The sequence below is a fragment of the Hyperoodon ampullatus genome (assembly GCF_949752795.1).
Source record: "Hyperoodon ampullatus genome assembly, chromosome: 3".
Taxonomy (NCBI): Eukaryota; Metazoa; Chordata; class Mammalia; order Artiodactyla; family Ziphiidae; genus Hyperoodon; species Hyperoodon ampullatus.
In genome coordinates this window covers 153,734,980-154,023,337 of record NC_136916.1, presented here as the reverse complement: position 1 = coordinate 154,023,337, position 288,358 = coordinate 153,734,980, and the positions used below count along the sequence as shown (strand labels likewise).

Sequence of the window (288,358 nt, the reverse complement as noted above, 5' to 3'; positions counted from 1 at the left end):
AATTTGATTTTCTTTCCCTTATAAGTGACTTGGCCTTTTGGGGGGCATTTAACTGCAGTCCTTTACCTTTGCCCTTGTCTAAGGGAGCTGTGTGTTCCTGAACTGTTAGGAAGGGGATATGGGAAAGATAGCTTTTCTAGCTTTCTGCTCAAGACCTTGCTCTTTGGTTGTTTTCTTGAAATGAAAAAAAGATGACCTCTTTCTTTCTGAGACCTCTGCTTCTCCCCCTGACTTTTATCTCCAGTGCTGTCCAGTAGAACTCTCTATGATGACGGAAATGTTCTATGTCTGCACTGTCCTATACAGTAACCATAAAAGGGAAGCCACCAGCCACAGGTGGCTGTAAGAATTAGGAACATGATGGAACCCTTGTACATGGTTGGTGGGAATGGAAATTGGTGCAGTCACTGTGGAAAACAGTGTAGAGGTTTCTCAAAAAACTAAAAATGGAACTACCATACGACCCTGTAATTCCACTCCTGGGTATATATCCAAACCAAAACCAAAACCAAAAACGTGAATTCAAAAAGATACATGCACCCCAACGTTCGTAGCAGCATTATTTACAGTTGCCAAGATATGGAAACAATCTGCGTCCATCAACAGATGAATGGATTAAAAAAATGTGGTTGAGCTATATATGCACAGTGGAATACTACTCAGCCATAAAAAAGAACAAAATTATGCCACTTGCAGGAATGTGGATGGACTTGAGGGCATTATGCTAAGTGAAATAAGTCAGACAGAAAAAGACGAATACTGTATGGTATCACTTATATGTGGAATCTAAAAATACAACAAACTAGTGAATATAACAAAGAAGAAGCAGACTCACAGATATAGAGAACAAACTAGTGGTGGGGGAGGGGCAATATAGGGTGGAGGAGGGGTTGGTACAAACTTCTGGCTGTAAGATAGCCTCAAGAACGTAGGGTACAGGGCTTCCCTGGTGGCGCAGTGGTTGAGAGTCCGCCTGCCGATGCAGGGGACACGGGTTCGTGCCCCGGTCCAGGAAGATCCCACATGCCGCGGAGCGGCTGGGCCCGTGAGCCATGGCCGCTGAGCCTGCGCATCTGGAGCCTGTGATCCGCAACGGGAGAGGCCACAACAGTGAGAGGCCTGCGTACCGCAAAAAAAAAAAAAAAAAAAAAGAATGTAGGGTACAACATAGCCAACATTTTATAATAACTATAAATAGAAAGTAACCTTTAAAAATTGGATAAAAATTTTTAAAAATAAATAAAAAATAAACAAAAGAATTTGAAACACGACAAATGCAACAAAAGAACTAAATATTTAAATTTAATTTTAGTTAGCTTAAATGTCAAAAGCCATATATGGATAGTGGCTTCCATCTTGAGCCACGCAGAATTCTAGACTTTATCTCTCTTTCGCCCCTGCTGTCCCAGTCCTCCTCAGTTTGAAGACTCCAACCAGTAGACCCTTCTCTGTGTGCGGTTCCGTCCTGAAAAGGAACCCTCATTTGTGAGTTTCAACAGTTGTCAGGTCTAGACTGCTCCAGGGCACCCTCCCCTGCTATTCAGGGCCTGCTGAGACCCTTCCCAGCATCACTGCTCGTTTCACGTTGGCCTGTCACGCTTTCAGGCCAGCACCTGCTGGTGGTTTGAAGGGTCTCTAGCTGCTCCAGCCATCAGAAGCAACTTGGTCTTGTCTCCGCTCCCTCTGGCACTGTTGCTGATACTACACAGGCCTATTGCTCCTGGGTGCTTGTCTTCGCCCACTCATATTTGGGTGTTCATGGGATTTCTCCTTACCAATTTTGTTGTAGAAGTTGCCTATGGATTTTTTGGTTTTCCATCCTGGTTCCTCCATCTATTTCCCCAGGAGAGCTTAGGAAAATTCAAACCTAGCCTGACCTTGGTGCCATGGTTCTGTTTTTATTTTGAAGACCTTGCCCATGTGTGTATCTCAGAAATACAGCCATTCTTGTGGATTTTCTGGTGCTTAAGTCCCAGCAAGAAAAGCTACACGTACAGGCATACCTCGCTTTATTGTGCTTTGTATGCAGGTACTGTGCTTTTTGTTTTTTAAACAAATTGAAGGTTTGTGGCCACCCTGTGTTGAGCAACTCTATAGGCACCATTTTTTTCCAACAGTATTTGCTCACTTCATGTCTTTGTGTCACATTTTGGTGATTCTCACAATATTTCAAACTGTGTCATCATTATTTTATTATATCTGGGATCAGTTATCACTGATGTTACCACTGCAAAAAAACTTACGACTTGCTGAAGGCTCGGAGGAGGGCTAGCATATTTTAGCAATAAAGTATTTTTTTTTTTTTTTTTGTGGTATGCGGGTCTCTCACTGTTGTGGCCTTTCCCGTTGCGGAGCACAGGCTCCGGATGCGCAGGCTCAGCAGCCATGGCTCACGGGCCCAGCCGCTCCGCGGCATATGGGATCCTCCCAGACCGGGGCACGAACCCGTATCCCCTGCATCGGCAGGCGGACTCTCAACCACTGCGCCACCAGGGAGGCCCTAGCAATAAAGTATTTTTAAATTAAGGTGTGTACCTTAGTGCGGGCCGGGCAGCAGTGGGCGGGTGGTGGGCGGAGCTGCAGATGGCAAGGTTCACTGCGGGCCTCGGAGGGAGCGGGGAGCAGAGCAGGGCCACCGGGGCCTCGCTAGGGCCACAGCGGCAGTGGTTGGGCACCCACCCCGCCGGCGGCCGGAGGGCGCAGACACGGGGCCGGGGGGACCCGCCCCCGGCCGGCAGCAGTCCTGAACCTGCCCCGCCCGCATCATCCGCCTGGTGTACAAGGAGGCGACGACACTGACAGCTGACCCACCTGATGGCATCAAGGTCTTTCCCAACGAGGAGGGCCTCACTGACCCGCAGGTCACCATCGAGGGCCCTGAGGGGACCCCATACGCCGGAGACCTATTCCTCATGAAACTCCTGCTGGGGAAGGATTTCCCTGCCTCCCCACACAAGGGCTACTTCCTGACCAAGATCTTCCACCCAAATGTGGGCGCCAACAGTGAGATATGCATCAACGTGCTCAAGACGGGCTGGACAGCTGAGCCGGGCATCTGGCACGTGCTGCTGACCATCAAGTGCCTGCTGACCCACCCTAACCCCGCGTCTGCCCTCACGGAGGAGGCGGGCGGCGCGCATGCCTGCTCACAGAGATCCCCGGGGCAAAGGCGGGCCCAGCGGCGGGAGGGCCGGGGCCGGCCGGTCCCTGGGCAGCGGGGCTGCGGCCTCCACCGCCGACGCCATGGCTCCTGGGCGCCCGGGAGGGGCTTAGGGGCCCATGGCCAAGAAGCACGCGGGTGAGCATGATAAGAAGCTGGCAAGCAAGAAGAAAAAGACGGACAAGAAGCGGGCGCTGCAGCGGCTGTAGTGGGCTCTCCTCCCTCCCTCTCCCACCCACTCCCCACCTGACCCCAACTCTGTCTCTAAGTTATTTAAATTATGGCTGGGGTGGAGGAGGGCACTGGGGCACTGGCACCTGGATTTGTTTTTCTAAAGTTGGAAAAGCAGCAAAAAAATAAATAAATAAATAAAAATTAAGGTATGTACATTGTTTTTTAGACATAATGCTATTGCATGCTTACTAGAACTACAGTATAGTGTAAACATAACTTTTATATGCACCGGGAAACCGAAAAAGCCATCTGACTCACTTTATTGCTATGTTTGCTTTATCGTGGTGGTCCAGAACTGAACACCCAGTGTCTCCGAGGTATGCCTGGTGAAGTGCTTGGTATTCAGGAAGCACTTAAAAAGTAGGTGTTAGATGAATGAAGGCTCTCAACAACTTTGGGTCAACTTCAGACCCTTGAGGAGATCCTAATAGTGTAGCAGAAATTCTGGGACCCTGAGCCAAAATGACAGAAATGGACCTCTTGTTCAATGATACTTTAGTGGCCAGGACTGGGTGGCATCCATGACTTTGAAGCAAGGCAAAGGGGCTGACTCTAGCTAGCTCTGTGCTGCCCTTACACCTCCGGGATGCAGTTCAACAAGCAGGAGAGCAAGCTGGATCAGAGACCCCCAGAAAAAGAAGGGAGGCAGTGAATTTAGAACTGAGCACCAGAGGAATCGAGAGATATGACTTAGAGTGAACTATTTATTATGTGCACGGCCCCGCAAAGGAATTGTGGATAGAATAAGTGAATGGCTAAACGAATGAATGAGAGACCCGGGAAGCCTTTCTTGGTGAGGAGACAAACCTTGAATGGGCTGGATGTGGCTCTAGCCACCCTGGTACTGCAGTTCTCAGAATGCTCTCCTGTGTGAAAGTAGCTTCAGGGGGCTCTTACAGGCATTGACTCGTCCACCCCCGAAATCCTGTACCTCCGAGGAAGTTTGGCCTATAGCTTCATCCTGAGCCTACTTGGTTTTGATCTCTACTTGGTGTTCTCTGCGGAGATGAACCGTCACTGTTTTGCCCTAGTGTGGGAGGCTGCCGGTTCTGTGGGGGTGGGGTTCCCCCTCCTCCCTTAGCCCTGTGGCTCCACCCCGCTTCTAAGCCAAGATTCCACGAGAGAATCATATACTTTCCCCACATTTGCAAACACGCTTGACTCCATGTCAACTAAGAAATTCACTGATGAGAAAGCACGCTCATGTGTAGAGACCTGCAGAAGGCACGTGGAAGCCAGGGACCCACAAAGTCTTCGCGTACACTCACAGGGAGCCCGGAGCCTCCCTAGCCGGCTTCCGGAGGTCTTCACTGCTGCCCTCCACCCAGTGCTGGCCTCTCCTTGCCCCGTGGCCTCAGGCCCCAATGGGGAAACTCAGTGCTACTGTCTTTCTAATCTGGTGTCCTTCTTTCAAACAAACACATCAACGCACGCGGCTTCTCCTCAGCCCACCCTCGCAGGTGTCTGAGCGGGGAACACCTTTCTGGGGCCTCTCCTGGCCCCTTGGCCTTCTCTTCTCATTCATTTCAAAGAGCTGAGATTGGGGAAGTGGTGCAGGGAGCAGCTCACCCCTACTCCGCTGGGAAGATATAGCCCTTCCTTATTTCCTGCAAGAAGTGGCCACCATCCAACCCAAGGACCAGGACCCGAGGAGCCGAGAACCCCCAATCTCACCTGGGGCTGCACCTGCGATATGGTACACACTGTGTCCCAAGGATCATGAGACATTCCAGGCATGGAACATCCGCTGGACACGGACCCATAGGAGAACTGCAGAGGTTTAGAGATGAGAATTATCCTAGGGCCCTCCTTCACCTCATCCCAACACAACAGTGGCCTTTTGAGACTTTCTAAGGCTTAGAGTGTGTGTCATCCTCAGAAGCATGAAGTGAGCCGTGCAGATAGGTAACATCAGTAGCTGCCCATATGACCTCAGGTTGCTAAACAGTCCTGTTTCTGGTGGTCTTCTGGGGGCTTCCCTCCCTTCCTCACAATGGGATGTTGATGTCTAGGAGCTTGTGCTCTGCACTGGTTTCTAGAAAACCTTTTTTCTCATTGCTTTGGTGAAGACAATAATAAGACAATCACTCCCTGACTTGGACTCACAGATACTCTAGTCCAAGGGACAGGTCATGGGACCTCTGAGGTTATTTGAAATCTCCCAGACATGTCCCCAACCACACCCACTTTCCACAAATCACCCATTTTGGATTTGTCAGTTTAAATTTCTCTAACTCTTCTAGAATCTATTTAACTTTTCAATCTGTATCAGCTTGGATTTTTTGGGCAGCAATTAACAGAAACCTGAAGCTACAGTAGTTTAAACAAGTTAAGGGTAACAAGTTAAGCCCTCAGGCAAAGGGCTTATGGAGACAGGAGGTCCAGCCCCTCGATGTGGTCAGTGTCTCTGGCTCCTTTAACTTTCTGCTCCACCACCCTTAGTGCATGGCTTCTATCTCAAGGGGACCTCAGGGCTGCAGAATGGCTGCTGCAGCTCAGGTCATCATACCCACCTTCCTGGCATGAAGAAGGGGGGAAAGGATGAGCTTGCCAGAAGAGTCAGTCCCTTTTAAAGAGATTTCCTGGAAGACCCACACAATGACCTCCTCTAACGTCTCATGGGGTATCCTAACTGTGAGGGAAGCTGGGAAATGTAGTTTTTTAGCTGGGCACATTGCCATCCTCAACAACATAAGGATTTTGTTAGTAAAGACGTATCTAACGACAACTAAACTTGTTGAGTACTTATTTGATGCTGGTTCTGAGCACACTACATACATCACTGAACACCCCTAACAACCCTATTAGATGGAAACTATTATTACCCTTATTTTCCATAAGAGGAAACTGAGGCATAAGGATTTAAGTAGTTTTCTCAAATGGCAGAGCCAGGATTTGGATCCAAGCCGTCTGGCTCTAGAGTCACAGCCCTTAACCTCCAGGCAAGGCCATACCTCAAGGACGCAGGGGAGGCAGCCCAGTTCCACCAGGGACGGCAGCTGTCACCACAGATCATAGAGAACACACCGAGGGCATTTGATCAGGGTGATCCCGAGGGCCACTGTGGGGCTACCAAGCTCCTCCCCCACTCAGGTGATTTACACCTGGGCCCCTTCGTCCCCAGAGCCTCCCTTTCCACCTCCACCTCCACAGCCTGTGGCCTGGTGAAAAGCTTGGCTTTGGGATCAGAGAGGCCAAATCCAAAGCCATTCTTTGAGACCTGAGCAAGGTTCCCCACCTCTGAGGAGCAGCCCCCCACCTCCCGCCCGTATCTGGTGCCCAGCCTCGTTAATCCCTGGTCCCCTCTCCTGTTCCCTCCTGTCCTTCCTTGTCTTTCTGTCTATTGCTCTGTCTTCGCCTCTTTTTCAGTTCCCCCTCTCTGTTTTTCTTAAGCAACATCCCTTAATTCTTTCTTTAAAATAAAAGAAACAATGTTTCAAGCAGGGTTTAGTGTCTTATAACGCGCTGTGCTGCTCCCCTCCTTCCCCACCTGGCTCCTCCCTCCTTCCCTCCCCGCACTCCCCACCCAACCCCATGGGTGCTGCTTCCCCCAGCCCCCCACCTGGCACACAGCCACCCCCTGAGCTCACCCGGGAGCCCCCCCACCCCCCCGCCAAGCCAGGGCCATAAACATAATGGAGCTGGCCTGGCCCCCTCCCCCGGGCTTGCCCCGCAGTTAGTCACTGTCACCAGCAGGCCCGGGGTCCCCAGCTCCCTTCACGGTGCTTGGGAGGAGAGAGCCTGGGGTGAAGGGGACTTTGATTTTCCTCCGAGGGCCTTTGCCTTCCTGTTCCTGCTGAAATCTCTCCTGCCCTGCTCTGGGTCCCCTGGCAGCTTGAAAGAGGTTTTGGCCCAATGGGTCTCTCTCCTTCACTCAGCAAACACTAATTAATTAACAAGAATAATCGATAGTACCAATAAAGAACTTGCAAGGGGTGGAGACAGCATTTTGGAAATGGAGGGCTGCACATTCTGTGATGGGTGGGCTGGGGCCCCAGGGTTGGGTCTCCCGTCTTCCCCCTGCAACTCCTCTGCCCACCCCCCAGGCTGTGATTTCTGGGTAAAAGTAACTTGCTCTGCTACCTAACAAATCTACACAGCTTATTTCATTCATCCTCAGAGCAACTCTGCTTCACTGATGAAGAACTGACCGAGTTCAAACAACAGTGAGAGTCACACTCCTACCACAAGGCTTCCCTGATTTGTGCAGACAATCTGCTGTTAAGACAGGATCATGAAAAAGAGTAGTGGCCACGAGCCCCCTGCAGGACCCCACCCAGTGCCAGGTCTGCCATGCAAAGCTGTGTGTGAACTTGTGTGGCAGACATCACCGCACGGATACCCAAAGCCATTTCAAAGCCCCCTCTGTTTCACCTGCCTCTCTCCATACAGGGTACAAAGTCACATACTTTCCCAGTGTCTTTTGCAGCTAGAAATGGCCATGTAACTCAGGTCCCATCAGTACATGCAAAAAGGAGTTTGTGGAAAGCTGCCGGAAAGGTTTGTTGCCTTGGATGAAAGGGGAAGGCCTTTCTGCCTATTCTCTTCCTTCCTGCTTGGCATAGTGGTATGAAGATATAATGTTGGGGGCTGAGGCAGCTGTTTTGTGAGCATGAGGTGGCGAGCTTAAGAACCAAAGCCAACATATGGAAGGCTATAAAGAGCCTGAGTCATAGAGCAATGCCCCCAAGCCTCAACTTCCACTTCCAGACATATTATTATGGGAGGAAAACAAAGCTCTATTTATTTACATTTTGACTAGAGGCAGAATAAATTCTTCCACCCCCCCAGAGATGTTCATGTCTTCATCCCCAGAACCTGTGAAAATGGTGGGTTATATGGCAACAAGGAGTAAAGGTAGCAGATGGAGTTAAGGTTGCTAATTAGCTGACTTTAAAATAGGGAGATTATGGTTCAGTGGTCAAGACGCCGAGCTTCCACGGCAGGGGGCGCAGATTCGATCCTTGGTTAGGGAATTAAGATCCCACATGCTGCACCGTGAGGCGTGGCCAAAATTTAAAAAAATAAAATTAATAAAATAGGGAGATTATCCTGGATTATCTGGGTGGACCCAGTGTAATCATATCAATCAGGATTCTTCAGAGAAACAGAACTGTATAGGAAATATATATATGGAATTGGCTCACAGGGTGGTGAGGGCAGGCAAGTTTGGAATGTAAGAGCAGGCCAGCAGGCTGGAGATTCAGGGAAGAGTGGAGGTTGCAGTTCTGAGTCAGAAATCTGCAGGATGGAAACACAGGCAGGGTTCCATGTTGCAGACTTGAGGCAGAATTGCTTCTTTGGGGGAGATACCTCCATCTTTGCTTTTAAGGTCTTCAACTGATTGGATGAGGCCCACCCACATTATGGAGAGTAATTTGCTCTACTCAAAGTCTGCTGATTTAAATGTTAATCACATCTAAAAAATATTTTCACAGCAATGTCTGCACTGGTGTTTGACCAAAGAAATGGGCTGGCCAAGCTGACACATAAAATTAACCATCACAGTGATCACATAGTTCCTTAAATTATGGAAGAGAGAAGCAGAAGAGTGAATGTCAGAGTGATTCCATGTGATAAAGACTTGACTGGTTATTGCTGGCTTTGAAGATGGGAGGGAGCCATGAGCTCTTGTAAGGAATGTGCCGAGGAATGCCGGCAGCCTCTAGAAGCTGGAAAGGTCAAGAAAATGCGTTCTCCTCTAGAACATGGCCTTGCTGACATCTTGATTTTAGCCTGATAAGGCCCCTGAGGGTCTTCTGACCTCCAGAACTGTGAGATGACCAGCATGTGTTGTCTTAAGCCACTAAGCTTGTGGTAGTTCGTTGTGGCAATAATAGGAAATGAGCACAGTCACTCTCAGGTTTTTTCCAGGTCCTTGCTGGTCTCTGCAGCAGGGCAGAGAGTGGAGATCCCACACTCTCTTCCTTCCATTGTAACCTACTGGGGCTACTTTTCATCCCTTGAGGTGGACTTTCGTTTTCCCGCCTCTGGGCCTTGCTTGCTGTCTCTTCCTCACCCACCACGGGAGGCAGCCCTCTCCTCCTCTCTCCCATTTCTGCTTTTGGAAAACATCCATCCTTCAAAGCCCAAGTCACCTCCTGTCCTGACCATACATAGAGGCTTCCCGGACAATCCGACCCATCTTCCTTTGAGCAACTCAGGCTGCTGTACCCACAGGTGATGATCTAAATGTTTGAGAACCAGGGCACTGGAGGGTCAGGATGTGCCCCAGCTATAAGTAATCAAAAGGCTCAGTAGGGCTCCCCAGCTCAAGAGCAACCCTTGGAGGCCACTCAACTGGCACTTGGCATTGGCTGCCTCGAATGGCAGGTATTTAAAATTTTTTTATCTTTTTGCCCTTCATGGTGACTAAATTGTAAGCTTGTTTGAATTTCTCACAGCACCTAGCCTAGTGCCTTTATCATGTGTATCTATTAGGAACACTTTTAGATGCAAATAACAGAAAAAAACGATTATCAGTGTTTTCAACAAACAGAGGGTTATTTTTTTCTCCCAGAACAAAGAGTCTGAGAGTAGATGATTCTGGGGATGGTTCACGGGCTCAAGAGTAGCAAGACCAGCATCTCTGCATGTCTCTTGGCTTTCCCCTCATGTTCAAAAAACAGAAGACAAGGAACAGTGACACCAGCCATAACCGTCCTTTCAATCTTGCTCCCCCCTTAAATCTTATTGGCCACATGGTGTCACATGACCATCCTCAGCTGCAAAGAAGGCTCTGAATCTAAGTATTCCCTTATTTTTTTTTTGCGGTACGCGGGCCTCTCACTGTTGTGGCCTCTCCCGTTGCGGAGCACAGGCTCCGGACGCGCAGGCTCAGCTGCCATGGCTCACGGGCCCAGCCGCTCCGCAGCATGTGGGATCTTCCCAGACTGGGGCACGAACCCGTGTCCCCTGCATCGGCAGGCGGACTCTCAACCACTGCGCCACCTGGGAAGCCCTAAGTATTCCCTTTTTTAGCCTGAGATGGAGGCAGGCTAGGAGAGCGGGGGTTGGGATGGACGTTGTATTAGACAGTGAGCCACCAGTGTCCACCACACCGTACCTCAGTGAATGAATGAATGAATAAGTGAATGAATGAATCTAAGAGAGGGTTTTCACCTGGACAAGTCTGGGCTGGAAAGGAATGCAGGGATCTGGTTTTCAGAGCCCTGTGTGGTCACTACCTCATCAGGGGTCAGGCCTGATGAGACTTTGCTCCCAACTTTCCTTCAGGCTCATCTTCCCTCCCTCCTCCACTAGGCCCCCTTGCAGGCTCCTCTCAATCGTTGAACCACAATACAGCTCTTCACAGCCAGAATAGGCAGGCAGGGGTCCATCCCGTCTGCCGGTCCCTGCCCCCATCCTGTCCATAGAAGATTGATAATGAAACCAATACCTTTCACCAGCGTAATTTTCATATTTAATGAGCGTGACTCAAAAACTATTACATTAATTAGTCAAATCCCACAAACTGTTAATGGTGCACGCAGTAATTAATATCGTATTCAATTAAAAAATGACCTGTTTCGGGGTCTCTCCCAGGTTAGAGGTGTGAGGACCTAGGAGTGTTTGCAGACGGGTTGGCAGAAGCCCTGTGGTTGCTGCTGCGCTTTCTTTTCCTTTTTCTTTTCCCAGCGCTTCGTGGAGAGAGAAGGTGCCAGGAGAGCACGGTCCTTCGAGCGCGGCTGCCCTGGCAGCCTCTGGCTTCCCCTCTGCTCGGTGGCTCTCCCCGCGCCCCTTCCCCCTCTGCCAAGCCGACAGCCTACTTGCTGTGATTTATGGGACGGCCTGACACAGGGCTCACAGACTGGAAAATTTCCAGTTTACACAAGAATTCCCTGAAAAATGAGCTTGGTTAATTTCTTTCTTTCATTAACGAGTTTGAACTGTGAGATAATCTTTCTGAGCAGCACCCCCATGCCCACCCTGCGTTGTTCACATATCCTGAGAAGCTGCGCCCTCGTCTGCCTCTCCTCCCGTCTAGGCAGGGCCCGGGAGGGCTGAGGGGGGGCTCTCTGCCCGTCGGCCCATCTGCTGGGACTGGCGGCCTGTGGCCAGTTGGGGATCCCCTTGTCTCCCACCCTGTTAATAACCAGGATTGAAACTGGGGCTAAATCAACAAGGCCCCTTGGCTTCATGTTTGCCCAATGCCCTTAAAGAGGGTACAGCACCCTGCTTAGGCCCCGGGTGGTCGAGAGGAGTTTAAGTCAAAGTGCTTCTCAACCAGGAACTGAAGACCAAAGCGTGGAGACGGGAACTATAGGCAGCACACAACCGGAGGGCAAGGCCTGAGAGCCCGCCCGCCCCTCACCTGTGTGACTGGAACGAGAGCGTACGGGCCTCTCCCACTTCTCCTCCACAAGGACACCCCAGCCGGCACCCCAAGCTTTGGCCCTGTGCCACACCATCCATCAGGCATGGGGTGAGCACATTGGGAGCTTGACCCACCTCCTAAGGGTGGACCCAGGAAAGAGGCCCACATAGATGCTGGAAGCCATTTAGGGCCAAGTGGACAGGGAATATGCAGAATATGGTCTACAAAGGGGCACAGGCTTGGCTCCAGACTCCTTGTCCCATGCGGAGGAGCACAGCTGGAGAAGAGTGACTGTAGGGGGACAGGGACCCCATTGCCTGGGCGTAAGGGCAGATCTCATGAGATTATGGTGGAAACAGAATTTAAAACCAGAGGAGGACAGGTGGAAGCCAGGAGGAGACGGCATAGTTTGCGGGTGGAGAAGCTGGACTTTGAAGCAGGACTGCCTGGTTGGAATCCTGACTCTACCACTTTCTGGCTGTGCAACTACTGGCACGTTATTTAACCTCTCTGGTCTAAGTGTCTTGGTTTTAGGATGGGGATGAAAATTGTTTCCTCATTTGAGAGTCAGATAACCTATGAGTGCACAGAGCCCACTCTCTGACACATAGTAAGGATTCAATTAGTGGAAGTGATTATTATTATATTAATGGAAGCATTGTTAGGAGACTTAATGACTGTGCTTTGGAAACATCCAGCCTTGTGGTTGATATTGCAGACTCTGGAGGCACCTGCCTCCTCCGCTTACTTGCTATAGGATGGTGGGAAAACCGCATGACCTTCCTGTGCTTGGTTTCCTCTTTTGCAAAACAGAGATTATAAAAACCACCTCATAGGACATCGTGTGAATTAAGTGGAACAATGTATGTTAAGACTTTAGCATATGGTAAGCACTTTGACAAGCTTAGCTGTTATCTGCTAAGGGTCTGTTATCCCGTCTAAATATTTGGGATTCATCATTACCATCGTCCTCCTAACAGTGCTATGGGATGGGTGTGAATGGGCATGAATCCCCAGGGATCTTGCTAAAGTGACTTTCTGACTCAGCAGATCTGAGGTGAAGTCTGAGATTCTTCATCTCTGTCCAGCTCCCAGGTGATACTGATGCTGCTGGTCCATGGACCACACTTTGAGTGGCAGGGTGTTATTTTACCTACACAACTGATGCGGAAATGGAATTTCAAAAAGGTCCTACTTCATGTGCGTGACTAAGACTAAATGAGAGAATTAGCGTTTAAACAAAGGCCCTTGGACTCTAGAGGATCCCAAAAAAACTGTTTGAGATCTGAAAATTATCAATAAGTAAGAACTTGATGGTGTTCTAAGTACTAACCGTGCTTGGCCTGTCTCAGCTGTTTGTGGCACAGCGGAGGTCCCAGACCTCAAAGAGCTCCCCGAACCCAGCTCCCTGGATGCCTGTGTGAGTCCTGGGAACAGTAGGCTAACATATAATTAGTGCTACACACTTTTAAGTGCATTATCTCCTGTATCCTGCCTGCCTATTCTCTCTTTGCCGCAGTTGCCACCTCTGTAAAATGGGCATAATAACAGTTCTTGTGTCCTAGGATTGTGGGAGGAGACGTGAGTTCTTTCAAGCCAAGCACTGAGAACAGGGCTTCCCATGAGGGACAGTGTGGCACAGAGGTTAAGCACGTGGCCTCAGGAACTGGAGGGTCTGGGTTCAAATGCTGGCTATGCTGTTAGTTAGCTGTGTGGCTTCTGGCAACTGAAGTTAATTACCGTGTGTCTTTGTTCCCCCATCTGTAAAAGGGGAATGATAATAGTTGGTAAGAGGATTCAATCTCTTAGAATAGTTCTGGTTTCATATGAAATGCTCCTTAAGTCATTATTATCACACATCTTCATACAAAACTTATGACACAGTTACTATTGTCTTGCCTGTGTTTCTGATGTGGAAACCGAGGCTCAGCAAATGTCTTGCCCAAGGTCAAGCAGTAGAGAGCAGATGTGGATTCAAAAGCAAGCATTCGGACTCTAAGTCTGCCCTCACCTCCCCCCCAAAACAGTTTTTACTCCAAATCTCCTTGGGCACTTGGGTGCCCATGCCAGCACTGTTGGGGGGTAGGGGGATGCTAAGAGGAATTCTTCCCCCTCCATGCAGCAGAGATGGCTCTGGCACGCGGGAGTCCCCAGGGCACAGTATGTCAGCCGTGCCCACAACAGGAGGGGGCCTGTGGTGTAGGACGTGGCGGCAGTAGCTGTGGTAGGAGCTCCTGGTGTTGGAAGGGTGCCGGCGTCTTTGGGAGGCCTGGACGATGCCCACCACCTACGCCAGCCTCTGTAAGGGTAGGTTCGGGCCAAGGCAGCAATATTGGTGTCTGTGCCCACGTAGCCCCCTTGCAGAAGCCACAGAAGCAATGGTGGTGAGGGTAAGTGCTCTCAGGGGTACCTGGGCGGCACCCAGCTGTGGAAGCAGAAGGGTTTTGCCACCTACTGGCCAGAGGGCTTGGTAATGAGACCACAGGACACGTCTGTTAGGACCTCCCAGAAAACACCTGGATGGCCTTTGGCTGATAGGGGGTGTGGAGGAGAGCCGGAGAAGTACTCCCATTGCTGTCAATGCTACTGCATTTTCATCTTCAGATCCTGGGTTTGGGAGGGAGTGGGTCTTTGAACACCCCAGAGAGCTGTGAATTCCTAGAGAACAGGAACCATATTTAATCATTTCTGTGTTCCCTGTAGGAAGTTATACCACCCTGTCTTACCATGAATGTGACTCCCCTGTTTGTTGGATAAATTAATCTAAACCAGTGTAGGGAAGTGCTATGGACTGAATGTTTGTGTGCCCCCATCCCCATTCGTATGTTGAAGTCCTCATCCCCAGTGCAATGGTATTAGAAGCTGGGGCCTTTGGGAGGTAATTAGGTTTAGAAGAGGTCATGAGGCTGGAGTTCCCATGACGGGATTAGTACCCATATAAGAAGAGGAAGGGACCAGAGCTGTCTCTCTGACATGTGAGGACACAGCAAAAAGGCAGTCTACAAGCCAGGAAGGGGGCCCTCATCAGAACCTAGACTAGCATCCTGATCTTGGACTTCCACCTTCAGAACCATGAGAGATAAGTAACTGTCATTTAAGCCACCCAGTCTATGGTATATGTTCTAGCAGCCTGAGCTGACTAAGGCAGAGAGGGAGAAGCAAAGGGCTAAAATTCTCTTGCACAAAAATGGCTAATACCCAAGCAAGCACATTGATGAGGTACCCAGCAGTGCAAGGGGACAGGGTTGGTTAGGGAGCTGTGGATGGCATTAACCTTATCAATTCTTCAACCGCACCCCTCTCTTCTGCCAAATGTTTTAGTGCCTCTTTTACCACTGTAAAATGCAATCCACAAATAATATAACCTATATAAAAGCATATTTTAAGAATAATAAGTTCTAAGTATAGAACAAGGAAGAAATCAAATAAAAGGAGTTTATTTAAGAAAATAATGTGACTTTAAGCATAACATATAGAAAAAAATGTAAATAATTTATAACAAAACCATTTGTATTTTAATCTATTAATGACCAGGCACAATGACACTAGATGACACAAAGGAAGAGTCAGTTGGAGAAATCTGAGTAAGGTGTAGAGTCTAGTTGATTGTATTGTGCCAATCAGTTTCCTGAATTTGCTGCTGAACTATAGTTAGGTAAAATGTTTCCATTGGAGGAAGCTGGGTGATGGGTATCAGGCACCTCTCTGTACTATCTTTGCAGCTTCTTGTGAGACTGTAATCGTTTCAAAATATGAGCTAAGAGTTTTACAAAGGAGTTGGAACCTTGCACCTATTTGTAGATTCACTGTGAATTCGGAAGTATAGACCAATACATGCTACCAAATGAGTGAAATACTATGAGTGGTGTCCCCATTTTCTGATTTCATTTTCTGAAATAGTGAACAATTCATGGCAAGTCCTGAAGAAAACAGAGTCCAATTTCACCTTGATTTACAAGAGTTGAATTGCTGGAAAGTTTGGTAATGTTAAAACTTTGCAAAAGATTGCTTTGTGTTTACATGTTTAAAAAAAGTGTCAGGTTCAGACTCAGATCATTCAAATCCGGTTTTTCAATTACATGAATGTCCAGTAGAGTTTTTAAAATTCACATGAGGTAGGAGACGATCTTTGTTGTGCAGGATTATCCTGTGTGCTTTTGGATGCCCGTCTCCCTGGACACACCCACTAAATGTCAGTTGGGAAGCCCAATTATTGGAATAGCCAACCCCTCCCCCTTGCACACTAAAAGCCATTATCATGAACTGGGTTCCTAACCTCTAGGCAGGAGTTATTGTCTTGAATTTGGGCCTGTAATATCAAGCTTCCCTTATTCCTTCCACTCCAGGAAATGGCTCAAATTCCCACTCCCTGCATATCTTTCCTCAACTCTGTATTCCTTTAACTGGTCCGTGTCAACATCATCCTTATGAATGAGCCTTCTGAAGCCAGTGCCAGGAGTTGAATTCCTGGATACAGCTGCTGTCCTCCTGAGAAAGGAGTCATCCTCTCGGCTTGGTGCAGAGGGAGAGATGAGACCTAGCCACAATCCCAAAGACCTTTCCTGTCGTGTAGCCCAGCCCCACGCTTGAGACCAGGGTCTGCACCACATCCTGCTCTTCAGGTAGCTCTTTGGAATTTTGAATTTGGGTAGGAGTTCCTACCATCATAATACACCCTCAAAGAATGAACTGCTCAATCAGCCTTCATATTTTCTTACTAATAAGAGGAAAATATGGAAATGGGAGACAGATGTGACCCTTGGCAAAACTGATCTCAGGGACTTCCCTGGCAGTCCAGTGGTTAAGACACAGCGCTTCCACTGTAGGGGGCTGGGATCAATCCCTGTTCTGGGAACTAAGATCCCGCATGCCATGCATTGTGACCAAAAAAGAAAAGAAAACAAAAAACAACAAAAAACTGACCTCAAACAAAATAAAAAATGCCTCAAACAGATAAAAAATCTGAGCAAGTCACTTAAATTTTCTGAGTCTTCATGTCCTCAACTTATGTAAGGATCATGTGAAACTGTTTATATGAGAGAGATCTGTAAACTGTAAAAAGTTATATTAACTTTTGCCTTTGCTAAGGGCGCAGGCTGGCTCGGGATGGTTCTGGAAGGCTGAGGCCTGAATGCCTTTCCAGCTAACACTCAGACCCCTGGAGGCCTACGCCCCTCTGTCCTTGAAACACGTTTTCAGCGTGTTCCTCTCAGCCTGGGAAGGCCCTGAAGGAGTAGCATCACTCAGGAACTTGGCTCTGAGATGTGTAAAGCCCCAGCTCCACGCCTGTCACCCAGGAAGTAGCAATGAAGAGCCACTCTTATTTTATTTTATTTTATTTTATTTTATTTTTTTTTTTTTTTGTGGTACGCGGGCCTCTCACTGTCGTGGCCTCTCCCGTTGCGGAGCACAGGCTCCGGATGCACAGGCTCAGCAGCCATGGCTCACGGGCCCAGCCGCTCCGCGGCATATGGGATCCTCCCAGACCGGGGCACAAACCCGTATCCCCTGCATCGGCAGGCGGACTCTCAACCACTGCGCCACCAGGGAGGCCCAAGCCACTCTTATTTTATATCAGTGCCTTTGGGCCAAGGCTCAGAATGCTCCAACTTTCATGGGACCATGAGAATTCAAGGGGAGAAGACTGTCTCCCTCCCCCACTGTCTACCTGCCGCTTCACCCTCTCTGCCCTCTCTGGAAGCTGGCAGGGACTCTTCTAAGGCAGGTAACACTGTAATTTCAAGTGTTCTGTAATGGCTCTTCAGTTGCACAGACAGTTAATAGATTTTCTGAGAAAGAGGTTGAGTCCACGGTCATTCTAGACCTCCTACAGACTGGAGTGTAATTGCTGCTAATAGACAAAGAGGTAATTACTGTGTAACCTGCCTTCTGGTTTCAAAGCAAACAATCAACACGTGATGTGCTCTTGGAGGGATCTGAAGAGCATTACTGTTGTGCCCGATTGTACCCGAGTCTCTGTCCTGCTTGAAAAGACCCAGTGATCCAATCAGTTATAGGACCACTGAATCCCTGGCTGGGAAGGGACACGGAGGTCCTATGGTAAGCAGAATAGTGGCCCCCAAAAGTGTCCATGTCCTAATCCCATGAACCTGGGAATACACTACCTTACATGGCAAAAGGGGAGTAAGGCTGCTGATGGAATGAAGTAAGGCTGACTTACAAAAGTCAGCCAACTTTAAAATAGAAAGATTATCCTGGATTATCTGGATGGGCCCAATATAATTACTAGGGTCCTTAACGGTGGAAGAGGGAGGCAGAAGAGGAGGTCAGAGTGATGTGATGGGAGAAGGACTCAACCCACTGTTGCTGGCTTCGAAGATGGAGGAAGGGGACAACAAGTCAAGGAAAGCAGGTGGCCCCTAGAAGCTGGAAAAGGCAAGGCAACAGATTCTCTCTGGAGCCTGCAGAAAGGAACACAGCCCTGCTGACATTTGGATTTTAGTCTAGTGAGATTCATGTTAGATTTCTAACCTATAGAACTGTCAAATAATACATCTGTGTTGTTTTAAGCCACTAAGTGTGTGGCAATTTGTTATAGCAGCCGTGGAGAACTAATGCGAGACCCTCATTTATTCCAGCTTTTACTTGATATAGAAACCCCTCTGTAGCAAACCTGATTTATGGTCATCAGCCTCTGCTCGAGGACTTCCTGTAAGCAGGAGCTCACTCCTTAAGTCATAGCCTATCAGATACTGGTCAGCTCCCATTGTTGGAAAGGGCTTCCTCTTGGGCTCAAAATCTGTCTCTCTGCAAACACCCTCCCTTGTTCTCCACTTGTCTTGGCTGACAGAGTGTTCCATTCCTACCCTCAGCTCTGTCCATAGTGATTGATTTAGGATGGAGCATGACTTAAGCCAGAAAAACGGGAACCAATGAGACCCAATTCTTGGACTTTGGTGGGAGGGCACCATTAAGAAAGAGGCACTCTTCTCATGGGAGACCCAGGAATCTGACATTTACACAAGTACCCCAGCTTGCATGTATTGTATTGCATATTCCACTGGTAACACTTGGAGAAACACTGCATGGGTGTTTTTTGTCTGGACTCTCATACTGAACCCCACAAGTGTGGACTCAAACACCAATCCTGAAGGTGGCTTTTATGCAGGATCTTATGAAGGCAATAGAAGGAGTGTTTCAGAAGACTTGAATCTACATGAGAATAAACTGTGGGTAGTTTTGTTAAACATAAAAGTATATGGTTTAACAATATTATGGAGTCCCCTTTTTTATGGTTTATGTTCTCACTGGAGGTCCTGTCAACTTACTAAATAGTCAATCAGGTTCTCTCTGTCTCTCTGTCTCTGTCTCTGTCTCTTTCCATATCTGTCTCTCAGATTCTCATGCAGACACCCAACTTATGGAGAAAAAAGAGGGGCCCAGTCCAGGGAACAATCCATTGCTCCCCCACCCCCGGCCCCAGCCCCTAGCCTCAGAAGGAGTGAAGGCTTCATTGCTCCCATGGATGCGTCAGGGCCAAGATGCTCTTGGGAGCCCCTCCAGGGGACAAGTACTCTGTCTTCACTCGGGTACTTGTGCATGTTAGCAGCTGGGCCTTTGGAACTTCCCCAGGTCTCTTTAAATTTTGAACTGAGCCCTTTCTGCCCTTTGGATGGAAGCACAGTCCAGGTGCCAGCCATTCTCTCTCTGCTCTGAAGGGCAAATGGGAAGTTGCCACCAGAAGCTGGAGTGGCATATGTAGTTTGGGGCCACGATTCCCTGGGACCTGGAGCTGGGAGTTAGCAATGCTGCCCAGGGTCCCCACATAGAGGGTCCCCAGAAATATTTGTTGAATAGATGAATGGATAAGAGCAGAGAGGGAGGAGAAGGAGAAGGGGAGAGAAGAGGGTGAGAAAGATTGAGAGAGAGATCTTTCTCATTGTTTCCTACCTTTGGGAGTGAGGAAGTGAGAGGGAGGGAGGGAGATTTCTCTAGAAGTCCTTTATTCCATTTTATTCCATACAATAACCACTGTAAATGCCCACTTGGAATACAAGCATAATAACCATAGTAACAGTTCTTTCAACATTCACTTGGCCGGAATAAACAGCTACTTTAACAGAATTCCTATCAAAATTACATTGCATGCACAGTAACTAAAAGATGGAAACAACTCAAATGCCCATCAAGGAATGATGGATAAACAAAATGTATATCCACACAATGGAATATTATTTAGCTGTAAAAAGGAATGGAGTGCTGGGCTTCCCTGGTGGCACAGTGGTTGAGAGTCTTCCTGCCGATGCAGGGGACGCGGTTTCGTGCCCCGGTCCGGGAAGATCCCACATGCCGCGGAGCGGCTGGGCCCGTGAGCCATGGCCGCTGAGCCTGCGCGTCCGGAGCCTGTGCTCCGCAACGGGAGAGGCCACAACAGTGAGAGGCCTGTGTACCGCAGGAAAAAAAAAACAAACAGGAATGGAGTACTGATACATGCTACAATATGGATGAACCTCAAGATGCTAAGTGAAAGAAGCCCCACACAAAACGTCACCTATTGCGAAGTTCCATTTATATGAAATACCCATGCAGATAGAAAGCAGATTAGTGGTTGCCAGGGAAGGAGCGGGGAGCAATGCTGAGTGACTTCTTCATGGGTGTGGAGTCTCCTTTGGGGATAATGAAAATATTTGGATAGATAGAGGGGATGGTTGCCCAACCCTGCAAATGTACTAACAGCCATGGAATTGTACGCTTTCAAATGGTTAGTTTTATGTTAGGTGTATTTCACCTCAATTTTTTTTTTTCTTTTTTTTTTTTTTTTTTAATTAGTTTCTGCTTTATAACAAAGTGAATCAGTCATACATATACATCTGTTCCCACATCCCTTCCCTCATGCATCTCCCTCCCTCCCACCCTCCCCATCCCACCCCTCCAGGCGGTCACAAAGCACCGAGCTGATCTCCCTGTGCTCTGCGGCTGCTTCCCACTATCTATCTACCTTACGTTTGGTAGTGTATATATGTCCATGCCTCTCTTTCCCTTTGTCACAGCTTACCCTTCCCCTTCCCCATATCCTCAAGTCCATTCTCAAGTAGGTCTGTGTCTTTATTCCCGTTTTACCCCTAGGTTCTTCATGACATTTTTTTTTTTAATTCCATATATATGTGTTAGCATACGGTATTTGTCTTTCTCTTTCTGACTTACTTCACTCTGTATGACAGACTCTAGGTCTATCCACCTCATTACAAATAGCTCAGTTTCGTTTCTTTTTATGGCTGAGTAATATTCCATTGTATATATGTGCCACATCTTCTTTATCCATTCATCCGATGATGGACACTTAGGTTGTTTCCAGCTCCGGGCTATTGTGAATAGAGCTGCAATGAACATTTTGGTACATGTCTCTTTTTGAATTATGGTTTTCTCAGGGTATATGCCTAGTAGTGGGATTGCTGGGTCATATGGTAGTTCTATTTTTAGTTTTTTAAGGAACCTCCATACTGTTCTCCATAGTGGCTGTACCAATTCACATTCCCACCAGCAGTGCAAGAGTGTTCCCTTTTCTCCACACCCTCTCCAGCATTTATTGTTTCTAGATTTCTTGATGATGGCCATTCTGACTGGTGGGAGATGATATCTCATTGTAGTTTTGATTTGCATTTCTCTAATGATTAATGATGTTGAGCATTCTTTCATGTGTTTGTTGGCAGTCTGTATATCTTCTTTGGAGAAATGCCTATTTAAGTCTTCTGCCCATTTTTGGATTGGGTTGTTTGTTTTTTTGCTATTGAGCTGCATGAGCTGTTTATAAATTTTGGAGATTAATCCTTTGTCAGTTGCTTCATTTGCAAATATTTTCTCCCATTCTGAGGGTTGTCTTTTGGTCTTGTTTATGGTTTCCTTTGCTGTGCAAAAGCTTTGAAGTTTCATTAGGTCCCATTTGTTTATCTTTGTTTTTATTTCCATTTCTCTAGGAGGTGGGTCCAAAAGGATCTTGCTGTGATTTATGTCATAGAGTGTTCTACCTATGTTTTCCTCTAGGAGTTTGATAGTTTCTGGCCTTACATTTAGGTCTTTAATCCATTTTGAGCTTATTTTTGTGTATGGTGTTAGGGAATGATCTAATCTCATACTTTTACATGTCCCTGTCCAGTTTTCCCAGCACCACTTATTGAAGAGGCTGTCCTTTCTCCACTGTACATTCCTGCCTCCTTTATCAAAGATAAGTTGGCCATATGTGCGTGGGTTTATCTCTGGGCTTTCTATCCTGATCCACTGATCTATCTTTCTGTTTTTATGCCAGTACCACACTGTCTTAATTACTGTAGCTTTGTAGTATAGTCTGAAGTCAGGCAGCCTGATTCCTCCAGCTCCGTTTTTCGTTCTCAAGATTGCTTCGGCTATTCGGGGTCTTTTGTTTTTCCAAACAAATTGTGAAATTTTTTGTTCTACTTCTGTGAAAAATGCCAGTGGTAGTTTGATAGGGATTGCATTGAATCTGTAGATTGCTTTGGGTAGTAGAGTCATTTTCACAATATTGATTCTTCCAATCCAGGAGCATGGTATATCTCTCCATCTATTTATATCATCTTTAATTTCTTTCATCAGTGTCTTATAATTTTCTGCATACAGGTCTTTTGTCTCCTTAGGTAGGTTTATTCCTAGATATTTTATTCTTTTTGTTGCAATGGTAAATGGGAGTGTTTTCTTGATTTCATTTTCAGATTTTTCATCATTAATGTACAGGAATGCCAGAGATTTCTGTGCATTAATTTTGTATCCTGCTACTTTACCAAATTCATTGATTAGCTCTAGTAGTTTTTCGGTAGCATCTTCAGGATTCTCTATGTATAGTATCATGTCATCTGCAAACAGTGACAGCTTTACTTCTTCTTTTCCAATTTGGATTCCTTTTATTTCCTTTTCTTCTCTGATTGCTGTGGCTAAAACTTCCAAAACTATGTTGAATAAGAGTGGTGAGAGTGGGCAGCCTTGTCTTGTTCCTGATCTTAGTGGAAATGGTTTCAGTTTTTCACCATTGAGGACAATGTTGGCTGTGGGTTTGTCATATATGGCCTTTATTATGTTGAGGAAAGTTCCCTCTATGCCTACTTTCTGCAGGGTTTTTATCATAAATGGGTGTTGAATTTTGTCGAAAGCTTTCTCTGCATCTATTGAGATGATCATATGGTTTTTCTCCTTCAACTTGTTAATATGGTGTATCACGTTGATTGATTTGCGTATATTGAAGAATCCCTGCATTCCTGGAATAAACCCCACTTGATCATGGTGTATGATCCTTTTAATGTGCTGTTGGATTCTGTTTGCTAGTATTTTGTTGAGGATTTTTGCATCTATGTTCATCAGTGATATTGGCCTGTAGTTTTCTTTCTTTGTGACATCCTTGCCTGGTTTTGGTATCAAGGTGATGGTGGCCTCGTAGAATGAGTTTGGGAGTGTTCCTTCCTCTGATATTGTTTGGAAGAGTTTGAGAAGGATGGGTGTTAGCTCTTCTCTAAATGTTTGATAGAATTCGCCTGTGAAGCCATCTGGTCCTGGGCTTTTGTTTGATGGAAGATTTTTAATCACAGTTTGAATTTCAGTGCTTGTGATTGGTCTATTCATATTTTCTATTTCTTCCTGAGTCAGTCTTGGTAGGTTGTGCATTTCTAAGAATTTGTCCATTTCTTCCAGGTTGTCCATTTTATTGGCATAGAGTTGCTTATAGTAATCTCTCATGATCTTTTGTATTTCTGCAGTGTCAGTTGTTACTTCTCCTTTTTCATTTCTAATTCTACTGATTTGAGTCTTCTCCCTTCTTTTCTTGATGAGTCTGGCTAATGGTTTGTCAATTTTGTTTATCTTCTCAAAGAACCAGCTTTTAGTTTGGTTGATCTTTGCTATCGTTTCCTTCATTTCTTTTTCATTTATTTCTGATCTGATCTTTATGATTTCTTTCCTTCTGCTAACTTTGGGGGTTTTTTGTTCTTCTTTCTCTAATTGCTTTAGGTGCAGGGTCAGGTTGTTTACTCGAAATGTTTCCTGTTTCTTAAGGTGGGATTGTATTGCTATAAACTTCCCCCTTAGAACTGCTTTTGCTGCGTCCCATAGGTTTTGGGTCGTTGTGTCTCCATTGTCATTTGTTTCTAGGTATTTCTTAATTTCCTCTTTGATTTCTTCAGTGATCACTTCGTTATTGAGTAGTGTATTGTTTAGCCTCCATGTGTTTGTATTTTTTACAGATCTTTTCCTGTAATTGATGTCTAGTCTCATAGCATTGTGGTCGGAAAAGATACTTGATACAATTTCAATTTTCTTAAATTTACCAAGGCTTGATTTGTGACCCAAGATATGATCTATCCTGGAGGATGTTCCATGAGCACTTGAGAAAAATGTGTATTCTGTTGTTTTTGGGTGGAATGTCCTATAAATATCAATTAAGTCCATCTTGTTTAATGTATCATTTAAAGCTTGTGTTTCCTTATTTATTTTCATTTTGGATGATCTGTCCATTGGTGAAAGTGGGGTGTTAAAGTCCCCTACTATGATTGTGTTACTGTCGATTTCCCCTTTTATGGCTGTTAGTATTTGCCTTATGTATTGAGGTGCTCCTATGTTGGGTGCATAAATATTTACAATTGTTATATCTTCTTCTTGGATTGATCCCTTTATCGTTATGTAGTGTCCTTCTTTGTCTCTTCTAATAGTCTTTATTTTAAAGTCTATTTTGTCTGATATAAGAATTGCTACTCCAGCTTTCTTTTGATTTCCATTTGCATGGAATATCTTTTTCCATCCCCTTACTTTCAATCTGTATGTGTCTCTAGGTCTGAAGTGGGTCTCTTGTAGACAGCATATATATGGGTCTTGTTTTTGTATCCATTCAGCCACTCTGTGTCTTTTGGTGGGAGCATTTAGTCCATTTACATTTAAGGTAATTATTGATATGTATGTTCCTATTCCCATTTCCTTAATGGCTTTGGGTTCGTTATTGTAGGTATAGTCCTTCTGTTGTGTTTCTTGCCTAGAGAAGTTCCTTTAGCATTTGTTGTAAAGCTGGTTTGGTGGTGCTGAACTCTCTCAACTTTTGCTTGTCTGTAAAGGTTTTAATTTCTCCATCAAATCTGAATGAGATCCTTGCTGGGTAGAGTAATCTTGGTTGCAGGTTTCTCTCCTTCATCACTTTAATTATGTCCTGCCACTCCCTTCTGGCTTGTAGAGTTTCTGCTGAGAGATCAGCTGTTAACCTGATGGGGATTCCCTTGTGTGTTATTTGTTGTTTTTCCCTTGCTGCTTTTAATATGATTTCTTTGTGTTTAATTTTTGACAGTTTGATTAATATGTGTCTTGGCGTATTTCTTCTTGGATTTATTCTGTATGGGACTCTCTGTGCCTCCTGGACTTGATTAACTATTTCCTTTCCCATATTAGGGAAGTTTTCAACTATAATCTCTTCAAATATTTTCTCAGTCCCTTTCTTTTTCTCTTCTTCTTCTGGAACCCCTATAATTCGAATGTTGGTGTGTTTAATGTTGTCCCAGAGGTCTCTGAGACTGTCCTCTGTTCTTTTCATTCTTTTTTCTTTATTTTTCTCTGCATCAGTTATTTCCACTATTTTATCTTCCACCTCACTTATCCGTTCTTCTGCCTCAGTTATTCTGCTATTGATCCCATCTAGAGTATTTTTCATTTCATTTATTGTGTTTTTAATCTATGCTTGATTCATCTTTAGTTCTTCTAGGTCCTTGTTAACTGTTTCTTGCATATTGTCTATTCTATTTCCAAGATTTTGGATCTGGGAAATAGAATCTTGGATCAGCTTTACTATCATTATTCTGAATTCTTTTTCAGGTAGACTGCCTATTACCTCTTCATTTGTTAGGTCTGGTAGGTTTTTATCTTGCTCCTTCACCTGCTGTGTGTTTTTCTGCTTTCTCATTTTGCTTATGTTACTGTGTTTGGGGTCTCCTTTTTGCAGGCTGCAGATTCGTAGTTCCCATTGTTTTTGGTGTCTGTCCCCCGTGGCTAAGGTTGTTTCAGTAGGTTGTGTAGGCTTCCTGGTGGGGGGGACTAATGCCTGTGTTCTGGTGGTTGAAGCTCGATCTTATCTTTCTGGTGGACAGGTCCACGTCTGGTGGTGTGTTTTGGGGTGTCTGTGGCCTCATTATGTTTTTAGGTAGCCTCTCTGCTAGTGGGTGGGGTTGTGTTCCTGCCTTGCTAGTTGCTTGGCATAGGGTGACCAGCACTGTAGCTTGCTGGTCGTTGACTGAAGCTGGGTGCTGGTGTTGAGATGGAGATCCCTGGGAGATTTTCGCTGCTTGATATTATGTGGAGCTGGGAGGTCTCTTGTGGACCCGTGTCCTGAAGTTGGCTCTCCCACTTCAGAGGCACAGCACTAACTCCTGGCTGCAGCACCAAGAGCCTTTCATCCACCTGGCTCAGAATAACAGTGAGAAAAAGTAGAGAGAAATAATTAGTAGAAGAAAGAAAGAGAGATTGAAAGAAAGGAAGAAGGGAAGAAAGGAAGGAAGGAAGGAAGGAAGGAAGAAAGAAAGGAGGGAGGGAGGAAGGATGGAAAGAAAGAAGGAAAGAAAGGAGGGAGGGAGGGAGGAATGAAAGCAAAAGGAAGAGTGAATGGAAGAGAGGGAGGGAGGGAGGGAGGAATGAAAGCAAAAGGAAGAGTCAATGGAAGAGAGGGAGGGAGGGAGGAAGGAAAGAAAGAAAGGAAGACAGGAGGGAGGGAGGGAGGGAGGAAGGAAAGAAAAAGAAAGTGGAAAGAAGAAGGGTGGGAGGGAGGGAGGGATGGAGGAAAGAAAAAGAAAGAAGGAAAGGAGAAGCGGAGGGAGGGAGGGAGGAAGGGAAGGGAGGAAAAAAAGAAAGAGCAGGTAAAGTAAAATAGAATAAAGTATGAAATATAGTAGCGTTATTAAAATTAAAAAGTAATTATTGAAAAAAAACACGGACCGATAGAACCCTGGGACATATGGTGGAAGCAAAGCTATACAGAGAGAATCTTACACAGAAGATTACACATACACATTCACAAAAAGAGAGCAGGGGGAAAAATCAAAAATCTTGCTCTCCAAGTCCACCTCCTCGATTTGGGATAATTCGTTGTAAAAAGAGGAAAAGGGCGAAAAGTCTGAAATCTTGCTAAGTCCACCTCCTTAATTTGAGATAATTCGTTGTAAAAAGAGGGAAAAAAAGGGGGGGAAAGTCTTAAATCTTGTCCTCAAGGTCCACTTCCTCAATTTGGGATGATTCGCTGTCCATTCATGCACTCCACAGACGCAGGGCACATCAAATGGACCGTGGAGCTTTAATCCGCTGCCTCGGAGGCTGCACAGAGAGATTTCCCTGTCTCTGCTCTCACAGCTCCCGGGTCTCAGCCTTGGACCTGGCCCCGCCTCTGCGCGTAGGTCGCCGGAGGGCGTCCGTTCTTCGCTCAGACAGGACGGGTTTAAAGGAGCCGCTGATTCGGGGGCTCTGGCTCACTCAGGCAGAGGGGAGGGAGGGGAATGCCCTCTCCTCGCGCACCAGGCAACAAAAGGGAAAAAAGTCTCTTGCCTCTCCGGTAGCTCCAGACCCTTTCCCCGGACTCCCTCCGGGCTAGCACTAACCCCTTCAGGGTCTCTTCCTGCCGCCAGCCCCAGACCTCTCCCTGCGCTCCGACTGAAAGCCGATACCCGAGCCTCAGCTCCCAGCCCCGCCCGCCCTGGCGGCCGAGCAGACAAGTCTCTCGGGCTGGTGTGTGCCTGAGGGCTCCGATCCTCTGTGCCAAAATCTCTCTGCTTTGCCCTCCGCTCCCCTGTTGCTGTGCTCTCCTCCGCTACTCCGAAGCTTTCCCCCTCCGCCACCTGCAGTCTCCGCCCGCGAAGGGGCTTGTAGTGTGTAGAAACCTTCCCTCCTTCACGGCTCCCTCCCACTGGTGCAGGTCCCGTCCATATCCTATTGTCTCTGTTTATTCTTTTTTTCTTTTGACCTACCCAGGTATGTGGGGAGTTTCTTGCCTTTTGGGGGGTCTGAGGTCTTCTGTCAGCGTTCAGTAGGTGTTCTGTTGGAGTTGTTCCACGTGTAGATGAATTTCTGATGTATCTGTGGGGAGGAAGGTGATCTCCGCGTCTTACTCTTCCGCCATCTTCCTCCGGCCCTTCACCTCAATTTTTAAAAAAGATTACATTGCATGAGATCTTCCTCTTGTCACAGTGCCATCTGGCAGCCTCTCCGCACCCCATCCTCCATCTGTGAGGACAGTCACCTTCTCAAAGACTTGCTTTACAATTTGGGGATAACCCCATCTGCGCCCTCACGTGACTTTCCCCTCCACTTCTTGCCTTAGGGTATTGCTAGAATTCTGCTTCCTGGGCTTTCTCTCATAGGGCTCTCTCCACCAGGCTCTCTGTAATCCCCTGTTCCCTGCTGCCCACTCCCGCCCTTTCAGTGGCCAAGCCTCAGCAGCCCCCTTTCCTTCTCCTTATGCCAGTGTCCATTCAGTGCAGTTGAGAATGAAGCCAGGTGGTTCAGGGGCTAGCTGACAAAGCTGTCCTGCTAGGGTTTTGGTGACACCTATAGCCAGGAGTGTCTAGAATTGTACTTGTTTTTGATTTCCTTGTGTCCAGCTCTCAGTCACCCAGTTCTACTTCAAGTGTCGTCCATGGCAGCAGCAGCTCACCAAGTCCTGGTACAGTGGGTCATTTCGGGCCCCAGGGACTCATAACTATACTCAAAGAGTCCTCAGCCCCTGCCCCTGCAGCTTCCATCACGGGGTCTCTCAGACACAGCTTCTGCCTTCCTCTCTGGACTCTGTCAACTCCTTCAGGCCCCTCCACTTGCCCTCTGATGTTGCAGATGTGTGCTGCGAATGTGTGCGAGATGGGCAGGCAGGTGGAGGCTCCTGAGCATGCGCACGAGCAACTCCGTGAAGCCTTCCATGTGCCGCGGGGCGGGAGGGCTTTAGTGGACCTCACTGCCTCAGGTGGAAGACTGTGGCCCCAGGGACTCTCCCCTCTTACAGCAGAAGACACAGCAGCTGTCTCTAGGGCTGATGTCAATCACAAGCTTGTCTGATTTCAAAACACATGCCTTTCCATCACTGCACCTTTATGTTATGGGTCAAATCCTGTCCCCTAAAAAGATACGTTTAAGTCCTAAACCCTGCACCTGGGAATGTGACTTTTTTTTTGCAGATGTCATCAAGTTGCGATGAGGTCATTAGGGTGGACCCTAACTCCAATATGACTGGTGCTCTTAGAGGGAAATTTGGACACAGACACAGAGAGACGGCCATGTGAAGAGGGTGGCAGAAATTAGAATTAGGTTGCCACAAGCCAAGGACCGTCTGGGGCTTCCGGAAGCTGGGAGAGGCAAGGAAGTATCCTCCCCTGGGCCCTTCAGATGGAGCCTGGCCCTGCCAACATCTTGCTTGCAGACTTCTGGCCTCCAAAACGATGAGAGAAGACATTTCCATTGTGTGTTTTTGTTTTTTTTGTTTTTTTTTTGCGGTACGCGGGCCTCTCACCGTTGTGGCCTCTCCCGTTGCGGAGCACAGGCTCAGGACGCGCAGGCTCAGCGGCCATGGCTCACGGGCCCAGCCACTCCGCGGCACGTGGGACCCTCCCGGACCGGGGCACGAACCCGCGTCCGCTGCATCAGCAGGCAAACTCTCAACCACTGCGCCACCAGGGAAGCCCCATTTCCATTGTTTTAAGCCACCTAGTTTGTGATACTTTGTCACAGCAGCTCTGGTACACTAACACACTCTTCCACGCTACACATCCCTAAAGAGAGAGAGAACAGACATAATAGGAAACGCTCTCCACATATGTGAGGATTTTTTTTTTTTTTTTTTTTTTGCGGTACGCGGGCCCCTCACTGTTGTGGCCTCTCCTGTTGCGGAGCACAGGCTCTGGATGCGCAGGCTCAGCGGCCATGGCTCACGGGCCCAGCCACTCCGCGGCATGTGGGTCTTCCCGGACCAGGGCACGAACCCGTGTCCCCTGCATCGGCAGGTGGACTCTCAACCACTGCGCCACCAGGGAAGCCCTAATGTGAGGATTTTTAATTGCTTCACAGAATTGTTGAGGATCAGGAAGTTTACCCATGAAAGAAAGAGGTTTAGAAAGTGTTAAGCACCAATCCCATCGATTATTATGAGATAATTATACATTCTTGTAAAAGCAGAACCAATTCTGAGTGTCTGGCCCTTCTTCTCCCTTTCACGCTCATCTGATAATTTCTTAACCACTTTCATTCCTCTTTCTGTCAGTTCCTGTCTCTCTTCTTCCACTACACCCTGCAAACATGAAGAAGCGATGTCCCTGACAGCCCAGTTAGGGACACGGGGTGGGTTAACCCAGCTCTGAGGAGGCGCGCTGCACACATTTAACTTACCACCGGGGCTTGGGAACCCCTGTCTCCCTCCTGGTGTGTGTGTGCACTCATGTGTGCCCCCGGAGCATAGGGAGAGAATCCAGTGATATTTCACACAAATGAGAAATGTTATTCCGCAGATTAAAGCCTCGCCGAGCCTGGTTTTGTCTTTATTTATGCTTTTCCATTTCCCTCTGCGCTGACATGGGTGCCCACGCCAGGGAGCACCGAAGGACGTAATTGGCGTGGTGAAGGATTGTTGAGCGGCCTGGACGCTCCCTCACAGGGCTACCCCCCTTCTCTCCCCCATCTGTCACCATCTAATGTGACAAAGTTTTTATCGGGCATTGAGGCACAGGAGATTAAAAGTAAATACTGCAATCAGGAGGCAGCTGGGGAGAAAATGCAGCGCATTTCACAGTAAGCTGCACAGCTCATCAGGGTAGCCTTGTGGCTCCCTGAGGCAAGGGTGATGGAGGAGGGAGAACTCCAGGTGGGGGATTGGGGAGAAACATGGGCCCAGGCAGCTACACTTTCACACTTTGGTCAGTAATAATAAAATGATAGCAGTCACCATATATCAAGTGCCTACTATGTGCCAGGCTTTTGGACCAGGTTCATTTGGATACTTTTTCTGATTTAATCCTCACAATGATCATGGAAAGTTGGAAGAGCCTCCTCCTTTAAAAGAATCAAAAGGCCAGAGAAGTTAAGGAACACCCCCAAGGTCACTCTGCTGGTGAGTGGCCCAGGATTCCCTCTCTCCTCCCACCCCTTCTTTAATGAATAAATAGTGGAGCCTGGGTTTGCAAGATAAATGATCACAGGGGAGATTTTGTTCTGTTGCATCTTCATTACTATTTTGCACTAAACCACAAGTTTCCACCACTAATTAACTGATTCAATCATATATTTGTTCATTTAGAATCTAAGCTCTATGTTCTGTTTTTTGTTTTGTTTTTTTTTCTACTTGGTATCTCCACACTTGGAACATTGCCTGGCATATAGTAAGTGTTCAATAAATATTTGCTGGATGCTTGAATGAGTGAGTGAATGAATGACTATTGGTCCAGTACCTCCTATGCCACTGTTACTAAAGTGTGGTTCCTAGACCACGAGCAGCATCTGCATTCCCTGGGAGCTTGTCAGGAATGTAGAATCTCAGGCACCACCCTGATCTGCTGAATGAGAATCTGCATTTTAACAATCTCCTCAGGTGGTTTGTGGGTTTTCTGAAGTTTGAGAGACATATACTAAGACCCTTGTCTTGATGGCCTAGGCTTTCCAGCTTCATCATCTTTTGTGAAAGGGGTTGAACTTCACACTTACTTCTGTGGCAGTGCTTTATTCCATGCATCATTAAATCCCACTGTTAAATCACTACCGTTAGATGGTCTTTCAGGGTGGTCCAAATCAGCCATGGATGGACATCTGCAAATCCCTTCTCCCTTTGTCTCCCTGGCCCTTGCCTTTCTCTCCTTCTGCCCTCCCTACAAGTCCCAGCCTTGTAATCCTGGACGATAGTGGATCCCTGAAATCTTCTTAATGGGCACCACCCTTAGCCACAGTGCTATCTCCTGAAGAGTAGATCCCCTCTCATTGGGAGAAACAGAGGGGGCGAAGAAGAAACAGAACTCCATCCTGCCGAACTTTGAGCCAAATAAACCTTGACTGGTAGAGGTCCATTGGAAAATGTGGTTCATTTCCATTTTACAGTTAGAGAAATTGAGGCCAGGAGGGAGGAAAAGCTCCAGGAAAACTGATGACACCAAACACTGAGTCATATAGGGTCCTTGATAGGAAGATACAGCACTGGGCCAGAAAATGCCTACGTGCTACGGAAGCAATTTCCCTCGTGGAGCCTCTGTGTTGTCCTTCCCTTCCTGCTTCAGACCCATGGGCTCCACTGCCTTGGGGGCAAACAGACTCGGCTGTGACAGTCTTATGCTCCATCCTCTAACATTGCCAGTCTCTAGCTGCCAGCCTTCAGATACTCTAGGATTTAGAGTCATAAAGCATGAAGTCAGTTACTCAGTAGCATCCATTATCACATTACCACAAATAATTTTATCAGGTACTATAAATTTAAATGTGTTTTTCACATTTTTTTATATTTCCAAAATCAGAGTGTAACTTACAGTAGGTAAGGACATTTGATAGATTGCTTTATTTTAAAAAAACTTTTATTGAATTGATGGTGTGTGTTACAATTGATGGCATTTTAGAATTGAGGGAATATGGTATTAAGGCTCTAGTAGAATGGGACACAGCGCAGGTACATTTAATGATAAGGAGCTTAGGAAATGTAGAAATGAGGATAAATTAATAATCACTGAATAACTATAATTAATACTACTTACTGTTTTGTCAATTATACATTTTCTCTAATTCTTAAATAATCCCACAGGAAGATAATGTGACTTTAATCATTTTAAACATATGTATATTGTGGTCTCCACCCTGTGGTCTTTTCCTTTAATAACAGTTTTACTGATATATAATTCACATGCTATAAAATTCACCCTTTTAAAGAGTACAATTCAGTGGATTTTAGTGTATTCCCAGAGTTGTGCCTATAGTCTTTTTTTTTTTTTTTTTTTTTTTTGCAGTACGCGGGCCTCTCACCGCCGCGGCCTCTCCCATTGTGGAGCACAGGCTCTGGACGCGCAGGCTCAGCGGCCATGGCTCACGGGCCCAGCCGCTCTGCGGCATGTGGGATCCTCCCGGACCAGGGCACAAACCCGCGCCCCCTGCATCGGCAGGCGGACTCTCAACCACTGCGCCACCAGGGAAGCCCTAGTCTTTTTATCTGAATTTCTTGAGGATCTGATTTTATCTGTTCTGTCTGCTAACTTTCAGTCATGGTGGATTACTTCCCCATGTGCTTTGTAATTTTGCATTGAGAGCTCATTTTCAGGTAGGCTTTATGTGCGGAAATACTCTGTTGATTGGTTAGAGGATGTATCACTCTAGAGGGGGACCTGACCCATAGGGTCCAGCAAGAAAATTGGTGGCTTCCCTGCCTGGGCCTCAGTGCCCTACCCAGGAGGTGGGGCAGCCTGCCACACATGGTTATTGAAGGAGACCCGAAGACCATGAAGCCTTGTTCAGATGTCTCTGTGCTGCATTGTCGTCAGCAGGACCAATGCTGCTCCCAAACTAGGGTACAAGCTCCCCAAGGGCAGGTGTTTATCTTGTTCACCACTGCTCCTCCTGCATCTAGATCAGGGCCAGCTATGGTGAGTGCTCAACAACTAGCTGTTAGAGGAATTGTGCATTCCCTGGGGATTAGGATATGGACATCTTTGTGGTGCCATTATTCACTCACCCACAGAAAAGATCTTATAAATAATCTTTTCAACTTTCTTAACATAAAGAAGAAACAGAGGTCCCAAGAGGTCTCCTGGCATGCAGCCTCATGCTCTTTCCATTCTACCTATCACCTCCACCTGCTTACATGCTCAAGGTAGACTAGAAAATGAGTAACTAGAGTTCATTTGTGGAGCTGTCCCAAAAAAGGAGAGATGTGAGTGGAGCCTGAAATGAAAGGAAGGACAAGCCTTGCTGGGGGCAGAGTTCTAGCAAGAGGAGCAGTTGGGAAATGTCAATAAACCCAGGAGTTTCTAATAGTCCTGAATCTGGGTACCTAAGCCAGTGATGGTTCTGTTCAATTTAAAAGCATTTTTTGAGTTCCTATTGTGTACTGGGTGTTGTGCCAAGCTCAGCCACAAGAGGAATAAGACCTACCACTCATCTAGAGAAGAGACACCTGGAAGAGGGTATTATATGATGGAAAATAGGCACAAGCTTTGGAATAGGACTGGCCTGAGTTTGAATCCAGTTCTACTTACAGGAATTTTAGGGATTAATTGACATGAATTCCCTACATTACATGGTGAGCATCAAAAACTATGCTTTAATTTTTCCCTAGTCCTGGAACCAGCGCCTAATTGTGTGACTTTGAAACTGACAGGCTTCCTGAGTCTCAGTTTGCTTACCTTTGTAATAAGGATAATATTGGATAATATTGCCTATTTTGAAGGTTAAAGGAATGCTTGCTAAGCACTTTTATGCTCAGCTCTGGCCATGTTTGCAAGGGCCCAGCAGGAGGCTGTAGGCAGCCAGAGGCAAGTGGGGACTGGGGTGCTCCCCAGCCCTACATGGATGCCCCAAGGGTGAAGAGGAGGATCTGCTGTGGGTAACATGTTTATAGCCCTGGACCCGAGTTGGGAAGTTCTGCCTTAGAAGGTTGTCATGAGGACTAATGATATGATCCATGGCGGTGCTTCTCAACCACTGCACTACTAATATTTTAAGCTAGATCATTCTTTGTTGTGGGTACTGTGTAGCATGGTTATCAGTGTCTAAGGCCTCTACCCAGTAGATGGCAACTCCCAGTTGTGAAACCAAAAATGTTTCCAGACATTGCCAAATGTCCTCTGAGGGATAAAATAGTCCTTGGTTGAGATCTATGGGAAAGGACTCTGTAAACCTAAATGTGTAAAATGTCATTCCTTTTTTTTCCAGTGAAAGTCATTTTTTTAGGACACACTTTATTATTTTTTGAAGTATAGTTAATTTACAATGTTGTGTTAGTTTTAAGTGTACAGCAAAGTGATTCAGTGATACATATATAAATATATATTCTTTTTCAGATTCTTTTCCATTATAGGTTATTATAAGATATTGAATATAGTTCCCTGTGCTATACAGCAGGACCTTGTTGTTTACCTATTTTATATATAGTGATGTGTATATGTTAATCCCAAACTCCTAATTTGTCTACCCACCCCGGGCCCCACCCCACTATCCCCTTTGGTAATCATAAGTTTGCTTTCTACGTCTGTGAGTCTGTTCCTGTTTTGTAAATAAGTTCATTTGTATTATTTTTTTTAGATTCCACATATAAGTGATGTATGATATTTGTCTTTGTCTGACTTACTTCACTTAATATGATAACCTCTAGGTCATCCATGTTGCTGCAAGTGACATGATTTCGTTCTTTCTTATGGCTGAGTAATATTCCATTGTATATATTGTATACCACATAAGATAGCATTCTTGTAATGGTTTATTATCATTTTACTGCCACATGCTGAGTATATGCTACTTTGGAGGCAGCGTATGTTCCTTTTAACCAGGGCCCCTATGGAGAGAATTTGAGATCAAGGTTAAATGGAATTTGGAGAAAAACTCAGCAAGCAAGTGAGGAAAGTGTTATTTATCAGCTGGACAGCACTTTGTGGGCGGTAAGCAGTGCCTGCCTCGCTGCCTCAGCCACTGCAGACTGGCTGGAAGAGGCAAGAGACCCAGCTCTAGTCTCAGCTCCTCCACCACCTGCTGGGTGACCTAGGCAGGTCCCTTTCCTCTTTAGGTCTCTGTTTCCCCACTAGATGGACTCTGAGGTCCCTCAACATGTCCGTCAGTTCTGACCGTCAAAATGGCCATAGATGGGGGAGGGAGAGCCTCCAGCAGGAGCTGGGAAGACGGCCCACATCTGTAGCAGTTGGAAACTGGGCAGGATTTTGAGCCAAGGCAGTGGGTCCACCTGGATAAAGAGCCACCAAAGCTAATTAAAGGTCAACTGTGGCCCCATACACCATGGGCAGAAGACATGGCCTTTCCAGGCTTGGTGATGAAAAATGCTACTTAAAACCAAAAGAGAGTACTGTTTCTACTTCCCAAGGAGGAAAGAATAATTCAAATGAGTACAGAAAGAAATCTCTCTACTGCTTTCTTCCTCTAGCTGACACGTGTGAGAGAAAGAGAAGAGAACGACAGAAAGGTCCAAAGACCTGCCATGTTTCCTGTTGCTGAAAACAAGTCCTGCAGTAAATTGTCTTTGCAGAGCAGGGCAGTGAGCTTTGGAGGGTCAGGCGAACCCAGAGGAGAAGACAACACGGGGACTAGATTGTTCTGCATAATGAAATGAGGAAGTTGACTTTCTAGGAGAAGGTGGAGGAAAGACATTGGGGAAAAGGGCATCCCAGTGTCTTAAGGTCACAGGTCGCTGATGTGACCAAATAAAAGCTCCTCCAAACTTTCAATAATGTTTGCTATATACACAAATGTCTTGTGTCCATGATGGGTTTCATCTGTTTCTTGCAAGGGTGGGTATTAAGGAATGGAGTTGTATGGAACACGGTCAGCCCAAGTGTATTAGATTCCTAAGGCTGCTGTGGGAAAACATCACAAACTGGGTGGCTTAGAACAACAGAAATGTATTCTCTCACGGTTCTGGAGGCTAGAAGTCTGAAATCAAGGTGTCAGCGGGGTCGTGTTCTTTCCAAAGGCTCTAGGGAAGAATCTTCCCATGCTTCTTCTTCATTTCTGATGGCTGCCGGCAACCCTGGGTGTTCCTTGGCTGGTAGATGCGTCACTCCAATCTGCTTCCATCATTGTATGGCTTTTCTTCTCTGTGTGTCTGTGTCTCTGTGTGTCCTCTCCTCTTCTTATAAGGATACCAGTCATACTGGATCTAGGGTACCCCTAATCTAGTATGACTTCATTTTAATTAATTACATATGGAGAGACCCTATTTCCAAATAAGATCACATTCTGAGGTTCCAGGTAGATATGCATTTTGGGAGACATTGTTCAACCCAGCACACCAAGTGAGAGGCACTATGATCCGTAAACAGGATCCTGGAGAAAGAAGAAGGACCCAAATCTCTGCTTCCCCCACCCCCACCCTTACACCTGCATCACATACCTGCAGGGTGTGGCTTTTACCTGTGAAGTGGACTCTGGATCAAGCGAGGCAGACCCAGAGCTCTGGTCAAGTTAGTGGCTCATGGTGACTGACCTCCGCAACCTTCCATCCAAGGGTCCTACTGGCCCTCGGCAAAACGTCCTCTTATTCTGGGTGTGTATTAATAGTGAGGATTTGTTGTTTGTGGCCTCTGCCCTTGGCTTCCATTCCCCTTCTTTGAGTAAACGGCACTCAGATTCACTTTTGGGGACCCATCTCCCTTACTCTCAGGGTATACAGGGCCCTGTCCAAGACTTCAGAGCCTGGTCAATCAGCATATTAAATACCCCTGGTCTCATAGGTTGGTTCAGAATGGGCACATTTTCCAAATTAATGCAATTAGAGTGATTCCCAGAACTCGTACAGGAAGGGAGAATTCTTTCTTCTGGTTTTGAACCCACAAAGCTATGGACTGGACCTCTGGCAGCCATTTTGCCATTGTGAGGTCAGGACTTCTCCAAGAATGGAACTAATATAGAAAAAGTGGAGTCAAGAGACAAGCAGAGAGAAATTGGGTTCTGCTGGTATCAATAGCCCCCAGATCGAGCTGCACCTGAAGCTCTACTACTGGCCTTTTTAGTTATCTGAGCCATTAAATCCACTACCACCTCTCCCCCTTGCTTAAGTCATGAGTTTGGGTCATATTTTCTATCGCTAGTAAAGGAAGGATATTAATTGCAATTCATCTAGAATGGGTCTATCAGGGACTTCCCTGGCAGTCCAGTGGTTGAGACTTTGCCTTCCAATGCGGGGGGTGGGTCAGGGAGCTAAGGTCCCACATGCCTCGGGGCCAAAAAACCAAAACATAAAAAAAAACAGAAGCAGTATTGTAACAAATTCACTAAAGACTTAAAAAAAAATGGTCCACATCAAAAAATCTTAAACCAAAAAAAAAAGAATGGACCTATCAGACTCTTTGCCTGGGTTTTATAATTTATCTAGTTTTGGAAAATATTTCTTTTTATTTATCTTTGGAACCATGCAGATTCAGAAGTGGATGGCACGCTCCCAGAGTGTCATTGCAGCACCCTGGCAGAGTAGATAGTCTCAAGAGCCTTCGTAGAAGTGCAAGCCCATCTGCATCATGCCTCCATCAGCAGAGATTTTTTTGAGTGCCCATCTTGTGTTCCCCTGGGGAGTGGCTTAGATTAGGGTGGTGGCAGTGGAGATAGAACAGGTGGCATCGGGAGGGAAAAATCCATAGAACTTGGTGTTGATTGGCCATCAGTGATGGGGGAAAGGAGGTGTCCAGACTGGATCCTAGGCTTCTAGCCTGAGAAATGCAATGACTGCCACACTCTGAATGGGGAACATTAAAGGTGACCAGTGTCTGAGGAGGAGGGGAGATGATGAGTCGGTTTTATCCTTGTTTAGTGTATCGTGCCCTCACAACTTCCAAGTGGAGATGTCAGATAGGGAGCTGGACACACAGCACCGGGACTTGGAGGAGAGGGCAGACTAGAGTTATCTGAGGTGGGGGGCGGGATCACTTGCCTACCAGGGCAGCTGAAGCTTTGGGTGCAGGGGATTGGCTGAAGGAGATGACATAGGGTAAGAAATAGAGGCCCCTGGATGGAGCCGTGAGGAGTACCAGCAGGAGGAAGATGTCACGGCTAGAGCATCCTCTACCCTCCTCCACTGGGTGCCCGAGCTCAGCTCTGAGCCACTGAATCCTGACTCCTGAACTTGACTTCCTGGTCTTGTTCATTAGAAATAAGCTCCTTAAAGAAAGGGACTGGGGGTCTTCCCTGGTGGCGCAGTGATTGAGAGCCCGCCTGCCGATGCAGGGCACACAGGTTCGTGCCCCGGTCCGGAAAGATCCCACATGCCGCGGAGTGGCTGGGCCCGTGAGCCATGGCCACTGAGCCTGCGCGTCCGGAGGCTGTACTCCGCAACGGGAGAGGCCACAACAGTGAGAGGCCTGCGTACTATAAAAAAAAAAAAAAAAAAAGAAAAAAGAAAGGGACTGGGTCTGCCTTGCGCACCACTGAGAAAAACGACTACTGGTGTGGCCCACATTTCCTCCGCGCTCCCCTCCCCGCTGCACTAATAATTTCCCTTCTGCACTCACCCCTCCTCTCTGCACTCAGCTGTCCCCTCTGCACTCACCACTCACCCCTGCACCCCCTCTGCACTCGCCCTGTATGTACTCACCCTGCAGGTACTCACTGCAAGTATCTGTGACCCTGAAGACTTGCTTGGCAGGGAAGCATGCTTGGTCTGCTCAAGGGTTAGACTGGGAGCGCCAGGGAGCTAAGGCCCCTGGGGGCATCCCTCAGCCCTCACTTTTGATCACTGGGAGCCGAGGGTAAACACGGGGCTCCTGGGACAACTGTGCACACTCTCCCCAATTCCAGACACCCAGTGGTGACTTGCTCATTGTTGCTCTCAGATCCCCTCCCTTCCCGTCCTGGTTTCACTCCCCACTCCCCGACGGTGCTTCCTGGGATCGTGTCCCCAAAACCCCCTTGCTCACCTCTTATCTCAGGCTCTGCTTGGGGGGTGGGGTGGGAGCTGGATCCAACCTAGGACAACCACTGAGTGCCCAGGATGGTGCCTGGCTCACAGCCAAATAAGGACTTTTTGAAGGAATCCATGAATTCACGCATCTGCACTCCCTGCCACGAAGAGGCGGCCAGGGAACTTTGGTTGGAGTGAAAACCATTGATCCCGTCGCTCATGCACCCCAACCGCTACCACGTGCCTGTGCACACACACTCAGAGTCTCTGCCGTGGTCACCGCTGGCCCCTCCCCCTGGTCAGAGGAAGCCAACGAGGAGCCCAGGTCCCCGTGGCCCACTGGGGAGCCTTGGCACCGGACACAGCAGCAGGGGCGGTGCCGTGGAGCAGGACCCTTGTGTTCTTGGCAGTGGCCTTGGGTCCACCCACAGTGTCCCATGGTCATAGGGGCTTCATCCTCACCCAGAGGCTCCTAAAATATGGGCAGCCCAGTGGTCCCTGTGCTAATGAACTGGGGCTAATCAGCTGTGTGTGTGTGTGTGTGTGTGTGTGTGTGTGTTTAGCTTCCATGAGTGTACGTGTACCTATGTTTTTTTGCTTCCATGTGTATTTGTGTGTGCACGGCAGCTTCTGTCATTATGCCCCTAATGGAAATACTGCCACGGATCGCAACTCTCAATTAGCTCCCGGGGCGATCGCTGTGACAGCCAGTTACAGAACAGCAAGGCCTAAAGGAATGAATTAATTTGTAGTACACAGCAGTTAGAATCACCGTGTTAGCCGCAGACTCAACAGCCAGAGACCCTGAATAGAGGAGCTGAGACCACTGGTCACCAGCGGGGACCAGGGAGGTGCCTCCCCTGGGGGCCTGACCTGGGAAGGAGATCAGAAGAAGTCGGGGACCTTTGCTGAGCTCAGGGCTCTGCAGCCTATCAACCACTCTAGGGCTGTACCACCCACCCGCGGGGGCAGAGGGCTCTGGCTGGCACACAGCCAGACCAGAGGCCACGGGTGCCAGGAGCTGCAAGAAGGGGGTGAAGCCTGTTCTCTTTCTCTGCAAACAGGACCTTCTATTGTCTCGTTTTGGCTAGAGTGGAGTCAGGACTCTTCAAGGATGGAGTCTTTGGTCAGCGGGGGGAAGCCCTAGGGCACATGGGAAGGACAGAAGCCTCCCTCTCCCCTCCCCAAGTATCACTTAAGATTCTTTCTTTTTGGACTTCCCTGGTGGCGCAGTGGTTGAAAGTCCACCTGCCAATACAGGGGACATGGGTTCGTGCCCCGGTCTGGGAAGATCCCACATGCCGTGGAGTGGCTGGGCCCGTGAGCCATGGCCGCTGGGCCTGCGCGTCCGGAGCCTGTGCTCTGCAACGGGACAGGCCACAACAGTTGGAGGCCTGCGTACCGCAAAAAAAAAAAAAAAAAAAAAAAAGATTCTTTCTTTCTTTTTTTATTATTAATTGAGGTGACATTCATATAACATACAATTGACCATTTTAAAATGTACGATCCAGGGCTTCCCTGGTGGCGCAGTGGTTGAGAGTCCGCCTGCTGATGCAGGGGACATGGGTTTGTGCCCCAGTCCGGGAAGATCCCACATGCCGCAGAGCGGCTGGGCCCGTGAGCCATGGCCGCTGAGCCTGCGCATCCGGAGCCTGTGCTCCGCAACGGGAGAGGCCACAACAGTGAGAGGCCCGTGTACCGCAAAAAAAAAAAAAATTGGAAAAAAAAATGTACAATCCAGCGGCATGTAGTGCCTTCACAGTGTTGTGCAACTACCACCTCATTCCAGCTACGAAACGTTCATCACCCCAGAAGGACATCTTATCTTTTAAGTAATCACTCCCCGTTCTCCCCTTCCCCCAGCCCCTGGCAGCCACAAATTTACTTTCTGATTCCATAGATTTGCCTATTCTGGATATTTCATATAAAAAGAATCATATAATACATGACCTTTTATGTCTGTCAGTATGTCAGAGCTATGGGAAAAGACACACACACACACCCCTGAAACACTTACCTTTATTATGTGTGATGCACTCTGCCATCATCTATTTTATTCCTTTTCATTAAAAAAAAAAAAAAAGTATGGATCAACCACCCCTGAATTGATTTTATGGTCCACACATGGGTTGTGACCCACAGTTTGGAAAGCACTAGTGAATCCAAAGCAGAGCCTCAGGGACCCCAAGGGCTTGTCCTAGCTGAGCAGGGCACACTCCCTCTTCTAGGCCCTGAAAGCCTCCAAGGTTTCTTTAAAGCCAACTCACTATGCATTTATCTATAAGCTAAGTTGTCTGTCCAGCCTGTCTGAACTTAAGGAACCAAGCTCAAGATGATCTTCCCTCCTTGTGTGCACAGATGCTCATGGCCATGTGGTCTGAAGCAAATAACTTCAGGCTCCACAAGAAGCCTTGGGGTTTGGTATTTGTGATGTTTTTTCTGATGTGTCAACTTGGCTAAGCTATAGTCCCAAGTTATTCCATAGAACACTAATCTAGGCTTTGCTGTGACGATATTGTGTAGATATGATTAAACTCCATAATCAGTTGACTTTAAGAGAGATTAGCCTTGGGAATTCCCTGGTGATCCAGTGGTTAAGACTCCACGCTTCCACTGCAGGGGGCATGGGTTAGATCCCTGGTTGGGAAACTAAGATCCCACATGCCATGTCGTGTGGCAAGAAAAAAAAGAGAGAGAGAGAGAGAGAGATTAGCCTTGAAAATCTGGATGGGTCTGGTTTTTGGGTTTTTTTTTTTTTTTTTTGGTTTTTTAAGTTCTCTCAGACTATTTATGTTCTTATTTATTATCCACGTTATTTTCGTTTTCAACTTGTTGTATTTACTTTTTTTTTAAATTAAAGATTCAACAACATACACAAGCACACTTATATGAAAAGTAAACTACAGACCTTCATATGGGAAGCATAGACACTAAAGGATTAGCAAAAGTTTTGTCCAGAGAATGAGGTGAAGAGGCAGTCTAGACCAGGAGTCAGCAAGCTACAGCTTTATCCTGCTCTTTGTAAATAAAGTTTTATTGGAACACAGCCACACCATCGGTTTACCTATCATCTATGGCTGTTTTGCCCTACTCTACAGAGTGGGGTAATCGCAACAGAGACTCCGTGGCTCACACGGCCTAAGATATTTAATATCTGGATTTTTACAGAGAAGTTTGCCAACGCACAGTTTAGATGAACAAACGCTGAGAACCCAAACCAATGAACTTACTGAAATAGATGAGAAGCTCGATGCCTGTTAATTCAGGCTCCCACACAGGACTACTTAGAATGGCCTTGCTTCTTCCATGGGGGTTAGCTTGTGAAATCAACATGTAAAGGAAAAATCACATACAGTCAAACTTATCCTGGAAGGTCCCCTGAAAGTTGTTATGTCAGAGATTGATCTATTTCTCACTAAGTTTAGCGCAGTCAGTTTACCAGCATCTACAAACCCATGATGAGCATTTCAACATTTATACATGTAAGGTGCAAGGAACTACTATAGGCAGCATCACCAGCCCTGAGATCTGCAGGCTCAAATCTGCAGTGTAATCAACTGCAATTCTGAAACCAAATCACATATGTATTGGCAATGTTTACAGGAAATAAATGATTAAAAACCCTAGACGAGCATTCCCCAGAAGCTCTGTCATTTGGAAAATTGCAAAAGGAAATTGAAGAGAAGTGGGAAATGTTTTGCCAACATGAAAACTAGAAAAAAACCCTCTTAAACATGTGTTGAAAGAGACTTTATATTTTATATCTATATCCATGTCAATTACCTCAATTATTAGTGAGTGCAATAAACACCATCTAACTATGAGTGATTAAAAAACTGATTTGAGGGCTTCCCTGGTGGCGTAGTGGTTGAGAGTCCGCCTGCTGATGCAGGGAACACGGGTTCATGCCCCGGTCCGGGAAGATCCCACATGCCGCGGAGCGGCTGGGCCCATGAGCCGTGGCCGCTGAGCCTGCGCATCCGGAGCCTGTGCTCCGCAACGGGAGAGGCCACAACAGTGAGAGGCCCACGTACTGAAGGAAAAAAAAAAAAAACAGCTGATTTGAAAAAACATTCCAAATATCTTTGAAATGCTATGATGTGGTTAATGCAAAAATGAGATACTATTTCATACCCATTGGACTGGCGAAATATAAATTGTATTACACTAAGTGATGACCAAGATATGGGGAGCTGAGAATGCTTACACATTGCTGGTGGGAGTAAAGTTAATAAACCCACCTCGAAGAGCGATTTGGGAGTGACAAGTAAAGGTGAGATGTGTACATCCAACCACCTAGCAATTCAGCTTCTGGTTAGATACCCTAAGGCAGCAATTCTCAAAGTATAATCCCAGACCTCTAGGGATCTTTGAGCTGCTGCCAGGGGATCTGCAAGGTCAAAACTTTTTTCAGAATAATATTAAGATGTTATTTGTCTCTTTTGCTGTGTTAACATTTGCACTAATGGTACAAAAGTCATGGTGGATGAGACTGCTGATACCTTAGCATGAATCAATGCAGAGGCCACAAACTACACCAGCTATCATTGCATTCTGCACTGCCACACACTATGTAGGGGGAAAACAGTTTCACTAAAGAATGTTCTACTTAGAGCAGTAAAATTTTTAATTTTTAAAAATCTTGACCCCAGAGTCCTTGTCTTTTTAAATTCTGTGTGATGAAATGGGAATTGCACATAAAGCCCTTCTGTTGAATACTTGAGTACAGTTGTCTGGAGGAAAAACACACCTGCAACTATCTTGAGTCGAAAGATGAGCTAGCCAGTTTTTTCATGGAACGCTATTTTTCCTTTAAAGAACAACTCACACACTACAGTTATTTGGGGAATCCCCTGGCGGTCCAGTGGTTAGGACTCAGTGATTTCACTGCTCAGGCCCTGGGTTCAATCCCTGGTTGGGGAACTAAGACCCTGCAAGCTGCGTGGTGTGGCCCAAAAAAACAAAAACAAAAACAAAAATAGGGCTTCCCTGATGGCCCAGTGGTTGAGAGTCCGCCTGCCGATGCAGGGGACACGGGTTTTTGCCCCGGTCTGGGAAGATCCCACATGCTTCAGAGCGGCTGGGCCCGTGGGCCATGGCTGCTGAGCCTGCGCGTCCGGAGCCTGTGCTCTGCAACGGGAGAGGCCACAGCAGTGAGAGGCCCGCGTACCACAAAAACAAAACAAAACAAAACAAAAAACTATGTTTATTCAGGCTTGGCTATTTGGCAGATATTTTCTCAGAAATAAAGTGAGCTTCTCACATTAAGGATAAATTTTTGAACTTTTAAATTTATTGCCAATGACAAAATTTGAACTTTTAAATTTTAGGAAACTTATGTCTGTTACCATGAGTGTGACAGCTTCCCACACTTAAAGACTTTGTGAGAAGATCAGAGGTGATATTAACGGATTCTTGCTATTGTATGACGAAGTGTGTCAGCATCTGGAAGATCTACAGGACTTGGTGAACTAATATTTTCCAAATGATCAACATATTATGCTACAAAAATCACGAGTAAAAGATCTACTCAGAGTACAAGATAGATCATTGCCTTTTAATGTATAAAAAGTTAATTGATATGGTTTCAGATTTCCCATCGCAACTGATCTTAAGAAATGATGCTTGTTGAGTTTTGGTGTATTTTCAAACAATATCCACAATTATCTGAAAAGGCTACTAAATTACTCCTCCTTTTTCTATAACTATGTATCTATGTGAGGCCAAATTTCCTTTATAGACTTTAACCAAAACCATATAGTAAAACAGATATTAAATTTGTAAAAAATGAAAAACAGTGCTACTCATCTTACTATATTTATTTTGAAAAACATTATTTCCCATAAAAATATGTTATCTATATTAACATGTAATGGTTTACCATTGTTTTAAATTAATTAATGAGTACCTATTTTTTATTTGTTTGTTTGTTTATTTGTTTTGCTGTACGCGGGCCTCTCACTGTTGTGGCCTCTCCCGTTGCGGAGCACAGGCTCTGGATGCGCAGGCTCAGCGGCCATGGCTCACGGGCCCAGCCGCTCTGCGGCACGTGGGATCTTCGCGGATCGGGGCACGAACCCGTGTTCTCTGCATCGGTAGGCGGACTCTCAACCACTGCGCCACCAGGGAAGCCCAATGAGTACCTATTTTTTAAATTCTCAAAAGGACCCCTAGAGAGTAAGGTAAAAGTTTGCCTCTCCGATGAGTTTCTGAAATCTTAGCTGTGTCACTTCTCTTTGGCAGAGAATTTAGCCTTTCTGAGCCCCAGGCAAAACTGGAATGATTCCTAACCAGGGAAGATTTTGTCCCTTGGGGGACATGTGGCAATGTCTGGAGACATTTGGGGGTTGTCATATCTGGAGGAGGGAGAGGTTGCTGCAGGCGTCTAGTGGGAAGAGGTCAGGGATGCTGCTAAACATCCTACCCTACACAAGACAACCCCCGGAACAGAGAATTATCCGACCCCAAACGTCAATAGCACGGAGGCTGAGAAACCCTGGAATAGAATGAACTCTAGTGTCCCTTCCGGCTGAAAATCACTGGGGGCTTCTGGAGGGCCTCACTGACTGGCGGGATGGAGGAAGTGTTGTCTCACTTTGAAGCCCTCGAGGGGGATGCGTCAGAGCACAGGAGGTGTTTCCAAGCTGCTGAGAGTCCTCCAGTCCCTGGAGGCGATCGTTAAACGTTTACGCCCCGCCCTAGAGATTTCAGGGTGGGGCCCAAGGATCTGTGCCTTTAACAAGTGCCCCACGTGAGTCTAGTTACGGGTGGGTGGTTCGCACCGGCCAGACTTTCAGAATCTCCCAGGGGCTTTCTAAGCAAGGTTGGGGTGGAGCCCAGGAATCTGGGTGGTTTGTTGTTTGTTTGTTTGAAACTCCAAAAAGGATTCTAAGGAAATCATCTCGGAAGTTTACATCTTCAGCTTTGGGGAATATCTGTGGGAGTTACCTGTGCACACATTCATTCATTCATCATTCATTTATTCATATTCAAGGATTAAAGAGATGCTTAGACACAGGGAACTGCCTTGACTCAGGATTAGTAGGGAAGGACCCATTAGCAACTCATTAACAATTCAACTGCCTGCAAACAAGGTGGGAACAAAATTCTTGGAGAGCTCGGAGGAGGGAGGGACCCACTGTGCCTGAGGGCTTCATGGAGGAGGCAGACTTTTGCAGTGGGTCTTCTTAGAGGATGAGAAGGGAACTATAGGGAGGAAACCGCACCCTCGACCATAGGAACAGTTGAAGGAGGCCCCTTGGCACAAGAGGCAACAGGAACAAAATGAGAACAGGGGGCAATGTGCCCCCTCTGGACTTAACATTCGACACAGCTGCATTTTTTTTTTTTAAGGAACATTTATTTATTTATTTTTGGCTGCGTTGGGTCTTTGTTGCTGTGCGCCGGCTTTCTCTAGTTGCGGCGAGCGGGGGCTACTCTCCGTTGTGGTGCGCGGGCTTCTCATTGTGGTGGCTTCTCTTGTGGAGGAGCACGGGCTCTAGGCTCGCGGGCTTCAGTAGTTGTGGCACATGGGCTCTAGAGCGCAGGCTCAGTAGTTGTGGCACACGGAGTGCCACAGTTAGTTGCTCCGCGGCACTTGGGATCTTCCCGGACCAGGGCTCGAACCCTTGTCCCCTGCACTGGCAGGCGGATTCTTAACGACTGCACCACCAGGGAAGTCCCACAACTGCATTTTAAAGCAAACCGGAAACTGGGCAATACGAACAATATGAGTTAAGTTTCGCTTGTCCAAAATTTGAAATAATGCAGCTTTTAACTTTATTTCTATAGGAAAATTAGTCTTGAATTCTGTGAGTTTGAAATTAGGAGAGGTTTGCCAGGAATGCATCTCTCCTTAAAAACTGGCTTGCTTGGAATTGAGCACCTACTGCGTGCCAGGAGCTGTGCCCGGAGCTCCAGAGAGGCAGAGGCCCAGCCCCCACCTTGAGGAGCTCACGGCCAGGTGCCCATGCCTTCCCCACCCCGTGACAACCTTTCATCCGAGTCAGGCCAGGGAGGGCCACACGGAAGGGAAGGGCCAGGAGCCCAGCCAAGGGGCAGGCTGGGATCAGGCGGGAAGGGCGAGAAGCGCGGCGGATTGTCTGGGGAACCGCAGGGGCATTTTGAGGAGGATCCCCAGGGCAGAGAACGGGCACTGGGCCGAAGAGTTGGAGTGACCGTGGGCTGGAAGCCTCCCCTTCCCACCACACAGACACCACTGCTCTTCTCTGAGCTCGACTCTTGGTCGCTTAATTCATCAGTAAATATTTTCTGAGCACCTACTCTCTCTATCGGGCGCTGTTCTATGCACCAGGGACATATCAGTGAACAAAACAGGCCAAAGTTCCTGTCCTCGTGGAGCTTACATTCTTGTAAGAGGAGACAGATTGTTACAAGTCCAAGCTCGCTCTGCTCGCCAAGCCAATGAATCAATAAATCGGAGACGAGGTGCTGAGGCAAGGAATACGATTTTATTCGGAAAGCCTGCAGACCTAGAAGATGGCAGACTAAAATCTCAAAATAACCATCTTAGGGCTTGGATGCCAGTTTCTTTTAGAGCACAGAGAGGGGAAGGAGGTAAGGAAGTAAAGTAAAAAGGCCATAAGTTTTGCAAATATCCCCTGGAATGGCCAGCCTCGGGGAGGGGATGTGTTAATTTCTTCTTTCTTATAGCAGTCCACAGGTGGACAGCGTCGGATGTTTGCCTGAACAAAGGCACTTTGGTTTTACATTCAGGCAGAGGGGCAGGGTTCCCCGAGGCAGGCCATTGTGTATAGACAGTATCCTTTTAGAGAACAAAAGCAGTGGAAAGCAAAGGTTAAAGTGAAAGAAACAGATCCAACATGTCAGATTTGTCTTCCTGCTACAAGATCATAAGCAAAATAAACACAATTTACAAAGCGTGGCGGAAGGTTGTTAGCGCCCTGGAGGAGAGTGCAGACGGGCACGATGAATGCTGGATAGGGGTGTCTGTGTGCACACTTAGGTGCACACATTTTAAAAGACCGTCAGGGAAGGCCTCACTGAGGATACGACGTTTGAGCGTTTCCTTTGAATCTCACGTAACAGTCTCAAGTCTCATGTACGTGTACGTTGGCAGTGGGAGCATCTTGTCAGCAAGGTTACACACCCCTCTAAGGGGCAGAAACCACTTTGCTTGTCTCTAACCTTGTCTACGGGGCCAAGCATAGAGTTGGCCCCTCGTGGATATTCAAAACTACTTTTTGGATAAATGAATGAAAAAGAAATGAATAAATAAATAAGGGGATGAAAGGGAAAAGAGTTCTGCCATCCTGTCAGCTAGTCCAGATGTTACAGAATCTTCACTGCCCTGGCCCAGCCCGAGACCCGCCCCCCCTCATCTGGGGAGAGAAAAGGCTGAGACTTGGGAAGGGGAAAGCCCAGGGTGGGGTGGGGAAGGGTCGGCAGGGTGGGGAGGTTGAGGAGGGATGGGGTGGAGTGAGGTGGAGGGGGCGGAGGGGAGATGGAAGAGCCCGAAGAACAGGAGGCGAGAAAACACAAGATCAATACGAACAGCGGGAGGTGACAGCAGCCAGCCAGGGAGTGCGCCTCCCTTGATTAGAATTCATGAACTCTCCTCTTACATTAAGTCTTTATATGACACCTGGCCTTTAATGCAAAGCTGGCTGCGAGCATTAAAAATTAAAAGCCGAAGGTAGGCTACATCCATCTCTGATAGCGCAGCTCCCCTCCTATCTGAGGTCTGCACAAAGCTATTACACATTGATAAATTATTTGGGGTAATAGCCAAGATATTACATTGTTTCTGAGTGAAGGTAAAATCTCTCCCTGACACGGGCATTTATCAGGAGCGCCTTTCATCCTATTTATTATGGGCCAGGTGAACAGGAGCTACAGCTGGCTGGGCTGTGGGCTGGGCTCCCTTCCCTTCCCCCGCCTCCCCTCCCTCTCTCTCTGCCACTCCCTTGATGGGGCATTGATGAGCTTGGGACAAGTTAATTATTAACTTAAAGATCTGCAGTTCACCTTAAAAGAGGCAGGGGCTCCTGGGGAAGAGGGAAGTTTGGTTACGGAACAACCACAGCAGGGGTCCGTGGCCCCACCTTGGTCCCGCCTGGCAGACCTGAACTCTACTCTAAGCCCATCTCAACCCGTTCGAAGTCACCTGGGAGGAAATCCACAGAGCTAGTGCCCGGCTCCACCTTGCCCACCCCTACCCCTCCCCCAGCCCATTCCGACAGCTGGCAGCCAATCAGAGAGGGCTTGGAGGTCTTCACCCCAAAGCCCGTCTCAAAAACACACACACCGAAGGTTCATCCTGAGTCTAGGCTGGAAGCCCCGCCTCCTGCTGTGGAGTTCCCAAACTGGTCATAGCTCCTCCTCCTGCCCTTCTCTCTCCTTTTCCAACCTCCACACCCTCACCCCAAACTCCTCAATAGTGTCCCCTGTGTTGACAGTTGAGAGGACAGCCTTTGGAAGCTGGGTTTGACGGTGGGCAAGTCATTTAAACTCTCTGAGTCTCGATTTCCTCAGCTGGCGTAGGAGCATCATCATCATCATCACCATCATCCAAGCTCTCGGGGTTGCTGTTACAAAGGGTCACATCAGGACTGGCTTGGCATCTGTGTGCGGGTATGAATTGACACGCGACCCTGGAGATGAACAGCTGCAAATGTGGGCCATCTGGTTTGGGGCACTTGGGGGCCATCGATCCACAAACCCTTTTGGAAGAAGCATCCCCTCCAGAGTGCCTTCTCGTTTCCAGGCACAGTGCTAATCGCTGACTCGACAGTGATGAACAGAACGGCCCCTTTGCTGCTTTCCAGCAGCTCACAGCTAATGGAATTGGCTTACTGTCCCCAGAGGGGAGAAGCAAGTGCTCTGGATGGTTTTTGTCTCCAGGGGTAGGTTAGCTCACTGGCTTTCCAACCCTGGATCTGAGTCAGCTCCAACTCCTATCAAGTGCTTGACACATAATTGGCACTCAGTAACCATCTGTGGAATGGATGCATGGAGAACTGAAGTGAATTTTGAGTCCCAGGTGGACAAGTGTGAGCTTGCTGAGTCTCACTGGGCCCGAGGGGTACAATCAGCTCTGCTTTCTAGGAATCAAAGGCTGCCAGCTCAGCTCAGGGGAACCGCCCCTTTTCAAGCCCCAGCCAGGTAAGATGACCTCCAGCAAAAAGGAAAGTGACCTTTGTTGCTGGATAGAAACTGGGTGCTCAAGTCTCCACTGCTGCTGAAGGAGCCAGATGAGTATCCTCTTTCTGGAATTTCTGCCTAATGACCAGACATGCAGGGACCCCACCAACCAGCTGGAGGAGAAGGGGGAGGTCACCACAGGGCACGTACTCCCTCTTTCCACTCAGTCCGGGAGGTGGCCCGGTAGGCGGCCCTGGTGGGGGCTGGAGGAGGCCTGGGATGAGGTATATTGTCGCAGTCATGCTCTACAAGCCCAGCCAGCAACTCTCCAGGCTCCATCTCTCTAGCCAGCCTCTTGAACTCAGGTGGGACCGTCTAACTGCTTCTCAGTTTGGGCATCAGCCCTGCTTGCTGTCTTTCCAGTTTCCTGATTCCATTCTCTGCCAGCCAGGACCAACCCCACCCTGCCCTGCACCCAACCTTGCTTCCCAAAGCCCAGGAAGGACCCCTTGGCCTGGAAGATGGATGAACTTGGACATCTCCCAGAGTGTTGCACCTGTTTGGCTATGCTGAGGATTCAGTCGTCAGGCTGAACCAGCTCCTTTCTGATGGATGTTTTTTTTATAAGGGAAGCAAGAGTGATTCTCAGCCGCTATTGGGGGCTGTTTCCTGTTCCCTCTGTGCGATTCTGATATCCCTGCTGGCTGAATTGAGAGTTGCCGCTGTCTGAGAGTGGGTCTTATTCAACAGGTGTGATGAAGCAGAATAAAGACAGAGGTGCTGCTCTAAAAAGTTGATTGTGTAAACCAAAATGAAAGGGAAAGCCTTCCAAGATTAGCTCAATGACAGAGTGATAGTAAGTCATCATCATTATTATTATCATCATATTAGCAGCTAACACTGAGAGTTCACTGAGTGCCAGGTGCTGTGATCCGTACTTTGTATTCAGTCTCTCATTTAATCCTCATAAAACCCCAGGAAGTCTGTTTTACAGAGGCTCAGAGAGATCAACAGTGAGGGGCAGAAATGGGGTTTGACCCTGAGCCGGACTCTAGACCACATGCTCTTAACCATTACACTGGAAAGGACCTTCGTGACTAGCTATTCCATCTATTTCTACATGAGGAAACTTCATTTCTTTATCCCCCAAAGAGGGAAACCCATTGCCTAGAATCAGTGGCAGAGCTGGGACTGGATGCTAAGTGTCCTAATTCCAAATCCAAAGCTTTTCTCTACTGTGCCACACTGGTCTCCTCTCCTATCCCATGTCCCTCCAAGGCCGAGGGAAATCATCAAGGCAGGGAGGGAACCCAGAGCCAGGAGAGCTGGAGTCTGGATATGAGCAAACATTGCCAAACAAACCAACAGGCATAGACTTGAGCTCCAGGGAGCTCCAGGAAGCTGGATTTAAAGATGGAAGCCACCGCCTGCCGATGCAGAGAACGCGGGTTCGTGCCCCGGTCTGGGAGGATCCCACATGCCGCGGAGCGGCTGGGCCCGTAAGCCATGGCCGCTGAGCCTGCGCGTCCGGAGCCTGTACTCCGCAACGGGAGAGGCCATAGCAGTGGGAGGCCCACGTACCACAAAAAAAAAAAAAAAAAAAAAAAAGATGGAAGCCAGAGTCAGGAGCCAGAAGGCAACTGGAGGTAGGCAGTGTGCAGGTACCTGAGGGCCCAGGTGGTGCAGAGGTCAAGAAATCAGAGAAGACAGTGGCTGTGAGGCCCTGGTGCTGAGGGCACTTTGGAACAGAAGCCGGCAGAACCAGGGGTCTGCTGAGAAAGGAAAGATCCCGACAGACTTGAGACAGAATCACCAAAGGAAGTCAAGAAAGGTGCCAGCAGCAGGTAAATTCAGAGACCGAGGGGACAGTGAGGCCCAGTGGTGAGAAGGAGGAGGGTGTCTAGTTACTAACAGGAGAGAAAATAGAGGCAGCCACGTTTGAGGGCTGGGTGGCGGTGACAAGAAGCAGGGAGCTGGGCCACTGCCTTGCATAGCCTGCTTGGGCGTGGCAGCAACCTGACCTGGGGCCACACGCAGGAGCTTTAAGAACTTCTTGGGTAGAGTTGTTAGTTGCGGAAGGAAAAAGATGTCAAGAGCACCTTATAAATTTTTTCCGAGCATCAGATAAATATTTTCCCTTTGTTATTTTCACAAGCAACTGCTATAAATATTTAACTGGTATGAATCACTTTTTTGTCAGACTGGCTTTTTTCTCCAATGGAAATTTGTGTTGAGGCTGGACCACATGGGAGGCTAAATCTTTAAGGGTTGTATATTTATTCAAGGAAAAAGAAAGTTTAAATAATAAAAACGTGATACTGGTATACCTACACCTGTTCCTAGAACTGCTTCCTTTCTGCACAATACCAATTTTAAACTGATTCTTTAAAAATAAATGCATTTATTTTAATTTATTTTTATCTTTGGCTGCGTTGGGTCTTCGTTGCTGTGCACGGGCTTTCTCTGGTTGTGGTGAGCGGGGGCTACTCTTTGTTGCGGTGCACGGGCTTCTCATTGCAGTGGCTTCTCTTATTGCAGAGCAGAGGCTCTAGGCACATGGGCTTCAGTAGTTGTGGCACGTGGGCTTAGTTCCTCCGCGGCATGTGGGATCTTCCCGGACCAGGGCTCGAACCCGTGTCCCCTGCACCGGCAGGCAGACTCTTAACCACTGCGCCACCAGGGAAGCCCCTAAACTGATATTTTAAAATGTTGGCGAGGAAGGGTACATGGTATAGGACATTGTTTGTCTTGATTTATCTCTCATGAGGCTTGCCAGGGTCCTCAAAAGACTTTCCATCTCCAAAAGGAGTGCTCCAGCCAGGTGGGAAGTGTGCTCGGGACTTCACACTTTTAAGGACAGTAGACGGGCCAGGAGAGAGACTTCCCACATCAGATAGCAGAGGAATCGCCATCATTCAGGACGCACAAGCAGGGCAGCCTTGCGTCTGAGGTCTTTGCTAATTCTGCACGTTCCTAATCTCTGTACTATTTCAAGTGGCTGGGTTTTAGACTTGGCTACTTAGAGTTAATATTGCTATGGGGGTGGGGTGGGGGTAAAAGGAGGAGGGGTGACGAGTTTCTACAAACCCAGTGCCTCTGCACCCGGAACCTGGTAAGGGGGCACTGGTCAGAGGGAAACAGAGGGAGAGAAAGATATCAAGTGTAGTAATCAGAATGAAAAATGGAGCCACGGTTACTTTAAACAAGAGCTAATTCATCACAAGAACGAGTGGATAAGTAGCTGAGTTTCAGGCGTTCAGTAAGTTCCCCGTTCTGCTCCAAAAATTATTCCACCCCTGTCTGCATGCTCCCATAAATCATCCCTTCTTCACATCAGCTCCGATTACCAATTACTCCTGCCTGTAACATGCTTTCCCTGCCCAACACCATCTGATGGGGACTTGCCATTTAATTTTACAAATGCCTTTTTTCCCCCACTTTTCCTTTCTTCGTTCTCCTCCAGTCTCTCCCCTCCCCACCCCCATACTCTTGCTCTCTTCTCTCTCTCTGTCATCTCTTACTTGCACAAAGCCCCTCCCCAAACCCCAAACCCATGCCACCCTGGCCCTCTGCAGTGGTCCCTTGGGAAGGGGAGAGAAAAGCCGCCTCAGGTAGCACTGGCACTGGGAAAGCCTGCGGAAGATGTGAGAAGGATGCAGGTCTCAACCCTCTGGAAATTGCCCCCTAGGGGACCATCCTCTGCCTGCTTCCTGGTCTTCAGACCTGGGTGGAGTTTGAGTCTAGGGTTCTGACCACCTGTTGGAAAGGGTTATGGATTGTCCCTAAGAGGAGAGCTTTACACTCCCCTGGCACCTGGCATGATGACAATGGTCACTGTAAATATTTATCATGCTGCTTATGGGCTGCTGGTGGTGTTTGATGCACAGAGGTAGAGTCTCTCTGCAGGGCGCTAAAAATCCCTTTAGAAGCAGTCCTGCCTCCCAGCTTCACTTCTGCTCCTGACATAGAATCACCCAAAGTTGTGTTTCCCAAACTGTAATCATTGTTGTATGACTTTCACAATTTTTGTCATATTGCAGTACCACATGTGCCATATTTTCTTAAAATCAACTTTAAATTGATTTCAAAACTTAACTTTACCCTAAGCAAAAATTCATGAACTTATGTGCTTGAAGTGACAGTTATATTTTCCCCAATACTGTGAAAATGAACGCTTAGCTACTACAACCAATGAACTTAACTTTATACCAAGCAGCACCATGGCACACACACATACTGCACATTGGTTGAAGCATCACTCCCTCCTGGACACTCAGATATGTGGTGTGATGGCTGACATGGGACCAAAACACAGAAATCAGAGAAGTTAGGACCTCCACAAGCTTCTCTACCCATTCCAACCCCACCTGCAGAGACTGAATTGGGAGGTCTAGGGTATCGCCCAGGTCCAGAAATCTGGACTTGGACAAGTACCCCTGGTGACCTCTGACTCTGCTTTGAGAAATACTGGTCTAGCCAGTGCTTCAAACCTAATCTGCTTTGTGACCTTAGGAGAATCACTCATTTCCCCACCTCCTAATTGCTTAAACTGGGAGAACCCTAACTGTGCTTCCTACCTCACGGAGGTCAGAGAGGTCCAGACTTGATGAGCTAAGTAGGGGATGGATTGTGAAAGGTGCCCAGCTCTGTTCGGGTGGGTCTGGGAGTCATGGCCTGTGTCCTCCAGCAGCTGCATGGGGACAGGGATCCAGCCCCACCGCCCAAGGGCTTTTGCATACTGACCTAGCATCAGCACTTCACCATCTGTTTTGATTAGATTTGAAAACTACAGATTCCAGCACTTTTGAGAACCCCAAAGAGGATTCCAAGCCAGTTTCATGTTGGTCATTTAAATTAAATTGTGTATGGGGTACGGAGATACAAAAAGTCATGCAGAAGCCCCAGGTAGAGACTAAGGTGCTTCAAGGAAAGCATCTAGGGAGCAACATTTAAGGAGGTGCTGGGCTTCCTTGGTGGCGCAGTGGTTGAGAGTCCGCCTGCCGATGCAGGGGACACGGGTTCGTGCCCTGGTCCGGGAAGATCCCACATGCCGCGGAGCGGCTGGACCCGTGAGCCATGGCCGCTGGGCCTGCGTGTCCGGAGCCTGTGCTTCGCAACGGGAGAGGCCACAACAGTGAGAGGCCCGCGTACCGCAAAAAAAAAAAAAAAAAAAAAAGGAGGTGCTGACTCTCAGGGGCTGACCATGCACTTGCACAACCCTGAGAGTCGGGGCGTCCTTAAATGCTGTGGTGTCTTGCCTCCCCCGCTGCTGCCCGCCCCCGCCACCCCCACCCCCAGGCCTGGGTCTGTAGAAGCTGCAGGGTGGCTGGATCTAAATCTTTACAAGGCAGGGTAGAGTCAAGAGTACTTGAACAGCCAAGGGGAAAGGCTCTATGCCAGGTGTACCCACACGTGTCATATCCTCTTGTCTCACAGTAGCCTGCAATGGAGACATCATTAATTTCACTTTACACCTGAGGAACTCAAGGCTTAGTGAGGTTGAAGACGCTGCCCAGTAAAAAGAAAGAAAGGAGGGAACTGGTAGATCTGGAATTTGAACTCAGGATTCCCTATGTTCTATTCTCTTCACTATTGACTTTCCTGTTCTTGCCCGATGTTAGTTAAAATAGAATTGATTCCATCTCACAGATGAGTCCAGTGAGACCCAGACTCCTTGTGTTTTCTATGCATTCAATAATTTATTGCTTTTAAATCACTCATTGCTCCGCAGGACTTTAAGTCATTCATATTCATTTAGATGTCACATCCATCCACCATCAAACATGACTGAGTGGCCATCCAGTGAGACACAGCAGAGAACTGCAAGACTTCTTTTGGGGGATCTGAGAAGCCAGTGGGGAGACAAAATTAGCTAGTGGTAAGGAATGAGACCAAGGTAAGTAAAGAAGGGTGACAGACTTATACCAGAAAACTTTGTCTAAAGACAATTGTCAAAGCGTCACAGAATTGGGTCCTGAGTTTCCTTGGTAAACACAGCAGCTGTTGTTAACCAATAGAACTGCCCCGGCTAATCGGACGAGAGAAAGGTTCCCTACACTAAACTGTAAGCATAATTCATTGCTGAGAATCTTTACCTAAGGGGCACTGACAGCAGCAAAGCCAAGAATAATCATATGGGAGTAATAGCAGTAATAATGATAGCTACCATTTACTGAATAGGCACTTTCAAATGTTACTTAATCTAAGCCTTACAACTCTACCAGAAGCAGGTATCATTATAGCCCTGTTTTCAGAGTGGGAAACTGAGCCGTTAGCAGCTTGGCCACAATCCCACAGTCAGAAGTGGCAGATCTGATTGAGAGCAGGTTTTTCCAAAGTGGCCTGTCTCCCTCGGCTGTGACCAAAGCTGCCGGTCACAGGATGAAAATCACCTCTTACTATTGAAGGGATATATTAAATAAGTAACACAGACATTCAAGTTAATTAACTCTTCTGCCCTCTGCCCTTTCATTTCATAATCAATCCTATTTATCTGAGGCCGAATTTCCTCATGTCTCCTATTTTATTAAAGTCCTCTCTTCCTGCATGCACAGGATCTGTATGGAGCTATGGGGGGAGGGCTCTCATGAGGGAGGGGTGACACAGAAGGGAGATGCACAGTGTTTTGGGCGTCCAGGAGTATCTGCATGATTGGGTGAGACTTGAGTGAGGCCAACTAGAGCATTGGTTCTCAAAGTGTGGTCCAGCAGGGGCAGCGCCTGGGAACTCATTAGATATGTAATCCTTGGGCCCCATTCCAGAACTACTGAAAACCTGGGATGGACCCCGCAATTTGAGGTTTAACAAGTCTTCCAGGTGATTCTGATTTACTCCAGAGCTTGAGAGCACTAGTGTGAGAGAGTTTTTCAGCTGTGTCTGCACGTTGGCATTGCCTGGAAAGCTTTCAGAAATACCAAGGCCTGGGTCCCAACCCAGAGATTCTGATTGATTGGGTCTGGGATATGGTCTGAGCATCAGGATTCTTTTAAATTCCCCAGGTGATTCTAGAGTACAGCCAAGGTTGAGAAGCCCTGGTTTAGAGGGTCAGTGGACTCAAGACTGCACCCCAGCTTGGTGCCCATGAAGGATAGGGTGGGTGGGCTCCCATGGGCTCAAGAGTTCAAAGTTGTCTCTTTGTCCTAGAATTCTCCTCCGTTGGAAGGCTTAGAACTAAGGCTTTGGGAGCTAGGAGGTAGGTAGCGTGCTATCAAGAAAAGAACCTGGGACTTCCCTGGTGGCGCAGTGGTTGGGAGTCAGCCTGCCGATGCAGGGGACACGGGTTCGTGCCCTGGTCTGGGAGGATCCCACATGCCGCGGAGTGGCTGGGCCCGTGAGCCATGGCCGCTGAGCCTATGCGTCAGGAGCCTGTGCTCCGCAACGGGAGAGGCCACAGCAGTGAGAGGCCCGCGTACCTCAAAACAAACAAACAAACAAACAAACAAAAGAAAGAACCTGGATTGGAAACAAGGTCATAGTATTCAGCTCTGTAACCACCCCCTCTTCAACCTGGCTGAATGCTAGAAACAGAAGTTGCTTAGAAAAGAATGAATTAGATGAGACTATCTGGATGGAAAAGAACCTCTCCCAAAAAGCATAGTTAGCATTTACTAAGCACTTACTATGTGCCAGGACCTAGCCTACTTGCACTGTCTCACTGAGTCCCACCATGAGGTTTTAGAGTAGATTTCACTGTCCTCCTTTGATTGATGAGGAAACTAGACACTAGGAATTCAAGTAACGTCCTGTAACCTAGAAGTGGTGGAAGCAGAATTTGAACCAGACCCCGTGCCTGTACCCAGGCATCTACCTGCCACTCAGGTACAAACTCCAGACCTGTCCAGTCAGGGACAAAGAAATATTAGCAAGAAAGGTGATCCTTTCCTGAATGAATGACTAGGAGGTGAGTGAAATTAATCAGGGCTTTTAAGTGACTGAGAAATGAACCACCTATTAAAATCTGTCTTTTTTTTTTTTTTTTTTGCGTTACATGGGCCTCTCACTGTTGTGGCCTCTCCCGTTGCAGAGCACAGGCTCCGGACGCGCAGGCTCAGCGGCCATGGCTCACGGGCCTAGCCGCTCCGCGGCACGTGGGATCCTCCCAGACTGGGGCACGAACTCGTGTCCCCTGCATTGGCAGGCGGACTCTTAACCATTGCGCCACCAGGGAAGCCCTAAAATCTGTCTTTAGTAAGAAAAATAAAGTTAGGAAATGGGTGCAATTAGTAAGTCACAATAAAAAACAGGTAAAGGGTCACTTAGAAAAATTAAATCTAGGAAGATGCATAAATCAGAGCACACAAACTAAAAGGTCTGGCCAAATTAGCTAATGAACTTAAGGAACTCTTGACATTTACTTTCAAAAAGAGAGTGAACCATGGGAGATGGTGTAGAGAGGAAGAACATGGGACTGGGCTTGAAAAACAGGAAGAAAACCGATTCCAGCAAATCCCGCCCCCCCCCAGGGAAGCCATAAGTTCCGTTTGTAGGCAAGCCATAGAACAAATTTTATGATTGAAAATTTACGATAAATTTTATGAGTAGAAAATCCAGTAAGCAGCTGGAGGGCAACAGAGGCCTGAGCCATAAACTGTGCTGGCAGGTTTACGCAGAAGTCATGCCGGGAAACCATAACACTTTTTTTATTCTAACTAATTTGTAATATTAGTGGGAAGAGGGTCCACTGAAGATTTAGTGCTTTTTGATTTTTAGAAAAGCTTTTGATTCAGTGTCTCATGAAATCTGACTAGCAAAATTAATTTAAATTGGCATGGATAGGGAACATCTCTGGGATGGGGTTAGGCTGAAAGGCTATAAACAAAGGTGTGATGAATGGGAGCCACAAACAGGAGGGGTGAGGGGCCAGGACCGGGCTGCTGCTGCCGGAGGTGAGCTGAGCAGAAGTAGGTGCCTGATTACACTGATGGTCTCAATGAAGGAGAAGTTAATGGCTGATCAATTAAAGCTGCATGTATAATTCAGCCAGAGTGACACAAACAGGGGAGGGTGGGAAACCCAAGAGACATGAAAAGGACAGACTTATCCCCAGGAAACAGTGTGTGCTGTGCAGCAGATGCCCAAGACCTGAAGAACCAAGGTCCACCTAGCAGGAGAAATCTGAGTCCAGATGAATGTCTAGCAAGATCCCCAAGGGATGGGGACACACACAGGTGGTTGAAGCTGGAAGGGATGAAAGCAATAGAAAGTAATAGAAAACCTGCCTTGAACAACAAAGAAACTTATCTCACATGTAGGCAGTAGAGAAGTAGGGTTAGCTTCAGGCACAGAGTGATCAGGGCTCTGGCTTGGTTTCTTTGCCGTTTGTTGGCTCCGCCCTCTCCCACATGTTAGTGTTGTCCTCAGGCTGGCTTTCCTCAAGATTGGAAAATGGCTGGGATGGGGTGAATGGTGGCCCCCCAAAAGATATGTCCATGCCCCAGAACCTGTGAATATGACCTTATTTGGAAAAGGGTCATTTCAGATGTAATTAAGTTAAGGATCTTGGGATGAAATCATCCTGGATTGGCCTGCTGAGTCCTAAATCCAATGACAAGTATCCTTATAACAGACAGAAGAGGACTTAGGCACAGAGGAGAAGGCCATGTGAAGGCAGAGGCACAGACTGAATTATACAGCCAAGGAACTACACAAGTTCCAAGGAATTACACAAGCCAAGGAACGCCTGGAGCCACCAGAAGCTGGAAGAGGCAAGGAGGATTCTCCCCTAGAGCCTTCCAATCCTGCCGGTGCCTTGATTTTGGACTTCTGGGCCCTGAACTGTAAGAGAATACATTTCTATTCTTTTTTTTTTTTTTTTTTTTGCGATACGTGAGCCTCTCACTGCTGCAGCCTCTCCCGCCGCAGAGCAACAGGCCCCGGATGCACAGGCCCAGCGGCCATGGCTCACGGGCCTAGCCGCTCCGCGGCACGTGGGATCCTCCCAGACTGGGGCACGAACCAGAGCCTCCCGCATCGGCAGGCAGACCCCCAACCACTGCGCCACCAGGGAAGCCCTCTATTCTTTTTTTTTTAAGCCACCAGTTTGTGGTCATTTGTTACAGAAGTCTCAGGAAATGAATGCAAATGCAATGCCCGCTAGGGAGCTGTGTGGCTTTGTTCTCGAACAGACTAGCTTTGTGTGGCCGTCTGGTGAGACTGAAGAAGCTCTTTTTCTGTGATCCCCAAGCAAGCCTCTCCCCACATCTCACTGGCTGACATTAACCCAGCCTTGTCCCTGAATCAGTCACAGGCAAGGGGCTGAGACCATGTTGCATGGCTTCCACTCACCAGCTGGGTGGAATGGGCGACACCCAGTGACTACCTTCAAGATGATGGAGCCTCGCAGCCAGCGTCTCCCGTGAGGGTGACGTGGAGCAGAGACTATCGTTCTCTGTGATGAACATGCGATGTACGTGAGAAAGAACCCTTTCCTATGAACCCACATGTCACCGAGATCTGGGGACTATTTGTTACTGAGGCCAACCTGACTAACACAGAGGGGAAGATTATTGATGTTACCTGGAAGAACTGGCAGAATTTTGACAGGAAGATATGAGAGAGAGTCCAGGCAGGCAGAACTGCATGAGCAAGAGATGAGGGGCCAGTGTATTCAGGGAAAGATGGATGAGGAAACAAGGGCTAGAAAGGAAGAATAGGGCCCAGTCAGGGAGGGACAAAGGCTCCCAGTACAGAATTTGTATGTGAAAAGGAGGGAAAACCGGGGTGACAAGATAAATTTAGGAAGCTGTTGCCAAAATCCAAAGTTGGTAAGGACCTGACCCAAAGAGGGGCAGTGAAAATAACAATAGTAGTAGCAATATTGTAGTAACAGCAGTAATAGCTACCACTTATTAAAGCCTCGTTACGTTCGGGACACGGTGCTAAGTGCTTTATCTTCATACCCTAATGGAAAGGAGGGTTAGGGTTGAGGTGGAGGCAGCCAATGCAGATCCGACACAGGTTAGCCCCGAACTAGCCAGGCCCAGTGCCCTGGGCCGCAGCCTGCAGACAAGGAGAGTTGCCCTGTTCTCTAGGCTGGGGACCCACTGGGGAGGAGACAGACAGGTCCGGGGCGCAGCAAGCCCAGGGCCACAGGATCACAATCCAGGAGGTGAGCCCTCTCTTGTCTTGATCAGAGATGCACTGTTCAGAGGTGACGAGGAAGAGTGTGCTTCTCTCTCCAGGGGGCTGCTGAGCTGTCGCGGTGTTTGTGCACTCAGCCACCTTGGAAGCAGCGGACCCAGTGAGACAGCACAAGAAACTCCCGGTGTCCTTTGAAGACAGTCACCTCCGCTGGGGTCATGAGAAGCACAACATTGTAAGCAAACTAAGGGTTTTATCAGCTCATGTCATGGAAAGGTCCACGGGTAGGTGTGGTTTCTTGCGGAGGTGGGACCTGGGTGCTTTCATCCCTCCCACCTTCTCGCAGCCCTCTTGGCCTTGGTCTTTCTCTACTTGGTGATGAGGCTGAATCTGGTAGCTGCAGGCCTTCCTGGTCTTTGTGGCCAGTGACCCCAGTGAAAAAGGCTGTTCCCTTTTCCATACGCTATCAGCAAAAGTCACAGGGTTGACCCGAGCCCCTGCCTTGAGTCGGCTCCACCTGAAATGCATGAACGAAGGATGGTGAAAAAGTGAAGTCTTTGGCTGGGTTCCCCCAAAGACCCTGAGACAAGGGTCTGAGTGCAGGTGTTTCAGTTGGGAGGTGGTCCCAGAAAGCATCATTAGGGGCATGGGAAAGGGAGACAGGGAAGGGAAGAAACAATAGAAGTGCATTAACAGGCAGGTTACATTATGGGCAACTGGGGCTCAGCTCCACCAAGGCCCTTGGGAGATTGTGTGGAAGCAGATTTGAAGTTGTCACACCCGAGGGCTGAGGAAGTGGGGCATTTACCCACCGCTGCAACAGTTTATCTTTAGTTGAGGATTGTTCCTGGGGACATTAACTCTCCAGCACGTCTTACCGGCCCCATGCACGTGGGCTGAGCATGCCTCTGTGGACAGAGAGCCCTCTGGCAAGTACTCACAGTGAGAAGTCACCAGTGTGTTTGGGAAAATTGGTACTCTCTGTGGCAATTGGTCCCCAAGGGGAAGTAAGAGGCTAGTCCCAAAAACAGAGGATGGGGACGCAGGGCAGGCATAAAGAGCAGATATCCATTGTAGCCAAGCTCCTGACAGAATGTACTCTGACAAGGCAGGGAAGCTGATTTATGACACTGCCCCCCCCCACAATTTGTGCATGTTTCTGGACAGAACATCTATAGATTTCATCAGACTCTCAAAGAAGGTCTGGTCTTAATTCCAGAAATATTAAGAACCATTTCTCTAAGGGATAACCTGATAAAACTGAAGGTATCACCACTCCCAAAGGATTCATACTAATAAAGAATGATGATAGATCCAAACAAGTACATCACTAATGGTAGAATTTCAGACTCCGCAAGATTGTTTACAGTGGAGTGATTCTAGGTGAGGTCCTTAGCATTGATACCCCACAGGAGGTCATCCTCCATGGCTAATTAGATATAAGGTGATAGGACCACAGCTAATAACAATCAACACTAACCTTGTTTAGCTCTTTTAATAATCTCCGAGGCAGAAGGAATAAGTATTATCCCACACAGAAAATTGAGGCTCAAAGAGGTCACACAGCAGAGCAAGACTCTAACCTGGCTCATCTAACTCCAGCTGACTCCCCCCTTGCTGTCCCTGTCACCTGCCAGGTGACAAAGGGCACTGGCAGGAAAGTGTTTGTTCCTGGGGCATTATGCTCCAACTCAGAGCACACTCCTTTAAGACTCTTCCCTGTGGTCCTAAGCCTTCCCCCAAATCCAGACTCCACATGGGGGCTGAGTCAGAATGGGACGAAAACATGGGGCCCCCTGGAGCCAAGTGTAGAAGAAAACTCAAAAGAACACCATATAATAATAATGGCAACCCACATTAGACTAGGAAGACGGGAGAACAAAGGTCTCAGAGTCTCTAAAAGCATCCAATTATTGATTTTGCAGTCACTTGATTGAGCATTTTTGCCCTGTCTGTGCCCTCTTATATATGCACAAAGCAAAGTTCCCACGTGTTACAGAAAGCATTATCTTTCTTGGTAACTGCTGCACCCTCTGGGCACTCGTGCCAGCAAATTGCGCCCCACCCTAACCCATACCATCCAAAGAGCTCAAATCCACTCTCCAATGCTGGTATTCACAGTACAGACACACCTCAGCTAGAGAAAAATAACTTACAACACTCGTGTATGCCCAGGAGGGTTTGCTGGTGTCCTGTGCGCCTTTGTGTGTTATAGCAGAGGTCCAGAACGCTTGGCTCTGAAGCTAGACTATCTGAGTATGGATCCTCGCTCTGGTGCGTCTAGGTTTTGTGATCTTGGGCAAGTTTCTCAACTTCTCTTGGGCTTTTGTTTCCTTAAAAGGCGGATAATAACAACACATACCTCTTAGATTGTTTGTAGGATTAATTGAATATATATATATATATATATATATATAGTACTTATATTTTTTAAATTTATTTTAGAGATTTTTAAAAATTAATTTATTTTATTTTTGGCTGTGTTGAGTCTTCCTTGCTACGCACGGGCTTTCTCTAGTTGTGGCGAGTAGGGGCTACTCTTTGTTGCGGTGCGCGGGCTTCTCATTGCAGTGGCTTCTCTTATTGCGGAGCACGGGCTCTAGGTGCATGGGCTTCAGTAGTTGTGGCACGCAGGCTCAGTAGTTGTGGCTCACGGGCTCTAGAGCGCAGGCTCAGTAGTTGTGGCACATGGGCTTAGTTGCTCCGCGACATGTGGGATCTTCCCGGGCCAGGGCTCGAACCCACGTCCCCTGCATTGGCAGGTGGATTCTTAACCTCTGCGCCACCAGGGAAATCCCTATATAGTGTGTGTGTGTATGTATGTGTGTATATATATATATATATATATATATATATATATATATATATATATGGCTTAAAACTGGGACATGGAAGTATTCAACAAATGTTAGCTATTTGGATCATTGATAAGTGAGTGAGGATGTGAGAGGTATCTAGCTCTGAATAGAGCTGCTATTTGCAGGAGGGGTGTTCTGTGAGGGTCCCTTACAACTTCTAAGGTGTTCTTATTCTTGAACCATCAACATTAGGTGAGCTGCCTGTAAGAAACATCACCTCTGTTTTCCTGCCCAGCAGGTTTCCTGGCTAAGAGGCACCAGGCTGTGGAGTGGATGTCTTGCATAGAGAAGCTTTAGATTTGCTTGAATTTCACTCCTAAAAGGAAAGAGGGCAGGCAGCCTCCCTTAGTTCAGCTGGAGATATTAGACAGAAGCCAATGGCCAGCTACTCCCCCACCCCCAAGAACTTGTAGAGAGGAAACTGCCCCAACGTGAGGATAGACGTAGGTTAGCTATTGGATCAGGCGTATTTCGAGGTCTCCTTCCTGAGAGTCTTGAAGGTGAGCGTTGGCTGCCTGCCTGCACTGGGGCAGCCAGTTTTATTGCCAGGATCACTGCCCTTCCTAACTCTACTCACCCCCCAGACTTTTTTTTTTTTTTTTTGGCTGTCCCTCGAGGCTTATAAGATCTTAGTTCCCTGACCAGGGATTGAACCCAGGCCCTCGGCAGTGAGAGCACGGAGTCCTAACCACCGGACCTCCAGGGAATTCCCACCCCCCCTGAATCTTGCTTGGCCGATTTTTTTCCAGGGCAGAAGAATCTCACTATTTTATTTGATCTTCACAATAGTCCTCATGAAGTAGGTATAATTTTATCTCTATTCTAGAGTTAAAGAAACAGAAACACAGAGAGGTTAAGTAACTTGCCCAAGGTCACACAGCTATGAAGTAGAAAAGTCAGGTTTCAAACCCAGGTCTCTGAATCCTATTCCAGAACTCATGCTCTAAACTACTGCCTGCAGTTGCCAAGGAGAAGAATGTCTGTAGCTCCTTTCAGTGCAGCCATCAGCGATCTGCTCTAAGCCATTAGGACATGAGCTGCCTCATTTAGATCCCTAACTCTTGGCTGCTCTGGTTCCGCCCTTGTGTGTTGCAATGATGTATAACCCCCGCAGAAGAAAGGAGGCTCCAAGGGTCTTGCGTTTTGTTAATGGGAGAAGAGATCAAAGAGGTTCCCCCCAAAGTTCCTAGTTGGATGACCCAGAGATGGTGGCAGTGCCATGGAGGGGAGAATCAAATTCAGAAAGGGGAAGCCAGAGGCAAAAAAAGCAAACTTCCCACAAATTCTCAGTTTGCCAAAGACTGGCTCTGCCTGGCACTTTCCTTCCCAGGCACCCCTTCTGGCCTCCCCAGCCTCCCTTTCTGGCCTCCCCAGCCCCCAGCCCCTGATCAGGATGCAGCATCACAGTGGGCTGTTTTTAATCCTTGCTAGATCTCTTTTATTTTTTTCCCCCTTTGCCAGGCTTCCTGGGCTGTAATTTTTCCCTCTGTGTCATCCATCACAGACACGACGTCGCTTGTGCAAATTAAAATGCACCTCAGAATAATAAAAAAAGGGGCCTTCTTTCCCCCCTCCTTTTCCTTCCCAGCAGCAACTCCTCAACACAAAACATTTGTCTCTGGGCAAGAGCCCGAGCATTAACCCTGCACGTGCCATCACCAGGCCCATATAGTCCCAGCAGCCTTGTGTAACCAGTGATCAGGGCCAGGGGACGGCTGGAGAGCTGAAAAGCCTGATTCCCACCACTTCACTGTGTGCAGACTGTGTGCCAGACACTGTTCATACATTGCCTCTTTAGTCCTTGCTATAACCCGATAGGGCAGGAACTAATCTGTCTTCATTTCACAAATGCAGAAACTGAGGGGGGTGTTTAGCAACTTGCCTAGTTAGTTGGAGCCAGAGCTGGTATTTGAACCCTGTCTGACTCCAAAGTCCATATTGTACCCTTGTTACTCAAAGTGTGGTCCATGGACTGGTAGCACCACGGGCATCACTTGAGAGCTTGTTAGAAATGCAGAATCTTGGGTCCTATTCCAGACCTACTGAATAAGAATCTGCATTTTAACAAGATGCCCTGGTGATTCACATGCACGTTAAAATTTAAGAAGTGCTGCTCTAAACCATTTTGCTATCCTTGCTCTTACCTGCTCCCCACTCCCACAGCTTTGATGTTCCCACCTTGACCTGCCAAGAGAGGGCCATTTCTAGGGATGGGCCAGGAGCTCCAGTGGACTCAGCTCAAGCATCTCCTCCTCCATGAAGCCAGGCCCCAGGAGAATTTGACCAGATCTCTTTACCTGGGCCTATTTCCATCACAGCAAGTGTAACAGGTATTGTACTTACTTACCTATATGCTCGCTTCAACTCTCCAGGCTGAGCTCCTTGAGGCTGGTTGTGCCTTATTTTGTTCTGTACCTGTAGTGCCAGTACAGTGCCTGGCAGCTAACCAAAAGGCTGACAACGAGCCTGGATGTGCCCGTATCTCTTTTTTTTTTAATTAAAAAAAATTTTTTTTTTGGCTGCACCAAGTGGCAGGCAGGATCTTAGTTCACCAAGCAGGGAGCGAACCCCTGGCCCCTGCAGTGGAAGCGTGAGGTCTTAACCACTAGACGCCAGGGAGGTGCAATGTGCCTGTATCCTAATGCTCCCAAACACACTGACACAGGCACACACGCACCCATATACACTCACTGTTTTTTCTAATTTTAAAAGTCATGCAGTAGGACGTCTGCTTCTGGGAACCTGGAATAGACATACTTTCCCCTATTACTTCCACTAAGTAAAACTAGAAACCCTGGACATTACATAGAAAACAACCAGTAAAAGGCTCTGAAAGGTGAAGAGAAGACGGCAGACCAGGTAGGGATGTCGAGGCCCGAGGAACAACACGCTGGCGCATTCCCTGTGTTTTCTTTTTGCCTCATAACCCCCCAAACTGAAGCTGAAGAAGCTCGCAACATGAAACACCAATAAGCACAGATTTTTAAAAGCCCAAACAAAAGCCTGCTCTCCCCATCCAAAGGATCAGGAAAGGCAAGACAGAAAACTTTTAGACTACAACTACTCTAGCCAAATACCACAGAAATAACTGAGGCCACATCCCCTCCCAGCAGCAAAGGCCAAGTGCGAAGCCTAGGTTTCCATCCTTGCCAGGTTGTGATGAGGTACCCCACCCCTCAGGGTAGTGTCGGAGAAGGCCATGTAGGGAGCTGGGAATTTTACCCCAGCAGTTGGTAATGAGGCCACTCCCTCATTCTATGGTGTCAGTGGAGGCCAAATGGAGAGCAGTAACGAGGCACTCCTACTCGTCCCAGCCAGGGAGGTGTCAGTGGACGCCTGGTGAGGAGCCAGAGCTCCCAACCCCCACCCAGGAGTAATAAGAAGCGCTGTCTTCTACCCTCACCTAGCAGTACAAGGCTGCACCCCTCACCCCCTGCTGGAGTGGAGTCAAAAGAAAAGTAGCTAAAAGGGAAGGCTTAAATAAGATTCAGAGTTTCATAATATAATACCAAAGGGTTTTTTTTGGTTTTTGGGGTTTTTTTTTTTTTTGCGGTACGCGGGCCTCTCACTGTTGTGGCCTCTCCCATTGCGGAGCACAGGCTCCAGACGCGCAGGCTCAGCGGCCATGGCTCATGGGCCCAGCCACTCTGCAGCATGTGGGATCTTCCCAGACCGGGGCACGAACCTGTGTCCCCTGCATCGGCAGGCGGACTCTCAACCACTGCGCCACCAGGGAAGCCCATAATACCAAGTTTTAATGAAAAATTATCATACCAAGTTTCAGTAAGATCTCAAACTGAAAAGAAAAAGACAATCAATAGATGTCAGTGTCAAGATGACAAAGATGTTAGAATTAGATGACAAAGATTTTAAAGCAGCTATCATTAAAAGGCTTCAATAAGTAACAAACATGCTCGGAATAAAGGAAAGAAAAAAGTCTCAGGAAAGTAATAGAAAATATAAATTTTTTTAAAAGTGGACATTTTAGAACTGAAAAGTACAATAACCAAAATTTTTAAAAAAAGACAAAATTCAATGGATGGGCTCAGTAGCAGAGTGGAGAGGGCAGAGGAAAGAATCAGTAAACTTGAAAATAGAACAATAGACTTAAATAATGAACAGTCACAGGAATCTTTGGACTATAACGAAAGGTCTAACATTTGTGTCATCAGAGTTCTAGAAGGAGAGAAGGAGGGTGTGGTTGAAAAGTACTCAATGAAATAATGCTGAAAACTCCCCAAATTTGACAAGAGACATAAACCTACAGGTTCAAAAGTTAAGCAAATCACAAACAGGATGAACCTAAAGAAATCCACACAAACACACATGATAGTCAAACTTTTGAAAACTAACAACAAAGAAAATATCTTGAAAGCAACAAGAGAAATGACACCTTACTTATAGGTGAAAAATAATTTAAATAGCAAGTTTCTCATTAGAAACCATGGGGCCAGAAGGAGGTGGCACAACAGTTTTCAAGTGCTCAAAGAAAAGCACCATCAACCAAGAATCCTATAACCAGAAAAAATACCCTTCAGGAATAAAGGAGGAAATCAAGACATTCCCAGAAGAAGGAAAACTGAGATAAGTCATTGCCATTAGAGCTAACCTTGAAAGAATGACTAAGGGAATTTATTTAAACAGAAAGAATAAAAGAAGGAACTTTGAAACACAAGGAAGAAAGAGAGAATACAGTAAGCAGAAATTCGGGTAAATAAAACAGGCCTTCCTTCTCCTCTTAGTTTTTCTAAATTACATTTGACAGTTGAAGAAAATTATAACACAGTCTGATGTGGCTCTAAATGTGTGTAGAAGAAATATTTAAGAAAATTATATAATAGAGGAGGGTAAAGGAATATAAAGGGGAGTAAAGTTTCTACAATTCATTTGAACTGATAAAATGATGATACCAGTAGATTGTGATTTGTACATATAATGTAATCTCTAGAGCAACGATTAACAAAGCAATACAAAGAGAAATACTCAAAAAATAGATGAATAAAAATGAAATTCTAAAAAATGTTCAAGGAACCCAGAGGAAGCCAGGAAAAAGAAAATAGAGAAACAAAACACAGAGAGGACACAAAGAAAAAAACCTCTAGCATATCTATAATTATATTAAATATAAATGACTCAAAGATACTACTTAAAAGAGAGTGGGGACTTCCCTGTGGTCCAGTGGTTGAGAATCTGCCTGCTAATGCAGGGGACACGGGTTCAATCCCTGGTCTGGGAAGATCCCACATGCCACGGAGCAACTAAGCCCATGCGCCACAACTACTGAGTCCGTGCTCTAGAGCCCACGAGCCGCAATTACTTAGCCCACGCACCTCAACTACTGAGTCCGTGCACCACAACTATTGAAGTCTGTGTGCTCTAGAGCACACGTACTGCAACCACTGAAGCCCACGCACTCTAGGGCCCGCAGGCCACAACTACTGAGCCCGAGTGCTGCAACTACTGATGCTTGTGTGCCTAGAGCCCACGCTCTGCAACAAGAGAATCCACCACAATGAGAAGCCCATGCACCACAATGAAGAGTAGCCCCCACTCACCGCAACTATAGAAAGCCCACGCACAGTAATGAAGATCCAGCTCAGCCAAAAATAAATAAATGAATTTTTTAAAAAATAAAAGAGAGTGGATAAAATAACATGACCCAACTGTCTTAGCTCAAGCTACTATAACAAAATACCATAAATTTGGTGACCTACACAACAGAAGTTTATTTCTCACAGTTTCGGAGGCTGGCTGTACAAGATCCAGGTGCCGGCATGGTTGGGTTGCCTCTTCTGAGTTGCAGACGTCTGACTTCTTTTATCCTCAAAAGGCAGAGAGAGCTAGCTAGCTCTCTGGCCTCTTCTAACAGAGGCCCTAATCTTATTCATGACCTCATTACCTCCAAAAAGCCCCACCTCCAGATATCATCACATTGGAATAGGGTTTTGACGTATAAATTTGGGGGGGGGACCCAAACATTCAGGCCACGACACCAACTATATGCCATCTACAAGAAATTCACTTTATATGTAACAATATAGGTAGGTTGAAAGTAAAAGGATGGAAAAGATATGTCTTGCAAATACAAATCTGGAGAAAAGAGAAATGTCTATATCGATATCAGACAAAGTAAATTTCAGAGCAAAGAAAACTATTGGTGACAAAGAAGTACTTTACATAATGATAAAAGTGTCAATCCACCAAGAACACCTAGCAATCCTAAAGGTGTATGCACCAAACAACAGAGCTGCAAAATATTGATAAAAATGCAAAAGTTGATAAAACTGGAAGGAGACATAGGGAAATCCATAATTAATGTTGGAGACTTCAATACCCCTCTCTTAGTAATTGATAGAACTAAACAGAAAACCAGCAAGAGTATAGAAAAATTTGACAACACCATAAACCAATAGAATCTAATCCACTCCACTCCACAAAGCAGAATACACATTCTTTTCAAGTGCCCATGGAACATATATCAAGACAGATCATATTTTGGGCCATAAACTAAATCTCAACAAATTGAAAAGAGTTGGAATCATTCAGGGTGGTTTATCTGACCAAAATGGAATCAAACTAGAAATCAATAACAGAAATATAATAGAAAAATCTCCAACTATCTGGAAATGAAACATTACAATTCCATGCAATTCCATGTAATCCATAGGTCAAAGAGGAAAGTCTAAAGGGAAATTTTTTAAAAATCAAACTGAATGAAAATGAAAGTGGTTAAAACTTGTGGTTTTGTAGGTAAAGCCATGTTGAGAAGGAAATTTATAGCATTAAATGCTTATACCAGAAAAGAGGAAGAGTCTTAAATCAATAATCTAAGCTCCCACCTCAAGATCATAGAAAAATAAGATCACAATAAATGCAAAGCAAGCAGAAGGAAGGAAATAAGAAAGATGAGACCCAAAATCAGTGAAATTAAAAACAGGAGGGCTTCCCTGGTGGCGCAGTGGTTGAGAGTCCGCCTGCCGATGCAGGGGACACGGGTTCGTGCCCCGGTCCAGGAAGATCCCACATGCTGTGGAGCGGCTGGGCCCGTGAGCCATGGTCGTTGAGCCTGCGCGTCCGGAGCCTGTGCTCCGCAACGGGGGAGGCCACAACAGTGAGAGGCCCGCATACCGCAAAAAAAAAAAAAAAAAAAAAAAAAAACAGGAAAAAAATCTAAATCAATGGAAAAAAGAGCTGGTTCTTTGAAAATATCAATAAAATTGACAAACCTCTAGCAAGACTGACAAAGAATAAAAAGAGAAAATGCAAGTTACCAATATCAGAAATGAAACAAGGGATATCACTATAGATGCTGCAGATATTTTTTTAAGTAAAAGGATACTACAAACAATTCTACACACAAATTTGACAACTTAGATGAAATGAATTCATTCCTCAAAAAACACCAACTACCACAGCTCACCCAATATGAAGTAAGTAATTTGAATAATCCTATACTTTTGAAGAAATTGAATTTGTAATTTAAAAACTCCCAAATTAGAAACTCCTGGCCCAGATAGCTTCACTGGAGCATTCTATCAAATGTTTAAAGAAGAACTAACACCAGTTCTACAGTAATCAAAACTGTATGGAATTTGGCAGATGGATAGGCACATGGATCAATAGAACATAATTTTTACAAAACAGAAGCAGACCTCCCATAAACATGCCTACTCTTAATTCTCCTTTGTTATATAACCTAATCCCCCAGGAATTAGGACATGGACGTCTTTGGGATGCCATTATTCTGCCTACCACAAATATATCTAAAGAAATAAGTTTGAAGTAAGAGCAAGGAGTATGAGACTATAAAGAACAACTTAAATAGTTGGAAATAAAACAAAAGGAACTTGTAGAAGTGGGAACATAATAATTAAACTTAGAATGTCAATGAAAGGATCAAACAAAAAATTAGACACAACTGAAGAGAAAAATACTAATAATATGAAAGATAGATTTAAACATTTTCCAGAATTTAGTTCAAAGAGACAAAGACATGTAAAATATGAAAGAGATGTTAAAGAGGGATGGAGGATAGAGTGAGAAGATCTAAGATACACCTGTTTTGAGTCCCAAAAGGAGAGAAGCAGAATGAAGAGCCAATGCTTGATGAAATAATGCCTGAGGATTTCCCAGAGTTGTTGAAAGACATCCTCACATCCTGGATGTCCAATAAACTCTAAGTATAATAAATCAAAAGACATTCATTCCAAATACATCAGAGTAAAATTGAAAAACATCAAAGAAAAAGAGATTTAAAAAATAGCTAGAGAGGGCTTCCCTGGTGGCTCAGTGGTTAAGAATCCACCTGCCAATGCAGGTGACACGGGTTCAAGCCCTGGTCCGGGAAGATCCCACATGCCGCGGAGCAACTAAGCCTGTGTGCTGCAACTACTGAGCCTGTGCTCTAGAGCCCGCGAGCCACAACTACTGAGCCTGCGTGCCACAACTACTGAAGCCCAAGTGCCTAGAGCCTGTGCTCTGCAACAAGAGAAGCCATCACAATGAGAAGCCCGCGCACTGCAACGAAGAGTAGCCCCCACTCACCACAAAAAGCGAAAGCCTGTGCACAGCAACAAAGACCCAATGCAGCCAAAAAAAAAAAAAAAAAAAAAAGCCAGAGAGAAAAGACAGATCACTTAAAAAGGAACCACAACTGGGTGATGGCTCACTTATCAATAGCACTAATGGAAACTAGAAGACAGTGATGATATTATCTTCAAAATGTCAACCTAAGATCTATACCCAATGAAACTATCTTTCAAAAACTAAAGTTAAGTAATACATTTCATATGAATAAAGACCCAGTTTACCTCAATTAATATTTTATTAAGTACCTACCACGTGCTAGGCACTCTGTGTGAGCCATCAGTCTGATGAGGTAAGCATGATAATTCCCATTTTAAGTATAGAAAAACTGAGGCTCAGAGAGGCTAACAGACTTTCCCAGATCCTTCTGATTCCAGAGTCCATGTTTTTTACCCCACACCAAGGAGGTGCATCTTAGATTGACAGTGGACTTTCCAGGATCATTCTATTTCCAGGCTGGATATAGGATGGACATTTTGAAGACAGGAAGCCACCTATCTGAGGAAGTGGAGCTTCAGACTCCCAGATCTCAAAGAGTTTACCACTTTCATCCAGCAAATCTGGGTAAGTCTGTGCAAACAAGTGATCAGGGCTTGGGTGGAAGAACTTTCTACCCGTGGTGTTTGTGTGTGTGTGTGTGTGTGTGTATGTGTGTGTGTGATGCTGTGGGGGGAGGGCTCTGGGAAGAGCAGTTCAGCTCCATTCTCCTCCCTTTTCTCTCCTCTGCTTTGCCCTCTCATGCCCACCTTGCAGGCCCAATGTTCCCCAGCTTGGACAGTCTTCATGATAGTTATAATATCATTTACCCTTGGTTGCCATGAAAACTAAGTGAGCAAATGTCCAGGAGAGCAACTCCCAATGTGTACACCCTATCAACGTTACTCTCCTCCTCTCTGTCCTGTCCCCATCCCCATCAGCAACATTTGATGCCATGTTCTGTAACTGGCACTGAGAATCCAGTGACAAAAATGCCAAAATGGGATGAGCATCATCATCATTACCCAGCCAACATCTTCCCAGTCCCCAGGGGAAAGAATAAAGTCAAGCAAAAATTCATAAAGAAGCAAACATGTAGCTTTTCTGTGGGAGGAGAGGAAAAGGAGATAGGGGAAGAAAGGGGAAGGGAAGTGGAAATCACCATTATTCTTAATCATTACATGGGGCATTAGAATATTAAGATTATACATTGGCATTCTAATTGGGCTTAATGGGTATGAGAGAAGGCCTGGAACATACATGGGTTTATATGGTGTACATACCCCCCTGCCAGGGAAGCACAAGACCTCACATCAGGACCCCAGGACTCAGGCTAGAACAAGATGGTGCCCAACCATAACTCCCTACATGTGCAGTTGATGGCATTGGTATCTGGGGAACCATGATACCAGTGTGTTCAAGAACAGACAGCCCAGGATTTCCCTGGTGGTCCAGTGGGTAAGACTCCACGCTCCCAATGCAAGGGGCCCAGGTTCCATCCCTGGTTGGTGAACTAGATCCCGAATGCCGCAACTAAGAAGTCCACATGCTGCAACTAAAAGAGAACGCACGCTACAGTGAAGATCCCACATGCTGCAACTAAGACCTGGCACAGCCAAAATAAATAAATATTTAAAAAAAAAGAACAGGGGGGGGACTAGCAGAGGGACATTTTGTGAGCTGTGAATGGTATGGACACTGGCTGAAGGCAAGCTGGTAGGTGGCATGGGTGTGATATTGTGAGAGTTGTGACCTCCTCCCCCCTCAGGGTGTGTATACCTACCTATAAAGGGTGTTTCAGGGTACATATGAGTTAGGAGTGGGACGAGGGTCAGATTTAGAGGGTAAGCGCACTGTGAGTTTTAAGGATCCCCAAGTAACTGACTATGCAGAGGACAGAGAGGAAAACTACCCAGCTCCCCCTTTGCTGTCTGAGGGTGGGCTGGTCTGTCTTCATGGCGGTGAACTCACTGTGGACTTCACAGTTCTTTTTTTTTTTTTTTTTTTGGCGGTACGCGGGCCTCTCACTGCTGTGGCCTCTCCCGTTGTGGAACACAGGCTCCGGACGCGCAGGCTCAGCGGCCATGGCTCACGGGCCCAGCCGCTCCGCGGCATGTGGGATCTTCTCGGACCGGGGCACGAACCCGTGTCCCCTGCATCGGCAGGCGGACTCTCAACCACTGCGCCACGAGGGAAGCCCTGGACTTCACAGTTCTTGAGGCCATGTCTCCCAAGTGGCCATTCAGCTGGGTTCCTGGTTAATGGTATGATGGCTTTCCTTCCTTCCTCCCTCCTTTCCCTCCTCCCTCCTTTCCCTCCTCCCTCCTTTCCCTCCTCCCTCCCCACTTCCTTCCTTCCTTCCTTTCTTCCTTCCTTCTTGTTTCTGGGTGAGAAGGGGCTGGTTAGGCAAGGGTCAGCATGATCAGTGAACTAGACCAGAATGAAGATAGAAGGATAGAATATAGTTTAGATTAAGTCCTTTGGGCCCCAGGGGCTACATGGGTGTGTTAGTTGTGATAGGTAATGCTGGTTAAACAAAAAAAATCAGAAACTTACTGTAACAAAGGCTTATTCTCATTTATCCCACATGTTAATCACAGGTCAGCAGGGGGCTCTACTTGGCGTTGTAGGCACTCTAGGATTCCAGCTGATGGAGAAGCCACCATCTGGATCATTGCAGGTTTTCAGAGCAGAGGGAGGGAGAGCTCTGGCATTAAATGCTTCAGCCTAAAAGTGACTCTTGATAATTCTGCTTATAACTCATTGACCAGAATAATCACATGGTCCCCACCATGTGGGGAGCTACAGGGGGGCCAGGGAGTGTAATCCTACTGTGTGCTGAGCAGGTGGGAAGTTAGAACTACTTGGTGGATAGCACTAATGAGTTTAAGAGGCTCCATGGTTCCAAGCCCCTTTGTCATGAGCTTTCCCAGGACTGTGGCCATCAGCTACTCAGCTGTCAAATATTTGCTGAGGGCCTATTCTCAGTCCATCATTGGGCTGGGTTCTGGAGATATAAAAGTGAATAAGCCGGGCTTCCCTCATGGCACAGTGGTTAAGAATCCGCCTGTCAATGCAGGGGACACGGGTTTGAGCCCTGGTCTGGGAAGATCCCACATGCCGCGGAGCAACTAAGCCCGTGCGCCACAACTACTGAGCCTGAGCTCTAGAGCCTGTGAGCCACAACTACTGAGCCCGTGTGCCACAACTACTGAACCCCACGCACCTACAGCCTGTGCTCCGCAACATGAGAAGCCACCGCAATGAGAAGCCCGCGCACTGCAACGAAGAGTAGCCCCTGCTCGCCGCAACTAGAGAAAGCCGGCGCACAGCAACAAAGACCTAACGCAGCCAAAAATAAATACATTAAATAAATAATTTTTTTTAAAAAAAGGTGAATAAGCCATGGATCCTGCCTTCAAAGACTTTGAGGATTTATGAGGCAGGTGGACCAACAAACAACTGGGACTCATTATTGTAAGTACTAGGATAAGTAAGGGCAGGTGCTGTGGGAACATGAAACCCAAATTGAAAAGTCTGGGCTGGCTTCTTGAAGGAGGTGAAGCTTCAGTGGATCCTGAGGATTGCGGAGGAGTGAGGCAGAAGAAGAAAGGGAAGGTCATTTCAAGCAGAGGGAGTGATATGTGCAAAGGCCCAGACGCATGGTGCTTTCAGGGAAAACTACAGTATGGCTGGTGAGCGGGGTAGGTAATGCAATTGGTAAGAGATAATGTTGGAGAGGTAGACAGAGGCCAGGTCACGAAAGGCCTTGTCTATCATTCTAAAGACTGTGGGTTCAACCCGTGAGCAGCAGGAAGCCATCAGGGGGTGGAGCTGCATTTTGGAAACAATCCATTGGCTGTTGGGTGAAAAAAATGTCTTAGATGTGGTAAGACTGGAGACAGGGACAATAGTCAGGAGATAGCAGCAAACAATATTTCAGGTGAGAAATATTGGTGGCCTGACCCGGGCAGTAGCAATGGGGATGGATGGCAGTAGACAGAAGGGGTGGTTTTAAGCTGCTTATCGAGTGGTTGGGATTGGTTGACCAGTTAGACAGGATAAGCGTGTTGTGAAAAAGGGCTAGAATTTGTGTCATGCTTTGTTTCTGTGCAAGTCTACTCTGTGTTGTCTGCTTTAATTGTTTTCTAGAGCAAGGCAGGGCATAAAACTATTATTCAATCTGTCAGTACTTCCTATTTGCTGGCTGTGCACTAGACACAGAGGAGTCAATGTGAACGAAGCCTAGCCCGTGCCTGGAGGAGCTCACAGACTCAAGATCGGTTCCTCACCCAGCCACGCAGAGGCAGAGGCGTTGGCTGGAGGTGGTGAGGGGGCGGGGCAGGAAGTGGGGGGAGGCTCAGAGCTTCTCTTACACAAGTGCTGCCCAACTTCAGTTACTCCAGCTCCACCTTCGCAAAGGTCACCAAATTCATATCCCACTTATACTGTTACATACTTAATATCTTTATTCAAACGAACTCACTTTTTAGCCTTATGTACCTACTTTAGCTTCTTCCTAAGCAAAATATCTGTAGATCATATTTGGATAGGTTAGTAATATTTTCTCTAATACACATTAAAATAAAATAAAGCAAAAAAATTTTTAAATAAAAAAAAATTCTTTTTTTTGGCCGCACCATGCGGCATGTGGGATCTTTGTTCCCTGACCAGGGATTGAACCTGTGTTCCCTGCACTGGAAGTGCAGAGTCTTAACCACTGGACAGCCAGGAAGTCCCAATAAAATTTTTTTAAATGTCCAAGCGCCATGAGAAAATGTTTCATAATCACACTTTGAGAAACACTGTCCGATAGGGAAGAACTAGAAAGTCCAAAATAGAGTTCCTTTTCAGATCTGCTCCCTAGGTGGCCAGGTGACCTCCCTTCATCATTCTTTTTTTTTTTTTTTTGCGGTACGCGGGCCTCTCACTGTTGTGGCCTCTCCTGTTGTGGAGCACAGGCTCCGGACGCGCAGGCTCAGCAGCCATGGCTCACGGGCCCAGCTGCTCTGCGGCATGTGGGATCTTCCCGGACCGGGGCACGAACCCGTGTCCCCTGCATCGGCAGGCAAACTCTCAACCACTGTGCCACCAGGGAAGCCCCGTTCATCATTCTTATACTCAAATTCATTTAGCAAAGATGAAGTCCCTGACCTCCGCTCTTGCTCAAGTTCTTTTCTTTCCAGCTACCTAAGGTTTCAGACATTCAACAGCACACTTGTTAAGGGCTTCTTGTAAGGCCAGCTCTATAAGCCCAAGGAGGGCACTCAGTGGCTCCTTCCTTGTTGACTTGTTAAATGCTATTGGGCAGTGTTGGGTCAGGGGCAGTGGCTGAGGTTATGTGAACTGCTGACTTACCTGGCCTGGCCTGTTGGAAGCATCATTCAGGTCACAGGTGCACCCATGTCTGGGCTCAGGCACAGAGGAATACCCTCTGTGGGAAATGCCAAAAGACACTGGCATATATGGCATTCTCTCAGGGAGCCTCAGCGTTTTCTCAGAATTCTCCAAGGGATCCCCAGTTGCTGAATAGGCACCCTTTTCTCTCAGGAGCAGACAGTAAAGCTTAGCAAGATTACTCCCTGTTTCTCCATTAAGAGTCTCCCCAGCCGAGAGGCAGCTTTATTGACAATTCAATCTGTGCCACCTCCAGTCACTTTCTGATCCTGGATTCAGGATTCTAACAATTTATCATCAAGGTCACTGATTATAAGCACCAGATATTGACCCTGGAGAAAAAGGGATTTTATTGGAGCAACACTGGAGAGTTTGCAGAACTGAGGAGATGGACAATCTGACCTCAGGCAGGGCAGGAACCTGGGCAGCTGGGTAGCTGGACCCACAGCAGGTCCCTTGGGGGGCTGCCGACACGTGACCCTGTCCCAGAGTCTGATTGACCGAGCTTGGATCCTGGCCCCATCCCTTGTTGGGGAGGGCAGTATGGTTGACAGCCTGGCCAGGACTATGTGGAAAGGGAATGGTGAAGTGGGGTGCTGTTATCATAAAGACAGAAATGGGTTGAGAAAACCACAGATGCCCATTGCTGAGTTGCACAAGGAATAACAGAATAAGAAAATAGGAAGGTAACTTGGGGTTCATTTACTCAACCCAACAAGTTAGGGATTAGGAAATCAAGACTCAGAGAGGTGAAATAACTTTTCCATGGCAAAGCCAGACCCCGAATCTAGGCAGGTTTCCTGACTCTCAGAGCACGGCTTCTTCCACTTCACACCCTACTGTGGACAAAGGAAGAAAATACGCAACAGTTAAGTCTCTGGGATCTTCTCATCACCCCCAGCAGGTGTGTTTCAGTTTGCTTATTCTTGGAGCATCTTTACTTTAACATTTTAGTGCTCCATAAAAGAGGGTGGGACAAATGCCCTGCAACATGCATGGAAGCCAACACCATCTGGTTGACCCCAGGCAAGGAAAGGACCAGTAGGGTCACATGAGACCACTACTGCCTAGGAAGGGGATATTGAAGAGGACGGCTGGCTCAGGTTGACTTCCTTCTCTCTCACCAACCCCAGGATACACATCTCCCCCCAGTTTCAGAAGACACCCCAAGGAAGATGAGCAGAAGGGGACTGAGAGTCTGTGCCTCTTCCGAAAGCAAGGCACTGCCAGGTGCCCGCGTCTTGGAATGTGTTGGCTTCATTGCTCTGACAGCATGAAAGATGTTTGGTTTTGTTCCCAGCGCTGCTATAATTTATCATCCTCTTATAAAAGCTGGCACCCTCTGCCTGTTCCCCCTTCCATCCCTCTCTCTCCCCACCCCCATCTCCAATCCAACCTCCTCATTCTGCCACTGAGGGGAGCCCTCTCACATTTACCCCAGAGGAAATTATCTCACATTTGTTCCCAGAAGTATCCCAAGAGACACCCCAATTGAATTCAACTCATAAATATGTACTGAGCAATTCCTCTGGGCAGAGTAATGTGCTCGGGGCTTTGGGTGGTAAAACATAAGACAAATCCCTGACTTCAAGGACCTTGCGTTCAAGCAAGGAAATAACATGATGTCCCAGGCAGCAGAACACAGACCTGTGCAGAGGGTGAGGGAGAAGAAGCACATGTTTAGAAAGTCTGGGAAAGGCGGTACTGACTGCCTTTCAAAGAGCAGAGGCCATTGGGTGGAAGATGGCAGAAGAGAGAAGGCATGCGTGAAGAGTGAATCAGGAGGGAAGCAATGAAGACATCAATATCTTCAGAACAGAACAGCTAAGAACACAAAAAAAAGAGACGAAAGTCACAGCTGGAAGAGGAGCTATCAAATTTGAGCTAGTTTGAAGGTGAAAGAGGAGGAGCCAGTGGAATGGGCAAGGTTGAAAGTACAAGACAGAGGAAATAATTGATGAAGCAAAGGCCCCAGAGGGGCTGGGGGGAGGGCTGGTTATGGAGGGAAGTCAGAACAAATTTCAAGAACAAAGGAAAGGAAGAAATTGGTGTGTGACCATGGGAGGAAACTTGGTGCTGAAAGGAAGTGTGTTGCCTCCATCTTCTTAGTGAATCAGGAGGTGAGATCACCTGCTAAAGGATGAGATTGGCTTGGGATCTTAAGAATACTGGAAGTCAGAATATCCACTGAAGATAAAAATAAAAATATAAATATAAAATAAAAATTCTGGACAATGAAAGAGTTGGCTAACATTAAGCCCCACTGCTGAGATTCAGTCTCACCCCAGGGCCTTTGCACATGCTGTTTTCACTATTTAGAACATACCTCCACTCACTCTGCACAGTTAACATTGTCTCATCTTTCAGAGCTTGGCTTTAATGTCATCTCTTCAGAGTGATCCTCCCCAATAATCCCACCTAAAGTAGCTTTCCTCCCCATCCCATAATTCTCCATCTCAGCTTCCTTATTCCTTTCTATCCTTCACACTTATTATTACTTTATTAGCTGCTGCTGCTTCTTTTTTAAAAAATCTGTCTAACCCAAGTAGCATGGAAGCCCCAGCGAAGCAGAGACCACAATTGTCTTTTTTACTACTGGATCCTGTGTCTACCCATGTGTCAGACCCATAGCATGAACTCAACCAACAGTTGTTGAGTAGAGGAATGAATATTGAAGACAGTGTGTTTGGAGTGGAGCTCACAGCAAAGCTGAGTGGTTTTCCCCAGGGTTGAGGACCACAGGCAGAGGCTAAGATGGGGTTGGGAATGCAGGACATTTATGGGTGGGGGGAAGTGGGGGGGAACCTGTGAAAGATAAAGGGAAGGAAGTAAAGTTGTTGCATGTGGCCTGGAAGGCAGAACCGGGATGGGCTGGGATGCGTAGAAGTAACAAGTAGGCAGAGGTGGGCTCAACCCATGACTTAGTGATTAGATATGTGCAGAAATGAAATGGATCATCCAGGCTGTAGGGTTGCCAGATTTAACAAGTAAAAATACAGGACACCGAGTCACATTTGAATTCCAGGTAAACGACAAAAATCTCATGCAATATTTTGGGCATGATTATACTAGAAAATTATTCCTTATTTATCTGAAATTCAAATTTAACTGAGCGTCTAGGATTTTACCTGGTAATCCTACCAGGCTAAGTTTTTGTCACTGAAGTTATACAAGCCGAGTCTGGAACACCATGATGAAGACCAGGTATGGTGATTGGCTGAGGTATCAGATGGTGGGCTTGAGTTTAAGAGCCCCACCCCACCCCTAACCAGGTCTTCGATTTCCCCAGTTTTCCCCGGGGGCAGAGTGTTCAGGCAAGGGGCATCCTATCCTCCCCGCTCACCCATAAGGATTTAATTCACTGTCCCTGAGCCTGTCAGCTCCTTGTTTAGAGCTCTGTCCTTCTATCACCTGCAGCAGCATCCCACGCCCCGCATCCCCATCCAAGAGCAGCTAGCCTGGGGCGGGGGGTGGGCGGTGTGCGCAGGTGGCGAAGCTCATCCCTACTGCTGGGGATCCACCGACACCCCGACCCCATGCCCAGGGCTGGGCTCCCTCCCCCCACCCCCTTATCCAGCCCCTCTCCTGGGTGGCGAGCTGTCACCCACCCTTGTGCTGCTCCCGCAGGCTGCCGTCACCACACGCCCTCGATTAGGGGATCCGAGTGACTTACAGGGGCTCCTCTTCCCCAGGGTCTGTATTTGCATAGGGTGATGGATGCTAAGATGTCATCTAAACACATCTGCACTTTGCATTTTAAACAAAGCAATTTCCAGAGGAAGCTGGGGGAGCTTTGTCTCCTTCCAGGCACGTTGCCTCTGAGTCAAATTCTCTCTCTCTCTTTTTCTGTTGGCCAGCTTTTCACATCTGTCTCAGGTCCCTCTCCTCTACTGGCCTCCTGCTCACTCCCCACACCCATCCCACCCTCATGGTAGTGACCCCAGTGCGGAGCAGGGGGTTACATGTGCCGTAGGATGAAGAGGACGCAGGACCTGGCCAGGGCAGGCAGGGATCGCCCATCCCCTCCTCTGTGCTGGACACCTGTACCCCCTCCCCATGTCCACTCTGCAGGAGACCTGTGGCTAAGAAAGTGACCTTAGGCAGAACCAACCACCTACCAGACATGGTTTGAGGGACACAAAATACCTGCCCCAGGCATCCCTGTCTACCTCCACCTCCCAGGGTACCCTACGATCCTCCGTGTTTTGTTTGGGGACAGAGGATCCCTTCTATCTAAGCTCTGACCTCTGACCTCTGATAGCGTATAACGGAGGCTTTCCCTCTTAATGAGTCTATGCCTTCCATCCAGGGACCTTTAGGATGACGACAGAAATGTCATCACACTATTGGCCCATGAGGCAAGGCTGACATTTTTCAAAGACAAGTGGGAAAGAATAAGGTATGGAGTTCCTGGAATGTTGTCCCCAGTAATGTGGTCTGAAGGCCAGCAGCGTCACCCCAGTTACCTACAAGGGGCATGACTTTGGGTAAAGTCACTTAATTGGCACAGCAAGACCCCCTCCAGAGGCCCCTTTGTGATCGTGCACAGGAGCTACGTGGCACAGAAGAAGGCTCCCTATCCAGCTGGAAATATTGGTGAGCTGACCTGGATGGCCAGCAAGCTGGCCCTGGCAGGGGTGGGAGCAGACACCTGTGGCTTGGGGTGGCTCCTGTGAGGCCATGTGGCCCCCTACTGTGGGAGGAGATCTGGGAAAGGAACGGACACTTGCTGAGTGCCTACTCTGTGCCTGGCCCTTAAATAATTAGTCTGAAATATGGTGTGGTGGTTAAGAGAAGAGATTTTAATTGAACTCATGCAGATCTGGATTCAAATTTGAGCTCTGTGACCTTATGCAAGTTGGTTAACCTTTCTGAGCTTTAGTCACCCATCACATGAAGACAGCAGCATTCGTGTGAAACACTCATCATGAGGAACGAATGGGATTATACGTGTAAAGTGTCTGGGATGTAGCTGGGGTCCCACGAATATGTAACTTGTTAGCATCTTTACAGGGTATGGTAAGCTCCATTGTGCAGATCGAAAGGGAGGTGCCTGGCCTTGGCCACACTGCCAGTGAGGGCAGAGCAGGGACTTCTGAGCCTAGGCCAGTCTGAACCGAAAACTTGTGCTTCATGACCATAGCCAGTCCGTGGAGGACAGAAAGCTTGACCCACTATCTCTAGGTGGGAGAGACGGATCTGACTATGTGCCTTCCCTGTTTAAAACTCTGCCAGGCTTTCCCATTTGTTCTGGGATAGAGAGCAATGTCCTCAACAAGGCCGACCAATCCCTATGCAGTCTGGCCCCTCTGATTTCCAGCCTTCTCTCCTCTTCCACCCCTTTGCCACCGACCAACCAATCAGATGGCCTTCTTCCAGTTTCTTTTTTTTTTTTTTGCGGTACGCGGGCCTCTCACTGTTGTGGCCTCTCCCGTTGCGGAGCACAGGCTCCGGACGCGCAGGCTTAACGGCCATGGCCCACGGGCCCAGCCGCTCCGCGGCATGTGGGATCTTCCCGGACCGGGGCACAAACCCGTGTCCCCTGCATCGGCAGGCGGACTCCCAACCACTGCGCCACCAGGGAAGCCCATTCTTCCAGTTTCTTGAGCAAGCCTGGGGCACATCATCCTCTGTGTGTGTGTGTCTCTCCTCTCTCTATTCTGGAAATTCTCTCCCCAAGGCTCACCTGGCTTCCTCCTCCCCTACAGGTCTCAGCCTCCACCTGCTCCCAAAGGATGGTTACTTGCACAAACCCCACTCCCCCAAAGACCAGGTTGGTTGCCCTGTTACACATGCCCATATGTTGCTGAAAGTCTCCTGGATAAGATGTCCTCATAAACCGCTAGTTCGCCATCTATCTTCTCTGCTAAATCAGGAGCCCTCACCATACCCCCAGATCTAGCCCCATGCCAGGTGATGAATGAATGAGTAAAGAGAGCAGGCCAAAGTGACTAGAATAAGCAAGGAAAAAGAGGGCTTACTGAGAAGAGACAGCACATCCTGGATCGGAAAAGATTTGCCTCTCTAGGTGTTTTCCTAAAACAGCTGCCAGCCTTTGAGCCTGGAGGTGGGTTCCTGGTTGGGCACGTCCTGGTTCTGTGGGACCACAGTCTGCATGGCAGAGCCTCGGGGCAGGTAAGGGGCAGCTCTCTGGGATTCCAGGTACCATCTGTTCCTTTGGGGGCGAAGTGAATTTGCATCAGAGGCAAAATAAAATATATGAGGTGGTGAGGTTTTCAGTCTTCTTCCACTGCCCCCACCCCACGCCCTCTGCTCAAGAAGAGATTTTGCTTCCTGGATCAGCTTCTAACTCCTCTTTAGCTTGTGCAGAAAAGTGGAAAGAAGCTGGAGAGGCTGAGCTGATCTAGGTAGCCAAGAGCCGAATCAGGGATGGAGCAGCTGAAAAGGGGCGCCCAGAAGACTGAGTTAGGGGGAGCTGGGACAGTATGGAGATGCACAAGAGAGATTTCCAGGAGCAGGTGCTGCCTGGGAGAGAGAGATGAAAAAAGAGGTTCCTGATGAAGCTTTGCTGTACATTGATCATTTAACATCCCACTGGTGGTGTTAAGGATATGCTAAGGGTAAGACTACAGTCACTTTTAGTTATTTTGTGGTTGCTGGACTGTTGTTTCTTTGGAAGGGACCAGCTGGGCATTGAATGTGGTATTGGGGCTTTACCTGGAACATGTATTTAATGAGGGGCCTTGAGAATGGGGTCTAGTGCAGTCCGTGTGGCCCATGGGTTGCTCCAGAGTCTTCTCTCCTTTATGCCAGCCCCCGTCCCAGCCTTGCTCCAAGCTTGACTGTAGGGCTTGTCATGTGCGTGTGTGGGAGGAAGTGACGGGAGGCTCTGGTGGTCCTTCTTCTCCGCAGGGGAGGTGGGGAGACTCTTCAGTACCCAACTGAGAGCCACAGTGCCCTCGCTTTGACTTGAAACAGCTGCCAGTGGGATCTTTGCACAGATGGGCTGGGCATTTGGTCTGAGAACGGGGGGATGACTGTAGAAGTGAGACCAACTTCCTGGGAAAAGTAACTTGGAAATAAAGGTCTCCTGTAGAGAAGAAGCCTTAGCATCTGACCATCAGACACGGGGTTTTGAAAGGCTAAGTTTAAGCCCCAGGTTCCCTGCCCATCCCAGGCCAGCGAGGGAAATGATCAGGAAAAACTCACAGATGGAGCTGAACATGTAGGGACAGTCATGGGAGGGCCACTTGAGGCCAAGAGGAGGAGGAGGAGGAGGAGGTGGAGGCCTTCATTCTCAGCACCTTAAACAGGGAGCACAGGGTTTGCCAGCAAGACTCTCCACTTTTTCCAGACAGGAAGCCACAGGTGCGATCTTGCTTCCCCAAACCAAAGGTTTACATGTAAAAGGAAACCAGATCGGCCTGACTGCAGAGACTGCAGGACCGGACCCCTCTCTCCTCACACCGCTAGGTTGAGTCTAAGTAGGAATCGTTCACGTAGAGCGTGGGACGTCTGCCCCCGACAGATGTGTCAGGGTCAGAGCAAGACCAGGTGAGGCAGAGGTGGCACCTAGTGGTGGGAGGAGCTTGATAAGGTGAGTTGACACCCCCAAATTCTCTTCCCTGGAACCCAGCGTGGGGGGTTTCCTTGATAATGCCCTAATGTGTGTAAATCAGGGTTTTTCAACCTCAGCGCTGTTGACATTTGAGGTCAGATTATCCTTTGTTGCGGGGCCTGGCCTCCACCCACTAGATGCCAGTAGCGCCCCCGATGAGACAGCCAAAGATGTCTCCAGAAGTTGCCAGTGTACCCCTGGGGACAAAGTCGTCCCCATTTGAGAACTTCTGGTCAAATCAAGTCAAGCAGCTGTTCATGCCTCAGTCCAGTACCCCGCACTGTTTTTGAGAATCAAGGGTGAGGTTAGAGTTTAGGCTAATTTCTCACAGCTGTCAAATAGGGATATAAAACGGTAGTTGCTAAGCCCCTTCTGTTCCCAAAATCTGTGTTTCTAAGATGAATTCTACTTTACTGCCTTAGAGAGAAAGGGCTGCTGTTGGCTGGATGTGAGAAGGAATTCACAGCCGCTGAAGATGGTCAGTGCTAACATCTGCTCTCTAGGGATGCTCTCTCATTCCCTGTTCCCCATTTAGCAGGCCCCACACCTGCTGTCTTCTTGGTGTCTCTTCTGGACTTTCAATAGCTTCTCAAACGTAACACAGTTGATTCCCCACCTCTGGCTCCCAGAGCTGCCTTCTCTGAGTCTTCCCACCTCAGTGGATGACAACCCTAGACTAGTTGTTGGGGCCAAAATCTTTGAAATCCCATATGTCTCCTTTTCCCCCTCACATTCCACATCCAATCTATCAGCAGATCCTAGTGGTTTTGAAACTGATCCAGGACTCAAGCACTTCTTAACCCCTGCTCTTTCCTGACCCCGGTCTAACCCACTGTCACCTTACCTGTGGTCTCCTAATTGGTCTTCCTGCTTCCATCCTTGTCCTTCAATGGCCTGTTATTATTAACACATCAGCCAAAGGCTCCCATTGAGACATGAGATCATAGGACTCCTTTATTCAAAATCTTCCACTTAAAGTGAAAGCCACACTTACTGTGGCCTCAAGCCCCCTTGTGATTTGCCTACTCCCTCTCGTGGTACCAATTCCACTTCAGCCATACTTGTTCCCTGGATGTTCACTGAACGTGCCAGGCATACTCCTACCTCAGGGACTTTGTATGGGCTGATCCCTCTACTTGGAGAATTTTTTCTCCAGACACTCACATGACCCGACTTTTTCAACTGGCTGTTCAATGAAACATTCTCATTGAGGCTGCTCTGACCACTCCTTTAAAAAATTGTTTTTTTAATTAATTAATTTATTTGGCTGCGCCGGGTCTTAGCTGTGGCATGTGGAATCTTTAGTTGCAGCATGCTGGATTTAGTTCCCTGACCAGGGATTGAACCCGGGCCCCCTGCATTGGGAGCATGGAGTCTTAACCACTAGACCACCAGGGAAGTCCCTCCTTTTAAAATTATATCCCAACCCCCCATTCTTGATTCCCCATATCCTGCTTTTTTCCCCTCATGGAACTTATCACATTCTAACAAACTATATAATCTGGTTATTTATTGTGTTGTCTCTTTCTCCCACTAGACTGTGTGCTCCATGAAGATAGAGACTGTGCTTGTTCTCTTTACTGATATAGTCTCTCTGCCCAACAATGCCTGGCACAGGGTAGACCCTCAGTAAATATTTGTTGAATGAATGAATGACCCTCAGTTGTGTTTTTTCCGCTTCCTTTGAAGCTTCAATTCTTTTGCTAACATGAAGGGGGGAATATTTGGAGAATGAATGAAGCGAGATAAAGAAATGGATGAGGGTTAAGTCTTTGAAAAAATGAGCTATTAGCTAGTCTGATCACAATTATCTAGACAAATCAAAGACGTAGTACAGAAAATCCTAAAACAGATAGTCCAATAAAATTTTCTATTTTGATTGCATTATATGATGCTCTGATTGACTCTTTCCTAATTATTTTTTCTTAAGGTAGTAGCATGAATACCAGCTGTGTGTTTGTGTACACACATGTACACATGCACCAGATGTAGGTGAATTGGGAATTTAACTAAAATAATCCACAGACCATGTACCTTCATTCCCACAGTTTATGTATTAAATGCACAAGACTTGCTAGGTATTGAGTTCAAAGACTGCCATGTGGATCTTCTCTTCCAAGAGCTTCAGTAAACTTACAAAGAGCCCACTGAAAGTTGACCAGACCTTGAGTTGTCTAGGTGTGTGGGTTCTGTGGGCATCATGATTGGTTGGTCACCTCCTAGACTTTCAACCTAACCCTTTTTGTGTAGCAGCTAGACTGATGTGTGGGACTGGTCCCACCCCCAGGTGGTCACAGTGGTCCATTAAGGGATAGGCACAAAAGCCATTGGGATTTAGAATGAAGCTCTCAGATATTTTCCATGGTTGTAGGAAGAGATTTTTTTCTGTCTCCCCATGATGCTAAATAAAAATCTGGCAGCCTTCTTGCTACTATGAAAGAGGCTAGTTTGAGGACAAAGCATACAGACAGAAGAGGGCAGAACTGAGAGAATCACAAATGTAGAGCCAGAGCCCTACTGATTTTGTGAACCTCTGGATCAAACCCTGCCTGAAGCCTGATCCACATTTAGACTTCACATATATCCAAGGCAATAAGCCCAGTAAGCCTTATAAGCTGTGGTGTCTTTAACTTGCAACAAAAAAGATCCTGATATAGTCCTCTCGATTTCTTTCAGGCCCTCCCTTCTGCCTCTCACAGGTCCTTAGTGTGTCCTGGTACGACACGTGGGCTTTCTGCACTGCCTGCATCATGTGCGTGCATACACAGATGCATTTCAAAATCCTAAGGCAATGAAATGTTTTTGGTTCACATATACCTGATACTCCATTTCTCTGACGTTAATGAAAATAATAAAGGGCCTCACCATTAATACTAAAAGTCTGAAAAGACATAAAAGTGGTTCTCAGACCTGTATCACACTGCTCAAGTTGCGTTCCTGAGTTTTGCTGCTGAATACACATTTTAATGCTCACTTGAATCCCCAGAGGACTCTGAGGCTGAGCTGGTTCTCCTGACGGTCTCTTCTAGCATCAGCCCGAGACCTGAGGGCAGTGCTGTCCAGGGGACAGCCAGCCAGCAAAGATAATGCGTGAAGAAACTCTCCGATAGGCCGTTCCTTATTTATTAGATTCCAGATACATGGGACCCGGATGGAAGCATCCTAGGGTGTTTGGGAGAACACATACAGAGGTGGAAGTACGTACAGGTGGGTGATGCAATGAGGGACCGCCATTTTAAAAAATATATACATCTTAAGAAGCCATTCCAGCCATATTATCATTATTAGAAAATAAAACAATCTCCACATAGTGCTTTTCTTTGGTGCTCTTCCGTGGGCATGGGCCCCTCTGTCTTCTGGTCACAAGTTTGTCACTACCTCCCCTCGCCACAACCCCCCTCCACCTTCACCAACTGCGCAGGCGGAGGGGAGAGTCTGGAGGGAAGGGAGGCCCCTGACACAGGGGTGGGTGCAGATTCTGGCTCCTCTAAGGCCCTGCCATGGCCTCCCACACAACATCCTACTCTGGTCTTCTTACTCAGTTCTTAAATTGTGCCCTGGGAAATCACTGAAGTTTCCTCTATGCCCAAACTGGGAGCCACTGTCAAGGTTCACATGAGACAAAACCAGTCTAGAATCTTTAGAAAGGGTGGGGACATGGGGACCAAACAAAACCCAGCCAATACCACCTTCTCCATGGTTGGATTTTTTTCATTTTATTTCTTGGTTCATTTCAATGACCTGTATCATGAGAGTACAACTGAGAAGGGCTATTTCCTCTTTACAGGTTTTCCAGGAACAGCGGATTTGCAGGTAAACTTCAGTTTTGCTCTGTTTGGGGGGATGGGGTGTCCTAAACTCTCCTTGCTCCACCGTCTTCCACTAAGTCAGGGCCCCCCCTCTTCCCAGGGAGGTCCCAAAGCTGGCTAGACTTCCAACTAAGAAGTTGGCTCCTAAACTTTTTCTCTGAATGCCAATGGATCCATCAAGTACACACCAGGGCCTTTCCCATTGGACAGAATTCTCATCATTACTGATACATTTCCTGTTGCCATTGACGTTTTTTAAGTGTAAAAGCAGCAGCAGCAGCAGGATCCATCTCATTAGCACCAAGCCATCAGGACCACTGCCTCCTCTTTGCTTTAAAGGGGCTCTGATGCCGGGACACTTGCAGATGTATGTGATCCGGCGAGGCACAGCTGCCCTGTGTACAGAACACCCACCCACCGCAAACCAGTTGTTGCACTGTTAGCCAGAGATGCTTTTTCTAGAAAAGATGGACTGCAAAGGCCAGTTGTGCACAAGTCCCTGCCGCAGCTCACAGCTTGGGTCCTCATGCTTGAGCAGTGACGCTACAGAGAACGGGGTGATGAGGTGCGACTCCTGCCCACCTCCTCGAGCACACAGCACAGTGAGGGGGCTAGGGGAGGCTCCCGCAGAGCAGACCCCAAGTTCTCGCACCGTGCCGTCTCCCTAGTCCAGACTTCATGGCATGGCCCCCGGTGGCTAAGTTAGGCCTGGGTTTTACCCCTGGTCCCTTAGAGGCACCTGTGCATCTGCCCGCCCAGATTGGTGACTGCACAGAGAGCTAGGGCTGAAGCATCCCGGATCATTCCAGTGCTCACTGACAAGTGACTGTGGCCATCCCCACAGGCAAAAGGGAGGGGGGGCACCCTTTGCTGGCCTGTGAAGTCTCTTGGAACCCCTTGACATTTTCTATGTGAAGGTATCTGAGAGCAGCTGCTAGGATTTAGCCAACCCTCCTGCCTGGGGTGACCTCAGCACGTCCCAGCAAAGGCTCAGAAGGAGTGGTGTCTGGGGATGGAGAGGTGGAACCAGCAGTAGCTGCTTCCCTTGGAAAGCTGCGAGGCTGTGGAGGAGGGTGCCTGGCCTCCTGGTCCTGGCGACAGGTGGATGGCATCTGCCTGCCTCTCCAAGTGACGAGAGGTCGGGTTAGAATGTGTGTGGATTCCCCAGGGATGTGCCCCAGTGGGGATGCTCCTATGCCTGCTTTAGAAGGCAGCTGATTGGAAGAAGCTTCTCCATAATGCTCAAATCCCTTCATCCTCGGGAGATCCTCTGAGCGGCCCTCAGCCAACCCCGTGAGCACCACATTGCATGTTCAAGGCTGACCCCGACCTACCACAAGTGGGTGAGAACAAACTTTCATAGCCACTCGCAGAAATGGGTGACCAACTGTCCCCATTTGGGCAGGACTGAGGGGTTTCCTGGGAAATGGACTTTCAGTGCCAGAACCGGTCCTGGGCGAACTGGGGTGGTTGTCACCTTACACAGCAGCCTGGAGGACTGATGGGAAGCCGGAGTGGCTGTCCTGCCAGAAAGCTGGTCTTCTAAGTGCACCCAGGGAGCTACGCTACACCTCCTTAGGCCAAGGATGGCAGGAGCAGCCCCTCTTGTGGCGCTGATTCACCCAGCCCTTGGAATGCAGGCGAGGGGGCTTTGGTACCCACTGCCCCTGGATACCAGGAAAGATCAGGCAGGCTGGTGACCTCCACCGAGCCTCTGTCTTCAGGGTTCCCCCGCCTGCTCATCTCTGCTTCTGGGCCTTTCTGTGCTCGGCAAAGATTGGTTTGGGCCTCTCCCTATCCTGACCCGGTCCTCCCAGGGCTGTCAGAATCAAGTGCCCAGGGTGCCCTCAGACGGGGTCAGGCCCCTGCATCTCCCTCACTTCCCAAGGCCTACCTGCTCTGGACCTGCCCCCGGGGAGTGGGAGAAGCCAGAAGAAGGGGGAGCGCTAGGGAGTGTTGCCTGGACCCTGCTCTTCTCTGAGCCAGCACCATTCCCACCTACGGGCCCTGAAGTCTCGGCTGGCTGAGCCCACTGTGGGAGTGGGCTCTGAGGTAGGGCAGGAAGTAGCAGCAGGACTCCTGGGGGAGAGAGGGGGAGGACAGGCCCTGGGGCCGCGGGGACAGGCAGGCGGGGGGGGGGGGGGGGGGGGGGAGGTGCACCGAGCGGTGGGGTCACCATGGAAACGCACGAGTTCTGGCGGCCACTCTCCTGATGGTGAGCCGGGCCTGGGAGCTTAGAGGAAGGATGGAGGGAGGGAGCCGTCTGGACTGTGGAAGGCGTAGGGCCTCTTGAGGGGCCCCACAGAACCCCAGAGTAGGCAGCACCGCTGCAAGAAAGTAACTGCCCTCTGGGAGAGGGAAACCTCCAGAAGGTACCCCACTTGAGTATGCCAGAGTCCTGGGTGCTAAGCACTGCCCACCCAGGCCATGGACAGAGGACAGGGGGGTCGGGCATGGGGTTAGGAAATGTATTATGTTAGTGCTGCCTCTTGGTGATTTGGCAGGGAGAGGGGGCACTTCCTCGCTGGTCTCCAGCCTCAGGGGAGTCAGCTCTGGCCCAGGCCTCAAGCGTTGCCCGTGGCGGAGGAAAAACATACCAAAGAAAAAGCCAGTTACAGATGAGCCCCGCGCCCTGCCCTCCCATCCCCGTTCCCTACCCCACAGCACCCAGGGCTCTGCACACAGCCAGGGGGCCAGGAGCCCCTTCCTCTGGGACTGCTCGTGGCCATGATACAGGACTTGAATGTTGAGGCTGGTGGCTGTGGAGGTCTCCCCGTCGGTTTGTCTGTCCTTGGGTGGGAGTCGGTCCTTGTGCCAGGCCATCAGACCTTGGCCTCCAGCATCTCCAGGAAGAGTTTGTGCATGGGCACCTTGCCTTGCAGTTTGATGCTGTAGAAGTGCTGCACGGCCTTGGCAGCTGTCTGCCGAAGCAGGGGCAGCGTCAGCAGCAACTTGCCCGTCCTCCGCGGCTCCTCGTGGCGCTGGCTCAGCTCGTAGTCCTGCAGCGCCTCATGCAGCAGGTCCTGCAGCTTCTGGACCGCCTCCAGATCCTCGATGTACATGGAATCTGTGGACACAAGGCAGAGCATCAGCGGGCGTGGCCGGAGAGCACTGCCCTGGGCGTGGGGGCCATGCCGGGGTCCTTGATCTCTGCTTTGGAGCCTTCCAAATCCTCGCTTTACAGAGAGAGAAACCCAGGCTCAGAGAGGTTAAGTTGCCAGTCTGAAGTCACAGAGGCCAATGACAGAGCTGTGGTTCACACCCAAGGAGAGATCTGGATCCATGGAGGACTTTTCTTGAGAACCCACCAAGAGGTGGCAGTGGAGACCCTGAAGGACTGAAACACGAGCAGACCTGTCATTGTCCTGGAGGTGCCAGGTGGACTCTGGACCCAAACTGGTGGAATTGTAATCTTGCGTCCCTCACCTGCTAGCTCTGTGACTTTAGGCAAGTTATTTAATTTCTCTGTGCCACATTGTCCTAATTTTGGAAAAGAGATAATAGCCATACCTACACCTCAAGAGGTTAAGTGAGTTAATATAGATCAAGGGCTTAAAACAGTACTTGTCACAAAATAAGTGCCCAGCTAGTGGTATCATCATCACCATCACCACCACCACCACCAGCATCATCATCATTAACACCATCACCATCATCATCTTATCACCACCATCATCACCTTCATCATCATCACCATCGCCACCATCATAACCGTGATGATCATCATCATGATTTTTTTTTTTTTTTTTTTTTGCGGTACGCAGGCCTCTCACTGTTGTGGCCTCTCCCATTGCGGAGCACAGGTTCTGGACGTGCAGGCTCAGCGGCCATGGCTCACGGGCCTAGCCGCTCCGCAGCATGTGGGATCTTCCCGGACCGGGGCACGAACCCGTGTCCCCTGCATTGGCAGGCGGACTCTCAACCACTGCGCCACCAGGGAAGCCCCATCATCATGATTATTATTGTTACTGCTTCCACTAGGCACCAGCTCAAGTCTTCAGTGCATTCACTAACCTTACAAAATAGCTGTCACAGTATACATACACAGATAAAGGGGCTGATCTCTGTGTCTGGGTGCCCTGTGGTGGGGGATATGGGGGGACTAAGATAGCATGGCTGGACACATGGAGCACAGTGATGGGAGATGCTCTTGGGAGTTCTACAGAATCCTGGGGAGGGCTTTGGACTCAGGCCATGAACTTCAAATGAAATTTACCTAAATCCCAGAGGGGCAGGGAGGTGCCTGCTGACAGCTGGGTCTGAGCAGACGCAAAGTAGAACCGACTTCAAGGCCTTCGGGAAAATAACCAGCCCTCTTCTGAGGTGCCTTAAAGATATCGAGCCACCACCCTGAACTGCAGCCCCCAGGGCCTGCCAAAGGTGGGAGGGTAAGGGTGCATGTGAATCAAGGGAACTTGAAGTTGTGGTGGGTTGGTGGGTTGTCAAGGCGGGTGGGTTGTCAAGGAAGACTGGGCAAATTTCCTGAAGTCTTCAAAAAAAGCAGGGCAGGGCTTCCCTGGTGGCGCAGTGGTTGGGAGTCCGCCTGCTGATGCAGGGGACACGGGTTCGTGCCCCGGTCCTGGAGGATCCCATCTGCCATGGAGTGGCTGGGCCCGTGAGCCATGGCCGCTGGGCCTGCGGGTTCGGAGCCTGCGCGTCCAGAGCCTGTGCTCCGTGGCGGAAGAGGCCACAACAGTGAGAGGCCCGCATACTACAAAAAAAAAAAAAAAAGCAGGGCAATTCCTTTGCATGCTGGGTTGGTTTAGATACCAGACTGCCAAGGGCAGTTGTACCAACTGGCTAACCCCAGTAATTCCCTCTGACATTTTGGATCCATACTCAGCCCATGCCTCCAAGGGTCCTGTCTCTTTTTCTTAGGAGAATAGCAGTAGAATGAGGTGGATAAGACTCTGGAGTCTCAGATGCTGTGTGACTTTGGCCAAGTTACTTAGGCTCTCTGAGATTGTTTCCTGTCTGTGAAATGGAACAGATGAGAGTGCCTACCTCACAGGGTAGTGGTGAGGGGTAAATGAACTAGCACGTCATCAGGCACCAATAAATGTTGTTATTATCATTACTGTGAAAACTCAGACTGCGGGAGAGTGCTCTTGCAGGGCCGGCCCCATACCTAAGACTCCTCCACATTTTTCTGCTCCTTGTTACCAAGGTGGTGAGGACTCTTCCTTTGCCAGCTGGGGATGAAGCGTGGCTCCATTCCTACACTCTTGGCTGATTCCAGAGCGTGCAGCCAAGATGCACTAGTCCCTGTAAGGCTGGGACCTGGCCATCCAGATTCCTTGCTTCCTGCCGGTTTCCTCTCCCCACCACCCCACGCTCCCCAAGGAGGCCAAAATTGGCAGCTGCCTTCGACCAAAAATGAAATAAAATAACATTGGAAGATTAATTCCTTTGCAATCTATCAGCGAGTCTGTATCGATGGCATTGATAAACTGTTAATTACAAAATCAATGGCTATGAATTTTTTCTGCTGTCAGGGAGCCTTGGAGAGGCCGGGAGGTGGGGTGAAAGACAGCCAGCAGGCTCCAAGGGGGTGTGGTTTGGGGCCAAAGCCTCTGACCTGCTACTGCCCACTCAGCCTCCGCAGTGGCACCCGTGGTGGCCCTCGGGGCTGCCACCAGCACCACTCCAGTGATCTCCTAGCCCCTGTCTCTCCTCCAGCTAACACACTGTCTGCCTGGGTGACTGTCCTACCTCGCTGCTGGGGATAGGTCGCTCCTCCACAACCTTTCACGGCTCCTTATACTGACCCTATTCCACCCCACTCCCTTCAGAGTCCTGGAGCCTCTGCTCTGACACCAACAGCTCTTCTAGCCTAACCTCCAAACAAACAGCCCTGTTCTTTCTCTGTTTCCTGCCTGCATCTGATCGCTCCATGATGCAGCCAAGGCCTGAGGCATCACAAACTCCTCTTTTTCCACTTGGAGCTCTTGAATCTGCACAGAGCTGCAGGATGGCCTGGTAAATGCCACTGGGGCAAGAAGTCCAGGTCCCTGGCACTTTGTCTCTCATGGCAAAGCACCTACTCAGGCAAAGCTTGATGCTAGCGGCAGCTCCTGACGGGCTCCGTCAGTCCTCAGGTGTTTTGTATTTGTAGGTGTGTATGTCTGTGTGTGCGCATGTGCATGTGTGCATGTCTGTATGTATTGAGATCTAAGGCCAGAGCAGCTGGCAGAGCTAAGGAGTCCTCTGAAAGCTTGGCGTTGAGGAGTGGGTGGAGGCGACAGCTGAGTGGCCTCCTACCTCCTCACGTTCCTCTCCTGGCCCGGGCAAGCGTGCGCCCCGGGTCTCGTGAGAAGTGGTCAGGAGAGTCCAACATCCAGGAGGTGCCCTCCAGGGTCTGGGCAGCCTTGCTGCATCTCGCTGTGTTTGCCCTGTGTCCTCTGATTTCACTGGTCCCCTCTCCTCCTCGGCCCACCCAAACCCTCAGCCCCTCTACAACCGCTGATGACAATGTTTCCCTTGGAATAGGAGAGCACAGGGAACTGTGACGGTGTGAAACTATCCTGCATGATATGTGATGATGGAGATTTGTCGTTGTGCATTTGTCAAAACTGATAGAACCGGACAACACAAAGAGTAAGCTCTGAAGGCAACTGTAGACTTTTGTTAATAATAATGTATCAGTATTGGCTCATTGGGCTTCCCTGCTGGCGCAGTGGTTAAGAATCCACCTGCCACTGCAGGGGACATGGGTTTGAGCCTTGGTCTGGGAAGATCACACATGCCGCAGAGCAACTAAGCCCGTGTGCCACAACTACCGAAGCCCACGCGCCTAGAGCCCGTGCTCCGCAACAAGAGAAGCCACTGCAGTGAGAAGCCCGCGCGCCACGACAAAGAGTAGCCTCTGCTCGCTGCAGCTAGAGAAAGCCAGTGTGCAGCAATGAAGACCCAATGCAGCCAAAAATAAATAAATAAATGAAACTAAAAAAAAAAAAGTCGTCAGATTAAAAAAAAATTGGCTCATTAATTGCAACAAATTACCACACTAACGCAAGATGTTAATGGGAATTGTGTACAGGTGCTGGGGAATGAAGGTGGGATGGTGTATGGAACTCTATATACTATCTGCTCAGTTATTCTGTCAATCTGAAACTGTACCAAAAAGAAACCAACAGCATTAGCATTCTCTAACAGACTACATTACAATTTTGGAATCAAGGTGTGTGTAAATGGTCTCTACAGAAGTATGTAAAATGTTTAACTCTTATTTTGCATTAGTTTTTTAATGAAAAGGATTTGAACTAAAAAAAAAAAAAAAGCTTCCTTCTGTCTATCAGGTCACATTCCCTGGAAGCAGAGCCTGAGATGGGGGTTCGGGTGCATGGGATTTGTGGCGAGCGTGCTTTCAGGAGAACGGAAGGTGAGGAGGCGGGATAGGGCAAGGGCGGGGCAAGCACGTAAGGATGCATGCAGCCTGGCTCGCACCTGATCCCACTCCAGGAGTCCAGCCTTTGTTTCCCCTGTGTGGGTCCGCTTTTGGCTGAAGGTGCGAAGGGGGTGGGGGGGTTGGATACGTAACCCTCCAAGCAAGGCAGGTGAGGGTAGGTCTCTGGCGAAGGGGGCAGTTGTGTGCTATCAGCAGCAAAATTCAGCAGCTGGGGCACGGATGCACTCACCCAGTAAAGGGGGTCTGAGTGGGGCAGTGACAGCATCCCCTGTATTCTCTGTGAAGCCATTTGTTAGGGGACCAACTGTCTCAGTTTTACAGGGATTGAGGTTTCCCAGGACATGGAACTTCCAGTGAAAGTGTGACAGCATTAAGCAAACTGGCTGGTTCCCCTATTTGTACTGTCTCCGTCTGGAGCCAGCTCTCTCTCTTCCATACACTGATAACACTTGTTTTCTCTAATATTAATAATAATGATAACAATTAATATTTACTGAACATTTCCTCTAGGCCAGGCACTGGGCTAAGCACGTTATCTTCAGTCAGTCATTTAAAAAAGTGCTTGGAGGAGGGATGGGGACATCCCCACATTACACACAGGACCGAGCTACGGAAGGTTGCCAACTTGCCCAAGGTCACACTGCTACTAAGTATCAGAGCTAGAATTTGAACTTGGGTCCACTTTGAACTTGACTGAGATCTGAGCAATTGACTACTGCATGCGCCCAGCAGCAGAATTATGTGTCTGCGTGCCTGACACTCTCTATTTAGGACAGGGACCCTGCCTTTCTCCTTCTTCTGCAATCCCCACCACAACCCCTGCACCTGGCCTGGTACCTGCAGAGTGTGGACACAGGTTACATTCAAGCTCACTTACCTGAGTTACCAATGCCCGGCCTCTCCCCAGATAGTCTAGCTAGAAGTTGGTGGGCGCTAAAAGAAATGGAGTGAAGCCTCCTTTTTAATGCCAGGAAAGTTTTCTCTCTTGGGTCTGAGCAATTTGAGTGGGAGATTCAAGGAGTGTGTATAAGCTTGGAGTTGATTTTGGAATCAGAGGACCTTGGTTTGGGTCCTAGCTCTGTCTGACACTCTTTAACTGTGTGACCCTGGGCAATTTGCTTCACCTTTCCAAGCCCCAGTTTCCCCATTTGTAAAATGGGGTTAAAATAATAACTTTGTTCATAGAGTTGATTGTAAGATGAAATCTGTTCATGGCTAATTGATTTAACAGACTGAGTCCTTATTATATGCCAGGCATATTGTAAGCATAATTATATATAAATAAATCCCTTCCATAGTCTTCTAGGATGGAGTCTTCTTCTGGACTGTTTGTTGTTCCCATTTTACTGATGAAGAAACTGAGGCACAGAGTGAAGTGAGGCACAGACTTGCCCAAGTGGCAGGAGCAGGATTTGACTCTTAGCAACTTTCCTCTAAAATCCGTGCCCTTAACCTTGTGCTGATCTTCATGGCAAGGGCCTAGCAGAATGCCCTGCAAATCAAGGCCTTAGGAAATACTCAACCAATGCCAGCCTTCATCACCATCTCTTCAACTCCAGGCCACCCCTTGCACAATCTTTGGTGACAAGAAGCTCTGGCATCTTCACACCATTCTTGCCCCTTACAGAGGTCCTGCTCACAGGCCCCAGAGCTGTGCTCCCCAGGCCCCGGAAGGCCTCTTGGAGCTCCCCCTGAACGCCCCACACCCGCCCATACCTGAGTTGGCCAGGGCCAGGGCCTTGAGCGTCACAAACTCCTCCTTCTCCACCTTGAGCTTCTTGTACCTGCGCACCAGCTGGAGGATGGCCCGGTAGAGCTCCAGCAGCCCCGCGAGGCGGGAATTCTCCTCGTCCATGATGTAATCCTCAGCGTACACCAGCTTGTCTTCGTAGGGCAGCGAGCGGTACACGATGCCCAGGATGAGGATCTCCATCCAGGCACTCTGCAGCAGACTCATCTGGTCCCCCAGAGAGAGGTTGGAGAAGCCTGCAGGAAGAGGGGGCAAGCAGGGCAGCAGAGGTCAGGTGGGCAGGCCACCTGGGGCTGGTGGGGAACCTCTGGATCCTGCCTCTCCCTTTTATCTGCTGGTCTCATTGTCCTTCCCTTGGTGAATGAGTCAGACATGGAATTCATGGAGAAGACTTAACAAAACAAGAGCTGCGTCAATGTTGACAGTTGTTATTATCATTATTATTGTTAGTTCTACGGTATTTTTCGAATGTGCAGAGAGGCTTTTTGATCAATTAAATGCATTTGTAATTTAAGGAGTTATTGAATTCATAGTAGAATCAGGAGGTGGCAGTATAGGGTGCCCTCCACTCAGAGGAGTTTCCATATCCCCCTCTCTGCTCAGTGCAGGGGAGGCTTTAGTGCTTTAGAGCGACGCCTGACCTCAATACAGAGTCTCAGCTGTGCCGAGACCCAGGGGCCCAACCAGGAACGAGGAGGAATCAGCTGTTCCCAGCCAGTGACCACAGCCTGGGGCTGCTAAGAGCTCAAGAGCGCCCAGGGTCAGGGGGCACTTTCTCACAGGCAGCCTGTCCTCCCAGAGGTCAGACCCCCACTGGCCTGGCCATCACTCTCCACCTAACAATGACCCCAGCAGTCCTGTATTCTGTGAGCTTGGATCATGGGCGTTTCCCCCTCCCTACTAGCAAGGAGGCTGAGTTCAGAGTGAAAGAAGGATGAGGCAGGGGCAGCTCCAGAATCACGACACTGTCTTGTTCAGTGTGCTCTGGAGATTGCCTGGGCTTGAACCCCGATCTGCGTTTACTACCTGTAGGCTGACCTTGAAGAGCTGTGCTACTTCCCCAAACCTCAGCTTCCTCATCTATGAAATGGGTATAATAGCAGTGCCTGCTTCAGAGAGTCACTGTGAGGTCTAAATGAGACCATGATTACAAAACATACATTTACTGAGCTCTTACTCATGAGAATGACACCCTGGAACTGTAGTATATATGCACTTAACTTAGGTAAAGTCAATGAACATCTTGATTTAAGAGAAAGAAAAAAAAAAAAAGGAAGGAAGGAAGGTGGGAAGCAGGGAGGGAGGAGGAGAGTTGATTTTTAAATATCTTGGTCACTAAACACAAGGCAGTAACTTCAACCAGAAACTCAGTGATGGGTTCCAAGACTGACCACACCAGATGTACCAAAAAGGAAAGGTATCCACAAAGCCATTGCACTACGCACCCGTCACGGACAACGGAAATTAAGGGAGCTCCACGGGTAATTTTGCTTATGTAGGGCTCTTTACTTGCTGACCTAGAACCTAACCCCACTTAGATGCAGTGTTCTGACTCGGGGTGCAGTGAAGATGAAAAGAGATGGCCGTGGGAAGCACCTAACACCTCCCCCTGCACACAGCTGGTGCTCAGTACACGTGAACGAGGAAGGTAGTGATGGCTGTAGCTGTTACTATTACTGTTGTTGTTGTTGTTGTTAGCATGCTATTGACCTGATTCTTCTCCCCCGCCCCTAGACTGGAGGCCGGGGGCGGTCCCGAGCCTCTGGATTGGCCCATCCCTCTGGGTTTTCTTGGAGTCTATTCCACCCTCATCTGCTGTCCTCTGTCTCTAAAAGCCACTGTCCCTCCCTGTTTTCCAACCAGCGCAACAACCAGTGTCCAACTGTAAGGGGCATCCAGGGGAGGAAGCCCCGCTTCACTCAGCAGGTACCCCTTTCCCAGGAAACACCCTTTTTAGTCTGACTATCACAGTTCGCAGGCCGATCTGTACACCCGGACCTGGGATCACCACCCGGCTGCTGGCATCCCCGGGTGATCGCCCACAGAGCTGGAGCGATTATACTGCCGACACGGGTGAGCGTGGATTGATGCGCCTTCTCGGGGGAGAGGCTGTGGCACAGAGGGGTCAGGTGCTCGTGTGTTGTCATCCAGATCCCAGAGTGGGAGCGGGTGTGGGCTGCCCGTGGTGGCGGGGAGAGCCGGGTGGTAATGAAAGATAGATAGAAATGGACATCCAATTTCCCTTATCGGGCCTCTGAGCAGGAGAGGCCTGGGGCGACATTAATTAACAGATACCAATCAGCCAGCACGGGGTGTGTGTGTACGTAGGGACGTGTGGGACTGCACTGGGGGTGCGGGTCTGAAGGCAGACAGACTGGGAGGGAAGATGTAGGAGGTGGACGGGGCAAAATTAATAGACAATTGAATTGGAAGGTGGCAGAGAGGGAGGGTGAGGTAGGAGCTAGGCTTCTGGAAACGAAAGACAAAAGATTCACGAGAGGCTCACGGCTAGAAGGACATGAGCAACACGCTCTACCCCCTTGTTCACGCCCCACATACTTTCTGAGCACCTACTAAGTGCCAGGCCCTGTGCTAGGCACCTGGGACAGAATGGCCAGCTGGAACCAGAGCCGATCCCTGCCTTCAAGAGCTCAGTCAAGAGGGAAAGCCACACCCCAAGTTACGGCGTGTCCCCATGAGGTTACAGCTGTAAGAAGAGCTCCAGTGAGATGAAGGGCTGAGAACATGCAACGGGGGAATTTGGCCCAAATGAGAGAGTCCGGGGGACTCTGCAGAAGAGGAGACTTTGGGGCTGAGCTCTGAAGGGCGAGGTGGAGCCCTGAAGGGGTGTGTCTGCACGGACCGCTGTCATTCCTGTGCCCCGGGCTCCCGGGAGTACGGGCACCAAGCTGCTCAGCTTCCGAGCCCCACTGCCAAGCGCCCAGCCTGGTGCAAAGGGGCCCCACAAACATTCCTGGCACAGAGGTGAGAACGGACAGGTGCCACCAGGCCTCGACTCCTGGGTGACGAGAAGATGGGCCAGAAGAACATAGTTGGACCCTCTTAGTCCTCTAGACATGAGCCCGGATTTAGCTGCCTTTGCTTATCATGCCTGAGTCAGAGGCAGGCCTACAGGGCAGGTCGGTGGCAGAGGGTGCGGTGGAGGGGGGGATGGAGCACCTTGGGGATGTGGGACCACCACCTGAGGGTGTCCTGAGGCCTGTGTGCACACCCCTCGCTAGGCTGGTTTGAGAAGTGACTCAGCCCCTGACTCTTCTCTTCTTCCTTGAGCTTCTTCAGAGGATCTAGAAATAGCTTTGAAAATCCAGGTGCACACCCCAAAGTGCTGCACAGCAGATAGAGGCTGCTTGGTTTTGTGCAAGGTCAGGGGGGAAATATTGGATATTTTCTAATATTTGAAATAGCTCAAATATTTTCTGATGTTTGACAAAAGAAACACAAGAAGGAAAAATGAGAAATAAAAATTATCTCTAGGAGAAAGGAGGCGGAGGGGATGGGGATGGAGGTGAGAGTTCTACCTACGCGTTTCTGTCTAGTTTTGGCTTTTGAACCTGTCCGTGTTGAAGAAGTGACATTAAATCAAGCATAACATAAAAGGCATTCTCCCTTCAACCTAGCAATCTCACTGCTAGGAATTTCTCCTAGAAAGAAAAGTATGTGTAAACATACAAAGATAAATGTGAAAAGGCTGTTTGTTAGATCTGTTTGTAACGACCCAAAGCAGGCGACAACCTAAATGTAACCAATGTACTATATGTACTTATTATATAAATGTAATAAAATGTAATTATTAGCTAGGTGAATGGAACAGTAGAAGCCACTAGAGAGGATAAGGAAGAACCATGAATGTGGATGTAGAAAGATACTCACAGCCCAAGAAAGATGTTAACTGTTAAGGGCACAGATGCCAGAGCCAGCCTGTCTGTTGGAATCTTAGCTCTGCTGACCACTGGCTGTGACCCTGGGCACATTTTCTGTGCCCCAGTTTCCTCATCTGTAAAATGGGAATAATAATAGTACTTACCTCATTGGGTTGTTTGGATTAAATGAGCTAACGTGTGGACCGCTTAGAACACGGCTTAGCATATAGTAAATGCTACTATTTCATATAACTAAATGCAAAAAGCAGAGTGTAAAGCAGTGTTATAGTATGAACGATCACAGGGAGGGCACACACACACAGTGGCTACACACATACACAGATTCCCAGAGTGAGGCTTAAGAAAGATGGGTATTTGGAACACATCACTCCCAACCCCTGCCACATCTTTACTTGAAGCACATATTCTTTCTTTTATTAAACCCAAACAAAGGAGCTGAAGCACTCCTCCCTGCCCTTCAGCAATGCACCCTTCACTTCTGCGTTCCTGGGCTGGGCTGGGTCTCCTCCATCAGCTGATCAGCAATTCTGGGGCAGAGGGGCTGCTGGGAGAGGCTATGTGTGGCCCGTGCCCCTGGGGCTCTCCCAGCTGGCTGCCTACTCCCACCTCTCCCACCTTGAGCTCTGCTGCCCCCGGAAAGTTGCTTTATCTGCACCAACTGATCTAATAACATTCAGGCTCTTCCCAAGCCCCCATCCCCCAGTGATTTGACAGCATGAGCTTCTAGAATTTAAAAAAAAAAAAAGAGCACATAATTTGTGGCAAGTGGAGTTCATAATCTGTTAATTTATTATCGTTTCTGTCGACCTGGAGGGCCATTAGCAGAGGTAATAAAGGGAGATGTAATTATAGGATCTGAGGCCACTCCAGACACAGCTGCTGTCACTCGGCAGCCCATATTTCATCGGCCGCTGGTGTTCTTCTCTCCCCAGTGTGAGCCAGACGGTGGCTTCCTGGTAGCAGGGTCTCTGAGGGACCCTCCGCTAGGAGGCCTCTGGCGGGGGCGGTCCCCTGGAGAGGCCGTGCACATGTCAGCCTGGGCTGGGCAGGGCCAGCTGGAGGAGGCTGTCCTGGCTGGGGCACCCTCGGGGCTGCCTGGGCTGGGAGGATAACACCTAATAACATCTGCAGGCTGCAATTCATCAAGTGATACCCACTGCCTGTGAATGTTTGTTGCCTCTTGTTCTAATCTCTCGCTCATGGGCAATAAGAGGTGGACACTCTAAAGACTTGGGCTTGTTCTCTGGGCAGCCCAATACTTGGAAAATTCAACTCAAGGGAAAAGCCTATGTTGGGGTGGGCAACTTCAGGCTGACTCAAACAAAAGAGTGCCTGCTGTTCTGGGGGAATCACAAGCAGCCCCAGCTTTCCCACGGAACTCACCCTTGCAAAAGTATCCTGTGTGTTCAGTAATATGGGGAAAAGGGAGGGGAGTGCTGGGAATGAGTTCATGCTCAAATGAGCCTTCCTTCCGGCTAAGCTGGCCACTCAGTGCCCGCATGAATATGTCCGCTTCTGTGCACAGCACTTAATGTCCTTCTGGACTTTTCCTCCATGGCCACTTGCCCATCAATCCTGAAGGCCTAACTCCTGTTCTACTCTCTCCCCCGAAGCCTGTGGCATCCCTCCTGCCTCTGCTCTCCATCTTGTGGTTCTTCCTGCTGCATTCTAACTAAGCATCTGCCTTCTCACGTGTGAGATACAGGAGGTGGGAAATGGGTGGGTAGAGAGGAAACAAGATTGGCCGTGGGGGGATAACTGTTGAAGCAGGGTAATGGGGAGGTTCATCATACTCTTTGGTCTACCTTTGTTTGAAATTTTCCATGAAAAAAGTTTTGTTTTGTTTTGACTTTTAATTATCTAACCTATTCCCAAATGAGACCCTTAGGGCAGCAATTAATCTAATTCTTTAGATGGGCCACAACTCCTAGCAAGAGAGTTTACATACAGTTATTGCTCAATAAATGCATGCAAAAGCAAGTAAGAAGCACCCTCTTTGTGCCAGGCTCTGGATTAGACGATACTGAGGCATGAAATGTGGTATCCTGTGCTTAATTTAGGGCAGCGGCTTGGGCTCCTCTCTAGAGCTCTAACCTGAGCCGTCTAAAGAAGCCAAGCCAGTCCTTCTGTCTGTCCAGGGACCAAGATGGACAGTTGCCGACAGAAGCCCCAGGGTGGGGCCCTAGCTTGTATCATCCCCACTCAACCTGCCCTCTTTCTCATGCTCTTTCTCATTCTCTGACCAGGTCTTCAGATAAGTTTTCCATCTAATCTGAGATGGGATTAAGTCAATTAGTTTAACTATATCAGGCACTTGATTATGTCATCACCCTTAATATGAGGTTTACATGCAGTAGCAGGAGACCCTATTAATTAATTTTACCTTAAACTCTAGAAGGTCAGGCCCAAATAATTCAGCATGCAAATGTATGCAAAATGGCAAATTAGCATTTGAGACAGACAAATGAGCCCCTATGTTTATTTTATTTTTTAAGCAAAAAGAATTCAGCTTTGGACAAGGAGAAATGATGATGTGAAAGGAGGCTTTTAATACCATTAGCAACGACAACGACCACGGTCACAGTCTCCGCCATTTATCAGGTGCCCACTCTGTGCGGGGCCTGGGCTAAGCGAGCCAGGTCCTCCCAGCAACCCAGTGAGGGAGGCTCTACTACTCACAGGTGGGGACCCTGACGCACAGAAAAATGAAGCACCTCGCACAGAGCCAGTAAGGACAGAGCTGGGATGAGAGGCCAGGTCTGCCTGAATCCAAAGTCTGTGCCCTCAGCAACCATTCTGCTCTGCCCACTGCCCTCTTGGTTGGGCAGAGATGGGAGGTGGGGCTGGGAGATGAGAAGGAAAATGGGTACAAGGGAGGCACTGCCTCCTGGTTCTACTCTATCCCCTGGGGGTTACTGTGGGCACGAGGTGGTAGAAGAAGCAGGCAGTGACCCACGGGCCCGCCAGGAGCCACTCCTGAGCCGTGGCTGCAATGCAGCCTGGAAGGGGAGTGTGTGATGGGAAGGGGGTGTGTGCAGGGGGAGCTGTGCCTAACTTGGCCCTGGGTTAGTGGAGCAATCCAGGCTGAGGTGTCTTAAGCAGTGGCCTGACCCCACAATGGTGCTGAATCAGCGCAGGGCAGATTCAAAAACTACTGAGTGTGTAATCCCAAGAGGCTGAGCTCCTTAGTAAGGGCGCTCCAGCCCAGATCCCCAGGGAGCCCACCCGTGAGTCAGGGAGTCCCTGTGGAAGGAATTCTAGGCTTCCTGCCAGCTAAGTGACACCAGCACCCCCTCTGAGCTGTTGTCCACAGGAAGGCTCCTTCCTGTAAGCTGCGCCCATAACATCTTATATAAGGACTTTCTGACTTGCCCCAATCAACTGTGGGCCTTGGCATCTAAAGTTTCGGACACCTTTGCTACATAACCATGCATGCTGTATTCATCTTTCAGAGCCTGTGGCAAACACAAAAAGGATCTAAAGACAGGAAGATAAACTGTCCCACATTACAAAGTTAGGAAGAATCTGAGTCCATGGTAGGTCACTGCCAGAGACGAACAGGATGTCTCCCCGACACTATAAGCCAAGCTGTTAGAACCGCAAAGGAATAAACTGCACAGACTCTAGAAAGCCCCCCAAGAAGGGTGTAATGCAGAATATGTGGGTATCGGAGTCTACAAAAAGAAATTAAAAATCAGCTCCCTCCCTTTATCCAAAATGAAAAAGACTGAAAGAGGGGTTTGGGGCCACATGCAATGAAGAGAAGTCCAGATCACCCAAAACACATTTGTAACATGTACTTTTCATGCCAGAAATGATCTTAAAATCATAGAATCCAAACTAAGAGACAGGCCTCCCTTAAGATCAGGCAAATGGCAAGGGTGAGCATGCAGCTGACATTAGGATGTGCCAGAGCATCATACACATGCTCGCATTTCATCCCCACATCAAAGCCCATGAAGGAGGTACTGCTGGTACTTCCTGTTTGCAGAGAGGTCGGGTGACCTGCCTTGGGTTACACAGCTAGTAAGTTGCAGACCCAGAACCTGAATCCCAGTCTGATTCCAAAGTGCATATTCTTAACCACTCCACTTCACCTGCCTCTACTAGGACACTAGAGAGTCAATCCTTCTTCTGTGTTGTTTTCCAGTATATTGCCAAGAAGATTTAGGATAAAACCCCGTTCTTTGGCCTTTAAGGATTCAAAGAAACTGCTCTGATTATTACCTATTGTAGAAGCAATCATACCCCTGCTAGAATGATAATCCGTTCTGAAGAGCCCCCAGCAGTTCAGGAACATCACTGGACCTTCCAAACAACGGCTCACCTCCAATCCCACAAAGAGAGAAAGGAGGCCAGAGAAAAATAGTCTTGCCAAGATTCCATAGGGCTCCTGGGTCACGGGCTCCCATGCATCAGAACCAGAGCCACGGGGGAGCGGCTGTGAGCCTCTGACTACACTCTCCCCCAGTCCTATGGGACTCACCTGGGATGTGCTTGGCCCAGCCAATAATGACCACGAGCTCCCTGTCTGCCAGATCACAGAGCGTGGTCAGAGCCTTGATGTCGCCCTCCGGCATGCCAGGGGGTGGCATGGCGTAGAGTTTGTCTGGCTCAGCCACCAGCAGGTAGGAGACGATTTTAGTCACTGCAACAACAAAAGGGAGAATGTAAATGCCTGGGAAAAGAGGAAAGGGGCCAAGGTGGAACCTGAGATGGCTCAGGAAGAAAAGTCGGGTTCCGAGGAGCCCCAGAAGCTCAAACATGGCTAAAAACCCCCCTCCATTCCTCCCTCCCTCCCTCGCTTCCTTCCTTTCCTCCCTCCCTCTTTCTTTCTCTTTCTTTCTTTCTCTTTCTTTCTTCTTTCTTTCTTTCTTTCTTTCCTTCTATTTTATTGGTGATAGTTGATTTACGATGTGTTAATTTCTGCTATACAGCAAAGTGACTCAGTTATACACATATACATTCTTTTTAATATTCTTTTCCATTATGGTTTATCCCAGAACATTGACTATAGTTCCCTGTGCTATACAGTAGGACCTTGGTGTCCATCCATTCTCTATGTAATAGTCTGCATCTGCTAACTCCAAACTCCCAGTCCTTCCCTTCCCTACCACCCTCCTCTCTTTCTGACTCCACAGAGTTGCTGGCAGTGATGATTTGGGCTCTTGGGAAATATCCCAACAAGGGAAGTTGCCTGGTGAATTCTCTTGAGATGAATGTGATTCGAGTGGGAGGTGAGGGGACAGGTTCTGGATGCTGGGCTCGTGCCTTCTTAGGATCATGCTGCATTTGGAGCTACATTCTGTAAATGCCAAAGGAAAGGTCTTCTGAATGAAGCCTGAAGTACCCGATACCAATGCCAGACACTGATGCCCCTCCCCGTGACCCTCAGTGCCCCATAACCCAGAAGTGTGAAGATGGCATTTCCCCAAAGGGACGCCAGATGTTCCAGGAACAGATGCTGGCAAGAGGGGCAAGGACTGCCCTGCACTCACATGGCTTTTTAGCAGGAGGAGAAATCTGTAAGCTCAGGTACGGGCTGCTCTCTGAGTCCAGCCGTCGCTTGTATTTCTGGCGGCCTCCACGCACTCGGTCAAGGCGCACACCTTTTGGGGAAGAAAGGGAGAAAGTCTCAGAGTTGTTCAACATCACCAGGGGTGTTAGCGCTGACTTTGGAATTTCAGCAATGGCTAAGTCTTCAGGGCTACATCCCGACGGCTTTTTTTTACAGCTGCCACATGGCCAGCCTCAGGCCAGGTGATTGAACAATCCTAAGATAATTGTCTTCACAGTAATGGCCCATCCGGGTTGCCCTAGGCCTGGTCCTGCCTCTCTGGAGTCAACATCCTCCTGAAATCCATCCCAAGCAACCTTCAGCTCTTGAGTCTTTCTGTCTCCAAAAGACAAAGCACAACAAACACACTCCTCCGACGGCTGGGGAAAGAAGACACACCATTTTAGATGTGCTGTGAATCCAGGCAGGACTGAGTTAGCTTACCAAGAGAGGAAAGGAATCCCTGCCATGGGCGGCCCCTCCAAAGAGCTATAACAAAGATTTGCAAACTTCTCACATAAAAAGCATCTAGGGGCTTCCCTGGTGGCGCAGTGGTTGAGAGTCCGCCTGCCGATGCAGGGGACACGGGTTCGTGCCCCAGTCCGGGAAGATCCCACATGCCGCGGAGCGGCTGGGCCTGTGAGCCATGGCCGCTGAGCCTGCGCGTCCGGAGCCTGTGCTCCGCAACGGGGGAGGCCACAACAGTGAGAGGCCCGCGTACCACAAAAAAAAAAAAAAAAAAAAAAAAGCATCTAGATTGGCACTCGTTACAAATGTCAATTTCTGGATCCCTCCCTCAGAGATTCTAGGATTCAGTTCTGTCTGTCTATACAAATGCCCCACGGGATGAGGATGCTGTTTGTCCTGGCCACACCAGGAACACCAGTGCCCGGAAGGCTCTCAGCAGCAGGTACAAAAGCAGCTGTGGCCATTCCACCCTGACATCCATTTCCAGAGTGAGGCCCTATCCTAGGGAGACACTGGGTCCGTACCACCTTCAAGAGTCCTGCCCACCCACAGCTCCTGCTGTCTGGACAGAGCTGTTGGTACCATTTGACAACCCAACCAGCAGGCAGGGCGGACAGGACCTCCAGGGGGTTCCTCACCCAAGGCTACAGAAGCCTGTGTGTGGCCACCAACCTATGTGACCTGACATGAAAAGATGGATGGGACCCATCGACTGAGCTCCAAGTGAGAACTAACACAGAAAGCAGGGCGGCTCTCCTTTCCTTACCATGAAATGGACCTTGACCTAAACACATAAGAAGTCAGAGACAGAGCCAGAGTCCCCAGAGGGAGCAAGCTCGGTGGCTTCAACTCCTCCTCCTTTCCCCAAAGGTCAACAGCATGATGGGCACAGAGCCCCAGTCAGTTGATCTTCGGGGCCCTGTCTTTCCCCGGCACTTCCTCCTGCCGGTCCTACCTTCTTCCATCTTCCTAGCCCACGGGGGTGCTCAGAGGGCCAGGAGGATGCGGTAAGCACACCCAGCCAGGATGCCTGAGGGGACTGTCTTTTGGGGGCCAATCAATGCTCGGCCTTTCATCAGCAGCATCCTTTTTACCCCACAACCTGGCACTTTTGTATTTGATGCTGAACATGGTTGTAGTGAACTTTTTTCCCAACAAAGGGTCTACCCAGCATCCCACCCCTGCTTCCTATTTCAAGGCAATTCCCCTGTTGTGAGTCATCTTACTGGGCAGGGTAGCAGTAGTGCTCTCAGCCGCAGAGGTGTGGGCAGCCCTGGGCCAGACTCTCCTGATTACTGCATCTCCCGTGCCTGGGCTCTCGGGGGCTTCCCTTGGTCCTTGTCTGGCTAAGTGTGGTCCTTGAGCCACCTGACGGGCTTGCAATGAACTCTCCGTCTGCTTCGAGAGTCAGAATGGGTTGCAACTGACCACCTCTATAGTGGGTTCTCTGGGACAAGACACTGAGATAAGGACATGAACGTAGGCAAGTTTATTTTGGAGGCGTTCTCAGGAAGAAAGTCAATAATGACCACAGCTTCCCAGTGGATGTGGCTGTATAATCCACGTCCATCAGCACCTCGGACCTTAAAGGGGCAGCTGAATCCCATCCAGCACAAGACCAAACTCACGTGCTGATGGGACTCTGGCCCACCCCTCCCGGCCCCTTCTGTGAGGGTAGAAGGAGCAGGCACATAAGGGCAGGAAGGAGGACAGTTCCTCCCTTTGCGGAAAAGGTTTTTAGGGAGAAGTTCCCCGTTTGGAAGAGTTTTCTTGACCCCACCCAGTGACACAGCCACAAAGCAGCTCAGCCCTGCCTACTACACCCGAGGCGAGTCAAACCCTCCACCAAGCTTCTCCCCCTGGAAAGCTGGCAAGACCAAGAGTGAAAATGCCAAGCATCAGGCATAAAGGACCGTGAGGACCCCAGTTTCCTGAGCACCTACTATGTGCCAGGGTCTGACTTGGAGTCCAAGATGAGCCCCTTCCCCGCTTCACTGACTTTGTCTGCTAGATGCCAGTCTCATGAGCTTCCCCCTCCCACCCAGGCTGCCTGATCCCAGACAGATGTCAGCAGGAGAGTGAACTGCTCCACAAAAGTAAAAAGAGGTGCCCATCCTTCAGCAAGGCGAGAAGATGGGCAGATGCCACCTCTGTCACAGCATCCATGTGAAATACTCTCTGTCCTGATACAGGGCCTGGCTCTTCATGGGTGTTCAAGAAAGTCTTGACACATACAGGAATGGATATGCCTCCACCCAGGCTGGGTGCTTCTTCCTGGGCTCCAATAACACACCGGGCTTCCCCTAACAACTAGGTGCCCCTTACAGCCAGAGGCTGCTCACCATGCTACTCCAGGGACTGTCGTGGCACCCAATGTGCCATGTGTATGCTTAGAAAATGTGAGCTGTTACTATGATCGCTGTCATCATTATTATTACTCTTCCCCTGTGCTGCATACAGCCCTCTGGTAAGTCACATTGATAATGAAATAATGAGAACGGCCTAACTTATGGAGGACTTTCTGTATGTGCTGCCTTATTTAAGCCACAGCATATAAAGCAGGTGCTATTATCCCCATTTTACAAACGAGAAAAATTGAGACTCACAGAGATTTAGCAATTTGCCCAATAAATGAGCCAATATCCAAGCTCTTTGCCATTCCAGGGTATGACTTCCCAGGGCACAGCAGGTATAAACTCTCTAAATTTTCTCCACCAGATCTTTATAGCACAATGGTCAATAGCTCCAATCAATAAGTGTATCAATTAACAGGTTATTCTGTTTAAAAAAAAAAGTAGCCTGCTGCGTTTGATTATGCACAAATTGATACCCGGTATGAGGTGTGTTTGTTCTCCTTGCCTCCTGTCTGCTTTCCAAGTCCTACTCTGAACACAAACCCAAGTCACTCAAGCCCACAGGATCCAGTGATCAAGGTCCCTTATGAGTTGTGTGGCCTTAGCCAAGCTGGCGCTCGTGGCCTTGGTCTGGGATACAGGGGAGGAGGCAATGGTAGTAACAACTCTGCTCACCGCATGTGGCTTTTGTGACAAATGACATCATAGTGGAAAAATTATTGGTAAATTGGGAAGTGGTTTCAGTAGCCGGGTGAGGGCATCACTCCCATGGCTCTGTGCTCTGACACCCACCTGGCACTTCACATGCCACCTCCAATTCAGTGGGCTCTTGGAGGGCAGGGCCCAGGTCTGCCCCATTTTCTGAGTTCTCCCTTCCCCCCTACACTGCCCCACAGTCAGGGTTTATCAAAGACCACTTAGGGTAGAGGGATCCTGGGGCATAGACCCACGCTGGGCTTGGGCAGACGGGCCCCCACCTAAGCTGCCCATACCATCAAAGGTACCCTTGAAGGCCCCGTTCAACTATTATCTCTACTGGGAAACCTCTCCAGACTCCCCTGGCAGAGCTGGCCACGCCATTCTTGGGCTCCCTTTGTTCTTCCTCTTTACAGCAACCAAGGTCAAAACAACTCTTCACCATCATACACTATGTGCCCATCTCCCTGGTGGACTGTGGGCAACTTCTGGACAAGGACTTTCATTTATAGTTGCAGCCCAAGCTCAGCACACAGTCTGCGGGCAGTAATCAAGTGTCTGAGTAAAATGACGTGCCTAGTTAAAATGAAGCTCTTCAGAGTTAAGAAACAAAAGAATCTCAGGGTCTGATCCTTGCTCCAGCTTCCATTTGTCTCTCCAGCCTCCAGAAATTCACTCTCTCAAGGCAGCCTATTCCTCATGAAACTTTCTCCTTGTATTGAGCTGAATTCTTTCTCCAGATCACTCCTTACCCTGCATCCCATCCAGCAAGACCACCTCACTTCCATAAGACAACCCTTTATGGACTTGAACATCCTTGGGCATCCACCTTCTATGCTCAAGTACCCTTTATGTTCTACATTTGTACAGTGTTTTAGGCCAGCCACCTCCTCACCTTCCACACATTTGTCTGTATTGATGCGACCTGATGCGAGAAAGGTCAGCCCCTCAAGGGCAGAGACAGTGGACAGAGGTCTGAATTCCTTTGCACTCTGCCTAAACAGACATTGGTCTATGTTTATACTTATTATCTGCCAATGTGTGTTTTTCTGGGGACTTCCCTGGTGGTACAGTGGTTAAGAATCCGCCTGCCAATGCAGGGGACACGGGTTCGAGCCCTGGTCCAGGAAGATCCCACATGCCACGGAACAACCAAACCTGTGCGCCACAACTACTGAGCCTGCGTGCCACAGCTACTGAAGCCCGAGTGCCTAGAGCCCGTGCTCCACAACAAGAGAAGCCACCGCAATGAGAAGCCTGCATACCGCAGCAAAGAGTAGCCCCCACTTGTTGCAACTAGAGAAAGCCCGTGTGCAGCAATGAAGACCTAAAGCAGCCAAAAATAAATAAATAAAATAAATACATTTATCGAAAAAAAAGCAGCCCCTCCCCAATAGGTAATACAGCAAGATGTTGTATCATAAATCCTTTAGAAGTGGATCACCAAATACTAACAGTTGGATCTGGCAGACATTATTAGTTTCCTACCCAATTTCATTCCATTCCCCCTCTTCCATGCTAACAGAGACTGGATTTCCTTCATAGGCACATAGGGCTTTCTTCGTAGAGAGCCCTAGCCAGTCCCAGCATTCCTGTTCCCCACTTTCCCAGGTAACCAAGGCTGGTCATATGACCTGGTTCTGGCCAATGGGATGTAAGGTGAAGTCCATGGTGGGGGCTTCTGGGAATGGTTTTGCTTTTCTGATAAAAGAGACAGACATAGTTGGTGCAGCTCTTTTTGCCCTTCTTCTGCCCTGACCTGGAAGATGAAGCCTAGAGCTGTGGCAACCACCTTGTAACAATGAGGCAGCTATGTGAGGACACCAAAGAACACCAGAGAAGAAAGGCAGAGCCTGAGCCCTTGATGCTGTGGCTGAGAAGCCTGTGCAATTGGCCATTTCTGGTCTTCTTCTTAGGTGGGGCAATCAATCTCATTTATCGATGCTTAAGCCACTAGCAGTCAAGTTCTCTGTAACTTGCAGCAGAAAGCAATTTTCGCTGATAAAATGGGCAATTACTTTTTAAATTAGAATGCTTAAGTCTTACAAACAGCAAATGGAAAAAAATAAAGGCAGGGACTTGAACCTGAAATAAGAGTTGCCTTATTGTTTGTGTTCTTATATTAGTGAAATATCTAAAAAAGTAGGCTCAGGGAGCATATTAAAATACTAATTAACTTAAAATTGCTGTCCAGGATTATTAGATTATATCATCTTATTGATACTTTCTGAATTTAAAAAAGCATCAATAATATTCTCATGTAAAGTATACCAGAGCTCCAAATACTATAATAAATACTTATCCTTTGTTTTAACTACAGTTCAACACTGTTTCATCTTTTAAAATGTGCAGACCAAAATTTAAGTATTCATAAGTGTGTCATGGGCTTCCCTGGTGGCGCGGTGGTTGAGAGTCTGCCTGCCGATGCAGGGGACGCAGGTTCGTGCCCCGGTCCGGGAGGATCCCACATGCCGTGGAGCGGCTGGGCCCGTAAGCCATGGCCGCTGAGCCTGTGCGTCCGGAGCCTGTGCTCCGCAACGGGAGAGGCCACAACAGTGAGAGGCCCACATACCGCAAAAAAAAAAAAAAAAAAGCAAAAAAAAAAAAAAAAAAAGTGTGTCATGAATACGTAGTGAATGCTCAATAAATGTTAGCCAATATAATTATGATTAAAAATATCAATACTTCACCCTTGAAACTGTTCCGTATCTTGACTGCATCAAAGCAAATATTCTGGCTGAGATATTGTACTATAGTTTAGCAAGATGTTACCATTGGGAGTAACTGGGTAAAGGGTACATGAGATCTCTCTGTATTATTTCTTACAACTGCATATGAATCTACAATTATATCAAAATGTAAAAGGTTAATGAAAAATTTGTTTAACTACTTGTGGAAATGTAACCTGGCGATTCCACTCCTAGGTCTATACTCAAAAGAATTGAAATCAGGACCTCGAACAGATACTCATCTGCAAATGTTCATGGCGGTATTATTCCCAATAGCCAAAAGGTAGAAGCAACCCAAGTATCCTTTCTTTTATTTTCAAAGGTCCTTTTTAAATTAAAAAAACCTTTTTTTAATTTTAAGGTTTTTTTGGCTGAGCTGTGTGGCTTGTGGGATCTTAGTTCCCCGACCAGAGATCGAACCCAGGCCCTGGCGGTGAAAGTGCCAAGTCCTAACCACTGGACCGCCAGGGAATTCCCCAACCTAAGTATCCATCGACACACAATGCGGAATTATACGTACAATGGAATATTATTCAGTCATGAAGAAAAAAGAATGAAGTTCTGATACATGGTATGGCATGGATGAACCTTGAAAACATTATGCTAAGTGAAATAAGCCAGACACAAAAGGAGAGATGTTGTGGGATTTCATTTATAAGAAATAACTCGAATAGACAGAAAGTAGATTGGAGGATCCCAGGGGCTGGGGGTAGGGGAGAAAGGGGAGTTACAGTATAGTTTCTATTTGGGATGATGAAGAAGTGTTGGAAACAGGTAGTGGTGATGGTTGCAAAACACTGAACGTGCTTAATGCCACTGAATTTTATGTACACTTAAAAATGATTTTTAGGGAATTCCCTGGCGGTCCAGTGATTAGGACTCAGCACTTTCACTGCCGTGGCCCAGGTTCAATCCCTGGTTGGGGAACTAGGATCCCACAGTCACACAGCTCGGCCGGAAAAAAAAAAAAAGTTTTTAAAAGGTGAATTTTGTTGAATATGTTTTGCCACAATTAAAAAAACAATGTAATATACCTAAAACCACTGAATTGTACAGTTTAAATGGGTGAATTATATCTCAATAAAGCTATTAAAAGATTTTAAAAAATACTTCACTTTTCTCTGATTAGTGGAATTAAATAACATAAAATGTATGAAACATAGTAATGTGCTCAGTACACAGTAGGCCCTCAAGAGTAGTCTCTTTCCTTTCATCTGCCTATGAAAGTGGTAGTGTCTGCCTTGAACTGCTAGCTTTCTTCATGGGAAGAGACAGAAACACACCCCCTTAGTTATAACTACCGTAGGTCAGATGTGTTAAACAAAACTCTCAAGAAACTAAGGTTCAGAGAGGTTGAATATTGTGCCCAGGGGCACACAGCGCCAACACAGGTACTCTCTTGAATATGCTCGGCTGCAGCCATATAGCCCCCAACCCCCAGCAGTCTCATCACTAGGCTGGTGCCCCTGTATCTGCAGTGTCCAATCCCACTTCCCAGCTCAGGGCACAGGAAAGAGCACAGAAGCTGCTGGGCTGCTCTGGGGATGAAACTGCCTGCGGGGAGCGGGATGGGGCTCCCCCAAGCCCCTGCCCCATCTACTGACCTATCCACACTGCAGGCACGTCAGAGCAGCCAGAGCCTGCGGCTGCCGCGTCCTGGATCAGATGTCCATTCGCTGACTTGATAAGATCAGGCTTCTGACTTTTTTCTTAATGGAAGTAAAATAATTCCTGCTTCCCTCCAACTCCCCCCCTTTCTCCTCGGTCGCCCTCCCTAAGCTGGATGAGATCCCAGCCTTTCGGAAGTAAAAATAGCAGAGTGTGCAGGGGTGGCAGCGCGGGGGGCGGCAGTTTTAAGTTTCTTTCTTTTATCCCAGGCACTAAAAATAACCGGTTAAAGCTCAGAAAAGCGTGGCCCTGCACCTGGCCCCCAGCCTGTCCCAGGTGCTGCCCCGTCACATTTCTCTTCCCACAGGAAAGGCTCAGACAAGGCAGAGAGGGAGAGGTTCTGAGCCTGTGTCCTTCTCCTGCCTCCTCTGCAGAGCTGCTGTCCTAGACGCTGCAAAGCTGTCATGGTCAAGACTCTTCTCTTCCCCTTACCTAGAAACCCGCACCCCCCCACACACCCAATTTAATGTCCTTGATTTATTAAGGATGTGTGCAATGCTTTACAGTTTACAAAGCTATTTCCATATGTCATTTGATCTGTGTAACAAAATTGAGGGAAGGAGAACACATGATGATTATTATTACTCCCATGTGAAAACTGAGGCTCAGAAAGGTCAGGTGACTTTCTCAGGGCCACACAGCCAGAAAAGGTCTGAGGGAGGATCTGAACCTTAATCTCTAAGTCCTATCTCCTTTGCCCTGAACTTGAGACCCCCTACCCTGTATGATTGTCAGAATGCCCTGAAAGCCTCTGAACTACACAGACCTTAAGGACTTACCCACTTCGAGGTTCTAAGTCAATAGGGGAGATGTACAGGAATGGATAATTTTGCAATGCTCCTCTAATGATTCTGACTACCTACCAGGTCTGGGGAGCATGCACTAAACCTATTTTATGCAGTACTTTTGTCTAACCAGTGTTCCTTCCAGGAGACTTAGGTGTTGACTCTCTACCTATAAGTTCTACCAAACTATAGCTGACCCATCTCCAGAAAGAGGAACAAACCACACAAAAGTTGATAGGAGTACTCTGGGCTCCTGAGGGCCCAGGGGCTGTGGGTCACGTGGACACGCTGATGGACACCCCAGACCAGCAGACTGCCCTGCCTAAACACTCATCTACACCCCACGCACGATCTGAGCTCCCTTCAGCCACTTGTCTGGCAGGAGGTCCTGGGTGACAGGTGAGCTCACCTTGCTGCCTCTGAGAGGACAGGTATCTCGGGCTGCCTCTTACCCTGGTGCCATATCATAATGGTGAAGAGTGCCTCACTCCTGACTCACTATAAGCTGAGAGAGCCTTGCAGGTGGACAAACACACATGCCACCTAATATTCCAGGGCTTGTGCCAGCTGCTCCAGGATGGGTTAAGATGGTACTGGGTGATGAGACCCTGGCCTTCTGTTTATTAAGGAAGTGTCTGCTCTTCTGCTGCTCTCTCCTCTGGACCCTTCTCACCCAAGGCACCATGTCTCCAAGGACATTTCAGTAGGGCTGTGCTATCCTTGCATTCCCAGCTGCCAAAAAGTCTCTAAAACTGAACACCTAACCAGGAAAGACTATTTCAGCTCAGCCTCCCTTTCCATTCCCTTCCTCTTTTTCCCACTTTGAGGAAGGGCTATAGGCTTTGCTACTGGCCAAGGCATCTCAATGAGTTGGATTGGGCTTCTTAGAAGGAATTCTTGTATAACCAAGGAGACTAGATTCCACCCAGCTCTGTTAGTTACTAGCTGCATGGCCTTGGGCAAATCACTTAAACTCAGTTGCACTAGATCAGTCATGGCAAAAAGCTGTCAGCTGTGCCACCACCCTCCATTTCCTAGTCTGTGGCAGACATTGCTAATCAGTCACAGCACTCTTGCCTACTGATCCCAGGCGCTGCCTAAGAAGACTTTCAATCATGCATCCAAGGCAGCTGCTCCCCACCCTCAGTTGACAGTCAGCTAAAAGCAATTTGCCATCCTGGAGCCAGCTCATTGTACTCAAAAGTCAAGTCCAGCAGGATCCAAGACCAACATGGGTAAGGCAGATTAGGAAAGCATCTTTACAGTGGTAGGTTAAGTAAGTAAGTAAGTAAGTAAGTAAATAAATAAAAGGTATTTTAATGACACAGAAGTGCAAACCATAAAGGAAAAGACTGATACATTCAATTTATTAAAATTACTAAAATTCATCAAAGGATGCCATAAAGAGAAGAAAGCTACAAATGAGATCTTTACACCACCAGCTACTGAAAAAGTGACTCATAAAAATGACCAGAATATATAAAGATTTCTAAATAAAGTAGAAAATTTGGGAAAAGGCTCAGACAAGTACCTCACAGAATACAACTCTGTTTACTCCTTTACATACTGTCTGTTGTCTGTGGCCACTTTCACATTACAACAGCAGATTTAAACAGTTAAGACAGAGACCTTTTGGCCCACAAAGCCTAAAATATGTATCCGGCTGACTCCTATAATACAGAAATGAAAATAGATGAATTATAGCACCATGCAACAAGAAGCATTCATCTCAGAAATACTGATTAAAATAATTAAGATGCAGAAGAATACGTATAGCATAATTTCATTTAAAACTGAGAAACATGATATGATTTGAGATACAAATATATGATAAAACCATAAAGAAAGGCAAGAAAAAATAATGTGAAATCAGGATAATAGTTGCCCCTGAAAGTAATGAATGCGGGCTCAGGTACAGAGGGACTCTCAAAAGTAAGGGTAAAATTTCTTTTTCTTAAACTGGGTGGAAGGTATCAATATTCTTCCTACTTCACATATCTTTTTGGCAAATGACAATGCCTGTCCTTTAAAATATGTTATTCTTTTCCCATCCCAACATAGTTTTAGCTGGACACATGGCATCCCAGCTAAAGACTACAATTCCCAGACATCCTTGCAAAGATGTGTGGCCGAGTGACTAGATTCCACCAATGGGCTGTGACTGGAAGGAACTTGTACCACTCTGGGTCCTGTCCTTCGAGGGATTGGATATAGGCTTTTCTTCCTTTTGGCTGCCTTGGAGATGGGTCCACAAGTGGAAACCACTTGCTAAGGATGGCAAAGCCATCAACCAGTCCTGGATCACCTTAGACATATTGGACTGCTACATGAGAGATGAGAGAGAATTAAAGTTCTATCTTGCTTCGGTTTGAGTTTTTTGCTTTGAGGGAGGAAGGGAGTCTCTCTGTACAGAAGTTTAGCCTTACCTTAACTAATATAACATACTATAAATATTTTTCTGGATCTACTTGATGCTTACTTTAAAATATATATATATATTATTTATTTATTTATTTTGGCTGCGCTGGGTCTTTGTTGTGGCACGCATGTGGGATCTAGTTCTCTGACCAGGGATTGAACCTGGGCCCCCCGCGTTGGTAGCACGGAGTCCCACCGACTGGACCACCAGGGAAGTCCCTTGATGCTTACTTTTAAAGGAAGTGTTTTGTTTGTTTTCATTTTTATTTTTAAAGTGGATAGATATATAGTAAGTGCTGCCAACCCTTCAGGAAAGTTTTGTTGAGAAAGGGAGAAGGGTAAGGTAGCAGCAGCTGAACAGAGATAAAGTTTGGATCAAAATACATTTGTGGGTTTTTAAAATTAAATTCTGTTTGGGTGCAGATGAAAATGATCCAGCAGTGAGGAAGGGTTTGATGGGGTTGGAAGCAGACATGATACTATAGGAGTGAAGTCCCTAATAAAGAACGAGGAAGGTGATTCAGCGCAGAGATGGGGAGACCGGCTTTTTTTTTTTTTTTTTGCTGTACGCGGGCCTCTCACTGTTGTGGCCTCTCCCCAGACTGGCTTTTGATAGGAACAGAAATACCTCTAAGAAGAGTGAAGACAGAAAACAAGTAGGTAGGTTTGTGGATTCAACAGCAGGAGGTTTAGAAATTCCCCACTTGGGCTTCCCTGGTGGCGCAGTGGTTGAGAGTCCGCCTGCCGATGCAGGGGACGCGGGTTCGTGCCCCGGTCCGGGAAGATCCCACATGCCGCAGAGCAGCTGGGCCCGTGAGCCATGGCCGCTGAGCCTGCGCGTCCGGAGCCTGTGCTCCGCAACGGGAGAGGCCACAACAGTGAGAGGCCCACGTACCGCAAAAAAAAAAAAAAGAAATTCCCCACTTGACTGCTTCTATTTTCTCAAGCAAATATGAAGCAAGGTCATCAGCCAAGGAGCAGGGAAAGAGGCTACAGGAGATTCAAAACTGCCTTCTGAAACACAGACGAAACCAGTGATGTAACATGATGCAGAGTATCTTAAATCAGTGACTAACATTTTACTCTGTGGTACAACTCTAGCGGTTTTCCCTGGTGAATCAGGAGCAAGATGAAATAGCAACTAAATACTATCATTCCTATTTTACAGAGGAGGAAAGGGATGCTTAAAGAAGTTAGTAAATCACCCAAGGAGCTGATAAATGGTGCCGCTGGGGTTTTACAGGGTCTGTATGACCACTGAACCTGTTATCCAATGTCTGACGAGCCAGAGCCCTGAATGAACAGTAATAAGGGCTCAGCACAGACAAGACCATCTCCTGTGACTTCATTCAATTAACACTTCCCCAACCAGAGGTCATCAAGTCATCGTGCCTGAGTGGCCCAAGGCGTGAGGCCATACGGGAAGATCTTGTGAGGTGTCCGATGTGTGTGTGTGTGTGTAAGGTGGAAGGTGGTTCAGGGGATACAAACAGCCATCAGAGTTCTTGGGCTCTAGTTCAAAACTATTCTTTGAAGTGCTCAAGAGTTGTTTTGTTTCAGAACACTAATGTATTTTGGAAAAGAAAAAGAATTTTTCAAGGCAAGTCATCTCTCATCCTCTTTCTTCATTCACAGGGCCAGAAAAGTGGTATTTCTGGCATGGGCTAGAGGCGGGATACTCTATAAATACAAAGCCATTAAATCCCATGCAGCGGGAACCTGATCAGGGCCTCCTTTTAATTTCCTGACATGAGCTGGCCACTAACCCAATTACCCAGAATCCCCGGAGGAGCCCTCCGCCTTCCCAACAAGCACAAAGAGATTGAGAGCGTATTGCATGGATGTCAGCCCAGCTTTCTCTGAAATCAAATATCTTTTAGAAAACACTTGGGGAAAGGCAGACCAGGGGCTGAGGGGAGGAGGAAATGAAGCGGGCCCGGGAGGCTGGTGGCCTGAGGGAGGTAAAGTGAGGTGAGCAGAAGAAGTTTGCAGGGACAGTCTGTGCGGGAAGATGTGCAGAATTCCCGGATGGATGGGTGCCCCCTGTGACATGCAGCAAATGGTTCTCCAGGTTCTCCTGGCTTAGAGGCTGTCAGGCCACACCCTCACCTATCTGGGGAGAGCTTCTCCATGGTCCTCCCAAGGGACCTTTCTCATCCTCCTTTTAGAGCCCAGACGGGGTCAGCCTAAGGCAATGCACCTCTAAGACTCCCACCAGCCAATCCAGGAGGAAAATCAAGGCAGCTGGACACTAGTATGCCCCACCTAACACAATGGGCGCAAACGAGAGTATCTTTTTTTTTTTTTTTTTTTTTTTGCGGTATGCTGGCCTCTCACTGTTGTGGCCTCTCCCGTTGCGGAGCACAGGCTCCAGACGCACAGGCTCAGCGGCCATGGCTCACTGGCCCAGCAGCTCCGCGGCACGTGGGATCTTCCCGGACCGGGGCACGAACCCGTGTCCCCTGCATCGGCAGGCGGACTCTCAACCACTGCACCACCAGGGAAGCCCACAAGAGTATCTTTGAATCCAATACTACTTTAACACGCCCAGGAAGCTGACATTTTAAAGCGGTCCCACAGCAGATCTTACCAAGGAGTTGACCCACCTGGTCCTCACCTTGACCTAGTGATAAGAGAGCAGGTTTCAACACCCCTGCTCCACAGGTGAAGAAATGGAGGCCCAGGCTCGTAAGTGAGAAATAATAGGCACAGCAAGGATACCTAAGAGCCAGGAGGGGACACAGGCACTGACTCCCAGCCCAGAGCAGATTTTGTATTCAGTTTCTTATAAAGAGAATCATCACTCTTTTCTCTGAAAATACAGAGTTTCATACACGGGATTTGCTTGAAGCAAGACAGACCCTTGGACATCACCTGTGTTCCACAGCCGATGCTTCCAGAACTGACAGCAGCCTCGAGGCAGAGGCTGAGCCAAAGAAAGCCCCACTTCTGACCTTTTCCCTGGCAGTTGCTGGGTCCCCCCAAATCACGTGGCACTCTCTCGGGTTATTTTACTTAAGAAAGGAAAGACCGAATAAGGCATCCAGCGCTGCCGGACAGAAGAGGGAAACAGCGTTCTGATGTGTAGGTGAGATGGGGTGGCGGGGAGGCTGGCCTTCCATACCCCCCTTCTCCATCCCCCTCCCCCAGAAGACCCAGGACCCCAGCCCCTGGCTCCCGGATGTTGAGGAGCCTTGAAGATGGGGGTGCACCTGGGGAAGGCTGGGGTCTGCATTTCAGAGTCAGGTCAGAGTCTGAGGGAGACAGAGGGAGGCTGGGCGCCTGCACATGATGGGGGGAGGGGGGACGGGCACCTAAACAAAAGCAGGAGCCAGAGCAGCTGCCTGGCAGGGACACAGGCTTCTCAAGGAGCCACGCTCCTCTTAAGGGGCCGGTCCCCGTGGAGCTTCAGATCCCAGGATCTTGCCAAGGCTCTGTACTTCGGGGAAGAGCTTAAACGAAGGCGCTCGGAGCCTTTGTGTCATCTTCCCCCGTCGGCAGCGGGGGCAGGGCAGAGCCGGGGAGGGGAGCGTTCTGGTGACCGCCCTTATCCTGGGGCAGAGCTCCTGAGGGACCTCGGGCTGAGCCCCCGGGGAAGTTCACCTCAGCACACCTGCCCGATTCCTGCCAACAGCCTCAGATGCCCACCATGCGTGTGCTCCCCACCTGAGGCTCTCGTTCCCCCAGCAGCCCACACCATCATCCTGGGACACACAGCATCCATCTCACTCCTTTTAAGTAGCTGGCGGGGTGCCTGGCCTGCTGTTGCCGATGGATTGCGCCCCTGGCCACCTGCTTCCCTGCCTCAGGGATCCCCTCATCATTCCGCCTTTCTGGGGCGCCACTGGGAAGTACCCCTGCTCTCTTCCCAGCACTGGGTAGCCCCTCAAGAGACTCTGCTCAAAGGTTGCAAGGTGGTCCAGGGATTTCAAGTGGCGGTCCCCACTTTTTCCTTATCTCTCCCTCCCTGCTCATAATCCTGGGGGGAGGGCGAGGTGGCCTGGGATTGGAAGCCTCCCCACCCCTGACCTGGGCCATGGGGAGCAGACACAGCAGAGCAGGGAGAAGCTCCAGGCTCCAGGCTCTAGGACCAGCTCCCCTCAAACCAGCGTGAGTCCCTGCAGGACTCAATTTTGTCTCCCTTCAAATTCAGGAGTATATTGATAGCAATCAGCTTCTTCTGTGCCAAGCTCCTCAGACGCTGTGAAGTGAGCCAAGAAAGGCTACAAGCTCCAACCAGGAAAGGTTGTTGGACAGCCGGCCCCTGCCTGAGTGAGGGCCCTCACACCTGGCTTCCCAGAACATCCTTACAAACTTAAGAGCAGAGTCTCTCCAAGGCTGACAAAGCCTTCGGTTGCTTCTCAGCAGCATGCAGAGGGGGAAGTCAGGAGACCAGCGCTGAGGCACGCTTCTGAGGGCCTCTGTGCCTCAGCTTCCTCATCCGTGAACCCCAGGATGCTCTGGAGGAGCAGAAAGAACCTGGTACAGAAGACAGAGGACCTGCTGCAGCCACTAGCTGGGGTCACACCCTGCACAGGGGTAGACCAAAACTGGGGAGAATCAAAATGAACAGACACGGTCTTTCAGCAGGTCCAGTGCAGCCTGTTTCTAATCTAGGAAGAGAGCTGTTTCTTCAGTTGGTCCCCCCGTGGAGCAGCTAGCATGTGAATAAGAGCTGAGGGGCCTCCTCCACCTCAAAAGGGTTGCATGAAACAACTAGTAAGAAATGCAGTTTAGGGGCTTCCCTGGTGGCGCAGTGGTTGAGAGTCCGCCTGCCGATGCAGGGGACACGGGTTCGTGCCCCGGTCTGGGAAGATCCCACATGCCGCGGAGCGGCTGGGCCCGTGAGCCATAGCCACTGAGCCTGCGCATCCGGAGCCTGTGCTCCGCAACGGGAGAGGCCACAACAGTGAGAGGCCCGCGTACCGCAAAAAAAAAAAAAAAAAAAAACTGAAAAAATAGAAACACAGATGTGCCATGTTGACAAAGGGGTGGTGGAGGAACCGGGCTCAGCTGAGGTGAAGGGGGCGCCCGGAATGGAAAACGGAGGGAGTCCCCGATTTCCACATTACAACAACGTCCAAGTCGTCCTACTAACAAAGCACCTTAGATTCCGGCCCTGTTCCCAGAGGGCGCCTGGAAGCCAGGATGGGAGGAGGGCCTCGGGCTCTTCAAGGCTGGGCTGGGCTACAGAAGCCCCTCCCAGTGAGGGCCTGCATTCCAGTCCTGCCCCTTCCTCTTCTCTCCCAGCCCCTCCCTCTTCTCTCCCAGCCCCTCTGGATCCGATAATCTGATCATCAGCACACACCTCTTTTCCTGACTCTTCTCATTTCTGGAAGGATCCCAGGGCCCAGATCATAAAAACTGATCTATAGAAATTTCCACTGGCTCCCCTTGAAAGCAGGGGAAGGGGAGAAACACACACACACACACACACACACACACACACACACACACACACACACACATACACTACCCATCTCCAAAAATGGCACTAAACGAGACTCATCAGCCTGAGCAGATCAACAGGGAAGGTGGTGCGGGAGACCAGAGCCGTGCTGTCCTAATAATGAGAGCCACAGGTCACTTACAATTCTCTAGTAGCCACACTAAAGAAGGTAAAAAGAAGCTGTGATATCAATATCATAATATGTTTTGTTTAATCCAATATGTCCAGAATATCATCATCTCAATATGTAATCATTTAAAAAATTATTACCACGATATTTTACGCTCCTTTTTATCATCCTAGTAAGTCTTCAAAATCTGGTGTGTATTTTACACTTAGAAGACGTGGCTCACGCTGCCGTGTTGGATGGCAGGGCTCTAGAGGAGAAAGAGAGGCAAAAGGCAGAAAAAGGAAAGGGAAGAGAGAGGATGGGGCTGGGGGCAGGGGACAGGAGGAGGAAAACACTGGCCAGGTGACAGCCATGTCCTGTGCACCTGCTGGAAAACAGAGGTTGACCTTGGCAGGTGAAGGGTACGTGACGTGTCATTCTGGGCCTCAATGTCTCTGCTCTCTGCATGCCCACACTCCATGGGCCACTGAGACGTAATAAAGCATCCCAAGCCTTCCTTCCCAGGGTGGAGAGCATTCTTGACCCCGACAAGGGCCTTCCGCAGAGTGCCAAGCCAGCTTTTCTAAGGCCCAAGTGGGATCATGATTCCCCAAAGGATCTTTAATGGAGAACTTCCAACTCCTGTTCCCCAGCAGCCTCCCAAGAGCGCGGAGAGCTTTAGCTGCACACGGGGACTGGAGGCTGCACACCTGCCTGCAGGGTGTGTGAGACAGGCAGCCCGGGGGGCAGGGCCTTCACCCGGGCTACAGGGAGAGACCTGTTCTCGTGCGCCGCTCAGGGAGAAGGTCCTGAGCTTGCTGGCATTTCCCGGGTGTCTGAGACTTCCCGTGGGGAGAAGAGCTTGCCCAGGACCCAGGCTTCGGTTCCGCCTTGCATGGCCAAGCGGGGCCTCTTACCTTCCTTCAGCATCCCCACTTTGAGGCATTTCATGAAGCGACAGGCCTGGCAGGACTTGCGCCTCCGTTTCGTGATCTCACACTCGTTGGTGGCCGGGCAGCTGTACTCAATGTTCCCTGTAAGCAGACACAGAAGGGTTGCCAGGTACTGCCCCCATCTGCCAGCCACAGGCTGGATGGGGATCCACCGACCAAATCACTACTCTCCAGCCCCGAGGTTCCCACAGGGCAGTGGTTCTCAAAGTAGGAGGTGCTCCGAGACACGTGTCAGGGTGTTTCCTACTCTCTTAAATACAGAGACCCCAGTGCCAGAGGTCGGCCAGGCAGCCACAGCTTTGAAGAATGGTCACCCACAGTTTTGAAGCCACCACTGAACTGGGACATCAAAACTCACTGAGCTAACATTTTATCCCAAGCAGAGAAATTTTATCCCACTGCTGACCAAAACGTCAGTGTGGCCCACCGGCCCTATGCCCTCCAGCCTGGGCCCCAACTCATGGGAAAAACCTCTTGGCAGCTCTGAGCCCGCAGGGACCAGGGCCTGCATCCCACATCCAACGGCAGAGGCCCAGGCCACCCAGCTTGGCTGACCTTGAGAAAATCACTTTCCTCTCACTGAGTTGCAGTTTCCTCATCTGCAAAATAGTGTGATATCTGCTAAATGAAGGATTGAGCAAGATCAGGTATATAAGATTGCTTTAAAAATTGTAAAGCACAGGGGCTTCCTTGGTGGTGCAGTGGTTGAGAGTCTGCCTGCTGATGCAGGGGACACGGGTTCGTGCCCCGGTCCGGGAAGATCCCACATGCCGTGGAGTGGCTGGGCCCGTGAGCCATGGCCGCTGAGCCTGCGCATCCAGAGCCTGTGCTCCGCAACGGGAGAGGCCACAACAGTGAGAGGCCCGCGTACCGCAAAAAAAAAAAAAAAATTGTAAAGCACGATTTGACGTGAGCTGGTGATTTTTATAAGCACAGTTCATTGCTGCAGAGGGAAACTGTGATTAATTTTCCATGTCACCCCTTAACTGGGTGATAATAATGGCTTCCATGAACCTGACCCCATGCTCCTAGTAGGCTGTGAGCACCACGAAGGCAAAAGGTGTGCTGTTCATCACATCATCTCTATTGCACTGAGATCAACCCCTGCTGCACAGACGGCATGCAAGACAAGCCTTCTGAATAAAAAATCTACCGAATCCTCATAGCAATTCCATGAAGTAGGTACTGATACCATCCCCATTTTACAGATGAGAAACCTGAGGTTTACAGAGTGGTTCTGTGCAATGTAACTATATGAGTCTTCTTCAGGATGAGCTGATCTTCGAATGCTCTGGGGAGGCCATTGTCCCTTTTCAGCGCCTCTTCCTGAGAGGGCTGACAGCATGGTCGGGAGAGGCTGCAGCTGCCTTTCTAACATAGGGGCACAGCATCTGTCCTGAGTGCCCTTACATGTCTGCACTCATGTCACCAATGTGCACTGTGCAGCTATAACAAGCCTGGAGGCCAAAGGAAAGGCAATGGGAGGGGAAAGGGACTGGAATTGTTGGGGGTGGGCAGAGAGACAGGCAAGAGAAAGATACAAGTGCAGGACAGCGGACCACTGTGCTGTTTTGGATCTTATCATGTCTCCTTGGCCCCTGTCCCAGTCAGTGCAGTCTGCTTGAGTCTGTGGTTTTCAGAGAACAGACTCTGCACTAGTGCAAACCTTTCATCCCAACACCCATCCAGCTGCCACCTTCTCAGGGAGCAGGGACAAGTAATGCCCAGCAAGTTGCTTGCCCAGATTCCCCTCCCGGACCCAGCTCACCCAACAAGGACACTGCCTGGCACAGAGCAGCCTCCGAAAGGCCACTCCCAGCCCTGCACCGTGCTAGAAAGGACAGCTCCAGGCCTGCCTGTGCCCAGAACCCCCCCCCCACATAACCTATCCACTTTAGCAGCAATAACAGCCACCTTCATTGTGCACCTGCTGTGAGCGTGACCTGCCTCAGCTCCCTCCATCCTCACGACAACCCTCTGGGACCCACCAGTGCCCCATCTTACAGACCAAGAAACTGAGAGTCAGGGAGCTGAAGTGAGTTACCCAAGGCCACACAGAGTCCCTGTGCCACCCCTGCACCCCACAAGAAGCTTGGGGACTTCAGACAGGCCCCTATGCTAACCCAGCTACTGAGGTGGTCTAGAGGAAGGGGAGAGGGGCTGTCCTCAGGCGTCCCTGTGCCTCAGCCTCCCCAGGTAGCATTTGGATTTTCTGAGAACAAGCATGAACCAGGTTCCACCACTGACAAAAGTGTTTTGAGGTACTGAAATTATTGAGCCCCAATTACAAGATGCCTAATGACACTGAGTACTCACAACGTCCCAGTGAGGATTCCGATCCTCAGTTTGTACAGGTGAGAAAACTGAGGCTCACAGAGGGCAATCTGGCTGGAGCACCTCACAGATCTCTCTCTCTCTCTCTCTCAAGTCCAGCCGGCACCACCTTTCTGTGCGGAGGGGGGCCAGAAGTCATCCTCCGTGCTGGAGGATGGGAGGTAAGAGCAAAGGGGAGGAATAAAGATTCCGTGTGCCCCTCCCTTCTATTACCTGACCCTAACCGTTTCTTAGGTCACTCTCTTTGTGACCTCTTGGGAAATAATTTCAATATTCACATAAGCATGGTAAAATTAAAAAGAGAAACAGGGGAGGGATAAATTAGGAGCTTGGGATGTACAAATAAATACTATTATATATAAAATAGATAAACAACGAAATAGGTACTGATACCATCCCCATTTTACAGACGAGAAACCTGAGGTTTGCACAGGTTTAGCACAGGGAACTATATTCAATACCCTGTAATAACCTATTATAGAAAAGAATCTGAAAAAGAATAGATATATATGTATACCTGAATCACTTTGCTGTACACCAGAAACTAACACAACATTGTAAAGAGAGAGAGAGAGAGAAAGAAACAGAAAGGAGGAAATCCCAAACGTAAGCTAGTTCATCCAGGTCTATCTGGGCTTAGAAGGTTCTGTAGAATTTGGCCCCGCCTCCACCCCACTCCCCTCCTCTCTCTCCAGCCTCACCTTCCCCATTGCTCTGCATAACTATCAGTTCCTGGAACTCAGTGACCTCCTAGGCTCCCAGGCCTTTGCTGCTTAGGACAAGGCCACTCTGCTCCCTCCGCCTCCTCGCCTGGCCTGCCCGCACCTCCCGGTCCCCCTTGGGAAGGTGCTCCTTCTCTCCATCACCCGGTCGCCACCGTGTGTCTCCTCCTCCCAGACCAGCTTTTCTCCGTAGTCCCAGTGCCTGGCACACAGTAGGTGCTCCATACACACAGAGCTAACACTGACGAGAGCTGGTTATGAAGCAGCTGCGGTTCTACTTTTCTTATGTTGAATCTTTAATTTTCCCAACAACACTGGAGGCAAACGTCTTCCTCTCCATCTCACAGACGAGAAAGGTGAGCAGAGCCCAGGACGAGGCAGAGCCACGACCTGAGACCAGGGGGTCTGGCTCTGCTCTGCTCTGGGCGGCGAGTTTACAGGGCCTGGGGCCTGGGGCCTCGGGCCGCTGTGGGATGCCACTTGCAGGTGGCTAACGCTTCCCGTTCACTGGTCTCAGCCCCCCAGCCAGCCTGTCAATCCCTTGAAGGACAGATCTTAGGTGGTCACTCCAGCAAGGGGTCCATAAGTATCTGTTGATTTGGCACTGCTGCTCCCCCAGGACACGAGACTGAGCATTAACAAGAACCTAGGGATGTTCTTGACTCTGTGCGTGTGGCTGTGTGTGTGTGTGTGTGAGAGAGGGGGAGAGATCTAAGTTTATTTATTTATTTTTGTTCCTTTCAATTTGTTTTATGGCCCCAGCGGCTGGCTGCCAGCAAAGCCAGGCTGGTGGCCTTGCCTTGTAATTTCTGTAAGTGCCTCCTTGATAAAGTGATGAGATTAATTCATCAGAATTCCTGTGGTCTCTGGAGGGCAGTCTAGGGGAGCACAGGAGCAGGGAGGGGCGTGTACACACACACACACACACACACACACACACACACTCACTCACCAGGGGCTGAGGGGTGGCAGGGTTGGGGATGGGCTCTCACAGGACAAGGACACAGCCAACATCTAGCATAAATTCAGAGTTCTAACCTGGGAGTGTACCCAGTATAGACATATGCAGACTCTACCTCAGGCAAATCACCCAACTTCTCTGGGCCCCAGCTTCCTCATCTGTAAGATGGGCACAACATGTTCCCAACTACACAGTCCTGCGGATTCAGCACATAAAGGGCTTAGAGAAGTGCATGCACTGGGTGGCAAGCAATCAAAGTGAACATGCTTATTTTTACATCCATTAGGGCTGCCAGGGTACATAGAGCCAGAAGACCCCAGGGTGAGTCCTTTCCAGGTGTCAGACCTGAGGCCAGCCACCCCTTCTGCCATTTAAGAACATTAGGACCAGGCTTCCCATAGATAGACCTCAGAGCTGATGCTGCCTGTGGGAGGGAGGGAGTCAGGAATGATCTGGATTTCAGTGTGACCTCAAGGCACAGGGGAAATCCCCACCATCAACTCTCTTCAGTCCTGTGCCCCAGGAGAAGGAAAGCCCAGGGGCATCCCCATCAGCTGTCCTGAAATAGCTGCAGGAAAGTGGGCGGTCCCCTCCCTGGGGCTCAGGGATGGGGGCTGCAGAGCTTAGATAAACAGCTCTTGAGGAATTTATGGGCTCAGAGGCTGCTGGCTAACATCAGAGCCTGGATGGCCACCATTTTTAGCTCTGGAGTGACAGGGCTGGGCTGGGAGTCACTTGGTTCCACTCCCTTATTTATCTCACTCCTGGAGGACAGAGACTCCCTTTCATCTCTGCATGGTCCACTGTCCTCAGCTCTCCACCCTTCCCTCCTCCTTACCGTCCAGCCGATGATCTCATTCATGCCACGGGCTTCAGTTTATGTAATTGGCAAGGACGGGCGGCAAGAGGCACTGTCTGTGCTTCAAACCCTTATATCCATCTGCCTGCTGGATACTTCCACCTGGAATTCCCTTGGGCTCTTCATACTTCCTCCACTTGAACCCATCCTCACCCAGACTTTTTCTTACTGTGTTCCTTGTCTCAGCAAAGCTATCACTAAGCCACCTGCCACCTGGGTCAGAAACTGAGGTGGCATCCTAGACTCATCCCTCTCCTTTACTTCTAAGGTCCTTCTCATCCCACTTGCCTGATATTTCCCGCCTCCTTCCCCTCCTGACACAGCTAGTTCCCATGCCCGTCATCTCTTGCCTCTCCTCTAATGCACTTGCTTCCTCTTGTCACCATTGCCTTTCCAATCAGTCTACCCTCCACACCGCCCCTGGAGAGACATTAATAACTCCTGTGCAAAATGCCTTGATGGATCACCCACGTATGTCTGCATGGCTTCCCAGGAGCCCACTAAAGGGCAGTAAGGGAGTGAGAACAGTCACAGAAGAATGAAGGAAGTCAAAACCAAAGTAACCAGAGGGGATTCCAGATAAGAAATAAGCCCTTGTACCGCAGAACCTCAAAAAGCCTCAGGTGTTGAAGACAGTAGAAGATGGAGTGAGGTATGGGAGTAAAAATGGGAATTTGCTGGAAGTCTGTATTTAAGGAGTACTTAGCAGCCACTACAGGTGGCCACCAAGGATCTCCCCACAGCCTGCACGAGAGAAGACAACTTAATCTCTGGAGAGTATAAGCAAGTGAATCCGGACTCAGGGACCCCAGGCAGAAGGGAAGCTGAAGTTTCCGAATACTGCATACCAAAGAGTGAGACCGCCCAGCCCCACTCCCCAAGTCCACTCCCAAAATTCTAGCAGGCAGACATCTACTCCACACCCTCACTCCCACCCTCCACTCCCCACTCTCCTAGCCTGAAGATGGGAATTTATAGCAATCTTCTCTGGAAAAACAAATGACATCAGAGAAAAGACCAGCAGGTATAGGGGCAGGACAGCAATAAAGACACAGACATAGAGAATGGACTTGAGGACACGGGGGAGGGGGAAGGGTAAGCTGGGACGAAGTGAGAGAGTGGCATGGACGTATATACACTACCAAATGTAAAATAGACAGCTCGTGGGAAGCAGCCACATAGCACAGGGAGATCAGCTATGTGCTTTGTGACCACCCAGAGGGGTGGGATAGGGAGGATGGGAGGGAGGGAGATGAAAGAGGGAAGAGATATGGGGATGTATGTACATGTATAGCTGATTCACTTTGTTATAAAGCAGAAACTAACACACCATTGTAAAGCAATTATACTCCAATAAAGATGTTAAAAAAAAAAAGACCAGCAGATAAAAAAAATAAGCCAAAGGAAAGCTCCTTCTACGCTTTTTATCCCTGTTTGCATTTAAGACAGCCAAGGATTATCACTACATCTATGAAAAGCTTCAATATAAAAACTAACCAAAATAAACAGGGGGAAAATATGTGGGAAGAAACCAGGACAAAGCAAGAAGGAGAAATAAACCTCCACAAGCAATACTCAGTATACTGTTGACTTGAGAAGATAAAAATACTGCATTCATGAAACAAGAACAGCATGCAATAAAGTATAAAATGGAGTTCATAGAAATTAAAAATACAAAAAAATTCCAAAGAATCACCTAAGCAGCCACTCTAAAATAGAACAAAAAATCAAAGAGATGGACAATAAGCCAGAAAAGAAGTAAGAATTAGAAGATTGGTCCTGGAAACTCAATATCCAACCCTTAGGAGTTTTTGAAACAGAAAACAGTGGAGAGGAAGTTATCAGCAAGGGAGAAAGGAAAGGCGAGAAGAGGGGAGGGACGAAAATGTCTAAGACCAGAAGCATATGAGTTTCCAGATCAAAAGGCCTGCTGAGAGTCCAGAAGAACGAATGAAAAAAGACCTGGACAGTATTATAGAGGTGGAGAACAAATCAGTGGCTGCCAGGGTCAGGGAGGGAAGAGAGAGGGAGGTGGTGTGGCTGTAAAAGGGTAGCACCAGGAATCCTGTGTAACGGAACTGTTCTGTATCTTGACTGTGGTGGTGCTCACAGGAATTTGCAGTGATAAAACTGCATAGAACTTAACACACACACACACACACACACACACAGATGAAAGTGTACAACTAGTAAAATCTGAGTCAGGCTGATGGATATCAATGCCAATTTCCTGGTTGTGGTATCTTGCTATATACAGTTATGTTATATAGCCCATATGTGTTATGTCATATAGCTACATACAGTTATATATGCTACATTGTTATGTAAGATGTTACCACTGAAGGAAGCTGGGTGAAATGTATGGGATCTATGTACATGGAATCTCTGTAATATTTCTTATAACTGCATGGGAATCTACAATTACCTCAAAACAAAAATATAATAATAATAATAATAATAATAATAATAATATTAATATAGGACCTTCCCTGGTGGCACAGTGGTTAAGAATCTGCCTGCCAATGCAGGGGACACAGTTCAAGCCCTGGTCCAGGAAGATCCCACATGCCGCGGTGCAACTAAGCCCGTGCACCACAACTATTGAAGCCTGCGTGCTCTAGGGCCTGTGCTCTGCAACAAGAGAAGCCACCACAATGAGAAGCCCGCACACTGCAATAAAGAGTAGCCCCAGCTCACCGCAACTAGAGAAAGCTCATGCGCAGCAACGAAGACCCAATGCAGCCAAAAATAAATAAAATAAATAAATTTTAAAAGAAGTATCTGAAGGTACTAAAAAAAAATAATAATAATATAAAGACCTATACACACAACATAGATTTTTTATCATGGAAGACAAAAAAAAGATCCTAAAAACTTTCAGCAAGAGTGTTAAAAACAAGTCAAATGCAAAGGATCAAGAATAAGATTGGCCACCATATCTCAAACCATAAGGGAAAAAGCCCTCTCTGTACACACACAAATACACAAAACTAGTGCACATACTCACCACTCTTTTTTTCTTCTTAGCACTCATCACCTGACTTTTGTTTATTTAGCTTGTTTATTACCTGCTTTGTTCATTGCTGTTTTCCAACACCTAGAACCATGTCTGGGAAAGAGTGAGGCCTCAATATACATTTTCTAAGTGCATGAATCAAACTTCTTGACAGCAGCACTAGAAGCTAGAAGACGAAGCAGCAATGGTGTCCAAATTCTGGGGAGAAATTATTTTCAACTAGCATCTAATGTATGGGTTGAAGGGTTGAGTAAAGCCATTTCCACACATCCAAGATGTCAACAATTTTACCTCTCCTGTGCCTTTCTAGCATGAGCTTCTCCCCCACGCCCCACCCCAAAAGGGAAGGACCAAAAAGAGGACAGAGGATCCTACCAGGAGAAAAGTCAAGGGGACATCCAGGAGGAATTGGCAACAGACAAAGAGATTTAACCAAAAATTGTGATATAACCATATTCAGACAATGGGAAGATGGGAAATGTATGTGTTGGGGTGGTTTGTATAATGGGAACTAACTCTTCATCTTCCATAACAGGAAGTCAAGAAATAATGTAAAATTGCTGTCAGTAAGTATAGCTGTAAAATCATAGTAGTAACTAAGAAGACAAGGGGCTAGAAGAAAGATTTTCTTAAATGGCTAACTCTAGATCACGGAGGGAAAGGAAGAGAATGGATAGGGTCAGGGACTCTTATTTTTCATTATTAAGAGTTATACTTTGGGTCTTTTTAAACTATGTGCATACATTATTTTGGTAAAAGTGAAAAATTAATTTAAAATTAATTTGCTCATTGTGTAAAGATGAAATCTAACCTCCAGGGAAAAGCACATCGGGCCCTTTATGATCTGGCCACCTCTGACCAGTCCACTGTAATCTCCCTCCACCTAGGCCCCCAGTTTGTAGGCTCCAGAAAACCACATGGAGCCTCTGGGCCCTCTCATACCTCTCTCTAGCTGAAACCCCTCCTGGCAAACTCTTCCACACCCTTGGAGCCTCAGCGCGCATGTGGCCTTTTCAGTGCCACCCTCTTCCCTTCTGTCCCAGGTAGGCTTACATGCCCCTTCCTGTTTGCCCCCATAGGCCTCATCCATCACCCCGCCTGCCACACACACACACACACTGAAAGCAACGAGCTTAATGTTTCATAATCAGGATTTTGCATGCTGTCCTCCCTTCTGAACTGCGCGCTTACTGGGGATAGAGATTGTTAGGTCTTTCATTTCTGTATCTCAAGTACAGTGTCTGCCCCTTGAAGCACCCGTTGATCAAGGCAAATAAATTGAAAGCAAGAGTGCCCACCCAGAGAAACCTAGATTCAACAATGACCTTCCAGTTGTCAAATGCAATCCCCTCCCTTGGGCCTTCCCCATCCGGGTCCTTCCTGAAGCAGCAGACACCCATCACACCTCTTAAAACCCACTCTGTTAGATTTCATCTCCCTTCTCTCCAGGGACTCTTGTAACGTCTCTGATCGCTTCTATATTTATTGCATAGAATCTAAGATGCTTTTGATGGTAAGATTGCACCATTATTTTATATCCCACCAAGAAAGAGAGGAAAAACATCTGCCAATCAAAGTATGGCTGTGCTTCCTTGCCACTAGCATTTTCTTTTTTTTTTCTTATTAAAAGAGCTCTTTGAGACTTATTGATAGATACAGATTTGATCATACAGCATTCTTGTGCATACATGAAAGGGAAAACATAAGAAAAATAAATTGAAGATATTGCTAAAACTTCTCAGAGTGTGACTCTTCTGAATCCTTTTTGATCAAAGTCATTGTTTTCGTGTTTTTCCACAGAATGGTCCTCTTTGCTAACAAAGGAGCTGAGGACGCTGTGCTTCTTGAGTGTCCCTTGTTCTCGTAGGGGTTTCCTTCCAGGTCACTGGCCCCTTTCTGCAGGTTTTAATGTGCTTGTGAGGGCAGTGACAACCACATACCTCTGTCACCTAGCAGACAGTAATCGGCCCAATTCAGAGATGTTACATGGGGGAAATGTGCATCTTAGAACTGATAAAATATGGTATTTCTCAGTCTCCTTTCAAGGCTCTGACCCCTTCCTTTCACCAGGGTCCCTCTTCCTGGCGCCTTATCCCTTTACCCCCTCCTTCAGAGCAGCTTTCCCTAGAACAAGCTCTCCCAGAGGGCCTGTTAAATCAGAGCCTCAGATGCTGCAGGCCTGAAATCTGCATTTCTAACCAGCCCCCTAGTGAAGCCTGTGCTGAGGTCTGGGGACCATACTTTGAGAACCCCTGCCCTAGAGGATCTCATTAGACCCAAAACCCCACTTGGATTTTACTCTTGGGGTCTAGCCCTGCATTTCCAACTGCCCAGGTTAAGGCCTGTGAAATGATCAAACTCAACATGCCTCAGACTTCATCCATTATCCCAACCTCTCCTCCCTGCCCACCCCCCTTCCACCAGCAAAATTATTCTTTCTAGGTTTCTCTACCGCCAATGGCCTGACCATCCTCTAGTAGCCTAAATTAGAAATCTAAGAGCCAGTCTCACAATCCAGTCACTATTTTTTTATACTGAAATCACTCAAAATCCTAACCTCTCCTTTTAACCCTTCTGCCACTGTTAGGGTTTGGATGCTTCTAAGTGGACTGTTAACTAGATCTCTGAACTGGACTGCTAAAATTGCCGCCTAGTCTGCCGGCCCTTAGACTCTCCAATTTCCAGCCCATCTTCCCTATCATTGCCAGAATTATCTTGCTAAAAGGAGATGTGATTAATTCCCTGCTCAAAAATCTTCAATGGCTTCTCATTGCCAAGTATAAATAACAAATAACAAATCCTATTTATCTAATGGTTATCATATGCCAGGCACTAAGCTAAACACTCTACATTCATGTCTCATTTAATTTCTGCAAGAATATCCTAGGAGCAGGAACTATTTATTAGCCCCATTAGTCCCCTTTTATTGACAAGAAAATTAAGGACCAGGGAAACGAAGTAACTTGCCCAACTTGACACAACTACGAAATTGTAAAGTTGGGATTCTAAGCCAGGTGAAGCAGCTCAAGCAGAAATATTACTCTATACTTTTCCTTAACAGGGCCTGTGAAAACCTTTGACATCCGGTCCCAGCTTCTGTTCCAGCCCCTCACCTACCACTGGTCCCCTCTTCCTGAGCAGAGCACACTCAACTCCTGTGGGCCTCTTCCTGCTGTTCTTTCTACCAAGAATGTTCCCTTTCCACTCCAGCTTAAATGTCCCTTCCTCTGGGAAGCCCTCCCTGCTCTGTCTGGCTGTGTCTCACCTGACTTTCACCCTGGCTGTGCCTCTTGAAAAGAGGAACTGTGATTTGTTCTTCCTCTCATTGCCTCAGTGCCCGGCAGACGGCAATGTTTTGTGGGTTTCACTGACTCTTTTTATGCTTTTGTACAGATGAGGAAACTGAGGCCAGAGGATCCTAGGCCCTGCTCAAGGTCAGCTGGCTGGCGAGTGGCAGGGCTGGGACAGCACTCCACTCCGGGCTCCCACTTACTCCTGGCTTGTCTCTGCATCGCTGTCATAGTCTCTGTCCCCTGGGATCCCAGGCCTCATTCACCGGGACAAAAGGCCTGGAGGTGGTCCAAGGCAGGGTAACCCATCAATCATCCCCCTGCCCCTCTCCTTGGGGAGTTTCCTTCCAAGCCTGCATCGGGGCCCCATGTGAACAGAGGAAGCTCGGTGCCAGGGCCTCTTTCTTGCTTGTTCCTCCTCATCTTGAGCTACTCAAGGGGCCTCCCGGTGACCTGCAAAGTTGGCCACTTGCCCTGGGAACACAGGGAAGGGGACAGGGCGGTTTTACCCTCTGCACAGCCCCTCATGGCCACGCAGCATGTGTTGTCATCCCACCTAGAAGAAAATCCAAGTGCTGCACTCACCATGGCCTGAGTTTTGTCAGCCTCTCAGCCCCGTCTCCTTCCACTTGGCCTTTACTGACTCATAACAGCCACAATGGCCCTCCTTCTAGTCCTGACACAGATCCGCTGCTTCCCGTGCCTGGAACGCCTGAGCTTCCCCTTACCTTGAAAGTCGCCTTCTTAGCACGGCCTTACCGAATCCTCAGACTGAATTAGACCCCCTCTCTCAGCCACCTTTGCTCTCATCACTGGTTTTTCTCTTTCACAGCACTCACCTGGGCCTGTCATTAGGCCTCTTTATTTGTTATCGTATATACTGTCTGCCTTACCCCCGAGAATACAAGGCCACAGAGTAGGGCCCATTGTTCTGTCTTCAGCTCCCAGCACAATGGTTGGGACTCAGTAAAGTATCACCAAAGAACTGAACAAGTGCTTCGTAAGCTCAGATGTAAGGCAGGGGTTTTCCCCCAACACTGTCCTTTAGAAAAGAGGAAGTGGGTTTCCCTGGTGGTGCAGTTAAGAATCTGCCTGCCAGTGCAGGGGATACAGGTTTGAGCCCTGGTCTGGGAAGATCTCACATGCTGCGGAGCAACTAAACCTGTGGGCCACAACTACTGAGCCTGCGCTCTAGAGCCCGTGAGCCACAACTACTGAGCCCATGTGCCACAACTACTGAAGCCTGTGCATCTAGAGCCCATGCTGCGCAACAAGAGAAGCCACCGCAATGAGGAGCCCGCACACCGCAATGAAGAGTAGCCCCGCTCACCACAACTAGAGAAAGCCTGCGTGCAGCAACGAAGACCCAACGCAGCCAAAAATGAATTTATGAATTAATTAATTTTTAAAAAAAAGAAAGAAAGAAGAGGAAGTTGCTTAATATCTGCGTCTTTGTGAAGTCTCTTATCAGAGGTACTGTGTCACAGTCACTTCATATTGAACAACTGCTTTTTGGGGAGACTCAGTGCCCTGAGAAGACCCCAATCAAGGCTCGTCACCAGACTGAATCAGTAACAAAGGCAGAAAGAAATTTAACACAAATTTAGTTATTGCTGGGAATACGAACCATAATTAACAAACACTGAGAGTTAAAAGCATTATGGTACCTGATACGTTGTGGAAACCATGACTATAAATTGACCCAACTATATAAAATAGGTAAACAACAAAGATCTACTGTGTAGCACAGGGAACTATACTCAATATCTTGCAATAAACTATAAAGAAAAAGAATCTGAAAAAGAATATATATACACACACACACACACATATATATGTATAACTGAATCACTTTGCTGTACACTTGAAACTAACACAACACTGTAAATTAATCATACTTCAATTAAAAAATACTGACACAACTAAAAAAGGACTATCCTAATGGTCTAGGAAATGTACTTAGTGCTCAAAATAAAAATCTGAGGGACAGCAGCACATACATGCTCAAAAAATCTCCCATAACCAAGATGGAAGTGAAGGTGGTGTGCTCTGAAACGCTGCACCAAATGATGCGGAAAGTGGCCCTAGAGAAGGCAAAGACACTTTCATCAAAGAGTCATGTGAAACATTTGATAGACCTTGCCTTCCAAAATGTAAGAAAAAGTTTTTCAAAAAATAATACATGGTCTTACATAATATGACTGAAAATATGCAAGTTTAACAAAAGGGCATATTGTTGTGTTTTTTGTTTTGTTGTTGGCCACGCAGCTTGCAGCATCTTAGTTCCCCAAACAGGGATCAAACCTATGCCCCCTGCAGTGGAAGCACAGAGTCTTAACAACTGGACCTCCAGGGAAGTCCCAGAAGGGACTTTCTTTTAAGACTGGAGATACTAACAGTATTTAAATGCTGATGGAAAGAAGTCCATAGGGAGTGAGACAATGAAAGAGAGGAGATAATGGGTAGGAAGGTCTCTGGGAAGTGGTGAGGAGATGGATTCCAAGCCTGAGAAAAGCTGAGCCTGGGGTTGGAGCCACCTCTCCCCCGCACGAGTGGGTAGCAATGAAGATCTGCGCCATCAGTGAATGAGAGATGCTGCCGAGAGTGGGTAGGTCTGGTGGCAACAAGCTGAGGGAGTTCCCATCTGAGGGCCTCCACTTTCTCCATGAAACAGGAGGCAGGGTGGTTGCTGAGAGAGGGTCAGAGTTTGGGGGTATAGCTTAGCAAAGATCCCCCAGGTGGCCCCCCGAAAGGCCCCCTCATCACTGCGGTACTCATGACAAAGGTTTTCATTACTGTGGGTCAGCGTCACAGTCCAGAAGCTGGCACTAAGCCCTATGATCCAGAAGCCTGACTGTGCCAGCCACAGAAAAGGGCTCCATCTCTCAGGGGCTGACTCACATTGCCCAAATTCAGGGACCAGATGTATAAGCCCAGGATGCCTGCACGCTCAAGTACGACAAGAAATTGATCTACCCAGCCAGCATTCTGCCTAACCAGCAAGTTGGCTCCAAGCAGAAGACCAACAGGGTACCCAGATTATAATCAGAAAGATATTAATCAAATCCATTGAATGTTTAATCACAATAGGCTGTCCCAGGCTGACTCCCTTTACCTAGGGCCGGGCCTTTGCCAAAGTCAGCTTTCTTTTTCTGTGCCTCCAGGGCTGATCCATCCTCTTTTTTTTTCTAGATATGCTAGTAAAGTCAATCAGGTTGGGGGTTAGTTCCTTTGCCATGGAGCCTTTCTGTCCCTTCAGGACTGTGCCTTTTTGTCTATCTCCGAGCTCATCTGCCCTGGGTGAGTGTCATAAGCCCCAGCACTGACAGCATAGAATTGGGCAAAGTGTAATGAACACTTAACATGCATTACTAGGCATTGAGGGCTGGTGGGCTGCATCTACCTTGTTCAATGCTGAAGTGCAGGGCTGGGGGGGGTGTGTGTACAAGTTTTTACTGTAAAAAGCCAGAAAAGTGTAAATGCTTTCTGCGTTGTGGCCAGAAGGTCTCGGACAACTACTCCACCAAAGCACCAAAACAGACAATATGTAAACAAATAGGTGTGGCCCTGTTCTAATACAACTTGATTTACAAAAGCAGGAAGCCTGCCGGCAAACTGTACTTTGCCCACCACTCCCATCCCCTGCCCCCCATCCACACAGCACTAGCCCCCGGCACAGACAAGCACACAGTGAGTGCTCAATAAATATTTGTAAGCAAGGAATGGCGGTCTGGGGGCTTTCTCCTTAAGTCTATCATGACTTCTTTGTTTCCATAAGTTTCTTCCCATGTTGACGTAACCACCGAATTGGGCAGATGCAAGGGATCTAAGGAGGGAAGGGGGGGTCGTGAGCTAGCATGATTTTCAGAGCTGTCCAGGCGTTTACTTTGCGAATGGATCATTCTGTGACTAAAGGCCTTTTTTAAAATGGCCTAAATATCCTCCTTAATTGGGGAGGTGCTTAGGAGACTGCCCTGGCTGGGCTAAGGCTATGCCTGCAGGCTCGTGTGCTCTAAGCCTTAGATTCCAGCTTCTTGAGGGCAGGTACCCTGTCTCTTTCTCTCCCTGAAGCACCTTACTCAGGGAAGGGACTAAATTAATGCTCTCTTGGTTCTAAGCTGACTCTGGGGTTGTCCAATTGTAGGTCATTTGTTTCCTCTTTATATTTTCCCCATTTTTCCAAATTTCCTACAACTATTATGCTCAGAAACAACAAAATCAAAATCTTTGTTAGAACAAAACCAAAGAATTGATAAAATAACCAGAGCAATCCGTCAGCCTTAGAGTTCACTTGTCCCTGTTTCAGATAGAAACCTTTCTGGCTGGAAATGAGTAACTCTTCTTGTGACAAAGAAAAGAGAGTAGTTCAGTTCTGATCGCAATAAAGGCTGCTGTTTGTCTTTGGACTTCTAGGAAGAGATCTTTATCCTTTACGTGGCAGCAAATATCTAAGACTATTTACAAATCCTTACAAATCCTTCCTCTGGGCTCTTTATTTATTTATTAAAAAAATTTTTTTTTGGCTGTGTTGGATCTTTGTTGCTATGCACGGGCTTTCTCTAGCTGTGGCAAGCGGGGGCTACTCTTGGTTGCGGTGCACGGGGGTCTCATTGCGGTGGCTTCTCTTGTTGCGGAGCACGGGCTCTAGGCACAGGGGCTTCAGTAGTTGTGGCTCGTGGGCTCCAGAGTGCAGGCTCAGTAGCTGTGGCGCACGGGCTTACTTGCTCCACGGCATGTGGGATCTTCCCAGACCAGGGCTTGAACCCGTGTCCCCTGCATTGGCAGGAGGATTCTTAACCACTGCGCCACCAGGGAAGTCCCTTCCTGTGGGCTCTTGACTTGCAGAGGATGTTGTCAGCACCCAGGCCGCTGTTGAGGGTGTAGTAAGGTTCCTGAGTCTACACCAGACTCTGCTTTCAGAAAATTTAATCCAGAACTCTCAAGCACATTTAAGAATATGAACAGAAGAAAATGTAACTGTCTCTTAAAAAGCAATTTTTCAAAAACCGCCCTCCAAGAGTCTAAAATAGTGGCAATCTTACCAAGATTGCTTCCCAATTTGGAAAGAAAAACACTGTTATTTCAGTAGCTTAAATTGGTTTAAACATCTCATGTTTATTTGTCAATTATCCAATGATACTGATTGGATATTGGACTGGAGGTTTTCCACCCTGGTTGAGGCAGGATACTGAGAATTAATGCAGTGCTTTTGACATCTAGAGATTCCAGGGCCTCCTCCCAGACTGGGGAATGTGAAGCTGGCAGGGACCAGGATGCATCCATTCACTGTGCTGAAGGCTAGCACGGTGCCCGATACAAAAGTGCTCAATCAATATTTGCTGAGAGGAGTTGGTATCATGACTCCTTTGGGGAAAGGTATAGGGAACTGGGGCCTAGGGTTTTAGGAAAACTTACTCTTTACTTTGTACTGTTTGAATTTTTACCATGTTTATATTTTTTTAAAGGGTTCACTTAATGAATAAATTTATCTATAACTAAAACAGCTAAAATAGTTTAAATCCTGTTAAGTCAAAATAGTGATTGTACTGTTTCATTTAAATGTATGTTAATTACAAAGGCCTGCTCTGGGAGATAAAACAAATTTTGTCTGTTGTCTTAATAATATGTCCTAAGTGATATTGTGAAAGTGAAAATAAGAATTGCAAACATTTATTTAGCGCTTACTAAGTGCCAGGCAATAGTATGAGTGCTTTATAGCTATTAATGCACTTAAGCCTGTAGGCTTAAGCATGACATCATCGCACCTTACCCAAGAGCAAACTGAAGCAGAGAGAGAAACTGAGGCAGAGAAACCTTATAGCATTGAGCTATAAGGTAAGGGATGGAGCTGTGTGACCCAGGAGCCCGCCTGGCAGTTGGCCAGGACACCACACCATCTCAACTAATACAGAGAACTGGAAACATAGCCAATCCTAGTGCCCTCAATTAGTTTAATAAATAACTCGTCACAAGACATTTAAATAAATATTCGTTGAATGAACAGGCCAAGAATCATCCCAGGGAAGCTCAGCCTGCCTCTTCCAAAAGTGAAATAGGGGAGTGGCGGAAGGGAGGGCACCCTCAGACCGCCAGGCAGGACAGGGACAGGATTGGCACCCCTGGGTTTTCTCCAGTCTGGTTTGTAGTTTCTGTCCCCAGGGGTCGGCATCTGCTCATCTCAGTGACCTCCACAAGCAGGGCTTTTGGTCTATCCTAGCGTCAGGCTGGCACTTAGTAGGAGCTCACAGATACTCGACGGGACGGAACACATGAAGCAAGTGCTCCACCCATGACCTACTGTAGAAAGAATCTTGGCTAGCATGCCCAGCCATTCCTCTAGGCTGGGCCCTGCGCCATGACCTTCATAACAGCCCTGTGACGGTGGACCCATTGTTATCCCCAATTTGGGCAGGACTGACTTCATCAGAGTGAGTACCCACTGAGAGAGACAGCCACCTCATGGCCATTGGAACATGACTCAGCTGATATGCACATGCCCTCAAAGAGCGGCCCCCCGGGGATGGGACAGGATGAGTAGTGAGGGGGAGATTTCCCTTGCTCTGTGGCCCTGACTGTTTCACGATGAAGAAAATAGTCACATTCCACTTGTGCAATTAAAAAAGATAAAACCAAAAGGAGAGACCCATTACAGTTCAAGAGGTCTGGAGTTGCAGGGAAAATAGGGCTTTTTCTCCAAAAAATCAGCTTTTTAGGGACACTCATTTGACGGCGTTCCCCATCCTAGCGAGAGAGACACCTGTGCTAAGGCATTTGTGTGGATTTTCTTTGGGTCTTCTGGGGCGCCCTATCGGGGTGCATGCCATTTCAACAAAAGCCTGGGACTTAGAACCCTTGTTCAGAATCCCAAAATGAGAAAACCTGGGAGACAGAGAAGGGAGCCTCCAGAACTTGGGCTCCAGTGGCTCCCAGACCCAAGCTGGCAGCTCGCGAGAATCACCCGGTTCCCTGCCGGGCCCACACCCCGCCTGGGCCCACCCTGCTGCCACGCACCTTGGATGGTCCTCTTGAAGAAAGCCTTGCAGGCCTCGCAGGAGGCCACGCCGTAGTGGTAGCCGGAGGCTATGTCCCCGCACACGAGGCACAGGCGCTTGGGGATGGCGTTGAGCATGTACTCGCACTTGATGGCCGAGTCCTCCATGATGCCGCCGGCACAGTCCTCGTAGCCCTTGCGGCAGGGGGTGCCTCCCAGCCCGGCGCCCGCGAACATGGGCGGCGAGTCCAGACCGTTGGCGTGGGCGCCCAGGGCCAAGCCGAAGCCGCCGCTGGCGTCGGACGAGCCGCTGGGGCTGTGGTGGCTGAGGGCATCGATGCCCGAGGACGGGCTGGATGGCTCGGTCTTGATGAAGGAGCCGCAGCTGGAGACCAGGTGCCGATCGTCTGCGGACATTCTGTTCAGCAGCCTGGGGACACAGAGCGCAGGAGTCAGCTCGGAGAGGGTGCGGTGGGTGTGACGCTGTCCCCAGGAATTAGCTTTGGGCTCCGGGCACCGGGTGGGCGGGGTGGCTGGGAGGGGCCCTACGTTAAGGCATTGGTGAGATAAAATGATGGCCGAGAAGGTCAATTGGGCTGAAAAACGGCACAGCCCAGAGCAAGTTTCTGGCATTACCCACCAGAACCTTCTGAGTCCTAAAAACAAAAACTACATTTTGATTGATCAATAAACTTCAGATGAGGCCCCCCAGTCCTTTGCAAATTGCTGGTCTGAGGGTGACAAAAGTGGTAATAATTCAGGCAAAATATTTGGCCAAACTTCCGGCACAACAATAATACATTTGAAAGTCCAGGGGTGCCAGCTTCTGGACCAGACACCCTCAGTACAATGACCTGATGACCCACTTCACCTGAGCCCCGGGGGCAGCAGGTAAGCCCAAGCTTGGAGCTTCCCCCAAATGCCACCATCGCTGAGATTGGGACCAGAGATGCCAAGTCACCTGGCCAGGGCAAGAGGCAGGGCTTGTGGCCAAGGCATCCGCCAAATTGGCTGCCCTCTGGGTTTTGCCTCTGGCCCAAGGCACATCTGGTGGGTGGCTCCCAGGGCCCCTCTTTCATTCCTCTTCATAGCCCCGATCAGGCTGGCCTCCCCCTCAAGAGACTGTGCCTCAATCATGCAGCATGAGGAGGCCTTCCAACCTCAACTCCGCGCATCCCCCAGCTGTTTCTTAACCTTAAACTTCAACCTCTAAGGCCCCTGCCTCACTGTAGAGTCAAGGGAGCATTAACAGTGAGGCAGGATCACGAGGAAGGGTCATAAGACATTTCCCAGAACGAAAACCCCTCCTCCCAGAACCATGCTGAGAGGATAAGAAGGCAGGCAAAGTGCGACCCTCACACATCCCAACTCCCAGGATGAGGGGCGGGGCTTCTCTCCCGCATGAGCGAGAAGAGTGAAGGGCCGGGAAATGCATTCAGGAAAGCCCAGCTGCAGTCCATACTCAAGAGCTCTGGGCCAGCCAGGCCCTGGAGTCGGGAGGCTGGGTCAGGGTTCATCTGTCCATGTCCTGGCCTGGCTGGGTAGAGGTAAAGAGGAGGCCAAGGCAGATGCGTAAGGAGCAGGTGAAAGTTAAGAGGGAAGGGTCCTGCACAGGTTCGATCCCTGGTCCGGGAAGATCCCACATGCCGCGGAGCAACTAAGCCTGTGCGCCACAACTACTGAGCCTGTGTGCTACAACTACTGAAGCCCGTGCTCCTCAACAAGAGAAGCCACCACAATGAGAAGCCCGCGCACTGCAACAAAGAGTAGACCCCGCTCGCCACAACTAGAGAAAGCCCGTGTGCAGCAACGAAGACCCAACACAACCAAAAATAAATAAATAAATAAAATGGATTCTTTAAAAAAAAAAGAGAGAGAGGGAAGTGTCCTGGAGAACGAAAAGGGCTGGAGAGGGTGGCAATACAGCCCCATTTGTCGAAAGATGGCCCCAGTGGGGAGGGAGGGAGTGTCCCAGTGCTGGAGGGCCCACTGGAGAAGCAGCCACAGTCCAACGATGCTCAGAGGTAGCCCCTGTTTTCTGAGCAGATCACTGGGGAAAGGATTATTCACCATGTGGGGAAAGGCCTGTCTTATCACACCCACAAAGCCCACCCTCCCAACAAAACCTTGGCCACACACTTGCACCACCAAAAGCAATCTTATGATGGGGAGGGGCCTCCACTGTCCCTGGTCCCACCAGTGATTTCAGTCAATACCCCTCCCAGGGCACTGTCCCATCCATCTACACTTGAACATGTCCGGAGGCAGGGAACACATTGCCCCGCAGACAGTTCTAATCAGAAGCTGGGAGCTGCTTCTGATAAAAAGATAAAAGATACCTATAAGGATCCTACTGTCAAGAAGTTTATTATCTACTGGAATGTAGTGTTTGAAGATAGAGGCTCCCAGGTCTGTTCTGTTCCAAACTGAATATTCCTGAGTCTTCTGAGACACCTCTCCTACTAGTCCTAAGTCCCTTACGTTGGCAGAGGGTACCACACTGAATGTCTCCTCTGGTGTTTTTTTTTTTGTTTTTTTTTTTTACATCTCTGGCTGGTGCCCTGTCATGTCCCCAGCCTCCACGAGGCTACCTGCCACCCCTCCATCCACCAGAGGCTCCCTGGTGTGTTCTCAGGAAATGCCATTGGCTTGAGAAACACAAATGCACCTGTGGGTTAACTCCCCATGGTGTCTTGTGCTGGGTCTGCAGGGGGGGCGGACCAGGTGCTCTTACGTTTGTAATCCCCTCCTACTGCTGCTTTAGGCTCTGCAGTGCCCAGGAACATCCCAGGCCCACCGTGACAAACACTGCAGGGCAAGGCAGCTCCCAGACCCAAGCCCCCCATCCCACTCCTCTCCCAGGCTTGTGAGCACCCCAGAGATTTCAGGAGATACACTTGATATAAGCAGTAATTATAGCAACTGCTATTTAGTGAGCATGTGTTATATGCCACCTGCTTCAGATCTGTCCCTTGGATGTATGAGAAGCTTGTGCCCTGAGAGACGCAGCTGGGGAGCCGTACAGCCATGCCTGGTGGACAGCAGGCCACAGTTTCCCCAGCTGTATTCCCCAGACTCACGGCTCAGCCAGCCCTGAAGGACACTCAGGGCAGGCAGTGGTTTCATACCCTAAGCCACAGGTCTCCCCTCCTGCCTCTCTCCTTATTGGTTCGCAGCCTTCTTTAGTGGACTGGGCGGCCAAGACGCACCCTGTCCAGGCCGCTGCCCCCAGGCCCTGGTCAGAGACTCTAGGACTGAGAAGGAAGCAAACTTGACCCTGGCCTCAGCGTTGGCACAGAATCCAGCTACTGGTTTAGTGCCTGAGCCCCGGCTGAGGAGGGTCTGATGATTTCATCCCTGCAGGCGTCTCACTTCTGTGACCATTATTTTGGCCCCTAGAATGCCTTTTCCAGGGTGAGTCAACAGGTACTTCGGGCACCTACCACATGCTAAGTGCTAGCCAGACAGCAGGACGTGACCAGCGCAGCCCATGATGTCAAGAAGCTCATCCTCTCACCGGAAGGACAGACACGAAAGAAACACACGTGTGCAGAGCGCCAGCAAGGCAGGGGCTGGGGTTGCGGAGCACGACACGGCCAGGGCTCCCTCCGCACCCCCTGCCAAGCCCCTTTGGTCTGGCTTCATTCATTCACTCATTCATTCATATTTGCCTTCATTTTCCCTCCAGGAAACCTGCCCCCTCCTTCCACCCATCCTTGACCTCCTGGACATTGTTCCTTTATTCAAAAGCAAAATTTAAAGGAAGGACGGAGGGAAAGAAGTCCAAGAAGAGGGCAGAGAAGTGGCCAGAGGGGCTGGAGGAGAAGAGAGTGAGTCGTGGACATGCAGTGAGGAGAGCCATCGAGAGGGAGGTGGCGGCACGTCACGTGCAGCCACAAAGTCAGGGGAAGTCAGGAGTGCAGTGTCCCCTGCAGTGAACAGTCAGGATGTGGCTGGTCAGAGCAGTATCACGCATGGGGGGATGGGAGCCTCAGGGCCAGGTCTGCAGGAGGCACTGAACAGCAGACAATCCTTTCAGGGAGTTTGGCCATGTCTGGCCGAGCTCCGGGCAGAGGAGGGAGTAGGGGTGGCGGCCTCCTCGCTCACCTGTAGGCAGCACCATCCACTTGAACTTAGGGGCGGTGGTGGCAGAGAAGGAATGTTTTTGTTGTTATTGTCCATAATTTATCAGCTTCTTTGATGAGGAGGGGGTGTGTCAAGAATGTAAGGAATTTAAGAAATTTAAAAATTACTTTCCAGTTTGCCCTGGGCAATCGTGACCCCACCTACTGACCCCGTATAATTACCCACCGCTCCCCATTGCTCCCCAGAGGAGGCAATGAATTCTATGGTGACTCCATGTTACATGCTAATGGTAAAGAGCAAATCAAGATGCAAAGATTGCAATTACAAAAGATTTTTCTCAAATTCCAGTCCAATCTTCATCAGTGTCAGCCAACGTTCTGGTTGAACAGGTAGCTTCCTGGACCCAACCTCACCCAAGTCATATTTTGTACATTCAGCCCTGCAGGAGGGGCCCAGAAATCTGCATTAAAATTTTTTTTTATTTTTAATTTATTTATTTTAGGCTGTGTTAGGTCTTCGTTGCTGTGCGCGGGCTTCTCATTGCGGTGGCTTCTCTTGTTGAGGAGCACGGGCTCTAGGCACGTGGGCTTCAGTAGTTGTGGCACACGGGCTCAGTAGTTGTGACTCACGGGCTCTAGAGCGCAGGCTCAGTAGATGTGGCGCATGGGCTTAGTTGCTCCGCGGCATGTGGGATCTTCCCGGACTAGGGCTTGAACCCGTGTCCCCTGCATTGGCAGGTGAATTCTTAACCACTGCGCCACCAGGGAAAGCCCTGCATTTTTGGTTTTGCTTATTGCTTTGCTTTCAGCACCCCAGCTGTGAATCTTAGGGGAGTCAAGTTTGAATCCTACGGGAATAACACATGCAGTCAGGGGACCTGGTGGGAGTTTGCAAGGTATCTGGATGCCCTGGAAGAGAAGAGAAACGAGCCAAAGCAGTAAGAGTGGGAGGGAGGGTTGGCTGTGCAGAGGGGAAGTTTGGAGGTGGCCTCCCTCACTCCCACGCGGCCTCTCCTCACTCTGTGAAATGGGAGGTGAGGTCAGGAGATCTAGCAAAAGGAAGAAAGTTTGCAACAGCAACCGTGGGAGGAGGAGAGAACACAAATCAGGGGCATAAAGCTTTACCAGGCCCCTTAACTCACTCTGCAGGGGCAGCAACACAGGGGAGCTTTGATCTGCGTTTCTCAACCTGGGCACTACTGACATTTGGGGCCAGTAATTCTTCACTGTGGGCCATCCTGTGTGCTGCAGGACGTTTAGCAGCATCCCTGCCCTTTACCCACTAGAAGCCAGTAGCACCCCCAGCCCCAGATATGACAACCCAAACCTTCTCCAGACACTGCCAGATGCTCCCCGGGGGGCAACATCACCGCCAGTTGAGAACCACCGTCTTGGACCTTGGCGGGAAAGGGGTGGGCACACGGCCCGGGAGCTGAAGCGTGGGCACATGGTGTAGTTTGGGGCTAGAGTGATGTTACAGAGTGGAATTGGGCGCCCAAGAGCGTGGGGGTTTCCGGGGAGGCGCGGCTGAGGTACGGCAGGAAGAAGGAGCAAGGCAGCTGGAAGGATGGGAGACTGGGTCAGGGAAGATCTCGGAGGTGGAGCCTGGATGCCAAGGCCCAGGAGGATGTGGCCACGGGGTAGGTGGCTAGGATAGGCAGCAGGGAGAGCACAGCCTAGGGGTGAAGGGGAGGTGGCTAACACTTGCGCTCTGGGGAGGAGAGGGTCATGTCGAGTCCATCATCTGTGGTTGGCTGGGTCCCAGTTCCCAACTGGTCGATGACTATTGACTTTACGGGAGGGGACCGCTGCCCGATCTGAGCCGCCTTTGAAAGAGCAGTAGTCAGTGGTCGAAGCCCCTCGAGGCATCATTTTCCCTCTGATCCATCTCGTCACAGGAGCACAGCCAGAGCTGCCCTGGCCTCAATGTCACCACCATCTGATTAATGTGGGACCCCTCCCCCACCTAGGCCTGTCCCTCTTAGCGTCCAGTGTGGGACCCTTACCCCAGAGTGGCTTGACCTCCAGGGACGCCTGAGCTTACTGAGGACTCTCTGCCTCTGCTGGACATCACCTTGCTGGACAGTGAAGTGGGTTGAAGTTTTTCCAAATACAACAGAATCTTGGAAGTTCTGAAGGAAACCCAAACTCTTCAGCTATTTAGCCACGGACCTCTAGAGGAAGACAAACTCCAGGATATCAGCAAGAGACAGTCATAAATCTTTAGGATGGAACAACTATACTGCAATAAAAAAATTTTTTTAAATAAAAAGAAATAAAAATAAAAAATTTAAAAAATAAAATAAAAATCTGAGCTGGAATCCCAGGGATCTACCCCCCTCAAGGCTACCTACTGCTGGGCAGGCAGCAGAAGAGAAGCTTCTGGAGGAACAGAGGCTCCTGGAGGGAAGAGGGATGCGATGGCCTGATTAGCCTAGGGCCTGGCTTGTTGTCGTCTACTGAGTAGAGTCCATCCTACCACACGCCAGAAGCCGGATCACATGCAGAGGGGCTGCCCTCACAGCCGCCTTTTGGCTCTGTGCTGGGGTTGCCCCTGTAACAGCAGAAACAAGCCACTGAGTCACTTAACGGTTAAGAGCCATCACTCTGACGTCAGATGAGCCCTGCAGTTCACAGTAGCTGCTGACTTTGCGTTAAACAGGTCACCCTCTCTGGGCCTCAGGGTCCTCATCTGTAAAATGGGCTCCACCATAGCACCTCCTTCCTAGGGTCGTTCTGGGCGAGCAGGGGCTAATGCAGGCAAAATGTTTAGAACGTGCTAGGGCCCAGCAAGCTCTCAGCGGACAGTGGCTGCTGTTGTGATTCTCCCAGGAAGCCCCTTCCAGAAAATCCAGCAGCTGGCGGCGGCCTGTGGTTAAACCCAGCAAAGCTCTTCCCTCAGCCAAGTATAATAATTCCACAAGGAACTTGCTATTTACCAGGAAAGAAAGTAGCAGTTTAGGTGAATGAAGAGGATAAATAAGCCTGAAATGGGAATCCACTCTACAGAAGAAAAATGGTTTCTGTACACTTGAGAAACTCTTATGTATATTTCCATGATTAATTCGCTAACCAGGGGCCACTGAGCTATTCATTAAAGCAGACCCTCAGACCCTCCAGCAAGGCTTTATTTGTTATCAATCAGTCCCTCAGGCACCTGAAAGTAACACAGCTAAACTTCCTTTAAAAATATCATTAGATAATGCACAATGGGTCTTTAATGGAGGTATAGGATGGGGAGGACCATGTAGCTAAACTGACAAGGTCCCAGTATTCCTGTTGGGACATGGATCCATGGGTACTTATAACACGGGAGGGAGGGAAGAGAGGAGGGAAGGGAGGGGGAAGGAAGGAGTGGGAATGGGAAGCCAAGGATTATAATTAATCCAGTTCCATGCATCTGAGTCTATTCGTTATATATTTTTTCCTTAAACTCAGATACTTCTTTAATTCAAATTGACCTTCCCTCGGAGTGGTCTGAATCACCTGTTTTAATAAACAGTGTTTTTATCACTCCTTGTGAAATCCTGCAATGAGTATCTTTCATCAGTGGATCTATTTTTCTGGACAGACAGAGCACAGAGGGAGTCAGTGAATCATAAGTGCTCAGAGATTCTCCTGCCTGGCCTGGAGACTTTCAGATGAGGAGCTGAAGGCCCTAGAAGTCGTGACTCACTCAGAGACACTAACTAGAGAGCCAGGCTGGCTGGAGGCTGGCGGCGGGCTGGCTGGGGGCTGGCTGGGGGTGTAGAGACACGGTGGGTAGGTGACCTGCGCAGGGAAGCAGGCTGACTCAGCCCACCTTCTACCCTCCATCACCACGTCACTACTGCAGCACCGGTCCTGTGCTGGTTCGATTTTGTCTGGTCTCCTCAGGAATACTTTCCTCATATTTTCTTTCTCTCTCTCCCCTCAGGGGACCCTCTGGGACTTAAGACTACAAAATGACCTGATAGCAAACTGGCTTCAGTGAGAGCTGCCTCCCCCTGTACGCCAGAACTCAGGCAAAAATCTGTAATGAAGCATCTTGTCTTAGAAAGATTAGTCAAAACCAGGTTGATCCCAGACAACTGATTGAAATCTCTTTCCATACAAATTACGGCATGGAAAATAATGATGGGTAATTAGCGCCTTTCAATCGGGGCTTTTTATCCATGACGTCCCAGGCTGCATCCATCATCATGAGAAGTGAGAGGCTCGCCAAAGCAGGAGGGGACCACTGGAAGCGAAGTGGCTGCCACTGGACAGCTGGGAGGGCCCAGTCCCCCAGCAAAGCTCAGGCCCACAATGGGCAGCCGCTGCTGGCTCATTCTGTGGCTGTGTGTGGATTAGAAAGAGGGGCCCCCTCTGGGGAGACCAATTCGAAATTTCAGCCCTCACCTCGGTCCTCTCAAGGGAGTGTCCTCATGCAGGAGCCAAAGGTACTTGACAGCTCTTACTTTAGCCCATATGGCCAACTCTAGCCTCTGACACCACAAAGGGGTGTGTCTGGAGGAAGGACAGCTCACAACTTCAGAAGATGCCCCCAAACTCACCTCTAGTGATCTTCCTTTCAATAGCTCTTGGAGATCTGACATCTGTGCATTTATCTTAACTTGACTTGAATCTGTTTTTGTTTTTGTTTTTTATTATCTATTTATTTATTTATTTTATTTATTTTTGGCTGCATCGGGTCTTCCCTGTGGCACACAGGTTTCTCTCTAGTTGCGGCATGCGGGTTTTCTCTTCTCTAGTGGAGGCGCACGGGCTCAGTAGTTGTGGTGTGTGGGCCCAGGTGCCCTGGGGCATGTGGGATCTTAGCTCCCTGACCAGGGATTGAACCCGCATCCCCTGCACTGTAAGGTGGATTCTTCACCACTGGACCACCAGGGAAGTCCCTTGAATCTGTTTTATTTTTACCCCATATCAAGCAGTGATACAGCATAAACATCCCACCTACTGTCACTGAACAAGTTCGGCAGTTTCCAGATGGCATTTAGTCTTGGAGGAGCTGAGATGCTGGGCCGTAGAGCTGAGTGGTTGGAGCTGGACTGCCTGAGTCCGAATTCCAGTTCTGTCTCTTACAAGTTATTTAACCTTTCTGAGCCTCAGTTTCCTCATCTGTACAATAGGGATGATAATTATTATATTCATCTTATAGGGTGGTCTTGAGGGTTAGCGAGTTAATACAGAAGAGAGCTTAGAACTGTGCCTGGCAAAAGTGCTCAATAAATACATGTTAGCAGTTGTTACTAGCACCCTTTTTGGTAATGAGGAGATGGCTTCCATTCAGTCTCTAAAAAGTTCATTCCCACAGCGAGTAAGACTGTCTTGCTCCCTCTCTCCTTCCCATCATTCATCCATCCGTGCATCCGTCCATCCACCATTTAATCATGCATTTGTGTGCCTCTCTGCATGCTGGAACTTCCACTGAGGAAGTCCCTTTTCAGACAAAGGGGTTCCTTATTCAGGCACTACTAGAACCAACTACTAGAACTAACTAGCCTCTCTTCTAGGAGCTGACAACCGACTCCAGCCTCCTTTCTCTCTTATTCCTGTGTGCATGCCAAGCCCCCACAGGAATCGCCACATTCGCATGCATCTCCACCTGCTACCCAGCAGAGTCACCCAGGGCTGTGCAACTGACCCAGGCTGGGCAGTGAGTCTCTCCCGTGAGACCTTGGTGTCACGGCTGCCTCTCCAGGGACAGAGGCAGTAAGATGGACAGCTCAAGTGTGAGCGAGGTCATACTTCACACCAACGTGCAGCGAGAAAGAAGAATACGGAAGCTGGCAGCAGAGAAGGGTGCCAACCAGGGGCAGGGGCCCGGGAGCCTTAGTTGGCAGCTGCTCGGCAGCGTGGCAGCACCTCTGCTCAGGTGAGCGACGAGGCCTGACTCCCCGGTGTGGCAGCTCACACCAGGGGGTTCTGACAGCTAACCAACTGACACGCCGTCTCATTCGTTCATCCACCCGCGCCTTCCCTCCCTCATTCATCCCATTACTATTCCTTGAGTACCCACGGTGTGCCAGATACCGTTCTAGCCCTGGGGATGGTTGGTGCCCAAGGTGGACATGCTCCTGTCCTCAAGGAGTGACAGCACCATATTTCATTGACTCTAAACTACACCCTTTTTTCACTTTTTAACATCTTGGCAATCAGAACGCATCTTGAGTGGATGGCTTGCCATAGTTTAATTTAATTAGTGGTTCCAAAAATAATGGTGTCTATGATGTCATAGGTTCAATGAAATATGATAATAAGTAGAGCTGAGACTGCCACGAGGTCATCAAAAGCAGTTTCATGTTCTTTCTAGACCCAGGAAGAACACACTTCTCAGTCTCCCTTGCAGTTAGCTGTGCGCATCAACTGGGTCCTGACCAATGGAATGTGGGCAGAAGGATGTAAGGCACTCCTCCCTCTGGCCCATAAAAATCTCCCATGGCACTCCCCGCCCCCACTTCCTCCCTCTCTCTGTCCTCTGCCATCTTCAGGCCACACAAGATCCATGCAGAGGCTCCAGAAGGGGACTCCAAGGCCCTGGGGGATGGCAGAGCCACAAGTTGGAAGGAACCTGGGCCCATGAAAAACCTCATGAAAGGTGATCTGCCAAGTACCTTCACCAAAATGTTATGTGAGCAAGATGCAACCTGTCATGCTAAGCCACTGAAAAACTGAGGTTGTATGTAACAATAGCTAGTGTGACCCACCCTAACTAATACAATAAGTAAACAACCAAATAGTATAAATTCAGTTAGTGATGAGCGCTATGCAGAATGAGCAGGGCCGGGGACAGATGGCAGAGTGGAGGAGTGTCCAGACACAGTGGCCAGAGAAGGCTTCTCTGAAGGGGTGACGTTTAAACAGAAGCCCGAGGAAAAACAGATAAGGAGGCATGCAGGGAGAGCTCCGTGTTGAAGGAACAGCAGAGAGATAGGGAGAGGTAGGCGGGCAGGGCCCTCTCCCAGCCAGGGGCACTCGGACCAGGCCAGGACCTCAAAGGGCTCCTGGTCTGTCCCATAGGCTGCCTGCCTTTGCTAAAGACCCCAGTGATAAGGAGATCACTAGTTCAGGCAGCAGCTGTTTCCATCTTTGGACAACTTAGATTTTTTTTTTTTAAAGTTCTTTGTCAAGAGCCAAAATGTTTCTTCTTTCTGGAGCTTCCAGTTATAGTTTATACAGCTCTCTCCCTCAGGACCTACAGAACAAGTCTAACCCCCCACTTCCATCTGACAGCCCTCTAGATTGCTGAAGGCAGCTTCCTGCTCCCTGCTGAGCCCCGTCCTCACCAGGAGCACATCTCTTGGACCTAGAATCACTCCTCCACACATTTTGCCCTCCTCTGAGAATAGTCCATCTGCTCTGTTTACTCCTCACAGAAAGGAGCATCAGAATACAGCACAGCCTTCCAGGTGAGTTCTGACCAGTGCAGAGCAGTTCTGACACCTCTCTCGTCCTAGATACTATACTTCCGTTTTTGTTTTTTTTTCCTCTAAAGCTAGGTTTGTTTTTTAAAAAGAATTTTTTTTGATACTATACTTGTGTTGATGCAACCCCAGATGGAATTAGCGTTTAAGGCCCTTGGCTCACACAGCTGACTTCCTCTCTGCTCCTTATGCGATCACACACCTGAGTCTCTTGCATGTGTGCTGTTCCTGGATGTCGCCGCCCCCTTCTTATGTGCGTTCCTGCAGGGCAGTGTGCAGACCCAGTGAGAGGGACCACACTTCTATATGTCACCTGGTCACAGCAGTGGCCCTTTCCATGTGGCCTTATGCACAGCAGGGATGACACAGGAAGCTTGGGGCTCCCAGAATCCCTTTCTCTTCCTGACCCCGTTTTTCAGTCTTTGTGCCAATGGGCAGCCTGGGCAGATGACAAAGATACATCTTAACTCGGGTGAACAGGTGGGGACCTGACACTGCAGCCAACTGGGAACCCGCTTCTGAGCTCCATAATGGTGACGACAGAGGGCTCACTCTGCGCTGGGCACGGAACTATACGCACGAGGTCAGCGATTCCTTTCAACAACCTGTCGTCATTTTGCAGATGAAGAAACAGAGGCCAGAGGGGCTAAATATCTTGGCAGGGGTCTCACTGCCCGAAAGTGCTGGAGTGAGTTACAAAGCAAAGGGGAGTAAGTCACAACACTCCTTTGCTCCAAACAGCCAGGGACTTCCCATCACACCCCCAGGAAAGCAGGAGTCCTTTCCACAGCTGCCCACTCCCCCACGGGGTCACTCCGGGCCGGCCACACCGGCCTCCTGGCTGTTTCTGGACTAGACCGCCTGCTTCCACCTCGGGGCCTCTGCTTTCTTCTCTGTTACTCTCCACTGTCTAGGACGCTACCGGACACAACAGATGCTCAGAAAATATTTGTTGAGTGAACAAATGAAGCAGGAGGTCTGAGATTTGGGTGGGATACGAGTCCCCAAGGCCTGCCCCCCTCAGGCTGTGACAGTCACAGGCCTGAGCCACAAGATAGGGCCAGAGTCAAGGCAAGGGAGTCAGCCAGCACCTCAAGAGCAGAGGCCCAGCCAACAGTCCTGCTGAAACTTGCCCCCAGTGCCCATCAAATTCCACTCATCCTGGTGGAAAAGGCTTTGCTTATGATGTATGGATTTTTTCTTATTTATTTATATTTTTTATTTTTTTTAAGCACCTAAATGCCTGTAATGTGTTTGGAAGTAACTTAGAGAAGCTAGCGTCTCAGACCCACTTATCAAGAAATCTAGTTTTGAAATGTTAAAGAAGATATTTTAACGCAAAAGGCAATGTAACTAATGAAAACCTGTGGGAAGTGAGGTTGGAAAAAGCTTGCCTTGACTTCAGAGCCAGGACCCCGACTCTGTATAAGTGAAAAAAAGCCACTGCCTCTCCCTGCCCTCTAGAGGGGACAGAACCAGGCCCAGGCACAAGGGTTCTGGGCCCAGATCACCTGGGTTCGAAGCCTGGCTTTGTCACCTACAGACTGTACAACCGGTTGCTTTACCTCTCCATGCCTCAGTTCCTTCATCTGCAAAATGGGTAATATAAAGATACCTACCTCAGAGAAGTGTTCTGAGGATTAAATGACACAATAAATAGGAAGCACTGACACCAGCGCCTGCACATAGTAAGTGCTCAATAAACGTGAGCTGTTACTATGATTCCTCAGGTCTCTGGGATGCAGGTCCTTCCAGCCATGGCAGGTATGGTCTGACAATTTGGCTCTCAGTCGTCTCCTCTATAAACTGGATATAAGAAGAAAATGAGGAAAGGGGGAAGCAGTGGTGGGTCACTCCCAGGCTCCTTGGTTCTCCTTAATCTAGACCTTTGGGAGTGAGGGGCTGGATTCACCAGGCTTGCCCTTGGAAATGCTGTCACTTATCACGGGGACTTCTCCAGATGGGGCATTTTGACTATTGATCTGATAAATAAACAGCCTGCTGGCTCGATCAAAATGTTATTTTGCATTCCAATTACTGCTCACTAATGCAACCTTCATCCCGCCAAGATGCTGCTGGCAATGACACCAGCCCTGCCACTGGCTTGAGAGGTGGAGCCACCCCCTGCCAGTACTAAGCAAGGATTAGGGCCCTTCTCCCTGGGAAGTCACAGCCGGGGTGGGGAAGACAGCTGCTCCAGGAAAGGGGAGACAGGAGGATGACAGGAAATTGTCCTTATCCTTCATGAGGGGAGCACTGGAGGGGCAGGGGCTGCTGTCATTCCGGCCAGGAAAGGCCCTTGGGGCTGCAGGTATGCCAGACTGGGATACCCCTGGGGACCTCAGGGTCAGGCTTCAGTGCATCCACTGCCTTGTTGAGAGGCCTTGGACAAGTCACTATACTCCCTGCATCTCAGGTACTGCACTGGTAAACTGGATCCAAGAAAAACCACCCTACTTTCCTGGGTGGTTGTAAAGACTCAGTAAGAAAATAGACGTGGAAGCCCTTTAAAGGAAAAAAAAAATTAATGCTGCTGTATTATTTAACACAGTAATTATACTAAATTTCCTATCTCGTTTAGCAGGCATTTACTATGTGAGAAGTGTTTTGCGCATACAAGCTTATTTAATCCTCCCAATAATTCTGGATTTTTAGTCCTGTTTTACGGATGGGAAAATCTATGGGGGCACCGATGGTGAGCTTCACGGGCCACACAGCTTCTGTGGTTCATTGAAGGTTGAATGTTCATCCAACCTGACACCCATGGTGAGGGGTTCAGCCCCTCTGCCCAACCTGCCCCCTTCCAAAGATCAAGGACTGTCTCTGGAGCAGTGTGATGACTCCAAACAGTTACTTTTTCCCTTTCTGGGCCTGTCTGGTCTTTAAAGGTGGCAGAAGAGAAATTCTTTCCTCCTCCTAGTGGGTCTGGCTGGGGAGAGGGGCAGAGGCTACTGACAGCCAGAAAGAAGACAGCAGGTGTCATAGACCCAATGTGTATGTCCTCAGCCCAACATTCATATGTGGAAAACTAACCCCCATTGTGATGGTATTAGGGGGGCCTACGGGAGGTGACTGGGTCATAAGGGAGGAGCCCTTACAAGTGGGATCAGTGCCCCTATAAGAGAGACCACAAGGGCTTCCCTGGTGGCGCAGTGGTTGAGAGTCCGCCTGCCGATGCAGGAGACACGGGTTCGTGCCCCGGTCTGGGAAGATCCCACATGCCGCGGAGTGGCTAGGCCCGTGAGCCATGGCCGCTGAGCCTGCTCGTCCGGAGCCTGTGCTCCGCAACGGGAGAGGCCGCGACAGTGAGAGGCCCGCGTACCGCAAAAAAAAAAAAAAAAAGAGAGACCACAGAGAGCTCCCTCCCCTCCCCCCTGCACCACGTGAGGACAGAGGGAAAAGACAGCTCTCTATGAACCAGGAAGTGGCCCCTCACCAGACACCGAATCTGCCAGCACCTTGATCTGGGATTTGCCAGCCTCCAGAGCTGTAAGACATAAATTTCTGTTGTTCATAAGCCACCCAGTCTACGGTATTTTGTTATTGAATCACAAACGGACTAAGACAGCAGGTCTGAGCAGAAACTCTTCTCTGGATCACCCAGGTAGGGTGACCCATGTCCCAAGGCCAACCACCAGGGCCAAGAGGAGGAGGGAGCGGGCGAACACTCAGCCCGCTCTGTGAGACACTAAGCTTTGCAGAGATCTGAAAACCTGGGCAACACCTTGGTGACGGGGGACACGCAGAGGAGATATCACTTAGAACCAGAAGAATTGCCAGGGCCACAAGAACCAGAAGAATTGCCAGGGCCATGTCATCCTTGTGCAGAGCTACGAGGGGGCGGGGGCAGCCCGTGAGCCCCGAATGTAGAAAGTTCAAAGACGATGGAACGGGAATCTCAAATATCAAGGGAATGGCAGCCACAGGCCCCAGAGGTCCTTTTAGAAAGGACTGCCCACCCCTCCACCCTCTGTGTGCCTTGGTGGAATAGAGGGTAAATTTTGGCTGTCAGGCTTAAATGCCAAAATTGCTTTGTTCTTTGTCCTCATAGTGTGTACACACACACACATACACACACACACACACACACACACATATGCCCTCCAGCTCCCTTTTCAAGGGTGGAATTGCCATTTTGTCGTTTACATTTCAGGTTTTTAAAGAAATAATCAACAGCACAAGGGTCTTCTGAGCTCTTATTATGCCAGGCAGAAAGAGCCCAGTGACTCATAAGGCTTCTGCCCCAGCTCCAGGGCTGTGTGTTCTTGAGACAGTCACTTGCCCTGTCTGATCTCAGTCACTCCATTTCCCTTTCTGCAAAATGGAGACAGCCTAGCCATCTGCAGGAGAGGCCTGAAGACACATGACACAGGAAGTAGCACAGTGGGCCCTCTGGGGGGAAGCTGGAGCCACTGGTCCCAAGATTTCCCAGAGAAGCAGGCCCCTGTCACAAGCTTTTGGCTCATCTCAGTTTCACAGGTAATTCAAGGGTTAAAAATGAAATCACTTAAAGAAAAAAAACAAACAAACCCACATTACAAAATGAAAACACTCCCTGTACTACAAGGCCTGGGATCAATATGACATGTATAGACTGGGAATCCACAGCTCTCCAGTCTCTTGCCCTGATGTGTCCAACTAGCCAAATGCCAGTCCACCTGCCCCATAGGACAGGCCCCCCTCCTCCAGCCCCGGATCAGCAGAGCAGGGCTTCTGCACCGACATCCACCCCAGAGCTGCCTGCCCCACCCACAGGCCAGCTCAGGCCAGGCTAACACTGGGAGGAGCGCCAACACTGGGCTCTCCCAGTCCAAGTTCAAGTCTCAGCTCTGCCCCCTCCTTCCTCCATGACCTTCGGCAGTTCCTTAACGGTCTTGAGCCTCAGTTTCTTCACCTTGAAAACAGGGCTAGGGACTTCCCTGGTGGCGCAGTGGTTGAGAGTCCGCCTGCCAATGAAGAGGACACGGGTTCGTGCCCCGGTCCGGGAAGATCCCACATGCCGCGGAGCGGCTAGGCTCGTGAGCCATGGCTGCTGAACCTGCGCCTCCGGAGCCTGTGCTCCGCAACGGGAGAGGCCACAAACGTGAGAGGCCCGCGTACCGCAAAAAAAAAAAAAACAGGGCTAGGGGCTTCCCTGGTGGCGCAGTGGTTAAGAATCCGCCTGCTAATGCAGGGGAATGGGTTCGAGCCCTGGTCTGGGAAGATCCCACATGCCGCGGAGCAACTAAGCCTGTGCGCCACAACTACTGAGCCTGCGCTCTAGAGCCTGCATGCCACAACTACTGAAGCCCGCGTGCCTAGAGCCCGTGCTCTGCAACAAGAGAAGCCACCGCAACGAGAAGCCTGCGCACCGCAACGAAGACCCAACGCAGACAAATAAATAAATAAATAATTTGAAAATAAATAAATAAAATAAAACAGGGTTAAACCCATCTTGCTACCTCATGGAGTTACTGTGGGGATCAAGTCAGGATCTTATTTTCAAAAGCTTTGCAAAGTGTCAGCTTCCTACAAAGTTGTCACACCTTCCCCAACAGCCTCTTCGCTCTGGCATTTCACAACCCTGGCTCCTGGAGAGGAAGTGAACAAGGTCTTCAGGGCAATCAGTCCCAGCAGGTGTCCACCGAAATGAAAAGGAAAATGAAACCTGAATTTCTGAGCACTTAAGCAACGATCCAGTGAACCCTCACCAGGTCCCAGCGGGAGGCAACTCACGCCCACTGTAAGGGGGGAGGAACGGAGGATAGAAGGGTTCCTCAGTCCATGTCGCCTCGTGGGTCGGGGGCACAGCCAGGATTTGAACCCAGGCCCTTCCAACTCCTGCATTCCGAGCTTGACCTCAGCATTTCACAGCCTCTCAACAACATGATTTCAGATAGAAATAGAAAGTTTAAAAATGCAAAAGCAAAATACCTAGCCAGCAAGCTTCAAAGCTGTCAAGGTCATGAAAACGAAGAAAAGTCAGAGAAGCTGTCATAGACCAGAGGATATTAAGGAGACATGACAGTTGGATGCAGGGTGGGGTGGTGAGCTGGGTCCTGGAAGAGAAAAGGGGGAAATGAATGAAATCTGAACAAAGTTCACTGTTTAGTTAATAGTAGTGTCCCCATGTCATTTTCATCATTGTGACAAACGTACCATGATAACGTTGTAAGAAGTTAGTGACAGGGAAAGCTGGACAGGGGTATACAGGAACTGTCTACACTATCTTTGCAATTTTTCTGCAAAAGCAAAACTATTCTAATAAAAAGTTTTTTTAAAAACTGGAAAAAAAATGGGGACTTCCCTGGTGGCGCAGTGGTTAAGAATCCGCCTGCCAATGCAGGGGACACGTGTTCGAGCCCTGGTCCGGGAAGATCCCACATGCCACGGAGCAACTAAGCCCGTGTGCTACAGCTACTGAGCTGGCACTCTAGAACCCGTGAGCCACAACTACTGAAGCTTGCACACCTGGAGCCTGTGCTCCGCAACAAGAGATGCCACTGTAATGAGAAGCCTGCGCACCGCCATGAAGAGTAGCCCCCGCTCGCCGCAACTAGAGAAAGCCTGTGTGCAGCAACCAAGACCCAACACAGCCAAAAATAAATAAATAAATAAATAACATTTTTTAAAAACTGGAGAAAATGTAAAAGCTCCAACTTTGCCTCTTGAAGAGAAGGTGAAGAACCACGCGTGCTGACTGTCCTTAGGTGGCATCTACCTTCCCATCGTCCACTGCTCCTTCAGGGCCAGAGGCCTCCGGACAAGCCTTACTCTTCCTTGGTTCTGCTCCTTTGCACTCACACACCCGCTGGCTGCAGTGCCTTCCCCTCTCTCCACCACAAGTCACAGCCTGGCCGTACTGGTCTAGTCACACAAATGATCAAACACCAAACCAGTCACCTCAATGCCTACTGCTTTAGACTAAGAAAGTTCACCAGAAGCCAAAGGCCATATGCTTGAAATGAAACCTGTAGTGTTCACTTCAAACACACATGCGTGCACACACACACACAATGCACACACACTGCCCCACTGGAAACAACCTCAGTGTTGGTAAATAATGTCACATCCACTGGGTTGACTTTTGAAACAACAGGAATTGGAAGACAAAGGCAAAACCTGTTGGGAATAAAACCCAGCCCCTACGAAGGTCTACAAAGCCCTGCATGCCCTAGCCCTGGCTGCCTTTCCAACTTCACCTTCCACCCTTCTCCCCATGTTGCAGCCATCCTGGCCTCCTTTCTCGTCCCCAAACACGCCAAGGGCATCACCACCTCAGGGCCTTTGCACTGGAGAGATGTATATATTCACAACATAAAAAGGGTATGCGTGGAAGATAATGTACAAAAAATGAAAAGAGAAATGATATTTGGGGAAATTAGCTGAACATTTTTAAACCCTTTCTCAAACTATTGAACACTGTACATGGTAGAAAACTATATAAAGAGGACATGCTTTCATATCGTTCGCACCTCATTTACTTGCTGTGTGGCTTTAGGCAAGCCATTTAGCCCCACCAAGCTTCAGGTGTCCCGTCTGTAAAATTGCTATTGCATTCCCCTAGTCACAGGCTTGCTGTGAGGATTACAGAGGAAATGAGAAGAAAGGGCTTAAGCACAGTACTTGGCACAGAGAGGTGACCTCCATAAAGGTCACTGCCCCCCATCACAGTCTGTTTTGTTTTGCTTTGCACTGAGATCACCCCCTCTACAGCTTTCCAGAGTTAGGGACTCCCCTCAAAACCCTGTTGAACTTAGAACACAGGTAAGTTATAAATGCTGGAATCTGCTGCTTGTCAGGCTATCCCCACCCCAGCTCCTGGAAGGCAGGGCCCTGGTCTCACTCACATCTGGATCCCACAACACCTGGCTGAGTGCTGGGCACAGGGTCTCAGTGATGCTGAATGAATGAATGATTCACAGACCAAGGCGGGAGCGGGGGCAGGGGCGGGGGATGGTGGTACTTAGATGTAGAGTTTTTATAGAATTTTTGGGCAGGAAGGGATCAGAAGGCTCACTGAGTTCAATCCCCTTTTTACAGAGGAAGAAACTCAGGCTCAGAGAGGGTAAGGAACTCACCGCAGGTCACTCAGCCAGGTAGGGTGAGGTGCCTGGCCCCCAGCCCACCAAGCCATGCTACTGCGTCCCTAGAGCAGGAGCCCTGGACCCCAACAATCAGCCCAGGTCCTCTCTGGGCAAACATACAGGCTGGGGGAGGAGAGGGTTACAGAGTATCTCCTTCCAATCAGTGATTGTGCTAATCAATCAACTCAATTAAATCTCGAAGGCTTTAAAAAAGTAATAAACAAAAACAGCAGCAGAAAGTAATGACTAATAATCAAGTAAAATTGGATTACTTCCGTGCTGACTGGTTGTGGTGGGGAGGGAAGTGAGAAAGTTCACGGGAGCGAGGGGAGAGAGAGAAACGGCAAGCTCAGCAACTTGGGGGCGTGGGAGGGGGTGAGGGTGGGCTGGGAGGATCCGCAGGGGCAGGATTCCAGAGCCCTCCAGAATGAAACCCACCGCCCACCACAGAGCAATGTCCAGGCCCTGTTCTAAGTGCAGCACTTACTTCATCTTAGCAGCAACCCTAAGAGGTCAGAACTATTACAATCCCACATGAAGGGTGGGGAACCTGAGAGGCAAAGTAATTTGGTCACAGAGCTGGTGTAGAGCCAGGATTAATTTCGACTCCCATGGTCTAACACCAGGGTTTGGTTCTTAAGGACATGCTGCATGCTTCCTGGGGGATGTGATGCCTGGGGATGAAGCACATTTACCTCACATAAAAAAAATTTCATTTACTACAAGTTTACTGAGTCAAACACAAGGACCCTGCCCCTAATCTCAGCAGCTACAAACAAGTGAACGCTGACAGTAAAGTGTCCAGTAGTGTTCTGATAGAGTCACACATGCCTATGCACGGGGACTCCTGAAGCAGAGAGGAAGGGTGTCTAACCTTCCTCAGGGGAAAGGGGTCAGGGAAGCCTTCCTGGAGGCGGTGTCCTCTAGGCTGTCTTGAAGGACAAGTAAGGTGTTCGCCAGGCCAATAAGGAAAGCGGGTGCGGAATGGCCTCTAGGCAACGGGACCACCACGTGCAAGTCACAGATGGGAAACAGCAACATACATCGAGGAATCGGAATCTGGAAAGTCTAGGACAGGGGCAAATGAGTGCACGACAGGAGATCTGGATGGAGAGGTGGGCAGGGGCTCGTTCCAGAAAATCCCTGGGGGCTACATTAGGGCGTTTGGACCTCTGAGCTTTTGCGGGGTGGCTGCGGGACTCTGGAGCATCTGCTGGACTTGTGCATCACACCCACAGCGTGGGAGGCGGGTCTGTCCCCCCTGCTGCAGTTCGAGCTGGGCGCCGTAGCTGTGCAGCGCAGCGCAGCCTTGACACAGCGGTTTGCGGTCCTCCTGCCGGCACCTCAGGGCAGACGCTTCTCACTTCCGTCAAGGAAACTGAGGCTCCACGAGGTAAAATGACCGTCAGGCATCAGGCGTAGAACGAAGACCTTCTGCCTCACAGTCCTGTCCCCTTTTTTCTCCCACCCCCTTTCTTTGCAGTACAAATGCATTAGCAAAGCCAGCTATTTAAAGGAACCCCGCAGCTAATCCTTGTGTAAGCAGAAAATCTTTAAGCAAAGCTAATAATCGCCCCGTAATCCAGCTGTTACATAATTCTGGGTTTTACACTTCAGCATCAGGGCTGAGGTCTTCTGGTCCCTACAAAATCTTGCATGTGGGGAGAGGGAGCCTAGCCCTTTACCCCACACACTCCCCAGTCCCCCCAAACAGCTTGGACTGCGATGGACTCCCCTGTTCTCATTCTCCCCTAGAGAAATTAGATTCAGAATGGAGATAAAAGAGAACCAAGATCTTGATTTAAAGCTGGTAAAGGGAAGGGAAAAAAAATGCAAAATTACATTTATTGAGCGTTTCTTGTATGCCTATCATTACACTAATTCTGCTTTTTAAAAGCTCTATCATGTAAACAGAATTATAATTTAAATAATATTAGCTATTAAGTAATAGTAAATAAGAGTATAATAATATAAGAACAGTACTATTCTTATGTTTTGGTTGGGGTAACTTGTACAGAGTAGATAAGTAATATATGAAAGGTTACCTAGCTAGAGTTACTAATAATTGCTAATATGTATTGAGACATTACCATGGGCCAGGTGCCATGCCATCATACCATTCAGACCTCCCAAGAACCTTTTGAGGTTGGCACCATTACCATCTGTAATAAGCTGGGCGCTGACCCTAGGTTCTGAAGCCACACTTATTTTACAGCACACACTGCCACTTGCACACATTTCTTCCCTCCTCCACACACACACAAGTGCCTGGTAGGGAAGGGGATAGAAGAAGGCTACCCACAATATCCTGATAAAACAGACACGGATTCACTCAAGGCCCTCTCATGAGGGCTGTGAATTGAAGGAGTCTCCCACCAAGATGCCCTTGCAAGTTTCCATCCTGTTTTGAAGATTCTTGAGTAAAAGTGGACAAAATGACAGCACATGAGTGGACTCAAGAAAAGAGTTAGAGAAATAAAAATCCAAGGGTTTAGCTTTAAGCAGTCCCCTCTCTTTTCAGGACTGGCACATGATTCCATGAAAAGACTCCAGGATTTAAAGCCAGACCATTGACAATTTGGATCCTGGCCCTGCCACTCACCAACTGGCATTTTACCAATCTGAGCCTCAATTTCTCCATCTGTGAAATGAGACACCCAGGTTCCCTTGCAGGTTTGTTGGAGGCATTAAGAAAGCTCTGTATGCCCATGGAAAATCTGAGAAAACATAAAAGATTCATAGAAAACTTGGTAACAGTGGTTACTTTGGGAAGGCTGTCTGTGGAACCAAGGATTATGGGAGAAAGAATAACTTACCAGTCATTGCCTATACTCTCAAACTCTTTGACTTTTTTGGTTATACATGTGAATATTACTTTAAAAAAATTTTGTAAAATGAAAAAAGATACATATAGGGGCTTAATAAATTGGCAAGCAATGCAAGTCCCTTTAAAAGTTTGCTTCATTCTCCTGGATTGGCTAAAACCATCAAAAATGCACACCCTTGGCAATCTTGGGTACAGCTACACGCAGGACCTGTGCAGAAAGCACCTCTTTCATTTCCTCAGCCTTCCCACCATCTCCCTGCCTCATACCCCCCCAAACCCTCTCCCCAAAGGAGCCCCCTCAGCTTGTTTGGCTAATGTATTCGCAAACCAAATTAGGGGCCCTGGCTCCCAGGGAGGTCCCCAAGCCAGTTGCTAGATGCAGGGAATTAGATACCATCTAGTGCTCAAATCCGATTAGGTCCCCCTGACTCCCACACCACATGCAAAAGCCCACTTTCTAATCAATTTTACAAAGGGCCCTCTGCAGATATACACTAATGGTATTGAGCTGAGATCTTTAAACCAAGCCTGCAAGAAGTCTGCAGAGATAAAATGCAGGAGGAGGCCTGTCGCCACAGTGTCCTGCCCCTCAAAGAGAGGGGCAGGGGTGCAGGGGGACTGTCCACTGCAGACAAATGCCATCCCTGCTCTAGGGATACCAGCCTCAACTCTCTTTCTCCTCCCAGACTGAACCCTCACCCCAACTCCTTCCCCTTAACCTTTACACACTAGAGGCCCAACAAGTGATCCAGAGACTGGTATGTTATTCCCCCTCTCCTAATTCTTGGTCCCCTAACAGCCTCCCCACAGTAACCCCTGCTACCAAGTTGTTTTGTGAATCTTGTATCTTTTCACAGATTTTCCATGTGCATTCATGCGTAGCTTTCTTAATCCCTCCAGGAAACCTGCAAGAGAAGCCTGGGTATCCCATTTTACAGATGGAGAAATCGAGGCTCAGATTGATTGTACCAACTGGTGAGTGGTTTAACACCTGGCTCTACCACTTACTAACTGCATGGCCTGGAGCATTAACTTAACCTCTCTGGGCCTTGGGCTATGCAGCTGTATAATGGGAGTGATAGCAATCTCCAAGGGTTAAAGAGATTGCTATCACTCCCATTATACAGTGGCATCGCCTGAGGGTTAAGAGCACGTGTAAGAACATTGCCTAGTTGGGACTCAGTGTTTAATAAAAGTTAGCTCTTACTTCTCTCCTCTACACTGCCACTCACACCAAATTTCTTGGCACTCCCCAAATATTTTATGACTCTCACACCTTTGTCTGGAATGCCTTTTCCCTTTTCCTTAGTGAAGAAGCCTTCCCTTGCGCCATTCTCACTCCCTCCTCAACGTTCCCCTGCACCTCTCTCTTCAACAGAGATTTACTGGGTGTCTGCTGCGTGTAGCACTGCGCATTCAATGGCTGCTTGCTGCTCTGTACTCGCTTGTGCCTTGGGGCATCATTTATTGGTTAAGTTCCTTGAGAACAGGGACTGTCTTATTCATCTTGGTGCCCTCATAGAAGGTGCCTCATACATTTTTGTGGAATGAACAAAAGAATGAGTCAGTGGGGCTTCCTTGGTGGCGCAGTGGTTAAGAATCCGCCTGCCAATGCAGGGGACACGGGTTCGAGCCCTGGTCTGGGAAGATGCCACATGTCGCAGAGCAACTAAGCCCGTGCGCCACAACTACTGAGCCTGCACTCTAGAGCCCGCGTGCCACAACTACTGAGCCCGCGTGCCTAGAGCCCGTGCTCCACAACAAGAGAAGCCACCGCAATGAGAAGCCCGTGCACCACAACCAAGAGTAGCCCCCGCTCTCCGCAACTAGAGAAAGCCCATGCACAGTAACAAAGACACAATTCAGCCAAAGATAAAAATAAATAAAATAAATAAATGTATATAAAAAAAAGAATGAATCAATGAGTGAGGCCAGAGTTCTGGCAACTGCCACCTGCACTCTTTTTGAGCCAAGTCCTGATGGCCCCTCAAACCGGCCTCATGACTCAGGGGTCCCAAGTCTGCTCTGCAGATGTGACTAACTATGGCCAGATACCCTGTCCTCGAAGATTACTGGTGCATTTGTGACCTGCACACCATGTGCTGCCTGGTGTCTGTCAGAGGGCTGGGTAGCCAGGACCCACAGTCCAGTGGCAATAGTCACCCAGCCAGGGGCTGCATCACGGGCCCTTTGCACAAGCAGATCAGGCTGGGAGGATCTGTCCTACTTCAGAGAAGCAGCGAATCAGCTGCCTCCATCCACACTGGGCTCATTAGCTTTGGGCTGTTCAGCTTCCAATGCCAGCACTTCTGTGCCCTGTGCCAAGGTCATCAGGCAGTAACTGGTTACCTCTGACCTCCCGGGGGCACCCAGACCTGCTCCTCCAAGACAGGTCAGCCCCTATCAATGTTCAGGCTGAGTGTGAATCAGGCCCAGTGGCCCAGCTGGCCCCGCAGGACCTGGTGTGCGCCTTGAGCTGCCTGTGTGGTTTTGACAGCTCCCAAATCCTCTGGTCTAAAAAGAAGAAATAGGAAAACTAGAACTCCAGCACCCAGGGGTACCAAGCCAGAGTCACAGTTCTCAGTGCAGGCTCCTGGGACCTTTAGAGGGGCAGCCCCATCCCTGCCTGCCACCAACTTTGGAACCATGGGCTCTGGGGTCACACTGCATTCCAGCTTGAGACAACCCAGGGGCTCTGGGTTCTTGTCTTGATCTGCAAAATGAAGCGAAAGTTACAACTAGTGCTCGGTGAGGGCTTCTCTCAGTGTGGTCTGGTGGCCAGCAGCATCGGTATCACCCAGAAAGTTTGTTCAATTCAGATGCCAGGGCTCTGCCCCAGACCCATGGAATCAGAATCTCTGGGTGTGAGGCTTCAACCTGCACTTTAACACGTTCTCCAAGTGACTGTTACCAAGATGCAAGTTTGAGAACTGCTGTCCTGTGAGCCATGTAGTGAACACCTGGAAAGCCCTCTGCAAACAGAAAATGTGCTCTGACTCCTGGGGCCCCTGGCACATTAGTTTATCATTTGAGAGTGCATCTCTTCTCACCTGATTCTCCTAACAGCCACTGGAGGCAGGCGGACAAAGATCATTCATTCGCTCATTTATGAAGCCAACAAGTATTTACCATGTGGAGTTACTAGGTGCCAGACACTGCCCAAGGAGCTGGAGATGCCACCATGAACAAAAACACAGTCCCACTCAGGAAAAGGGTCCAGATAGACCACACTCAAGTAAATAAACTGATGCACGACAGTGGACACTCCCTACTCCCTTGTCCTGATTTATTTGTCTTCATAGTATTAATGGCTTCTTAACACTGCATCATATATTGGAGAAGAATGAGGTACCATTTTAACTAAGATGACATTTGAGCAGGGTTTTGACTGAAGAGAGGGAGGGAGTTAAATGGCTGTCTGGAAGGTTGGAGGAGAAGCACCCCAGGCAACAGAACAAGGCTTCAATGCCTTTTTACAGATGAGATCAACTAACAATCAGAGAAGACTCCAGAACACAGCCCTGACTCTTAGCCCTAGCTCCACCCCAGTTGGCTCTCAGAGACCCTGGGCTTCTCCAGCCATCACCTTCCCCTTCCCCACCTCCCCGTCCTGCCCCTTCCCTACCCTGTAACTCCCAAGGGTGGAACAGGGTCGGTTTGTCCACTCAGCTCTATATACACAGAGCCTCTGGCCTGTGAATTTTTTCAAAGACCTTCACATGTTTGAGATATGCAAAATATTATTAACCCCCAAATATGAAAAGGAAAAAAATGCAAAATCAAAAAAATTTTAATGTTTAATTAAATGTCCACAAAGCATAACATGATGTCAACTTGCCTCGTTAATGATTTATTCATAAACATTCCATCACATCTGAAGATAATCGGTAGGTTAGATTTTTTTTTTTTAGTAAGAATATCTGAGTTGGCTTAATGATTTCCAAGAAATCAGAGTCTATTGTAAATTCAATGAGTTATCTGCATCCCTGAAATTCCAAATGTTTTTCAACCTTTCCAAGTAATTTTTACAATAAAAATTATATGAATGAGGCATTTAATATGGATACTTTGATATGGATTTGTGAAGATCTGAAACAGCCTTGGCTGGGAGCGTGCAAGGCTCTGTGCTAAGCTGTGAGAGCAGCAGCAGGGGCAATGGCTCCAAACCAGGCTCAGTGCCCAGTGCCCCAGGATCAGGGCTCCTGGAGCTTGGGCAGAAAGGGGCAATGCAGCCCAAGGGCCAGCACTGTAGACACAATGAAGGGCCTGCCCAGCAAGAGGTAGTCTGTGAGGCAGGGCACAGCCATTCTGTGCCACTCTAACTACGACCAGGCGTAGCAGGGCCAACCTCTGCCTCTGCAGGGGTCCATCCATCACAGGAGAAGGGCCTGGCTTCCTGCGTAGCTGCTCTCCCAGGCAGGTAGTGAGCACAGGGTGGAATAAGATGCAAGCCCAGGAGAGAGGAAATCAGAGTGGGAGGAGTCGCTGCCGAGGTCCCACAGTGACACGTCAAAGGGGGGGGGAAGGCTTGGCAGAGAAGAAAAGCTAAATTAACCTTGGTTTACCAACCTGACCAAAGCAGGCCCTTGGAGATTCTGGGCTTTGTCCACTTCCCTCTCCCCTCTGGGATCTGTTTGCTGAAGTTCACAGAGCCTCACCCCCAGGTTCACTAGGAAAAACTGCCGGGAAGACTCTACCCTCTTCTGATCATGCCCATAAACTCAGCATCCAAGCTCCCAAACCACCTCAAAAGGAAACTTAGAAGGCAGTTCATCCCACCCTCTGGGCCCTGGGTTGTCTTCAAAAAGGTATTAATATTCAAAAAAATATTAGTCTGATTACTACTACACTGATTTATCATCTCTGGGTTAGTGACCAACTTGGCCAACAAACCAGCTCATATGCTTGGTTCCAAATGACTTTTGTCTCTTAGAAAAAAAGGTAAAAACCGTCATTAAGGATAGTCAAGAGGCTGGGCTGAAGCCAGAGATGACTCTGAGCATCAGGGACCTGGAGGAGAAACTGAGCAAGAGGGAGGGGGAAGAGGAGACGAGGGAGGGGGAGGAGGAGGAGGGGAAGGGAAGGGGAGATGAGGGGGAGGGGAGGGGGAAAAGGAGGGGGAAGGGAGGGAAGGAGGGGGAGGGGAGGGGGAAAAGGAGGGGGAAGGGAGGGAGGGGACAGAGAAAGGAGGGGGAGTGGGGGGGAGGAGAGGAGAGGAGGAGGTGGGGGAGAGGAGAGGGAGAGGGAGGGGGAACAGAAGAGAGGAGAAGGGGAGGGTGAGAGGGAAGGGTAGAGGGAGGGGAAGACGGGAGAACTGGAGGGGGAGGAGGAAGGGGAGGGGGAAGGAGGGGAAGGGGAGGAGGAGGAAGGGGGGAGAGGGTGGGGGGAGAGAGAGCGGAAGAAGGGAGGATAGGAGAGGGGAGGGGAGGGTGGGGGAGGGGAAAGGAGAGGGGGAGGGGAAGAAGGCTGAAAGAGCTAACTGAAGCTTCCTGAAGGGCTCTGCTGAAGGGGTGCAGTTCGCAGGAAGGTGTAAATTTCAGGACAGTTTACTAAAAGATTACACCCAGTGGTCTTTCCATTCATCCATTCATTCATTCATAATATTTATTGGGTACTTCAGTGTTCTGGACACTCTCTGGCAGTGAAAATAAGGTCTGTGACCTCAGGCAGCTTTTATTCTCTTGGGAGGGACAGGTGATTAACAAGGATATAATACAATATAATACATAATATAATATAATTGAAATAATTTAAAAGTACTGTGTGATGCAGGAACACATTTATGTGTGGTGTGTACACACGTATGCAGACACACTCCTGTGGGCACCTCTGTGGCAGGAGCCAGCCCCTCCCGGATGGGCACCGACTGCTGAAGACAGACACGGTCACACACGCATGCACACACACCGCTCCTCCTCTGTGGAATACCCTGGTGCAAAATAGGATGCAGCTGCCTTGCTTGTCCAAGCCAGGCCTATGATTGGACCAGAAGTCCTGCTCCCAATTAGCAGGACCTTGCTGCCTGTTACTACCTCAGCCCACTGGCGCTCTCAGGGATCGTCTCCAAGGGCACCAGGCCATTCCTGCACCAACTGAAACACACAGCTGAGCAGGGTCTGTCTGTCACCAGCAAGGGGGACTGTGGGCCAGGACATTCTAAGCTGATGCTCTTCTGCCTTTCCCTCTGGAACATGAACACATTTTACAAACACAGTCTCTCTTCCCTAACTGGCATTATCTTTCTCCCCTTCCCTAATCTCTCCAATCTTCTCTTTTGCCATCAATAGACCGATTTCAAACTACATGCCTGTGAGAACTTTACTTCCTTTGTTCCTAAAGGTTTCCCAGTTACACACTGCAAATCAGGGTAGCATGGTGGTAAAGGGCATGGTTCTGGAGCACATGGGCTCCAGAACCCATGTTCAAATACTGACTTCCCATTTGCTAGAAAGTCATGGAAACTCTGTGCCTATTTCTCTCTTTTTTTTGTCTGAGCCATGTGGCGTACGGGACCTTAGTTCTCCAACCAGGGATTGAACCCGTGCCCCCTGCAGTGGAAGCACGGAGCCCTAACCACTGGACTGCCAGGGAATTCCCACCGTGCCTATTTCTTTACCTGTAAAATGAGATACCAGTCCCTAACTCAAAGGGTGGTTGGAACAATTAAATGAGATCATGCATATAAATAAGGCACTTAGCACCAAGCCAGCACTGAGTAAGTACCTAAGAAAAGCCACCTAATTAAGAGCTCTCAGAAAGTTGTCTCCTAAGTCCTTTTACTTTTGGATGCAGTTTGACCATGATAGTGCATGAAATCTTCTACATGCACAATAGCCCCAGTCATGGACAGGCCACCTTTGTGCCAGCACAGCATGGGGGAGAGCAGGGAAGAGAAGCCTAAGAAGCCAAAATCAGATATTTGCAGGGATGCAGTTATGGCAGAGGAAGTTCTGAGGACCAGTGATGTCTCAACTAATGTCTCCAGGGCAGTGTTTCCCACTGCCTGGTCCATAGAATCTAGTTACATGAGATTTTAAGGTATCTTGTCTGTTCCCCACACCACCTCCACAAAAAAAAAAGAAAGAAAGAAAGAAATCATTGTCAAATAAATAAGCAAAATACTTGGGTGAACAAGTCAAATAGGGTTTTTTTACTGCAGAACCTCTCAGAACCTTTAATATACTAACACACACTGGAAGGTGTAAGACACAACTATAGTATACAGAGTATCCCAAGTTCATCTGACCACGTGATGGTTAATTTCATGTGTCAACTTGACTGGACAACAAGGTGCTCAGATATTTGGTCAAACATTTTTCTGGCTGTTTCTGTGAGGGTGTTTCTGGATGAGGTTAACATTTAAATCAGTAGACTGAGTAAAGCAGATTGTCCTCCCTTATGTGGGTGGGCCTCGTCCAATCAGTTGAAGGTCTGCATAGAACAAAAAGGCCCTCTCCCAAGTACGACAGAACTCTTCCTGCCTGACTGCTTTCAAACTGGGACTTCAGCTTTTGCCTGCCTTTAAACTCAAACTGAAACAGCAGCTCTTCCTGGGTGTCCAGTCTGTCAGCATTTGGACTGGAACTACACCGCCAGCTCTTCTGGTTCTCAGGCCTTTGGACTAGCTGACTGACCCACAGATCCTGGGATTTGTCAGCATCTGTAATTGCATGAGCCAATTCCTTAAAATCTCTCTATATATACATATATATGTATATATATGTGTGTGTATGTCTATCTATATGTGTGATACACACACACACACATACACACCCTCCCAATTTATTCTGATTCTCTGGAGAACCCTGACTAATACAGCCACAGAAACCTTTTTTTCCCAAGAGCATCTTGCAGTCCCTAAGTTCCACGAATGCTTCAAGGAGTGCTGCAGCTGGGGGTCAGAATCGAAGAGGGCTGTAGGATCTGCTCCCACCCACTGCCCAGAAAGTGGAGCCACCCCCAACCTAAATCCTGGGGTGCTCTCTGAAGTAATGTGTCACTGTGGTCACTATTCATCATGGCCCTGTAATCTGAAGTCTTCCAGGCTGGAAAGGCTGGAGTGGGGATTAAGAAGACATGCTCTTTCATGGATGACAATTCCCAGTCTGTTTCAGATTTTCCTTTATTGTTCCCTTCTCTTTTGACACAAGGAGGTGCTTGCTTTTCTCCTCTCGATCCTCCCACGTGAATATCTGGGGCTATGCTGGCCTCAACAGTGGCCTGGCCCTGAACTGCCATTACCACAAAGGGTAACAGGAGCCTTTCTTCTCAGACACGCAGCTGCTGACGCCTCGCAGGAGGCCAGACCTTCGGGCGGAATCCAGGGAGGGTGAAGACAGCGTTCTCAGCAGCACTTGGCCAAAGCCGAGAAGAAATCTCCTCTCTCTGTGACTTCTAGTCAACTGTCCTTTGAACAGCACAAAGAGCAGAGCTCCAAGGGGAAGAAGATTCCTGGGTGGACAGAGCCCCATCTCGCAGGAGCCTCCCCTTGAAAAACATCAGGTGGGAGCGCTTGTTTCCCGTGTCTGCACGTGCTGCCCCAGGTTCCCTGAAGAGCCCGTGGTCCAACTTGAGGACAGCTGGTGTCTGGGTTCTGTGTTCTAGGCCAGTGGCTCCCCATCTTTCAGTCTCACAGAATGAACCTCACTCTACGCCACTACCACCAAATTTGGGAATCAATACAAGGTTGACTATTTTGTCCAGTAAGAATGTTAATGAAAAAAAAAAGAACCTAGTATGACCATCATTTCATACAAGAAGAGCCACTTAAAAATAAAAAAAGAAAAGCCATTTTAGCACCCCAAATGAGGAAAGCAATAATCTCACAATAAAGGACAATCTTGCCCTTGAAGTGAATGCATTTGGAAGGTTCGTGGTGCTGCTCTTACTTTCCCACTTTGTTCTGATCTCTAACGGTCTTCAGACCAGCATGTGAGGTCCACCTGCCACTATTCAGGGTTCTCTGCCCCCGTACTCTGCCTTTCTCCCCAAGTTATGTTCTTGGCTTGCCATTTTCTTATTCAAAACTTCTGAATTTCTACGTTTCCCAGAACGGTTTCTCTGGAAGTTTTCCCAGAAGCAAAATGCCAGGGGATGGCAGTACAAGAAAAGGGGAATGAAGTGCCCACTTTTAGGGCTCCCACTGCCAGGCTAATTCTCAAGAGCAAATGATGTACTGGGGGTCGGGAGGGGCTGAGTGTCCTTTTTCCCTTTTGCCTCCCGCTAGACTCTCCAAAGCTCCGGCTCATTTGGCCTTCCTGGCCGAAGCAGCATGGGTTCTGCTGAGTAATTTGCAGGTTTGGCTGGTAAAACGAGAAAGTTATAGGCATCTTGCTGGGCCGTTACTTATTCTGCATGGAGCAGGGACTGAGACTGACCCGTGGCTGCCACAATTACCCAAGTTCCCCTGGATGCCTGCATGAGCCCCCCGTCCCCCGCCCCCCCCCAAGTCTGCTCGGCCAACGGGGGCAGCTCGTCAGGAGCAATGGAGTGTGACTGTGAAGTCAGGAGACCAATTGTGACCAACTGATATTTATACACCTGGAGAGTACTGTCCCCTTCCACGTGGTCACCTTGGGCATCCCTTCCCCGTTCCCAGCGATGCTGTCTTTGGTCAAAGCCTTTTTAAAACTTCTCTTGGGAACTGCCTTGAGAGCTAGATTACCTGAGAGAGAGTCACATCCTCACTTTTCCTTGTAATCAAGAATCGCTTTGTCACCCAGCTAATTCCCTACACTTGCCTCCATATGACCTTGGTTACATTAAAAATGAAATCACCCCCGTAGGAAGAAGACTCGCCACCAGCGGGCAGATTCAGAGAAGATGATGCAGACCGTGAGGGCCCACCAAGGAGGAGTGAGGGATGGAGGCACTGCTAGGCTGTGTCTCCCAGGGAGTCGAATCTCACCGTTGTTGGAGGCTTGATTTCACTTAACCCTCACATGTACCCAGTGAGCTGGGGTGCTATTATCCGCATTATACAGATGAGAAAATGGAGGCTCAGGGGCTGACTAGTTAAGATGACAGATCTACCAAAGGGGCTAAGTTAGGGCCTCAGACTCCACCACAGGGAACTTCCTGTTGGACTGGCCAAAGCATTCCACCTGTTTACATCAGGATGTGAGTACTGATCTAAAAACAAGCAAAAAACAACCAGCCAGCCAACACATCATCCAGTCTCCTCCCCTTGCACACAGTCATGTGACCATTTCCTTCCAAATGATCAGCATCTACTGTTTGGACCCCTCTGCAAAGTTAACAGACCGGAGACAGGGGACAAGGAGGGGCCTGGTGGTAACTTTGGTCCCCAACTTCTGACTTCAACAAGACACTCTGGGGCCTCAGGGTCTTGATCTGGAAAAGGAGGATTAGAATAATCCCTCGCTCACCTATGGAACTGCATCTCTTCTGTTTCCCCATATATCCCCTCAACAAGAGAGCAGAGACTGATCTCTATGATATTCAGGGTGGCGGTGGAGAGACTGAGTTAGGAATCAGGTAGATCCTGATGTGATCTGAATCTGACTCCACTGTCCACTAGCTGATCAACCACGCAGCCAATCTGGGCATCACTCTCAGTGTTTGTGCAGCGAGGCACAGGAGAGCTTCTGCTCCACGGGGTTATTGCAACGATTGGATGAGCACGTGTATCTGGGGCCTGGGAAGGCTGACCCTGAATGAGATGGCCGACGCTAAGCACCCCCTACCCCAGGTGAATGCCCTCATGTGCCAAGAGTGTTGCCCAGAGAGTCCTCTTCTCGGACCCCCTCCCCTGTAGCCCTGCCCTCCTCCCAGCCGTTAGGCCTGCCAAGGCAGTAAGCAGCAAAGCAGAGACCACCCAGTTGCTTGACTGCCTTTAAACTCTGATAGCGTAAACAGTGACAAAAAGGAGAACCAAACAATTTCCAACAGGGAGCAAAGAATACAGGGGGAGCCATTTGTCATCCACAAGTGTGTCCAGCAGAGTGGACTCGGAGGTGGATCTGGGTTCAAATCCTGGCTTTGCCTTTTATTAGGTCTGTGAGTTTGGGGATGCTACTCAACCTCTCTGAGCCCCAGCCTTCTCATCTGTCAAATGAGAAAAATATATGTGCCTACCTTGTAGTACTGTTGAGATTCAAAGATGAAAAGTAGGTAAAAGCATGCAGTGCTGTGCCTGGCACATAGTTAAACACATAGATATGTGTTAGCTATTAGGGTTATTGAACCAACTTTCCAATAAGTGCAAGGTAGCTCAGGAGGCGGTGCCCCATGCTGGAAAGATCAGAAGTAAAAAAGTGAGATGCTGTCCAATGTGGCCCCGTGCAGGTCCACCGTCTGCTCCCCACCGATATGAAACGAAGGGTTTTTTTCTAAAGAGCAAAGTGTACAAGAGCAAGCTCAATCCAAACAGGTCCCCTTTCCACTTACATGCCCCTAGTGATGGAGAACTCACTGCTCAGAAGATAGTCCAACTTTGAGTACCAAACATCCAGGTTAACCAAAAACCCTCTCCTTTGGGACTTCCCTGGTGGTGCAGTGGTTAAGAGTCTGCCTGCCAATGCAGGGGACACGATTTTGATCCCTGGTCTGGGAAGATCCCACATGCTGTGGAGCAACTAAGCCTGTGCGCCCCAACTACTGAGCCTGCGCTCTAGAGCCCGCAGGCCCTAGAGCCCGAGTGTGGCAACTACTGAGCCTACGTGATGCAACTTCTGAAGCCCGCGCTCCTCAACAAGAGAAGCCACCGCAATGAGAAGCCCGCGCACCGCAATGAAGAGTAGCCCTTGCTTGCCGCAACTAGAGAAAGCCCGCACACAGCAACGAAGATCCAACACAGCCAAAAATAAAAAGACCCTCTCCTTTGCACAAAATTACTTTACCCCAAATCACTCTATTTTGGAATTACTCTAAAGCCAGCAACCTCTGCCTTCCTAACGCAAATACGGATCTGAGACTAAAGCCGATATTCCCAGGGCCAAGGTCAAACTCTACACATTTGCTGACACTCCAGATTGGGTACCTGGCACTTTGGCTATTTTGTGTGGGAAGAGTCAGACTGCAGGGAAGGAAGCCCAGAGCTGGTAGCACCAGGAAGTTCTGGTGCCTGGCCTGGCCCCGTGGGACTGGCCTGCCTGGGGCGGTGAGTAGGATCTTGCCCTCTCTGCGGTCCTGGGCCTCCCTGTGCAAGCCCCCTCCTGAGGCATCCACAGGACGGGAGGCCCCCGGCCCCGCAGGCAGCCTCTGGAGGCTGCACCTACCTGTGACCTTGAATCAGAAGGCCCCGCCAAAGGAATAACAATGAGAAATGTCACCAGACACAGCTCTATTTGATGTGTCCCGACCTGGGGAATTCGTGTCAGAAGACACACAGAAAAGCCAGATGGTATGTTCCAGGGTCACGGTCCACCACAGAGAGAAGCCCAGGGCCCCTTTCATGTCCTTTCCCGAGTCCGTCTGTGCCAGGGCGGCGGGGGTGGGAGGCCGAGGAGACACAAGATTAATGGCTTCCGAGGCAGGGGGGCAGCCGCCCACTCATCCAGCCAAGATCCTCCAGCGACTCCCCCGGCCTGGCTCTGCGAGGCGTGAAGCGGAGAAAGACTGTGGTGAGGAGGCCAACCCTTGCCAACCCGGGAGAGCCCGGCTGCCTCATCCCCTGTCAGCACCACGCCTGCGAGCCCAGCCTGCGGGCGGACCTAAACCCAGGTTCGTCTCTGCGGCTGCTGCGGGCAGAGGTACCCACCCCTGCGTGGTGAGCCGTGCACTGCAGGGGCCAAGGGGGAGCAGGGGGCAGGGAGCCGGGCAAGGACAGACCCCGTTTCTGGAAGTCTGTCTGTCCGGAGCACTGGCTTCCAAGCTTGTAGAGGACCCTTTTTTATTTCGATGTTTTTCTTGGGAGCATTTGCCAATGTGCTTGCTTAAGTCGGTTTCCTTAACTTTTAAATTACAATTGTTTTCATATAGAACCCATACTCACATATGACCAAAAGGGTAAGGTCAAAAGAAAAATCTTTCCCAATTCCAGGATTCCCAAGCAGACTCCCCAGAGGTAACTCAAATGACAGCTTTTTGTGTCTCCTTCCAAAAATTCCCAAAGCATATGCCCAGCATTTGGAACTTAAAAAGCCATAAATGTAATTTTACTATATATTCTGCTCAGCCATCTGCTTTTTCACTTAACTCAATGCTGTCTATATTTCTGCATCAGTTCATATGGACCTAGGAGGGCTTTTTAATACCAAAACATTTCCTGATTCCCCTGTATCATAATCTTGGTACCTTTATTCTTCATTAGTTGGAAAAATACATAATAAATTCACAATTCAGTCATACTTCAAAATGAATTTGCATGTTTCCTTTAAATGACCACAGAATGTTTACAGAGAATGCTTGGGGCATAATGGACTTTGTGAGGTCCTGTGTGAACATTTTACAAGCATTATTGTATTAAAGCTTCTCACAACCCTTAAGGGAAGGCTTATTATTTCTTTTTTTTTTTTTTTAGCCGCACCGCATGGCATATGGGATCTTAGTTCCCCGACCAGGGATCGAACCCGTGCCCCCTGCAGTGGAAGTGCAGAGTCTTAGCCACTAGACTGCCAGGGAAGTCCCAGGAAGGGTTATTATTTCTATTTTTCAGATGAGGCCAGCGTGGCACAGGGAGGTTAGGTGACTCTCTCAAGGCTGCACAGCAAGGGGAGCCAGAATTACCCAGTGAATTCAGACCAGTCTGACTATCAAAGTTTCCGCCCTCTCCAGCACATCACACAGGGGTGGTCTATTCCTGCATGTCCACTAGTGTGAGTCAGGAGTCAGGAAAGGGTACCCTCTCCTTCCTCCAAGGGGCCCTTCTCTAGCCTCACCAGCCCAGCCGGGTGCGTTTATGTACACGGGAGTATTACAGACCCTGACGCTGACCTCGGATCAGGGATGGCCAGTTAGGTGCTGACCTTGGACATGGGCTGCAGCAGCTGGGATGCTGCCTGAAAGTGCCCACAGGGTTGGCAGCAGGGTAATGTGTTCTTTTTTGGTGCCAGCCATGGGGTGAGGCACCAGGAAGGCCAGCGTGAGCCAGACAGAGCACGTGGGCATTACTGTCACGTGGCTCAAATCTCCCACCTTCTCCTCCACATGGGCATATCCTTGCTGTCTCCACCTTGGTCACCGAGAGCAGAGCCCAGTCTAAGAGATGCCCTGGGAGGGAAACGTGAAGGAGCCCACAGGTGTGCATCGGGGACGGATGGCAGGGGAACCACGAGGGCGGGAGGGGGTGCTGCTTGCCCAGGACCACCAGCTCATCTCTCTTCCTGCCAGTTTCCAACTATTGAAACTCTCTCAATTCTTCGCTGTTTTAAAATGATTGGAATTGTTCATGTCAGTCTGTCCAGCACCCCTATGATTCTCTGTCTGGCTCCTGCCGGCTCCTGCTGTTGCCTGACCCAGCCCGGCTAGGGTGGGAGCACAGGGTAACAGTGGAAGAAAGAGATGGTGACGAGCGCTGCTCGGCCCTAAGGCTCACAGTTCAGGTCCTGGAGGCCCTCCCTGAAGCTGAGGGCAAAGAGAATTTACATCCAGAAAGATAGGCAGTGCACGACCGGGCGCTGCGTGGGGCCTGGGCTGGATTCTGCACACGAGCTGCAGGACTGTAGACAAGACCCTCATCCGCTCAGGGCCCCAGTTTCCCATCTGTCAAATGAGGGCTGAGGCGCCCATGAGCCTCCTTGGGTCTTCCCCAGCCCCCAGGTTCTGCCTTCCCCCTCTGGGAAGTAGGGAGTCCCACACACCACCCATGTATGGTGCTCAGGGGCTCCCAGGGCTGAGCCTTTAGAACAGAAGGTCCGGAAAGAGAGGACGGAAAAGATGCGAGTGTCCACAGGAAGCGCTTTGCACGGTGCCTCACTCCTAGTAGGCATTCAGCAGATGTTAGTGATGATGACTGTGGCCGTGAGCAGCAAAAAGAGAAAAATACAGTGAAATAAGCCTAGGATGACAGAGGCAGGACTACAGGGCTGGGAGACAAGTATGATGGAGAAACAGAAAAGAGCTGCAGACGCGGAGAGAACGTGGTGTAGCCTGGAGTGGCTGGGTCTCCCAGCCATGGGCACCATCTCTGGCCTCACCTGCGTGGCCAGGAGTTGTGATTACTGAATAAACCAGAATCCAGTGACCCCCACAAGAAGACTGCGGCTATGGCGTCCCTTGCCCGAGTGCCCACCTCTACACCCCTCGGTCCTCCTGCACGCCCGTGGAGAGGCCTCTGATTCAGATCCTGCAGGCATCTGCTGCACATGGCCACTGGCTGCTGGCTGGGCCCCTGCTCGGCAACACTGTAGACCGACCGACCCGTGAGCAGCGGCCCACACCAGCCACACCCACGATGACGACCTGGCACTGCCAGGACACCTGCCTCCCGTCCTGACCTCTGCACTTCCTGTGGGCCTGGCTTGGCTGCCAGGGGTCCCTATTTTCTGGGACTGCTCTGATCTCCGGTTACTTAAACCTCTGCCATAAAGGTATTTCATGCAATACCTAGATGTCACAACATGTAACATTTTTTAGATAAATATATTTACAGACCAAAAAAAAAAAAAAAGATCCATTGCGGACCACTGTAACTATATTTTTTACTATTACCGCAGGAAAGTACCTGGCAGAGTAAAGACTTCGGAGGTTGCAGGGGTGGAGGAGGGGTGAGCAAGGCTGACAGCCATGAGCACACGTGCGGGTGTCTAGTTGGGCCAAGCTGGGGCCCTTCCCAAGGCGATGAGAGCCTTTTTGCGGAGGGGTGCCTGTCCCCAGGGAGGGCAGGGTGGGTCCCCTACTGTTGCCCCAACTCAATCCTGGGACTGCTCTGCTGGTCGGGGTGAAGATGCGGTGACGGGGAGGTTGGATATACAGGAGAGAGAAAGCCTCAAACCCAAACCCAGGCCTGCTAAACACTGGCCACAGCACAGACAAGCCAAAGCAGGCTCCCTCTCCACTGTGCCCTGAAGGCTACACGCAGGACCCTGGCCTCTGGCCCATCCCCTCCCCCACAGACCTGCATGGAGGCCCTTGGAGGCACCAGCCACAGGCCTGAGTTCCAACTGCAGCAGGCTGACTGCTCTCAGCAGCTCCAAGGCCGCGGACCTGGAGCAGCGAGGGGGTGGCACTTCATTCCTCCTCTTCCCTTTTTGGCGAGAAGAGGCACTTCCCTCAGCCCAGCACAGACACCCACAGGCACCAACATGCACACTTCCGATGCCCTGACCCTCTGCTCAGGTGCCCCGGGCAGCTCAAGAGCCACATGCCCTTCTCAGGGGCTCGGCTCCCCGTTCCTGAGCCCAGGGGCAGCTCGGGACCACGTTATCGTGACAGGGGAAATGTCAGGAGGGCTGGTCTGGAGCGCTGCGCTATTTCAGGAAGGCTTGGATTTGCAGCCTGGATCTTTAAAGTGGGCCCACGTGTCACCTTGGGCAAGTCACTCAATCCCTCTGGACCTCCAGTTCCTCTTCCCATAAAGCGGGATAGGACCGCCTACTTTACTGAGGTGTTACGGTAAATTTAAAGAGATCATGCCTACGAGCACCCGATCAAACGCTAACACAGCAGTCCCCTTCCCCTTCAAGTTACTAAGCTCCAGCGCTCCCCAAAATCTACTCACCGAGGCCCTTGGAGCCCAGGGACCATGTGACACTCTCCCTCCAACATGCCCTGCCAGCCAGGGCCCCCGCCTGCCCACACCCACACACCACCCGGCCCCTTGAGTCTGGGAACACAGGGGCCCAATGTGCTGGGCAGCAACAGAACAGGGCCTGGGTGACCCTTCCTGGTCCTGCCTATGGAGAGCTCTGGGGACCCACTAAGAACTGCAGTTAAACAAAACAGAAAGCTTTCTGAAGACCTTATCAGGCTCTAAATTCAGGCTGCAAGGATGGTGCTGAGCAGACGGAAACACAGCGGCCTTTAGAGAACCACGGCATATGTTAGTTAGGGGGTTTGTTCCCAGTGTGTGTCAGAGCCTGAGACTCCTCAGCCCCTCTAGGCCCTGAACTTGAATACTCACTGCCTCTCCTCCCTGCCATGTGTATCTTGGGGTTAATTAGAACAACTAGGTTCAGACCTCACCCACCCCCTCAACCAGGAACTCTTGGTCAGTGAACAACCTGTACATCTGTACAGGTGGCCCATCAGCAGCTCAACTCAGTGCACAAATTTTCTCAAAATGTATCCAAGCTTTCACCTCATATTTACTGAAGGCTCCTCCATGCCTGGCCCTGTGCTGCAGATTCACAAATAAATTGGACCCAGGCCTTTAAGGGGCTCAGGGTGATGGGGCAACACTCATGGAGATGTGGGAAAGCGGGTTTGATTCTCAAGGCTGCCTCTTCCTTGACAAGGCCATTTCTAAGGGCATTTCTCTACAGAACAGGGATTCAGAGAACAAAGTGAGCCCCCAGTGATGAGATGCACCCCTGGCCTGGAAAGCTGTGCAGATCTAGCTGTTATCCATGTCTGCAGGCTTGCAGGCCTCTCAACACTGAAAGCGGGCGGGGCTGGCTTGGGGGCTGTGTGTGACTGAGTCATTGAGCTGAACTTCCTGATGCCAATGGTCTGTGCCAGAAGCAATTTCCAGGGAAGTGCCAGTGCAGAGACCTCCCCTGGGGCCAGAGTTGACTGGGGCCCGAGAAACCAGCCGAGGAAGAGTCCAGGAGAGTCTAGCGCACTCTGGCCTCTCCTGGGCCTCTGCTGTGCTGAGACCTGTGGATTTTCCTGCGGCTTCCCCAGCAACTGCAGCACGGCCCACGCAACCCCAGCTCAAGCTGATTACAGCATGTGTGCTAACTTGGGGATGGTCTGGAATAGTCCTTCAACTCCCAAACCAGAGGAGCCCTTGCCTCCGCAGGCACGGCTGCACTGCCCAGCATTTCCTGGGAGAGGATCTGCCCCCTCATGTGATCTAAGGGACCCACTGCAGCCACTGCACAGCCTCCCTTCACCCTGGCGCTTGGCTATTCTTTGCATCTGCTCTGTTTCTCTCCTGACTTCACCTGTGCCCACCTCACCTGCTCAGCCACATTGGTGGCTGCTGTGGTCCCAGTTCCTCTCTTGGCCCGGAGGCTTGAGTGTGCCTCTCCACAGGGGCCTTTCCCCCTGGAAGATTAGTGCTTTCTGCTTCCTGCTTTTGGCTACCACAGTTAGACCCCATAGGCAAGGGTCCAGCAGGGGAAAACAATAACCTTACACTCTAAGGATAAAACTCACACTCTGCTATCTGGGAAGGTCATTAGTTTCGACAGAATTTCAATAGGGACATGCCTGGAACCGTGAGGAAGAAACACTAAAAAGAGCCAAAATTTCTTGAGCACTTATTGTGTACCAGTCTCTGCTTTAAGTACCTTATATTGATCAATTTTTAATCTTTACAGAAATGAAGGTCATCACTGATAATGAGGAATCTGAGGCACAGAGAGATTAAGTAACTTATCCGGGGTCACAGAGCTGGGATATCACACAGCCAGGCAGTGGTGTGACGGTAAATGTTTAAGAACGGGATGGAAGAAGGGGACTGATTTGCCTGCTTCCATGGTGTAAATACCATCGTGGCCAGCTTCAAGCTACCAATGTGACATCACTGATGCCGTGTTACTGTGAAGAGGTGGGCAGTAACAATCCGTCATATAGTATTCCTACCATGCAGACATACTAGATGCAAATTTAGTTCAAGAACATAAAGGTAATAAAATATTAAAGTAGTGAGTTTTGGGCTTCCCTGGTGGCGCAGTGGTTGAGAGTCCGCCTGCCGATGCAGGGGACACGGCTTCGAGCCCTGGTCCGGGAAGATCCCAAGTGCCACGGAGCGGCTGGGCCCATGAGCCATGGCCACTGGGCCCGCACGTCCGGAGCCTGTGCTCCGCAACGGGAGAGGCCGCGGCAGTGAGAGGCCCGCGTACCGCAAAAATAAATAAATTTTAAAAATAAATAAGTAGTGAGTTTTGAGTATTTATTACCTTTGTTTTTTTTTGTTTTGTTTTTGTAAAAACAATTATTTTCTACTTAGCTTTTTAAAATTTTTTATTTATTTATTTTTATTTTTGGCTGTGTTGGGTCTTTGCTGCTGCATGAGGGCTTTTCTCTAGTTGCGGCGAGCAGGGGCCACTCTCCGTCACGGTGCGTGGGCTTCTCACTGCGGTGGCCTCTCCCATTTTAGAGCACGGGTTCCAGGGTGCGCGGGGTTCAGCAGCTGCGGCACGCGGTCTCAGCAGTTGTGGCGCAAGGGCTTAGTCGCTCTATGTCATGTGGGATCCTCCCAGACCAGGGCCCAAACCCGTGTCCCCTGAACTGGCAGGTGAATTCTCAACCACTGCACCACAAGGGAAGCCCTACCTTTTTTTTTTTTGCGGTACTCAGGCCTCTCACTGTTGTGGCCTCTCCCGTTGCGGAGCACAGGCTCCGGACGCGCAGGCTCAGCGGCCATGGCTCACGGGCCCAGCCGCTCCGCAGCATGTGGGATCTTCCCAGACCAGGGCACGAACCCGTGTCCCCTGCATCGGCAGGCGGACTCTCAACCACTGCGCCACCAGGGAAGCCCCCCACCTTTGTTTTTAAGACAACGTATTTACTAGTAAGTTTATATAACTTCATTTTTAATGATGATTGTGTTTAACAATCAGCTACAAAATTCCTGAAAATGTAATGATCGGTTCTCTCGAGCCAGTCTGAGCTGGTTCCAGCACACCACTGGGGCCAGGATTTAGACTCAGTCATTCTGGAGCCAGCACTTTCCCTCCTAACCATTACATTATACTGCCCCCAAGAAGGGCATGGAGGCCACCTAGCCAGCCAGATCTGCCCTCATCGATCAACAGGGCAATAGATGCTGCAGAGCCAGGCCCCTCCTGGGCACTGTTTCCATGGCCTTCTACCTCCCTCTTATGCCTCCAGAATTCCCCTTTACCCATATCTGATCTCCCTAGGTTAGCCCCACCAACATGCATTAAGCACCTACTCCGTACCAGGTGCTGTTCTAGGCGGTGGGGACAGAGATGAGCTTGTACTCTAGGGGCTCATGAAGTAGTGGGAAAAGATAAGCATATATTCAAATCCAACAGGTTACAACCCAGTCAGGAGTGTGGGCCAGACTGTAGCTGCAAAAAGAGAGAGATTACTTCCCCCTGGGAGGCGTCAGGGATGGCTTCACTCAGAGGGGGGACACATGAGCAGGGTTTTAAAGGATAAATAGAGGGGACTTCCCTGGTGGTCCAGTGGTTATGATTCTGCACTTCCACTGCAGGGGGCTTGGGTTTGATCCCTGGTCAGGGAACTAAGATCCTGCATGCTGTGTGGTGTGGCCAAAAAAATAAATAAAATAAATAAATAAATAAATAAGAATTTCAAAAAGTTGAATAAAACTTACAAAACTAAAGTTAAAAAAAATAAATAAAGGATAAATAGAAGTTTGCCAGGCAGACTGGGGGTTGCAGGTATATAATAGCATGAATAGGAAAGAATAGATCTGAGGTGTATATTTAGATAGATGCTCGATATCCTAGCTGGGGGTCCCTGCATCAAGGGAGGGCGAGACAAGGGAGACATAGGGAGAAGCAGTTTGGAGGGCGATGCTGCAATTCTCTTTTGCACGTGCTGGCGTGAGGTCCAGCCAGGAGCCCAAGCTGCACACCAGAGTCCAACCCTGAGATTCAGACTTAGGAGTTGTTGGGGAGCGGGTGATGAGAAGACAAGGGGAAGGCATGAGATGGGAGAAAATTACAGCTTCAACATACGCTGATGACAGACTCAGAGGGAGTCACGAAGGGGCTGCCCCTGGAGGCTGGCCATGGGCTCTTGAAGGATGAGGTCAGGAAGACTAAAAGTTCCTTTCTCCAGCCTTCCCCTCTGCCCATGACACAGGCTAAGGGGGGGAACAGGGCCCAACCCGCTGTGGCCATTCTTCCCTCTGCTTTTTTAGGAACAAGGCATGAGGCCCAATTTTCCCCTTCCACCTCCACCCCAAACTTTACCTATGTGTTCGACCCACACAGCTAAGAAGGGGTGGTATAAAAGCTGGAGTTAGAAAGCTAGAATTCTAGACTCAGTGAGTGACATACAACACATACAGCACTGGCTGGAGTGCAGGCACACAGCCAGATTGCTCCTGAGCAACTCCCAGCTTTGTCAGCTGTGTGACCTTGGGCAAGTGACCTAGCATCTCTGTGCCTTAGTTTCCTTACCTGTGAAATGGGGATAGTAATTGGACCTAGTTCCTACTTTCTTATTAACCCCAATAGGGTTCTTGTGAGAAAGCAGTGAGTTAATACATGAAATGTTCTTAGGACAAAGCCTGGCACCCAGTAAGTGCTCGATAAATGTTAACGACTGTTATTATTCTTAGTATTACAATTGTCCACCTCTGACCCTGCAGTTTATTTTCAGCTCTCTTGTCTTCCCCCAAATTTTTCTTCCAGCAAACCCTAAAATGATCCCCAGGGAGTTAGGCGTCTTGGAGAAGACAGTCTGGACACAAGTGTCAATTGGGCTCTGAAAATAGCACTGGCTGTGGTGCTTTGCACGCCTGGAGGGCATTCCTCAAGCTGAGTGAGGCCTGAGCACTGCTCAGCCTGTCGGGAGGTCAGGGCAAGCTGCGGAGGCAGAGAGTCCTGCGTGTGTATGTGTGCGTGGGGGGAGGGCATTGGCATACCACACTAGGAGGCAACTGCAGTGCTAAAAAGCATGGAGCATGGCTCCGAAAGGCGATTCCAAAACCAGAGCTACTTTCTGAAGCCGGGATCCTAACCCTAACCCACTCCTCCAGGATCCTGTGTTGCTGCAGGCTCACCTGCTGGGATCCTCCACATTCCATCCCACCCTCAGAAGGCTCTGTTAAGTGGGAGTCGCCCACGAGGTGCAGTACCACTGATGGCCTGCAGGGGGCTCTAGAGCTCTTCCATTTCCCATATTCTGGGCTGCGAGGGTACCACGCTTAAAACAATGGGTTGTGTTTACCGGGCTGAGCAACTATGCTGCTCTGGGAGGTGAGTGAAGAGAAGCTGGGATTTGCTGGTCCTTCGTGTGCCCCAGTTCATCCATGCCCCCAACTGACTGTATCAGGTTCAGCCCCTTGTCCTTCCTATACTCCACCACCTAACACTGATTTGGGCCGTTTCCCTCACAGCCCCCTAGGGGATGCCTCCAAAAGGTCAGCCTCTTGTCCTTGTGTGGGGAGGCAGGGAGAGGCCGCTGCTTTGGCCTCCAAGGTGCAGCAAGGGTAGCTTCCAATTGCTGGGGTGCCAGGTTCTAACAATCCAGCCCCTCAACCTGCTTGTCAGGGAAACATCACGCAGAGGCAGGTTCCCGAAAAGACTCTGCTTACCCTGTTTCTCCCTAAGGCAAAATTCAGTAGCTCTGGGTGCTATGCTAGGAGACCTCATTCGGCAGATCTGTTTACCTGATTGCAGCTCTATCAATATATCTGGATGACAGAAGTCACTTGTACGCACTAACTTCTAAGGACGTGGCCAACCTAACAAGTTAATATTGGCAAAAAGTTAAAGACAGTCATTTAAAAAACACTTTGAAAAAACTACACATAATTGTTCTTTGGGGCTTTGTCAAAAATAGAAAAGATAAGGGAAATGTGTTTTTTAATCAGACCAATTTAAGGAAAACACCCATGGTAGGGTTGCCAGATTTAGCAAATATCACATGGGACACACTTATACTAAAAAATTATTTGTTGCTTATCTAAAATCCAAATGTAACTGACTGTCCTGTATTTTACTGGGCAACTCTACCCATGGTCCAAGGATATAGGGATTCATTCAGAGGAAATTTCCTATTCATCACCTCGGCCCCAAATCGTAATTCCCTCTGTAATCCCCTTGTGTTACATATGGAAACCCAAGCCACATTGATCGTATTAAACAAAGTAATCAGTTCAAGCACCCCAATCTCACTGCTGAGTCGGAAGGACTTTCATTGTGAGGTTATATCAAAGGAATGAAAAGTAACTTCCAATAAGATATCAAAAAATTAACAAGAACATCAAACATTTAATGTACACCCACTATGTGCCTGCCACTTGTGAATTACCTCTGTTTAATCTTCACAATAACCCTGGGAGGAAGATAGTATTCTGGAAACTAAAAAGAATATCTACAAGTCTAATTTCTCTACTTCTTGCAAAGGTATGTAAATTTGTAGTCAATTACTTCACAGGGAAAGAAAGGGGAGGGAAATCGAGAGACTCCATTCCATCAACAAACTGGCTTATTCATAATGCAATGCCGGGTCTGTTGCTCTTTGGTTATGTGCCACTTACACAGGAAACTGTCTTAATTTCAATGAATGATCACTGACTTGCAGTATGGGATCGTGGGAGAGAACTGGGTGGGAAGCCCGTAACAATCTTCAGTAAGTTGGCCTTACAACTGAGGAAGACGTGTTACACTTCGGGATAATAAACAGCTCATTTGCTGTGAATAAAGGCACGCTCAAGCCACCCCGAACACTCGGTGACAATGACACGCAGATTCCAAATGTTCTCTGTAAGAAAAAACACCCTTTCTCCTAATCCTTCTTAACTCAACAAGACTGATTGGTTTTTATTATTCATGAATTAATTTTTTACTCAGGGTCCAGCAAGGGAATTGAAGCTATAACGTTTCTCACCGACTGAGGGGGGAAAAAGCAGATCTCAGCCTCAGCAACACAGCCAGATCCTTGCTGGGAGTCCTGGTGGGGTAGGATATTTTGTTTGTTAAATCAGATAATAATCAATTAATAATCCCAAAATTTAGGTTGTTGGGTATTTTGGGGGGGAAATTGAGTAAGAACATGAGTAAGAATATTGAAGTAGAAAAAAAATACAGTCGTGGGACCTTGGTATATTAGGTGTCTCCTGTTATGTTAGACTGGTATATTAGGCTGTCTCCTATTTCCAAGTCGCACATACAAAAAAAGGGGGTGGTGGTGAGAGAGGAAATAACAAAGGCAGCACCAATTTCAAAAGTAATGCACAGATGAGCAGTTTGCAGGTGAGCAGGTCCAGGCCTGGGTATCGGCATGAAAAGTCACAAGAGGGGTCTCAGGGATCCAGAGGGGGCGGCTCCCTGGTGCCCTCCCTCTAATTTCTGCCTCCAGAGAACAGGTTGAGGTACCCGGGAACAGGGACAGCAGCCCTGGGAGACGCTGAATGGCCAAGAAGGTGATCAAGGGTGGTGAGGTGACTTTGCCTCTCTCTGCACCCAGTTCTTTTCCCAGCTCTTCACATGTGCCACGTCATAACCCCTCTTACCCTCTGTGTGCCTTTGGTCTGCAAACTTCTCCTGAGATTGCAGCCAGAGGAACCAAGGAATGTTGGGGGCATGGAGAGGCAGTGCCTGGCATGGACCTCAGATGCTTGTGACAGGAGGGTCAGACCCGACCCAGTGTCCTTTACAAGAAACATTTCTCCCTTCCCAGTTCAAAGGCAACACACCTAGCATTTCTGAGGGGGACCGTGTGGCTGACACCATATTCTCCTTCACCAGTCTGTTCAAATTTCAGACACCAGGCATTTTTTGCTCTTGGATGAATTTAGATATGCAAACCTGAAGCCTGTGCAAGTTATGTTTGCAGAAAAACATTTATGTTCAGAGGCAAGACACAGCAACCCTCATCCAGTTACTACGAGGCAACTGGTTATGAGAATTGCTTTGCGCTTTTGGGGAAGAAAAAGCTGCAAGCTGTTATTACTGTTACAATTATTACAACCATCACATTCTTGCTATTAGTTCTGTGAAAGCGGCGTTCTTTCTGCCAAAGCTTGTTAGCCTGACTGCTTAGGTAGACAATGTCAACACACCCAAGGGACAAATGACAAAGAGTGAGGCTAAAAGGAAAAGGATAAATACTGCACTCTGCATGCGTGCGGAAGAGATGTCTCACCATCAAAAGGGAATGTTTTCTGCCGATCGATTAGGAAGGCAAAAACAAAAGCATACACTAGCTCATTCACTCAGCAACACCAGGATCCCAAACTAGAGCTCAAAGTGCTAGGAAGTGAGATAAGAGAGCAGAGAAATGGAAAAATAGGCTTCGAATAAAGTTTGGTGCGTCCCGACGCCCTCTCACCTGCACCTCCTCAGGTAACAGAAAACCAACCTGGAACGTGAGGTTTTTACCCTCTTTGGTGTCCCCACCAAATGCGAGCAGGCCATTGACAGTGGGTCAAGGCCTTGATGGCTGAATCGGAACAGGGTGGCCCACAGTAGCCATTCTGCTTTGGGACTTCTCTCGGCTACTCGCGCTCAGCAGCTCAAAATGGCTCCAACACACCCTCACACTCGGACACACACACATGCACACACGCTCAGGTAGACACACACACAGACGCACACACCCTACACTCCTTCCTCCAAAACATATAAAACCAAAGAGGGATGAAAGGACAAAGGCAAACTAGAGCAAGTTGGGATGAAAATAGAGGGAAAAAAATAAGTGAAGACAAAGGAAAATGTTAAATTGTAAGACATGAGAGGATTTCATCGGAAGCATCACCCTTCGCATCCTCCACCCTCCCCTAGAGCATTTTCTTACGACTGTATTTCCTTGTTCTTTGCCCTTTGGAAACCAAGAACACACGAAAAGACCAGTGATGCTCAAAAACCTTTGGCCGGGTATCTTTTTAAACATACAAGCCAGGTGAAAATACCGAAAGCATAAATCTAAGTAAATATAATACTTTAAGAATTTTATAACAATAAGAAGAAAAAACCCCACATTTATGAATTCAAGTTAATTCAAGCAATTAAAAAAAATAAAGAGCCAAGTTAAAATAACACTTAACATTTGGGGTTTTGAAACTCATGGCTTCCTAGATAGAAAAGCTTGACTCTAATTGGGCACTTCACATCTGTGCAATTTTAATGTAGTGTTTCAGTAAACACCGATGAGGCGTGAGGCTGACTGCTGCTGTAATTGGCAGGAGAGGATTCTGATACAGTTTTAAATGAAAATTGATCACATTTGAAACAAGAAGATAAAAACAAAACCTTGTTGGAGTTTGTTTAACTGCCTTTTGACCTCTGGATGAAATGACATTGAGAAACAAAATAACATTATCCAGAAAACCATTCCCAGAAAAGGCTCAATCCCGGGGACACCAAATGACAATATTGAACAGAATATTTTAAAGTCCTAAGCAACAGAGGACAGAAATTTAAAGAGAGAGAGAGAGGGAGAGAGAGGGGGGAAGGGAGAGAGAGAGGAAATCAAGGGGAAAAAACTTCTTTGGGACTACAACGTGTATAGGTTAAAAAGCATGGCAAAATGAAGATGAAAAAAATTATGTCTGTAACCCCCAGGAAAACTTCTGCTTGGGGTTTATTTTAACCCAAGCACACACAACTCTGAATTTAAGACATGTTGCCAATAGATTTTTCCCCCATCTTGTCCAATTCCATACTGAACGTCCCATGGGCATATTAAAACCAGTCTGATCTTCCTTGACTTAAGAACACATTTGACCTTTTTAGCGATAGACTGTCAATGGACCTATCCAGGGAGAGAAGGGTTAGTCGGGGACCTGGGGCAGAACTCCCAATGTTCCTTTGAACGTGGCCATCTGTTCTGCTAGAGGAGGGCAGTACGGCCTGCTCACCCTCTCTGGGGTCTGCCAGCCTTACCCAGGCCCAGAAAACTCAAGAGAGCCTCTAAAGAAAGACTGAACTCCTCTGGCAGCAGGGACAGCCAGCCCCTGGGTCTCTCTGCGCTCCCTCTCACACCACGGAAAAACCCCAAGGCTCAGCAGCCCCTCACGGAAATGTGGCCACAGCCTGACCTCAGTCTAGGCAAGGGGTAAAAGGCAGGGTGGCCGGGGCTGTGTTTAAATAGCAGAGCCCGTCGCCCCCGCGACGCCCATCTGAAAGGGGAGCCCCACCATAGCACGCTCTCACACCCGTACACACACAGACATTCTCCTAGGAACAGATGCGGCTCTTGATGTTTCGGGGTTCAGAGATATCCTCTATATCAAGGGTGTTGACGGCAACAAGAAAGGGCTTGACACTCCCTTAAGCCAATGCTTACAACTAAAGGTGCTATTAAAAATCCTTTCTGTTCTAATCCTGATCGGTACAGAAAGGCCCTCTAGGTGGGCAGAGACCAGTCCACTCACAGGAGGGGCTGGGGCTGGGGACCAGGCGGCTCCAAGTTTCCCACTCGTCTGCTTTGTCAGTGTCTTTTTTTTTTTTTTTTTTTTTTTTTTTACGGTACGCGGGCCTCTCACTGTTGTGGCCTCTCCCGTTGCGGAGCACAGGCTCCGGACGCGCAGGCTCAGCGGCCATGGCTCACGGGCCCAGCCGCTCCGCGGCATGTGGGATCTTCCCGGACCGGGGCACGAACCCGTGTCCCCTGCATCGGCAGGCGGACTCTCAACCACTGCGCCACCAGGGAAGCCCTGTCAGTGTCTTTTGTTGGATGGTTGCTTGGGGGTCTCTGCTCCCAGGGACAAATTGAGCCCACGCTGTCCTATGGCGTGCCTCCCCCTGCCACATCCGGAGTGGGGGCAGCCCCGCAGAACCTGGGAGCCAGCAGGCATTCACTCCCCTCTGCCCGCTGAGCCCCAGGAGCACTCCTCCGAAGTCACAGGACGCCCCCTCCAGAGCCCTGCTTTCCCCAACAAGGCGCCCAGAGCCACAGACCAGCACGCACCCAAAGTCTTCCGGTGACCTCCTTCCAGCGTGGCCCAGGAAGTGCACGAGGAAATGCCCCAGGGCAGCCTGCCACGCGGGGTCACACTGTCACTAGTGGTAAGGGTCACATGCCCAGTGGCCTAGGGAAAAACTACACCCTCAGCGACTGACCTCTCCCAGGCATTGCCCTGACAACCTCTCCGAGGAAGGGGTCTGGCCCTGCCATCCCTCCCCCGGGACAGCCCTGCCATTATCAGTGAAAGGTCAGCGGCCTCACCAGAGGGAGGGAGGGCAGGCTGGCCCGGGGAGGGTTAATCTGCCGGCCAGCCAGCACAGGGGTCACTGTGATGTGCAGAGAAGTTGAGCAGCCCAGTCCCCCCAGAGCTGGTCTGCTAATTACATTTGCAATTATAAACACCGCAACCTCCCTGCGCAGGGACCTGGCCATACCAGCCGATGGGACAACCGAGATGTGATCCTGCCGCAGGCCACCCCAGCCACGCGGGACACCGGGGCCAGCAGAAGCCTATGGGCCCCTCCTCCGAGGAATGACCATGCATGTGACCCTTCCCCGGAGGTCTGAGGCTGATGGGACTGAGAAAGGGGATGCTCACCAGAGATGAAACCCAGTCAGGGGTCACCAGCACTTAACAGTGCTAAAAAGACCTTTGATTTATCCCTAGAAATCAGCAAATGGCCTCAAGGGCAGGAGGTGGGCTCAGATTTGTCTGGTTCCAGCATCCCCAAGTTGAGCCCTTCCAGGATTCCTGGCATGGTCTGTGGACCCTCTACTAGCAGCCCCCTCCTGGGCCCACGCACCCTCTGGGAACCACGGCCACTGCGGAGGACATCAGAGGCTCTGCCCTCAAGCCATGCTGGGGTCCCCCATGGGATCATTCAGCCAAAAGCCACCCGATCCCAAGACAGAAGCTCCCAGCAGAGCTGTGAGGAGTCCTGACTAATTCTGGGCAGACCTCCTGGTCAAGCTGGAAGAGACGGGGAGGGCCTTGCTTGCAGAGAGAAAAGGGACAGAGGGAGATGATGGCTGGTAGGTGTGGAAAGGCACCAGCCTGGGGGGTTCAGCGTGTGGGCTGGACTTTACTTTGAAGGAGTGGATTACGGTCTAAGTATCTGCTATTCCTTCCCCTTAAATGAGAACCACGAATAACCTTAATCATATTGAGGAAACCACTTAAAGCATCTGCGAAGACAAGTTCTAGGGAACAGCACTGCAGAACCGTGTCAAAAGCATCCTGCCTCTTATCTAACTGTTCGGCTGTCTTCCGAACTGAACTTGATCTCCTTTTGAATCCCGCTCTCTCGCACAGCCGGCTCCATCGCCCACCCGCCAGGCAAACACGCTCGCAATGTCCCTCTCACAACCCACCCCTCTTTTTGGGGGCTGCCAGACTTGTACAGAGCTTCCCAATTCCAACTGCTCAAAAGAAACTAGGCATTTTGCAGAGCACCGAGGAAGGTGACAAACTTTCAATGAGTATAGATTATCTTAAATCACAACCATTTGGCAAAATGTCCCATTATCAGGAATACGGATCAAGCACACAGGACAAAGTCAGGAAGGCCCCCTGGGCTAGGGCCGGGGGCGGGGGGGGCACCTTGAGAAGGCAGGGTTGTGACATGAAATCTCTATCACAGCCACTTCCCTCACAGAGCTTTCCCCGAAAGTCCCCTCTGTCCCTCCTCTCTTAGACTAAATGGAATAGGTATTGATTACTCCAAATCAATAGAATGAAAATGTTCTTGTTTGGTGGGTCAGTTTGTTTCCTCATATATATATATTTTAAGAAACATATTTTTATATGTCCCAATTATTGGTAAAATCGAGGACTGTTTGTAAAATGGAGTTGGGGAAATAAGTTCCGAGAGGAAATTTCCAGTTGATGTCAAGACCTCACTGAGCTGGAAAGGGCCTTACCAGGGACTAGGGCCCTCTGCGTTGACCCACTGTTTCCTCCTAGTTTATCACCCTCAGGCCTGAATGAGCCCACCCTCTTCCATGGCAGCCCACACCTCCAGAAGTGTGGCAGGCACATAAAAGTTTATTTCCTAGAGCCCCTCCCTCAGAAAACCAAGACTAATGTCCTCACTCTGATTTATTTTTACATGTACCATTAAAAATTAATTTCCCCCTTTGTTTTTCTCTGGGTCACTGATTCTGAATTACCATGTGGCATTTTTCCTACGTGTGAACCCACATATTTTACCTTCAGGACAGTTTGTTCTCTGTTTCTTTAACATCAGCAAAGTGGTCATCGGACGCTGGGTGATGCAGCGCCCCCTGCTCCCTGGATTTTTTGCCGAGGGTCTCCATCAGGTCCGTCCCCAACGCATTTGTACACAAGCCCACACAGGCCAGCACACTCACTCCCACTCTGGCTGATTATATATGTACATAAAATATTGATTAGAACTGGTAATGGAGTCACCTACAGGCTTGGCTACAGGAAAATGATAATGAAGGAGAGAAAGGTATGAAGGTCCGGGTATATCTGTGTGTGTGTGTGTGTGTGTGTGTTAATTTCTCACCTGGAAAGTGAAAATAACACTAAAGCATTAAAAAAATGCTCTCTGTATATCAGCAGGTGAGAAGGAAGTATGGGGAGTTCTTTCTCACTGGACTCTGGTCCCTGCACCCTTGGGTTTTTTCCAGTCCAGGGATATCAACTAAGCCAAATAGGTAGAAACTGTGTGTACAAAGCACTCGAACCCACTCTTGTATATGTTCCCCAAGAAACATCGGCACCGTAATGGATGGATTCATTCTATGGTCCTTCCAACGGACCAAAGAATGCAGACCTCTGTCTTGTTACTTTGCTACCAGTGGCTCTAAAGCTGCTTGTGAAGCACCGGGGCTGAGGTCAGAAAGACGCCTCCCCCAAAACCAGCCTCTGACCTCCACAAGCTCGTCCTTGGAAATTTTGGACCCCTGTAACTACAGCAGAGGTAAACCCTCGCCAGGAGGCACACACCTGTATGTGGGGCCAGCTCACTAATGCTTCGGCGGTTGCCCAGCAGGTCCTGGGCTCTGAGAAACAGCATCTCACAGGGATGCTTAGCTCCTCCGCAGAAAAAGCAGGCATGTTTCTGGCTTTTCCTCTGCCCCATGGAGTGAGAAGCTAATTCCTTGCAAAGAAACCAAGAAGGGTAGGGAGTCCAAACCACTCTCAGGCTTACTTTATAACTGATTTCCACTTCAAACCCTTCCCAGACACCCAGGACCTCAGCTCCCTCTCTCCCCTTTGCCGCTTCCCCGACATTCCTTCTTTGCCCATATTTCTCCTCAAACTCAAGCCAGGGTTGCCGTCAACTCGATGAATTACCCAGCTGCTAAATCCCCCATCTCTCCTTGCTTTCTTGGTCAACATAATCAAAAGATGTACTTCTCCATAGGAAATTTCATATTTATCGACTGTGACTTGAGCCAGGGACAAATACATAGATATTTCAAGCTCAACTAAAGAAGGCACCTCTGGAGAGAGTGACCTAAATAATTTAAATATCCAATATTTGTCGTACTTGGTAGTTTTACGTGAGGAAATGCCCCACAAACATCTTACATTGTTCACAGCTTCGCCCACGCCGGAGGTTCCTTTGGGGGCTCCCACTCCCTTACGGAAGGAGCACCACAGTGTGAAACTAACCCCCACTCCACCCCCACCAGCCACGCAAGCTGGGATCAGTGTAACCTTTAAAGAGAATGAAAAGCCACTTTTCAAACTGATGGAAATCTGAATCCATTATAATTAAAGATTTCCCTCATCTCCCAACGCAATCGCCTTCTTCTGACACTCTGTCTAAATTCTGGCGGCACCTAAAAGACCCTCTGCCGAGGGAAACCCCAAAACTACAAGCAAAAAGGTCAGCGTGGAGGCTGGACAGTCCGATCACCCCCAGGAGATGCTGCTGTGAAGTTGCCTCCTCTCTCACGCGTGGTCCACCTGGGGTGGAGGTATTCTGTGCAGCGAGGGGGGTGTAATCACACTTCCTGGGACCCCACGTTATCCAGAGTATTGTTGTAGGAATGTCGCGGTTCTTGGGAGGAAGGGGTGGTACAAAAATGAAAGGATGGCGGAACGAAAACTGACTTTGGTAGTTCTGTTTGCTTCAGAAAAAAAAAGAGGAGGAAGAAGAGGAAGAAGTTAAACGGTTCCGCGAGAACCTAGAGTTGTCATTGTATTATTGTTTGAAGCCTTCCGAGGGACCACTCTGCACGCGCCCACACCCCGACGCCGGGACACCAGCCCGGAGCGCGGCGGCACGCGTAGCGCCCGCGGGGTGACCAGGGCAGGTACCCGGGCAGGTGGGACGACAACCGCGGAGGGCCCTGGGAGGGAAACCGCGGGTGGCCGGCGCAGGACCCCGGAGAGCCCAGGCTGGCCGCGCGGGGCAGCCTCCCACCGTTCAGGGAATCAGTTCTCCGCTTCCTCACTCTGCGCGCTCGGCACGCTGCCCAAGCTCGGGGACCCGCGGTTACTGCGAGTCGCTTCCTGCAGCCCCCGCCGTCACCCATGCGCACGTCGCTCAGACAAGCCCGGGTTCCAGGGAGGCGAGCGCTAAGCCGCCCCGGGGCACGGAAATCGCGCCAGTCTGTTTCGCAAGGCGCAGCCTCTCCTAAAGCCGCGAACCAACTTTGCCTCCGCCGCTGCGCCGAGCCGACTGTCCCCACTCCCAGCGGGATGCGGGCTCCCCTCGCAGGGCGTGCGGGGCGCAGTCTGCCCGGGCCGCGCCGCCCGCACCCCTGGGGTGGCTTGAGTCCACCGCGCCGCGTGCGCGCCCTCGGGGTGCGCCCCACAGGGACTGCGGGGCGAGACGGCGCTGGCCGCCCACAGTTTCCAAACCTGCGCGGCACGTTCGATTTCGTCCCCTTGTCGGGATCGGTTTTGGTCCCCAGTATGGAAATAAACATTAAAGTCAAAGGGCTCGCAGGGAGGCTTTCCCAGATGGGACCTGGCATCCTTGCGACACTCCCGCACCTGTTCTAGGCTTGCTCCTCCCCAACCCACAGAAACGCAAAGATTTTCTCCCCGCGGGGAAGGTTTGAGAGAAAGAGTGAATGAGAAAGCTCCGCTCTCACCTAAAAGTGAGGGTTTGTAAAAGGGGGTGAGGGAAAAGTTAGAGTCGGGTTTATCCCCAGAAGGAAACCCACGAAGTGGGTGGTTTTCCCTTTCCAACCTCCACCCTAAGTGCTCCCGGGGTCCCTGCCACTTCAAGAATGCCTAGAAGAAGAACTGCGACACCCAGACGGAAGGACAGACACAGACGGAGAAGCAGAGGACCTACTGGTTGTGGTAGCCGAGGGGGTCCGGGATGCAGAGTTCTGACACGTCCATCAGTCCCCTTTTAGCATTCCCAGTTGGTAGAGGAAGGCGGCGGGGAAATCTCGCGGAAGAGCGAGTGAAGGGCACCGGCGAGGTGCGAGTCCGGGCAGGGGCACGGTGAGCGGGAGAAGGCAGAGGGGGAGGAAGCACCGTGGTGGGGCGAGAGGGAGGCAGAGAGCCTTGCGCGCCCAGCCCAGCGCTCCCACTGATGCACACACTCCGAGCGGGCAGAGGGGATGGGAAGCCGTGGAGGAGGCTCGGGCACCAGAGACTTGGAGCCCACTAACCCTACTGTAGCTTTAAGGCTGGGAGACTGATGTATGGTTTGGCTCCTATTGGCTATCTCTCAGGGGCTGGACTTAAAGTGACAGAATCGAGCTGGGGTGGGGGGAGGGGGGTGAGCCAGAGAGACTTCAATGGAATCAGACGCTCGCGCGAGGTCCCCACCTCCCGAGGAGTAGGAGGATTGTGCTGTAGAGCCGCAAGGCCTGTCCTCTCGCCATTAAAGAAAAAAAGAATTGCCCAACTGGCTGGTGGGTTTGGGGGGTTGCAAGATATGCCCCTTGTATATCTTCTCACCCCCCATCCTATCTTTTAACTGGCAGGTTTAGCAAACTCACCTCTCAGCCCTTTGGAAGGGGTCTGTTTTACAAATTAAAAATGAGTCACATTTCTCCTCCCTCATATCAAGGAGAAGAGGCCAGCGCCTTAGAAATTCATAGCCTCAAACCTGGTGTTTGGTGCACAGAAGTGCAAAGGGTCAGGCCAGCAGGTGAGGCCCAGCAAGAGAGAACAGGATAGAAACTGATTCCCTTCCCAGCTCTCATCACCTGGGCCAGTGGGTTCTGAAAGGCTCTCATATGGCGAGACGCAGGGCACGCTTCTATAAGACGCTCTCTAGATGGATAAAATGATGCCACTCTCAGAAACGTACCCAGGACACAGACACGAGCAAATAAATTCCCGTCTGCTTAGAAAAACACAGTTGTGGTTAAAACAACCAACTTACCTGCCACATCCACTTCGAGGCACAAGTAGACACTTCAACATACACACCTGAATCCCCAGCTACAAACACTCCTGCAGTCCCTGTCTGCTGCTCCCTCCATGAACCTGAATGTTATGGGATGCCACTGTACCAAAACCAGCTTTAAGTCGAGCCCCAATCCTTCTTCTGGGGCTTGTCATCTTTTGAGATGTGCCAGCCACAGGGATAATCAATTTGATGATTCAAATGAGTGTGGGGAGAGGATGGGTATAGAATTATTTAAAGAGGGGGAAAAGCCCTCAGGAGAGACCACCACCTTATTCTCCTATATTCTACGAAAGACAATGAGCGCTAGGGGGGAAATTTTCATTTTATCACCAAAATAATGTCTAAACGGAGTGTAACTGCAGGCAGTGTCCAAGCACTTCAGGAATAAAAGCGGGAGGGTTGTGAGCAACCCCAGGAGGGGCTGGCCACTCAGGAGGGGCTGGGGAATGGGCAGCAAGACAGCAGATGATACTTGACTTGGATAAATGGAAGCTTGTGCAGGCTGGGAAACAAAGCTGGGGTTTTTCCTATGTGCTGAAGTGGAGGAACGCATGGGATTCTCCAGGCTCGGGGCGCTGGCAGCTATCTCACAGAGAGATGGATGAAGATGTCGACTCTGTCAGCAGAACCCCCGGCAGCCCGGATTGTTTTAATCACATAGGTACTTGGTTACATTGGAGACGGAAAGAGAGGTGCAGAGACACAACCACCATCTCTTGCCAAGACCTCAGTGACTGGTTTCTCTGCATCCTTTCTGACCCCTGGAAATCCACTCTCCAAGCCATAGCAGCCAGGGAGTGCATTGTAAAATGCACACCCAAAGTCTCCTTTGCAATTTGTTGCAATCAGGAAAAAGGCCCCAGTCCTTCCCTGTGGTCTACAAGGCAAGCCCCAGATGACAGGCTCCTGTGTGTCTCCCCACCTCTCCTCAGCCCACGCCGTGTCCCCCTCAGCCTCTGCCCCTGCCACCTAGAACACCCCACCTTCCTGATCACGCCAGAACCTTCTGCTATTTGCCTTGCTTCAGGTAATTTATTAGTTTGCAATTATACGTGTATTGGTGTGAATAATACCCCCTACCCCGACACACACACTAGATTCTAAGCTCCATAAGGGCAGGGACCTTGTCTGTTTTTGCTCACTGGAGAATCCCCGGTGCTTACCGGTGCCTAGCACACAGCAGTTGCTTGATAAAGACTTTGTTGAATGAAATGTTAGACCACAGCAGTTTGGGGGGTGGGAGTGGGCAAAGCCTGCTGAGGAGACAGGCTGGCTACCCTGGAGGGGCTTAGTCCCTGACAGGTTGTATGAGATCTGTTGGCTCCTTGCTTTGGGTGGGTGCACCTTTTTTTAAACTGGAGACAGAGCACAGTCGATGGAGCATGAAAAGAAAGACAACTTCACAGCCCGGAGCTGTGGGTGCAAAGCCACTGGGGGCGAATGAGGGAAAACAGGCTCAAAACACACACACACTACTATATATTATATAAAGTAGATAATAAATAAGAATACATACAGCACAGGCAACTCTACTCAGTAATGACCTATACGGGAATAGAATCTAAAAAAGAGTGGATATATGTATATGTGTAACGGATTCACTTTGCTGTACAGCGGAAACTAACACAACACTGTAACTCAGCTATACTCTAATAAAAATTAATTTAAAAAAAAAAGCTAGGCTAATGCCCACACAACTACTGTCTGCATCCAAGGCACAGGGATGCAGGAACTGAGGGCCTCACCCCTGGGCACAAGCTGATTGTCCTCCAGGGCGAGAATGAGGTCCCTAAGATCTGGTCCTCTTCTGACCGTCTTCCTCCGCGGTGCCTGCCCAGTCCCCTTGCACATGGCCCTGGGGCAGAGTTCTTCCTCCTTTCCCTCCCTGGCAAGTGTGAGCCTGTGGACTCCACTGCAGGGGAGAAGAGGACCCACCAGCGGAGACATCCTGGGGACGTGATTCAGCCTGGCAGACCCAGGCTCCTCCTGTGGTTTTTCCAGGCAAACATGGCCAGGACACACACTATTCGTGGTACCAGCTTTTCTCCCTCTCTGTCCTCAGCCAGCTCACGGGGGGATGGATTTCCTTCCCAGAGCTAGAGTGGGTTCCACGCCTGTAGCTGGAGAAGCGGTAATGTGGGAGTATGCAAAGGACTCCGGAATCTGGTCCTGACCACTCCGCGTGGCCTTGCTGATGTCATCTCTTCTCCAGAAAACAAAGGTGGTGCTGGGGGTAGAGTGGGGTGGGCAAGGCTGTTGTGCTCCCTCAAGCTTGAAATTCATTCAGCCAGTCATCATCTCAATCTTCCACTGCTCCCCTGGAGCAGGTGCTATTTGTAATCCAGCCCCGCAAAAAGCTCTAAGCCACCCCTTCACTCTCCCGTGTCCCAGTACTGGCACGCCTAGGTGGTCAAGTCAGCCCAAAGGGAATGGAACAAAATGTATTAGACGCAGTAATTGTGGAGGGTAGAAGGGGACAGCAGCTGACTTTCTCTTGTGACAAATTCCTTTAAATAGGTATTTATTACATTCACAGGACCTTACGGCTGGGGAGTGGGGGTGGGGAGGGTTCAGGGAATCATTTAGAACCATCAGCAGACTTTATAAATACGGAAATGCGTAAATGGCCCTGTGTGGTGAAGGGACCTCCCCAAGGTCACACGGCGAACAACTGGCAAAGCACGGATTTCTACTTATTCAACTCCTAACTCTCTGTATACAAGTCTCTTCACTTCCCCTCCTCCCTCCTTGCCCAAGTTCAAGCTCTTTCCTAAGGAATATGAAGCCAAACCAGAACCATGCCCTTGGCAACGACACTCCACACACACATCACCTGGGAGGTGGTGGGGACCCAGGCTTCTGTGTCCACACCCTTCCCCAAGTGGTCTCCTTGGGGTGGGGTCCGGGAGGCAGATAAGTAGGAAAACATACCCGACACAGCTCAGAGTGTGCTGTCCCCCAAATCTATGTTCCTCTGGGTACAAAAAGCACCAAGTATCTCACGCATAGCCAAACCCAGGTCCACACTAGCCACCCACTATTTCCCGTGCCAGCCTGGCTAAGTCCTTAGAATGGGCTGTCCGAATGCCTGCACCTGGATCTCGAGGGCCACTCGAGCTGTCTTGCCATGATCTATGCGGCTGACCCCAGCGCAGCACCCCTTGCCACAAGTGTGGTGAAGATCGCCACCTTACACTGGTCTTGGTGTGTATGTCCCTGTCTTGAGGTGCCCCCCATCCTGCCCCTGACACTGCTCATTTCTGTACATGCAAGGCAGCAGCAAGCAGTGTCTCTCGGGTTCTTGAATCCTGTCCCTGGACGGGCTACTTCCAGCTCAACAATGGGGAGGCTTTTCTCATCTTTCAAGCCAGGCAACCTAGCAGGAGGACCTAAAAGACAAGAGCAACGAGAATTTCTGGCAATTCCACCACGTGCTCCCTAAGCATGGTGAATGCGGGACACTAATTGTTTGGTTACAGCGTCCCTGTCCCTCAACCTTATCCATGTTCCCCGAACCAAGTTTCCAGGTGAGAATGATGCCTTGAGAAACACAAGGTGTGTAGTTAATTCTTACCACCAGCCCAGGAAGGAGAGGATGGCTCCGTGAAACTGTCTGAATCACAATCCAAGCCTGTTTCTGTTCCACCCCAGGGTAAGCGCTGGGGGAGGTGAGTCAGGGAAGCACAACCATTGACGGTCCATGAGGACTAAGGTGGGCCCAGCCTGGACAGTGAGCCTAACCTGGACATCTCTGGATACCGTGCTGATCAGGCCAGGGCTCCATGGACTCCTGGCCAGAGACAATGTCCCAACCACACACCTCTGTGGGCCCACTCTCTTCTCAGTGCTTGAATTTGGGGTGTGGAGTTATATCCCCGAGTGCTGGTCAGCAGACTGGCAGCCCACTGGCTGGCACGCGTCCCAAGAATCATAATGAACTGATAACGCTAATACAATGCGAGTTTGTGCTCCCATAATAGTCTCCTGCTGACAGATAAATGCTGCGGAAACATGATGGCTTTTCCTGAAGCTGTAATGGGCCATTATTGGGGCAAGAAGGCTCGTGTCCTATTAGTACTGCCGCCATGACACCAAAGATAAAATGTGAAGGGGATGACGTCTTGAGTGGATAAATGCTTGGGTTCCCTCCCACCACCACTATCAGCCGTTTCATTATCTGAAATCCTTACCAGGGGTCTTGGAATAACTTCCAGATATTTCAAAGCTCCATTTTTTTTTTTTTCCTGAGCCTCAAGATCCCATTCTCACCAACACAGCTGAATGGCATATTGAAGTTCTCTGCTGGCCAAAAAGATTCCTTGCCCTGTGCAAGATGGGGACTGCAGTGAGCGGGCCAGCTGTGGGGTCAGGAGGGTGAGACATGTCTCTCCATAGGAACAAAGATCTTTTTCCTTCCTCGTCACCAGGAGAATAAGAACACATCATGACTCTAAGAGCTTTGTCACGTGCCAATTTGGGGGAAAGAAAGATGAGCCAGAGGAGGAGTACAAAGAGAGGAGGAGAGGCAGAGAAGGAGGAGGAGGATGTGGGGAGGGGGAGGGGGAAGGAGAATATGCCTTGATAGTACCTGCTACCTAGGAGGCATTAAACAACTAGCTATTGACTGAATGAATGATCTGTCTAATGAAATATTTTCCATTACAGTGGATTGAGGGCTGTTTTTTGTTTTGTTTTGTTTTGTTTTGTGGTACGCGGGCCTCTCACTGTTGTGGCCTCTCCCGTTGCGGAGCACAGGCTCCGGACAGCGGCCACGGCTCTCAGGCCCAGCCACTCCACGGCATGTGGGATCTTCCTGGGCCGGGGCACGAACCCGTGTCCCCTGCATCGGCAGGCGGACTCTCAACCACTGCGCCACCAGGGAAGCCCTGGACTGTGGGTTTTTTCATAACTAATGACAAAGAGATTTGACCTTCTTTTCATCTGTCACATATTAATTTATCATCTAATTTCTTGTGACTTTTGCATCAATTTAAGCATAAAACATAGTTGATTTCAAATACCAAGCAGGCAATTTGTTTCTAGGGCCTCATCATTGGTAGAAGGCAAACTTTTTCTTTGATGATAGTTTTAACTGCCAAAATCTCACGGTCAACACTAGCCACAGAAAGAGTGAAGAATTTGCTTTGCAAACTCACAGATTATGCCTCCTAGTTCATTTCTCTTCTCAGGGATAATTATCTTAAAGAAATCATGAAATACATGAAACTTTGGGCAAATTGATTCTGAACTACCACACACATGTAAAGTGTTGTTATTTACTGGGAACAAAGAAACATGTTGGCTGAGCCTGTGTCCCTAGCATTAAATACATAAACGTCAACCTTGGGGACATTGAACTGTGTTTTCATTTCCTAATGGCTCAGTTAAGGTAAAACTTCTTATTTCATTATTTTTCAGAATAAAATGCATTTTATTTTTGTACTAGTAAAATGTTTTATGGAGAGGGAAAAATAGCAAATGCTTTTAGGTTTTAGGAAAAATCAAACATAAGTGTTTTATAAACTATCAAGTGCTCTAGCTATGTAAGACATGATTAAGATGATAGCTTTCGGCTGTGTTTTTACTTGAGAAAAGTGCTGGCCAACTGTTAGCTTCCCAAATGTGTATTGTAATGAAACCAGTTCCATCGGTGAAGTCCCCACTGCTCTGAATGAGGTAATTATGAATGGGTCAGTACCAGTTCCAGCTGAAGTCTCCAGCCTTGTAGCAGGGCCACCTCTAACAGCTTTATTCTTCGTAAACAATTAGGAACAAGCTTCACTAGAACTCCTGACTTAGAAGGGTTTGCCTTTCCAAGAAGGACAAGGCAAGGCAGGAAGGGAAACTGCAGGAGGACCAAAGAGAGTTTACAGAAATGGGTAAAGGGCAGTCAACGATACAAGATTTAATATGGATAAACATGGGTAATACACTTGTCAGCAATGACCCTAGAATGAGCCAGACTGTAGGAGAGCTGGTGGAAGAGCAGCGATGCAGAGAGACATCTGGGGTCAGGACAGATAGCACATTAAGCATGGGCCTCCAGCTCAATGGCATGATAAACACTGCTTTGGGGTAATTCTACAAAACCCAGCCGAGCAAAGAACAGCCATAATTCCTCTTTACTCTCCCTTACTAAAGGCACTCATGGAATTTTATGCTCAGCCCTGAGGGACTTGCTTCGAAAGCAGACTGGAAGGGTGATGAGGAAAGGACTGGAAGAGTGGTGGAGAATGTGTCAAGGCCTCCTGAAGGGTGTCTGAGCCCCACAAGGAGAGGGACAAATGTGGGACAAGGTGGGATGGGTTGCCCTGCACACTGAAGGACATTACCTGAGTCCAGAGCCCGAGCCACACGTGCACACTGTAGGTGTCATTGCAGGTTCCCTCGACTGTCTCCATTTTTCTCTCTCTTGCTCAGCACCCACTCAGGCTGAGTCTCACCTCCACGTCCGGTGCATGAGGTTTGGTTTACTGAGGGGCCAGACGATGCACCCCAGAAGTTCAGGAGGGTTGCTCCCTGAATTCTTCCCTTTTTTCTGCCCTCTGTGCACTGTTTCATGGTGTGATTTCTCTTTATAAACCTTCCAGAAGAGACATGCACCCCAAGCAACCTGCTAGGTCTCTTTGAGGCCAGATGAGACATGGTGGCCAGCACAGTACACATCATGTCATATTGCTTGGCATCTGTCCCCCCCGCCACATCCCCTTTTCATCACCCTCCATTCCCTGGCCTTGTACCTCTCCAATGAAGTATCAGCATTTCAAAGCTGGCCTCAGGCTCTGTTTTCTAGGAGACCAAGGCTAGGATAAAGACTGAATCAGCAAATGGCTCAGGGCCACTGACTTTCTCTCAGTTCACACTATTTTATTTTTTTTAATTTTTAATTTTTATTTATTTATTTTTTGCTGTACGCGGGCCTCTCACTGTTGTGGCCTCTCCCGTTGCGGAGCACAGGCTCCGGACGCGCAGGCTCAGCGGCCATGGCTCACGGGCCCAGCCGGTCCGCGGCATGTGGGATCTTCTCGGACCGGGGCACGAACCCGCATCCCCTGCATCGACAGGCGGACTCTCAACCACTGCGCCACCAGGGAAGCCCCACACTATTTTATTGTTTACTATGCCTTCCTTGTTTGGGGAGGAGGAGCATAATGAGTGCAATGATTGATGGATTACGATGGGTGGTCGCTGCACTAGTAACAGCCTCCCTGGCTCACAAACGCCCATGTGGACCCTGCCCCATCCATCCCCCCACTCATCCACTCAGACACTCTGGTTCTGGTTCAGTTGCCAAGACGTTCAGGTCAGTGGTATCATCCGAAGCCAAGCATCAGAACCCCTGGCCCCATGTCTCTTCTCCACTCCCCTCTTTTCCTTCTCCCCCATACCACGGGAGGCCCAGTACACACTGTGCTCTCCCTTCTCCCTGGTTTTCTCCATACTGAGCTGTGCCACTTCCTTAGGTGACCGTCTTTCCCCACTTGCACACCCACTCAACGATAACTCTATGCTGGTTTTGGCTTCAAGCACCAGGAGAGTCCAGTGGCTTCAGGGATAGGAGTCTATGATCTCACACGGCAAATACTCCAGGGGCAGGTGGTTTCATCTATTTGGTGGGCCGTCCTTAGCATACTGGCTGTCGCCTTCGCCTTGTTCCCCCAGGGCGTCTTGTGGCCTAAGCACCACTTCCTCACACAGTGTGTCCAAAGCCAGGAAGGGGATGTATGCATATGTGTGTTTATGTTGGGAGAAATGTCACCCCTTATGTCTCTAGTTTGTTTTTCAGTGTTTGTTTGTTTTGATTTGATTTGATTCCAGAGGACAATCTTTCCCAGGACTTCCCCATTCCCACTCCAGCAGACTTATCCTCACATTTTCTTGGCCAGAATCCAGAAACATACTGACCCCAAACCAATCACTGTCAGAGGAGAAATGGATTGCCACGATTGGTTTAAAATATGTTTACTCCCTGAAGCTGGGGGAGAGGCTCACTTTTCCTGAGGACATTAACGTTCAGTGACAAACAAGATGGACTTCTGTTAGAGGAGGAAGTAGGAATGGCTGTTGGGTGAGCACTAAACAGTGCCTGCCACACCTGGGCCTTACCGTTGGCAGGGCCGTGGCGATAGGTCACCAACGGGATGTGAGCAAGAAGAGGTTCATCATCTGTAGGGATGTAAAAACAATAATAAAACTGACTCTAGGGCTTCCCTGGTGGCGCAGTGGTTGAGAGTCCGCCTGCCGATGCAGGGAACACGGGTTCGTGCCCCGGTCCGGGAAGATCCCACATGCCGCGGAGTGGCTGGGCCTGTGAGCCATGGCCGCTGAGCCTGTGCGTCCGGAGCCTGTGCTCCGCAGCGGGAGAGGCCACAACAGTGAGGGGCCCGCGTGCCGCAAAAAACACACACACACACACAAAAACTGACTCTAAGTCAGGCTACTTTTTTTCTCGTCTTGCTCTAGAAAGTCGAAACAATGTCAGTGATAAAATACCCCTCCCCAAGAAAACATCTTGCTGGTCTAAGTTCTAAACAACTGCTGCAGTTGCTGTTGAGTTTTAATAACAGACATAAGCTTCAAATTAGCATGTTCTTAGTACCTGTTCTTTAATAAAAATCGCATTCCACCTGGAGGTTATGAAGTCAGCCAAACACACACAAACAGCTCCCCTTAGCTCCCTGGGTGTTTCAAGAGTCCATACTTTACCTGCCATCTAGCCGCCATCAGACTGCAGCCACTCCCTACGGGGAGCCCTGAGGAAACTCAGGATGTGAAAACACAGGATACTGGCCCCAGATAGCTGAGGTGCATATCAAAGGAATGATTTCAGTTCGCCCAGACTCCTGCATCTTCCCATGCATAGAAAAGCGCTAAATTTCTTAATTTGGGATATCTGGTTTTCTTTAATTAACAATAATCTTTTGAAGGTCAGACTACCTGCCCTTTTGTTGCAAAACTTCTATATAACCTGACGGCCCCCCTGGCCTCCTCGGAGCAGTTCTCTCAGCGATACTTGAGATGCTGCCTCCCAGGCTTGAAGTCCTAAAAATTCCTGCTGAATAAAACATAACTCTCTCTCTCAAAAAAAAGTCCATTCTTAAAATGCCGAATTGTTCAAGCTCACTTATGGTCCGTTTGTGTCTTGATCACTGTGGTACTTACTAAACATATACCTGTGTTCAAACGGTAGGTTCAAAGTAAACAATGATAGCACGGTGTCCTCGAGACAGAGAAAGAACTCAGCTTACTTCAATCTTGTTATTCTATGTGAAATTTTTATTTGCATTTAAAATTTAAAACAGTGAAAGAGCAGAACTGTGAGATGGGATATTTGTAAGCTCAAATATTAGTTCCTACATGACAAATCCTACTGAATTTGAATAATATCTTTAACATTGAAATTTGTTCATGGTTTCAAAGTGTTTATTTTTAAATTAATCCACAATCAGGAAAATAATGATTACTATTCATCACTACATGATTATTACTCAGTATAAATTCGTTGTAGCGGAGGGTGGATCCAGGTATCAAATATTCAGGGTCTGTCCACCATCCCTCCTCTTGCCCAGCTGTTCTGTCTCTTCCTACCCCCAGCTGGACTGCCAGCCCTGAGAAACAGAGAAAGACAACTGACCACATTTCCCTAGGATATTGTTAAGGGAATTCATCTCTAAACAGGTCAGCAGTAACCATTCCTGAGCCCAGAAACTGTCCACACAGCCCCTCAGCGTCTTCATCTTGTCTCCATCTACTCCATCTTCCTCCAGTTGAATAATTCTGCCTGTTATCTAATACCAGCAATAGAGACAGAAACTCTATTTCTTATTCATGATATGATCGATTCCCTGTTTTGGTGCATCACTAATATTGTAGCATTTTCATTTTCTCCTCTTTTTTCATTGTTCATTGAAGAATGCCAATTCTAGTACGACTCTTCAGACTCAATGATGGGGGTGGAGAGGGGAGATAGGGAAGTACCATTTACTGAGTACCCACTCTGTGCTGGGCACTCAGCACTGTTCTGCCAGTTAGCCCTAACTCAAGGTAATCAAGCCTACTTTACATCTGAGGTGGGTGTCAGCACTCTCATTTTATCTTCTGAGGAGGAAATTGTAGCTCTAAGGGTACGTGGCTCAAAGCCAGAAGATAACCTGAGATTTGAACCCAATTCTAGTTCATCCCCAAACCTGTGTTCTCTGTCCATTCCACCATGTCACCTTGAGAGAGTCCACACCAGCTCTGCCTCCCATGGCTAAAGAAGAGGCTTCTGTGGGCAGGCCTGGGAGCCCAGGGACAATGGCTGGATGGGAAAATGTGTGCTTAGGTCCAGTCAACCAATTTATAAAAGTACTTTAGGGACATAGCCCCTGGGAAGTCAATATGGGTCAGACCTACTTCCACTGTACATGTATTTAGCAAGACATGTTCATCCATAATAGAGAAGGTCTTTCAAATCAGAAGGAGGTGTGTGCTCAGCGCTGAAGGGAGAAAATGAGAGAAAGAATATAACACTGGGGAAGAAACCAACTGACTTTATGGAAGGACGCCAAAGGGTGAATTTTAACTTTCCGTGACTTGGAAAAGATGAGGGGCAGCCGGAAGAAGACAGAGGGGGTGGTGAAAAGGAAGACGATCTACTGCCAAGGAAAATTTCCCCATTAGGGCCAATTTGCTTGGTTGGAGCAGGTTCAAATGCGCAGCAATTCTGAAACAACCTGGATGCACGCGAATGGTTTCTGCAAACACCCGAGAAATTAGGAGGCCCCCTCTGGAGGTAGAATAAATTCCCTAATAAAACAAGGAGGGCTCCTTACCCCATATTCCTTCCCCTTCCAGTCTGAAAGGCCACCATGAGACCGAATAGGTGGTTTTATTTTCCTGTTTCTTCCAACATCCACCAATGCACATTTCCTTTTGTTCCTTGGATCCTAGCTAGCCCAGCCACTCCACAAGGGACACTCACTTCTTGCCCCATTATCAAAGGATAGGCCAGAGGATGGGTCTTTACATAGATTTAGTGCCTGAGCAACTCTTCCCTGCCAGCCGGTAAGTGGGTTCACAGGAGAGGGACTCGCCCGTAAGCAGGAATGCTATTGCCTATGGGATTGCAAAAGCATCATTTTAAAGCAGTGGTTTTCAAACTTTTAAAAAGACCCCCCAAAAGTCTTTCTTCAGATGGAACTGTACGTAGAACTCTGTTATGTAAAGCAGCAAAAAAGTAGCTGTTCTGTTTGGTAAGTCGTTCCCAGTCTAGGTCCTTCACCAGCACCTCCAAGAAGTCCATGAACCATATCTATGGAACCTCTAAGCCCCACTGGAGCATGCTTTGAAAATCAAAACAGTATATCTAAAATCAGTGTTCTCTAAACAGCATCGAATCAGTCAATCAACCAGTAAATAAATAAATAAAATAAGAAGCGTCACTACTACAAATCAGACCCATGCCTAGAACAGCAGCCCCTTTGGAGATCCCGGGGCCATGTTAGAGGAGGACTTTGTTGAAAGGTAGCAACCTGCCTAAACCCCCTTGCTTTTTGTATCGATGTCCCTTGCCACTCAGGATGAGACCAGCCCCATTTAGGTGGCTGGCCTTGCAGCATATGTGAGCCAGGACCAAACTCATCATCATGGATAGTATAGCTGGGTGATTCTCAAACAGTGTCATGATGTACAGGTGGATTTCAAATCGGGTATGGTATGAAGTCAGTTACTAGGAATGTTAATATCGGTAAAGTACCCAAATTTGCAAGCACAATATTCTTTCTCATTTAGTACTTAGTACTATTAAATGGTATTTAATAATATCACTTTCATTCACTTGCATAGGATGTGCTTTTTTTTGAGTGGGAGCAAAAGGGGTGAATCAAGATACAGCTAATGCTTTGTGAATTACAAGGAGCACTCTGATGCTGTTGGGAGACAGTCTCCAGGTAAAAGTCTCCTGCCGTCTGTGTCTAGGGGAAGCAGTTAAGAAGCACAGTAGGGCTTCCCTGGAGGCGCAGTGGTTGAGAGTCTGCCTGCCGATGCAGGGGACATGGGTTCGTGCCCCGGTCCGGGAGGATCCCACATGCCTCGGAGCGGCTGGGCTCGTGAGTCATGGCCGCTGAGCCTGCGCATCCGGAGCCTGTGCTCCGCAATGGGAGAGACCACAGCAGTGAGGGGCCCGCGTACCGCAAAAAAAAAAAAAAAAAGAAGCACAGTAAAGGGTCTATCTTTGGAGTCTGGCAGACCTGAGCTCAAACCCTCACTTTACCCTTCATTAGCTCCATGATCCTGGGACAGCATGTAACCTCCTTGTCCGTGTTTCCTCAGTCTTTAAACTGGTTTGTTGCATGGTAGTGTGGGTAGAGCTCTTTGCACAGTAGCTGGCACAGAATCTGTGTTCAACAGACACTGGGTCTACTCTCACAGTCATTTTTTCTGCATGACACATCCACTGTCCACATTACATTCAGCCCTCCGGAGAAGAGGACCGCTGAAGCTAAGGTTAGCCAGTGGCTAAACTTATTCGCTGAGACAGCCCATACAATCCAGTTGACAGCTTCCCTCTCTGCTCTATTGCTGCTCCAGATCCCCCGGGGCCTGAAGATGGGAGGAACTGGAGTAGCATCTTCCCAGCTGTGATGGGAGCATAGCTCTTCCTAGCCTGGTCACCCTCTGCCCACCTCACCATGAGCTTCCCAACCATGTAACCCAAGTGTTGAATGCCTGGTCCATCATGGTAAGCTGCAGACTCTCATGCAATATCAGGGTCAAGGCCACACAGTTAGGACTACCCATTAGAGATGCCCTTGGGTCTGCTTTGAGTCTTTGTTGTGATTCAAACATGGAATTTCATGCTGACCTAACATTCCACTGGGATCTGAGTCTTTCAACAAGGGTAAAAGGAACTGCCATTCCTGTAGCCTCTGAGGCTTACTCCATTCTTGGAAATCCTCCCACACACCTGTTGATAGCATCGGGTGTTGCCCAGGCAACCCTCAGAAATGTATATATTACTCCCATCTCTTAATCTTGGAAGAAGAGTCATCAATATGTAAAAATCCAAATACTGGCTATTTCTTCTCTAAAGGACCTTTTGGAGGTAATGAAGAGACAAGGATTATTTAGTCTCCCATGGCTGGACTCACTTCACCTCACTGTGTGGCAGAGAAGAAGCTGACTACTTTGAGGTCCCCCTCACACCCCAGCCTCCCATCTCAAGGGAACTCTCAATGCAGCCACCTTGAATGGCCTCAGATAGCAGCCTAGGCAGAGACGTGTGTGAGACCCTGATCCTACCTGTCTGGTCCTTGGTAGCCAAGTCATCTGGGATATCTTGGGACCATCTCCAATGAAGGATGGTCTCAGTGTAATGAAAATATTGGAATAGCTTCTCAAATGTGTCCTTTCATGATACCATGACCAACAATGTGAGAGAGACTGCAGGAGGGCTAGGTAGCAGTCCCTCCAAGAAGGGTGGAAGCTGTGTGTGTGTGTGTGTGTGTGCATGTAAGAGAGAGAGAGAGAGAGAGATGCCTTGCCATCTCAAAGCCCCTCCTGGACACTATCTCCTGGCTCTTGTTAGCTCATGATCAGAGGCAGAACAGTACCTTCCATCTGGTGAGGGGGAAATAAATAAAGTCAATCCACCCTCTGGGTGACACTCCTGGGTCCCTTCCCAGTGTGGGGGTGGGTGGATTGTGGAATGAACAGATATTAAAGATGAATAGCAAGTCCTTACAGTTCAGGATGGAACAACCCAGAAAGGCAGGCAGGTGCTATCAGATCTGAGATCAGGGAGACAGAGCAATAGTGAATCTTGATCATCTATTAAGTCTTGTTATACAAAATGCCAGCCAGCACAACAGAGCTTCATGATAAAGCAGTCTGCAAAGCAGTAGACTTGGTGAAGTGCCTCAACTCATAGAATGCTGTACACTAAACAGAAAGGGAGAGACATCCCCAGTGGTGCAGTGGTTAAGAACCCGCCTGCCAATGCTGGGGACATGGGTTCGATCCCTGGCCCAGGAGATCACATGCCATGGAGCCACTAAGCCCGTGCGCCACAACTATGGAGCCTGCGTTCTAGAGCCCACGAACCACAACTACTGAAGCCCGCGTGCCTAGAGCCCGTGCTCTGCAACAAGAGAAGCCACCGCAATGAGAAGCCCGTGCGCCACAACCCAGAATAGCCCCTGCTCGCCGCAACTGGAGAAAACCCGCATGCAGCGACGAAGACCCAATGCAGGCAAAAATAAATAAATAAATTTATTTTGTAAAAAAGGAGAGAGAGGGCTTCCCTGGTGGCGCAGTGGTTGAGAGTCCGCCTGCCGATGCAGGGGACACGGGTTCGTGCCCCGGTCCGGGAAGATCCCACATGCTGCGGAGCGGCTGGGCCCATGGGCCATGGCCACTGAGCCTGTGCGTCCTGGAGCCTGTGCCCCGCAACGGGAGAGGCCGCAACAGTGAGAGGCCCGCGGACCGCAAAAAAAAAAAAAAAAAAAAAAAGGAGAGCGAGAGAAAGAGAGACCTTCAGCCCCCTCCGCATGCCTGCAAGTGAGAAGGCCAGGGTCTGCTGCAGAGACCCAGGTGTCTTGGGTCCATGGGGAGGCAGCAGGGAGTAGGGGTGAAGAACAAGCACCTGCGGGGGGAAATCTGGGTCCCAACAAGAGCCCTACAGAGTCACGCAAGCATCGGGAGTGGCTGCACAGGGCGGGCTCGCCCCCCTCACACACTAGCTTGCATCCAGAGCAGAGCAACACGACAGTGCGACAGGGGTGTCAGCAGGGCACTCTCAGCCCGCCACGCTCACCCAGAGGAGGGGGGAAAAGCAGCTTCTGGAAGGGCTCCCCACCAGGAGGCCTCAAAGCACTTCAGCAGCACCTTCAGGCCACTAAAACTAGACCCCCGGCCACCTGACCTTAGCCACTCCTTTTTTCTTTTTCTATTATGTCCCTTGTAGAAAAGTCAGAAAATAAGGAGAGGTGGAGTCCTGGTAGCCCTGGTGGATCCAGCCACCCCTGAGGGCAGGATCTGCAGATAAGTGAGCCTTTGGGGCTTCTGCTTCTCTGAGTTGCATTTCTTTCATCCCCAAATCCCAGGAAATCCAGCCCATGGTGCCTTGCTTCCTGGATCTTTCCCTGCACAATGTATCCTCCTCCTCCCGCCTTCTCAGGCCAGCCTTCCCCAGAGCCCACCTCTTCCACCACCCCTTCCTACGAAACCCATCCTTTCCCTGATCTGCCCGTGCAGGCCGCCTGGCATCCCTCCTCCTTGGCCACCGCTGCAGGTGGTTCCAAGGGGGAGTGACTGGGTGCCCACTGGCTCTCCCCGCGCATGGCCACACGCTCTGCACCTGGGCTTCCACACATCTATGTATACACCACAGTTTTGGGCTGCCCATGGGGACAATGATTGTGCTGACCTCGGAGGGTGGTTCTGAGGATGCACTGAGACAAAGAACATAAAGCTCTCGGCATAGTGCCTGGCCTAGGGTAACAGGTCAGTAAAAAATGTAACAGTAAAAAACAGTAAAAATAACAGTAAAAAATGTTTACTGTTTTTTCACCCCCTAAAAAGGCACTCATTTGAGTTTAAAGATACAATGCTAGGCGTTCTAATTTTATGTTCCCCATTCTTTTTTTTTCTTTCTTTTTTTTTGCGGTACGTGGGCCTCTCACTGTTGTGGCCTTTCCCGTTGTGGAGCACAGGCTCTGGATGCGCAGGCCCAGAGGCCAGGGCTCACGGGCCCAGCCGCTCCGCAGCATGTGGGATCTTCCCGGACTGTGGCACAAACCCGTGTCCCCTGCATCGGCAGGCGGACTCTCAACCACTGCGCCACCAGGGAAGCCCTGTTCCCCATTCTTGAATGATTTTGACTCTATGTCCCTTTCACACCAATACAAGCCTTGGCTAGAATTTTTGGAAGGCATCTGTAAGGCCCATCAGAATCAATTCCTTCCGCACAGAGCAGAGTACCAGATGACCAGAGGCACTGACATCTTTTGGGTGGTAGAATCATGATCATCAAGACCTAACACTAGCTGTGGTTTTGCAGAAGGAAGACTATGTCTTGACATTCAAGCCTATGTCTTACAACCCTCAGAATGGGAGAAAATATTTGCAAATGAATCAATGGACAAAGGATTCATCTCCAAAATATATAAACAGCTCATGCAGCTCAGTACTAAAAAAAACAAACAACCTAATCAAAAAATGGGCAGAAGACCTAAGTAGACACTTCTCCAAAGAAGACATACAGATGGTCAAGAGGCACAGGAAAAGCTGCTCAACATCACTAATTATTAGCGAAATGCAAATCAAAACTACAATGAGGTATCACCTCACACCAGTCAGAATGGGCATCATCAGGATATCTACAAACAACAAATGCTGGAGAGGATGTGGAGAAAAGGGAACCCTCTTGCACTGTTGGTGGGAATGTAAATTGATACAGCCACTATGGAGAACAGTATGGAGGTCCCTTAAAAAACTAAAAATAGAATTACCAGATGACCCAGCAATCCCACTACTGGGCATATACCCAGAGAAAACCATAATTCAAAAAGACACAGGCACTCCAATGTTCACTACAGCACTGTTTACAATAGCCAGGTCATGGAAGCAACCTAAATGCCAATCGACAGATGAATGGATAAAGAAGGTGTGGAACATATATACGATGGAATATTATTCAGCCATGAAAAGGAATGAAGTAGGGTCATTTGTAGAGATGTGGATGGAGGAAGAGACTGTCATGCTGAGTGAAGTAAGTCAGAAAGAGAAAAATATCATGTATTAACACATATATGTGGAATCTAGAAAAATGGTATAGATGAACCGGTTTGCAAGACAGAAATAGAGACACAGATGTAGAGAACAAACGTACGGACACCAAGGGGGAAAGTGGAGGCGGTGGTGGTGGTGGGATGAATTGGGAGATTGGGATTGACATGTATACACTGATATGTATAAAATAGATAACTAATAAGAACCTCCTGTATAAAAAAAATAAAATTAAATAAAAATTTTTTTAAAAGACTATGTCTTAGCCCTCCCCTACCACTAAGCTTGGGATTCCAGATGGTTATTTTAGGGCAGTGATTCTCAAAGTGTGTTCCACAAACCAGCAGCATAACCTGGGAACTTGTTAGAAATGCAAATTCTCAGACCCCACCCCAGACCTAGGTGGACCTAACAATCTATGTTTTAACAAGCAGTCAAGCCATCCAGAAGGTCCAGATGCATGCTCTGGTTTGGAAACCACAAAACTGAGGTTTCACAGAGATTAGGCATTATAAGTTCTTAAGCCTATCTTCTTCTTTTTTTTTTTTGAATTTTATTTTATTTTTTTTATACATAGGTTCTTATTAGTCATCAATTTTAAACACATCAGTGTATACATGTCAATCCCAATCGCCCAGTTCATCACACCATCACCCCCACCCCCCGCAGCTTTCCCCCCTTGGTGTCCATATGTTTGTTCTCTACATCTGTGTCTCAACTTCTGCCCTGCAAACCAGTTCATCTGTACCATTTTTCTAGTTTCCACATACATGCGTTAATATACGATATTTGTTTTTCTATTTCTGAATTACTTCACTCTGTATGACAGTCTCTAGATCCATCCACGTCTCAACAAATGACCCAATTTTGTTCTTTTTATGGCTGAGTAATATTCTATTGTATATATGTACCACATCTTCTTTATCCATTCGTTTGTCGATGGGCATGTAGATTGTTAAGCCTATCTTCTTGCTGCCCAGCTTCAAACAATCCCAGAGAAAAGGACTTTTAAAAACAGTCATTCCTTAAGAAACTAAAAATAGTGCTACCACATGATCTGGCAATCCCACTCCTGGGCATATATCTAGGGAAAAACATGGTTCAAAGGTTCAAAAGGATACATGCACCCCAATGTTCATTGCAGTGCTGTTTACAATAGCCAAGACATGGAAGCAACCTAAATGTCAATCAACAGATGAATGGATAAAGAAGATGTGATATACATATATATATATATAAAATGGAATATTCTTCAACCATTAAAAAGAATGAAATAATGCCATTTGCAGCAACATGGATGGAATGGACCTGGAGATTATCATACTAAGTGAAGTAAGTCAGACAGAGAAAGACAAATATCATATGATATCACTTATATGCAGAATCTAAAACAAATGATACAAATGAACTTATTTACAAAATAGAAAGACTCACAGACTTACAGAACAAATTTATGGTTACCGGGGGCTGGGGGGAAGTATGGGGAAGAGGGCAAGACTGGGAGTTTGGGATTGACATGTACACACTGCTATATTTAACATAGGTAACCAGCAAAGACCTACTGTGTATAGTACAGGGAACTCTGCTCAATACTCTGTGATAACCTAAATAGGAAAAGAATTTGAAAAAGAATAGATATATGTATATGTGTAAATGAATCACTTTGCTGTACACAAGAAACTAACACACACTGTTAATCAGCTATACTCCAAAATTAAAAAAAATTTTTTTTAAACAGTCATTACTAATTTTTAATAAGAGGGCCTTTTAGGGAAAAGAGAAAACCCTTACTAACTGTGTAGGCTACAGTTCAGAGTGTATCCAATAAAACATGAGGTAGTCACCATTTCTGTTTTTAAAATCTCATTTTTTTCTTTTATTTTTCAACTTTTCATTGAAGTATCATACATACAGAAATGTTCACATATCCCAAGTGTACAGTTCACGGAATGTTCATAAAATGAACACGTCTATGTACCCAGCACCTAGATCGAGACATTGAACGCTGCTGGCACCCCAGATGTCCCCCTTCCAATCACTACCCCTGCGTGGTTCATTTCCTTCTTTTTCTTTTTAATTGTAGGAGTATTTCAAGCAAGGAAAATTATTTTAAAGGAAGTTACCACCCTAATCACTTCACTTACACCGAAATTATTACAGTTTTGCTCATTCCCTTCTGCACATACATTTTATGTAGTTTTGTATTTTATGTAGTTACAATGTATTGTACACATGTTCCCAGTTGTTACATATTCTTCATAAGCATCATTTAAAAGGATCTCACATGATACCATCACATCAAAGTCTCTATTTATTTCACCATTCTCCCATATTTAGGTTGTTTCTAATTTTTCACTTTTGTAAGGAACCCCTTTAGGCCTCATGTTTCCTTCTTCTTCTCTGAATGATTTCCTTAGAATCAGCTCTCAGAAGTGAAATTACTGAGTCAAAGGCCCTGAATGTTTTACTAGGGCTCTTTATTAGTTGTACTGTTCTCTAAATACAAACTCCATTTCATTTTGGGTAATACTTTTGCACATTTCTGAGCTCCTCCCAGCATCTTACATTTCTGGATAGAGATGCTTCTCTCCCATCCTCCTGTGAACTCAGAAAAAATACTTTTGGTAACCTTGGAGAGGAGTGGTGAGTGCTAGTAAATTACCGTCCGCCGTGCCCCCCGCCCCATTAGAGGCTCTGCAGCTGGGCAGGGACACCAGGCAGGAGCCTGGACAACCCTCCCCCGGGGTGCATGTAGGGAGGAGGAGGGTTTCAAGGATAGCGGAAGCCTTCCCTGGGGATCCCCACAGGAAGCTTTTAGTGGCCATCAGAGGTCAAAAAAAAGCCCTTTCCTCTCCTCAGGAGAGACAGAAATCATGGTGGAGGCGGTACAGTGAGGCAGCATAAAGTTGGACAAAAGAATAAGGCCAGGGCTTCCCTGGTGGCGCAGTGGTTGAGAGTCCGCTTGCCGATGCAGGGGACACGGGTTCGTGCCCCGGTCTGGGAAGATCCCACATGCCGCGGAGCAGCTGGGCCCGTGAGCCATGGCCGCTGAGCCTGTGCGTCTGGAACCTGTGCTCCGCAACGGGAGAGGCCACAACAGTGAGAGGCCCGCGTACCGCAAAAAAACCGAATAAGGCCAAGTTAAACCCACAGAGAGTGTCCAGCCACCCAGAGAGATCGCAGGGCTGTGCGGGGGATGGGGCGGGACAGGAGTGTTACTTATTCATGAGCTGCTTATTCTCATCCCCTGAGGACTCTCCTCTTCCCCTTGAGAGCTGGGCAGCGCCAGGAGGGTAGGATGAGTCTCAAGGGAGCTTAGAGCTGGGAGGTCTGAGCAGAGAGCACTCACCTGGGGCCATGAGACACTGGCAGGCCCTGGTACCAGGCCATGAGCCAAAAAGGTGGGCTGGCACTAGAAGAAATCAGGCTGCGGGGTTTAAATTTAAAAGGTTCATTCTGTCATCCTGGAGACAGTACAACAGTGGTAGAGAGCACAGTTTCCAGGGGTAGATTCTCTTAGTTTCCTTATCTGTAACATGTGAGAAATATAGTACCCAGCTCACAGGGTTATGGTGAGGATGAAATGAGTTAATGTGAGGAAACACTCAGACACATCCAATAAACCTACCCTGTCCACATCATGGGAGCCTATGCTTTGGCTTAAAGACACAGCCGGTGGAGAAGGGTAAGACGTGTCTGCCATGCTCTTCGTGTCATCACTCACGAACCCAGCGAGAAATCCAAGCCCCATCCCCATCTCCCCCCACCCATTCATTCATTAGGCCATTTCTGGTGGAGGCGGGATGGGGCTCTGGAGCAGGTCAACTCAATGACAGTCACATTGGCAACTTCCACCTTGAGCTCCACAGTGCTCCAGCTGGATGCTGGGGTGACAACCGAGACCCAACCTCCACTTTGCTGGGGCCAGGGAGTCCCCAGCCCTTCCCTTTTAGTCCCCAAGGTTGCAAAGAAGACTACAAAGGAGAAGGCATCTGAACCTCTGAACACCAGCCACCAGGGCCCAAGGTGGAAGGTGCTACTCACCCCCAGTCAGAGCAGGAAGCCGGGGGCTGATCCAGCCTGATTTGACAGGGAAGATGGGAAACTGATATTGAATGTTTGCCTCCTGTGTGCTGGGCCCTGTGCTAGGTACGCTGACGTACTCAGTCTCACACATATGGGTATATTATCCCCATTTTACAGAGGAGGAAACTGAGGCTCAGATAAGTTAAGCAACTTGCCTTCTCTTAAGCATCTACTAGTGCTCAGCATTGTGCTGGCCACTGAAGGGAGGCAGACAGGACAGAAGACCTGATTCTTCTCTTTAAGAAGCATCCACTAGCACAGGAGAAACAAGACTAGCCCAGAAATCCCTGACATGATCCACACGGACACAAACTCAGTGCTCAGTGACATGGCTCAGTGGAGTGCGATGGGGGTGGAGCAGAGGAAACAAACAATAATGAGGCCAAGAGAGACATGGTGAGGCTTGGACTTGGGGAAAAGGGGAGGGAGGCAAGCACTGCAGTCATTAAACAGGGAGTGAGTGAGTGAGACATGCCAGGGCCCAGCAGGCAAACACCCAGCATCCCAGCCCCCAGCTACCCTGGGTTCTCAACTGCTCCAGCCCCTCCTTGGGTCCCCACTGCCTTGGTCACATGGTCCCTGCTTCAGCCTGCACAGAAGTCTACATGGAAAGGAGACATGCCAGGGAGGAGGATGGACCCAAAGGATGAGATGTTTCAAGGGGAGACCCTGGAGAATAAGACAAGTGCTCATTTTAAATTCTCTCCTCCCTGGCCTAGGCAGATAAAGCCCGGGACCTCTCCACACGAACACCTCCACTCTCCAACAGGCCCGCACCTTTTCCTTGTCTCTCACTCATCTCTGGCCTGAGAAGCTGAGCACAGAACAAGGGACTATGTAAGAACATCTCCTGTTTGGTTCACTCTGTGCAGTTGGCTGAATCCCTTACCCTCTCAGCATTTCCATCTCTGAAATGGGACTAATGTACGTTTCCTCCCCACTTCAGAGGCGATGGTGAGATGTGTCCCTGGGAGAAGGCAGCTGCTATTTGAGCCTCGCTTCATCTAATGAGCACCTGCTGTGTGCCTGACACTGACAGAGCAAAGACAAACAGCAAATAGTCCCAGCTGTCAGCAACTCCAGAGCCCAGTAGCAGAGGCAAACAAGTAACACAGGTGACAGGCATATGGAGAGATGGGGCTGAGAGTGGGGATCCAGGGGACCCACAGAGAGGCAGGGAAGAACTCACAGGAGAGTTTGCCAAGTGGGCATCCTGGAGATGAGGAGGGGAATTCTAGATAGAGAGGTCGGGGCATACATATACAAGGGTAGGGGTGCAGCACCACAACACAGAATTCACCAGGGGGTCAGTAGGACCGGTTGGCGGTGACATCAGCTTGGAGCCAGACTGCCAGGATCCAAATCCTTGTTCTGTTTGATCTTCCACAAATCACTAACCTCTCTGAGCCTCAGTTTCCTCCTAGGTGCTACTGTCCCTCTAGGTCCGACTCTTTTCAGGATAAAAGGAGTTATGCACATAAAGCACTTAGAACCCCGCCTGGCACAGGCTTAGTGCCAAATAACGTTAGAGATGATGACAATGAAATCCTGAGGCTGGAATGCCAAAATAGGTCCACATAACAGACGGGGCAGGAACTCTAATCCCCTAGTCTTAGGGGCTGGAGATGGCTGGATATTCGAAGATATATGGGGTGAACCCCCAAAGGGGCAAATTTATAGATATCAGGCCCTTTTAGCTGTCCAGTCAGTTTCAACATCATACTAAGGAAAAAAGTAGTGGGATGGGGGAGTGTAAAAAAGCCCCTCAGCTCCGCTCTCTGGATGAGGAGGGTGCCCTCTGTCTGCCCCCTCCACGCTCTCCAGGCGGGTTCGGCTCCTGGACTCTCCAGAACAGCTGCAAGTGCGCGAAAGAGGCCACAGAGAGACATAGCTTTTCCTACAGACCCCCCGCAGGGACGAAAGCCATGGTCAAGGGCATCTCAGAACAGGAAGCGTCAGAGCCGTGAACGTGCCCACAGATGACTCCCAGCGCGGCCGCCGAGCGCCACCAGAGGGCGCACTGGATCTCACAGTGCGCGGAGCTGCCAGGCGTGAGTGGGCGCTGGCGCGGGTGGGCAGGTGCATGCCGTGCGCGCGCTGGGGGTGAGGGAAAGCAGAAAGACAGCCCGTGTCCCCAGAAGTCAGCCCGGAACTCGAGGGTCGGGTTTTCCAAGGATCTAGCCGCGAGCAATCAGGGCATAGGACTTAGAAAAGTGATACTAATAATACTAACTGTACATACTTCTCACTGTGTGCCACACTCTGCAATTCAATCCTCACTAGAACCCCAGGAGATAGATGCTATTACCTCCCCACTTTAGAGTTGGAGAGACTGAGTCTCAGCACAGCTGGCAAAGGCCAAAGCTGGGATTTGAACCTCCAGGGGCAGCCACAGACAGAGCCCGTGCCCTAATGGGTCACTCTATCATATTATCTCCCTAGCAATCCATTCTCCTCCTTCCACCTGAGGGTTAATCACTTTCTCACTAGCAGGTCACTGGTTAAAGCAGCTCAGCCCTTCCCTGCGGAAAAGAAGTGTGTAGCTACATTTCCACTCAGCAGGTTGGCATCACTCCAGCTGTAAAACTCAAAGACCACACCATGGCCTCCAACAGATTCTGATTTAATTAGCATTTATTGAACACTTACTATGTGCCAGGAACCAAATTAATGCCTTTACATCGGTTCCATACAATACTCCCAATAATGTGTGAATTGTGTGTCCTCATGCTTATTTCCATTGTACATGTGAGTCAGGGAGGTAAGTGACTTTCGTGGGGTCACACAGTTAAAACCTGACAGCCTCTGGAGCTCCCATCACCATATTCATTCATTCATTCATTCAGAAAACAATTATTGAGCACCTACTTTGTTCCAGGTACTGTTTAAGTGCTGGGGACTCAATAGTCAACAGGACAGATAAAGACTCTTTCTTTCTTGGAGCTGACATGCCTCATCAGCTATAGGAGTCCCCAGTGACATTAACTTAGTTCTTGTTTCTAGATGCCTTATGAGAAGAGGCCATGTGGACTGAACAGAAAGGAAATCAAGCTTTTTGCCTAGGGTGCCATAGATGAGATAATACTCCTGACCTTCACCAGGAAGGAAGGGCATGGATGGTTATTATGGGTAGAATGGTGTCCCCAAAAATGATATATGAAAGTCTAACCCCCAGTATGGTCAATGTGACCTCATCTGGAAATATGGCCTTTGCAGATGTAATCAACTTAAGATGAGGTCATAGTGGAGTAGGATGGGCCCTCATCCAATATGACTCGTGTCCCTATAAGGAGAGAAGAGACAGTCAGACACACACATTCACACACATGAGGGGGCAATGCCATGGGACGGGGGGGCACAGGCTGAAGCGCTACAGCTATAAACCAGGGAACTCCAAGGATTGCAGGCCATCGCCAGAAGCTAGGAAGAGGCAAGGAAGATTCTCCCCTCTAGGTTTCAGAGAGAGCATGGCCCTGCTGAGACCTTGATTTCAGACTTCTAGCTTCCGGAACTGTGAGACAATAAACTTCTGCTGTTTTTTTTTTTTTTTGCGGTAGGCGGGCCTCTCACTGTTGTGGCCTCTCCCGTTGCGGAGCACAGGCTCCGGACGCTCAGGCTCAGAGGCCATGGCTCATGGGCCCAGCCGCTCCGCCGCATGTGAGATCCTCCTGGACCGGGGCATGAACCCGTGTCCCCTGCATCGGCAGGCGGACTCTCAACCACTGCGCCACCAGGGAAGCCCACTTCTGCTGTTTTAAGCCACCCAGTGTGTGGTACGTTGTTACTGCCCTAGGAAACTACTATAATGGTATTAACTTTTTTTTTCCCATTAATGGGGATAAACCTGGCTTATCCACCCACTGTTTGCCCCACTCCACCCTCACAACTATCAGGGTCAGGGTATTCCTGGTATAGAGCTCACTGGCCGCGATGGCATCAATCCCAAGCCTGTGGTCTCAGCATTGCTGTCCTCTACCTGTCTGAACTAGCCCATGGCTCCCACCAGGATGGCAGAGGTGCCTCCAGTTGGCAGATAGCAGGGCAGATAGCAGGCGGGTGTGCCTGGGAGCCTGCAGCTCATCTTCCAGCCTCACTCAGCATCGCCAAAGCCCCGTGTTCCTGCTGTACTGCTCGTTGCTTCCTGGAGAGCGGAGGGGCAGAGGGAGAGGCGGCGTCATGCCAGTCCACCCAGCTGAGTCCAGGTGGCCGACGACAGTGGCAGACAGAGGGCACGAGCCTCATGGGGAGTCACACGTGGCCCAGACCCTCTCACTCAGCAGCCGCCCTACAAAGTGCCTTCAGACAGCCGTCATTGTGCCTGGTTCACCTGAGAGCTCCAGGTTTGGGGAGGCAGCATATTGACTCTCTTGGCTTAGAATATTCTGGTTTGGAAATGCACAAAGTGCCAGATCTGAAAACTACAAGGGACCCAGTCCCTCATTGTGAAGTTGCCGATACATATGGACCTAGCAGCTTCTGCTGTCCTGGGAGGCTGGGGCCCCGGCGGCGCTCGCTCTGAATCTCCCTACAGCCCTGCAGCTCAGCGAAACCCTTCTGGGCAGACAGGTTTTCAGATGCAGCTCCAGGAGACAGCTAACTTCGCAGGGCGGGGCTGGTCTAGCACGGTGCCTTCCTCAGTCAACGGAAGCTGGGCACGTGGCCCGCCCTGCCCACAGCCCCAGCTGGCTTGAGGGAGGACGAGTAGAGGGTCCTTCCGAGTTGTCCCGCCCAGCTTACGCGGGAAGGAAAGGAGCAGAGATTCCAGTTACGTGTCCCGCCTGGGGCTGGGGACAGCTCTTGGCTGGAACCTCCCCTGGGGTGGATATTTCAGAAATCAGAGCAGGTTGGTGGGTGGCAGCAAGGGTTAGGAGGCAGATAAGAAACCTCCACGTCATTTGTTAAGAGAACACTTGTCTTCCCCATGAACAGGTGCCCGAGGAATGGGGTGAGGATGGAAGGACGGTATAGAGGAAGAATGGTACTGCTCTCACCAAGCTTGCCTCTTCTCATGAGGCCTGCCCTGTTGCATGGATTTCCCCCTCCCTCCCTCCCTCCCTCCCTCCCTCCTTCCCTTCTTTCCTCCCTCTCTCCCTCCTTCCTTCTCTGTTCACTCATCACTTAACAAACCTTTAATGAGTTCTACTCTGAACCAGGTATTGTTCTAGGTGCTAAGGGACCCAGTGGTGAGAAAACAGAGAAAACATCCTGCCTTTGTGGAATTTACATTCTAGAGGATGCATCTCTCTCTTTGTCTCTTAACAACTCATTTCTTTCATTCCTCTCTTACAACCTACCCAGCTATTGGCAGCCAGGATAAACCCCAATTGGAGAGCCTAAACCTCATTCATTCATTCAAAGCTGTCAATTAAGTGTCTACAATGTGCGGGTACCATTCTAGGCCCTGGACATCTTGGGCATCTGTCAGGAGGCCACACCTCCGTGGGTGAATAGCAGTCGAAGAGAATCACCCCTCCCCGCCAGACCAGTCCATCTCTCTGGGCACAGAGGACGCACAGGGAATTCTTGATTATTTTTGAATATTGTGTACAGAATCCAAAGGACAGTGGAAACAGCCAATATTAAGCCAAACTGTTGAGCTAGTTTGGAGAGCCAAGGAGGCCTCCATCGCCCCCTGGATTCATCTCCGCGCCTAGACTTGGATCACCCTCATTGTGACCATGGCCCCCTTGCACCCTTTGGAGCCCAGCAGACCACAGTTGAAAGCCCGGCCGCACTGGGCCCCATGCCTGCTGGGAGTCATCTCCTGCCGCAGCAGACCCCTCTGGAGGCCCCTGCCAGCCCTCCCCGCTTTAATTAACTCCGCCCGGATGCGCTGACTCACTCGTGGGCTCTGTGACCCGCCTGGTCGCGGAGGACACCTCCTCAGACACAATTACATTTGAGGATGAAGCGTTTCCTCTGGGCACAGAACAAGCTTTTGCGGGGGAGCGGGGAGGGGGCCTGTTTGGAGATGACTCACCAAACAGGCCTTGAGGTGAGGGTGCATCTCACTCAGATATTATCTGCCAGGCCGACCTTATTACTCCATGGAAGTTTCTCTTCTCGGGGGAAGGAAGGAATGTGTCTATCTTCCCAGACAAAAGGGGCCTAATACACACATTGACAGGGTCACATCCAGGCCCCAGCCAAAGCACCTATGCTTAGAATTCCCAAAGCTCCAGGTGGCAACTAACAGCTCTGTAATCAATCACCCGTATTTATTTAATACACTCTATGTGCCTGGGAAGACACAAAAGACATGGAATATGATCCTTTATCCTAGACTTGGGGGAAGCATCAAGGACTCCAAGTTCCGTAACATCCCCGTGAGACAGATATTTTTAGTCCCATTTTATGGATCAGGAAATCAAGGCTCGGAGAGACCAAGTGACCTGCTTTCTCAGGAACCGCACTGCCTTTAAAAATGAAGTTAGCTAAAAATGATTTTGGGGTCTAGCACAGGTGACTGGGGACCAGCCCAGAAATAATGGAAGCCTTAGTCCCCTTTCCTGACTTGTGTTTTGAAGACACGGGAAGAGAAAAGTGAGAAATCAGCCTGTGGGGATGTGATGGAACAGTGTTCTGCTGGGAGGACTCATGTTGTCTTCCAAGTCCAGCCCCTTGCAAATCTCTGGGGGCCAGCAAGCCAGACCCTACCCGGAGGCCAGTCCAGCCCTGCACTCGGGCCAGGGAGGAGGGGTTGGAGAAGGTCATTGATGTTTTCTTTGCTGGGAGCCAGCATCTCTGTTTAAATTGAAGCAGAGGGCACTTCCCTGGTGGCACAGTGGTTAAGAATCCACCTGCCAGTGCAGGGGACACAGGTTCGAGCCCTGGTCCGGGAAGATTCCACATGCCACGGAGCAACTAAGTCCGTGTGCCACAACTACTGAGCCTGCACTCTACAGCCCGTGCTCTGCAACAAGAGAAGCCGCGGCAATGAGAAGCCCGCACACTGCAACAAAGAGTGGCCCCTGCTCGCCGCAACTAGAGAAAACTCCCATGCACAGCAACCAAGACCAAATGCAGCCAGAAAGAAAGAAAGAAAGAAAAATTGAAGCAGAGAAATTTGCATTTTAATGATGATTTTTCCAGGTATGTGCCACCTTGAAGTGGCTGTTATTAAGGATATCGGACAAGAAAGATCCAATGGGAAATGTGGCACATATTTAGTTTAAAAAGTACCCAGACGCTTTTCTTATGAAGCTGGTAGGGACATATCCATCAATCCATCCATCCAACCACCCAGGTACTTCATGCTGAGTTTTCAGGTGTAGGGAGATCAGTGAACTAGACACACACAGTGCATAATCTCCGAAGCTCACAGTCTGATGCACATGCTATAAGTCGTATAGACACTCTGTACAAAAAAAGCAAAAATCTAATAAGCTCCACCCCTGACCCCCCACTAGCCTTGAGCAGCAAGATCAGGGTTTAAGCTCCACAGGAGGAGAAACATCCATCGGAACAGCCCCTGCATGGGCAGGAGAGGGGAAGGAAGGAGCCGCTGCTTTGGCAACTGAGTGGGTGGTGACTCAGTGGGGCAAAGAGGCTCCTTCTGAACTGTTTGCGTGGAGTCCTTGACTTCAAAGTGGGCCTAACGGAGATACCCTGGCACTTAGGGCCAGACGGAGCTGGCTTTGAGTCCAGGCTCCATCATTTAATAGCTATGCAACTTTGGACAAATTACTTAGCCCCTCTGAGGCTTGAGTTCTTTATATGCAAAATGGAGCCATACCCACCTAGAAGAGCTGCTGGGCAGATTAGTGAGCTAGCTCAGTACCTATGATATGCCTGCAGTAGCATTAAGCATCCATAATGAGAGCTAATAGCATCTATCCTGCTACTGTGCTAAGTGCTTCACATGAATTCTTATTTGGTCATCCCTCTCCCTACCCCACCCCGCTCTCCTCTCTTTCTTCCTCTCTCTCTCTCTCTCTCTCTCTCACACACACACACACACACACACACAGAGACACACACAGACACACACACATTCATGAATGAGTGCTATTATTACTTCATTTTACAGATGAGGAAACTAGGACTCAGGGAACATGTAACCAGGGCAGGGTTGCATAGGTGGTGAGGGACCTCACTGGTATTGAAGCCCCATCTCTCTGGCCCCAGGGCCCGGGCACAATATTAATCTTTTCTCACTGCCTGCATGAACAGGCATAGACTGACTGCAGGCTAGTCTAGAGGCTGGACCCCTCCCTAAGTCCACAGAGAATAATCCCAAGTTGGATGAGAAAAAATAAAGTCTGAATGAAACCATTTCCTTCCAGAGCAAGGCTGCTGCCCAGGCGACCAGGCCTCTAGCTTGTTCCAGAGGGAACGGGGCAGGGGCGGGGAGGCAGAAGGGGAAAGGCTCCCCCCTGCTACCTCCCCAGTCGAGGTGGCTGGAGACCCAGCACGGGCCGGCTCTGTGGGCAGTGGTGCACTAGCACGGGCCTGTGAGCGAGTGTTGAGGGCGATGATATTCATAGCCGCTGGCCAGTGGTAAATAAGACAGTGGGGCCTGATTCATGAGGTCTGACAGGAAATCTATAGCGTGTGGTGTCTGTAATCCGCATGCTACGACGTGGCAAAATGAAAGAACAATGGTCCAATTACGGAATCCCGGTTGATCCCGGGCACATTCCTCAGACCGTGCAGGGCCTGGCTCAGCCTGGTCGGGGACAGCCTGTAGGAGCACCCGGGAAGATGCCCCCAGGGCCTGGCCATGTGGACCCCAGGCCCCAGAGGCAGCAGAGCCGGCTGCTGGGACATGGGAAGGGCTGGCCTGGCGGCCGGCTTTCCCTGCCAGCTCACCGAGCACCTAGCGCCCTGGCCTCTTGAGGCCTGGCCCCAGAGGAGTCCCTCCGGCAGACAAAAAGCTCCTATCCTCCCCGCCTCCTGGTTTAGAACCCAGGAGACTCAGTGTTTTGTCCTGGCTGGTGGAGTCATTTCAGGGTCTGGCCTTTGAGGTACTGAGAAAGGCCGGGTTCTAGGGTCTCAGCAGGGCTGTTAACTTCCCCCTTAGGCCATATAGCAGTTCCCTACCAGGTGTGACAGTTATCCATGTAGCGGATTTCCTTCATCTTTCGCGCAGGATCTGCAGCTATTCCATCATTTTAGCCCCCAAAACAGCCCTGACAGTGTACTGACTGCTGTACCACTAAAATGCATGTCCACCTGTGAATGTGACCTTATTTAGAAACAGGGTCCCTGCAGATGTCATCAGCTTAAGGGGAGGTCATGCTGGATTAGGGTGGGCCCTAATGTCCTCATAAGAAGAGGGAAATTTGGACACGGGAACACAGACACACAGAGAAGACCGTGTCGGACAGAGGCAGAGATGGGAGTAACGCATCTAGAAGCCAAGAACTCCAAGGATTCTGGCAACAACCAGAAGCTAGGACAGAGACATGGAACAGATCCTCCCTTAGGGCCTGCGGAGGGAGCATGGCCCTGCCAGACACCTCGATTTTGGACTTCCAGCCTCCAGAATTGTGGGAGAATAAATGTCTGCTGCTTTAAGTCACCCAGTTTGTGGTACTGTGTTACAGCAGCCCTAGGAAACAAACACAGGCAGTATCCTGCACACAGTAAATACCTAGGGAGACGCATGTGTGCAGAGTACCTGAAAGGTCTAAATTCAAATCTTGGCTCCACCACTTAACTGAGCCTCCCTGATCCTACTCAAGTCACACTGCAAGGCCTTCCCTACGTGGCAGCCGGAGCAAGTGTTTAAAAGCATAGCTCTAATGGTAACAGAGCAGGTTTTGAGCACATCATATGTGCCACGCACCGTTCTAGTCCTTTACAAGCAAGAGTTACATTGACTTCATCCTCACAACAACCCTCTGAGGTAGGTACCGTTACTAATCCCATTTTATAGGTGAGGAAACTGAGCCCAGAGAAGTTATGAAACATATCCAAAGTAACACAGCTAATTAGTACAGGCATTGAAATCCAGGCAGCCTAATTCCAGGAATGTATGCTATCACCCACCACATTTGCTGTCACCCCATTTAAAATCACCCAATGACTTCACATCACACCTAGAATAAGATAAAAACTCCCTACCATGACTGACAAGGTTTTGCCTGATCTATCTCTGACCTAACCTACCTCTCCAAACTCCCTGGTACATGGTTAAATTCTTTACTATTCCTCCTATTATGAAATGGAGTCTGATTGCTGTCCCCTTGAGTTTGGGCTGGCCCCAGTGGCTAGCTTAGTCAATAAAATGAGGCAAAAGTGATGACGCATGATTTCTAAAGCCAGATCAGAGCAGCCAGTCAGCTTGGAATATTTGCTCTTGGAACCCAAGCACCATGCTGTGAGGAAGCCCAAGCAGCAGAGGCTCACGTGGGGAGGGCTTGAGGCCCCCAGCTGACAGTCTAGCCAGTAGCAAGCACCACTTGCTAGATACGTGGGTGAGCCATCCACTCTAGCTCCGGCCCAGTTTGATGTACACAGATCAGCCACAAACCATTCTCCCCATGCCTTGCCCACTTTTCAGGTCTGTGAGCAAAATTAATGATTTTTATTGATTTAAAACACTAAGTTTTGGGAGGGGTTGTTTACACAGGACTCGGATCCAGATAGCCTGGCTTCAGATTCCATGCTCTCAAGCACTGCATCACACCATCTCTCCCATCCTTAAAACCACTCCAGGAGTTCACACTGTGCTTAGAATAAACCACCATCTCCTAACCATGACCTACGAGGCCCTGTGGGTCTATCTGTCCAACTTCTTCTTGGACCACCCTCTGCCTCACTGTGCTCCACACATTTCTGTTCTCAGGACCCCAGGCTTTTGCACGTGCTGTTCCCTCTACCTGGGCTGCTCTTGGCATGACTGGGTCATTCTCACACTTCCCGCTAATGTCAAGAAGTCCTGAGCTGCCTTCTTTGCATACCCTGGGATCTAGATGATCTCTCCATCTCTCCAGCCACCATCTTCCCACCACCCTATTTAATTCCTTCCTCACCGATTATTCCACTTCACAGGCATCTCACTCTATATTTACTTGGTCACTTCCCACCTCCCCACTAGAACACAAGTCCCTAAAGAGCAGAAATTTGGGGGACTTCCCCAGTGGCACAGTGGTTAAGAATCTGCCTGCCAATGCACGAGACACAGGTTCAAGCCCTGGTCCGGGAATATCCCACATGTCACGGAGCAGCTAAGCCCACGTGCCACAACTACTGAAGCCGATGCGTCTAGAGTCCGTGCACTGCAACAAAGAGTAACCCCTGCTCACCACGCTAGAGAAAGCCCGCGTGCAGCAACAAAGACCCAACACAGCCAAAAATTAAAATAATAATAAATAAATAAATTTATAACAGAAAAAAAAAGAGTAGAAACTTGGCTGTCAAGTTTGCTGCTGTGATCCCAGGACCTGGCACCATGCCTGGCATGGAGTAGGTAGGCTTGACAAGTATTTTCTTGATGGATGAATGAATGAATGAATGAATGAAGAATCCAGGCAGTTACTATTTATAGAGTTCTTACTCTGAGCCAGAAAATATGCTAAGTAACAGCTGTCTAACAACTTTGTGGCGTGAATGTTACTCTTCCCATTTTACAGATGAGAAAATCAAAGCTCAGGTGGACCGAATTCAAACCAGAACTCTTTGGTCCCATAGACCATGCTCCTAAGCACCTGTTTCCTCATCTGGATTAATGGGGATGATCCTATCACCTACCTCTCAGGGTAGCCGGTGACTGGGGAAGAATGCGGGTGGAGGTATGTGTAACGTGTTATGTGTCGGGTGAAGGGATGCCTTTTCTGTGACCGGCAGTGTTTTCCTGGTCTTGGAAAGGCCTGGAGCTCTGTGGGCTTTGCTTGCAGGCCTGCTTAGGGCTCTTGCCAAGTTTTCCCCGACCTCCCACCTTTGCTCACCATGTTCCTTCTTCCCTGCTAGGATGCCACCTCTTCTGAAAGATGTGTGATCTGCAGAGGCAGAGGGGCCCGCTCCTTCCCATGAATGCCCATTCTGCCGTCCAGTGAGCCCTCTGCTGTTCCCTGGTGGGTCCGTGTGTTAGCTCCTCCTCCACACATACGTCCTGATGTCTCTAAGGTGAGGCTGAGCCTTGCCCTTCTGTTCACCCTCATGGCCACCTCCACCACCTGTCCTCTCATGTCCCAACCAGCCTGGCATTCTGGAACTCCACCCTGGGGTCCCCGTCAGCCCATGCACAGCATCAACAAGGCCCATGGCCTCACGGGGCTCTCTCAGGGGCCATGAACTCTGTCTCTGAGAGCACCACCTTCTACGCCATTCTTCAACAGACCTGGGGCTGTCCATTTAGGGAAAAGTGAGTCTTGGTTTGTTAAAAGCATCTCACAAGAATTATCACCTAGGGACATTCTCAGGTTGTCCCTGAGCCTGTGGTGCCCGGTCTCATTCAGTTTTGAATGTTCTCACTTGCCTGTCTGAGTCGTTTAAAGAAGATCAACTTGACCACCAGAACTAGGTTCAAATTCTGGCTCTGAGAGACAGTGGGTGAGTTTATTCCCCTCTCTGAGCAGGGATTAAGATCTCGGTCTGGAAAGGCTGTTTTGATCAATTAAATGCTTCGTAAAGAGCTAGCGTTGAGCCTCTGTTCCCCACTCTACCCTGGGAACCCCGGGGCCTGTACCTTCCTGGGACTTGGCCTGAGACCCCAGAGGCCGGAAGCATGTGAAAGCTTTAAAGCCAAGTCTCTTGAGAGAGAAGCGCTGGCCGCTGGGGTCTGGGAACAAGGTTCCAGTGGTGTCAGGAGAGCTGGGAGGCCTTGTGGGACAGGAGGCCACAGGGAGTGACCACAGGAACTGGTTCCTGGAGGCCTGGCCAAAGGGGTGTGAATTCGAGGTATCTGTGAAAGAGGTCCGAATGTGGTATGAGGGTAGGGGCCATCCGGACAGGAGGCCTCCAGCCTGAGAACCAGTGAACGAAAAGCTGGGGTGATGTCTAGACAAGTGAGCACCATGCGGCCCTCTCTTCTGAGAAACGGCAGGTCTCAGAAGGCACCAGGCACGTGTGGATTAGAGCGGGGTCGGGCAACCTCAATCTCAATTAACCCACCAAGCAGCTACCTGGGTGCCGGGCTGGGCCGAGTCTGGGTACTTCATGTGCCAACCTCCCAGCCCTGGAGGGAGGGGTGATTACACCATTCTCATGAGGAAACTGAGGCTTGGAAATAATAAACAATTAAATACACTCATAAGAGTGCAAGCATTCCAATTCAGGTCCCCGACCCTACGTGTGTTCCTCCCGTCACCTCTGAGGCAGCGGACCTCACCCGAGGCAGAGTTCGCCAGCCTGCTGCTCTGTACCTCATTTTCCACCCCCAGCTCCACCATCCCTGATGATTTTCAACACTGCTGAGCAACAGACTCACCTCAGAATGGCAGGAGGCTTTGTCTTTAGCCTTTGATGATGTCAGCTGTCCCCACTCCCTAAATAAAGCTGCTCACCAGATGGATGGGAAGGACGGAAAGGCAGGCAAGGAGGGAAACACATACATACCTGGACACATTTCAGTTCACGGCCACAGCCATCCCACGAGCGGTGGAACTATCCCCAGTTCGCAGTGACGGCAACTGAGCCCAGAGAGGATAAACTACTTGTCTGAGGTCACAGAAACAGACTGACCTGGAGCCAAGTAGCCAAGCCATAGGATTCAAACTTAGAACTTCCTTGCTCTTTCTACTATGTCTTTAAAAACACGGAGCAAAAGTGAAATTCAGAGCTAGAGAAAAGAAAGAAGCCAGTATCAGGAGTTCAGGGGTTGGAGATGGGGATCCTTACATCTGTCCATCTCCTGGCCTGGCCATTCCCCATGCCCCATCCCTGCAATCACTCTGAGGGCTGTTATCTGAGGCCACATCCCCTGCCCCTGGGTATCAGGGCCAGAGCGATTCCCTCCAGGTTGCTTGGAAAGGACGCTCTCCTTGGGTGAACGGCTGCTCAGCAGGCCCTGCTGTCCTTTCCCTGCCTCCTGGGCTCCCTACCCTACCCCCGACTTGTTATCTGTCAGTACACGGTAATTAGAGATGTGGCATGCTTGATAAAGATTGCCGCCTGCCCCAAGATGGAACTGCCCTCTCGGACGTGTCTAATTAAAGTCCTGATTGATAAGATGAAGAAATCCCACCCGGATGGATGTGTGCCGGCCTCTCCCCTCCTCTGTGCGCTCAGCCTCTTCATTATGGTGGCGAGGGAGAGAGATATAAAGGACCCCAGGAAATGCTCCTACAAACCAATCAATATGTCCTTTTGTGCGACGTGATGGGGCATGCGGCATGGCCTTTTGAACCGTTCCTGGGGTCGTGGAGACAGCTGTGCAGCTGGAAGAGCCCGCGTTGCCTCAGGCTGGCCAGGCCGGGGGCTGTCCCTCTGCTCCAGCCTGGGTCTGCTCAGGGGATGCTGGGCCAAGGCACCAGCCAGCCTGGCCCAGTTCTCCCACCCAGCCCGCCTTCTCCATACAGCAAACCATAGAATTCCTTGCAAAGAGCACACACACACGTCCACACAGCTGGACACCACACATCCTGAAGCAGCCTCAAGCTGGGTGGGCATGAACACGTACACTTGAGGTGGAGCCCAGAAACCACATGGGCCCCCCCATGAGGTGCAAGTGGAAGGGGTAGAGAGGATGTTAATGATGATGTCCTTCATCTGCGAGCACTCACCACCTGCCAGGCAGGTTGCCCGGCGCGTTTGTTATCTCACTTCATCCTCACAACAAACCCTGTCAGGCGGGTGCTGTTATTATTCCCAATTTAGAGGTAGGGAAACTGAGGCATAGGGAAGTTAGGTTACTTGCCCAGGGTCACAGAGCTGCAAGCTGCAACTTGATGCCACAGTTCATGCTGGCTGACACCCATGATGCTACAGAGTGGAAATGAGCAACAGTTCCCAATAGATTGTACCATCCTTGGACACACATATGTTATTTTAAAGAATTTTTAAAAGCCTAGAAATATACATAATAAATTCATGATACTTGTCACTGGGGAGGGAGTGTGGGGAATAAGGGAACCGGAGGATGGGCACAAAGGAGTCTCTAACTTACCCGAAATGTCAATTCTGTTGTTATATATGTTTCCTGTTTTAACAACATATTATCAGTCATCAATTTGGGGTGGTAGATACATACTGTTTTCTGTACTGTTTTCTTAAAAACACTATTTTCTTTCTTTCTTTCTATTTTTTTTTAAACCCTATTCCCCAAAGGAAAACAAAATAGTCTATACTCTTCTCTCCCAAAGTAGGGGAGAATACATGTGTTCTTATAAATACACTGCAATTTCCTTCCCAGCTCTGCCAAGGACAGGCAGTGTGGGGCTGAGATGCGCCCTCTTGTCTATGAGAATACGCAGGTACCCGCAAGGGGCCATCACGCTTGAGTAATAGGTGACTGCGGTTAGGTGTACCAATAGCTCAGCCCGGCTCTCCTGTGAGGCAGGGCTGGTGCCAAGGTGCCAGGGGGGCAGAGGGGCTGAGCCGCAGGCCGGGCATCCAGCAGTGCCCTCTTCCAGCAGCCAGGTTGCTCTGTTCCTGCCCACCCTAGGCTGGAGCTTCATGGGATGACACAGTGCTGTACCAGCTAATAAATAGAAGTAATTTGATTAGCTTTCTCTAACTGGTGATAAGATCCTGACAAACCCTTTTTAATGCGTTTCTGGAGCAGGATGAAATTGTTTCATTCGGAGAGTAGGGCCCCCGGGGGTCGCCCTGAAGCTCCTTTAGTGAGAGGTAAAAATATGCCAATCATTAATGAGGGGAGAATTACGGAGCCTTTAATACAATCAGAAAGAGGAGCCCTCAGGCAACTCGGGAATAAAACCTGCCCTTAAATCTGAGAGAGGCGGCTGGAGGCGGGAAGAAGGAGGGGCAACGTAAGCACAGGAAGCAGAAGCCTCAGGCTCCACTGGGCAAAATAGCCTTAGCCCTGTGGCTCGCTCCCCACAGGGGACATGTCACATCAGGGCAAGCAGGAGACACAGGACGGGGTGGTAAATAATGAGGCTGTGTTCACTGAGTGTCCCCAGGGTACAGTCTCCTCAAACAATGACCAGGAGCTCATAAGTTCTTAGCAAAGTCATTGACTGACTGAGGCCTCCTTCCTAGCACAGCTGTGGGAACAGGAGCTTGGAAGAGTCCTTTCCCGGAGTGAAGAGAAAGATCATTTCCATCGTAAAGAATTCCAGGTGATGGGGCTTTGGCCAGACAAAAAGTCAAGCACCTGCCCCCACCTCAACACACTCCCCATCACCCATTCCCTAGAAAGTTCTATGGATTCCGCCCACAGTGCCATGGAAGGTGAGAGGAGGACAAGGGGTGAAAGTGGACCAGTCTTTTTCTAGAACTCCCTTGGTCAAGAAGCAGGGGTTGGAAGGACAGGGACATCTATCACTGTGTACTTTTCCTACCAGCCAGTGGTTTTCACAGACCCTCTCGAATGTCTTGAGCCAATCACTAATGGGCGGCTCAGGGAGACTGACTCCATGGTGAAAGTCCTCTACGCCCACCCACTGGACAGGCAGCCTCAGGGCCACTGCAAGTGATGTCCGTCTCTCATTGACACCTTCAGTCAATGGCATCAGAGGGTGTCCATTCATCCTCTGAGGTTCACTCTCTCACGGCATCTCTTTCCACGCTTCTCATTTGCTCCACACCAGCTACCAGCCTCCTTGCTGTGCCTTGAACACACTGGGCACGTTTCGACCTCAGGACCTTCACACTTGCTGTGTGTTCCCTATTCCTGACACGCTCTTCTCTGGACTTTTGCAGGGCACCCTCCCTCACCTCCTTCAGGTCTCTACTCAACTGTAGTAAGGGCTCTCTGGCTCCCTTGTTTTCCTATTTCTCCATATACTTACCTATTTAATATACTAACTGCATTTTTTATCTTAGGTTTGGTTCTGTTTTGTTTTTATCTGCTCCCTCCCACCCCCCGACACACATGAATATAAGATCCACGAGGGCAAGGACTTCCGTCTGTCTTGTTCACTACTGTATCCCCACACCCAGGACAGGCTAGCACATGTGTTGGGATGCATGAAGAGTGAGGAGGGTCCTTGGGGCAGACTCCCTACTCCCACTCCTGCCCTGGGCCACATGGGGAGAAGCATGGGCTGCTGCTGACTGGCACCCCAGGGGGAAGACAATGGAAGGGAGGGGGGAGGCGCCGGCTATGAAGTGGGGGCATAGGGCGAGGAGGGCAGAGAGCAGTGGGCCCAAGAGCCCGGGGATAAGGGTCGATGGAGTTCAAAGATTGCTGAGAGGCAGGTACAGACTCAAGGGGTCAGGGGCTGCTCACAGGCCTTTCTGCCCCCTCCATCTGAGACCAGCTGTCTGCCCGCCAGTCTACTAACCCCTGTAAAACAATGCTCAGGAAGTCAGCCCAGGGCTGAGGCTAGCCTGGGCCGGGAGGCCCATTCAGTCAAGACTTGGTCTTAAGCCCTTGGACCAGTCCCTTCCCGTCCCTGGTCTTTGGTTCCTTTGGCTGAAACATGAGAGAGGTGCAGAAGAGGACCTCTGAGGCCTCCCAGCAAGGCCTTCTGTGATTCCTGGAGGGTGTGGAGCACAGCCTAGAAGTAGCTAGCAATGGCTGTCAACTAAAAGGCAGCAAGTTTCTGCAAATGGGGTGAAAAGGTCTTTCTGATCTATTTTATATATGATAGTAGGCAGCTGCAGGGTGACCCAGTATGGTTTAGAGCACAGGCTCGGGTCAGGCTGCCTGGGTTTCTTTCCCAGCTCTGCCCTTTACTTGCTGTGCAACCTCAGACAAGTGACTTAACCTCTCTGTGCCTGACGTTCCTCTTTGGTAAAATGGGTTGAATAATAGTACCCATTGCATGGAGTCATTGTAAAGATTAAATAGGATGGTATTACGTGTATTGGCAAAGTGGTTAGCACCTGACACATAACAAGCACCTAATAAATGTTGGTGGTTGCTATTATTAATTTATCACACCTGAGATCAGAGTTAGCCGAATCAGGACAGGGGCTTCCTGGCAGGAAGTAGGTAAAGGCCCAACTTGGGAACCAGCCTCATAACTATAAAGCAAGGGGGAAGAAAGTGACACAATCTGAGAATTAGGCAACTTAGAACCATCCAGCCAGCAAGCATTTACTGAGCACCTGCTGTGTACAAGACACAAGGGCAGATACCAGAAGAAGCATGGGACACCTGTTGGTTTGTTTAATCTTGTCCACCAAACTGTAAACTCTGTGAAGGTGGAGAAATGGCTGTTTTCTCCACCACTGTAGCTGCAGCACCCAGCACAGTGCCTGGCACAGATAGGTCCTTCATAAATGCTGGTGGAATAAATAGCATGTACACATTAAAGCATCCTGGCCCCTGGTTCCTACAGCTTCTTTTATGCCTCCCATGGCAGCACTTCCCTTACAGTGAAAAGGTTTAGGGGCTGACCATTTGCCTTCCCCACTAGACGGAGCGAGGAGGCACAGCGCCTGGTGCATACTGGGTGCTCGGAGATTGGGAGGATGGCCAGAGGGACGGTCAGAGGGCAGCAAAAGTGCCAAGGGGATGGTGCAGACTTGGGTAATGTGATTGGAAAGGAGACCAGGAGCTGGTTGATGGGGACTGTCATTGTGGCCCGGCAGCCAGGGAAGGCTCATGGAGGAGATGGGATGCAAGCGGGACTCTCAAGAATACCAAGGACGAGGGAGCGCATTCCAGACTGACTCAGTGCAAAGCTAGTCACCAAACAGGATGGGCCAGGACCCAGCAGACGGCAGAAGGTGATCCAACAGGGAACTAAGGTGCAGCTTCCTTCAGAGAAGGGCCAGCCAATCCCCAGGTATCACCACAGTGAGGTCAGCCCAGAAGGCCCGCTCCGTGTAACCAACCCCAAGCGTGACAGAGGCTCAGAGACAGAAGAATGACTCCAGGTCTTGGAGGACGGGCAGGTCAAATTCTCTGCAACCTCCATACCCACATGGCCCCTCACCACCCCCATGGTTCCTTGTCCCTGCCGTGGACCAGCCAGAACCCTTAGGGAGATGGTCAAGTCTCTGCTACCCCCAGCTTCTACCAGCCCTAGCCGATGCGCACCCACTGTTTCTGGTTCCCCTAACCCAGTAGCCCCCTTTTGGAAGAAAGTCATAGCCCAGAGAGAATGGCTTGCAGCGCACGGCACAGCCAGAGACTGGCACCACAGCTAGACCCTCTAGGAAGTCGGGGAACAGTTCTGGCACCAGAATGGGGAATGTCTTGTGGGCTGGGAAGCCAGCTCCCCACAACCCCCTAAGCAGACCCTTCAGGGGGGCCAGCCAGCAGAGGCTGCCTTGCTGCAAATGACTCCCTTTGTCATTCTGTTTTGTTATGATTAAAAATGCATGTCGCAGGCGAGGCCCTGGAGTGGAACCCGGTTGAAAATTGAATCATTAATATTCCCCCTCCAGCTGACGCCCCGGTGCTTCCCAGGCGGCTGTGAGTGGGAAGCGTGCAACAGTTTCAGAGTCAGAGCAAGACGGGGAAGACTGAGGGAGACACCAGGCCTCCCACCCGGGGCTCCCACCCCAGCCCTTGAGACAGGAACAGGTGTCAGGCAAAGTCTCAGCCCCTAGGATTTTCTCTCCGGTTTCTCAGGCTCTGCTCACGGAGCTGTAAAGGCAACCAGGCTCTTCATGGTGTCTTGATGGTGTCCACCCTGCTGGCCTCCTCTGCTGCCCCTCACCACCCCACCCGGCCACCAGCCCTTCCACTCTTCCTTCTGCTCTTTGTTTTCTGCCTTGAGTGAGTTCTCTTCCTTCAGAGATTTATTATTCTCAGTTTTCTAATTCTTCTTATTAATAGCTAACATCTAATAGCACTTTCTACCGGCCAGGCACTATTTTAGGTCTTTATGTTTATGAGCTTAATTCTCGTAACAACTACAAGGGATAGGGTCTATTACTACCCCATTTTGCAGGTAAAGAAACCAAAGCACAGAGGGGTTTAGCAACTTGCCCAAGGTCACACAGCTAGCAAGCGGCTCCAGACTTTGTACTCTTAACCTCTGGACTTGTGCTGTCAAATACAGCAGCCACTAGCCACATGTGGCTATTGAGCACTTGAAATGCAGTTGTTAGTCTGAATTGAAAAGTGCTGTGAGTGTAAAATAGACACAAGAGTTCGAAGATTTAGTACAAGAAAATGAATGTAAAATATCTCAGTAATAATTTTTTACATTGATTACATGTTGAAATGATATTTTGATATATTGAGTTAAATAAAATATATAATTAATTTTACTTGTCTATTTTGACTTTTTAAAAATGTGGCTACTAGAAAAATTTGAATTACCCAAATGGCTTCCATTTGTGGTTTGCATTATATTTCCACTGGATAGCACTGCTCTAGCCCACACAGATCCTAATTTAGCTCTCTCCCAGTTACTCAGGCTGAAGCTGAAATGTCACCTCCTCAGAGAAGCTGTCTCCATCCTCCGAGAGAGGCTGCCCCAACCATCCTCTTATTTACTTGTGTAACACTGGATTCTCCCACTATGCACAAAATAGATGCTTCATGAATATTTGTTGAAAGAATGATCTGTAAATTGGTGGGGGCAGGGGATATAGGCAAGACTGGCTTTTTGATTTTTCTGACTCTTAAGCTAGTTTGAGAGGCAGGGACCAAAGCCACAGTGCCCCAAGGCAGTGGCCATCGAGGGACTTCCCGTGCTCCCAATGCAAGGGGCCTGGGTTCAATCCCTGGTCGGGGAACTAGATCCCGCATGCATGCCATAACTAAGAAGTCTGCACACCGCAACTAAAGATCCCGCATGCCGCAACGAGGATCCCACATGCCGCAACTAAGACTTGGCACAGCCATAAATAAATAAATATTTAAAAAAAAAAAGGCAATGACCATTATTGAGAGGTCTGGGGGTTGGACACCAGGCCTCCTAAACTCTGTTCCGTGGGCCAGACCAAGTCCAGGACCAGGGGGACTCGCAGTCAGCACAGCCAGGGAGGCGTCCCTCACGCCCTGCCCCCCAGGGTCTAGGAACCGCCGCAGCTCCCCCCCATCAGAAGTACAGAGACAGGGGCAGGGCTGAGAGGAAACAAGGCTGGGCCTCCGTCTCCAGGTCAATGTGGAGATCTCCCAGTTAGCCCCTGGACAAGAGGACAGGGTGCTGCCCAGCACAACAGCGCCCCCTCCACCCCCATCCCACCTCTCACCCCCTCCCATCATCCTTCAACCTGAGACCTTGGAGGGTCCCAGCACAGCCTCGCCTGTCCCGCTTCACAAGCAAGGAAAAAAACTGGGTGAAAGCAGGGGCGTGAAGCTCCCTCCCCAGCCCCTCACATGTCCCCCTCTCCACCCCTATGTCTTTTTGTTTTTCATTGAACTATAGTTGATTTACAATATTAAATAGGTTTCAGGTGTACAACATAGATTCACAATTTTTAAAGATGATACTCCACTTATAGTTATTATGAAATATCGGCTATCTTCCCTGTGCTGTAATATATATCCTTGTGGCTTATTTATTTTATACTTATAGTTTGTACCTCTTACTCCCACCCCTATGTCTTTAAGGGCAGGCACTAGACGGCTGGAGTCCTCACAAACAGCCAGCTCTGTGCTATGAACCTCACAGGTATTAACTCACATGAGATAGGGACTCTTTCAGCCCAAGTTTATGGATGAGGAAACTGAGGCACACAAAGGTGAATAGCAGATGGAGCCAGGATGTGACCTCAGGCCTTCTGATTCCAGAGCCCACGATCCTAGCCACTGGGTGGCCACCACAGGGCACTAAAGCCGGGGGAAACGTTCAGCTCAGAGGCAGGCCGTGAGTAGTCAGGCAAGGGCTGGTCCATTTCTAATGTCCCCTGACAAGTTCCACCTGTCAGATTTGAGATTGCAGCTGCAGGGGAGAGGGAGGAGTCTGGGAAAGCCTATCCCTCTCCCTTTGGCCCCCTGGAGGTCCCTGTTCCAGTCAAGGCCATTTCCCTTGAGTTCCAAGCTGAGGGTTGACCCAGCACCTCTCCTCCAGGGTAGGGCAAGGCCATCCACAGGCTTTCTAGCAGGGCTGCTGTGCTGTTGGTTTGGGGGCACAAGAGATGAAGACTGAGCCCTCGGCTGCCAGTCAGGCCCTCCATGGGCCGGCCTCCCCCTCCATTCCCAGAATTTCCCGGGAGTCCTCAGCACGCCCCCCTCATCCATGCCCCCTCCCACAAGACCTGACGCCTTTCACCCCCAGTCCCAGGATTCCCCCTGTGCCTTTGCCCATGCTGTTTCCCCCACTGGACTCACCCTCCCTTCCTGCCTCTCTACCTGTATTTGGTTTCAGATGGAAGCTCAGCTGGAATTCTGAATCCCTCACAAAGCCACCTGACTACCCAGCCCGAGGCTGCCAGGGAGGGGCTCTCCAAACTTTTATTCCCAGGCCCTGCTTGCTGTGGGAGAAATGGGTCAGGGAGAGTGCACCAGACAGAGCAAGGGGGCAACCCGACCTGGGGTCACCCTCATTTTAGGGATGCACTCAGCCACCTCTGTGGCCCCTGCAGACTTGGAAGGGTCTTTGAGTTGTCATCCATACCGTTCTGCCAACAAAAGTATAAGGCAGCTCTTTGGGGCATTCTAACTGGCGACCCTCTGCCACTGTGTCCAGGCTGGATGACAGTCAAGGTCCAAGAGTTCAGCCCTTGGGAAGACAGAGGCCTGGCTCCAGGGACCCCACCACCCAGCCTCAGCCCCTCAGGCCCCAGAGGGTAATGGAGCGTGATCTTCCCTGAGCCCAGAGCCTCTTCAGAATCCAGGGCCCCTCCCTGCGCCGTGGAAAGTCTGGATGCCTTGCCACCTGGTGGCTGCTGCCCTGCCGGGGGCTGACAAACCGTGTCACTCAGCCGCCGTGGGAAGCGGGTGCCCAGCCAGTCGGGGAGGCCGGGGCGAGCAGGTGCGTCGTTCATTCGCTCCTCTGTTCCCCACCCCTTTGCCCCAGACCCTCACCCCGCCCCACCTTCAGCCACACTCAGTCCCCTCCCCGCTTACCCTTCCTCCCTCCCCCACCCCACCTCCCCAAGGACAAGCAAAGTTATTACAATAATGAATTAGCCAACCCGCTTACTGCCGCCACTGGCGAAGACAATTATCCCCCTGCACATCCCTAGCCGCTGCTGGCTCCCTCGTAAAGACAGGCTTTTGGGGCCGCTTTGTGCTTTGATTGGAAATGAAGAGATTGCTAATTAGGGAACACCTGCTGGGACCCGGGCTGGCTGGAACAACGGCAGGACCAGGGCGGACGCAGCGGCCATTTAAGGCAGGGCTGTGTCCGCGTGCCCAAGGGGTGGGGGAGGCAAGAGGAAGCGGGAGGGCCAGCACCGCATGCGCACCCCAGTGATTTAATCCGACTCCCCGTCACTCCCACCTCGAAGCCGTAAACAAAACTCAGGTATCTTATGGAGCTTTTCACCTTTTAAAGGATGCTAATTTGTTTATGCGTGGCTGTAGTTCCGCCTGTGTTTGCACAGGTCAGCGCCTGGCTTGGACTGAGCGGTGACTGTGATGCGCACAGCTGTTTCCAGCTGCACCAGCTAGTGTGGAGGGGCACACAGCCTCCAGCTCCCTGCAGAGGGACAGGGATGGGGAACTGGCACACAGGGGTGACCTGCTGGCACCGGCACTGCCTGGCGGCAGTGACAGTCAGGGACATGAGGTCAAAGGGAAATTAAACCTGAAATTGACTTGATTATTTATTCTTCAGCTGGGAACCGCCTCCTTCTCCTCACTCTTTCCTGGGCCCTGGGAAAACAAGCTTATCGGTGGCCCCTTTCCCAGAATGAAAATCCAATTTTACACTGGAGTTAGTGGGGCATGGTGGCCAAACAAATACGCCATTGCTTTTGCCTGAGTACCGTAAAACCCTGGCGACCAGCCCCCGACTCACTCTCCCAGCCGTGGCCCACGCTGAGCCGGCAGCTCCCTTCACAACGGGACCTTTCGCTCATCGCTCCCTCTCTGAACTGGATTCACGAAAGTGTTTTGAGCAGCTATTGTGTGCACTGAGGATTACACACACACACACACACACACACACACACACACACACATCTCTTTAGGACAGTCTTTTGAACATTTGCAACACAGTTTCAAGAGATCTCAGCTCTAGCAGGAAGACACATCACTCTAATTCCAGGGAGAGTATAGAAGGGGGCCCAGGGTCCGTGGTGCACCAGGGCCAGAGAGGTGACTTCTACCAGAGGGGGCGTGAGGGAAGGCGTCTCTGAGAAGGGGATAAACAGTCGTAAATGTGTCTGTGTGAGCTGGGACACAGGAGTGCAACTCAGCCTGGCCTGTGTTCAGGAAAATAGAGTGTTTGAACAGAGCTAGCAACTGGGACTCAAGGGCAGTGAAGGACAGGAGGGAGGTGGAGGTGAGGGCGGAGCCTAGGAGGTATGCTGGGGGCTAAGTGGGGCCTGGGCCATGGAGAAACATAGGATTTGTACACACCCAGGCTATTTAGGCTGCCTGCTGCTCCTGTGCCTGGACCGGGGGTACCATCCAGAGTCATCCAGAAGAGGGTGGTCCTGGCCCCTGACTCGGGGGGGTTTCAGTGGCCTTCCATCCAGCACACCTCACTGCTGGGCCAGCTCTTGATGCTTCCTCACTCGCCTCTACATTCTACGATTTTGGTTTCTAAAACACATGAGTGCATTTGCCCACAGAATGGAGCATTTGCTAAAATGCATGAAAAGTCTCCCAGCAACCCTGCAGTTCACTCCAGGAGGTGAGGACCCTCACAGAGTCCTGTATTGGCCTGAGCACTAGACTGAGAGGGCTCTGACCACTGGCCTCAGTTTTTCCACCAACAGAATGTGGAAGTATTCATTACTTGTTTGGGGTCTCCTACAGCTTTGATATTCCATAATTCCACTAAGCATTGCACAGTGTTGAAACGCAGTGCAGGAATGGCTGTTAAAAGTATAACTGTTACCAGAAATAAATCCTTGCAAATATGGTCAAATGACTTTCTATGAGGTTGTCAACACCATGCAATAGGGAAACAGTCTTTTCAACAAATGGTGCTGAGAAAACTGGATATCCACATGCAAAAGAATGAAGGTGGGCCCTTACCTGACACCATACGCAAAAATTCACTCAAAGACCTAAATGTAAGACCTCAAACTATAAAACTCTTAGAAGAAAACATAGGGCAAACTAGATATGGCAATGATTTCTTGAATATGACACCAAAGGCACAGGCGGCAAGAGAAAAAAAGAGACAAATTGGAATTTATAAAAATTAAAAACTTCCATACATCAAAGGACACCATCAACAGAGTGAAAAGGCAACCTACAGAATGGGAGAAAACGTCTGCAAATCATATATCTGATAAGGGATTAATATCCAGAATATATACAGAACTCCTAAAGCTCAGCAGCAAAAAGCCCCAAACAACCCAACTGAAAAATGGGCAAAGGACTTGAATAGATATTTCTCCACAGAAGATATACAAACAGCCAATAAGCATGTGAAAAGATGCTCAACATCACAAATCATTAGGGAAACGCAAATCAAAACCACAATGAGATACCACCTCACATCCATTACAATGACTACTGTCAAAAAAAACAAAAAACAAAAACAGAAAAAGTCAAGAGTTGATGAGGATGTAGAGAAATCAGACCCTTGTGGACTGTTGGTGGGAATGTAATATAATTCAGCCACTGTGGAAAACAGTATGGCAGTTCCTCAAAGCATTAATAATAGAATTACCATATGATCCAGCAATTCAATTTCTGAAGAACTGAAAGCAGAGTCTCAAAGAGTTATTTGTACATCCTTGTTCATAGCAGCGTTATTTACAATAGCTAAGACGTAGAAGCACTCTAAGCATCCGTTGGCAGATGAATAGATAAACAAATAGTGTTCTGTACATACAATGGAATACAATTCAGCCTTAAAAAAGAAGGAAATTCTAATACATCCTACAACATGGATGAACCTGGAGAACATTATACTACGTGAAATAAGCCAGTCACAAAAAGACAAATACTGTATGATTACAGTTCTATGAGGTAATTGAAGCCATCAAACTCATAGAGACAGAAAGTAGAACTATGATTGCCAGGGGCTAGGGGAGAGCGGGGATAGGAATTTATTGTTTAATGGCTACAGAGTTTCAGTTTTACAAGATGAGAAGAGATCTGGAGATGGATGGTGGTGATAGTTGCACAAAAATATGAATGAACTTATCACTTAAAAATGGTAAAGATGAGGGGCTTCCCTGGTGGCGCAGTGGTTGAGAGTCTGCCTGCTAATGCGGGGGACATGGGTTCGAGCCCTGGTCTGGGAGGATCCCACATGCCGTGGAGCAACTGGGCCCGTGAGCCACAACTACTGAGCCTGCGCGTCTGGCGCCTGTGCTCCGCAACAAGAGAGGCCGCGACAGTGAGAGGCCCGCGCACCGCGATGAAGAGTGGCGCCCGCTTGCCACAACTAGAGAAAGCCCTCGCACAGAAACAAAGACCCAACACAGCCAAAAAAAAAAAAAAAAAAAAATGGTAAAGATGGTAAATTTTATGTTATGTGTATTTTACAATAAAAAATCTGACAAAGAAAGCAAGAAAACTGCAACACAACTATCAACTGCTTAATTTTAAAAATTTTTAAGTTTTTGAATATATAATATATACTTGTGGTTCAAATATTAAAATGTATATAAAAGTATGTGGGGGGAAAAAAAGCACACATGTTAGAGAGAGGCCAGCCTCAAATCCCTGTGCTGCCATTCAGCAGCCGTGTGGCCTAGGACAAATGGTTTAACTCCTCTGGACCTCATCTTTCTCATCTGTACAATGGAGGAAATTATAGCACCTACTTCCTAGGGTTGCTGTGTATGAGAAGGAACAACAGGACTAGAGCACCAAGCATGGTGTGTGCTTGCTCCCTCCCCCTCCCCCTCCCTTTCCTCCTTCTCCTTCTCCTCCCCTCCCTCCATCATCATCACAAGCTGTATATTTTCCATGGAGTCAGGTTAGAAAGAAACCCATTCCTAGATTAGTGTCAATATCCTTTCAGTACAAGTTATCAGGTATTTCTGCTTTCAGAGCCATCTGCACGACTTTCCCCTTTGACTCATGTGAGAATGGATATTTTTTAAGGAGTTTCCAGACTTGTCAGAGAGAAATGGAAAAGCTGGTAAAGACCCACACTGACTTGGGGTCTATGCCCCTGGTGGGACCGGCAGCCACGGACGCGAGAGGGCCTCTTGGTCGAGGATCCTTTGCCAACTGCTGGCACAGGCCGGGCAATGCGAGCCTCTGGTATTGAAGGACAGTGGGCCCTCTGCCTGGCAGCCAGGATGGACCCCAGAGAGACACAGGAACACAAGCCCCCTATGGGCTGAAGTCACAGCTGCGAGGTCACCCAGCCCGGGCTCCCCCAGCCCAGGCAACTGCCAAAAGCTGGGGCTGGGGTCCCGGAGACCAGGCTGGTGCTGGGCCCGGGCACGGTGGCTCCAGCAGATGGTGGCCCGTGTACCCCAGAGTCCTCCCTCCACCCAGGGAAGCAAACGTGCCAGGTGCTTGGAGAAGCTGCTGGCAGGAAGGTGTTTTCTTTCCCCACTCTGTGCATGGCACAGCCAGGGACGAAAGCTGTGTGGCCTTTTAAATGTGTCATGGGGTCCTAAAGGTCGAGGAGGAGTGAGGAATGGTGTGGAAACGTCTTGCAAAGCAAACCTCATTCCTACCCTCTTCCCACGTCTGTGATCAAATTCTTGAGTCAGCAGAATTTCAGATTAGACTAATATTGTTACCAGCAGACCTGCCCCTACCCTGGGGGCTTTGTGTCCATGAAAACACTATGGTACTCATTGTCCGTGAACTTTAGCCACTGAGCCGTGAGGAGGGCAGAGCCCAGCCGCGAGCCCGTGCTTCCTCCTGCCTCACCTCACTTAACCCTCACGCCAACCCCATGAGACTGGGCTTGATCACTCCCTTTGCACATGTGAGAAAACTGAGTGCAAAGAGCCACATTAACTTGCCTGAGACCATGAACTGAAGACACGGCAGAGCCAGACTTGGAACCCAGATTTGCCCTAAGTCCAATGCTGGCATCGGCCCACCAGGTTGGCTCCTTCAGCACGGGGACATCATTGTGTCTTGAAGTTCTCTTTTCGTTTAGGTAATGCAGAGCACAGGGCGGTGTTGGGGACAGACTTGTGGGTGGCATTCTGAGTGGGTACATAGGAAGGGCGGAGCAGGGAATTCCCTGGAGGTCCAATGGTTAGGACTTGGCACTTTCACTGCCAAGGGCCCAGGTTCAATCTCTGGTCGGGGAACTAAGATCCCGCAAGCTGTGTAGCCAAAAGGGCTGAGCAGCTGGCACACAGAATGAGCTCCTGTATCCATGAGCGTGGCCGTGAACATCTGTGGGCTCTGGGTGTGCGGACATCTTGTGGGAATCAGTGATGGGTGCTGGACATGTGGAATGGGGGTACTTTACTGGGCTTTATATCACTAGGGCGGCTCCGGGGAGGAGACACCTTAAAATATCACAGAGAAGATGTGGTTTGGCATAGGGCTCTCTCGGGGGGAGGGTGCACAATGGGTGTGCATGAGGGCAGGTGGATGAGAGGAGGGGATTGAGGAGGGCAGAGGAGCTCAAGAGGGAGAAGCATCAAGCCCTTGGGGACTGGGATGAACTGGGCAACCTGGAGTCGCTTGGCCGGCATACCTTCAGGGGCCTGACCACAGTGTTCCCAGAATTGGGTACCCAAGCCCTCCTGGTTTAGGGATGGGGTAACACGGACTAGAGAGGGAACCAGGCTTGATTTGAAACTCATCTTTACCATTCATAGGTCTGCAGTGCTCTCAGGTAGGCTGATGTGAGAGCCTCTCTTCCTTCGGCTGTAAATTGGAGATAACAAGTCCTTCAGGGTTTGCTGTGGCCATCAGATGCAATAACACACAAAGACCCTGGCTACGTACTCTATGGTCCTTCATGGTCCATATGGTCAAGCATGGTCCTTCAGCACTCGTGGTTTCCTCCCGCAGCTACTTGCTTTTCTTACACACATCCCTTGGCCTTTCCCCTGAGGCAGCTAGATGAGTTACAACCAAGTACAAGTATGCATGTGATCCCTCCCTCCTCGCAACTCCGCCCCCACTCCCAACTAATTTCAAACTCAAAAAAAAAAAAAAATCCAAGAACTGATCTTTCGGTATTTTCTCCACACAGAGCCAGGCACGTGGCCATTTATAATACAGTTAAGTCTCCTACATACAAACCTCCAAGTTTCGAACTTTCAAAGATGCGAACGTGCGTTCGCATGTCCAATCACATAAGTTAGTTCACGTGTCTGGCGTATATTGTCATGTGTGTGCATCCTCTAAAAGTGGTTGTGCTTTTGTGTACTGTACAGTACTGTATAGACTACAGTAGTACAGTGTCTTTATTTGAAGCCCAGGATGTCCAGAAGCAAGAGTAAAAGCAGCGGTGATGTAGCTGGTACTACTGTACTTTTCAAGGTACTATACTGTAAGATTAAAAATGTTTTCTTTATTTTCTGTGTGTGTTTGTTTTTATGTATTATTTGTGTGAAAAGTATTAGAAACCTAGTACAGTAACAGTACTATATAGCCGATTGTGTTAGTTGGGTACCTAGGCTAACTTTGTTGGACTTATGAACAAATTGGACTTATGAACATGCTTTCGGACCAGAACCTGTTCGTACGTAAGGGACTTACCGTAAAGTGCTGCTTGGTAACAGGTAATGCCTACATACCCTATCCTTTCCTTTGGCTCAAGGCAAATCAAAGGCCAAAAGTTTCTCCTGTAGGGAGGCTCTTAATTCCACCGAAGGGACCTAGAGGGAAGCCATCCTCTGTGGAAGAGGAAGAGGCTATTTCTTACTCTGTTTCCGGCTCCCACAGAGTGAAAGCATGAGGTGGTGAGTGATTCTCTCTTCCTCTGCCTTTGGTGAGCACAACCAGTGGAGAGAGAGGTGGAACGCAGCTCCGGGCATTGGCATCTTCAGAGTCCTTGTCTTTGTACCCTGCCATCTTCAACACCCAGGTGCTTTATAATGGCTCCTCCCTGGGCTCATGTTGGAGAGTGATGGAAGCCCACCGTCAAATTCCACGTGGAGGTGGAGAGACAGAGGCCCACACTCAGACAGTCTGTCTGTAGCAGATGCTGTTGTGGCTCTGCTCAGATCCCTTTGCCCCCCACACTCCCGGTACAGCCGTCTCCAGATGCTAAGGGCTGCAGCCTTCTCCTGAGACTCGCCCTTGACCACTGGAGCCCCCTTGGTCCAGAAGGGTCTGGGAGGTTACTGCCTCACGTCGGGGCACTTCCCAACCACTGCCTGATTGACATGGAGGTGCACCTGGCTAGTATGCTTGCCTCAAGGTGGGACAAGTCTGTGGTATAATTCATGCTCCAGAGCACCCCGTGGGATCAGGCTGAAGCTAGACCTCAGCTGAATCCACGCACTTACTCAGCTCCCTCCCCTCCCCTCTCTCTCTTTCCCCACTCCCCTACAGGTGTCTCCAGACAGCACTCCCTCAATACATCTCTCGCCCAGAATTTCCATTTCAGGCTCTGCTTCTAGGGACACTGACCAAAGACACTCTCCTCCCCATCTCTCAGGAGTCTTCCCCAAACTGCCAAGGTGATGGTGGAACCCCAAGGAAGGCAAATGCCAAAACGACGAAGCAGAGACCCTTGCACACCCATCGGATGAAGAAGCATCAACTAAGCAGCAGACTCACCCAACCTGGGGAAAATGCTGGCCTTGGATCTGCAAAGGCCCCAGAAGTAGGAGAGAATACTATTGGTCTTCTCTGGGTCACTGTTATCTGGGGAAGCAGAGCCTGGGTTAAGGCTACGACTCAGGAAACCAACAGGTCCTGCAGTTCACACTAATACCCTGTCCCACGCAGCTGAGGACCCAGTGGGCTCCACCAAGAGCAATGACAGTCACATCAAACAAGCTGCCGCCACCCCCACCCACCGAACACACACAGAAGAACTTTCATATTCTCCCTACAAAAAGAGAGATGGAGGATTAGAGGCCCTAAGAACCTCAGACAAGGCAGGAAACAAAGTCTCCAAGGCAAGTGAGTAGTTCAGAGACAGAAAAGTTCTCCGCTGACTGTCTAAGCAACTTCAATGATCTCACATAGGTTCTCAATGTGACACCGTGGCTTGGGGAGAAGGGGGAAACACGAAACATTGGAAATCGTAGCGGTGACTATCAAACATCCATTTGCATTTCATTGCAAAGGCCAGACAAGTGAGCACCATCGCCCCCTACCCACTGTATTCAGGAGGCAGACTGTAGGCTGTGAGGGCCCCTTAAGAGAAAGGGAAGCCAGAGGAAAGGCGGAAACCTGATGGACCTGTACCCACGGAAGGTCAAGGACAGGGAGATGATAAACTCTTTGTCCCAAACAGTGAGCGCATGCTGGACTCCATCTAAGGTGGGGAGATATTATAACTCTGCTCTGGAATATGATTAGCATCCCAAGAGCCAAGGTGGGCAGATGAAGAGGAGCTAAAGATCACAGGAGACTAGGCAGGAAGTCCAGCCATCCAAGGCTGTGGCATTGGCATTGGCGAGAGACCCCTCCTCCCTCACCTCACTCCCTCAAAAAAAAAAAAAAAAGTGTGGTGGATTATGGTTGGTGTAGCTCACACAAGAGGGAAGGACACACAACATCCTACAGGAAGTCAGGATGATACTGATGGCGGGAGAGGAGTGCAGCACCAGCGTCAGGTTTACAAAGTAGATGCAGCTCTCAGAAGACAAAGTCAAGACAGATGACGTGTGGTTAGAGGAAGCTGGGGGAAAAGACAAAACAGGAAACGTAAAGGGAATGAAAACACTGTCTATGGTCTAATTGGAGGCAGGATATAAAGGCAGAAGTGGGACAGGTGATGGGGGAGCAGGCAGGGAACAGTCAGAATAAAGCAGGAGGAAGAGGAACGCGCTTTCTAAAAGAGGAACCCCACATGATGGGAGCTTTTACAGTCCACCCATTTTAGCCACAGGTTAGGTCCACATATTACCAGTAGGGTCCCCAGTTCCTCTGGAGAGGTTTAAAAAATTATTGTAGGGGAAAGACTGTTAGTAGTGGCAAAGGAGAGCTAAGGGTGATTAACAGAGGACTCCCTTGATGGAAGCATCTGTGTTGTACTATTTCCAAGGACGCAGGGACTTGGGGAAGAAAAGCTAGAATTGTAGGATCTCTTGACAAGTCCGTTAAGGGGCACATCTGATACTTTTCAAGAAAATAAATAAAAACACGAAAACTTTGCAAATGTTGGAACAAGTTCAATGTTGATGTAAATGATACCAAAGGGTACTGGTGTGGTTTTCATTGGTTGCCTGCTTGCACTTAGCCCTGCAGTATACTGTGGAGGGTGATGTCAGACCATAGAGCTTACTACCTGGGTGACCTTAAGCAAGGTCCTCAGTGCCTCTGACTCCTCTTTATAAGTTGGACCCTTGATCTCAGTCCTTATAGTAATACTTATATCTTTCGGTCGTTACAGGGGCCAAGTAATATAAACTATGTAAAGTTTCCAGCATATAATGGGCCCTTGATAAATGCCTCTTGTCTTCTCCCATACTCTGAAGAGTAGTTGCAGAGGTGGGACACATGAGAAAAAGCCAAGAAACAAAGCAAGCAGTAAGCAACAATGTAAGGAAACTGTAAAGAAATGTCTCAAGGAAATGTCATGCTTAGGTACCAGGTAATGGTATTGTTGACATGCGGTGAGAAGGAAAAAAAAAGTGGAATCCTTCACAATATGGCGCAGAAGAGTGGTGCTGAAGATTTTTTTTAAGGCTTTAAATTCATAATGTGGTTCATCTGCAATGGGAAAGCTGCTGGTTAAAGAAAATATGAGTTTTAGGGAATAGACAACAAAGCGTGTCCCCAGGCTCAGTATGGAAATGACAGCGACCCAAGACCACCTGAACTGTGAAAATCCAATTGTCAGAACCGTCCTCCTGGGATATTTTGGTGGAGGACTCGGAAAGGACTGAGATCAAGGGTCCAACTTATAAAGGAATCACTTTATAAGTTTTATGAAACAGCAAAGACAGAAGTGAAAGGGGCACAAGGGATCAATAAGAGTAGAGTTGGGGACTCTTGTGAGAGAATATTTTAGAAATAAGTTAGACAGTAAAAGAATTGTCACACAGAGATTAGTGATAAAATTAAGGCCATTTAGTAAAAAAATAAGAAAAAAATCTTTATAAGGAAGCACATAGGGACCCAGAAAATGGATAAGGGATATTTTGTGCTCTGAGGTCTCTTTATTTAGTAAGTCTCCAAATGTAATATTTTTAAATTAATAGAGTATGATGGAGAGAGGGAAAAAAGAACAGAAACAGACAGCAGAATGGTCATACAAAGAAGTAGGTATGGCAGTTGGGAAATCATGTCATTCCTAAAAGCTGTTTTCAGCGGGTTGGTTTTAGGCAGCTCAATTTACATGTTGCTAAAAGATTTTCCAGTTCACACCATGGAGGCACAAACCACCACCCCTGACCAATGAGCGAGGACACAGAGGGTAGAAATTCAAGCCATTAAGAACCATCAGCCAGGCCTGTGGCATTTCTGGAAACAGCCAAGTTGATACTGGGTTAGGGAGTTGGCATTTACTTATATCAGTTCTTTCATTAGTACCTTCAAAGGCAAGTTGGGTGCCTGTCATGTCCAGGCACTGTGCTGGGTCATGGGACCACCAGTCCCTGCCCTTGGAGCTTTAATTCTGGAGGGGAAACCACCACACAAACAGCTGTGGTTCAAGATGATCACTGTTTAGGTGGGGCACTGGGGAGGCTCAGAGCTGCACCCAGAGGAGCACTTGGAAGTTATCTAGTCCACCAATTCCTCTTACACATAAAGAAACAGAGGCAGAGAGAAATCAAGTCGCTTGTACAAAGTCATCAGACGGTGGCAGAGCTAGGAGCAGTATGGGCACCTGGAAATGAATCTAAAGCCTCACTCAGTATACTGCCACACAAACCAGTTTTATTTCCCTAAGCAGTTTGGTGGCCTCCACAACAGTGTCCAACTGCATCCGTAGAGTGTCATATTTCGAAGTAATATATCAGATATTTTTAGCAAATAAATTCTACAGGTTTCATTATAATGCATCCACCTGCCTTCCCTCCACCCCGTTCCCCACCTTCAATGATCAGGCAAATTCATCCCCCTCCCCCAAAATGGTGATGCACAGCACCTTTGCAGGTTTTAAAACTTTAAATAAATGCTACAATCCTATCTCTAGAATTTTTCCAAATGCCTTTCCTTTATCAGTGCTGCTGACTCTTCAAATCCACCAAGACTGCTCATTTGATTCATGGTTGGTTCTGCTTCGAAGCTTCTATCCCTAAGGACAGAGATCTGCGTGAAGATTCTGCATGAGAAAGATGCCACCACACTACTTCTGTTGCCCAAGAGTAAACCTTGACCTTGCAGGACTAATATCCGTCTCATGACCTTTTTTCCATGTGGTGCTTGGTTCCCACTGACTTCCAAAGGAGCAGCAGCAGATGGGCATCTGAAGGCAGAATTAACTCAAGAGTCATTACATGAGGGTGTTCTCAACTGAGTGCCCTAGAGTAAACAGTAATTACATGTTCCTTCAAGATTACTCTCAGCCTGAGTTGGGGAAAGAAGAGAGTCCAGGATGACTGACCACAATACCCTTAACGTGAACACGTGTGCACAAACACACAGGCTGGTCCCAAGGCTGAATCTGGAATTTTCCCCTAAGAACGTGATGTTGGTTCTACAGGTCCCTTGAAATATACAAATCGGCTCCCCCCCCTTGGAGAAATCAGAAGTTGCTCTTACCTATTCCCGTTTTTCTTTCCTTGCTAAGCACTCCCTAAATATGCACCATCAAATATATGGAAAATAAGCAATCCCCACTCAGTTACGTTGTACAGGAGGAGGAATTGGTCCTGCACAGAAAACTCACTCTAGTGACTTCACTGCACTTATGGACACAAAAGACAACCCATCTAAACCATTTCCAACCTCACACCTGGACTTCAGCAGCCATGTACTCTAGGCCATGGAGAACAAATTTCCATGACAGATGACAGGCTTGGACAGATCACCCCAAAGCCCGGGCAGGCACTGGGAGAATGCTCACTTGGTAATTGGATATGGAAGTGCAGGGAATTGCAGAGGACCCGGTATGTCTTTAAATCACCTCTAGAGTGGCACCTTCTGCTGCATTTGTAAGTTACCCAGAGGGGCTTTGTGAGGAATGTAGGGAAACTTTGAACGTTTCCTGCCTCTTGGACTTTTTGGCATGGGACCCTAGAAAATGATGACAACAGCCAAGATGTCATCATCTTCAACAATGGCTTTCCGAATTTGTTATCTAGCAGGTACTGTTCAAGGGCCTTTACGTGGGTCTCCTTTAATCTTCACAACAACTCCACGAGGGAGATGCTCTTACCATGCCCATTATACAGATGAGGAAACCGAGCGTGGAGCGGACAGGGTGGAAAACCTGTCCAAGGTCACAGCTAGTACAAGAGGACATGGGTCTGGCAGCGTGGTTCTAATGCTCGTTTTGTCACCACCCAACCACTGCATGGAGTCACCGTGCAGGAGAATAAGTTAGTCTAAAATAGGTAAGCACTTCCCTTTCTCAAGGAAGTGGTGGCCCTCTGATTCTTATTTTAGCTTCACGCCAATCTCATGAGTCACTCCGAGCAGGTTTCAACCCCTTTTGCTGGTGAAGAAATGAACGTAGGGCAAGGTTAAGGCCTTGCTGAGGTCACCCTGCTTGGTAACTCTCTTCCCAAATCCCAACTGTGCTCCCACCTAAGGGTTTGAGCAAACCCCGAGGAGCAGCAGGTGCCCTGCCGCTGGGGCTTCTCCAGACACCTAGAGGCCCGGATGCAACTTCTGGGGCGGATTGTGAGGGAGGAATATTAGGACCACAGAGGTATAAAACCATTGTTGCCACCAACTGAAAACAAAATTTTAAATGCAGAGTTTATACAATATTTGTTTTTGAAAAAGAAGGCCTGACCAGTTTTCCACTCATTTCCCAGGTGTACTTACAGACAGAGGGAGGTGAGGATAGAGACCAGGCTGAAGAAGATGATAGGTAATAGGGACTGACTGAGTTGGTAAAGGCACAGAGTCCCCCAAAGCCAAGTCTGGGCCCAAGGTGTTGCATTAAAGGGACACAGGCGGGGGCTTCCCTGGTGGCACAGTGGTTAAGAATCTGCCTGTCAATTCAGGGGACGTGACTTCAAGCCCTGATCCAGGAAGATACCACATGCCGTGGAGCAACTAAGCCCGTGTGCCACAACTACTGAGCCTGCGCTCTAGAGCCCACGAGCCACAACTACTGAGCCCATGCGCCACAACTACTGAAGCCCGTGCGCCTAGAGCCCGTGCTCCGCAACAAGAGAAGCCCCCGCTCGCCGCAACTAGAGAAAGCCCACACACAGCAACAAAGACCCAATGCAGCCAAAAATAAAGAAATAAAATAAATAATTAAAAAAATAATAAAAACGAAGGGACACAGGTGATCTGAGCTGCAGTTATTTGTTATGTCAGGAGTACCATGAACCAGGTCCACCACGAACAGTTCTAAAATGTAAACTTTTAGAGCTGGAGGGCCTAAGAGATCTCGTCCAATCCCTCATGTTATGATGCAGGGAACTGAGGCCCTGAGAGCCTGTGCACCTCAATTATCACTGATCTGGGAGTGAACTGGACTGAACCCGCCTGGCACCTGCCTCTGCCCGGGATACCCGGCTGGCCCTCCATCCACTAGAGCCACAGATAGAAACAGCCCTCAACAGTGGGCTTCCCTCCAGTTGACTTCGGTCTTTAATTTTTTTTTTTTTTTTTTTTTTTGGCCGCACCTCGCGGTTTGTAGGATCTTAGTTGCCCAACCAAGGATCGAACCTGGGTGCCTGGCAGTGGAAGCGTGGAGTCCTAACCACTGGACCGCCAGGGAATTCCCCGTTTTTAACTTTTTATTTCAGAATAATTCTAACGTCACAGGGAGTCGAAAAGAAAATGGCCAGGGAGATTCTGTGCACAATACATCCTGCCCCTCCAGCTGACTCGTACCCACACAGAGTTCTAATATAACAGCAGATACACGTGGGGTGATAGGTCTCTTCCTAAGACTGATTTACGAGCAAACAATCCATAACATTGCTTTCTCAGATCTTATCCGACCCTCCTCACTGCTGTGAGCCCTAACACACACACACACATACACACACACACACACACAGTCTAATCAGCAATAATTTCACTCCTGAATATTGCTAGAAAGATCACTAAGCCAAGCTAATCAATTGTCTCAGCCAGCGACCAGTCCCCAAGAGATGCCTAGATTTTTCTCTGCTCTCATTTAACCCTCTGCAGCCTGAGCTTTTCTCCCCTGACTTCCCAAAGAGCAGAAATGCTGTTCTGCGAAGAATCCAGTGCCTAAGATGATGTTCCCAAGTTGCCACCTTTCAAAAGCCTTGTCTGTGCTAATGGCAGCAGACACTCTGGAGCACTTCAGAAGGAGGGTGTCCCTCTCATGTGCACCAACTGGGACCAGCGTGATTAAAGCAAAGGAGGAGGATGCGGACCCCAGAGTGAGAACAGCCAGAGGAAGCAGGTACAGCCCGGAAAGGGGAAAAGGGAGGGCGAGACAGATGAGGGAAAGCATCACAGGAGAGGTACCAGTTTAGCAATTAAATTTGACATCAACTTAGACAAAGCTTCCTTACTGAACAGCATAAAATTCCAGGGAAGGTTTGACCACATGTGCATAAAAGACACACCTCATTCTTTTTTTTCTTTTCCTGGATGGAGGAGTGTGAAGACAGGAGGGACAGAGAAGGGTAGGGGCAAAGACCATGGTCAACGGGTCACGAGCTGATGTAGTTAAGGCAGCTGGACATTCATAACTTCAAAGCACTGCCCCCTCCCTACAATTCACGGGATGGGAGTGCCCCCTTAAGAGGAGAGGCTCCATGCAATTCACTTCGCGTGCAGTTATTGAACACATACTGTATGCCAGGCATTGCGCTTGGCACTGGGGCATCCAAAGCTGAATAGCAAGGAGGCAAAAGGGAGGCTGTGACAGTTCAAGTGTTTAGTAGTGTCATCTCCAGCTCTAGGAGGGAGAGCAGAGAGGAGGCGGGGAGAGGAACATGGGGCATTTTGTAAGTTTGGGTGGCGCTGCATACATACTCCGATCCCCTGATCAGTGGGGGAAGAAAAGGAGGAGGGTTCACTGCCTTGCTGCCTAGAGTCTCTACAAAGACACACAGGGAGGGTCAAGGACATCGGCACTGCGGGCAGCCCAGGGGAGCACGCCTCTGGCAGGAACTCTGATGACACCCACGTGGCTCTTGGATTCATTGGTCAAGTGACCCTGTTGAGAGAGAGGACTAGCAGGCACCTGCTGCCTTGAAAACACAGCCCAGTGGGCCTGACAGCCAGGACTGGCCTGGCCTACTGTGAGGGTAGAGCCTGAACTGCCATCTGAGAATGTAGGGCAGAGAGGGGTGCAGGATGACTCAGAGACCCAAGAACAAAGCTGTTCATTGGAATGTGAGTGAGGCCAAGAGAGTTCACCAAACTCTGTTTCTGCAGAGCAGAAAAGAGTCAAGCCTTCTTCCCCTGACTTAGGATTGCTGCCTGAAGCCCAGCTCACATCCTCTGCTCTCCCAGAGTGGTTTAAAGCCCCAAGTTCCTTTTAGGTTGCGGGGAGGATGTTCCCAATATGCCTTGAACTCTGATTTCCATTTGGAATCGCCAGCTGGAGGATGAAGCTGGAAGTCTTGCTGACACAGGACTCTGCTCACCAAAATTCAGGGAAAATAGCCTGCTATGTACTGAATATTTGTGTCCCCACCCAAATTCGTGTGTTGCAGCCCTAATCCCCCATGTGATGGTATTTGGAGGTGGGGTCTCTGGGAGGTAATTAGGTTTAGATGAGGTCATGAGGGTGGAGCCCCCATGAGGGGATTAATGTCCTTTTAAGAAGAGGAAGAAACCAGAGCTCTCACTCTCTCCTCTATGTGAGGACACAATGAGAAGATGGCCTACAAAGAGGAGGTTCCTCACTGGAACCCAACCACGCTGGTACCCTGATCTTGGACCAGCCTCCAGAACTGTGAGAAAATTAATTTCTGTTGCTTAAGCCACCAGTCTGTGGGATTTTGTCATGGCAGTCCAAGCTGACTAGGATATAGCCCCTTAGTGGGAGGCATAGGGACCTGTTTTTAGTGGTGTGACATGATGTGTGCAGAAGTGACTGCTCTGTGCTGAGCAAATAAAAGGGCTAAGACTTATTAATAGGGCAAAGGGCTAACACTTCACATGCATTTCATCTCCCCGACAACCCTATGAGGTAGGTTCTATGTAGCCCCATTTAACAGATGAGAAAATCGAGACCTTAAGAGATTAAGAGCTCAAGTCTCACAGCTGAGAAAAGGTGATGCTGGAACTTGGACTCTGGCTGTCTGACTCAGAGTGTACGCTCTTAACCACAGCTCCGTGCCATGCGCAAGAGGCACTTGTCAGGGCAGGAGGACAGGAATGAGCAACGATGAGCTAGGCTTACAAAGGGGAATGTCACGTAGCCCCTGAAGTTGGGGGTTCCTGGTACAGTGAGGGAGACCCATGGGGGCAATCGCCCCATAGGGGTGAATGAGATGATGGAGGGACATCAGCTGGGGCCCCAAGAAGAGGAAGATGCCAACCAGGTAAGGAAGGCAGAAGAGCTAGTGTAGACAAGTTACAAACGCCACCCTGACTCGAGAGAGGGCAAATGCAAGAGGCCTCATGGCCACTGAGCATGAAGCACTAAGAGAAAGAACAGTGCCCAGGTTGGAGGGGAACAAAAGGCCAGAGGACCCTGTGGACAGAAAGGTGGCTTCCAGAGCCTCTGCTGACTGACCTTATGGAGCAGGAGAAAAGACCCAAGCGAAAGGACTAGAAACTGCTCACTTGGCTGGTGGAGAAAAAAGGCCAAGTGTCCACAGAGCAGTCAGAATCCTCCTGTATAAGGGATTCCTGCCCTTTTTCCCGAAGCTGGGGAAGGAAACTGCACTCTGGGGGAGCCAGGGCACGTTTTGGCAGCCTTATGGCTCTGACTTTCCCCTCTCCTCTGTCGTACGCTTGTGCAGAACTTAAGACTCTTGACCTCAGTTTGGCCTTGACTTTGCTTGACCTTGGTCAAGTCGCTCCATGCCTTCTCTGGCTGGAGATGGGCGTTCTCCACCTGCTTTCTCCTGGGCACAGCCATCCAGATGGGCTTTCAGGTCCTGGTGTGCAGAGAGCGAAGCCAAGGGGCCAAGGGACCCAGACCGATGACATAGAAAAGGGGGAGCTTGTGGGGATGTGAATTTGCTCTGGAAGGGGAAGCCAGCCCTCAGCATTTCAGAGGCAAGACGGAAGTGGGGGAGACTCCTGCCCACCAGCTTCACCAGGCAGCTGGGGGAACTCTCCCGCTGCTGGTAAATTGAGCCATTCTCCTGTCTCCACGAGCTCACCTCCGGACTGGAGGAGAATTGATTGGGGGAGTTGAAGGCACACAGGCCCTCCAGGCCCTTGGTGAACCCAGGATCCGTGTCTGTTACGGGGGACTTTTTTTCCGGCGCTTCTGTCACGGTTTCCATCTTCAATTGTGAAATGATTCCCCTCTCTCCCCTCCGCCTTCCACTTTGCCCAAGTTGTGCAGCAGCCTGAAAGTGCTGATGGCTTAACCGGTTTAATTTTTTCCCCCAGCAGCCCTGAGGGGCTTTAACTCTTTCCTCCTGCAGAAACCCTGCTTTTGGAGTTGAATGTTTAAACTCTCACTGGGAGACTCATAAATATTCGGAGTCACTCTCTCCCTCTCTGTTTGATTAGGAAATGAGCCTTTAACTCAATGTAATCCCCAAGCCATTAACAAAAAAGCCCTCAACAGCTCCACTATTAGAAATTCACTCTTAACCCGCTGAGGATTGAATTAGATTAACATAACTACCCACAATCTGAGTTTATTTTCTGTGCCAGATAGAAATGTGTTTTTCAGGGAAGGCGAGAAGGGGGAGGGAGGGAGAGAGACCGACAGCGCGCAGGAAGAGAATGAAATGTAAAAGTAGAGATAAGGAAAAGATGGACAGATACACTGTAGAGGTGAAGTGATGGGGAGAAAGAGTTGTACATGGCCTGTGGTTGAAAAACCCTGCCAGCTGCCATTTTTTTATTTGTGGGATATTTGGAGAGACCTCGGCTCTGGAAAATGGTTTGAATGAGGGGAGCGCTTTCCAGGTATTTGCGATTCCTTCTTCCTCGAGATTGATGGTCCTGTACCTGAGCCTGCTGCGTCCAAAGCACCTGCTCGTTGGCCCCACTGTCCCCAATTTGGGAGGAGGTCAGGGATGGGTTTCCGCAAGCTTAAGGGAGGAGGGGGAACACATAAAACGACAGCATGTACACAGGCAACTGCAACTTTACATCAAAGAAATAAACAAAGATGAGGGTGTGGGATGGGTGAGATTTTACAGACTTGAAGTCACAGACAGCCCTGTGACCAATTGCATGTAAGCAATCAGTTTGGGGAAAAAATGAGATTGACGACAGCTTGGTCCACAGAAAATGAATCGTTACTGAAGCAGAAACTAAGTAATCAGAGGCTGCCTTATGCAAATACATTGAAGTTTCCCCAACTGCATCACTATACATAAGCCCAAAGGGGAAAAGCCACATCCTGAACTTGAGGTTGAAAGCCAGGCTTTCCATCACACTGCCAAACAAGCCCCCATCCCACCTAAAAGCAGCCACAGGTGGCCAAAGGAAGAAGCAGTTCTTGTCTAAATGCGCCAACAAATATTCTTCCCTCTCAACTGTTAACGCTAATGAGAACATAGGACTTGCTCAGAAATTCGGGACTCTCTCCCAGTGCATTTAATCACCGGCCAGCAGGCTCCAGGGTGCATGCTGAGAAGGGCAGGGAACAGTTTGCTCTTGTATGAAAAGGTTTTAAAAATGTCACACTTTTCCTAAAAAGCCATTGAGATCAGAAAGTCCTAACAGTGCAATTTTGCCAACAGCTGACTGCTGAGATTTCTGAGTGCAAGGTCTCAATCGTTTGATTCACTTGAGCTTTAATTAATGATCACCCACCAAATCCCACTTCAGTATTATGGTGGGAAACCTTTGCAGGATATGTTTATTAAATCAGAGTCCTTGGAAGAGAGGAAATAATAATGCTATGTATATAATATGCTCAATTCCTGGTTTTTTTTTTCCTCTCAATTTCTGGGACTTTACTTTCCCTACTAGGTTTGAAATAGTGACATTTCCCCCGATTTTACACCAAACTCCTTATTCTAATTTCTCTACCAACGACTATAGTGAACCTGTGAAGTATATTTTCTAATCTCTTATTCCTTCCTGATCCCCATTCTGTCCTCCAAAATAATGAATGAATGGATTAAAGGCATTAATAACCTTAAACAAATACTGGTAAAAATAACCAAGAGAAGGAAAGTGAAAGTTTCATAAAAGTCAAAATAAAAATGAGACCAAATTGCCTCTCTAAATATATGTGTGTGTCCATATTATTTAACTTTCATCATCAGATTTGTGGCTAAAACAATTTTGTTTTTAATCAAAAGCAAGCCAGACATATCTGTTTTGTTTAATGCTTTTAAATTGTTGGGAAGATTGATTTGTTAGGATACTGTTTTCCCAAACAAGTCAAGAAGCAGTGCTTAGCAATATAGTATATGGTAAGCATTGTTTTAGTAAATAGAAACTCAGGGATTATTCGACTCATAAAAAGAGATGCATTTTAAAAGTTGTATATCATATACCTTAAGCATCATCACATTCTTCTTCAAAAGTTAGTAAATTAAATTTTACTAAATTTATTATTTACTAAATAGTACTACTATTTCTTCGTAAATAATATATAGCAAATCTCCCCAAGTGTAGCATTTTTAGTTAACACTGTACATTTTCCAGAAACTAAAGTCCCAAATGTTCCACAGGAAGCTGGTGGCATGTTCGCTGTGGGAACCAGTGGACAATGCCTGGGGACTGCCATCTCTAGGGGCCACCAGTGTGCTCACAGAGCCTGTGCTCTGAGTGTCTGAAACAAGCATGGCTTTGACAAGGCTCGTGCTATTAAGTTTCTTCCTTCGGGAAGGATGCGGAGCAAGGGCTCCATGGCACTCCACCCCTGGCTTCTGTCCTTTCCGAGGTTCTTCCTCCCCACCCGCCCTCCGCCCAAGTTCCCCTTTCAGGATGAAGAAAACACACCAAATCAGTGAGCCAACGAAAGCCCGGAAGGCCAGACAAATTGTCAGCTCTCATCCCTACTTCTCAAAGCAAACTCGCCCTGTGCAGCAAAAAAAAAAAAGTTATTTTCCTTTAAGGCGCTATAGAAAAGCTGGCCATTGGGACTGTCAAGACTCCCCCTGAACCTGGAACCTCTCAGGCTCAGCCCAAACCTGCCGGCAGCTCTCCATCATCACCTGTCCTGTGTGAAATGGGTCTTCCCTCTGGAACCTTCCCAGCTCACCCAGTGCCCGAGCTGCCAGCAAATAAAAGTTTTTACGCTGGGAGACAACCACCCGCTGAGTCGCATGTAAACTTTCCCTTGCCCTTTTGATTGACTAACTTTTTCTCAGTGAAAACAAATAAAAATAAAAGAGAACGTACTGATTCTCAATGAGTTTGTATAACTGTCCCACCCAGCCATTCCTGGTCCCTCTGACCTTCCCAGGACAGTTTGTGAGAGGCAACATTTTCCTCTGGGCCACCCAGAGATGCTCAATGGTGCCGAAACCCAGGATGAAAGAGCAGGCATGCGGAGATATTTTTATCCATTAAAAAGAGAGAGGGAGAGAGAAAGAGAGAAGGGGGTGTGTGTGGGAAAAAGGACAGGACGGTCCAGGGCAGAGTCTGGGGCAGAGGGGAGGGAGAAGTCTGTTACTTACATGCTTGGGGCTGGGGAGGGGACAGGGCTGGCAGGGAAGGGTCTCCCCTTCAGCTGTTTCCAGTTGCTGATGGCTTGTCGCTCAGCTCCTCCGGCACCAGCTGACAGTCCCCTGTCTGTGTCTCTTTGTGACTAAGGACACAGTACTCCCAACCTATAAATAGATCCCGACTCCGTGATTGATATAACAGGCAGCTGACAAAAAAAAAAAAAAAAAAAAAAAAAAATCCCACAACCATAACCAGGTCTTAAAGAAAACAGCAAAAGGCTCTAGACTTTCAACTCCGCAGAGCTCCATGCAGACTACACAGATGGACACTGGAAAGGGGCGGGGGGAGAAAAATATACAATAAAGGGCAGGAGGAGACGGTGGGGCCGGGAGGACAAAAAGAGAGAAAGTGTGGAAGACAGTTACTTCTCTGGTGGTGGAGCAGTCACTTGGTGTCACCGGAGAGCCAAGGAGTGATGGTCGGCGGCAGAGACAGCAAGGGGGGCAACAGGCAGGAGGTCCTGACCCCGTGAAGGAGAGGCCCCGCCCCACATCCCTGAGCCCCTGGCCCGGTCAGGGCTGGAGTCAAAGTCCTGACTTGGGAGCATTCGTCAGCACAAGTGCTTTCCACGAAAGTTTCCATGCCTCCTGCCAGATCAGGAAGAAGGGAGGGAGTAGACAGAGCTCTCCTAGCCCAGAGGCCAGGCAGGCTTCTTGGGAGACACACAGGAGGCTCCTGGAGCCGGGAAGGGTGGGGGGAGGATTTGCAGGTGAGGGGTTGGGACAGCGTCACCTGTGCCTGGCGAGGCAGGGCCCAGTGGGCCCACTCGCAGCACATAATGGGTTTTTAAAAGGGCAGGGGGTGACATTCCAGACAGAAGAATTGCCCAAGATTGAAAGGCCATGGGGGCATTGCTGACTCTGCTCTTCTAGAAAGATTTCCTAGGAGGCTGAATTGTCTGAAAAAGTTTCTTCTTGGGGAAATGAGCCCCAGTCTTTGGGATACTGAGGGGTCTCTAAGAAACACTGGTTGCCCCAGTTTCTGCAAAGGTGGGGCAGCCTCCCCAGGGTGGCCCAACCCATCTCTGAAAGCTGAGCCACGGGGCAAAGTTTCCAGAAAGCAGGAGAGTTGTGGAGAAACGACAGAAGTGTGAACTGTCCAGCAAGTAACCAGGTGAGCTCTTGATCACCCCTGGGACTCCCATCCTGCCATCTGGAGACCACGTGCTTTGATCACACAGGGGTCCTCTACCTTTGATGATCTGGTTACCTGTACACACTGATTTAGGTGGAATTTCAGGTGAGGCTTCCCGCTTCAAGAAGAGTGATGGATAGGCCCAGCCCCTTGCTGGTGGTAAAGGACAGGCACTTTATCATCCTTAGAACTTCCCCATCTCCAATTAAAAAAAAAATGAAGTGGAATTTCCTCTTCACGTTAGATCTAATTCTTTACTCTACAGGTTAACAGAAACTCTGAGGCTAAGGGTACCCAGGCTGTTGAAGTCAAAGCCCCTTTAATATGCAGGACCTCAAACCTTCCTAGGGGCACTTTTCCATGAATAACCTGCCATTGGAATATAAGCTCTCAGAGGGGAAAGACATGTGTTCGTCTTATTCACCATTGCATCTCCAGTGCTACCATGGTACCTGACACATAGGAAGACTTTCCTGGGTGTGGATTGACTGACTAACTGATTGAATGAATGAATGAATGAATGAATGAGTGACGCCTAAGATACCCACCATTTGAGTTACGCGTTTAGACTAAGACATTCTCTCTAGAAGAATGTCTGTATTCTGAGAGTGCCCCTAGGAAGGTAGTGAGTTAGGAGTAGGACTTCAGGCAGGTATTGTCTGACTGACACACCATTTATCCATAGTTTCATCTGAGAAATTCTGTGCTCTGGGTTCCTGGCCAGTGTGGCCACCAGACACTTCCCTCTAATCAGGCCTGAGCCCTCACGGGCTTCTGCGGTGAGTGTAGTTGCTAGGAAGTCCGATAACCCTGCTGAGAGGCAGGATTGTAGACCAATTCCCATGCTGATGACTGGGGCTATGGCCACTTGGACCCACATTCACAGCCAGGCTCCTTCTCAGGGGAAAACCTTTGTCTTCCGATGCAGACGGAAGACTTATCTGTTTTCTATTCAAATTTTTCAGCTGAGCCCATGCAGACTCTTGCTGACCCTTCCCTGACTTCTGGCAGAAATCATGCATGAGTCTTTCTCTGTGGCTGCAGCCTCTCCCAGAGCCTCCCCGGCCTCCAGCACCATGCCTTGTCTGTAGTAGGTGCTCAGTGAAGGCACTGAACCAAGCCACGCCTCCTAAAAGGCATCCTCCTTAGAAAGCTCCTGTGGGACTTCGGTTTTGGCTTTTTACCTCTGGGCTGATCTCTGAATTATTCCCAGTGATTCAGCTCTCCCAGCTGAATGAACAAAGCCTTGGTGTCTTCTCCGCTAAGCGGCCCTGGGCGGGTTTGGGAGTGGGGCATCTGATAACCATCAGGCATCCCCCTGATCACACAGGGCTCCCTTGAAATGCTGGTCATCGTCATGGGAGACCATAGGCCTTTGCTTTCAGGAGGCTCTTAATAGCCCCATTTTCTCATCTAAAGCTTCTCTAGCTTCAAGAGCCAGGCGCCCTGGGCAGATGCACATGCAGACGCACATGCAGACACACCCCCAGCAGTTAAAACACAGACTCTGGATCGGGGGTCCCAGGGTTGGAATCTTGCCTCTTCCACTTAGTATTGGGAAACTGGTGAAATCCCATAACTTCTCTGTGCTTCAGTTTCCCATCTATAATGTGGAAATTCTAAGTGTCTACTTCTTCAGATTGTCACTTGGACAAAATGACTCAATGCAAGGAGATAGCTTAGAACAGTGACTGTCACATGAGAATCCTCCACAAATGTTTCAGGGAGCATTACCAGCCCCCATGCACACCTCTGCCTACCTTTGCCACATTACTCAGCGCGCTCTGGCTCTTCTCCCACAGCTAGAGGCGGTAGCACTGGCAGGGCAAGCACCTGACCACAAGAAGGGCTCTGCCTGCAGAGCCTGGCCAGAGGTCAGAGGTCAGGAAGAGAAAACTGTGTGGGGACTTGGGGGCTTTAGTGTGTGAGCTTAGGGGCGAGTGAGGCAAAGAATAGGAGCACCCAGAGGACCCTGACCCCCTTACCACCCAAAGGGCCAGGTTCATAACCTGCTCGCCCCTCTGTCCACCACCCCCTCCCTTTTCCCAAGAGATTCTCTGCCCACCTGGAGTATTCTGAGCGTTCTGGTATCTCAGGATCCCGGAAGACTTGAGGATCCCACCTCCAGCTATTATCCAGCAGCTGACCAGAACAGGGCTTTGAAAAAAAGTGACCAAAGTGTCACTGAAACCCCAATTACTGAAGCTATTATTCCCTGAGATTATGAGCTCTCCTTCCTCCTTCAAAGGTGATTTCAACTCTGGGACTTCTTGAGTTTTCTGTACTAAGCTTTCTTTTTTTAGCATGCAATATATACTTTTTCTTAATATTTAAAATTCACACGACGCAAAATTCACTGTTTTACCCATTTTACATTGCACAGTTCAGTGGCATTTAATATATTCACAGTGTTGTGCAGCCTTCCCCGCTCTCTGGATCCAGAACATTTTCATCCCCCCCAAAGGAGACACTGGACCCTTTTGTAGCAGCCACGTCCTATTTCTCCCTCCCCCAACCCCCTGGCAACCATGAATCTGCTTTCTGTCTGAATGGATTTGCCTACTGTGGACAAATCCTGTAAATGAACTCACGTAATGTGGGGCCTCCTCCTGACCTCTTGCGCCCACATGTCTGTCTTATAGAAACAGGAGCCTGATCCTTTTGCAGCACCTCTTGTTTCATGTGGTCCACCAGCCTCCACCCGTGGGCCTCCACCCTGGTCTTGGCCCCTGTGTCTTAGGGTGAGCCTCCTGGCCTGAAGGTTTGACAGTTCTCTGTGAGCACCCACGATGTGCCAGCTCCCTCACATGGGTTCCCCACTGACATCCTCACACAAACCTAAGGGGAGAATTAGTATTTCCCTGTGTTCGTTTGCTAGGGCTGCCATGACAAAGTACCCCAAACCAGTGTGTTTACAACAAGAGAAATGGATTGTCCCACATTTTTAGAAGCTAGAAGTCCAAGATCAAGATGTTGGCAGGATTGGTTCCTTCTGAGGGAATGCAGGAGAATCTGTCCCAGGCCCCTCTCCTAGTTTTTGGTGACTTGCTAGGAAACTTTGGCATCCCCTGGACTTGTAGAAGCATCACCCCAACCTCTGCTTTCTTGTTCATATGGCGTTCACCCTGTGCATGTGTCTGTTTTGGGGTCCAAATTTCCCTTTTCATAAGGACACAGTCATATTGGAAGAGGGCCCACCCTAATGATCTCACCTGAGCTTGATCACCTGCAAAGACCCTATTTCCAAATGAGGTCATGTTCACAGGTTTTTTATTTTTTGGTTTTTGGGTTTTTTTTTTTTGTGGTAGGCGGGCTTCTCACTGTTGTGTCCTCTCCCATTGCGGAGCACAGGCTCCGGACGCGCAGGCTCAGTGGCCATGGCTCACGGGCCTAGTCGCTCCGTGGCATGTGGGATCCTCCCGGACCGGGGCACGAACCCGTGTCCCCTGCATCGGCAGGCGGACTCTCAACCACTGCGCCACCAGGGAAGCCCATGTTCACAGGTTTTGAGGGTTAGGACTTGAACATCATTTGAGGGAAGACAATTCAACCCATAACATCGCCTTTTACAGAGGAAGCAGCTGAAAGTTCAGGAGGGCCTGCATTCAGTATGAGACACAGCTGAGTGGGTGCCACCACGGGAAAGACACCCACTCAGAGGGAGGTGAAGCCTTGACAGCCCGTCTTCATGCTGTAGGCATGCAGGCTCCTGCCCTGGCTTGGTGCCACTGGACTCCGTATGGCTTGCCCCAACGTCATTAGTCCTGGCACATCAAGGTGACTTTATGCTGTTTACAAGGGCCACTGAAGGTACAGTCATCCCTGCCCTCACCGGCTTATCAACTCATTTACCTTTCAGAGTTCCCTCACAGACTGCCATGGGGAGGGGTGGGCAGGGACCCGCCGCAGCCCAGGAAGGGCCTGCCTTCATTTGATCTGGAAAGAAAAATCTATCTTCTCAGGAATAGACCTAAATACAACACATCGGTGCAGCTGGGTCATTAATCATCTCCCGCTGGGACACAGGAGACCAGGGAGCAGCCATCGTGGGCACTGGCGTTCCACACAAGGGGCAGGCGGAGCTGGGACACTGCTGGCTTTTCCCTCTGGCGGGCATTCCACAGGGATGTGGGCTGGGGATGTCTTGCATGGGAGGTGGACGTGTGAGGGGCGGTTGATCCCCTCCTAGACGGTCAGCCATGAAAGGAGGCGCCCCCACTGAGGCAAATACCCACCACCCCCTCAGTGGACACAGAACCTCTTGACCAGGAACCCCGTTTGCCTGGGAACTGCCATGCCAAGCCTTTGGATGCAGGCCTGCAACCCTCTTGGGGGGTCCTACACTCTTAGAGGAAGGGGAGGTACCAGAACAGGGATGGGGGAATAACAGGAGACCTAGCAAGGGGCCAAGTCAACAAATCACAAACCCCCAGGCCCAGGCCTCCTCTCCCCATTTCTCCCATTCCTTTACCCCAAGTGACCCTGCCCTGCTGTTCACCCAGGCTACACGGTGTCCCATCAGTAAGCTCTCCCTGCAGGGTGCATTCCTAGCTCTACTGCTTTCCTTCTCTCTCTCCCCTAATTTGTATTCATTCTTCATGAGTGTGACGTCCTGCCTGTCCACTCCCTGCCCACTGGCGTCTGACCTGCTGGTCTCCCCACCGCCAACAGTACATCTCCTTCCAGCCACCCACCGCGTGCCACTTTGCCCTGAGTCGTGTACTGTCTTCTCTTGTGTATTTGCCTCGTGCTACAGCAAAGCGGTGATAATGGAAATAAGGCACCATGCCCTGAGCACCTGCTGTGTGCCAGGATCTGTGTAAAGCTCTATGTTGCCTTATATAATCCTTACGACTACCCTATCGGGCAGGGATACTTTTCCCCATTCACCATACAGGAAAGTGGCAGTCAGAGAATGAAGAGAGATCACCCAGTGGGAGTCAGGATTTGAACCCACATCTGCCTAACTGGAAAGGCTGTGCTCCTAGCCACTGTTGAACCATCTCTGCCATAGATTCCCGCTTGCATGGCTCTCTACATTCCATGGGATAAAATCCAAGTCCTTTGTCTGGCTCTAATCTATAGTGAATAATTCTGCCCTGTGTATTATACTCCTGGTTACATCTCTCACTGTATCCTGCCACGTGGAGCTTTTTCCTCTACAACATTGCATTCTCTTTCATACCTCTGCCCGGAACATAGCATGCAACCTTCAAAACCCAGCTCCAATGTTACCTCCTCTGGAAGCCCTTCCCAACTTCAGCCACTCCTTCCTCCGTACTCCTACAGGATTGTGTGGCGCACACAGCTACAGCACTTATCGCCTGGTACTGTAAATATTTGCTCACATATTGGTCTCCATTCCTGGGATGCGGCTGCTGGAGGATGAGGACTTGTTTTTTGTACGTTTATTTCATCCTCTGTCCCACTACCAACCAATGCCTATCACCGGTCCTGGCATTTACTAGGTAACCCTTAAAGGTTTATTGACTGACTGAATGAAAACTGATGAATTACGAAATATAGAGTAAGAAGGTGAAGGGTGAGGTCAGAGATTGATGTAGGATGAGTGAGAAATGGTCCACAGGGCTGCTGGTGGAGTAGGTGGTGCACTGAACAATTCCAGGAGGCACCATTCATGTGAGGGTCCACACGAACATCCTAGGATCATGCAGGATCACTACCTTTGCAGCTATACGCAGCAGCCCCAGAAAAAGAACAGACTTAGGAAGGCATAGACCCTTTTCCAGGGAAAAAAATAACCAGCCAGTTAATGTGAGTTGGGAGGGGTTTTGGGAAAAGGGAACATAGATGAGAATTCTAGAAGAGGAGCTTGAGCAAGCTTGGCAGACATGATTGGTTGGCTACCCTACAGTCTTCTCCCACTGTGTTTCCTGGCTGGCTGGACCCGTCACACACTGCAGAGGCTGAAAATGCCACTGGTTTTCCCAGCCTTCCTTACAGCTAGAGGCTGCCTTATGTCCCAGTTAGACAGTAAGACTTAAGGAAGAGTCTGTTTGGGGAGAAGGGACATTTGCAAGAGAGAGAGAGAGAGAGAGAGAGATGGGAAATGTTGCAGAGGCCACCTTGCCACCATGAAGAAAGAAGCTTGAAGGAGAAAAGCCCAATATGCAGAGGATGGCAGAGCACAGCAGGGGAAAAGGCATGGGTCCTTGAGAGCATCCGTGACCTGCTGAACCAAAATTGACCCTGGAATCATGTACTTCTTGTTATAGGAGATAATGCGTGTTTTAATCACTTAAATCCCTATTAGTTTTTTTTTCCATTACTTACATCCCCAAGCGCTCTAAGTGATGTATTGGTGTGTGTGTGGGGTGGGGAGAGTTCATGCTAAATATGGCAATGGAAGTTGGGAGCCAGTTAATTAATGTAAACTGGATGTAAATGAGCAGAAAAATCCTGAGACTTCATAAATTAAGAATCCCTAAACACAAACATCAGTCAGTATCAACAGTGTGAATTTGATTTTTACTTTTGGTTATTCCATTTGTCTCTGATTTGGGTATGATAAGTTGGTACTGTCTCCCCTTAGCTATAATCCAAGCCCCAACCTTCACCTTCCCCCAAATGGTTAGTCTTTGGGCCAGAAAAAAAAAAAACCCTGCATACTTTTTGTTTCAATTTACAAAATGCTATTCATTTAGTTAGGCCACAGTAACCCCCAGGTAGACGGGACAGTGGGTGAGGAAACAGCCAAGGGACAAGAGGTAGCAATGAAGATCACCCTCTTTCTCTATATCAGTTGAGCCTTGTGAATGAGTCTCTTAAAGAACTCCTTTTGCACCTGAGCACTTATTATGTGCCCTGTTCTGAGTACTTTACATATGTTAGCTTATCTGATCCTCACAGCAACCCTATGAAGTGGAGATACCATTCTCATCCCCATTTTACAGATGAGGAAACTGAGGCAGAGGGAGGCCCTATAACATTCCCACCTTGAAAGAGGCAGGGCTGGGACATGAACCAAGTTAGTCCCACTCCAGACTACCTACACTTCCCCCACAACCTGCTCAATGATGGGGTCAACTCCTTCCTGGAAAGAAAAGAAAACCATTCTATGTTTATGAATCTGTATCCCTCCAGGAAGAACCTAGAGTTTGGGGAGGAGCTAAGCATCCCTCTGTTTTGGCTGGTCTTTATATAAGCGTCCTGCCATCCTCCTGCTGGCTCACTCCAAGATCTAGGGAAACTTGGGTTTCCCTCCCAGCACTTGACACCCAAGGGGTAGGTATGAGAGGTGGGGTTACCACTGCCACCACAAGGACTACCAAGGCTTACTTAATAAATAACCTGGAACTCCATAATCTTTCCCCGTAGATTGCTTGGTATTTGCCTACAGTAGACTCAGAAGTAATTAAATTACCATGCCACAAGCCTACAAGTCTCAGGAAAAGACCTGAGCTAAAGTAAAGCTTTACTAATTCAGACAAATGGAAGGGGGGCGGGGAACCAGAAGGAACTGTGGCTTTCCTTTTAAAAGAAACACATTGTTTACATTTCTAGTACTTACAGTAAATCACACTAAACATTAACAGTAGCCAAATGGGGTTCTTGCTGAGTTTGCATGAATGAATAAATAAAACTAACTTTAATTAGCATATTCCTTATATGCAAATATCTTCTATTAATACTCTTTCGAGAGCTCGTTGCTTGAAGGTTAAACATTCATTCATTCATCCAACAGGCATCATGGAGAAACATTACTGAGAATCTACAATGTGCTACTATGTACTCTGTGCTAGAAGCCAAGGATAAAGAGTTGAATGAGATTCAGACGATGCCTTGGGAGATTCTATATATGCAAACAAATAAACTATGATACAGTATGCTAAGATTTATTAGAAATACATAAGGAATGTACTGAGCAACCACAATCCAAAGAACATCTGACTCTCCTTACGAGGAGGTAAAAGAAGTCTTCCCTGGGAAGGTGGTATTTGAGCTGGGTTTTGAAGCATGAATAAGAGTCTGCCAGGAAGAGAAAAGGAAAAAGCCTTGGGTGGCCACACGACAAGGGTCAGAGGATCATTCAGGGACCCAGAGAAGATGCTTCAAGGTGGTTACTTGTCATTCATATGAGCTACCACTCACGTGTCACAAATTGTGAACTGTTGGAGTAGAATTTTTCAATTAGATGATTTAATGCAGAAAGCTTTTTTAATACAGAAAAGTGCAAAAGGTAATACATACCTATGTACTCAACACCAAAGGAAGAAATGTTAACCTTATGTCATTAGCTGCAGAATTTTTTTTTTAAGGAAACATAATTTTATATCATTAAGACATTGACACTGCTCATCAGGTGTTCCGTTACCTCTTCCAATGGCCCTTTCCCTGACTGCCCTCTACAGAGCAGACCCCTCTCCTCTCCTCTCTGTCTGGGGCCTCTGCTTATTTCCTTTAGAGCATCTCCCAAAGTTAGAGGTCACCTTGTTGATTTGTTGACTCGCCTCTCCCCCACCCCACTGTGAGGTCATCACTGTAAAAGAGATGCCTGGAATGGCTTATTTACCATGGGCCCCTCTGTGCTTGACATATATTAGGTGCTCAATTAATATTTGTAGAAGAAAGGAAGGAAAGGAGGAAGGAAAGGTGGGCAAGCTTCTAGGTTAGTGTGAACTCTTCTAGGAGACAGGCCATCTTCACATGAAGGAAACTTAGCAGAAGGACAGCAATTTGGTTTAATTCCGCAGATACTCTTTCAGTACCTCCAATGTACAAGGCACAGGACAGGCCGTGCCCCCTAGGCTCTTACTCTGAAAGAACACCCAGGGCTCCTAGGAGCTGGACTCTGGTCATGGACGGTTTGGGGGCATGTCTGGGAGACTTGGGAAGTCTAGCCCTGGGCCCCTGGCACTGGAGACAAGGTGTCAAAGCCTCTGTCAATCAACATGGCGTGGAGGTGGGCAGGCTTGTGGAGTGACTGCAGTGGGACTGGAGCTGCACATTGTAACCAAGGAGACTGAGCAAGGTGAACGTGTTACAGGCAAATAAAAGAAACTGACATTCAGGAAAGGTGACCAGTTACACATTAAACCGTGGAGGGCCAAACCTCCCCCACAGCATATACCTAAACACCTGCCTTTGTGCTCAGCATGCAGAAGACAGTTTCTCCCTTTCAGACATTCTTACCATTTCCCTTCCTGGTACTACGGGGGATGAGGCGTTGGGCTGGGGGTGTAAGGACTTGGTAGCAGTGACTTAGGAAGAGGAGTCAGCCCTGGCTAATTATCCTGACTACCTGCCCAGCCTGCTGATACCATTCGTGGAGCAAATGTTTATTGAGCACCTACTAGGAGCCAGGCATAGGGCTGAGGACTAGAGATCTGAAGATGAGCAAGGCTTCTTAAGAAGGCAAACATACAAAAGCAAAATATAACACAACATAATAAATACTAAGGCAGAGGTAGGATCAAGTGCCTTGGATGCTCAGAGGACCCCAGTGAAGTTGTCAAAAGAGAGTTTATGAGGAAGTAGGATATCTGAGCAGGGTTTTGAAGCCTGAAGAGGAGATTGTAGGCATATAGGCAGATGAGCATTGTTTTCCAGGTCCAGACAAGCAAAAAGCAAAAAAAACTCTGGCATGCCCAGGAAGGAGTGGGGAGGGGAGGGAGTGGCAAGAGCTGGTCCCTGTGCCTAAAATGTCCAACCTTGCCTGGCAGGCTCCTTCTTGTCATTCAGACCTCAGCTTTGTGGTCACCTCTCCGAGACACCTCCCTGGCTACCCATCTGCCAGAATGTCTGTAACTTACCTTAAAAGACCCCAGCATGTAAGTGTGGTATTATATGTGTGAGACCTAGGTTAAGCTATAACCTAGGGACCTCTAGCATTTCAATCAAGAATGCACAGTGTGGGCTTCCCTGGTGGCGCAGTGGTTGAGAGTCTGCCTGCTGATGCAGGGGACGCGGGTTTGTGCCCTGGTCCGGGAAGATCCCACATGCTGTGGAGCGGCTGGGCCCATGAGCCATGGCTGCTGAGCCTGTGCGTCCGGAGCCTGTGCTCCGCAACGGGAGAGGCCACAGCAGTGAGAGGCCCGCGTACCACAACAACAACAAAAAAAAGAATGCACAGTGCATGGTGAGGGTTGCCCATTAGCTGGGAGGCCCATGGTCAGAGCATCTGGTATTTTTGTCTAGATCAACCAGCAACACTTGGCTAAGTAGCACAGTGAATGTCAGAAATGGAATTTATTGGTAAATTAGAAATGAGTTCTGTTGTGAAATTTTCAACAACCGTATAAGAGGGTGCCCCACCCCATAACCCCTCTGCTCATCTGGGTTCACCTGCATCTGAGGTTGACAGTGTCTGACAGCTTGGCCACTTCCCACCTCAAGTGCCTGTGTCCTTTCTCTTTTCTGCTTGATTCTTTCCTCTGTCGCCACTGGAGCTTGCTCTGCTAAAAGCAGGTCCAGCCAGGAGAGTTAACGCCCCCAGGGGCAAACTTCAACTGATAGGAGATGGGAGTCTCCCAGTCCTTTGGTGGAAAGATTTTTGAGGTTTGCTCCACATGGAGTCCCAGAGGGTCCCTGATGGGTTGAGGTCCAACCACTCACAGCAATAACTCTCTCCTTAGTAAAACCTTTGCTGTCTTTCCTCTCTTCCCTGTTCTACTTCCCCTATTCCCTCACTTGTGTTTCCTGAAATCATCTCTGAAATAACATAGCTGTACCCAGGGTTTTGTCTCAGGGGTCTGCTTCTGGGAGGACCCAAAGTAAGACAGCAACTGGCCTAGCTAAAATGTGTGGAAACATTCTCCCTCCCTTGTATGTACAGAGTATACGAATCCAGTGGAGTCTGTAGGTTTTACCCATCGGGGAGATACTCTAAGTCAAATCCCAAGTTATTCTATCATCAGCCAGCTGTGAATTATGGAAAATTTTGGTTGCTGTTGGGCTTTCAGGGTAGTAAGAATCCTGCCTCTGGAATCTTGGTAATTTTTGGAGCACCTAAAAGGACAGAGAGCTGGGGTTTCTTTGAGCCTACAGAATAGGTGTATGAACTGTTTTTGTGCTTGACTCCTGGTAGAAGTTTAGTTCATGAAGGTCTCTATGAGGGTGTAGTTCGGTCTGCAGTAGCTTCTCTTATAACATGGTTGTGAAATTGTGGAGGAGAGCTAACACTCATCCTCTTCAAACTTCTTTAGCCACTCCCATTACCAACCAAAAATAACCTAAGGGTTATCATTGACCAAATGGCCTAGTTCAGTTTTTAACACCACCTAAAGTAGCCTCTCACTAGCATTCATATAATCTTACTTCAATTTCCCAAGTGGCACTTATTAGTTTTTTTAAAATATGTTATTCTTTTTATTTATTTGTTGTTTTCTATCTCTATACCCTCTCCAATCCCAGCCCTTAATGAAAGGTAAGCTCCATATGTTGTTTATCTCCATTTTCTCTGGCACTCACAACAATGCCCAGCACTTAGTAGTACAAAAATGCCTGGCTCAACAAATGTTCTGTTAAGTACTGAGGAGTGACAGCAGGTACAACTGAAGTCAAATAACAGGGGACCTTGTATTTTAAGAAGGGAGATTGCCTGCTACCCTTCAAGCCTATGATTCTTAGCCTGTGGAGGTCATGGACACCTCCGAGAATCTGAACAAAGCTATGAGCCGCTGCCTTCCCCAGAAAAAAAAATGCACACATAGTGACACACTTTAAATTGTACCTGAGATTTCAGGGAGTGTATACACCCCAGGTTCAAAATTCCTCCCTCTAGCCATGTGCAAGCCAAAAAAGGCTTTTAAGCAGATATGTGACAAATCCAGCTTTGTTTTTTAAGAGGATAACTCTAGGGGTCCTATAATGATGGAGGAACAGAGAGTAGGAGGCAGGGAGACCCATAGGAGGCCTTGAGATAGACCAAGAGGAAGAAGACATGGGTGTAGATTTAGGCGATGCTGAGGGAATGGAGAGGCATGGGGATCTGCAGTAAACATCTCTGAAATAGAATTTACAAGATCTGATCATTGACTAGTTGGTGGAAGTGATAGAGGGAGAAGAAGCAAGGTAGCTGTGAGAGTTCCGGCCTGGGACCCTGGTGGATGATAACAACCAGAATCAAGGCAGAGATGGGTGCGTTCCTCCCTCTGCCGTGGCGGAGAAGTGATAGCCTGACCTTCAGGGCTGAAACATAACTGCAGACTTTGGTCTCCCCTCAGGCTGCCCTGCAGTTCCTGGAAAATAGCCTGAACCAAAGGGCACGGGCAGGAGAGAAGGAATCTACTTCTTCTGTTTCTGAAGGTGCCGCTTTCCCTTGGCACAAGCTTTTCCCCCCTTTTGTCGAATCTTTGTTGGAGGAGCCAACTATTTAGTATGAAAATACAAGTGAGGGACTTCCCTGGTGGTCCAGTGGTTAAGACTCCATGCTTTCAATGCAGGAGGCGTGAGTTCGATCCCTGTTAGGGGAACTAAGATCCCACATGCTGCATGGTGTGGCCAAAAAATAAAAATAAAAATATTAAATAAAATACAAGTGAAATATAGCAGTCATAGGATGAACAGGTCAGAAACCTTATTCTTCTTGGATATCTGTGGCCTAAAGCAGCCTTTGGCTCACGTCACGTGACTATTGTTGAACTGTCTGTGCTTCTTGCTGAGACAACCCCCATGCATGTACGTTGCACAGTCTCTGGCACCTATTGAAAGACATTGCTCCTATAATTCTCCCCTCTTTCTCCTGTCATCAATTTCCCCTTCCACTAGACCATTCCAGCCATAAGGGCAAACATGCCATTTTTTCTCCAATTTTAAAAGACGCTCTCTGACCTCTCTTCCCAGTGCAACTTCTGCCCATCTTCTTTGTCCTGCTTTATTGCAAAGTTCCCGAAAGGAGTTGCCCATACTTACTGTCTACAATTTCTCTTCTGCTGAGCTCTCTTGAACCTATATATAAGAGCCTTTCCTTCCTACCATGATGCCAGAAGGCCCTTATCAGAATCACCAAATGCCTCCATGCCACTGGATCCAGTGGTCAGTTACCCATCATTATCAAATTGGGCCTCAGTGACATAGGTGGTCACTCCCTCCTGGACATCATTCTCCTAATATGTCTTCATTTTCCTAATATGTCTCTGGATGTTCCTTCCTAGTCTCCTTTGCCAGTTTTTCCTCATCTCCTGGACCTCTAACTGTTGGAGGAGCCTGGGGATCAGTCCTGGTCTTTATCTCTTTTCTACCTACATCTCTCTTGGAGACATCCTTAGGTCTCATAGCTTTAAATACTAGCTATATGCCAATGCCTCCTAAATTTACATTTCCAGCCAAGCCCTCTCCCTTGAATTCCATATTTTTATATTCAGCCATCTGATTCCACTTGAATATCTAATAGACATTTTCAGTCATCATTCAAAGTTGACCTTTAGCAATCTCCCTTCCGACCTCTACAAACCTGCTCTTCTCATCTTAGTAAATGGTTTTTCCATCTTCCAATTGCTCAGACCAAAAATCTTGGATATCCTTCATCCTCCTCTTTCTCACACCATATCTGATCCTGTGGGCTTCATCTTTGCCTTTCTTGTTTACATCCTGATCCAAGACCTTTGCTACCTAGATTATTGCCTTCCAACAAGTCTCCTTGCTTCCTCTGTTCAATTGAACCTGTTCAATCATAAGTCAGTCATGTCACACTTATGCTTAAAACCCTCTTATGGCTTCCCAGCTTATTCAGAGTAAAAGCTAAGGGCCTTACAATGACCTCCAAGGTCCTTTTCTTCTCTGACTTCACCTTCTACTACTCTCTCATCACTCATTTTTCCAGCCACACTGGCCTCCTTGCACATCTTTAAACATACTGGGTGCCCCTGCCTCATGGCTTTGTACTTCCTGTTCCATCTGCCTGGAAGGCTCTTCCACCAGATATCTGCATGACCTGCTCTCACACCTCTTGCAGGTCTTCATGTATGTGTTACCTTCCCAGTAAGACTTTAGCTGGTCATCCTGTGTTAAATTACAACTCACTCACCTAAACATTTTCTATTCCTCTTTCTTCACGTATTTTCCCTAACACTTTTCATTATTTCATACACTATATATTTTATTTTTTTTAATTAAAAAAAACATCTTTATTGGAGTATAATTGCTTTACAATAGTGTGTTAGTTTCTGCCGTATAACAAACTGAATCAGCTATACATATACATTTATCCCCATTTCTCCTCCCTCTTGCGTCTCCCTCCCTCCCACCCTCCCTATCCCACCCCTGTAGGTGGACACAAAGCACAGAGCTGATCTCCCTGTGCCATGCGGCTGCTTCCCACTAGCTATCTATTTTACATTTAGTAGTGTATATATGTCCATGGCACTCTCTCACTTCGTCCCAGCTTCCCCTTCCCCCTCCCCATATCCTCAAGTCCATTCTCTACATCGGTGTCTTTATTCCTGTCCTGCCCCTAGGTCCTTCAGAACCTTTTTTTTTTTTTTTAGATTCCATATATATGTGTTAACATACGGTATTTGTTTTTCTCTTTCTTTTTTTTTTTTTTTTTTTGCATTTTAGAAAGAATGTTGCTCTGTTCATCTTTTTTTTTTTTTTCTCTTTCTGACTTACTTCACTCTGTATGACAGTCTCTGGGTCCATCCACCTCCCTGCAAATAGCTTAATGTCATTTTTTATGGCTGAGTAATATTCCATTGTATATATGTGCCACATCTTCTTTATCCATTCATCTGTTGATGGACACTTAGGTTGCTTCCATGTCCTGGCTATTGTAAATAGTGCTGCAATGAACATTGTGGTACATGGCTCTTTTTGAATTAAGGTTTTCTCAGGGTATATGCCCAGTATTTCATACACTATATATTTTACATCATCATTTAGCCAATTTTCTATCTTTCCCACTAAAATACAAGCACCACATGTACAGGTATACCTCATTTTATTGCGCTTCACTTTCCCACACTTAGCAAATATTTCACTTTTTACAAACTAGGGGTTTGTAGCAACCCTGCATTGAGCAAGTCTATCGACGCCATTTGTCCAACAGCATTTGGTCACTTTGTGTCTCTGTGTCACATTTTGGTAATTCTTACAATATTGTAAACTTTTTCATTATCATTATATTTGTCATGGTGATCTGCATTCTTTAATGTTGCTGTTGTAATTGTTTTGGAGCATCAGGAGCTTCACCAATATAAGACAGTGAACTTATTTGATAAATGTTGTGTGTGTTCTGACTGCACCACAGCCTGGCCATTCCCCATCTCTCCCCCTCTGCTCAGGCCTCCCTCTTCACTGAGACACAACAATATTGAAATTAGGCCAATTAATAACCCTGCAATGGCCTCTAAGTTTTCAAGCAAAAGGAAGAGTCAATTTATTTACTTCAAATCGAAAGTTAGAAATGATTAAGCTTAGCGAGGAAGGTGTATCAAAAGCCAAGATAGGGGGCTTCCCTGGTGGCGCAGTGGTTGAGAGTCCACCTGCCAATGCAGGGGATACGGGTTCGTGCCCCGGTCCGGGAAGATCCCACATGCCGCGGAGCAGCTGGGCCTGTGAGCCATGGCCACTGAGCCTGCGCGTCCGGAGCCTGTGCTCTGCAATGGGAGAGACCACAACAGTGAGAGGCCCACGTACCACAAAAAAAAAAAAAAAAAAAAGCCAAGATAGGCCAAAAACTAGGCCTCTTGCCCCAAACAGTTAGACAAGTTGTGAATGCAAAGGAAAAGTTCTTAAAGGAAATTAAAAGTGTTACTCCAGTGAACACACAAATGATAAGAAAGAGAAACAGCTTTATTGCTGATTTGGAGAAAGTTTTAGTGGTCTGGGTAGCAGATCAAACCAGCCACAACATTCCCTTAAGCCAAAGCCTAATCCAGAGCAAGGCCCTGACTCTCTTCAGTTCTTTGAAGGCTGAGAGAGGTGAGGAAGCTGCAGAAGAAAAGTTCGAAGCTAGAGGAGGTTGGTTCATGAAGTTTAAGGAAAGAAGCCATCTTTATAACATAAAGGTGCAAGGTGAAGCAGCAAGTGCTGATGTAGAAGCTGCAGCAAGTTATCCAGATCTAGCTAAGATAATGAGTGAAGGTGGGGACACTAAACAACAGATTTTCAATGTAGACAAAACAGCCTTATAGTGGAAGAAGATGCCATCTAGGGATTTCATAGCTAGAGAGGAGAAGTCAATGCCTGCCTTCACAGCTTCAAATAGGCTAATTCTCTCATTAGGGGCTAATGCAGCTGGTGACTTTCAGTTGAAGCCAATGCTCATTTGCTATTTCAAAAATCCTAGGGCTCTTAAGAATTATGCTAAATCTACTCTGCCTGTGCTCTATAAATGGAACAACAAAGCCTGGATGACAGCACATCTGTTGACAGCATGTTTTATTGAATATTTTAAGCCCACTGCTGAGACTTATTGCTCAGAAAAAAAGGTTCCTTTCAAAATATTACTGCTCATTGACAATGCACCTGGTCACCCAAGAGCTCTGATGGATGTACAACTAGATTAATGTTTTCATGCCTGTTAACACAACATCCATTCTGCAACCATGGATCAAGTGGTAATTTTGATTTTCAAGTCTCATTATTTAAGAATACATTTAGTGGGACTTCCCTGGTGGCGCAGTGGTTAAGAATCCGCTTGCCAATGCAGGGAACATGGGTTTGATCCTCGGTGCGGGGAGATCCCACATGCCGTGGAGCAAGTAAGCCCATGTGCCACAACTACTGAGACTGCGCCCTAGAGCCCGTGAGTCACAAGTACTGAGCCCGCGTGGCACAACTACTGAAGCCCACCTGCCTAGAGCCCGTGCTCCACAACAAGAGAAGCCACTCCAGTGAGAAGCCTGTGCACCACAACGAAGAGTAGCCCCCACTCACCGCAACTAGAGAAAGCTCGTGCCCAGCCGCAAAGACCCAACACAGCCAAAAATAAATAAATTAATTTTTTTTAAAAAGAATACATTTAGTAAGGCCATAGATGCCATAGATTGTGATTCCTCTGATGGATCTGGATAAATTAAGTTGAAAATCTTCTGGAAAATACTCACCATTCTAGATGCTAATAAGACCATTTGTGATTCATGGGAAGAGGTCCAAATATCAACATTAACAGGAGTTTGGAAGAAGTTGATTCCAACCCTCATGGATGGCTTTGAGGGGTTCAAGTCTTCAGTGGAGAAGGTAACTGCAAATGTGGTAGAAAGAGCAAGAGAAATAGAATTAGAAGTGAAGCCTGAAGATGTGACTGAATTGTCTCAATCTCATGATAAAATTTTGACAGATGAGGAGTTGCTTTTTATGGATAAGCAGAGAACATGGTTTCTTGAGACGGAATCTACTCCTGGTGAAGATGTTATGAAGATTGTTGAAATGAAAACAAAAGATTTGGAATATGACATAAACTTAGTTGACAAAGCAGTGGCAGGGTTTGAGAAAATTGATTCCAATTTTGAAGGAAGTTCTACTGTGGGTAAAATGTTACCAAACAGCATTGCATGCTACAGAGAAATCGTTCATGAAAGGAAGAAGCCATCAATGCAGCAAACTTCACTGTTGTCTTATTTTAAGAAATGGCTACAGCCACCCAACCTTCAGCAACCACCGCCCTGATCACTCAGCAGCCATCAGCATCAAAGCAAGAACTTCCACAAGCAAAGGTGGCTCAGATGATGACTGGCATTTTTTTTAGCAATGAAGTATTTTAAAATTAAGGTATGTACATTGGTTTTTTAGACATAATGCTATTGCACACTTAATAGACAACAGTATAGTGTAAACATGACTTTTACATGCACTGGGAAACCAAAAAGTTTGTGTGACTCATTTTATTGTGATATTAGCTTTATTGTGGTGGTCTGGAACTGAATCTACCATATCTCCAAGGTACGCTTGTACAGTGATTTTTGCTCTTTATTTACTGCTATATCTCCAGCACCAAAACAGTGCCTAAAATTATAAGTAGAAACTCAATAAACATTGTTCAGAAAATGTATGAATTCTAGTCCTGGATCAGAGCCTAAATGACAGTTCTAGAGATTATAAAAAGAATATTTGTTACATTCTGCTTCTCACTAGAATGCAGTGGCTTATATTAGACCAATGTTCCCACCAAGAACAAATAGAAAAGCTGGATAAAATACAAAATTCTATCTGAGGTCAGTGCAGTGTTTCCAAAACAGCTGGACAATGGGGACGGGCCTTAAAAACATCCTGAACTCCCAGTTAGAACTTTTGGAGGGCTACACCCTAAGAGTAAGAAGCTTCAGAGGTAGAACAAAACTTTAAAAGTCTAAGTCCAGCTTTGCATTATTTCAGTCTCTAATTGGATTGAGGTAATCTGCCTGCCCTAGCTGCCCAAAATCCAATACCTCCAAAATCCTGCTGAAAGCCAATACCACAAATCTGGTATTGGATAAAATTTCCTGGCACAGAAAAGAAAAGGACAAAGCAATAGAAACAGATCCACAGATGACCCAGATATTAACATTATTAGACATAGATTTTAAAATAAATGTGATGAAAGTGTTCAAGAAAATAACTGACAAAACATTGGAGTCTCTATCACTGAAAAATATAATGTCAAATTAAGAAGTCAATACATGGATATAACAGCATAATGGACAAAGATGAAGAGATGATTGCTTTGCTAGAAAATAGGTCAGTAGAAAAAAAGTCAGACTGAAGCACAAGGAGAAAATGTGAAAAAAAAAAAAAAAGCGGACAGGCATGAGATAGGGTAAGAGTTCTAAAATATGTGGATTTGTAGTCCCAGAATTTGAGAAGAGAGAATTAGTGGAAGCAATATCTGAAGGCCTAATAAAGGCCTAGAATTTCAAAATTGATGAACGATATCAAACCAAAGAAGCAGTACAAACCCCAAGGAGGATATATACAAAGGAAATCACACCCAAGCACATCCTAGTCAAACTTCTGAAAACTGAAAACAAAGAGAAAATCTTACAAGCTGCCATAGTGAAGATGTTACATCACATTCAAAGGAGCAACAATAAGTCTGACAGATAACTTCTTAATATAAATGATGGAAGCCAGAAGACAAGGAATGGCATCTTTAAAGTGCTTAAAGTTTTCGGAGTACAGGTCTTTTGGCTTAAAGTTTTCGGAGTACAGGTCTTTTGTCTCCTAGGTAGGTTAACTCCTAGGTATTTTATTCTTTTTGATGCGATGTAAATGGGATTGTTTCTTGAATTTTTCTTTCTGATCTTTTGTTGTTAGTGTGTAGAAATGCAACAGATTTCTGAGTGTTAATTTTGTAACCTGCAACTTTACCAAATTCATTGATGAGCTCTAGTAGTTTTCTGGTAGCATCTTTAGGATTTTCTATGTATAGTATCATTTCATCTGCAAACAGTGACAGTTTTACTTCTTCTTTTCCAATTTGGATTCATTTTATTTCTTTTTTTTTTCTCTGATTGCCGTGGCTAGGACTTCCAAAACTACGTTGAATAAAAGTGGCAAGAGTGGACATCCTTGTCTTGTTCCTGATCTTAGAGGAAATGCTTTCAGCTTTTCACCATTGACTATGATGTTAGCTGTAGGTTTGTCATATATGGCCTTTATTATGTTAAGGTATGTTCCTTCTATGCCATTCTAGAGAGTTTTTATCATAAATGGATGCTTAATTTTGTCAAAAGCTTTTTCTGCATCTATTGAGATGATCATAAGGTTTTTATTCTTCAGTTTGTTGATGTAGTGTATCACACTGATTTGCGAATATTGAAAAATCCTTGCATCCCTGGGATAAATCCCACTTGATCATGGTATATGATCATTTTAATGTGCTGTTGGATTCGGATTGCTAGTATTTTGTTGAGGATTTTTTTTTTTTGCGGTACGCGGGCCTCTCACTGTCGTGGCCTCTCCTGTTGTGGAGCACAGGCTCCGGACGCGCAGGCTCAGTGGCCATGGCTCACGGGCCCAGCCGCTCCACGGCACGTGGGATCTTCCCGGACTGGGGCACGAACCCATGTCCCCTGCATCGGCAGGCGCACTCTCAACCACTGCACCACCAGGGAAGCCCTTTGCTGAGGATTTTTGCATCTATGTTCATCAGTGATATTGGCCTGTAATTTTCTTTTTTTGTGGTATCTTTGTCTGGTTTTGGTGTCAGGTTGATGGTGGCCTCATAGAATGAGTTTGGGAGTTTTCCTTCCTCTGCAATTTTTTGGAACAGTTTCAGAGGATAGGTGTTAGCTCTTCTCTAAATGTTTGATAGAATTCACTTGTGAAGCCATCAGGTCCTGGACTTTTGTTTGTTGGGAGTTTTTAAATCACAGTTTCAATTTCAGTGCTTGAGGTTGGTCTGTTCATATTTTCTATTTCTTCCTGGTTCAGTCTTAGGAGACTGTGCCTTTATAAGAATTCATCCATTTCTTCCAGGCTGACCATTTTATTGGCATACAGTTGCTTGTAGTAGTCTCTTTTGATCCTTTGTATTTCTGTGGTGTCAGTTGTAACTTCTTTTTCATTTCTAATTTTATTGATATGAGTCCTCTCCCTTTTTTTTCTTGATGAGTCTGGCTAAAGGTTTATCAGTTTTGTTTATCTTTTCAAAGAACCAGCTTTTAGTTTCATTGATCTTTGCTATTGTTTTCTTTGTCTGTATTTCATTTTCTTCTGCTCTGATCTTTATGATTTCTTTCTCTCTACTAACTTTAGGTTTTGTTTCTTCTTCTTTCTCTAGTTGCTTTAGGTGTAAGGTTAGGTTGCTTATTTGAGACTTTTCTTGTTTCCTGAGGTAAGATTATATTGCTATAAACTTCCGTCTTAGAACAGCTTTTGCTGCATCCTGTAAGTTTTGGATCATCATGCTTTCATTTTCATTTGTCTCTGGGTATTTTTTTATCTCCTCTTTGATTTCTTCAGGAATCCATTGGTTGTTTAGTAGCATATTGTTTAGCTTCCAAGTGTTTGTGTTTTTTATAGTTTTTTTCTTGTAGTTTATTTCTAATTAGAGCAGAAATTATTAAATAGAAAATAAAGGTATGTAAGATAAAATCAACAAAGCCAAAAATTGGTTCTCAGAAAAGACTAGTAGACTTAAAAACCCTTAACGAGAATCCCACAAAAAAATTAATAATAATAATAAGAAGGGGAACACAATTACAGATTCTACAGACTTTTAAAAGATTAGAGAATAACAACTTTGTGCTGATATAGTTGAAAATTTAAATGAAAAGGACAAATTCCTTTAAAAATAAAACTTAAAACTGACACAAGAAAAAAATAGAAAATCTGAATAGTTCTCTTTATATATTAAAGAATTTAAATTTGTAATTTCTAGGCCTAGATGGCTTCATTTGTAAATGCTTCTGAAGATTTAAGGAAGAAATAAAATACCAGTTTTACCCAGTCTCTTCCAGAGAATAGAAAAAGAGGGAACACTTCCCAAAGCATGTTATTTGGGTGAGCATAATCTGACCAGCATAATCAGACACAAAATATGATAAACAAAATTACAAGAAAGAAAAGTACAGTCCAGTATCCTTCATAAATATTGATGCAAGAAATCTTAAATGAAATACTAGCTAATCAAACCCAGAGTTATATAAAAAGGAAAACTAAGGTTTAGGGTTTATAGAAAAGCAAGGTTATTTTAACATTCACAAATCAACATAATTCACTATTATCGCAGAATAAAAAGAGAAAACATATGGTCATTTTAAGATGCCTCAATTTTTTTTCATAAAATATATTCCATAATTAAAAAAATAAAAGCCTCTTAACAAACTAAGAATAAATGAGAGCTTCCTTACCATAAAAATGTGTATCTATGTAAATTTTACCAAAAAATCTTATACTTAAATCATAAATTATTAAAAGCCTTCCTTCCTCTATGAAATTGAGAATGAGATAGGATTCCACTAAAATGACTTCTGTTTAATATTGTACTGGGATACTAGTCAGAGTAGTAAGGCAAGGAAAAGAAA

The 288,358-nt window shown here is 48.6% G+C and overlaps 1 protein-coding gene and 1 pseudogene across 5 annotated transcripts; one reads left to right on the top strand and one right to left on the bottom strand.

Annotated features, from left to right (window-relative positions):
- Positions 1-2,762: 2,762 nt before the first annotated feature.
- LOC307049664 (ubiquitin-conjugating enzyme E2 S-like) lies at positions 2,763-3,369 on the top strand (annotated as a pseudogene). The gene has a single exon. The product of its transcript is annotated as a ubiquitin-conjugating enzyme E2 S-like (transcript).
- Positions 3,370-92,482: 89,113 nt separating this feature from the next.
- ESRRB (estrogen related receptor beta) lies at positions 92,483-265,411 on the bottom strand (the record flags this gene model as incomplete). 4 transcript variants are annotated; one of them, XM_079699497.1, is made up of 7 exons in its annotated part: positions 92,483-92,727; positions 98,785-99,054; positions 107,207-107,368; positions 108,219-108,329; positions 125,871-125,987; positions 144,100-144,509; positions 265,268-265,411. In XM_079699497.1, coding segments are annotated over 7 exons (1,317 nt in total). The 4 variants fall into 4 exon arrangements, with proteins under 4 accessions (XP_079555623.1, XP_079555624.1, XP_079555625.1 ...); XM_079699498.1 differs by lacking the exon at positions 265,268-265,411 and adding an exon at positions 199,394-199,476; XM_079699499.1 differs by lacking the exon at positions 265,268-265,411 and having other exon boundaries at positions 107,207-107,398; positions 144,100-144,505.
- Positions 265,412-288,358: the final 22,947 nt, after the last annotated feature.